The sequence below is a fragment of the Drosophila biarmipes genome, chromosome 2L (assembly GCF_025231255.1).
Source record: "Drosophila biarmipes strain raj3 chromosome 2L, RU_DBia_V1.1, whole genome shotgun sequence".
Taxonomy (NCBI): Eukaryota; Metazoa; Arthropoda; class Insecta; order Diptera; family Drosophilidae; genus Drosophila; species Drosophila biarmipes.
In genome coordinates this window covers 20,004,547-20,278,893 of record NC_066612.1, presented here as the reverse complement: position 1 = coordinate 20,278,893, position 274,347 = coordinate 20,004,547, and the positions used below count along the sequence as shown (strand labels likewise).

At 43.5% G+C, this 274,347-nt stretch overlaps 32 protein-coding genes and 2 long non-coding RNA genes across 67 annotated transcripts; 18 read left to right on the top strand and 16 right to left on the bottom strand.

The window, feature by feature from the left end:
• Positions 1-20,066: 20,066 nt before the first annotated feature.
• On the bottom strand, positions 20,067-21,089 carry LOC108033248 (Golgi-associated plant pathogenesis-related protein 1-like). Its single transcript, XM_050885221.1, has 5 exons — positions 21,013-21,089; positions 20,839-20,909; positions 20,655-20,762; positions 20,374-20,597; positions 20,067-20,308 (listed from the first exon to the last, which is right to left on the bottom strand). Exons 1-5 carry the CDS (start codon positions 21,020-21,022, stop codon positions 20,212-20,214), a joined length of 510 nt encoding a protein of 169 aa, XP_050741178.1. The 5' UTR covers positions 21,023-21,089; the 3' UTR covers positions 20,067-20,211.
• Positions 21,090-35,281: 14,192 nt separating this feature from the next.
• LOC127010710 (uncharacterized) lies at positions 35,282-35,868 on the top strand. The gene is made up of 2 exons (XR_007763484.1): positions 35,282-35,564; positions 35,641-35,868. It is a non-coding gene; the product is annotated as an uncharacterized LOC127010710 (long non-coding RNA).
• A 2,413-nt stretch (positions 35,869-38,281) lies between these two features.
• Positions 38,282-42,596, top strand: LOC108033604 (uncharacterized). Of its 2 annotated transcripts, XM_017107957.3 has the most exons (3): positions 38,282-38,949; positions 40,739-41,938; positions 42,229-42,596. In XM_017107957.3, exons 2-3 carry the CDS (start codon positions 41,217-41,219, stop codon positions 42,362-42,364), a joined length of 858 nt encoding a protein of 285 aa, XP_016963446.1. In that variant the 5' UTR covers positions 38,282-38,949; positions 40,739-41,216; the 3' UTR covers positions 42,365-42,596. The 2 variants fall into 2 exon arrangements, 1 of the variants encoding a protein (XP_016963446.1); XR_007763483.1 differs by lacking the exons at positions 40,739-41,938; positions 42,229-42,596 and adding an exon at positions 39,037-39,827.
• Positions 42,590-44,936, bottom strand: LOC108034300 (double-strand break repair protein MRE11). The gene is made up of 5 exons (XM_017109163.3): positions 44,620-44,936; positions 43,488-44,562; positions 43,181-43,338; positions 42,823-43,132; positions 42,590-42,755 (listed from the first exon to the last, which is right to left on the bottom strand). Exons 1-5 carry the CDS (start codon positions 44,844-44,846, stop codon positions 42,666-42,668), a joined length of 1,860 nt encoding a protein of 619 aa, XP_016964652.1. The 5' UTR covers positions 44,847-44,936; the 3' UTR covers positions 42,590-42,665.
• Positions 44,937-45,128: 192 nt separating this feature from the next.
• On the bottom strand, positions 45,129-47,174 carry LOC108033371 (lysosomal thioesterase PPT2 homolog). Its single transcript, XM_017107689.3, has 5 exons — positions 46,736-47,174; positions 46,485-46,626; positions 46,318-46,425; positions 45,676-45,949; positions 45,129-45,617 (listed from the first exon to the last, which is right to left on the bottom strand). The coding sequence occupies exons 1-5, from the start codon at positions 46,880-46,882 to the stop codon at positions 45,419-45,421; spliced, it is 870 nt and encodes a 289-aa protein (XP_016963178.1). The 5' UTR covers positions 46,883-47,174; the 3' UTR covers positions 45,129-45,418.
• A 65-nt stretch (positions 47,175-47,239) lies between these two features.
• LOC108034331 (uncharacterized) lies at positions 47,240-49,096 on the bottom strand. Of its 2 annotated transcripts, XM_017109208.3 has the most exons (4): positions 48,966-49,096; positions 48,607-48,698; positions 48,421-48,519; positions 47,240-48,339 (listed from the first exon to the last, which is right to left on the bottom strand). In XM_017109208.3, the coding sequence occupies exons 1-4, from the start codon at positions 48,981-48,983 to the stop codon at positions 47,631-47,633; spliced, it is 918 nt and encodes a 305-aa protein (XP_016964697.1). In that variant the 5' UTR covers positions 48,984-49,096; the 3' UTR covers positions 47,240-47,630. The 2 variants fall into 2 exon arrangements, with proteins under 2 accessions (XP_016964697.1, XP_016964698.1); XM_017109209.3 differs by lacking the exon at positions 48,421-48,519.
• Positions 49,097-49,316: 220 nt separating this feature from the next.
• LOC108033872 (uncharacterized) lies at positions 49,317-58,163 on the bottom strand. 3 transcript variants are annotated; one of them, XM_044094562.2, is made up of 11 exons: positions 57,888-58,160; positions 57,701-57,823; positions 57,296-57,642; positions 56,362-57,242; positions 51,259-54,934; positions 50,989-51,207; positions 50,775-50,924; positions 50,482-50,724; positions 50,154-50,429; positions 49,975-50,089; positions 49,317-49,916 (listed from the first exon to the last, which is right to left on the bottom strand). In XM_044094562.2, the coding sequence occupies exons 1-11, from the start codon at positions 58,024-58,026 to the stop codon at positions 49,849-49,851; spliced, it is 6,237 nt and encodes a 2,078-aa protein (XP_043950497.1). In that variant the 5' UTR covers positions 58,027-58,160; the 3' UTR covers positions 49,317-49,848. The 3 variants fall into 3 exon arrangements, with proteins under 3 accessions (XP_043950497.1, XP_016964003.1, XP_050741174.1); XM_017108514.3 differs by lacking the exon at positions 50,989-51,207 and having other exon boundaries at positions 57,888-58,153; XM_050885217.1 differs by lacking the exons at positions 49,317-49,916; positions 49,975-50,089; positions 50,154-50,429; positions 50,482-50,724; positions 50,775-50,924 and having other exon boundaries at positions 50,940-51,183; positions 57,888-58,163.
• Positions 58,164-58,302: 139 nt separating this feature from the next.
• LOC108033420 (zinc finger protein 879) lies at positions 58,303-59,552 on the bottom strand. Its single transcript, XM_017107740.3, has 2 exons — positions 59,299-59,552; positions 58,303-59,244 (listed from the first exon to the last, which is right to left on the bottom strand). Exons 1-2 carry the CDS (start codon positions 59,304-59,306, stop codon positions 58,446-58,448), a joined length of 807 nt encoding a protein of 268 aa, XP_016963229.1. The 5' UTR covers positions 59,307-59,552; the 3' UTR covers positions 58,303-58,445.
• A 650-nt stretch (positions 59,553-60,202) lies between these two features.
• On the top strand, positions 60,203-68,674 carry LOC108034016 (uncharacterized). Of its 2 annotated transcripts, XM_017108750.3 has the most exons (13): positions 60,203-60,474; positions 60,534-60,656; positions 60,714-61,060; positions 61,115-62,028; positions 62,492-62,653; positions 63,058-66,343; positions 66,398-66,661; positions 66,716-67,000; positions 67,058-67,225; positions 67,289-67,555; positions 67,618-67,735; positions 67,796-68,304; positions 68,364-68,674. In XM_017108750.3, exons 1-13 carry the CDS (start codon positions 60,336-60,338, stop codon positions 68,499-68,501), a joined length of 6,720 nt encoding a protein of 2,239 aa, XP_016964239.1. In that variant the 5' UTR covers positions 60,203-60,335; the 3' UTR covers positions 68,502-68,674. The 2 variants fall into 2 exon arrangements, with proteins under 2 accessions (XP_016964239.1, XP_016964240.1); XM_017108751.3 differs by lacking the exon at positions 62,492-62,653.
• A 531-nt stretch (positions 68,675-69,205) lies between these two features.
• On the bottom strand, positions 69,206-116,844 carry LOC108033762 (protein abrupt). Of its 5 annotated transcripts, none has more exons than XM_017108339.2 (9): positions 116,806-116,844; positions 115,648-115,874; positions 104,359-104,626; positions 94,324-95,118; positions 93,539-94,154; positions 93,144-93,434; positions 92,799-92,997; positions 71,307-72,008; positions 69,206-71,241 (listed from the first exon to the last, which is right to left on the bottom strand). In XM_017108339.2, the coding sequence occupies exons 4-9, from the start codon at positions 94,797-94,799 to the stop codon at positions 70,808-70,810; spliced, it is 2,718 nt and encodes a 905-aa protein (XP_016963828.1). In that variant the 5' UTR covers positions 94,800-95,118; positions 104,359-104,626; positions 115,648-115,874; positions 116,806-116,844; the 3' UTR covers positions 69,206-70,807. The 5 variants fall into 5 exon arrangements, with proteins under 5 accessions (XP_016963828.1, XP_050741558.1, XP_016963829.1 ...); XM_050885601.1 differs by having other exon boundaries at positions 93,575-94,154; XM_017108340.2 differs by having other exon boundaries at positions 116,784-116,836.
• An 8,349-nt stretch (positions 116,845-125,193) lies between these two features.
• LOC127010769 (uncharacterized) lies at positions 125,194-159,050 on the top strand. Its single transcript, XR_007763555.1, has 4 exons — positions 125,194-125,399; positions 129,181-129,284; positions 156,004-156,151; positions 158,784-159,050. It is a non-coding gene; the product is annotated as an uncharacterized LOC127010769 (long non-coding RNA).
• Positions 150,920-151,978, bottom strand: LOC108033723 (uncharacterized). The gene has a single exon (XM_017108260.3). The coding sequence runs from the start codon at positions 151,820-151,822 to the stop codon at positions 151,055-151,057; it is 768 nt and encodes a 255-aa protein (XP_016963749.1). The 5' UTR covers positions 151,823-151,978; the 3' UTR covers positions 150,920-151,054.
• A 1,823-nt stretch (positions 159,051-160,873) lies between the features above and the next one.
• On the top strand, positions 160,874-161,320 carry LOC108033724 (vitelline membrane protein Vm32E). The gene has a single exon (XM_017108261.3). It carries the CDS (start codon positions 160,915-160,917, stop codon positions 161,242-161,244), a length of 330 nt encoding a protein of 109 aa, XP_016963750.1. The 5' UTR covers positions 160,874-160,914; the 3' UTR covers positions 161,245-161,320.
• Positions 161,321-161,642: 322 nt separating this feature from the next.
• On the top strand, positions 161,643-178,555 carry LOC108033722 (voltage-dependent L-type calcium channel subunit beta-2). Of its 17 annotated transcripts, none has more exons than XM_044093916.2 (10): positions 161,643-162,156; positions 167,474-167,590; positions 167,973-168,194; positions 168,280-168,373; positions 170,143-170,627; positions 170,698-170,865; positions 171,356-171,470; positions 171,939-172,220; positions 174,146-174,575; positions 174,747-178,555. In XM_044093916.2, exons 1-10 carry the CDS (start codon positions 162,085-162,087, stop codon positions 175,204-175,206), a joined length of 2,445 nt encoding a protein of 814 aa, XP_043949851.2. In that variant the 5' UTR covers positions 161,643-162,084; the 3' UTR covers positions 175,207-178,555. The 17 variants fall into 17 exon arrangements, 14 of the variants coding, with proteins under 14 accessions (XP_043949851.2, XP_043949853.2, XP_043949844.1 ...); XM_017108259.3 differs by lacking the exon at positions 161,643-162,156 and adding an exon at positions 165,257-166,677 and having other exon boundaries at positions 168,280-168,394; positions 170,131-170,627; XR_007763554.1 differs by lacking the exons at positions 171,939-172,220; positions 174,747-178,555 and adding an exon at positions 173,162-173,375 and having other exon boundaries at positions 174,146-174,226.
• Positions 178,556-178,996: 441 nt separating this feature from the next.
• LOC108034329 (D-3-phosphoglycerate dehydrogenase) lies at positions 178,997-183,294 on the top strand. Its single transcript, XM_017109206.2, has 6 exons — positions 178,997-179,206; positions 179,733-179,783; positions 181,034-181,188; positions 182,261-182,480; positions 182,542-182,674; positions 182,817-183,294. The coding sequence occupies exons 1-6, from the start codon at positions 179,123-179,125 to the stop codon at positions 183,170-183,172; spliced, it is 999 nt and encodes a 332-aa protein (XP_016964695.1). The 5' UTR covers positions 178,997-179,122; the 3' UTR covers positions 183,173-183,294.
• A 3,365-nt stretch (positions 183,295-186,659) lies between these two features.
• LOC108033304 (guanylate cyclase 32E) lies at positions 186,660-198,296 on the top strand. The gene is made up of 23 exons (XM_050885204.1): positions 186,660-186,818; positions 192,104-192,237; positions 192,337-192,448; positions 192,998-193,072; positions 193,124-193,231; positions 193,283-193,406; positions 193,680-193,829; positions 193,894-194,002; position 194,131; positions 194,539-194,691; positions 194,818-194,970; positions 195,036-195,217; positions 195,271-195,379; positions 195,440-195,506; positions 195,562-195,659; positions 195,716-196,026; positions 196,230-196,399; positions 196,458-196,647; positions 196,739-196,879; positions 196,938-197,130; positions 197,180-197,386; positions 197,465-197,623; positions 197,678-198,296. The coding sequence occupies exons 1-23, from the start codon at positions 186,660-186,662 to the stop codon at positions 198,053-198,055; spliced, it is 3,483 nt and encodes a 1,160-aa protein (XP_050741161.1). The 3' UTR covers positions 198,056-198,296.
• Positions 190,964-191,905, top strand: LOC108033305 (uncharacterized). The gene has a single exon (XM_017107578.3). It carries the CDS (start codon positions 191,091-191,093, stop codon positions 191,715-191,717), a length of 627 nt encoding a protein of 208 aa, XP_016963067.1. The 5' UTR covers positions 190,964-191,090; the 3' UTR covers positions 191,718-191,905.
• On the bottom strand, positions 198,206-200,732 carry LOC108033249 (homogentisate 1,2-dioxygenase). 2 transcript variants are annotated; one of them, XM_044094371.2, is made up of 9 exons: positions 200,649-200,732; positions 199,834-200,103; positions 199,584-199,770; positions 199,408-199,528; positions 199,220-199,350; positions 198,875-199,156; positions 198,636-198,817; positions 198,432-198,577; positions 198,206-198,377 (listed from the first exon to the last, which is right to left on the bottom strand). In XM_044094371.2, the coding sequence occupies exons 1-8, from the start codon at positions 200,661-200,663 to the stop codon at positions 198,446-198,448; spliced, it is 1,320 nt and encodes a 439-aa protein (XP_043950306.1). In that variant the 5' UTR covers positions 200,664-200,732; the 3' UTR covers positions 198,206-198,377; positions 198,432-198,445. The 2 variants fall into 2 exon arrangements, with proteins under 2 accessions (XP_043950306.1, XP_016963004.1); XM_017107515.3 differs by having other exon boundaries at positions 198,438-198,577.
• Positions 200,733-201,123: 391 nt separating this feature from the next.
• On the bottom strand, positions 201,124-206,609 carry LOC108033976 (MPN domain-containing protein CG4751). The gene is made up of 6 exons (XM_017108694.3): positions 206,157-206,609; positions 205,739-206,096; positions 205,592-205,679; positions 205,173-205,342; positions 204,860-205,108; positions 201,124-204,739 (listed from the first exon to the last, which is right to left on the bottom strand). Exons 1-6 carry the CDS (start codon positions 206,472-206,474, stop codon positions 201,705-201,707), a joined length of 4,218 nt encoding a protein of 1,405 aa, XP_016964183.1. The 5' UTR covers positions 206,475-206,609; the 3' UTR covers positions 201,124-201,704.
• A 1,815-nt stretch (positions 206,610-208,424) lies between these two features.
• On the top strand, positions 208,425-209,773 carry LOC108033983 (replication factor C subunit 3). Its single transcript, XM_017108707.3, has 2 exons — positions 208,425-208,583; positions 208,683-209,773. The coding sequence occupies exons 1-2, from the start codon at positions 208,524-208,526 to the stop codon at positions 209,691-209,693; spliced, it is 1,071 nt and encodes a 356-aa protein (XP_016964196.1). The 5' UTR covers positions 208,425-208,523; the 3' UTR covers positions 209,694-209,773.
• LOC108033982 (nuclear pore complex protein Nup160 homolog) lies at positions 209,704-214,922 on the bottom strand. Its single transcript, XM_017108706.2, has 14 exons — positions 214,735-214,922; positions 214,569-214,671; positions 214,024-214,515; positions 213,783-213,967; positions 213,295-213,704; positions 212,563-213,229; positions 212,389-212,494; positions 212,156-212,317; positions 211,856-212,098; positions 211,678-211,796; positions 211,001-211,615; positions 210,419-210,940; positions 209,949-210,346; positions 209,704-209,888 (listed from the first exon to the last, which is right to left on the bottom strand). Exons 1-14 carry the CDS (start codon positions 214,829-214,831, stop codon positions 209,763-209,765), a joined length of 4,245 nt encoding a protein of 1,414 aa, XP_016964195.1. The 5' UTR covers positions 214,832-214,922; the 3' UTR covers positions 209,704-209,762.
• Positions 214,923-215,203: 281 nt separating this feature from the next.
• On the top strand, positions 215,204-215,990 carry LOC108033362 (exosome complex component CSL4). Its single transcript, XM_017107673.3, has 2 exons — positions 215,204-215,455; positions 215,510-215,990. Exons 1-2 carry the CDS (start codon positions 215,297-215,299, stop codon positions 215,963-215,965), a joined length of 615 nt encoding a protein of 204 aa, XP_016963162.1. The 5' UTR covers positions 215,204-215,296; the 3' UTR covers positions 215,966-215,990.
• Positions 215,991-217,139: 1,149 nt separating this feature from the next.
• On the top strand, positions 217,140-218,468 carry LOC108033483 (dynein axonemal assembly factor 4). The gene is made up of 2 exons (XM_017107822.3): positions 217,140-217,475; positions 217,809-218,468. Exons 1-2 carry the CDS (start codon positions 217,309-217,311, stop codon positions 218,362-218,364), a joined length of 723 nt encoding a protein of 240 aa, XP_016963311.1. The 5' UTR covers positions 217,140-217,308; the 3' UTR covers positions 218,365-218,468.
• Positions 218,469-218,944: 476 nt separating this feature from the next.
• LOC108033996 (endoplasmic reticulum transmembrane helix translocase) lies at positions 218,945-223,425 on the top strand. Its single transcript, XM_017108723.3, has 7 exons — positions 218,945-221,102; positions 221,162-222,077; positions 222,139-222,335; positions 222,400-222,542; positions 222,607-222,739; positions 222,791-222,934; positions 222,990-223,425. Exons 1-7 carry the CDS (start codon positions 219,072-219,074, stop codon positions 223,107-223,109), a joined length of 3,684 nt encoding a protein of 1,227 aa, XP_016964212.1. The 5' UTR covers positions 218,945-219,071; the 3' UTR covers positions 223,110-223,425.
• A 2,051-nt stretch (positions 223,426-225,476) lies between these two features.
• On the top strand, positions 225,477-228,229 carry LOC108033771 (alpha-L-iduronidase). The gene is made up of 4 exons (XM_017108369.3): positions 225,477-226,032; positions 226,090-226,510; positions 226,778-227,733; positions 227,864-228,229. The coding sequence occupies exons 1-4, from the start codon at positions 225,576-225,578 to the stop codon at positions 227,941-227,943; spliced, it is 1,914 nt and encodes a 637-aa protein (XP_016963858.1). The 5' UTR covers positions 225,477-225,575; the 3' UTR covers positions 227,944-228,229.
• LOC108033770 (coiled-coil and C2 domain-containing protein 1-like) lies at positions 228,216-231,989 on the bottom strand. Of its 2 annotated transcripts, none has more exons than XM_017108367.3 (6): positions 231,707-231,989; positions 230,021-231,619; positions 229,533-229,964; positions 229,324-229,475; positions 228,548-228,692; positions 228,216-228,484 (listed from the first exon to the last, which is right to left on the bottom strand). In XM_017108367.3, exons 1-6 carry the CDS (start codon positions 231,761-231,763, stop codon positions 228,365-228,367), a joined length of 2,505 nt encoding a protein of 834 aa, XP_016963856.1. In that variant the 5' UTR covers positions 231,764-231,989; the 3' UTR covers positions 228,216-228,364. The 2 variants fall into 2 exon arrangements, with proteins under 2 accessions (XP_016963856.1, XP_016963857.1); XM_017108368.3 differs by having other exon boundaries at positions 228,548-228,638; positions 231,707-231,984.
• Positions 231,990-232,127: 138 nt separating this feature from the next.
• On the top strand, positions 232,128-237,749 carry LOC108033769 (ralBP1-associated Eps domain-containing protein 1). Of its 2 annotated transcripts, XM_017108365.3 has the most exons (7): positions 232,128-232,698; positions 232,754-233,158; positions 233,240-233,559; positions 233,642-234,432; positions 234,497-234,936; positions 235,358-235,444; positions 235,594-237,749. In XM_017108365.3, the coding sequence occupies exons 1-7, from the start codon at positions 232,552-232,554 to the stop codon at positions 236,134-236,136; spliced, it is 2,733 nt and encodes a 910-aa protein (XP_016963854.1). In that variant the 5' UTR covers positions 232,128-232,551; the 3' UTR covers positions 236,137-237,749. The 2 variants fall into 2 exon arrangements, with proteins under 2 accessions (XP_016963854.1, XP_016963855.1); XM_017108366.3 differs by lacking the exon at positions 235,358-235,444.
• Positions 237,750-237,890: 141 nt separating this feature from the next.
• LOC108033814 (enhancer of mRNA-decapping protein 4 homolog) lies at positions 237,891-243,959 on the top strand. Its single transcript, XM_044094373.2, has 12 exons — positions 237,891-237,909; positions 237,976-238,056; positions 238,140-238,414; positions 238,483-238,691; positions 239,155-239,555; positions 239,616-239,869; positions 239,949-241,534; positions 241,636-241,873; positions 241,935-242,175; positions 242,240-242,405; positions 242,472-242,994; positions 243,114-243,959. Exons 3-12 carry the CDS (start codon positions 238,155-238,157, stop codon positions 243,301-243,303), a joined length of 4,068 nt encoding a protein of 1,355 aa, XP_043950308.1. The 5' UTR covers positions 237,891-237,909; positions 237,976-238,056; positions 238,140-238,154; the 3' UTR covers positions 243,304-243,959.
• Positions 243,960-244,024: 65 nt separating this feature from the next.
• On the bottom strand, positions 244,025-247,669 carry LOC108033815 (GATOR complex protein Wdr59). Its single transcript, XM_017108440.3, has 6 exons — positions 247,234-247,669; positions 246,966-247,176; positions 246,627-246,910; positions 246,381-246,554; positions 244,474-246,324; positions 244,025-244,264 (listed from the first exon to the last, which is right to left on the bottom strand). Exons 1-6 carry the CDS (start codon positions 247,543-247,545, stop codon positions 244,190-244,192), a joined length of 2,907 nt encoding a protein of 968 aa, XP_016963929.1. The 5' UTR covers positions 247,546-247,669; the 3' UTR covers positions 244,025-244,189.
• Positions 247,670-249,101: 1,432 nt separating this feature from the next.
• On the bottom strand, positions 249,102-253,420 carry LOC108034250 (uncharacterized). Its single transcript, XM_017109103.2, has 2 exons — positions 252,989-253,420; positions 249,102-251,419 (listed from the first exon to the last, which is right to left on the bottom strand). Exons 1-2 carry the CDS (start codon positions 253,042-253,044, stop codon positions 249,358-249,360), a joined length of 2,118 nt encoding a protein of 705 aa, XP_016964592.1. The 5' UTR covers positions 253,045-253,420; the 3' UTR covers positions 249,102-249,357.
• A 1,842-nt stretch (positions 253,421-255,262) lies between these two features.
• LOC108033250 (uncharacterized) lies at positions 255,263-257,264 on the top strand. 2 transcript variants are annotated; one of them, XM_017107516.3, is made up of 4 exons: positions 255,263-255,682; positions 256,448-256,628; positions 256,686-256,771; positions 256,867-257,264. In XM_017107516.3, exons 1-4 carry the CDS (start codon positions 255,299-255,301, stop codon positions 257,002-257,004), a joined length of 789 nt encoding a protein of 262 aa, XP_016963005.1. In that variant the 5' UTR covers positions 255,263-255,298; the 3' UTR covers positions 257,005-257,264. The 2 variants fall into 2 exon arrangements, with proteins under 2 accessions (XP_016963005.1, XP_050741039.1); XM_050885082.1 differs by having other exon boundaries at positions 256,846-257,264.
• Positions 257,265-259,712: 2,448 nt separating this feature from the next.
• Positions 259,713-265,146, top strand: LOC108033401 (uncharacterized). Of its 5 annotated transcripts, none has more exons than XM_017107721.3 (4): positions 259,713-259,931; positions 264,064-264,179; positions 264,238-264,377; positions 264,443-265,146. In XM_017107721.3, exons 2-4 carry the CDS (start codon positions 264,081-264,083, stop codon positions 264,561-264,563), a joined length of 360 nt encoding a protein of 119 aa, XP_016963210.1. In that variant the 5' UTR covers positions 259,713-259,931; positions 264,064-264,080; the 3' UTR covers positions 264,564-265,146. The 5 variants fall into 5 exon arrangements, with proteins under 5 accessions (XP_016963210.1, XP_016963209.1, XP_043950153.1 ...); XM_017107720.3 differs by having other exon boundaries at positions 264,437-265,146; XM_044094218.2 differs by having other exon boundaries at positions 264,434-265,146.
• A 2,135-nt stretch (positions 265,147-267,281) lies between these two features.
• Positions 267,282-267,820, bottom strand: LOC108033600 (uncharacterized). The gene has a single exon (XM_017107952.3). It carries the CDS (start codon positions 267,800-267,802, stop codon positions 267,608-267,610), a length of 195 nt encoding a protein of 64 aa, XP_016963441.1. The 5' UTR covers positions 267,803-267,820; the 3' UTR covers positions 267,282-267,607.
• A 4,393-nt stretch (positions 267,821-272,213) lies between these two features.
• On the bottom strand, positions 272,214-272,922 carry LOC108033568 (uncharacterized). Its single transcript, XM_017107913.3, has one exon. The coding sequence runs from the start codon at positions 272,900-272,902 to the stop codon at positions 272,540-272,542; it is 363 nt and encodes a 120-aa protein (XP_016963402.1). The 5' UTR covers positions 272,903-272,922; the 3' UTR covers positions 272,214-272,539.
• Between the last annotated feature and the right edge of the window lie 1,425 nt (positions 272,923-274,347).

Here is a 274,347-nt window from a genome sequence, read left to right as displayed (position 1 = left end):
CTTCGGCTGGGGCTCACGCTTAACGATATTCAAAATTCATTACAATTGATATTGTTTCGGATGCATAAATACAAACAAATGGGCATGCCAGTCGCAGTCGCATTCCCAGCTCCAGCTCCAGCTCCAGCCACATAGTCAGAGCGATCCTCCTCCATTCGGCTTTTTGTTTTATAAGGAGGAGCTCCGGCCATGGCTCCTCTCGTATCAGCGACGGAGCATCTGCGGACTGTACAAGAAATAACAATCTTACTAATTGGGCGATTTTAGCATAAACAAATGTATTTTGGCTCTAACTAAACCACAGAACCAGACACCACCAGAATCCGCCAGAATCGTTTTGTTCGCCTCTTGAGAGGAGCTTTGCATACGAGGCGAGGGCGATGATCGAGGGGATTCCGGCGAGCGGTGGCGAAGGGTTCCCGGCATGGAGGTTGTGTCCCATGCAGACAACGATTATGGCTGGAGGATGGTGGAGGGTTCGCAGCCAGGACGGCGAGACTCGTGGGATCGCATTAGAAGCGGGCCAAGACCAGGGGATTATGGTTAAAGCCTTCCAGATGACAATATACAACAGGCTAGGGGCCGAACTCATATTGCATACATTTGAATAAAACAAAAGGTTTGAGTCGAAGCTCTAAATACCTTTCCAGATCAAGCATTTTTCAATAAATTGAGTTACTCAAAGACGGTTTTTTGTAAGGATTTTAGATGCGGCTATTGGTACTTAAGTAAAGTGTTAAATATTTGTTTGGTAAATAATAAATGCCAAACTCAAAGAACACAACACTTAAAGACAATTAGTTGTGTGACGCGATTCATGAACTCAAAGCGCTGTAATTTCCTTTCGATTTCATATCTAAATCTTTACATAATACCGGCAAGAGACGCTTTCCATCCTTTTCCGACCGCCACAGACACATCTAGTTGGCTACGGGCAATGGGCAATGGCACCGCCAATTGAGCCGGAGCTAAAAAAGCGCATTGAAAGGCGCCGCCGATGGAGGCCATACTCGTAATCGGAATCGATTCGAGCTGAGTTGCGTTGCGCCGAGTCAAGGCTTAAATAAATTCGTCATTATAAATCATGAGTTGGAGCTGCGTTCGGTTTAATTAATCACCGCTGTGCCCCAGCGGTGCTCAAAAAGCTAAAACTGCCGCAGCCTGAGCCACCGAGCCACTGAAATTGCAACGGCCACTGCACCACCGAAGCGGCGACTGCAAGTGCTCAGCTGGAGATTTTTGAAAAGATGATATTTATGGCAACTTTGACAGAGCTCCCCGAACAGAGTCCGTCGATATACTCATTCGCAGAGCTTCTGGCCGAGATTGAGTGCCGCACGCGCAGTGACCACCACCGGAGAGCCACCACGGCCAGCCGACACTGGGGGAAAATTGATCCTAATTGGACATTACCATGGGAAAATATAATTCTTTATTTGCCTTGCGATATTCATTAAGAAGGCAAGAAGCTGGATTACAATTTGGAATGTTCTGAATTAGAGAATTTGACTATGCTCATATATATATCCTCTTGGTATCTTTTAAAACATTTAAATCTGAATACACAGAAGGGGCTAGAATTCCAGTAACTGTTTCGCAAAATCAAATAGACGAGTTCAATCCTTCCAGCCTGTAGACTTGAACGTTCCAAAAACTCATAGAGTCCAGAGGCAGAATGTATATTTTACTATTACAAAAAAAGGAATTAAATTATTGAATACATAAGAATTACAATTAAAAAATAAATAAAAAACATTTATTTTATATTAAGAATTTATTGCTTTTTTTTCTTATATTTCGAACTTACACCCTTAAGAAACTTTATCTTTTTGTGACTGCAGTCAGGATGACTTCTTGGCTCCGTTGAGGCATTCCGCATGTGGTCGGCGACGTCAGCGAAATGGACATCGACGAGGCGGGCGACAGTTTTTAATCGCGGCAATAATCATAACTGTGATTTGTATGACTCTGTTGGGGCAGCCACTGCGGCGACAGGCGCAATTCGCAACTTGCAACTGCCAACTGGCGACTGGCAACTCCTGACCATATTGGACGCTCCGAGGTGAATTATTAAAGCCGCCGGGCCAATTTATGCGACGCGTTCTCCTTTGAAGCGCTCCAGCCGTCATAATGCCGCCCCCGCACTCCCTTCGACTGGCCGATGTGCTTGCGGTGATTTGTGCCGCTCAGCGGTGCACCGATATATATAGGAATATATATACCCGGATCGGAGGTGGAGCGCCTAGTTGGTGGCTCACCAAATGAGGAGCTGCGTCGCTTTTTGTGGCAAGCGGAATACGTAATTCGCCGGCTGGCCCCACAAGTCGTTCGTCGCATTTACATTCCGTATAAATATTTATGAGAGAAAATAGGGAAGAGATCATTATGATTGAAGAACATTGGCAGATGGCCCTGACGGTGGTGACCATGGACCGAATGAAGAAGTCAGTTTGTGCAGAGATTGCTTATTCTATGTGAGATTTAAAATTAGGCACTTTTTGTTTTTATCTATCAGGTCTTCTAATAAATAGGGTGTTTTTTAGTGTATTTGATTTCTTATGAACAGTTTATCTTGGAAAGACAAATGATTTAGGAATGCATTGTCGTACTATTTATTTCTTTCTCTGTCCCAAGAGCCAACTAGATCCGTGACCTGGGTCTGCTTATGTGGGATTTTCGCTCAACGGCTGCCGGAACTAGCCAGTAAAGTCGCAACAGCACTAGAGAGTTATTAAGTGCCCGATGCGTAACTCCGTAACTCCGGGCCACACCGAGGGGTATCCGAGATCTGCGGGGCCCAGGAAGTCTGTCATATTGAGTGCGCACGAACAAAGAGCGCTGAACGAAAATTTGTTACCGCCTAAGCAACAAATTGCACTCCCCAAAACTCACACTGGCAACGGCCTAAACTTGAACTGGCATTTTACATAAGGCGGCATTATACATAGGTCCATTCGTCCATTCGTACATAGGTGCCAGCAAGGGGGAGTGCGGCTATCCAGGTAGGCAGAACCGCTGAGCAAGGCCCCGAAAAAAGAGTTAATTTGCATAATTACGCTGGAATGGGAAGACGGGTGGGGAGCAGGGGGCGGTGGTTGCCGTGGTGCATTTTCAGTAAGCCAATGCCGGCGAACTGACTGATGGCAGATACACCATGAAAAATGGTTTACTTTTTGTAACTCAGCACAAGGAAGTCGCTTACTTTGGTATAGAATATTTTGAGAAAATATATATGTTCCAACAAAACAGTATGGCAATATAATATATAATATAGCATTGCTAAAAACTGCTCAGTTAAACAGTTTGAAGCTTCTTGAATACTACGATACAAGCCATGTATCTAACAACTGATCAGTTAAGCAATTCAAAAATAGTCCACCCACAAGCTAGTTAAAACGGAAATAAATTTGCTGGAAAAATGAAAATTTACCTCGATTTCAAGAATAATTATTAAGTTTGAGAGTGTATTTTTCAAACTGTAGATTATGTGAGTGGGAGGCGCGGGAAAGGGGCTTGGAAAAGAGTGCACGAAAACGAAACGAGGCACGAACAACAACAGCAGCGGGAAAAAATGAAGTCGCTTTATCATTTTTAGCTGGCGGCGCTGTTTGGCCAAAGTGTGGAAAATAAATGTATGGAAATTTGCATACGAATTTCGAATTTCAAATGGCGCTGGCTCTTTCCACCTCCGTTGAATGGCTTTTGGGTTGAGCTTGGTGCCCGTTAGGCGACTCCCACACTCGTCCCGTCCCTTTCTGCCGCGGCTCCAGTTCCGCTTGGAGTGGATGGCCATGGCCACTTGGATCGGGCGGTTTGATAGGCAGGGTCTCGCCCACCCCACCAATGAAAGAACACACCTTTACACATCCGCACTCAATAAAAAATATCCTTATTATGTAATTAAATACAAAAATGAAAGCAAATTTAACAACTGTCTGATTTTATAATTTTACTTAATGCTAAATGGTGCAAAAAAACTAATGTCAGTAGATTTTAATGGAAAACATCATCTCAGACTGCCTCAACATAAAATTCAAATTTAGCCTCGTTTATATTTCAAAATAGATAATCGAAGTTCCACAATTATCGAACAAGTAAACCAAAGGCGCACATTTATATATATAGAAGGTATGGCCACATTTTGATGACTCGCGCTGTCAATGTGTAATATTATTTATTATCACTCATTGAGATGAATATTTGTTGGCACTGCTGGCGCTGCATTATTGCGGTCTTTGTTGATTTAATTAATTAAATCGCAGTTGTTTTTTTAATTGATTGACAGATTAAAAACAAAACCAATTAACAATTTTAATACAACGGCCGACCGCATAATATGCCATAATAAAGAGCCAGCTGCCAAAGGGAGGCGGTCCCTGAAGAAGCGAGCGGGGGGGCGAAACGCAAACAGATTGATACACCCACAAACACTCGATGCGATGTCATAATCCGTTGCTCGCATTAACAGCGCTTTTAATTAATGAAATCACTCAAGGGAAGCTGGCCAGAAACAGGAACCGCCCGCCATGGTGTTGGTCAAAACCGAACACTAATTAAAACAGTCCGGTCTGGGGAGTACGGATATTTGTTAAACCAATTGAGAAAACTATTTTATTTAAAAAAGCAGAGGTTACGCTTTATGGCTGAATTGGCATTGGACGAAATCTTTAAGGTCTTTATAATTTATTGGTAGTCAAAAATAAAAACGGAAAATCCTAAGAAAAAAATGAAAAATTTCGTTCCCAAATCAAGTATTTTAGTATGAAAACTTCGTAAGGCATGAAAAATAGCAACCTCGAAAACAAAGTACAACTTTCAAGAAAGCATTTTGAACTCAGAAAATATTGTCGAATACCGGCGATCTAACATTGTCAATTTTTTGGACAATAAGCTACAGCAGGCTTAATGAAATGTGTTACATAATAATACATTGAGAACTATTCAAAATAGTCTACGCTTTTTATACCCTTGCAGAGGGTATAATAATTTTAGTCAGAAGTTTGCAACGCAGTGAAGGAGAGGTTTTCTGAATTTCGAATTAAATTTTATCAAAAACGGACGACTATATCATATAGCTCCCATAGGAACAATCGAAAAATTATAGGTAAAATAATATTGAAAAATTATATCTTCGGTGTTTTTAACATATAACCTCCTACGCTTGGAAATAACATTTTTTTTGGGTTTTGAATTTCGAATAAAATTTTATCAAAATCGGACTATATAGTTGCGATGGGAAAATTAGTCGGAAAACATGAAAATTATATCTTTTGTGTTTTTCAACATATACCTTTATTAGCTTAAAAATAACATTTTATAATTAGTTCTGAATTTCAAATTAAATTTTATTAAAATCGGACGACTATATCATATAGCTGTCATAGGAACGATCGGATAATTGATGGGAAATAACATGAAACAAATTATAGCTTTGGGGCTTTTTAACATATAATTTATAATATTGGGAATATAAATTTTTATATTTTTAAGAATTTTTGATTATTTTTTACAACTGCAAGGGTATATAAACTTCGGCTTACCGAAGTTAACTTCCTTTCTTGTTTAAAGCTAAATTAAGCAATCAATATAAAGAAAATAGACACAAATAATATTGAATATTGATAATATTAAAAATATCCGAATCAACAAAGTAACAAGTTTAATAAGAAATTTTACGGACTTTAATTTCCTGGTCAGTTTGTTATCAGACAAAAATAGATTCGCTGCCCCAAGAGTGAGATAAATCTGGCAGCTCAATGAACCATCAAATCAGCAGGCAACAGCAAATTGGCGACAAATTCGCATGGAAATTGCAAATCCGAAACTCCCATAAACATATCCCCCGAATGGCTTTTGTCTAATTGAAAGCGATAAATTTGGCTAACATGACGTGGGAATCATGAGTGCTGAGATGGCAAAAACTTAAAATTCATATATTGATTTTAGCATACAAATAACTACATTTAATTAATAATGGCGGGGAGAAACAAAAGCGAGACGACCGCCGGCAAAAGAGTTATGCATAGCGAAGTTTGCGGCTTGATTTGAATAAACGGCTTCCCACGACGAAATCTTGGGGTACGAAAGTATCTGGTATCTGGCGAATTCGCACGCAATAATTTGAAATCACCGCCCGTTCTCATTGGCCATTCATAATTTCTAGTTCGACCGCGTTTCGGTGATTACAATGTGATTTAGAAATCGAAAATCAAGTGGATGGATGGGATCCCAGGTGAGTCAGATGAGTCAGGAACTGGTTCGAGCCTCGAGCGGAGGCAAATGTCAGCGAATCGGTAGCGAGCGTGACGATAATTCAGATCGGCTCTATATTTATGGGTACGTATGGGAAATCTGCAACTGTCCCCGTCCGTCTTGGCATTTCATATGCAAAGCAGTGGAAAAGAGCCAACGAAGATGTCAATAAATCTGCCGCTTTGGCCTTGTTTTGCATTTCCGCTAACAGAGACAAAAACGCAGTCATCCTCTCGGCTTCCCGGTCTTCGGCCCCTTACTCCAATCCCAATACCAAATCCCATCCCAGCACACACGCAAGCCAGAAGAACAGGTAAACAGGTCGGGAACGAGACTGAGTGCCGCAGATCCAGATACAGTAGCCCCACGTCAAAACGAGGTGATTTAGAATTGTCGAATTTTATTTAAATTGGATGCAAACATGCGAAATTTATTGTAGAAAATCAATAAATAAGAAAATCACAAGCCCAAGCGAAACTTGATCTGGAACAGAACGACCAGGAATCGAGAAGATCAGCTCGGGATCAGACAAGAAACTTGGGAGAGAGCAGGGAGTTAGGGTTCCTGCCCAAGCACGAACTCTGTTTTGATAATTTCTTCTGGAGATCAGACTCCTGCCCTGAAGTCATTACTTTATTCGTGCCTTTAACTTTTTATTTTATATCGATTTTATTTGCGGTTCATTAAAATTTCGTTTTCGGCTAATAAATATTGAGATCGGTTTCGAGTTTTAAATACCCTTTACAGACCCCACTCTAACTTATACGATCGACTAAATAAATACACTTTATACATTTTTAAGTTCTTCATAGCGTGCCGAATGTAAGGAACGTAGAAAGTGTATGTATTTATTAGATTATACGATCGTCACTACGTGGACTGCAGTCCACAGTGATTCTGTACTATGAAAGGGCATTCTTATTTCATCGTCGGCTCAAAGCATTAACCTTAATTCGCTGCGTTTTTATTTTAAAAGAGATGAGGAGGCAGAAAAGGACACTCGACATACTCAAAATCGATGGCTGCGATACGAGGAACCAGTCCGAAGTTTCTCCTTGGACATTTCCAGCTCCGTTCCATTCGTGCCTTGTATCTGATTGTCGTCGAGTTTTTCGGGGTCTGTGTTTAATTAACTCGAATTAGAATTTCAGAATGTCCCTCGGAGTATTAAAGCAGAAAATGTAAATTAGCATGCATCACTGTATGTGCCAACAGTTATGTTTTTAATGAGCTAACAATGCTAATTACGCAAATTGTTCAATAAATATTGACAAAGAGGGCTGTAAAATAATATTTTTTTTGCTAAGAAAGTTAGTGCCGGCCAAAGGTATTTTGAGAATCTTTAATTTCCCAGACTCACTGAAACCCAACTGCAAATTATCTGCAATGCATCCAGCGAATATTTCTCATTTGAATGTGGCGCCCTAATCGGTGATTGACTGCGGAATTTCTCCAAGGCAGCGATACGGCCAACACCACACACTCCGGCTCCACTTCGGCTGATACGTAGATATTTGCGGGAATAACTCATGCAGATTGCCGCCGGCCCATGAAAGGCGGGCAAATTAAGTGGGGAAAATATAATTGATAAACACGGGCGAGTTCTAATTCTGGCGCTCCTTATCGGCCCCCATTAATTAGGCACTTGATTTATGAATGCACAGATGGCGATAGTATTCGCTAGGACTTGGCTAGCGAGCCTCTTAAATATGAGCAGCATTTTATAGCCACGAAGGAGGTGTATACACTGAGGTAACCGCGGGTAAGACTTCGGACAAACAATAAAATTTTTCCCCAAATATTAGCTAAAGTAATATTTTATTTAAAAGCAAACTAAGAGAGAGATGATTTGGTTTTTATAACAAGCGCATGTTTTCAGCATTACCTAGGTTTCTTCCAGCAAAACTAGAATGTCTTTCTGGCTGTGAAGGAATTTTCTTCAATGTAGTTGGCGTGGGCTGCGTTTCTGCCGAAGATGTGGGCTTGAAATAGCACCTGCTTGGCTCGGTTGATTCAACTTTGGCACTCTGCGGACTGCGGACATTAATCAGCTGTTGCTAAACGGCTTAAACGCCGGTAGCCATGTATGGCCCCATCCACACCAACATCTTCACCCTCAGTGGCCACATACGAATTGAGAACAAGCGCGAGAACGACCAAAAAGCCAAATGCTCGGATCGATAAGGATCGCGCCTGCAGCTTCTAAGCTGGCGAGCGGAAATTGCAACCAGGAACAGGACAAGGCATCATCGCAGGACATGCCGAGAAGTGGTTGCGCTGCAGGCTCAAATTAATGAAGCCCATGTTTGCGCATTTCTCGTCGGTTGCCGCGTTATCCTTCGGAATTAATTGGCGAGGAGGGTCCTGGTTCAGGACAATGACAACTCGATAAGCCCACATCAACGCACATTGCGCAGCCGCTGTGTACACCGAGGTATCCTGGGATCCCGAGATCCTGCGATCCGCCGGTATCAAGCACCTGTTCCGCATTGCTCGTGGGTGAGATCGAAGTTGTAAGCATATCGGCGACCCCTTCCAAGGGTCGTATTTCATGCGTCATATCCCGGGGGTTGAGCTGCGCATTTGTGTCATTCGTTTTTTCCTGGATCGCACGGCCTGCTGTTGCTGCTTCGGCATACTTTATGTAAAAACGCGGCTATCAGAGTTTTATGGTTTGTTTGTCATTTTAACACCTTTTAAGGTGCGCACATTAATTAGAAGCGCAACGAACCTGCGCGACATTTTCGAGGAGCACGACATGGATCCCTGGCCCTCCTGCTGTTTCGGGAGTTTAGAAGGAGAATGGAAACGGAAAATGTTGCACATGCCCCAAGAAGAATGCTAAGCCTAATGTCATTATACATAACCATTGTGCTCTATTTTCTGGAAAGGTGTTTTCTCAAAAGGGGTTGCCTGCGGAGGCGGGAACTAATTGCTTTCTTTTGCCTTGTTTTTACTGCATTAATGCACAATGTTATGTTTGTTATTAGGCGGTCCAAAAGAAAGACGGATTTGAAAAAGACACAAAACAGTAGGTAGAGTGTATTTTGTAATCAAACAACAACTTAAAACCCGATCAATAGATTTAAGTAATTAAAAAACTTTTGTCCTTATTAAAAAGTTGTTTTTTCAATTGATAACGAACTTTTCTTAGTTAATAATAGTTCAATAATAAGCCAATTAGCCACAACGAGATTAATGTTTTAAGCGGATTAGTGATTCTTAGCTTTCAAAAGGCAGCAGTTAGATTCGAAGGAAAGGTATATGCCTCTTATAAGCCTCAGCTAAGCCTAAAAAATATGTATATATATTAAATATTTTTAGTCTAATTTATATAAAATATTTATTCTAATATTTTTGTAAGATCATAAGTCAAAGAACGAACTTATAGCCCTTTCCGGAACAATTTCCTTTCCGCTGGACGAAAAAGATTAAGTTCTATTCAAAGATTATGGAGTGGAATAAGTGGCATCAATCGTCCCAAGATATTCAATTCATACCAGCCCGTCGCATTGGTAACTGAACCAAAAATGAAATCAGATCGACGTATCCAAGCTCTATGCCAAACCGAAAGAGCCGATTAACGTGCAAGACGCGATCCGGCAAAGGCGTTGCCATAATTTGTCAACACCCCAATATTTAACGAGCACTCATTGCGATATAATTGGGCCTCAAGTGGCGTATGAGCGGGCTTTTTGCTTCGCCCTGTTTTGTGTTATTTTTGCGATTCGAGTTATTGCGCATCATAATGGCCGCCTTATGTCGTCTGGTTGCGATTTACGGCCCCAGTCCGCACTTAACACCCCTGACTATCCCTCGCCCCCAGTCCACCCACGTATCCGCTTATGTTTTATGTATCAGAGCGACCAACTGAGTTATGTGCCGGTATACATAGTGTGGAGGGTACCTGCGCGGCTCCGGCGTGCGATATAGTGTAACAGACCATTGTGTCAAATATAAATCAGATCATTTTTTCCGCCTTCGGAGCAGTGAGCAAAAGGGGAACGGGAAAAACAAGGCAAGGTATTTTGTTTTTACGGCCCAGAGACGGAGACAGAAATTGGCATAAATTTTGAGAGGCAGGCAGGGTCGGCTTTTTAAAATTTTGACAAACTTTTGGTGCCTCGTAATCGTATATCTAGATCGTGTTGGCTTCGTCTGCTTTTGAAAGTGTTTTGATTTTGGGAATTAAAATTCAATGCACATTAAAATGACAAAAACGAATCGAAACGAATCTGCGCGGCCCGAATCGGAGTGGAGTACATTAAAAAGTCATGCCGTATCTGACAAAATGGTCAGCGATGAAATCAAATCGGCCATACAAAAACTGGCGACAGCCATCAAAATGTAGATCGTTCGTCATTGAGGGTACAAAACCCCATAATTTCGATGGCAATAAATAAATTTAACACGCCCCAGCCACTGTATGCATAATGTCACACGAAACTGAAGCGGACTCCTTCAGTCCGGATCCGAGTTTGGATCAAAGATATTGTGTGCATATTTGCTGATGGTTAGATTGCGGAAGTCAGTACTCATGTTAATAGCCATGCATGATCATGGAAACCGTGTTGGCATCTGAAGGGAATAAAATACATTAATTTTTAATTGTATATGGAGTTTACTTTAAAAATTAAAGATTTTTAGCGCTGGGAAAATATTAATTCCCAAGAACAGTTTTAAGCCCTTTATTATTAAGAATACTTCTTCCAAGTATCTACAATAGTGAATGAATTACATAATGAAAGTACCCTCAATCATATTTCTTCAACAAGGTGTACTGCTTTAATTTGACCGAACGACCGGAAAAAGCAACGAAAGCCAAGCTGAGCTCTTGGATTCATCGCAGCGTCCAAATTGATTTGCCTTTAATTTCTCGCACGTTGTTGATTAATTTCCCAGGAAAGGCAATGAAAAAGTGTGCGAAAGCGAGTCCTTTGTCCCACAAAGGGCATTCAGAATACGGAGAGCCTTTGCAGTGTCCGTCAATTTTTGGGGTCGTGGGAGGGGCGAGTGGCTGGCGGGTCCTTTGAGCCACTGGGCGAGAAGGGACGGCTTGGGGTTCCCCTTTCATTGCGCAGGAGCAGAATCAATGCTTTGGGCCCGTGGGACATGTAATCCGGATTGCGCCATTCAGAAAGTGTAAATGAAAAATCTGTTTTTGGAAGCATTTCGGCGTGAAAATGCAATATTGAATTCATTTTCATTTAAATTCACCAACGCAAAAAGCAATTACACGACGCTCCCGGCTCCCGGCTCCCGGGTCCACAGCTCTCCATGCTGCCCGGCTCCAATCAGATTTCGTCCAGGGCCATGAAATAAAAAGTGAAACAATTTTTTATGTAAAACAGGATTATTCCGCCGGGTTGGGGCTCAAAGGGGCATAAATAATAAACTGAAATTAAATGTAAATATGGCCAGGAAATCTCGGCAGCGTCGGCGAAACAATAACAAGGACAGCGACATTCCGGCTGACAACAACTCATAAATTTTGCCCGCAAATCGCGCGGCGAGCGCACAAAATCTGTCACCTATCAAAAATGCCCTAAAAGGGCATAAGTCTCCCCCTCCCAATCGCATCCCCTCCAGAATCGAGTCCGGTCGGGGCGAATGCGCGTGCGCAGCGTTCGGCTGACAATCGATGACAATCAATGTTTGCATTGCATTATTATTATTGGAATAAATGAATAAAGTATCGTGGATCCGCGGCATGCAGTGACAATGGCTCGACACATTCTGATGCTGCCTCCGATCCGACGCTGCCCATTCGGGGGATTTATGTATGCCCAAGCACATGGCCGAGTCCCATTCTCGTTCCCATCCCCATCGGTTCGGGCGAATTGTCAGCGCTTCGCGACCAGTCAAAATCGCCATCAAAATCGAAATCGGTAACAAGATCAGCGGAGGCACAAGCCCCAAAGACACACCAGAAAAAAACAATAATACTTTCATATTTATAAATCCATAGAAATTGTTGACCTAAAAGTTTCACCGGAGCAGTTTGTTTTATAGAAGCTTTATATCACTTTTAGTCATCCAGGTATAAATTTTAATTTAAAATTACTTTTTGAATAAATACTTATAACGTATAAGTATAAAATCTACTTTTAGAATGTTTTTTTTTAGTATAAACTAAATTTTTTTCACTGCACAAAAAGTTGGATCCGTGTTGACATTCCTTGTTGCTTGTATAGCTGCCGTCCGCCACATGGTAACCGGAGTTTAAATTTTGTTCGTCCATGCCAAGCAGTAATCATATTTCGCAGGCCGCTCGACTAGATCGACGATGCGCGTGAGGCACTCAGAAAATCACAGTGGATCAAAGCTTATAAGTTAGTATAAATATGATTACGATTATTATATGATTAAAAATGATTATTCCAAAAAATCAATGTCTTTAAAAACGTATATTTTAAAATCGTTGAAGTGTTAGAAAACACAACGTTGAGCCTAAAACAATTTAAAATTGGGGAGCATTAAAAAATTGAAGTGCAATTTTGGAAATCTAACTAAAGATAGTCTTTTAAATTTTGTAAAATATAATTTAAAGTTGCTGTCCACCAATATAAATCTATGGAAGGTGAGTAAATATAAAAAGTTAAAAAAAATTAAAAACCCTATATGGGTGAAACTGGCCAAACAGCATTCACATATTCAAGAATCTTTAGCATTTCTTAACAAAAATAAATTTTGTAAATTTGATGTGGAGCAATCAGCTCCTTCAATAAAACTTAACCAAAGGCGTCATTCAGCATTTAGCTATATGAAAAAAATTTGGTGATAATCAAACAAAAACGTTCCAGTGTCGTGAAGATTGTGTGAATGTGTGGATAAACAGTCGATGAACAAGAAGTGCATATGATTTTGAATCCCTTCGCGTTGAATGCCAACAAGCAGTCGGACCAGCTTCCTCAGATTTCTATCATATTTTGCATAGAATGCTGAGGTGCAGACCTCAGATCTTAGTGGACTTCGGTTTCTGGTGGAGATCCTGGAGACGATACCATCTCCCCGATGCCTGATCGTTGAATGAACTATTTTAATATTTCCCCAGCTGTTCACGGAAAGTGCTAAAATTCAAATCGTCGCCGCTGCCTTAACAAACACCTCAGCTAATAATGGCAAGGAAGACAATGCGACGCAGCTCCCCAGTGACGGGCGGCTTTTTTCTGGGCCCCGACTTGGTTGCAGAATGGACTGGGACTGCGAATGGGTCTTGGGACTGCCTCGAGCCAGTCGGCATTGCCAGACAGCGTGTCTCTGGCTGCCTCATTTATGCAGCAGATCGGCAGCAGAAGTCTCCTCTCCTTAGCTGTCCGACATTGACTGGGAGTTTGACTCTGAACCTGGCTGCGGCTTGGTTGTCGAACAATTTCTTCAACACCTTTTTTGCCGCCGGCGGACCTCTGGCGATTTTGCAATGGGGATCTGCATCGGCATCTGCATCTGTGTGAAAAATGGAAAGCCCTTTCTGGCGGAACCTGACGAAGATGTCTCCACATCATCGTACAGGGAAACCTTTACCACTGAGACCGTAGCTTCTTTTTATATTTCATCAAACTACAGCTGAGAAGTGAAATGTAGTTTCATCAAAAGATACGAGCAAATGGGGATCTGAATACAAGCCCATGGATTCCCAATTTCTTGACATTAAGAACGCGTAGAGTTCAAAATGAGTAGTCCAAAGACCATGCGCAGAATAACGTAGGCTTCAACGTATAATCTTAATTAGATTTGTAAACAACTTTTTAATTTCCAACCAAAATAGTTTAATGCTGACGAGGCACCCCTGAAGCTCAAGATAAAATATATAAGCAAGTAAACACTGCGATCTCACGATTTTCCGCTAAGCGCAGCATGAAGTGCAACTGCAAGCTTCCAAAGTCAAGCTTAAGGAAGCTGCACAAGATTAGTTTTAAAGAGTTCCAGCTACTTGAAAAATACGATCTTAAACTTTCGGCAGCCTAAGAAGTAATGTTCATGAAAGAACATCAGGATCGTGCATACACCATGCCCTCCCACCTTTTGAAATGAAGTTTTACCTAAAAGAATCTTGCGTAGGGAAGCTTCACTGTACTGTCACTTACACATAAAAGTTTTGTGGGCTGCCAGGGGACATCAAAACGGAATAATATTTATGATCATTGCGATATTTTTGTGTTTCTCCGTGCCTGTTTTTGCTTTGTTTTCCTTCTTGTCCATCTGTCAGTACCGGACCGAGAGTGCTCTGGGTTTGAGGATGGGTCTGCGCCCTGGTCGAACTTTTGCTTTATGTGCCTCGGAATGCGGTGCACCGCCCCCGCCCCCGCCTCCACCGCCCCCCTGCGTGCCCTGTGGCACTGATTTACCGATATGTCATTGAGCGATTCAATGCGATTCACACGCATTCTCCAGCGCGGACGCGAACTCGAACGGGTTCAATCCGCCGCCGAGAATTGTCACCCCGGACCGGATTTGAATGATTCGCGGCGCGGGCACAAAGGCCTCGGAAGATGATGCATAAATCTGCATGCCTAACTGGCCTTCTCGGAATTTTAGGAGTTTTTGATAGACACAGAAGGGTTGGGTTATGAGGGAATGGAAATTCACATCAAATTCACCTTGCCCAAGGACTCAAAGAAATCACACATTGCACATTTTACATGCATACATATTTAGTCAGTAAGAAAGTCCTCTGAATGTCCTTAATAAAAATCAAACAAAACACCTCGTAACAAGGTACGCACCATCAACGTACAAAAGTTCTGATATCGACTTTCTTGACGAATAGTGCTCGTAAATTCGATTAAATAAATCATCACGCCCGAACCACATATTTCCGGTTTTCAACTATAAGCATTTTAAATCTGGCTTTCTCTTATTTTCCGCCAAACTAGCGGGTTTTTCCAAAAGTCGTAGAACAAAAGTTTTCTATCTCGATTTTGCTTTTAACTCCTTAAAAAGCGTTTCCCGGAGTGGCCCCTTGAGATGCTAATTTTTTAAACTTAAAATTTTCCAACACCGAACCAATATTAGCCTTGTATGTTGAACTGTGAAAAATGGAAACCCCAAAATTACATGATTTGCCTTTTGAGGTTCTTGATTTGATATTTAAGAGTATGAGTGATTTTGACAAATGGCAGCTGGCGAAAGTTAATGACAATTTGGGGAGAGCTTTTGCTTACCATATCCGAGATAAATATGAACACATTTCAATCCACAACTGTCCATCTTGGTTTTTAGAAGCTGTACTGCCTTATGCGGATCAACTGTTCGTCACATTAATGCTAAAGAGAGCTTTAATTCATATCACTCACTAGCCCTAGCCTATCTTATAGAGAACAATTTCGAGAATTTGCAATCGTTAACCATATATATTGATTCTAAAAAAATATACTATATCAATAGTTTCCTAAGCGGTGGAGTAAAATTGCAAACAGTCGACATTCATCTTCGTATTAATTATAAAGACTTCCCAAGAACGATTGGCACATTAATCGGACATCCCCGCTTTAAAGGCTTAGACCTATATAACATTTCAAAGGGACTGGGTAAGTTAGTCCGTCTAATATAATTATCATCTTTTAAATTACAATTTCGTTTTCTAGGTCGACTTCTCCAACCATTCATTAATTTGGAAGTTTTAAAACTTGAGTTCGCGCCCATTCAAGAAAGGATTAATATTTTTGAAGTTTGCGTCCCACTTATCAGACTTCAACATTTCAAAATTTCTTCTTCGGAAATACATTCTATAACTGGAAACCAAGAATTTGAGGCCTTGGAAAAGATCGAAATTAAGACATGCATAATTTCTGTACAAACTTTGCCGTTCTTCAAGAGTCTCAAAACGATTTGCTTCGAAGGAAATTTTACACATGGGGAAATGGCTGTTGCATGGATACTAAAACACTCGAATACCTTAGAGAGTCTTACAACTGACAATCAAGAGATTCAAACCGACAATTTCTTTAAACTTATTAAAAGCTGCCGGAAACTTCGCTACTTCTACCTTAAAGTGGACATCGATAAACTTGTATCGAAAGGATTTATTAAAATGGAATCGACTCAAAAAAACCTTTTGCATTTGTTACAAAAAAGAAAACCTTCGGCGCGATGAAAGCATTTGTGAGTTGTCCAAGCTCCATTTTTTAATTGACGATAAATAATATGGTTTTGAATTTCATATGCCAAACTCTCCGAGCGCGAAATTACTGGATATCTATACCTACGAGTATTAGGCGATAATATCGAAGGAAGACAATTGGTCAATTGGTTGATTTACGAGTAACAACATTGAAAGCGGATGCGTGACAGCTCTGAAAAATTTAATCATTCTGTTCAAACTTATCATTTAAAACATTTGCATGTGAATTAAGATCACCATTACTTTTAAATTTAAGAATGATTGGTTATTAAACACCATTGAAATTAACATCTCAATGAAACATTTTTTTTATGCCACGAAGAGAGCAAAAAGTTATTTAATCTGTACTACTTGACTTCTGATAAACCTATAAACACTCAACAAACATTAATTGAAATTAATAAATGTAATTTGTCAAAATCAAGGGAATATACAATTTAGCAGTTTCTCTACATATCAGATTTTAAATTATATATATTTTATGAGTTTTATACATATATATTTTATTCTTTAAGGATAACGACCGAATCCTCGTTACATCTGTCCTCAGTGGCTTGATTCACTCACTTGGATGAAACTGTCACTGACATGACGGAACTCCTTCGCCCGGAGCCAGCACTCCCATCCCATACATGGCGGAAGAACACCCCAGGGCGTTCCATTATGCAATAATGTGTGAAATTGCATAAGTAAATGGGCAGGACGATAGAGAAGCGCCCTCCTTTTTTCAAATGTCAAAAACAATCGTCGTAGTGCGGGCCAAGTGGCACACATTTTTATTGGAAATTTATAATTGAATGGCGCAGCTCACCTGAGGTTTCGCCACGCCCCTCCACTCCTACTCCCACCACGCCCGGCATCTAATTCCCCGCGGAGTTGGCTTTTGTAATTGAATTTGACGTTCGGCTGTCGCGTGTTCCGTTTGTGGGTGTCTCCTGTTGACTTGCTGTCATGTGGAGCCGCACTGGGCGGCGGGGCGTGGCGCTCTTAGAAACATATATAACATATTTATACTCCCTGGGACGTCCAAGATTTGGCGCAAACTTCTAATTGACAAATACCCAAAGAGGATGACAAAAGACAGAGCAACAAAATTAACAAAACAACACTACACCGGGAACAACTAGATGTCCTTAAATAAAAATATCAACTAACTTGAACACTTGTAAAAGTTTAAGTGATCTAAAAGTTAATTGACCAACGAAGAAAATACCCAAAAATTACTTATAATAATTTTGTTCCCCTACTTTTTAAATTAGTTTTATTGTGTGCATTTTTTCCCATGTCTTCTTTCTGATTTTGGGCGGCGTTTTGTTGGTCATAGGGTGGCAGTGAAGCTGGCTGGCAATAAGTAACAAAATAATTGAACAATTATGTCCAAATGTCTGCCTGCCACTCATTATGATAGACAAAACAGGGCGTCCGACTGACGGGACCTGATCCGCTGTCCATCCCCGCCTTCGTCCTCGCCTCCAGCCCCCTCTCTTTCCACCCGCTATCTGCGTCCTTGTCTCTGGCCTAAGCCGAGCGTGGAATGACATTTATAATTACCTCGGGGTATTTGGGGAATAATTTGCCCGTCCATCGCATCCCAGCCCGGCTGGCTAATGGCCGAAAAAGAAGGGCAGGAAAAAGTCGGCCCAAGTGTCCGGATTTCCCACCCACCTCCACCGCAGGGCCAACACCCGCGATGACCACCGCCCAGGGCTTAATGAGCCGGATTTCGGGCCGAGGAGCAGACCAACCAAAAGAAGCCATCATCAGCAGCTTTTGTTCATCTTTTTTCCCATCAGCCGTCCTGCTCTTCTGCTTTGTCCGCGTTTTCCTGTCCTGCCAACTGAAAAATGTTATTGGCCGCAATTTATATGAAAACTGTGCTCACGTACCACATTAACCCCCTCGGACGCCGAGCACTGGATGCTGGATGCCGGGTCGAGATCCCGGGCAGCAACAATAACTCGCCCCCTCGAACAGTGAAAATGAGCAAATTTTCTAAATGAATAAACTTTGCCAGCAGAGCAGTCCCAAAGAGAAGACAGAGAGAAAAAATTAAGAAAATGGGAATCTGGCTCTTGCGACCAAAATATACCCGTTTAGTTTGCGATAAATAAGTACATTTTTTAACAAGTTGAGCAGATATGTTGGTTTATCATAGACTGCTGCTCAAAAACTATAATAATTAATAGGCCCACAGATTGATTATCTTACCAACTAAAATTACACTCACAAGCTGTTTCAATTGCCTTACGATTTTTGAAGTGCTTTGCAAGAATATACCCCGAGGCCTCGGAATAGGGGGTGTTAAGACAAAGGCCACAGCTCAGCACCGTCTCCACTGGATAGATAGAGAAATATTACCGCCCTTCGCCAGGGGTTGGACCAGAGTCCAGCGACATCTTGGTTGCTACGTGGCCAAGTGGCAACGTGGCTAATTCTCCCATGAGCTCGCAAAAATTAAGAAATTAAAAAATTGCCCTGCCTGCCTGCTGACGGTGCGGAAAATTCGTTTGGCTGTTTTTGGCATTTTCCAGAATTGGCTGGCAGCACTTGAATAATTGCATTCCTTCGATGATATTAGTCACCGGGCGGATGCAGACAAAGAAACAAACAGCGCCAGATACTCATTTATATAATTGTTTATGTGGAAGAAGTACATCTTCTAGATTAGGGGAAAAAGCTACTGCTCTTTACCTAGCAAAATGAAGGAATAAGCTCAAGTAGGCGCTGCACGGCTTTTAATTTGTTTCAGCAATCAATTAATCTAAACATCGCACATACAAAATTCAAATTCGATATAAATATAAAGTTGTGCATGCAAATATATTTAAATTTAATCTCAAATTCAAATGTTTAAACGGTATCATATTTAATTTTAATTATTTCTATTTATTTATGTTTAATAATTTATTTGAGAAATGCATTATTAATAATATCTTTCGAATTCGCGGAAAACCACCATCTTGCCATTGGAGACCCGTTTTCGAAGGCATCTGAGTATCATGTTTTTTATCCAAATCTCCTCAATTCGCATTGGATCGCAGATACGGAACACGCTTTGGTAAGCCAACTGGCAAGGTAAATCTTTTGCATTTGAGCAGTGGCAACCAGAAAGTGGGTGAACTAATACCAGAGCCACTTCGACCCCTAGAAGCACTGACAGCTCACGTTCAAAGGCAACTGAATGAAAGTGTGTATATCGTGTGACGTATAATTAGGCGAGGAGGCCGACTATGAACCAGCGCTCGAGACCCAGACCTTTGTTTATTGGGACAATCTGACCGGGTTCATCATTAAATAATAATCACTGGGGCAGGGGGCGGTTGCAGTTTAATGGTAATTTGTTACGCCTAAACGTGAGCACGCGCTGTGCGACCACCTCACCACGTCCCTAATCTGCGCCCACCACCGCACCTCACCTGGCCAATAAGCGGGCTCAAAAGCTCTACACTGAAACAAAAATTTCCGCGCAGAATAATTTATTGAATGCTTTGCTTGGTTCTTACATTAATATAAAGATGTATATTTTCTGAATACGTATATGCATTATTTATTGAATCTACCTGGAAGACTCACGACAAGTAGATTCATTTTATGGAATACCTTTTAAAAACTAAAAGTCTTCTATTATATAGCATTAAATGTTGTATTTTAGCTATAATGTGGATAATACAAAATGTTAGGACAGGAGAATACATGAACTATAAATGGTTTTGATATCGCTAAGAAAAATGGGATACTGTGACTGTTTGATTATGTTGGCGTTCGTCGCTGGAGTGGTAATCTTATAAAAGCATATTTGTAATATTTGGTATTCCACTATTTCCCTTAAAGAAATGTTAGCGATAATAAGTTGGGTGAGCTACGTTCTTCCCGAATTCGTTCTTGTGGTTTCCAGGGGGATTATAGTTGCACACAACAAAGATGGCATTGCCACTAAAAAATATTTTTTTAAAAATTCTTCATATTCTACATTTTTTTCCCAAATGGCAAGAACTTACCTTTTGGCAAAACCAACACCCAACTCAGTGGAACCCTTCCAAACCACCTGAGTAAAGTGCCCAGTCTGCGTGCTAAACGAAGGATGGTTCCAGTTGTAAAGGGAAATCTCTTCGTACCAAGCCCTGACGGCATCCTTGCCGTCCTGGTTTGTCATGTAGGCCCAGTAGATATTTTCTCCATATCCGTTCTGACTGTGCTCCCTGCGATTTTTAGCCACCAATGTCTAAAAAAAAAAAGAATGTCCTATAACTCAATTTGGAAAGTTTTAAGGTGATCTTACATGAGCCCAGTTGGTCGCCAATTGACTTAGCATGGGGTTCAAAGATAAAGCAGGAGCATTATGCATGGCCCGATAATAGTTGTGAGCGTTAAGAACTTCTTGCTCAAACTGGAATAATAATTATGTTTTGTTCATTGAGAGTATATAATTTGAAATGAAATCTCAAATCTTATAATATCATTACCGGAAGTTTACATAATTTCGACTGGAATGACACCTGTAGTACAACTGATAATACGATTAGACAAAGGAATCCTGAAAAATGTTTTTTAAAATATCACACATTTTAGTAAGTTTGTTTTTGTTTATTTTAATAATTCAAATATTACACATAGGGGTCACAATAATTATTATTCACCTTTAGCCATTTTGCTCTTTTGTGTTTAATAATTTAAAAAATGTTATATTTGCGGTTATTTAAATGTAAATATGAGTGCACTGGTACTTCTCGGTGGAAACTGAACACTTCTCTACTCGGTAACCGCTTTTATGTGAGTTGGGTGACAAAGAATGACATATCTCTGCAGATGACGTACCGGAAACAAATTGAAGTGGTGCAAAAAATTGTAAAAACCAAGAAATGTTGCTGCAACGATAGCTTATCAATAAGCTTTCACGTTTAGAATAAAAATGCAGGCAAATGATGTCATAGTGACTTATAAATTTTATTAACATAAATGACCAACTTTAAATTCTAGGAAAATTGAAATGACATTGAATTACTAATTTGTTTAATTTGTAGATATAGTTTTTTAGAGTGTACCAGTCTGTTCCTTTTAGAGCACAATGTAAAACTAACCGCAAGGCACACGCAAGGGGACGAGGGAGGATGGAAGGACTGGGTCCGGGACCCATCCCGCGTTCCAGGATCGCCGCTAAAGTTTTAGGCATTTCGTGACTTTATGGCTTTCGTGACGCGGCAGTCGAGCCTGTCAGCTCCTGCTCCTTGATTGACTAGGCCAGCGATCCGGAGAAGGGTGGAACTCGGTGGACTCGGGGGTGGAGCCACCCTTGTTTGCATATTACTTAATGGCATTTGCACTTCAAGTGTGCCAGAAATTACCTGTCCGCTGGCAATTAACTTTTTAACTCATTTCTGAAACTGTTTGCTCGCAATGCGGTACACCGAACTATTTTCCCCAACCCCCTCTAAATGATGGTACACTGGGGAAAAATTCGGTTTCTTAAAGGGGTGCTTTTATAAATGTATTCTTTAGACTTTGTTTTACCAAACAACCTTAAACTGCACTCTGTTTCCTGACAGATACTTTATTTATTTTGTACTTTATTCCCATTATTTATTTTATGTTGTTATGTAAAATTTAAGTTTTCACCAAGGTAAATCTGTGATGTTTCCAATGTTTCCATCTCCCCACCAATGATTGTACAGTGTTTATTTCAGCCTTATCTGCGCGAGTCTAAAAGTTTTGGCTCATAAACACGAATGGCTGTAGGAACGCTTATGGCGAAAGTTTTCCTGGGGAGTGCTCATCCAAGGACCCAGAGCCATGGCGATCAATCAACCCCACAGGCATTCAACACTTTCGAAGGTCCCCGATTAGGCCCCCTCCCCCCACTGGCCACTTTAACCCTCCGCCCCCGGGAGGCCAATCTGTGCATATGTTAATTCAAGTGGAATTAATTGTTTCCGGTGTTTAAGTTTTTCCGCAAAAGCAAATTCTCATTCATTGCCGGCGTCTTGGTGCCTCGACTGCGGTTAGCCCCCGTCCTAGGGATCTACCACCCCGGGAAACATTTGCATGCAGGTCCTGGCCACGTTCCCTCAACGCCCTCGTTTCGGCTTCGATGGATTTTTGACTTTTATATTTGATTTGAAATGTTGTGGTCGACTTTTGTTTTGTTGCCACTTAATGAGGGCAGCCGAGTGGAAGCAATTTCTCCTCGGCTCTGCACGGATTCACTGACATAAGAACTACAGAGGTCCTGCTCTACCCGAGTGCCATTTTTAGAGGAGTAAAAGTCTAAAAGTATTGAGGCACATTCATCTGAGAAGTAATTTTTCTGGCCACTTGTATTCAGTCACTTCATTTTATCAAGCTTTAACAGTGTCTTTCTAGAGCTTTCTTTAGCGCAGTACTACTTACTATTATTGCTAATGTAAGAAGGAACCTCAAAAAAATGAAATAAAAACTATTTACCTTGGGTCACAATATTATAATAATTTTTTAATTATCTTTATTTTTTAACATGTACAAGACAACATGCAAAACATATTTACAGCGGAACTGTCCCAATGCATCGGTGGAATTTTTAATTAGTCAGCATTTATTATGGATACAATCGCGTCGAAGCCTTTGGGGGTCACCTCCTGCACAGTTCCCTTTGGCCAGTGCAGAATTCCTTTGATTCCGTTTTATCCTTGTGCATTTTTCACATTTTGCCAATTTTTCAGCAGGACCCTCGACGGCGATTGGTAATTGTGATTGATTCCTGTGAGTCTGCAGCTTGATGTGCTTTTAATTAAACCTTGCAGATATGCATAAATACTTGGCACAATGTGGAGTTGGTTGGAATTGAAGGCAGATTGGGTAGCAAAAGCGATGAAAATCGTTTTGAAGCCCGTCTGCGCTTATCGAGTTTAAATTTTAGTTTTGTGCCAAATTAAAAGTAATCAACATATTCATTAATCACGGATCGCCGGTCACCATCGACAGGGTGGATCCGCGATCCTGGCGAGGACACCCCTTTCGAGGACAATCTGCAACCCTGTCAACTGTTCTCTGGTCTTGTTTGCACACATGTCATTCGAGGCATTTTTGTGACAAATCGCTAACAGAGTGTTAATAACTGCTGCAACCAGCCCAGCAAAGCCACCCCAGCGGAATGCAAAAAAGTTGAATAGATCTGGCACCCGTAATACATTTGCAGTTTCCCTTCTCCGATACTCTAATCGAGGGCGCACGGTGACATCCCAATAGATCACTGCAGATGCGCCCCTCCAGATTGGACAATGCATATTAAAGCAACCCGAAGAACATTGCGCGCAATTAACTGGTGCGATCTGCCAACCAGATAAAATAACATATGGCAATGGACATCGGATGGTATGTTCACTTACCATTGTATATGGATGGATTTTGAACAAAAAGCGAGATTTTTACATGAAATACCTATTTTGATGGAGAGATATCACATGTATTTAAAACATGTTAGCTGTTATTGTTTATCCCTCCTTTTTGATTTCATCAAGAAGGCATTCAATTCCTAAGCAAGTAATTGGACGATGTCATCATCAAAAGTAATGCTTTAAAATACTTTCTGGCAATTTCTATGAGTACATTTCAAATCAAGCGCCTCATATGATTCTCCTTATGACGAATTAAATGTTGGATATCATTTTCGCTTCAAGCTTAAAAGTTTGCTATGAAAAATGTTGCCCATCAATCGAAATAGATTAAAAGGCGCTTTCATTTGCTCTTGTTTCTGCGATTCCTCTAACAGGCCATTCACGGCCTAGTTTAATTTAATCCGAACGAAACAAATAACTCGCTGGGATAACTAACTGATGGGCATTTATTTTAATATTCTCCAGCCCGCCGATCCAAGGGGAGGGTCAAAGGTGAAACAATCTGGACGATGGACCCCGATTTTTCCTGCGGCGATTGATGAGCGGATGTGGACGTTTGGCAGTTGGCAATTTCGCAATTGAAATGCAACGTTGATTTTGATTTGAGCTGCAGAGTTATTGGGGCGCAGTCCGCCAGAGAAAGGGGCCGATGGGGCGGAAAGAGACTGCTGTTGATGTTGCAGTCCGATTTTTATTGCAGTTATTGACACGTAACAATTGCCGTGAGCCCCCGCAATCCGTACTCCACCAGAACCCTGCCCCGCCGAATGTCACACTGACATCCGCTTTTTTCAGCATTTTTCTGGCAGTTGCTGCTGTCGATTTTTGGCGTTTCCGTTTCCGCTGATATTCAATTTTGTTTGATGGCTGTCGTTTTTAGTTGAACGATTTGTCCACTTATCGGGCGATGTTTACATTGAAAGGCCCAACAAGAGGCCATATTTCACCCAAGCCCACCTCTTCTGACAGATTTCACTGCTCCTGGCCTGGGAATAATTGTCGGTCCCGGAAAGCCTTCCGAACCTGAGGTCCTTGCACATATTAGCAGAAATTATGAACGCTAAGCGGATTACATTTAACACGATTCGCCGGAGTCGCAGGTCGGGTGTCCGAAAAGAAATGGAGTCGCGTGGCGTAATCCGAGTAGCCCAGGAACGTGTCGGGGCTCAGCTCTAATTATGAAATTAAATACAAATTAAAATTCCCAGTCAAAATATGCTGTAATACAAACGCCTGGCGGCATTGCATTCAAGTGCCAGCCGGCAGAGTTTCAAATGGCATAGCTTCCCATCCTGTTCCATTTACCCTGTCCTCGTTGCCATGCTTCCCTACCATATATCGTTTATCTCCACTTTTGGAGTTTGAGCTGATTTGTTTACCCAATAAGCCGAAAGCGTTTCGTCATTGTCGTCATCGTCATCTAAATGCTGATCGATTCAGCACACTCTTTAACAGTGGTTCCCTTATATACAAATCGTAGTAGCCAAACATATTTGGAAATTATCAAAACTATTTTTATTCTAACTTTTGTAAGCCGGAGTGGAGTTAGATCTCTACCCTTCAGGTAAATTTTTTAAAGAATTTTCCGCTATTTCCTAAAGTGATTTGACTTCTGGCGGCACTGTGCAGAGACGTCAAGATTTCGCCCATCATTCGCCCCATCATTATGCCAAGTTTTTGGAAGCCAAAACGAGCCAAGGCAAAATGGGGCGAGGCCGAGGGCAGGCTGCTTTCGAAGGAAAGAAAAACATATTATTCAATATTTAAAAGTTCGCCTTCCTTCCGGCGGAACTGTCTTCCGCTCGAGTTGATCGATGACGCTGCTTCAGCCGGTTGATGGTGCCTTGGCCTCGGTGGGGTGTTCAACCCCTGACAGCCCGTCATAGCTACAGTTCTCCTGGTGTTGGCCTCACCTTACATCACACCCCACCGCGCAAGCCACCACTTGGCATGATAAATTTAATTCCGCTTCTATTTTGATGGCACTTGTCAATTCAAATACTTTTGTCAGTAGCTCTCTACGATTTTTTGTTCCGTTGTGGAGTTTTTCCTTTTGTTTTTGTTTTCACAGGAAAGCTAAGGGCCCTTCAGCAGCAGCCACGCCCCTTGCCCACCGCATTGTTCGCAAAAGCTGCGAAAAGTTGAAGGATTTTGACGCATTAGAGTGCTCCCCCAGGGGCAGAGGTTTTGAAAGGGGGTGGGCGGGGGACTTAGACACCTGCAAGCAAATGAGTGCACTTGTAGCAGCACATCTTAATGGATGACAAGGTGTCAGGCGCTGACAGATGGCTTCAAATACCTGCCTTATATAAAATATTCAGAACAATCTATATTTATCCAATTTCTAGCCTTTTATATTGAAGAATATACTTAATCAACCGCGACTATAACATTTTTTTTTAATTCAAAGGAATTTCAGAGCACCTATAGGCACTAATAAGTAATGGAAAACGTTTCCACCGCGTCAACATAAGAAAAACGAAAACATATCTATAATTTAATAGTTGTAACATACTTTTAGGTATAACTACTTTATCTATTATTTAATGTTTATTAGGCCGAATCATACATGTTTGTTTCTTTTAATCTTCTTTTAATACTTACCTTTCCAACTAAAAATGTCCAACATCTTGCCCATTGCGTTTGACATTAACCACTAATGAAACGTGGACAAGAAAGTGATCCCTGGACTAGGGCTACCCTCCATTTCGATTCAAAGCACTTAACTTTTCTTGTAATCAGACAGTGCGGACACAAGATCCATCCACCATTATTGTCCCAGCTTCAATTTTAAGTTATTTCCCCCAACGAGCCGGACTTTTCCCAAGGGAGCTGCTGCGCTGGGACCGAAAATGATGACTTAATACACGGAAATCACGAAATCTGATGGATTCCTCTGGGGTGTTTTTTACTTGGAACGACCGCTGTGCTGTCCTTGTTTGCGTCCCCATCCTGCCGCCCTCCAGACCCTTGGCCCTTGGCTCTTGCGACAATTTCACGCTCTTCGGACGCCGCTGACAAGCTGACAGCTGCCACTTGAGCGATGGCGTTTATTAGTTATTAAACGGTGTGATTTATGCCCGCGGCCCAGGGCACGCCCCCTCTCCGCCCCTTGCAGTTGGCCTGCACTTTGGCGCCTTAATGAGACCGCCTGCCGACGCGATGGAAAATCGCTGGAACCGGACATCTGCGGTTCTGTTCGGTCCACCCGGACAAACTCCCCAGCTCGGAACACTTTATTTCAAGGCCCATTATTGGCGAAAACGTCGCGACACGTACACTGCCACACTACAGATTGTTATGTAAACAATTCAAAATATTCGGAAGCGGTTAAAAAAAGGTGATACTTCTAAAGTTTTAGAAATTAATGTACAGAAATGAACCAACTACCTTTTGACTTAAAGTTGACCTGTGAGGTTTAAAAACTCATTGAAATGTTCAATTTATATTTATTTTTTTAAATATTTCCGATATAATTGAACTTACTTTGCTGACAGTTTCGATAGCTTGTGATATTCCTTAAATTTCCCAAATAACACCTCCTTTCAGAAAAGGTAGGACCCACCTGGAAATTGTGTTGATACGCATCTAAAACTGATTGATAACAGTTTGCTGTTTGCCCAAGGCCTTGCACATTGATGTAAACCTTTCGGGACTATAAGTGCCAAAATGTAGACTCGAACCACCCCGGCAAAAAACCGAACCCTTGTCGCCCAGTCCATTGACTTTGTTCAAATTGAGCTGCCTACTGTGCGCTTCTATTTGTTTATACTTATTTCGTTTTCACACCCCGTGCGGGTCTTCCTATTCTTTACCAGATCCACCCCGCCATTCGCAGTCTCATCATCATCATCATTCGTTTGAACTTGGAATCGGTCTCAGGTTACTTTGTTTTCCTTGGCCTCCGTTGTTTGTTTTTGTTTCCGTTTCACTTTTCGCTGGGTTTGTTTGTCATTTTAAAAATGCGTTTTGCAGTTTTTCAAAAATTCAATTGTGGACGGCCGCAGTGCTTTGTAAAAATCAAACCACCCCTCTAGGGTATCAGCCTTTTCTCGACCTTATCTCCATCCTCACTCCACTTCAACTCCCCCTGCGGCTAATAACGTCCTCGTCAGTTCCGGCAGCTCAGTCCTGACACCCCACCCATAGAAACACGGAGTCTTCCTTGTGCTTTTCGGCGTCACCAAATTATGGTTGAAATTTTAACACAAATTTGTTTGCCAGCGTTTTGTCACCGCGGGATGTCCCCCAGCTAAGACTTGTGCTTTCTGGAATTTGCTTTCTTTTTTTTTACAAATTTACCTTCAAGTCACCTTCAATAACATAATTGTTATATATCTTGCAAAATATATGCATTTTTGTAAGATTTATTAGGTTCTACCTCAAAAAACGTGTCAAACGATAAATTTTAAATATGCAGAAGTTTTTTCGTGGTCACAAAATCATTTATTTTCTCATTATTTTCAAGAAGTATAATAAAAATCCGTGGCTTAAACCGCAAATGATTTAACACTACAGCAATGGTATAATTATTTTTACAAAACAATATGTGTATTGCTGCGGCTACGGCCTTAGTTACTGGGTATCACAGGTTGATTCCTGTACTTGTTATAACCTACATTCCTTCTGAACTCGTTTTCCATGTTACCAGGAGGGTTATATTTGCACACAGCATAGATGACGTTTCCCCTACAAAAAAAAGTAATGGCAAATGCAATTTCCTATGTCCCGATCTATAGAGATCTTACCTCTGGGCAACACCGACTCCCAACTCAGTGGTTTTCTTCCACACCAACTGAGTGAAGTGACGCGTCTGCAAGCTAAACGAGGGATAATTCCAATTGTATCGGGAAATCTCATTGTACCAAGCCCCAACTAAATAAGCGGGTCCTGGTTTTGTCAGGTAGGCCCAGTAGATATTTTCTCCAAATCCATTGTTGCTATGCTCTATGATGTTTTTGGCCATCAATGTCTGATTAATTTCGTTAAGTTTGTGGATGATCTTACATGAGCCCAGTTAGGCTGCTTTACTCAGCTTGCGGTTGAGAGCTAAAGGTGGAGCGTTATGAATGGTCGGTATAAAATGTGGGCTATAGCACTTTTTGACTAAACTGAAATTTTAAATAACTATTATTACAAAAAAGTATTTAATTGTTTTTGTGCACATTGAAATAGTGTTTAAATTGTCGGTACTAAATAATAAAATTACATTACCGAAAGTGCAAAAAACTTCTCTTGGATAGAGTTGTGTAACACCACTGATAATAAGCACAAATAAAAGATTCCTGACAAATGTATTATGATACTTTTATTTTATTAGTTAAACAAATTGTACATTTTATTTATCATAGTCACAAGACCACATTACCTTTAACTTCCATTATACAGTATTAATTCTCAATAAAACTTGATCTTAATATAGTTGTGACCCTTAAAAGCTACTTTTCGAGGGAAAGTGAACTCGAATGAAAGCGGACAGGGCTTTTTATGTGAGTTTGGTGATAAATACTGATACATTTTTAGACATGACGTGTATTTCATATATTTCAAACTTAATAATTGTTAAAAAAAAATGCCTCATGTTTCAAATTAACTTTTTGAATAATATACGTAATATTTTGAAGGTAGTCGAGATCCTTTACCATCTGGTACCCCTAATAACGCCAGCTCCATTTATATTGGGGCGGACAACACTTATGACGCCATCGTCAGCTGCCTCCACTAACAGATTTATGTTAATTCATTCAACTAACTATTGACATTAATTTTTAAGTAGTTTCTTAAATACTTTTCTGATTTTAAATACGTTGGGCATTTTTATAGCTATTGGTTTTAAAGAAGTATATATTTCCGATTTGGCGCCTTTGTGTAAACTTTAAAGAAGGTCAAGTCTTAAGATCGTTAACCGATTTGCCGCTGAATCTGATCTGTGCAGATTCAATTATGATAGTTATCTTTCCATTCCCAGCGACGCTAAATCAGTCAGACCCTGAATTAAGCCCCGAGGTGAGAACATTGGAGTTCGTGTTGTCTCTAATCCTTTGACACGTAATCCCTCACGCGTCCCGGGATCTTTCCATACCTACCCCCTTCTGTTTACTCCGGGAAGGTGGACACTTGCGCTCCATTTGTCATTTTCATAATGGGCGCAGAGTGAGGCGATGGGAGCGTGTCGCCGAGGCCATATCTCGCGGATTACAAAATGAGACGGAGGCGCGACTTCGGTGGCACGTGACTGACTGAAGGAGGAGAGCCAGACTGAGATCACTATCGGACGGAACACGGATATTTATGTTTGCCTAAGACGGGGCATTAGCCAACGGCCTTCCTTCCCAAGTCAAATGATTCGTAAACCAAGTCGTTTAAGGTCGCCCTGGCTCCGGATGTATTTTTGGGAAAGTGACACTGCGCCACAAAGTTCAGCCTCAGGATTAACTTTGTCATTTTTCGAATCCTGCTGCTAATTTATATACGTTTTAACAAAGTAAAATAGAGGTTATAGAAAATATAAGAAGAACCGTCTTTCACAGTTTAGTTATTAAAATATATTCATTGCGGTTGTTAATGCTTAGAAAATTATTCAAATATTTTGTTGAGAGCCCAATTGACAATTTTATCTCCAAGACAGGTAATCAAATAAAGCTCAAGTTAAAATCTTGTCAAGTGTAATTTATGCAAATGGCCCACATGTAACCAATAAGAACTGGACTTAAGCTCAGTTCAAAAGTGGGGATGACTTGGCGACTGTCGCTCCTCATTAGGAGTCAGCCGAGCCGAATTGATTGATTTATTTTGGCAATTATGTGCATTCGATTAAAAGCTGAACTCGCAGTCACGCGGCGCTCGCTAATAATATGCAAGATCCCACGCAGCATACCACTCCTCGTCTAGCAAAGAAAAAACAACATAAATCCCCAGAAATATCCCATGGAGCTGGGGGATTACATGGCCCTGAATTGAAAACCAATTGCGCCTGGGATGAAAAATCGCGCCAACAAACCCAGCAGGCGATAAGGGGAGATTGGGATGGAACCGTGGCCAGGACCTGCGGGATGAGGAGGAGGAGGTGGCCGTGGGATGTGGCCTGTTTACAATGTCGCTTACTTGGACAAGGGGATTTCTTTGTTTTGGTTTGGTTTTAATTTTGAGCAACGAATAAATTAAATCAACCGACAGTCGAAATAATTGCCGGAAATTGGTGACGTTGTTGAAATTTCTTCCCCAATTTCCAATTGAGACGGGAGCGGAGTTGTAGTCCGGTGCTTAATGAGATTAAGCGTGACCCGGCGAGCACGGCTTCCATTAACGAGGACCTTCGCCAGTCCACAAATTCGAGGCTTAAATCAAACGTATGGCAGACAAGTTGAGCTTGCGTTCAGATGAAGAAGATTTTCAGCATTCTATACTAATATACCATTATGATCCATACAAAATAATGGTATTCCTTGTGTTTAAATGCGAATTAGCAATGGTAAATTCATTTTAAATATTATGAACTTTATACTCGTACACCCAGTGCGATTGTATATGCGAAGAATTAAGAATTAAGAAATCTTAAGTAATAACTGACTACTACTACTCAACTGCCCTGGAAAGAAAATTTATATTAGACTCCATTTAGGGGTATTAGCTCTTGATTTTACAGACTTCTTATTTTTTCCTAATATATGTTCGCAGAAATAAGGATTCCTTACTGCTTTACAAATACTTTAAAAAAATACGTAAATGTTAAAATTCTAGTCCAGGTGATACGAAACATAATTAATGCAAGTTAATAGAAGACAGTAAATATACGCCAGTTGTTGCTCCCTTCTTCCTGCTAGCAATTAGTAATAAATCAGTTCTGTACGGCAAAGCTATAGACAATTTCGGAAATTTATTGGCAAAGTTCCCGGCATTCGTCTTGAGAATCCATCCTGTCCCGGATAAATCAAAACTTTGTTTGCCATAAATAAAAGAATGGCTAATAATTACACAGCGTCCGGTGGCTCAGCCAGAGTCCTGAACAGCCGCGCTTCGTCCTGCGATGCCGCCCACTCCTTACCCACAGGAAGCAATGTAAATGAGTCTCTGGCGACTAATAAATTCCCAATTACACATGGAGTTTCTCCGGCCAGGGACGACTCCTGATGACCAGCGCACGGGGTCCACTCATAAAACTATGCCGGCACACCCTCCACCACCTCGGATCAGCAAATAAACTAAAAAGCATAAATTTCTGAAAACGACAAATTCATGCACTTGGGCGAATTCTGGCAGAGGGGAAAACGGAGAAAAAACGGAAAATCAAATGGAAAACACGGAAAATCACAATTACGTGAGCACATACGCAGAGGTGAGGGGTGAACTCAGGAGGAGGGACAGAGCACTTGAACCGCTGCCGATGTCCAATTACGGGTGACGACGATGACGCCGGCAAATGCCAACATCTGTGACCCCGTGAAAGATGGAGATGCGTGAAAGCGAATGCCCTGCGGCAGTCGCATTTGTTCCGATTGCCTCGTCTAATGCAGAAGATTGATATCCCTCGATATCAGGCGGTCCTGGAGTGGGCGCTGTTGATGTCATTACGTAAATATGATGAATTCAAAAGGTCCTGATAAGCTCCGAATCGGTAGTGATCTCCCTGCAAAACGCACGACAAAATGTCGTAAAAGTGATTTTTTATCCGTAAAATGTTTAACAAAATTGATCAAAGGAATTATTAAATAAAACGAGGCTCAAAAACGTATTTTATACAATAATTTTTGTATATCCTAACAACAATTTTATTAAATCTGTGGTGTAATAATGGTAAATATATAGAGACATTAATCAGATATATTTTCCCCATGCTTCGGTTGCCGACCTCGTTAAAATTCTTGCGGAATCAGTGCGAAATAAAACTGGGGAAAGAAAAATAAAAGAAACGAATTCCGAAATATTTCGTATCCTTACTTATGTTTTACGATTTTCGTGAATGTGCTTGTTTGTACGATTGTTTTTCTGTGTGGATTTTCCCCACAGCTCATTTCCCGGGAAGCCCCTTCCCCATCTTACCACTCGTTTTTATGCCTTTTTGCATACTTTATATATTTGTGCAAAATTTATGTGCGCTATTGTTTTTATGGCATGCACCCATTTCGCCCCATGTGCCATATACCCCTCGTCCTGGAAGAAAGCGAAAACGTTATCCTTGTTCGAAAGGCATTTTAATGCCAGCCTGGGTGGGGTGGAAATGGCAATGGGAATGGGATCGGAATTGGATTGGAGCCGTGTGGTTGGGTGGCTGTCCTGGCACTTTTCTGCAAATTATGGCACATGCGGCGACGTCGGCATTATGCCTGATCCTTTTGCCTTTGATATGGCGTACAAAGTATGTACAAGCTCGCACACACTAGTATGCTTTTATGTAAATCCGTATATGCCTGGAGCCCTATCTATCCCCCTCTGCTGCCACTTAAGCTGCTTATGTGGCAAATACATAAAATAAAAATAAAATGGAAAAGAAAGCAGGAGGAGTCGGGAGCGAGAAGAAAATCCTCGCATAACGAGCATTTCCCTCTGCCATATTTGTGTTATTTTATTATCATTTTTCTTCGACGTTCTTGTCGTTTGGAAGATTTTCTCACAAAATGGCGGGCTTTCTGTTAATGACTCTCCCTTTTCTTTTTTCTATACTTATAAAAATATAAATAAATATTTAGATGTTTTTAGAATGAAATCTTAACATCAATATTGTAAAAATGTTGACCGTTTTGTATACAAATGTAGAACTTGGTAAGTTTGAAAAAACTGTCAGCACTTAAAAGCAAATTCTGAAACATAGTTTACAGCTTAACGAAAAGATTATTTGACAGCTGCTTAAATATTTCCAAAATAAATTATAATTTACAATTCTATAAATGACACTTGACGGTAAGATGACAGATATTTTAGAAGCGTGTAGCCACGAGTACGACCATTAAAATAATAACTTTCTTTTGCCGAGTCATTTCTTTCCGTGTCTCTATTTTCCCTGCCAACTGCTGCTTCTCGCCAGTGGGGTGTTCACTTTTATATCTGCCAGATATGAGTTGCCATAAACTGTACGTGGGGCGTGGGCTTATGTGTATCTGAATAAATGTGGATGTGTGCCACTGATACGAATCCAATTTCTCAGAGGCAACAATAAAACTCGGCTCAGTCTTTTGGGGCGGGGCTGTGGCTGCGGCAGTGGCTGGGGCTGCGTTCTGTAACCGAATCTGAATCTGAATCCGAGACTCGGAAGATCCTTCCATTGGGCCGGAGATGACGATAAGCGAAAATGGCGAACCGCCTTATGACGCGACTTAACGGGATTCCATGCGCCCTGATTATGGGCATAAATACGAGCCACAGTCACAGCCACCCACCCCAAACCCACCATGCATGCGAGGAAAATTTAAATAAACTGATAAACGAATCCGCTCTAAGCCGCAGCCAACGTTGATGACTGTTTCGGCTGTTGTTCGCCCCCCTACCACCATCCGAAAGATACAAACACAACATCTTCCAGAATATACAAAACTGAAGACGGGGCAACTGCTTTAATTAAAGCCAAAAGGAAGCGCAGCCAGCGGAGCAATGGTGGCCTGGAGCGAAGCAGACCAGATCTGCAGACCACGGGTCGCGGGTCCGCTTGTTTATGACCCGCAACGGTCGCAGCGATCAGATACAGTATCTTCACCTGACACTGCGACTGGGACTGCGACTGGGACTGGGCATGGGTATGGGTCTGGCAGCGGTGACAATTTATGACGTACAACCTGGCCGCCGAACAGGAACCACTTCCCCAGCCAGCTCCCCGCTCCTTCGGCTCCTGGTAGTCCTCCTGCCGAGCAATGGATGCTGCAGTAGCTGCGGCCACTGACCAATGGCCGGCGAGCTTATGAAAATCATAAACACTGAACGGCCGCCGACGGTGACATCCGAGCAACGAATATGCATTTTAATAAAATATCCTAAAAGCCACATAAATCACATCGGGGCAGCGCATCGCGTGCCTTAAGAGGAGTTTATCGGTCGGCTGCCGCTTAATGGGTCTACCAACTTCGCCTTGACCCCCGCCTTGGAGAGGATCCCTGCTCTACATCGCCATCTCGCGATAAGTTTCGGTACCTCGTTTTAGTGTCCTAATCTTGAGATGCACAGTGGTTGCGCGAAAATAATAAAACTTTTTAAAAGGTTTTTATGTGAGCAAACACACAAACTAATATCATAGGAAATATTCCTTCTTTTTCTCATAAGGTTCAGGTACAAATAAATCATTTTTTCGGACCACTAAAAAAATGTGTATCTTCACAAATTTAAAAATTTTAATTTGTTTTTTCATCTAAAAATATGCTTATTTTGTTATTAACAAGAAATAATTGAAATATTTAAAGTAGACTTTACATATGTATCATCATATTTTTTTTACTACTGCTGTTAAAGATTAAAATTCACACTGTTATTCCTTAATCGCATGGCATCAAAAGGCTGTTGAATTATAAAAGCGTAATCTGGAGTTCGTGTTGCCCTTGAGCTGGTCAAATTTATTTAATCTATGTCAAATTGGACCCATCAAGTGCCAACTGTCAAAATATTCAAAAACCGACACTTTTCGTCTAGACTTGGGCAGCCGCAGGCCCAGTTGGTCATACTTCTGGGCCAATTATCAATATCTGAGCAGGAACTGGAGCAGGTTCCAGCCAGGACCCCGAACTGGAGCAGCTATAATTATGACATATGATGGCACCGATGCAGGGACCGACCCATGTCAAAAAGTCCGTACATACAGGCATAATTTGGACTGGATCTCTGGACGTGGACGAGGGTCTTAGGTTCGTGGAATAATGATGCTGGGCTCTTGACACATTTGAGTGCTAATTTAAAAGTCTCGCACATGACCATGGCCAGGGATGCATCGATTATGGAAAGCATGGGAGAGGTGTCATGATTCTTCCTTTCCCCTCGAAGGATCATTAACTGTGCACAAAAGGAAGGAAAAATAATTCAACAACTTATACGGAGTCATATTTTAGGATTAAGGCAGTTAACTTTTAGAACTGTTATTCATGACGTTGTACTTCATATACTCTTAAGATCAGGGTTTTTGGATGTGATTAAATTATCTATAATTCTGACAATGACGGGCTTTTGTTCATCTAGACTACCTATTGAAAACATTATTATAGCTTAATGTTTATATATTTGGGAAATAAAGTATGCAGTCTTGCTTAAAGTCGTAATGCTGCTTGCATATGTTCATATCCCTAGCACTCCCCTTAATTAACTATAAAAATGAATTTTAAGAATGTTCTCCAATTCTAATTCGAACTCTTCCAATACTGTTGACCATTTTTGCATGTTTTTACATTTGGGAGTAAGCGGCGATAATTGAAATATATCGTGTCTGTAAAATCATTCGTCTGCCATGTACAACTCATTAAAAATCGTGAAAACTGGAAATGGAGAATGGGGGTTGGCCCTGAAAAAGAAAGGCACTTTTTCTCGAAGTGTGATTTCATTCCAATGAAAAGTAAATACCAAAAATGAGACCATAATCAACGTGGCACATTGTATACATTGTGGGTCTGCCGGCTACCCCTAACAGCCCCTTTCTATCACGCAGACAGACATTTAACGATAACACCCAAAGATATCAAAATCGAAATATCGTGAGACGGTCCCGCGCAAAATGCTTGACAAGCATAACAAACACAGGGTACACGTTCCCTGGTCCTGGTCCTGGGCCCCGAGTCCTGAGTTCTGGGTCTCAGCCAAGGCTTTTATGATGGTGACGACCTCTCCCGGCACCACCCACAGGACCTCCCGAAACACCCCACCCACCGCCCACCGCCCACTAGGACGCATTCAACATGGCGTCGGTGGCTGTTTCGCTTTCTGTTTCGCTTTCCCTTCGCTGGGCGGGGGATTCCCCCGGTTCGGTTTGTGTGCGATATAAACGAAGTTTACCAAATAAATAAAAGCCCTCCACCGCTTCTCGTCTAGCGATTGGGTTGCAATATATCGCGTACGTGCTGGCATGCCATAAATATGTGGCCCATGTAGATGCGAGGCAACAAAATTATATTTCTGTTTGTGTTTGCAACAATTTATTTTTCTCCCCGTCCGCCCCTATCCGCCCCTTATTGCCACGCCCACCGTGGCGATAAAGCGAAAACATTTTTCCAGCTCAACTCGCTGCGCAATCGATAACGTCGGGGAGACAAAGGAACCATCGACGCCGAGGAGAGCAAGGAGGGACTTCCCCAGCTTATTAGATGTAGTGTACCGAGTACCCCGGAGGTAAGCTGCCAAATATGTAGTGCAAGCAAATTTGGCCAGAGACCGCAGCTTGTGGCGAAGTCCGAAAAGGAGCCAGCCCATATCCTTGCATATTTGTGTTGCGTCCTGGGCAAGGCTTTTGTGTATTCATGTGGGCACAGAATTAAAGATTTCCACAAAAATCTGTCTCTTTACGCAAATATGAACTGAAGAATGTGCAGGATTTTATCAAATATACGAAGCTGTGCTCCTTGGAGGTCAGCCTGTAGGCGTTGGGCACAACAAAGCCCAACCAATCAGTGCGGTAAAAGCTCACCAACTGGATATCTTTGGGAACCATGCAATACTATTTTTAAAAGCAGAATTTTAAAAAAATGTTTAAAATATTACAGAAATTATAAAGGGCTACTGCACACTGCACTGCACGCTACACCATTATATTTTAATTTTAAAAACTTGTCAATGGAAGATTAAATTACTGTAGAAATATTTTTTAAGAACCCCCACATCTTACTTCCACTTTTAAATTGCGTCCTGCACTCAAGAAAACCTGCAGGAAGAAAAACAAAGAAACTTCGCTGGCAAAGGAAAATGGCAGCAGAAAAATCGGAGCACAAGCAACAAGCCAACAAATTTAAAATGTGAAAACTTTGCAAGTAGTTGAAAGTTGGCAGCAGGCGAACGAACCGCAGTCGCCGGGGAAAAGCGACGGGGAGTTGGGAATGGAGGGAAATTCTTTGTCTGCAAAGGGTGCTGGGGGTGCCGAGGGGTGCAGGTGCAAACAGGGCTGAGATACGGGCACACGACTACGGATACGAACTCGAATACGGATCCGGGACTCGATGATTTGATGTAGTTGAAAATTTGCCGCTGAGATTTTCTTTGTGGTTTCGACTTCTTTTGATATGAGAGCATTTTCCAACGTGGTGCACACTCAAGAGGAGTTTCCCCGATTCCGGCGCCTGTCATTTGCCAATTCAACTAAAACTTCAAAGAACCGGCAGTGCATCCTTCTGCCCGGAAGAATAATCCCCAAGGTCCGTCGCCATTTTGGACTGGGTCGCTGTCGCTACTCACGCCCACAAAGGAGTCGCAACCACAAAAACAGCACATTCAGGCAGTGGGTGTTATGAAATATGACGAGATATGAACTCATATTCCACCCTTGGCGAGCTCTCCTGATTTTGCGCAGTCGCGTAGTGGGAAAAGGAAAAAATTATCATCGGAAATGGTCAACCATTGGCCACGAAAAAATGGCTCCGATATTACTATCAAATTCAGAACATGTATTCCGTTAATGCTTCCACTTGTAATACATAAAAAAGACTACATTTTTTGATATTAACATAAATTAGGGAGTTGCTAGCTCCTCAGCAGCCACAAGGCCCTTGGTCAAAATGCCAATCAAAGTGGCGCTGATCAAATATTATCACAGCAAGGCCGCAAAACAATGTGGAGGCCATCAATCAAAGGGCACTCGGCAGCCAAACCGGTCATCCATTCATCCATCCACCCAGATCCTGGCCGTCCAATCTGCAATCACCCAATCGCTCAGGCGTATCGCAAGAACAACAACAATTTTCCAATTAAGCGACCAAAAATTTGAGCATATGATGATTATTGACGATAAGAGCAGGACACGGAGCTCCCACCGCCCAAGGAATCCCAAATGGTCTGCCGAAATGTGCAAATAAATCGCACAATTGTCCGACCGTCCGCTCGTCCTCTTCGGCAGGATTCCCTGCTATCTGCGAGCATCGAAACTAAAAGTTAGCTGCGGCCACGCCAAACCAAAACAAAGAAACTTTCGTTTCCAATTTTCTTGATGTATTAAATTATTTACGCCCTCTTGAGCAGAGGATTCGTGTGCGTGGCACTCATATAAGACTGCCCAGCGTCTCTATAGAGATGCATATATATATGGACTGGTGCTCATATGTAAGTATATAGTCTCTGGATAACTTACTTAATAGCAATTGTCTTCTTTTTTATGTTTTGCTGCGGATTAAATATTTAATGGGATAGGATTATGCTTTCGAAATAATTTGTCTTACTATGTAAATTAATAGTTTCTGAACTAAAAATTTTAAGTATACATGGTACATAGATACGTACAAAGTTATCTATAAAATCACACAAAATTGTGTCATCACCGATTTATCAATTTAATGGAGTGTCAGAGGTATAGATTACTGTATTCCATACAAGTACTACCTTCCGCAGTTACAAATTGCTTTTTGATTATAAATAATTGATAAATAATTTAATCTTTGATTCGTTGTACCAAGAAACAACGCACTGATTTTCTAACCTTAAAGCTAAGCCTGCTTGCTTCATCCAAATGTATTCGTCCATCTTCTTGCGTGCAAACTTACGGCGCCATACATCCTAATGAGAGAAATTGGCGTTATCTGGAAGGAAAAGATAAGCAGGTGAGAGTGTCGCAGTCACTTTTACACGACTTAACTGTCACCAGCTGGACCGATCCGCTCCGATCTTCAAAGGCGAATCACCAGGGTGGCAGGTACCTACTGGGGAATGGGAGCTGTTGATTTTCACAGTTTGTGCGCAGAAAAGAAAACTTCCTAACTGCAGCCAACTCAATTTCACCCAGTGGGCCACTGAGCCAAATGTGCAGCGATCAGCTCACGGCATCGACGGGGAATCCCCTGCTCCGTCCAGAAGCAGTGGCAATTTATGATAACCAATTTGCAGGCTACATCCATTCCCACACGAGCGGTTTGTTTTGCCAGCACCGCTTCGAACCGAGATCCCAGCGCGCGTCCAAGCCAAAGTCGAAATCAAAGGGGCAGTAGCCGAGGTGGGCTTAATCACTGCGCTACACGCATCGTTAAATGTTATTAGTTATTACCAAGATGTGGCGAGCGGGTCGGTTGTTGGCTCCGGGGAGCAGCTGGAGTAAAAGCTCCCGCCCGCTGATATTTGCGTTTTTTTGGATCTTAAAACCATATTTATTCTTGTAGTTTCTACTCTCTTTTCCTAGAACTGATTTATTGGTATTTTATTCAGTGCATATGGGCAGTTCCGCTGTCCTAGTGCTTCAGAGCCCGCTGTTTAGAAGAGAACATACGGTAGTTATTAGATCTACTCTACAAAATAAAAAGCAAATTGCCTTTAGATTAATAGCATAATATATTTTCAATAAACGTAATAATCCCTAAATGAAATTGGTTTCTGTATCGCACAATTTCTTTAAATATTTTACCTGCATATCATATGATAACAATATTTGTGATTTAAATATTATGAGGTCTTAAATGTTTAAAACTATTTATGCGTTACCAATCCAAAATATACTTTACACATATCTTGATATACATTTAAAGTTGATTAAAGTAGATGGAAGCGTTTCCGACCCTATAAACTTTATATATGTATATTCGTCTGTCCGTCCGTATGAACGCTGAGATTTTGGACACCAAAAGAGCTAGAACTACCTATCTTCTTGTTAAAAATTGTTAAAATCGGACCATCTATTAACAATTTATAATCTTAACAAAAAATCGAAACTAGGTGGCGCTGCATATCTCTATCGCACTCTTAGCTGATTAATGGGCATTTGATAGTCGGTGGCATCGACTATTGCGTTCTCTCTTGCTTAACTTTTTGTCTTTAAACAAAACGTATATAATCCAAAATAGGTATTTTAAAATATATATGTAAAGTAATAACTAAAAAGTAGTCATCCTTGTCATTACTTCTTCAGAAGAGGTTAAGGGTAATCCTTGAATGCTGAGTGATGGATGCTCATTTGCACACAAGTATATGTACATAGAAATCGAAAAGTGCAACTTTCTTGCTGGTGTCGCGTTGATCGCGAGACCTGAGCATCATGGATAGGCAGCCAACCGTGGGTGGGTAACGAAAACATGTCAGCGAGCCGGCGAAGGCAAGAGGAGTCGGTCGAACGCATACCGAAATATGGCCGGTGCTAATTGCCCTCCAAGTAGCTACTGCTGCATCCCCAAAGTCCAAGATCCGTCTGCATCCCATCGAGCACGCCAGTTCTTTCCGTCTGAGTGCGTCGCAATCTCGGATCGCAATTAATAAAAGCTCTGCCCGCCCAGCGGTTTCGCTGCAGTAGCATCTCCAGATTGCCCGCGAGTGGACGTGAATATTAGCTATCAAAGACCCTCTTAAGATTAGCACCCTGGATAGCCGCATCCATCACTAAGGACTTCACCATGAAGCGTCTCGAGTGGCTACTGCTCCTGGCGTTCGTAGCCTCCGTGTCAACGGCAGTGGCTCCAAGGAGGAGACGCCACAGTATGGTGGAATCGCCCTCCTCAAGCCTCGGCGATTGGGGATCGGCCTGGGGTCTAGGTCCAGAGATGGCACTGGTCAGGAGGGTGTACGATGACTGCCAGGACAAGAACGACTTCATCGGCTGTCTCAAGCAGAAAGCACTCCATGCCCTCAGTCGAGCTCTGGACCAAGACTCCATCAAGATCGTGGATGGTCTGGTGCTGGAGAAGCAGAACCAGAGCGAAACGGAGAGTATCTTGGGATCCCTGACGGATGCCCGCCAATTCGGCAACCTGGCGCCCATCGATCGAGCCCTTCTCTCCAAGGCGGACAAGCTCATGCGGACGCACACGGTCAAGATCGACATAGGCGGTGGCGGGGACGGCGGAGAGGACAGTGTGGGCCGCGGCCACGAGCATGGGCACAAGAAAAAGAAGCACAAGGAGGGGGGCCACATCAAGTACGTAGTGGCCGCCCTCCTTACCGCCATGGGAATCGCGGGACCTTTGGGTCTAAAGGCTCTGGCCGCGATCGCCGGCAAGGCCCTCGTCATCAGCAAGGTGGCCCTGACAATTGCCGGGATCATTGCGCTGAAGAAGCTGTTCTCGCACGACCACAGCGAGGAGACCAGTTTCCAGGTGCACGCCGGCGAACACAACAGGTGAGTCTTCAGTCTGACTAAGTGATAAAAAAACCTTAATACATCAAATAAATATATATAAAATAAGAAATACGATCGGACTGTGAATTTTATAATACTCTAAAAAAAATAAGTTATACTACTACAGAGCAATGCTCAAAAATTTGATTTATGATATATATGTATATTAAACAATGTGTTCCAATTTTAACTTAACAAACTACCTAAAGCACTCTTAATTATTTATAAGAACTTTAATATGTAGTCATCCGCTGAATCATATTTACTTATTTTACGACTTCAACTTGCAGGCGCAACACATACGTGATTCGGCCAGTGTCAAAGACGAGCGGTGGGGCAGCAGCCGGTGGGGTGGGCGTGACTGCCGCCGGTGGCAGCTCTTCGGTGGACCCGTATCGCTACTACTACGAGTACCACCAGCAGTAACGCGTAACGAAGTGTCGAGTTGGTGTCTGGAGAAATCTTCGCCGTTATCCGGCGGAGTCCTGAAGCAGCTAGACTACCAAAGAACCGATCCACATCCAGTCGGGCCAAGTGGAGCCCGGCAGCAGCCGTTCACCTTATTGTAGCTCCTAAGTTGTAGGCTAATATATTATGCAGTTGCCTGAGCCCAGAGAATAAACCCCGAATAATAAACGAAATACAATGTACTCTAGGAGGTAATATGAAAGAAGTTCCCTGTTTATTCGTCATCGAGGTAAACAATATCGGGGCTTCGGAATGTGATTTAGTCAGAGTCATCCGATATAACATAGCTGGCAGTATTACGAACGCCTCTAACACTACTTAGGAGCGTTTGCTGTCGACCCGAAGCACGCTGTTAAAGATTTGAGAAGATTTCGGAATGAAGTAATGAAAATGAGTTCTATTGTGGTAATACACACCGTATTGTTCACAGTCACTTCCAGTTGGGCCTTTCCACGTGGGGCAGCTGGACAAGCGGTTCGACCTCGAGCTGTTCCACGTCCCCGGCCTCGTCCACGCCCCGTCGCAGGGGCTGTGGAGGTGTTTGGTTCGCTACCCAGGACTGTTGTGGACTTATCTTCGCGCTTTATCTTCAGGCCCTGAGTATCGAGCATTTTCAGCAGAGCTTCGTGATTGTGGCGCGCCCTAAAACTCGCCAGCTCTTCGTCGACGTTCTCATCGTTGGGCATGGACTCCATTAGATGATCCACTGCTTTTTCCTTGTAGAATCTGCAAAAAATTGGTTTAGAAAATACAATTTTTTCAATGGCCACTCACTTGACAATATTTTCAGCAGCATCAGCATCCCTTCGCTCCACCAATCGAAAAGTCATCTCTGCTAGTGCCTTGGAGTGGAATAACCTCAGTGGTTTGTTGGACTTGGCCTCTTCGAAGTAACGATCCACCAGCTCCTCCACGCGAGTGGCATCCGCCTCCTACAATGTAGGTTGTAATAAGAATAAAAGTAAACATAACTTCTATAGTGTGTCAAGGCATAATATATCAATGTAAAATCTAAATGAAAGTTGTGATGTATGAACAAAACTCTCAAGTTTTTAAAAAAGTTCACAACAACCCTCCTTACCAGTGCCCGACGCAAGGCCTCCTTGTCCAGATTGACGGTCTCCGCTTTGGTACGCTTGATCAGCTTGCTGAATTGCACCACGTCCTGAACATTGGCCACCCGCGTGCTGAACATCTGGCCAAACCGAATAGCGTTGAACATGCATGACTCGTCGGTGTAGAGAAGCCGCAGCCGGATGAGCGGGAGCGTGGGCTGCCTGGGATGACCGGTGTGCTGCGTCGCCGCCTTCTCAAGCATGGCCTCAACTCGGTCCCTCGCGAATTTGAATACTTTGTTGGAGGCATCGCCCTCGTTCAGTCCCAATTCCTCGGCGAGGTCTGGCAGTACGACGGATTCATAGACGAAGGGGCGCACGGTCTGCAAGGGAAGCGCCTTAAGCTTGAATTTCCCCTTGTAGATCTCCAGCAGGCCGACGTGCTTCTTCTTCGCCTCGCCCTCGGACAAGGAAGTGGGCACCGAGGAGCCCGGCTGGGACACATAGAAACGCTTTTTGGCATTCTCCTCCGGCTCGATGCGGCAGTCGTGTTCGTGGCCCCAGATCACCAGATGCAGGAACGACGGCAGCAGGTCTTCAGGCAGGTAGTTCTTCGGGCCGCGTTCGGCTCGGTTCTGATGCACCACCAACAAATGGAACCAGTCCTCGTCCTCCTTTGACTCATTCTCCGCTTCGCCTTCCGCAACCGTTTCGGGGCAGTTGAACTTAACCTTGAAATCCTTGATAAGTCTGGCCAGCCGCCCATCATGGATGTGGCTAAGTCCGTACAGAGCCAACTGGCTCTCGCCCTTGCGCATAAGGACGGGGCTGATCTCCACCTGGCTGAGGTCCGTCCAGCGGCCGAAGTAGTTGACCAGACCCGAGGTGCTCAGCAGATCCAGGGAGCTCAGGCGACCGAAGCCACTGGGATCGTCGTGATTGCCGTGAATGGAGAACACCGGTATGGCGATGTTCAGGTTGGGGTCCTCGTAGTTGACCGACTGGTTGACGGCATTGTGAAAGCACTGCGCCTGGTCGCTGAGGATCTCCAGGGAAACTGGACGATCGCCAAAGGTGTAGCGCCGCAGGAGCTCGATGCATCTGGCGAAGATTAAGTATTAAATAGATGAGACGAATTAAAGCACGCTCCCAGCTCACTTATGCATGGAGTTCTGGCTGGGCACCGCGTCGTGAAAGAGGTCGCCACCTAGCAGAATCATGTCCACATCCTCGGACACCGCCAGTTCCAGGATCTCCTCAAAGGCCGTGAAACTGTCCTCGCCCCGGACTGCGTCCTTCTCACCATAGCCTAGATGGTTGTCGGTGGCCACCAAGATGCGAATCACGTTGTCCGTATCCTGCTCTGCTCCCGTGGTGTCCGCCATGGCTAGTTAGATTCCTTGAAATCCGAAAAACAATGATTTTTGCGCACAAATTTATTTCGTCAGGAGTTATAGTGTTACCAGAGCAGACTCCGTATTAGATGTTTGGTATTTTATAATGCGCGGGACTGATAAAATGTATTTATTATTCAAAATACGCTAAAAAGTCTCCAAACAGTTTTTAACAAGCTGGTTTTCCTATAAAAATGCCACTTTAGAATACTTAAGATAGTCGTGGAAATGTGTATTGTTTAGTTTAAAATGTGCTGTTTCGTTAAGAAAATCTATTGTCTTAATAAACCAACTTTTATTATATGAGCGTTTTTATAAAATTATATATATTTGCCTGTGCACCTATGTGTATGTATTTTATAACTTTGTATAAATTTCTCCTGCGATCTACAGGTCATTGTAAACAGTCTTAAGCTAAATTACAGATAAAAGATCATTGTGTAGCCTGTCAGCCAGGTAGCAACTTCACATTAATGCTTATAGATGAGAGCGAGCTTTTATCCGCCTTTTCGATCACAGCTCTTTGATCGCTTCAGTACAATTTGGTTGTTTTTGCTTTTTGTTCAGTCTAGATATGGCATTATCACTTCGTGGATGACGTCCGTCCGCGTGTGCCAGGCAAGATGATGGACGTTGGGCTTGACCACGATGATCAGTTTGCCAGCCTCCTGAAGAGTTTTGATGCCGATGGAGTCGGTAGTGAAGATCTTCCGCTTGTTAAATGGAATCACATCCATGTTCTCGTCGTAGTAACTAAAGTGACTGGAAGGGATGCAAATGCGTTATTGTGTTTCCCAATATAAGATAGCTTAACGATTACCTCGACTGCCAGGGAGTGATCACATCGTCGTTCGGCCCGCCGATCATCACCAATCTGTTGAGCCGCACCATTCCCATCTTGAAGGATGTGGAGTTGGAGCTACGCTTTTCGTTGTTGATCAGCGGCAGGAACTCACTGTACTTCATATAGAGTTCCTGTCTCTGCGGATCGTTCCAGTACCCACCCACCGAGGTGTGCTGTCCCACTCGCGAGTAGAACAACTCGAAGGCCGTCTTGGCTGCCAGATCCGGGAAAATCAGATGCAGGAAGCTGGCTGAAAGTAAAATCAAATTCATTATCAAGGTTTTCATAACAAACCGACTTATATTTTGTACATAAAACATTAAAAATATACAACATTTTATTGCTATGTTCTAGAAGGGCAAAGTCAAATGTTTTACATATGTTCCAGATTACAAAAAACTAACCCCACTTTGCCGTTTTCGAAATAAATTATATAATTAATTGGTTTGGGTATTTGTTTCTAAAATATTAATGTTTTTTTCGCGTGACAAGGGCAAAATGAAAAACCTTTGTATCTTGGGTTATTATCGCGCTTCCACTAATACTCTATATTTATACAGATTACTTAGTAAATACTAAAGGCATTGGTATAAAAGGGGATTTCTGGGTTAAACTTACTTCCATATTGGCCCGCCTGTGGAGAAGATAGGGATATAAAGGTCTTCACATTGTGGTCGGGCAGACTTTGGATGGCAGCCCGGGCCAAGAGACCTCCCTGGGAGTATCCTGGAAAAAGTACAATACTAAGAATTACAAATAAACCACATGATGAAGGCTTCGCATACCCAGGACGATAATGCCCTCTGGATGAAGTTTGCCCACTTCGTTGAGGTAATCCCTAACTTGATCCACCTGCCGCCAGGCGTTCTCCAGACTATACCATCCGCTGAACTTGTCGCAGTTGTAAACAATGGTGCCAGGATGAAACTACAAGCGGGAGACAGAGGTTTGTAATCTTACTGCGTTGTTTGCGTCGAAATTGACCTTGCGACTATTGCTTCTGGTAAACAATAACAAGGGGAATCCAACAACAAACCTCTTCGATTTCCCGGACCAAAGATGACATCGACTCGGCGCCGGAGAGTATTCCGTGGAGGATGACCACCGGCTTGTAGGCCAGAGAGCCGGGAAGCGGTGAGCAGGACGCGAAGAACGCCAGCAGGACTTGCCAATGAAGCCTCATTTTGCTGAACAATGAAATTGGTTTGCAGCTGTTGTTGTTGAAGTATCCGTATCTTTATTAGCTGCTCTTCTTCTTGCTCCTGGCTTTGGAAATTCAGAGTGTGCGGGTTTTTACGTTGACACGCGAATGGCAACCTTTTTCGACGCAATTATGAGCAGAGCGGTGTTTGAAAGGCAGTTTAAAGTTAAATATATTATTTTTTTAGGGGTAACCCCAATAGTTTTTACGAATCTATCTCGAATTAATATCTTTTTCTATGAATTCATTCTAAACAAATTAACTAAAATACATTAAAAAAATCACACTTCTGAATGATTCTATCTTAACTAAGTTAAATCCAATCAAATCCCCGAGATCTTTAGACCTTAAAATAATGCTCGTTTATTCACTCTCAACTTACACGATCGTCGTTATGTACTTTGCACTATTGTGTCTTGCGTAAATTAAAGTCTAGGCGCAGCATACGCGCTCCGCAATTAATATCTACGCTCTGTGGCTGGCGATTCACAGACTCCTCCTCCACTTCGCACAATCCATTTGTCTTTCGAGGCCGGGAACAAGGTGATTTCAATGTATATCAAATATGACAACACTTAACATTTTAGGCTTAGGGCTAGGGCGGCATCTCAACCGTTTTGTTTAAGAGTTCTCGATCTAGATTTGTAGCGGTTCTGTTCCAAGTTACGTGATTCGTTATGTGGCTGGAGATCTAGTAGAAGAAATCCAGCCCGTTCCGAGGGCTCCTACCTCACCCGGCCACCTCTTCGCTGACAAAGTCCAGCTTGACCACCTCGGCGGGCAGGCACTCCTCCACGTCCACCTCGTTCTCCTGCACGTTGATGCGGTTGAGGGTCATGGACACATCAGGTCCACATTTCAGGCCCGCTGGCGCCCCTGCTGGAGAGCCCACTGCCGACGCCGTCGTCGCTGGAGGATTAGAGGTGCTCACCACGTCTTCGGCAATTACCACTGTCGGCGAGAGTACCGTTGACACTGTGGACACCGCCGGCACAACTGGCACTACGATCTGCGGCGACGAACAGGTGGACACCACGTGAGGCTGCTGCACCACAGTCGCCGAGGTGGACGTGGGCTGCTGGATGATGATGTTCTCCGTAATGGTGGGCGTGTTGTTTGCCGCCGAAGCAGCAGCCTGGGCTGCCGCTAGCGCCGCCGCCTTCTGCATCTGCTGGTACTGCTTCACCGTCACTGTCGTTCCCGTCGTGGTGGTGGTCTGAGGATGCAGGATGATCTGCTTGGGCTGCGCCACCAGCTGTACGTGCTGAACAATGGGCTGCGATTTGAATACTTGAGGAGGTGTCTGCTGAAGGGTCTGCTGCGGCTGCTGGGGCGGCAGAGTCTGGAGCACGTGTTGCACCTGCTGGACGGGCACTTGCTTGGCGGGGATGCCGGCGTCCTCGAAGGCCTTCTTTTTCAGTGCCTGGCGAATCTGTGAGCTGCAATGGGCAAAAGTAACTGGGATTAGCTCGGGCACACTGGGCAACATGTTCCCTCGCCAGGACCGGAGGATCACTTACACGGTGCGGTTCTTGATGCTGAGACTGATCTTGGTCAGGTCGTCGGAGAAGCGCATGATGGACGAGTGCAGCATGTCGATCTCCTCGTCCGTCCACTTCCTGCAGCCGTGGCGAGGGAACAAGGGGCACAGAAACACTCCGATTAGTGCCCACCAAATCTCGGAACTCTGGACGGGACTAACTTACCCGGATGGCGACTCCGCGTTGGGATGCAGCTGCATGGTCAGGTCGCCCAGTCTGCTAAACGCCTGTCCGGCGGCCGTAAAGATCTCCCCCACCTGCAAGTGCATCCGACCCGGATTTGCATCCGGAGCCAGTTTGTTGTTACCGCGTGCAAATTCAAAACAAACGCACCGACCCCCGCCCACCGACCGCTCCCCCAGAGAAGGTGGAACAACAAATTTCCCACTCGCAGGAGTGAGACAAACGAACGACTCTCGACTCTCTCCCGCGCCGCCTTTTTTTTGTTATGACGCGCGGGGGCGCTGGAGGCGGGATTTCGGGGGCGTGGTCGCCGGCGGACGTGACGGAGCACCTGCACCTACCTTGGTTGCCGAGTTCATGGCCTTTTTTTCGGGGGGCGCTGCTTTTTGTCGTAATTTTCTGTTTTGCAAATTGTAAGCGTCCGCAACCCTTCCCAACACTCAAGCGACCCCTCGATAGGCTTCGAGCGCTGTTCAACACTGGGTAAATCAATTGTGCACACCGACTTATCGATAGGCAGTTTCAATTCAAACGAAAACCGTTAAGCGCTAAATAGCAAAATCAAATAAAAGGGTTCTATGAACCGAAACGACATTCAATAAACAAAAAATAAAATGTAAAATATGTGTTACTTGATTTTATTTTTTTTAATGGGCCTATTTATCGTAAAGCTAATACTTAAAGACAAAGAATAAAAAATAAACAGAAAATGAAGGTTTATTTAATAAACAAAATAAATAATTAAACGTATTGCTTAGAATACCTTATTTATCGAAGACCACATTTTGGTCTTCAAAATAATACTCTTTTCCAAATTTTAATAATAATCTCGAGCAAAAATTATTTCAAAAACCTAAGCTTGTATAATTTGAAATTTTAAGATCACTTCTGTTTTCAAAACTCTGGTAAACCGACAACTAAACTGATACGGAGACGGCCAACTCTGAATATGCATTAAACTTTGCCTGTGCAAAATAACACTTAACAAAATAACTTAATACTTGAATAACATCTATCATGACTTATTTGGCCTCCAAGAGGCCATCAATTTCGGCACCATCCATTATGTGTTCTCCTATTCTGCTCGCAGAGTGGCTTTATTCGCATTGTGTGGAAAAATAAAGCGGTGCCCGCAATTATTAAAGTTTAACAAAAAAAAAAGAAATCAATGGTTTCCTCAGAAAACTTATTTTCGCTATCTCCATCAACTCTGTTGTATCCAACCTACGTTGGTTTACATCCCGGATTCAGTCCTTGGCTTAGGCTCTGCTCGGAACAATGGCAATTACCATCTACGATGGAAAAAAGGATATGAGTTCGTAGTTCCCACAAGAAACATTCTGCACTTACCAACAGAGTCCGTCATAGTTTCGCATTCCCGAAAGTCATTCCAGCAAGACTGCTTCCGGTGCTCATCGTAAGCCGTCATCCGTCGATTCTTCCTAACCTCAAAGCTGATCGATTTCTGCGGCGTAAAAAGTAATTTTAAGAAAAGATACTTGGAATTTGTCACGTATGGCATATAGTACCCTTGCCACACTAGCTACACCAACGCGGTCCACGGTTTTCATTGCAGAAGAGGCCGATGCAGAGGAAGGCGACCCATTGGAGGAACTCGATTCGAGAGACACGTTGCCTCCGTTCACTTTAGACGCTTGGTAGGCCGACAGTTCAAGCTCAAGCTTAGTCATAATCTCGGTGACCGTGCACAATTTTTCCTCCAGGTTTCGCTTGTCTTTCATTAATATGGAAATGGTACCGTCCATGCACTCCTTTTCGGTTCGGAAAGTGGCTTCCCTGGATTTCTAAAAAGAAAATACTAAGAATCTGCTAACTACCAGAGTTACTTTATAATACCACAGTTGCACGTAATGTCTCGCACTCCTTTGTGAGTCTTTCAACCTTTTCGAGGCTTTCTCTATTAGACGCTTCGGCGACTAATACATGCTTTATTGAGTCTTCTTGCAGAGATGCAAAAGCTTCCTCTTTGGACGCCAACTGGTCTATAAGTCGAGCATTGTCATTATCCTTCTCCTTAAGGATAGACAGCTTTTCGGCCAGTTCTTCTTTGTTCTTTAGCATTTCGGATTCCTTAGATTTCTAAATAAAAACGTTTAATGAATTAAGCTAGCTGAATTCCTCGAACGTACCAGAGTTGATCGTAGCCTTTCGCACTCCTTTGTGAGTTCCTCATTGAGCATGCAAAACTTTTCCTCCACGTTGCGCTTGTCTCTCATTAAATTGGCAATGGTGCCATCCAACAGTTCCTTTTCCATCCAAAAAGCGTTATCTTTGGATTGCTTGACGTAAAGAAATATATAATTAATCAATTTTTTTAAATAAAAAAGTTTTCTTAAATATTACTAGACCGGCTCGTAACTTCTCGAACTCCCTTGTGAGTTCAAGAACCTCAAGCCCCAGTTGACGTTTGACAATTGAGGTTTCTTGAAGAGATGCAAATGTCGTCTCGTTCTCTCTATAAACGGAAAGCTTTTCTTTCAGCTGATGATTATCCTTTTGCAAATCGGATATTATCAAGTCTAAGCTCTTATTTTCATTCTGGAAATTATTAGTTTTGGTTTCCTAAAAAACGTTTCCTTAGAACTAAAAAGGCGATATGGAAATAAAACCTACCAGATCGGAGCGAAGGTTCTCGCACTCCTTGGATAGTTCTTCTACTTTGCGGTGAGCCAACTCCACCTCCTGTTTCAGGTCCTTGGTAGTCTGATCGACTTCTGCTTCCTTGGCTCGTATCTGCTCTGCGAGACCAGTTTTGGCTACATCCAGTTTTGCGAAATCTTCTTTTAGGGAAGCACAAAACTTCTGCTCCTTTTCCAGCATGCTCTGCAGATTATCTGCGTTTTTCAACTTAGCTTTAAGCTCCTCATTTCCAGCCTCTAGTTTATTTTTTATATCTTGTAGGGATGTGAGCTTTAGCTTCAGCTCCATCATCGAACCTTTGAGATCTTCCACTTCGCGTTTAAAGTCGCCTTCCTGGATTGACAATTTTTCCTCGACTGCCTTGAGCTGCAAGCCCAGTCCTACTCGCTCCATGCTAGCAGTTGTCTTTGCCTCCATGGCGTCAAGTAGGTCAGAGCGAAGCTGTTTAATTTCTGCATCTCGACTGGATATATCTTCCTGCGAGTTAAGCAGATCCGAGTGCAGGCGCTCCACCTTTTTTCGCAGAGTGTTGGATAAATCATTTGCCTCGGAAAGACAGATTGTCAACCGTTCGTGCTGGGAGACTAGATCCTCGTGGGTAACGACCTTGAGCTTAGCGCAGTGCAGTGCTTCCTCGAGATCGGTTATTTTGGCCGTGAATGTTTCGATTTTGTTCTCTAAATCAGACTTCTCCAACTCTTTCTGTTTGCTCAGCACACTCATTTCCGCTTCGAGTTCCTGAAGTTTTTGCAAGGTGCTCGAGTGCTGCGCATTGGCATCCTGGATCTCAGATTGCAGAGTCAACTTCTCCTGCCTTAGCTTATCCAAGTCCAAAATCTGCTGCCCACACTTCTCCTGAAGCTCTTTGATCTTTTCGTCGCATTGTGCTCCCAAGCCGTTTTGGTCCTTAGTGCATAATTGCATTTTCAGCTGCTCTTGATCGTAGAGCTCCTCTAGTTGACGCTTTTCTATTATGACTTCTTTCAATGCCAAATCCTGATCAGACTTCCTTTTTTCCAGCTCAGCAATGGTATTTATCATTGCGCTATTATGAGCTTCCAACTCCTCCAGACATTTTTTCATCTCCTCAAGCCTCGTGGTTGCTTTCTCCCGCTCCTCCTCAGCTTGGCAAAGTTGCTCCTTTAAAGTGGCCTTTACGTCGCTTATTTCCGCCTTGTAAGCCTCTTGGATCTTGGCCTGCTTCTCTTCGGCGCCAGCCAACGTCTCCTTTAGAATTTCTCGGATATTTTCTAACTCTGCCTGGTGTTCGGCATTCAATTTCTTCCTTTCCTCCTCGGTCTGACTAATCTTGTCCTGAAGGGTACATTTAATCCCTTTCAACTCCGCCTGAAACCGAGCTGTAACACTGGATAGCTCTTCCCCGGCCTGCATTAGTTGTTCTTTTAATGAGGCTTGTTGTTGTTCTATCTCCAGGCTATACGAACGGAATTTGGCACGATTCTCAATCTCGCTCGACTCAATCTTTGTCATGTATTCCAGCTTAAGGTCGTTGATCTCATTCGTCTTTTCCTTCTCCAGGATACACAGCTCTTCTTGAGCTCTCTTTAATGATTCCTCGAGTTCCTCGACTTGATTTTTGTAATCGCAGGAAACCTTAGTCTGCTCATGCTTTGCCTTCTCCAGTTGTTGGCCTTCGAGTTTCGCATTCTTTTCTTGAAGCTGATCTATAATGCATGCATCATCGGACAGCTTCTGCTCTTGGCGGTCCAGAAGCTCTTGCTTTTGCTGGGAAGCCTCCTCCAACTCTGTTAACCTCCGTCCCATTGATAAACAGCGTTCGCCCATTTCCTCCACATGCGACTGCAGTTTTGCAATGTCCTTGTCCTTTAGCTGCATCTGCTTTAACTGACTTTCCAGTTCGGCCTGCAGATCGCATACCTTGTTTTTCAACTCTGCAATAACTGCCTTTAAGGAGGCTACTTTCTCCCATTCCTGATCTTCCCCACCAGAAGGTGCTTTGCATTTTGGTATGGTATCCTCATCAGCAGAAACTCCAAGAAGACTCTGGTTCATCGGGCTACTTTTGGTAACCTCATCTTGCAACTGCTTGTACGAAATTCTCATTTCCGCATTTTGTTTTTGCAAGACTTCTATCTGTCGCTGATAATCCTCAACCTTGTCCAATAAGACGTTTTTCTCAAGAAGTTCAGACTTTAGGGTGGTCACCTTCTCGCGCATTTCGTGAATAATTTCCTCTTCTTCCTTAATTAACGCCTTTTGTTCTTCGACTTCGTGCTCCAATTGGAAAATTATATGCCGAAGTCGGTCCTCCTCTCGAAGACAGGCCTCCTCTTGACTCATTTTCACAATCCTAAATCTTTGACGCTTTAGGAAACCTTTAAGGCAAACAGAAGCGGAAGTATCCTGCTGACTAGTATCACCTTCTAAGTATTCTGCAGAATCGAGGCAAAGCTTAAAACGTGGATCACTCTCGTCCTGTTTCAGTCTGTTGGCCGTAAAGAGGCAGGTGAAGCCGGAATGATGCTGGAGTTCTATCTGCTGAATGGACTCTGACAGCTTGACGAACTGCTCCGTGAGATCACTTTCTATGTCGGGATTGTTGTCCGGCTCGCTGCACTCCGTGCCCATGCCGGAACTCTTCATAGACTCCAAGTCAAAGCTAGATTGGCGCTGTTTGAGCTCCTCCCTCAGAGCCTCGCTCTCAATGACACTTTCTATCAGTTCCGTGGAAAGGCAGTCGTATTCCTGCTGAACGCCGTTAAATTTGGACTGCAACTCTGAGAGTTGCGCCTTGAGCTCCTGATTTTGAGCCTTGAACTCTAGTGCCAGAGACTCGAGGTTCGGAACTTCCAAAAGCCTGCGCTGGGCTTCCTCCACTCGAACCTTGAGAGTTCCAATCTCTGCCTGCAGTTTCGTATTTTCAGCCTGCAGCTGCTGGCACTGTTCGTCAGATCTCTTTCCCAGATTTTCGTACTCTTTCTGCAGCTCTTGGTACTTTTGCTGGATGGCATTGTAATCAGCCTGCATTGTCTCGATGGCCAATTGTTGACCTAGCCACTTCTCCTCCAGGGTGGTGTACTTCACCTGCAGCTGTCCAAAGTCATCCTGGGCCGTGGAAATCTGTCTAGAGAGGCGCTCGCAGTCAGTGGTCTTTTGGGACACCTCGCAGCTTGCCTGGCTAAAGGCTGACTGAACGCTCTCCAACTTGATTCGTGTGGCAGCAATCTCGGAGCGCAGCTGATCACATTGGCAGGCGACTGTTTCAAGTCCATTGACGTCCGCAATGGGCAGAAGGCGCTCCAACTCGTGGCACTTATTGCAAATTCTCTCACAGCTGGACTCAAGGTCGGGGCACATGGAACGCATGTGGTCCTCCTTGCTATTGCGCAGCACATCTCGGGAAAGTTCTTTGAGGGACTGCTGGAGGCCCTCGATGGTCGAATCCTTTTCCGTTAGCGCTGCGAGCAGTTCGGACTCCATCTGCTTGGACTTGGTCTTGTGGGACTCAAAGCGCAGCCCGAGATTCACTGCCTCGCGATTCTCCAGCTCCAGTCGCTCGATAGTCTTCTTCAGCGACTTTACCTGCTCCTCGTACTTCTCTATCGTCTCCTTCGCTACCTGGTTGGATGCAGTAAGAGCAGAGACCGCGGCCTGCAGGGCATGGCAGCTGAAAAAGTTAAAAGAGGAAAGTCAAGTTATAACTAAGGAATCCATTTCTTTTTAGTCTAATATTTTCCTATTTATTCTTCCAGTACAAACTGTTTACTCTGCCTTACTAAATAGGAGCTGTCCGAGTAAACCGGGCATTTATAAAACACCACTAAAAATAGAAGCAGCTGGCGGCATTCAAGTTGAAGTTGCACCAGGCGAGGTGTGTGGGATACACAGCGATGTGCATAGAAACAGTGGCGGACAAGGAAATAGCTCAACCGAGAGTGTTTAAATTTTTTTTATTAATAAGCTATTTAAATGTATATTGCTTCGAATTTGATATAACTTTTTTAAATATAAACTTCATCATATTAAAACCCGCATTTTAAACAGTAAAGTGTAAGTTATCTCATAGGTTAGCCTCATAAAAAAGTCCTATAAATAAAATTAGCCAAATACCCAATCGATGGGTGAGCACAAAGGTAATCATTTTACCCATTCCTCTGGCATGTTTATTGCGAACGGAAATAAATAATAAAGCGCAGTGCTATGACTCCGAACGCAGCCGTCTCTGTAGGTTGGTAGATGCAGATCTTTCAGTCACTCACTCACTCTCTGGGTTTCAGTTAGCCAATCTATAGGCGTTACATCACAGTCTAAAACGTCGGTGGATCGCCAGTTGGGTCGACGTCATCGATCACCCAAGTGGACCGGGAAGAGGGTGGGAACGGTGGGAGGAGAAAAAGCGTGCTGGTGCTGACTGTTGGACAGCGGCAAATACAATGCGCATTTCGGAATTCCAGCGGTCAGATTATCAAGTTGGCCAGTTAACTCGCTTGTCGATCGGCGTACTGCCTTATCGCGGGGCCAGAGCCACAAAGCGGTCGGAGCAGGGGCGTCATCGCAACCAACCGAGTCTGTTCGCGCAACTGGCTCACATCAGCGGCCTCTTTCCGCTCCCGGATTCTCCCCAGAAACGTTTCTTCTCGGCGGCTTTTGCGTTGGCGTTTGTTTTGTTTTCGATTTCTTCGCGACCGCACTCCGAGTGGAGCTTGCTTGCCCTCTTCGGATCGACTGCGCCGAGAAAGTGAGGAGAACGAGCGAAGATCGCGCGAGTAGAAGAGTTTGAGTCTCCACCACATATTCAACTCAGGTGCCAGGTGAGTGGGCGCCTGAGGTGAGTTCCCATATTTGAACTATAGTGTAGTCTACAGTCTAGTGCAGACTCTTTCCTCATTCTATACCCTAAACACGTTGTAGCGTTATGAGTGCTCTAGAATCTTGATGTCTAATACCCCATTATAAATATGTGTGTACAAATTTTTAGAGTCGGAAGCGCTTTATTCTACTTGTTCAATACTTTCCAACGTACCCTGTTAAGGACAGGATCCACTAAATATTAAAATGTCAATTTGTTTTGTTATATTTAAATGTTCGACTCACTTTGGAATGGACTCCTGATCTTCTGATCTGTTGGGAATCTGATTAATTTCAGAAGGATCAATCTTCGCCGCCCCTGTCTCCAAAAGTTTGGGCTTTCCTATTTTATTCTGCACGCTATCACCTGAAACGAATTCCTTCTTTAGAGGTTGATTGACGCCAATGGTATTGTGAACCATCTCCCGTCGATTAGAAAGGCCACTGTTCGGGAAAAACATGGGTTTCGGTAAGCTGGACATCTTCGATGGTCGGGGCAGGCGCGATTCCTCTGGTAAAACAGGCAACGAAGTTACAGCAGTCTCGCTCTCGGAACCCGAGTTGGAGAAAGCCCTGTTACGGCGCCGCTTCTGGAGACGTTGATCGCTCAGCGAGGTGCTCGAAATTATCTTCAGCATGTCGCGCTTGATGCGGCGCTCCAGATCCTGCATCATGAGCTGGCTCTCCTTCTTGCGCTCCTCCTCGGCAAGCTTACATTTCAGGCTCTTAATCCCGTAGTCTACACGTTTCAACATAGTTGTGTCGGGGTCCACCTCGTTGACCTGAGGCTTGATGCGGATCTTTCTGGCACGTGCCGCGAAGTCAAGGGTGTGTTGCGACTCCTCCACGACCAAGGGGTTGATCGTACATATGATGGAGGTCAAAGCATTGCCGCAAAGCGACTCTTGCAAGACGCGAGTAAGTTTGGAATCGCGAAAGCTAATAAACTTGTTGTCCACATGCTCGGAGAGGCTCTTAATAACTTTGCTGAGGATAATGTTGCTGTTTATATGGTCTTGGGGACCAGAGTTGTCCACATGCTCCGATCCAGCCAGATCCACAAGGTTCAGCACGCTCTGGATTACGGCGTCATCGTCGCTGCTGTCCGACTTCCGGGACTCAATGATCTGCACGAAACAAATTAACAAGGATGCGGACAACCACTATAAAACATACTAACTATACGGAAAATCGCGTGCGAGCGACTGGAGCGCAGGTTCACTTTGGTCTCGCCCACGGTTCGTCCTTGATTGCCCACGCTTAGGAGGCGCAGAAGGTCGTCCTCGCTGGTTATGATGCACTCCTCGCAGTTCACTTTCACGATCCCATTGCCAGCCTCGTGGATCTTCAGGTCTTGGTTCTTCTTGTTCAGCAGGTCGTAGATCTTCTCGTTGTAGATCTCTATGTAGCCCACGCGCAGCAAGAATTCTCGTTTCGTCTCACTGAAGATGTGATGGAAGATCTCCTTGGCGGCCAGCACCATGACGCCCGGGTTTTGGCCGTCGCCCATCATCGTGTAGGTCTTCCCTGCGGGACATGAACGACATTAGCTCCACCGTGGTGTATATATAGCACAGATACCCACCCGACGACGTCTGGCCGTAGGCGAAAATAGTTCCGTTGAAGCCCTGCATACAGGCGTGCACGATGTGCTTGGCCATCCGGTCGAACACCTCCTGGTTGCTGGTGCCCTCGTCGAAGACGTGGTCTGCAAGTGGGCATGGAACGGATCTCTCGGGAATAAGAATACATATTCATGCATGAGCACTCACCAAAGACGTAGGGCTCGGCTTGGCTACCCGCCAGGTGGATGGAGCGGCCGTCATTTACCTGCCAGAGGGAGGTGCGGTCAGGATCGCAAGGACGCACCTTGATGCACACTTGAAGAGAACTAGGTATCTTGGCAGACATATTTTTGGCTTGCTATCAACACTTCACGACAAACACAGCAGACGACATAGACAGACTTCTAATGTTTCAGGAAAGCTAAAGTCATCGACATCTTTGTTTCTCCCAACAAATTCGAACAAATACCGCTTCGCAAGGGAGCTAGATCCACACGCGGAACCAAACCGATTCATTAAAAAAAAAGCTGCTGCTATCGATTTCTTATCTGGGTATTCCGCAATTCAAGAGTTTAGGGAATGCCCTGTATGTGTACTTCCAAATCCTCTTAACACTCTATCAAGTTGGCTAAAGATATGCATTAATTTTTGCTAATTTTTCTGTGTGTATTTGGAAGTGTGTCTCAATTCAATTTGAATACTATTGAACACTGGGGTCACTAGAATCGTCGCTGTGTAATAACAAATGTTGCTCAGCCATGGCACTTAATAGAAGGCCTTTAGGCGATAGCAACTGCTCCTTGAGGCTGGAGTGGGTTGCAAGGTTCTTTGGGCACTGGTAACATGCGAGCGGTCGCGTTCGCAAGTGTTTTTCCACAGCTCTGCGAGTAGGGTTGAGGATTGTCGAAAGGCCGTTGGGCAGTGGGGACAACTGAGGGGTCTTTCTTTCGTGTGCGTCCGCAGGTGACCGTGAAGGGCTCCAAGCGTTTTGAAAGCGTTGGTGCATTGGGAGCACTTGAAGGGCCGTTCTCCAGTGTGCACTCGCAAATGTTGTTTGTAGTGAGTCCTTCCTTTAAAAATCTTAGAACAATAAGGACAATTGTAGGGTTCAATCGCTCGTAGTCTTTTGGGAATATCTTCGATGGTTTCGGTTTCGGGTTTGTAATCACATTCCTCATTTTTATCAGTTTCCAGGAGATCACCTTTGGATTGAGCTGACTCGCAGTTTGTTTCCTTACTTCCCTCTATGCTTAGGTAGTCCTCGTCCTCTCCATCGTGGCTCAAGTTCAATAGGGCATTCGATTTCTGCAGGAATTCCCTACTTTGTTGGCAGTACACCCTTTTGCTCTTCTCGGACACTTGTCTGATCTCGAGGGCACTCATTGCATCCTGCAGACATGGTGGGCAAATGGTTTCGGGAAAGGTGTCGCCCTGGCAAACCTCGAATCCTGTGGGCAGGGAAAGGATTTTCTTAATCGAATGCCCGGATTCTGATGTGCATTCAAAAATAGTGGGGCCGTCTTCGGAAGGCACTAGGCACACTCGGCATATTCTCGGCATTTCCCTATAAGAAAACATAAAACATATGTAAACTGTTGTGATGAAGCACTTCTCTTACGATTGCATATTGGTGTCCAAGGATTTGCCTGCAGATTTAGTGGCAGGTATAAGAGTGTGCAAAATGGCAGCCTAACACATTCTGTATAGGTATTCGGAAGAGGATTTGGGCGGCCAATCTATTGAACTGCTGAGTTGTACGGAGCTCAACAGATAATTTCACAACTGAGTTAACGGCTGCAAGAAACCAAATAATTTTGTAAAAATGGTTTTTGTATAAGGCGGCAGATGAACAGCTGATCGAAGGTAAAGGAATACCTTAAATGTTATTGCTAAAGCCTGGACAAAAGCTGGTTGCTGTGAAGGCGCATATAATAAAATATTGCTTATTGTCGGAATAATAATGTCTGGCTTCCACTGTTAAGTCTGCTAATCTGATCAAATAACAGGTTCACTAGCTTCAGCACAAAAGTTATCAGCTTACTATGGTTGTGCATAGTAAATTCTTTCATTTTCAGATCAAAAATGTAGTTAATATAGTCCCACAAAACAATTGGGTGTGCGAAACATGATTAGTGTTATATAGTTTTGATAAGATGGGCTAAAAATGCATTATATTAAGAGATATTTTTTCTGGCCCGTAACAATCGGATCAAGGCCAAAAGGTGTTCCTTTGTATACATAAAACTATCCTCTATCGACCTGTAATCAAATTATTCATTATGTGGATTCGTTAAAACTTCACGGCTTTGCACAAGAGATCTTATGTTGTAAAAGGCGTATCATCGAACGCGTTAGCTTAACAGGGGTGTTACAGATGGCGCTCTAGTACATGCTGACAAAAGGGCTCTGCTGTCGGTCGGGTATCTCTGCTGGCTAACATTTATTTGCAGCGTGACCGTTTGCAATAACTTCCTTTAGCCGGACGGTATTATTGATCGATAACAGTTCGGTCGCACTAATCGAAGCGGCATTTTTTTCGAATTCAACAGAAACAAAGATGTCGATCACTTTGTGTTCCCTGTGAAACGTTGGAATCTGTTTGCTTTGAAACTGTGATGTGTTTATCTAAAGCGTGAATATCTAGAAGCTGCAAATATGTCTGCCAAGAACCCGAGTTCCATCCAGGTGTGCATCAAGGTGCGTCCTTGCGAGCCCGAGCTCACCTCCCTCTGGCAGGTCAATGATGGCCGCTCCATCCACCTGGCGGACAGCCATGCGGAGCCCTATGTCTTTGGTAAGTGCTAGACCAGTGTCAGGAATAAGCGTCCTAATCCGTTCCCCGCCCACTTGCAGACTACGTTTTCGACGAGGGCACCAGCAACCAGGAGGTGTTCGACCGGATGGCCAAGCACATCGTGCACGCCTGTATGCAGGGCTTCAACGGAACTATTTTCGCCTACGGCCAGACGTCGTCGGGTGGGTATCTGTGCTATATATACACCACGGTGGAGCTAATGCGTTCATGTCCCGCAGGGAAGACCTACACGATGATGGGCGACGGCAAAAACCCAGGCGTCATGGTGCTGGCCGCCAAGGAGATCTTCCAGCAGATCTCCAGTCAGACGGAGCGTGACTTCTTGCTGCGCGTGGGCTACATAGAGATCTACAACGAGAAGATCTACGACCTGTTGAACAAGAAGAACCAAGACCTAAAAATCCACGAGGCCGGCAATGGGATCGTGAACGTGAACTGCGAGGAGTGCATCATAACCAGCGAAGACGACCTCCTGCGCCTTCTCTGTATGGGCAACAAGGAAAGAACCGTGGGCGAGACCAACATGAACGAGCGGTCCAGTCGATCCCACGCCATTTTCCGCATAGTAAGGCACTAAATGTAGTGGTTATGTATAACTTTGTTAATCGGTTTCCCGCAGATCATTGAGTCCCGCAAATCTGACCGCAGCGACGACGACGCCGTAATCCAGAGCGTGCTGAACCTGGTGGATCTGGCAGGATCGGAGCGGGCGGACCAGACAGGTGCCCGAGGGGCTCGCCTCAAGGAGGGTGGCCATATAAACAAGAGCCTGCTTTTCCTCAGCAATGTGATCAAGAGCCTGTCCGAGAACATGGACAACAAGTTCATAAGCTTCCGCGATTCCAAACTTACACGCATTCTGCAGGGATCGCTTTGTGGCAATGCTCTGACCTCCATCATATGTACGATCAAGCCCTCGATCATGGAGGAGTCGCAATCCACCCTTAGCTTTGCAACACGTGCAAAAAAAGTCCGCATTAAGCCGCAGGTCAACGAGATGGTGTCTGACGCCACGATGATGAAGCGGCTGGGGCGCGAAATCCAGGTTCTAAAGGACAAACTGGCCGAGGCGGAGCGCAAAAACGAGAGTCAGTTAAAGGTGCAGGATCTGGAGCAACGCATCCAGCGCGACATGCATAAGATTATCTCCAGCACATCACTGAGTGACAAGTGTCAGCAAAAGCGACGCCGCACGTGGTGTCCTGCTCCTTCGGGTCCGGCGCATGACTCGGCCGGGATTGCCATTACTGAGGACCGACTTCTACAATTTTCAAAGGTCTCCCATCTACCAAAACCCGTATTTTTTTCCAATTCAAATGTAGCAAAACGATTAAACAACATTCCCAAGACCATAAACATTCTCGGAAGTCTGGATATCGGCACTGATGGTGCCTCAATTAATGAGGAATTCTTTCCGGCAGAGTGCATTGACTTTGGCTCTCCTCGCCCAGGCTTCGACAAAGACATGCTTACTAACCTGAAGCTGCCAGACCTGACCTTGACGCCATTGACGAGGCACGTGGGCCCTTTGACGTAAGTACACTTTTACATTAATTTGGTTTTAGAATGGGTTGATTTAAATGGTTGCAAAAAGTGATGATGATTGGGGAAAATAATCTTGAAAATGATGTAGTTAATACTGCCGAAATCGTTTTCTCGGAAAAAGCATTTTTAAACGAATACTACTTGTTTTGTAAGAGAAAAATCACAGTATCCATAAATTTATCATATTTTTCAAGCACTAAAATAAATTTTTCATTATAATAATAAAACATATATTTTAATGATGATTGTGAAACTAAAAATTGTAAAAGGTCAAAAGTGATTTTAGGCACAGCTCTTTTGGCCACATATCTTAAATATTTCATCGATTTTTCCCCCTTACATTTATTGGCCCCCAAATCAACCCAATATTATCTTCAAAATACTCATCACCTTACATACGCATTCATCCACGCACCTTTACTTCAATCACTGCACTCATCTGCTTGCTCAGCTCGGAAAAGATCAAGGAGATCCAGGACCTGCAAATGTTCACCAGCTTAGAGAAACACTGCGAAGTGGAGAGTAAGGAGGTGCAGGTTTTAAAAGAAAAGCTGGTCGGGGTTACAGCTCAACGGGATAAGTTAGAGCAAGATTGTTTAACCGAGAAGGAGCGGTGAGTTCAAGGGGTGATAAGTAACCGATAATCATATTCCGAGAAATAAGAAAGCTAGCTTCAGCAAGCCGAATTTTATTTGGTTTGGCTATAAGGCAGCTAGCATCCAGTAGTCCGATTTTTAATCAAATTTATAAAGCAACTATAAAAACGTGAAAATCATCGTCCCCAGTTTTATTTATGCTCGCGTCATCGTTTTCATCTATTATCTTTCTGCATGTCGGCTACTTAAAGCTGGTACTTTCTGAGACGCTAATTTGCTATTCTATGTAAACATGGTAAAATAAAAGTAGGCTTTAACATATTAAATAAATTTGTTAGGCTATCTTAGAAAGCATTATTTCGCATTAAGCAGTTTTATTTGTTATAAAATAACAAAGTGTTTCTTATTTGTCATATTATAGTTATGAAGCTCTGCAGGAAGAAGTCGCCACCTTAACAGCAGCTAATGAGGCAGCGAATGCGAAGATCGGCGGTTTGGAAGAGCAACTAAGTTCTCTGAAAGAGACTATGACCAGAATGGAAGTAGAAAACCGTGAGGCAGTGAGCCTAGAGTTCGAGTTCGAGGCCCACAAGAAAACGTCGAAACTGCGCGTAAACGACTTGCTATCAGCGCTTTCCGAAAAGGAGTTGACCATAGAGAGTCTGCAAAAGTCCCTCGACAATTTATCTCGGAGTACCAATTCGCAAGCTGAGACTAAAACTCGCAATGAGCGAGAGGAAGAGGGGGTGCAGAGCACGCTTAAGGAAGCTCAAAATTCTGAAGCTATTTCAGAAAAGTTTATGGCTCAAAATCAAGAGTTAAAAGCAAAACTCTCTCAGTTGCAGTCGGACTATGAGGAGATTCAGCGGGAATACGACTGCCTTTCCAACCAACTAATGGAAAGTGTCCAAGAGAACGACGCCCTGCGAGAGGAGCTCAAGCAGCGACAAGCTAGCTTTGACTTGGAGTCCATGAAGAGTTCCGGTGTGGGCACTGAGTGCAGCGAACTGGAAAATAACCCCTGCCCAGAAAGTGACCTCTTGGAGCAGTTTGTCAAGCTGTCAGAGTCCATCCAACAGATTGAACTCCAGCATCATTCTGGCCTCAGTCGCCTCTTCAGTGCTATAAAACTGGAACAGGATGAGAAAGTGCCGGGCTTGAAGCTTTGTCTCGAGTCGGCTGAGTACATAGAAGGTGACTCTCAACATCAGAATACATCCGATTCCGTTTGTCTTAAGGGTTTTCTAAGGCGCCACAGGTTCCACATCTTGCAACTGAGTCAGGAACAAGTGCACGTAGGAGAGGAAAAGCGACTTCTTGAAATCATTTCGCAATTGGAGCAGGAAGTTGAAGAAAAAAATATCCTTATGGAAGCCACTGAGGCAACCATCAACGAGATGCGCGAGCAGATGACGAACCTAGAGTCTGCCCTCCTGGAAAAGAGTGTTATAGTGAACAAAGTTGAGGATTACCAGCGCCAAATCGAATCCCTGGAGAAACAAAATGCGGAGATGACTATGGTGTATGAAGAGCTGCAGGATAGGGTAACCAGGGAGAATTCGATGAGCGAGAGTCTTCTCAGAATTCAACCTGACGAGGATACCCTTTCAGGCCCCTCTACATCCTGGAGGAAGGATCAGGAGTCCCAGGAGGTGGTCGCTCTCAAGGCATCTCTTACGGAGCTGAGGGCGAAGGTGTGTGATATGCAGGCCGAGATGGAAACCCAGCTGACTCAGATGCAACTGAAAGACTGTGACATCGCCAAGCTTCAAAAGGAATTCGACGAAATGAGCGAGCGGTGTTTAACGATGGAGGTGAGGCTGGCAGAGTTGGAGGTGGATTCTCAGGAAAAGCAGGATCACCTAGATCGCCAAGCCCAGAAATTGTCCGATAATCTACTCTTGATCGACCAGCTTCAACAGAGAAACGCTCAGCTCGCTGAGCAAAGTATTAAAAAGGAAGGATCTCTCAATCTGGCGGAGGAAATGCAAGAAAAAATGATTGTTTCGCCCATATATGACAATCAAATCGAGGAACTTAGAGAGTCGCTAAAAGCAGCTAGAGAAGAACTTAGTGATTTGCAGAGGGTAAAAGCGGAAGAAATCAATGCCCTACGGTTAGAATTCTTGCTTAAAATTGAGACCATCGAGAATGAGAGCAGAGACAAACTAAATAAGCAGAGCCTGGTAATAGAGGAGAACAAGGATCGCTATGAAAGCAGTGTGGTCGCTTTGAAGGAGCAGCTATTGCAGGCTGAGGAGGAGCTCTCCTGTGCTACTACTCGCTACCAAGCGGAGTTGGAAGTCATCAATCGCACTCTCCAAGAAAACATAACTCGGGCGGAGGAAGAAAGAAGCGTTTTAATTGACCAGCACCAGGAAGAGTTGGAAAAAATAGGAGAAACCTTGAAAGAAAAATTGGCTAAGGCAGAAGCACAACAATCCAATATTGAAGATGCTTACAAGGCAGAAATTAGCGACATAACCGCTAAGCTAAAGGAACAAGTGAATCAAGTAGAGGAGGAGCGGGATAGGGCGTCTTTTAAACTTGAGGAGGTGCGAAATACTCTGGAGGAAATGATAAGTCAAAATAGCGCTGTTCAAGTTAGAATTGCTGAGCTGGAGAAAACGAAAGCTGAGCAGGACTTAGCACTGGATAAGTTAAGAATGGAAAAAATTGAACTAGAGGCGCTTTACGAAAAGAAGCAGGACCAGCTGCAAACACAGCCCTCTACTCTAGATCAGAATAGTTTAGACGCACAGGCTCATAGTGCCCGGCTTGATTCACTGCAGGCCTCTTTGAACCAGCAAATAAATGAGCTACAGGAAAAGTGTGAGATGTACGTTCTGGACTTGGATAAGCTGAGGCAGGAGAAGACCACCTTACAGTTGGAGATTCGGGATGCCAATACACAGCACTCGAACACGCTGGAAAAACTCCAGGAACTTGAAACTGAAATGGCTGCCTTGGACAAGCAGAAGGAGTTGGAGAAACGCGACTTAGAGGAAAAGCTTGAGACTTTCACTGCCAAGATAAGTGCCCTCCAGGAAACACTCCAAGAAGCTCAACTGAAAGTCCTTGGTCATGAAGACCTTGTTTCGCAGCACGAAAGTTTGAAAACCTGTCTATCTGAGACAAACGAACTGTCGACCAATTTGCAGGAGGAGGTAGAGCGTCTGAATGCGAAACTATCCGATTTCAAGGAAGGCATCTCTAGTCGAGATGTAGAAATTGAACAGCTTCGCTCAGAACTGAAGAAGACCATGGATGCAAAGGTAACTGCGAATTCGGAACAATTATGTCTGGTAACGCAGCTCAAAGAAGTCGAGGAGAAGATGTCCGTTCAGGCTGGCCAATTCCAACGCGAAGTGGATGATCTCAAGGGTTCTATGGTCGAGCTGCAACTAAAGCTTAATTCTCTGCAAGAAAAAAAAGATAACCTCGAGACTGGAAATGAGGACCTTAGGGTAAAGTTGAAAAACGCCCAGAATTTGCAGAACATGTTGGAAGAGCAGCAAAAGCTCTGTGTCACCCTGAAAGAAAAGATTGCCTACCTGGAGCAATCAGAAGCGAACCTCAAACGGCAGTTGCAAGACAGGGAAGCAGAAATCAATCAAAAATGTTCTGAGCTCAGCCAGGAAAATGAGAAAGGCCGCAACCGAATCGAAAAACTGACCAACGAATACGAAAATCTGCGATTGGAACTGGTAAGATTAATTTAGAAAGCGTTTATTTTATAACTATATTGAAACGATTATTAGGAAGTCAAAACTGACTATTTTCATAAGGAAAAGAAGAGCTTGGAATTGATTGTATCCGATCTGCAGAACACTGTGGAAGAGAAACAAAAGCAGTGTGCCTCCTTCAAAGAAAAGCTTGAGCAATCAGAAACAAGCCTGGAGCAGAACATTCATGCTAGGGAAGAATTCAATCAAAGATCTACAGAGCTAAGTCGTGAAGTGGAGCTGGGTCGCAAAAAAATCATTGAACTTACCAACGAGTGCGAACAACTTCGATTGGATCTGGTAAGCTTAATATCGATAACCGTTCACTTGATAAATTAACACATTACTTTCTAGGAATCAACAACTGATAACTCCCTGAAGGAAAATAAGAGATTAGAACTGATTGTATCGGATCTGCAAAAGAATAAACAGCAGTTGGAGGAAAATATGAACATTCTCAACGAGAAGTATGCAGACAGCGCTCGGGTAAAGGATCAGTTGGCTTCCACTGAAGCAGCTCTGCAGCAAGCGTTAAATAAGTACCAATTAGCCATAGAGGCAGGCAACAATAGAAGCGACGAATTGGAACAGAAGGTACATGAATTAACAACAGAATGCGAAAAGCTGCGGTCCGATTTGGTAATAGTTAGAAAGTCTATTAATTGAAAACATGAATAAGTTTAACTTTGATTTTAGCAATCCAAAGAGGTTGGTTTCGGTAGGGAGAAGGAGGTATTAAACGGCACCATTTCCATTCTATTGGAGGAAAAGGTACGCCTAGAGGAAAAGCTGACTAAGCTTAGTGGCAGCGTTAGTAAGCTTGAGGAACTTACAGCGGAATGCGAGCAACTAAGGTCAACTGTGGTAAGAAAATGTCGCATGCTGGTAATGTGTCGATTTTTCTATTAAAACCTTTTTTTTTTTTAGAAATCTAAGGAATCCAGTTTCCACACTGAGGAGGAACGCATGAATAAAACCATATCTAGTCTGTTAGAAGACAAGCGCTACCTTGAGGAAAAATTATGCACGGTCAACGACATTATGTCTAAGCTAGAGTCAGAACTGGCTGCTTTGCAAGCGCTTAAAGTGAACGGAAGCAACGCGTCCTTCGAGTCACACACTTCCAATGGGTCCCCAGTTGCTCCAGCAGGGAGAAAGAGTCTCGATCGGAATCCTGGTGCATGTGGGTCAAGGGTAAATTGGTTGCCTAATCGAACTGAAACATAAGTCTCTAAAGTGTGATCTTTTCTCCGTAGAAATCCATTAATTCTGAAACTGAAGTGCGGAAGAATCGTCGAATCAGCGTTCACGATGAACGGCGGCAATCTTACTGGAACGACTCTAGGGATTATGGCACCATGACAGATCCCGTAGGTAAGACTAGTTGTCGATGCGCGGATTACAAAATCTTAAAATTAATGTTTTGAATTTCAGACAATAAATGTAATTGCGCCGATCTGAGCAGCAAGCTTCAGGATTGCCAGCGCGATCTCTTTATTCGCGAGAGTCAAGTGACTGCGTTGACCATGGAGCTAAAGCATCATCCACTGAAGGACGAGAATGCGCAACTGAAGAAGAGAGTTCAGGAGGAGCAGGAGAAAGCACGATTTGAGCAAAAACGTCTTAAGATGAAGCTCCAGGATCTCAACGCCAGAGTCAATGATCTCACTCATGCTGCTGAGTCATCGGTCAAATCGGTTGCCGACCAAGGAGAACAGGTTAGGACAAATCTGAAGCCACCTATGGTATCGGCAGAAACTCAGACAGAATCTGAGCTGGAGGCAGTCCTTGAGAAAACAAACATGAAATACCAGGATGCTTGTCGCTTGTTGCGCTCCCGCTATAATCTCATCAAGGAGCTGGAAGAGAAGCTTAAGCAAAACGAAAACAGCGACACCTCGAATACCTGCTCACTCACAGCTGGTCAAACCAGTGCACTAAAGGTTGTTATTTGCCTGATTACTTAACAACTTTTTTAAACAACCAATACCTTTGCTTACAGGCACAATGTGAGTCCCAAAAGAGAGAACTGGCTGTTATTAAAAATAAATACGAGTCCGCTAAACGGGTGTTAATGATGCGAAAGGATGAGCTGGAGGCATTGCGCGAAAAACTCGCTAAATATGAACAAGCTAAATAAGTCACTAGATTGTTATGTCGTAGCGTCCATTTTAAGTGTACAAATGTTTATGGGTTTGGTTTTAAGTTATCTTTTTATGTCATAAATATGCCTTTTTAAAAAACTTTAGTCATAGGTTAAAAGGTACATATATATGCATTAGTAGCAATATACAAATTAAAAACAAAATATTGTTTCGCATACTTTTTTTTATAAATATGTATATATAAAATAGCATATTGTATTCGAAGAAAAGTATGCAAAAAGTTAAAGAAAGCGTCTCCCCCATAAAGCATATATCAGCATTACTTGCCGAGTAAGATTATGATCGACGGGAAAATATAAAAGCTCGAGTGTTGAGGTTTCAGATTTAGATTTCCTGCGCAGCGCAAATTTGTCACGCGCACAAACGTCCTCAACGCTTAATTCTTCATATCCCTTTTGGTCGCCTTAGCTGAGTAACGGGTATCTAATAGTCCATTCACTGGGCGGTGCGTTCTTCTTGGTTTTTGGTTTATTTTCAACCAATTTTATTTTGCGGGTTAAACTATCGCCTGATTTGCATGAAAGGATCCATGCCACTCTGTATAACCGGATAGCTTGTTGTTTGTTATTGCCGATAATGGCATTTGTTTTTTGTAACTTTAATAGGAGCTGCAAAAGTTGACAAGCTCCCATTTAAATTCCTTTGAATTTTTTAAAAACATTTATTGAGAAAAACACAGTTTGTCTTCATAACGCGGCTTTATTGTAATGTCAATAAATATTTATATAACTTTCTAAGCACATGGATGTCTACTTATATTGCTTATGTAACGACTAATATATTTTAAACTAACGACTTATCCGAATTGCATAAGCCACAAATGCATTTCAAGCCTAGGAAAATGCAATCTATTGCACTCCCCCTGCGCCAAAATCTGGGCGAGAGTGAGAGGAAAAGTTTCTAAAACCAAAGATACAAACTAAGCCGGGTAAATAAAAACTAAAGATACTCGCATGTACTTAGATATTTTTATTCACATCCTGTGTGTCATCCAATCTCTTGTTAAGCTAAGTTAGGCTGACTGGTGAGTAATGAAAGTGAATCCCATATTAAAGGTAGTTAAAACACTCGAATCAAGTTGCAAGTGGGAGAGTGCCTTCAAGAACTTACAAATAAGTATCCAAGTAAATTACATTTAAATTAAGTGAGGTAGAAAATTACTAAATTAACACATATGTTGGTCATAAGGCAAGTTGTAGCGACTCTTGTAGAGTCTGTGCTCATCTCCGATTGAAGCTAACCATAAACCTAGGATAACTGAGGCATATTCGAACTAAATACATACAGGAAACGCGTAGTTACATCTATCTATGTCTTGCGTGCAGTGCTGCCACATAAACTAACTAACCTAACTTCTTTATAACTATATGATTCGCACTGGATATCATAAGGGTCCACCTTCGAGTGTAACGACCGAATGCTTAGTATGCTGAGGTATTCATTTCTCTGACAAATAAGTACAGGCATTCATATGCAATGTATGTAAATACGTATACTGAGTGCGCACTGTATACCGTATGTAAGTGTATAAATATTCAATTTCATGTTTTCTGATCCCCTTAGGATTCTAAATCTTCGAGCAGATATGCGCTCTTGAAAGTTGGCAAGATTCCTGGAGATGGAGTTCAGGCCAGACTCAACTCGTGGAAGTGTGAGGTTCGTTTCGGGGGTTCAACTCTTTCGCTGGCTGAGGTAGTTCGGTTGAGTTGTTCGGATTCGTCCGCGAGCGTTCCTGAGATATGGTAAGCACTGTGAACTGGACTGGCTAGACTTGGAACTGGAAGGCTGTGGCATGCATGGCACATCTGAATCATCTGCTGGCGTCTGGTACAATACTAACATACGTAAGTGTTAAATGCGACGGATCGTTTGGGGGCTGTTGCTGGTCTAATACGAATAGGTTATGTATTTACAGGCTTCTCTTTCAATGTGAAATCTAACTTACGACACTAGACTACCTTTTCTTTTTGTTTCTCATGCGGGATCGGTCCGGTTATCGACTTGCATACACAGCAGGTACTTGTGTATAAATATATATGTGTTTAGGGATTTATGTATAGTAGGTAGTTTAAAAGCACAACATAGAATTCTACTAGGCCAGCTCTGGCAGCGGCACAAATATGATTTAGTCCTAGGTTTCACTATCGTATTGTATCGTATCGTACACATAAACTGGTATACATGAGGATAAGGCTACTCGTTACATATGTTCCATGGGTAATCGGTATACAACTGTTCATGTTCATATTGGTGGGTCCCTCGCTGGAATCCCTTGCTCCTCCTATGTGTTGTGCACCCCCTCGTCCTCCGAGTAGTTCTCCTCGGCATCGGAGTTGGCCACCTCATGGTTACTGCCCGATTGGTTAACGTCCAGGCCGAGATCCATGGGTTCCGACCCGTCCCGCCTCATGTCGCCTTCGTGGTCCGCCATTTCGTCGTGACCCATCATCCGACCGCCCGAGTTGAGGGCCAGTGGTCGGTGGGCGTTAGGCGAGAGGCTTCCGGCAGCCTGGTCGTGCCGCATGATCGGCTCAATGGTCAGACCGGGTCCGCTCTGTCCGAAGGCTGGATTTCCGGCAGCCAGTTTGCTAAGGTCGAACTGCCCGGGGAGCAAGCCCGGCGGTAGGTTGTCCAGACTGTGCCCCATCGCGTTCAGCTGAGCCATCTTGGCGCGAAGCGCTGCGGCAGCTGCCTGCTCCTGGGACATCCCCATGCCTGAAATCATTACAGAGATCACAAATTAATTACGGAGCCTCCGATTAGAAAACTAAGACACTCACCAAAGGTGTTCTCCGTGATGAACTGCAGATAGGTGTCCAGCAAGGACTGACCCGCCGCACCGCTGTTTGGCATCTGGACGCCCAGGTCCTTGGGTTGACCCAGAGCAGCGGCAGTGGCCGCCGCAGCAGCCGCCTCATTCCGCATCCTGGCGTGTCCAAAGTTGCTCAGCAGGCTCTCGTGGTAGCGGCTCAGATCGCTGCTGCTTCCGCCCATTCCGTAGAGGCCATTGCCGGTGGTCAGATCCTCGGGATCCTCGTCGGAGTCTTCGGCGTCGTCCAACGGTCCCCCGCTGGCGTTGCTCAGATCCAACTTGGCCTGGCCGCTGCCGCCACCTCCACCTCCGCCGCTGCTGCCACTGCCGCCGGTGGGCGAGGCCCGGGCCCTCAGCTCCGCAGGAGAGATCTTAACGCCCGCCTTGGCCAGCAGGCGGGAGGCCAGGTCGGGATCGAAGGCGCTGGGCATCGGCAGGACGGGCAGGTCCTTGGTGGAGATGCCACGGTGCTGGCGCGACATGTGCGAGTGCAAGGAGTTGCGGGACTTGGCCACCGTGCCACAGAGGACACATCGATAGCCTGGACAGACGGTGTGCTTGTCCTCCAGATGGGTGCGCAGAGTGTGGGCGGAGCGGTAGATCTTTCCGCATTTGGGGCACGGACGGGGATCTGTGGCTCGGACCCGCATTTCCAAGGAGCGTCGGGAAACTGCAAGATAGATTAAACATTCATTAGATTGGGGCTCGCACATTTTCCGCGTAGAGAGACCAATGAAAAGGCAGCTCGTCTTCGTTTGCTCTTTATTGTTCACCAAAATAGATTTGCCGCCTCCAAACATTCCTCCAGGCAAGGCCGATACAAGATACTCGTACTAGATACATTTGTTTTTGCCCTCAGACAATTTTGCAAACTAAAATGGCATACAAACTGTTGTACAATCGCTGTACTTACGGCTGCTTGTTTTTCTTCAGGCTTTATAAACTACAATTGTAAAATTGCCCGCTTCGAAATAGAATTTATATTTACTCAATATCGAAGCAATCTCGACAGACCTCTTTCAGCCAGGTTTACTGGCGCTTCGGTATAGTTTTAGTGTTTTTGATTAACATTATAGGAACCTTTTACGTATGTCTGCTCTTGGAGTGTTATGCCGCCAATTGATTCGAATTACAGTTCACTCAACCTAAGGTAATCAACAAAAAATATCTCCTTGAATTTTGAACTTTCTCTAATACAAATCGATTTCAGATTTTGGTATTTCGTTTTCCTTCTCTCTAATGCTCAACTTTAGTTTACTTGTGTTTCAGTTTTTCGTTTAATTTCCTTTTGTTTTTGTTTTGGCTAAAAATATATTACGCAGGCACATTCTATTTTGTTTCAGTATCAATATTCATAATAACTACATTATATCTTCTATATATCATGTTTCTTTGTTTGCTGGTTGTTAGCTCTTTATCTACATAGTTGTCTCACCCTCTATGGCTTAATCATACGTATTTTGCTTATGTAACTCTATGAATTAATGTTATTATTCATCTTTTGTGTAGTTCTTCGGTTTCGTTAGCTTTTCACTTTAATACTGCACACGCTTTACTGGAGCGTTACTGGAGTCGAGTCCTACACACTTTCCGTATCGCTCAGCTAATTAAAGGAATTCAAAGTTTGAGATTTGCTTTTGCCTTACGTAAACATATCAGAGCTGTAGGTGTCTGCTTTTGTAGTATTCTTTATCGCATATAGGAACGTAATAATTGTTGTAAGTATCCTCTAACCCAAAGCGTTCATCCACCGCCGCCAGCTGCGTAGTTTCTCTCGAATCTCTCCACAGTTTATTTTGAATAAACCTTTTTGGAGTCCCATTGCCTTCTCTTTATTTTTATCAGAAATTTAATTAATATTTTGCACAGAAAAATGAATTCCCTAAATCTAAAGTCCCAAATGAATACATATAAAGGAACATCCCAATTGGAAACATTAACTTTCTGAATGAACCCCTTTAAATGAAACCAGCTCTTGACAAAATTGAATACTTCTAAACACGTAATGAACATAGAAATAATTCGAAATTAAATGAATTCGTTTCATGGAAAAATGAATTCCCCAAAATGAATGTCCGAAATGAACACATTGGACTGTTTACCCCAATTCAACAAATTTTGAGTTCACTCGAAATTAACCTTTATGAATCGCGCTGACTGAAACCTGTTTCTGGCGAAAACTAATACTTTTAGGTAAGGAATGCTCTTGGGAAGGCTTCGAGGGCTGACTGGCGGGCAGATAACGTTGCAAGGATCTCTCGTGCGCTTACAGTTAGTGTTAATTATACTCGTAGTGGACTCCGACGGGGACTTGGACTACTTTTGGCTATCTACGATAGATTGCGAGTGTCTCGAGACTGGGTTAATTCTCTTGGATTGCGAGTTAGATTCGATTTATTGTCGCCATTGACTAACTGAGAAGCAGCAACCTAGAAAGCTTTTAGCGTGACTACGCGGAGTACCATTAGGCCACGGCCTCGCAGTTTCATTTGAAGTCGGGACCGCCGGCGAAGGGGCCGCCCGAGGATCGCATGGCCTTCATCTTGGCCCACTGCAGGGTGTGCTTGATCCGCATGTGGTTCCGCACGGAGTTGGGATGCGCGAAGCGGCGGCCACACTCGATCACCGGACAGACGGGGCTGTCGCGCGGATAGTGGCGGTCCAGGTGCTGCCGGAAAACGCGCTGCTCCAGCGGCGTTTCGCACAGCGGACAGGGCAGCATGTAGTTGCTGCTCCCGGCTCCGGTTGCCGCTCCACTTCCGCTTCCCACAGCCACTGGGGCCGCACTTCCCGGCAAGGGTCCTGGTCCAGGGCCTGGTCCTGCCACCTTCACCGCTCCGCTGCCATTGTTCCCAGGGCTGGACGATGCAGCGGTCGCATTCGCCGCCGCCGCGGCAATCGTATTTTGAAAGAGCTCCGGAAAATCCCGGGACCTGCTCAGAGCTATTGTCCTGGCCATGAACAGATTGGCCGTCAGCTGTTGCTGGTGAGACTGCTGCAACTCGTCCAGATATTGCTGCTGCTGCTGGTGTTGCTGCTGCTGCTGGTGCTGATGCTGCTGCTGGTGTTGATCCTGCTTCATGAGCAGCGTTTGGTAGAGCGTGGACTCGCTATCCTGGCGCGTTCGCTTCACGGTCAGGGAGATGGCCGAGGAGGCCGACGAGGAGCGATCGTCCTCGTCCTCGTTGCTATTGTGCTGCTGCTGCGCCTGTTGCTGCTGGTTGTGGTTGCCGCTGCTGCAGTCCATGTCCTGATCCTCCTCGCTGTCGTTCCAGGAGCGGGCCGAGGGCGTGGGCGAGGAGTTGGCCGAGCGGTTCTTCTTCGTGTTGTTGTTGTTATTAATTCGATGGTGGTTGTGGTGGTGGTGGCGCTGGTGAGGCTGGTGATGGTGGTGCGGCTGGTGGTGGCTGCGCCGCTGGTCGAACAGCTGGCGCTGTTGCTGCTGCTGCATCAGCTTGGCCAGCTTGCTGGCCGCAGGACGACGGTCGGCAGCATGGGCCTCGTGCGGCTGCTGCTGCACTACATCCTCTTCCGTTTCCGGCTCCATCACCTCCTGCTTGATGCCGCTCTTGGCATTCAGAAAATTGCCTGCGATCCAAACATTCCGAGTGGCGATTGGGAAGAGGAGGAAGTCAATGTGAAATCGAAAATCAGATGCTAAATAAAGGTTGCTATTGGTTTCATTCGACAGCTTCAATTTTGATGTTCAAGTGTGGAACGTGTGTGTGCTTTGGTAAATTTTGAGTTCCATCATAAGCAGCAGCAACAACAACAACAGCAGAACTGAATAAACCGCTAGTGATTTCCATTTTTTATTTTTTTTATAATTTTCAGGTATGCCAATTACATTTAAAGCCAATTTCTGGATTTCATTTCGTTTTTGTTTTGGGAACACATTCAGTTCTAGAGGTTAGGGATATTGCACCTACTGCTCCATCAATCGGAAGTACACACACACGGTTTGAGCCAATATTTTGGAGCACATTTCATTTTGGTTCAGCCAATTACATCGGTAAAGTTTTTCGATTGATTATAAGAGAGTATACATATATATGATACTACATTTAAATATTTGGGTTTTGGCAGGCAGGCAGGCAAATGATTATTTAAATTAAATTACAAGAAGTGCAAACAATCTAAGAAACTAAAAATTAATACAAATTATTTACACAACATTACTCTGGTTGCAGTGAAACTCACAAAACAAGTGCATCCCCAAGTAAGGATTATGATTCTAATCAGTTCTGGATAAATATTTTATTGCGATTTAACTGATGGATTAGGTTTCCGCTATAAGAATGCAAAACGCACGGATACAACCCATGGGAAAAGGGGTGGATAAAGGTGTGGGAAGGCGTATCGCGTGTCATGGAACCATTGCCGGATTGGACGGGCGTACAACTCTATATGCGAACTGCGATTGTGCATATACATATGGCCCGTATCCGAGTGGCGTGCAGAGGAGTACACCTGGCCCGTCCTTTGCATTCGCCCGATTCCATCTGCAGCGCCATTTCCATTTCCAGCTCGGTTTCGTTTCAATATTCGATAATAATAAATATTGAAAAATAAAACGCAATTTAATGTCTACAAAATTGCCAAGGCCCATGCCAGGGGGCTATCGAAATCGGAATATTGAGTCATTTTTGGGATGGCCAGGGATTCCCAGGGATGGGATGGCACGGTATGCCATGGCTGGGCATGGGATGGGCGAGGGATTGGGTGCAGGGGTTATGAGACAAGGCGACCCCAAAAAGGCTGAAATCAAATTAAACAATTTAGTTCTGCCTTTGTGCGTGACAACTCAAGGGAGAAGGCAAACAATTCGGCTGCATAAATATATCAAGTGAAAAATACAATAAAATGCAATCGAATAAAATGGAAAATGCAATATGCAAGGCTTCCGATCCCCCTTCCCGGAATATTTTGTACGTATAGCTGGCCCTGTCTGGCGAACGAGCTGGCATATGCTTAGATGCACATGAAACATGCATGGCAGCATCACAGTTTTCTTCGGCGAGCATCCAGAGGTCCTCGTCGATTGGCCGGCGCTCAAGTGCAGCCAGGACATCGGGGCATCCCATCCGAGCAGGACAGGATGGGAGCGATCTCCTTTGACCAGCCAAGCACATTTCGAATTTGTCACATTTGAGGAAACCGAAAGGATGTCAGCCGGCCGGAGTCTGTCTGCCTGTGAGTCTGTGAGGGCAGCTCCTGTCGCAAGTGACTGCCACAAGAACAAGTCCTGAAAGAGGGCATTGAAGGACATTGTGTGGCCCGGGTCAAATCAGGCGTGAGAGTCCCCCCCTGTGGCAGGTGCACTTTTTGTGAAAGATGCGTTTGGACACCCGGTCACAGGTGTGTAAGAATGAGCTGCCCGGGTGCAGTGGAATGTTTGCAGGAGAAGCCCTTTGAGCCTCCTCTCGAAAACCCGGAACCGTGTGCGTTGGTCTGTGCGTAATTTTACAGCCACTAGGTGCGGACTCCTTCTCTCACTTTCGGCCACCTCTGTGGCTGTGCATAATTAATGAAATATAAAAAGCAAAACCCAATTTTTCCTAATAATTATGCATCATAAATGTCTATTTTTGTAAGCACAAAGGATGCAAGGACTGTTGTCTACGGAAAAGGCATCAGATGAGTAAACTTGTGTCACTCTGTAGAGAAAGATAAATTCATATACTACATTAGGCAATAATTTCGGTTTCCAAACGACTATACCACTTAGGCTCACTTCATCCCCCTCCAAAAGATGATCATACAATCGAGCTTCTTTAACCCGAGCGACCATTTGCCAAGCATTCTCCTCAAGAAAATGGTCACTTCTGCTAGCCATTTTTAAGGTCCCACGGATTAGAAAAATCTGACTCGGGTTAGTAATTGTTAATTTCCGCTCACAAAGAGACCACTGCGATCAAAGATAGTCTAGGGCGTGTACATCCATTCGAAGTATTGGGCTTGGTGAGCCACTGTCAGTGGCCCATCAATTATGGCCGCATGCGAGCGCGTTTTCTGTGCCAATCCAGTTAGGGCAGCCCATTGGGTTATGCAAGACATCGGACTTCGGACCTCCGCACCCACATCAATTACCAGCGGAGCATTCAATCGCAGCGCGACGGCAATCAGTCGGAGAAGGAGTCCGGGTCCGAGTTCGGGTTCGATTCCTCCTCCTGGCTCCCTGAGATTCCAATCCCTGTGCGAGGACTCGCATGTCGCGGTCCTGTTAGCGGCAATAGAAATTAGCTTTATTAAAGATAAAGCGCCGACGCGACTCGGGTAACATTTCCTTTCGCGCCAAGGGGCCATTATAACGAGGACCCCTCCCTTTCCCCTTTCCGGTTCTGGTCTCGTTTTGCATTTCGAAAATGGACTGCATGGAGCGCCGGAGGGAGGACGGAAAGGTGCCGGCAAATAATGAATTTTTCCATATAAATCACTCGCGTCAATGGGCCAGGCCCATTGATATTATGGCTCCCATTCCGCGGCCAATGTGTAAACATTTCCGAGCGGCGCTTTGTCTCTGTCCAGGGGTCAGGGGTCTGGGGTTAGGGGTCAAAAGGGTTGCAAAGGGCGCGTCGTAGGTGTGTTTAACGGCCATTTCTCGATGTCTTGCGATCGTTATCACCTCGCTTATTATTATTATTAGTATTGCTGCTATGCATATTTTGCCCTCGAAGCCTCTTGTAATTTTGACCAGCCTTTTGTTCTTATTGGAATTTATTACTTAATAAGTTTTGAGGGGAAAATGGTTTTCCGGCCTCTGGGCTATCCTCTTTTTTGAGGTCCGGTCAGTCGGACCCGCCCACTCGGATTTTTACGAGCGCTCGCTCAGCAATATTTCCATTGCTTTTGAATTTTCGAAAGTGACCAGAGTCGTCGAGCAATCCCGGCCAATTCGAAATCTTGCTAGATAATAAAACTATAAAACTGCGGGTCGGCACTGGATTTTTATTAATTTTTATGGTCCGTTTTATTTGCGAATTTTTGCCATAAAACGGGTGAATATCTGCGCCTCAAGTATCTGGCAAATACAAATTGGCGACGCCCTGCAGTTTTACGATCTCGACCCCCGAAAATAGTTGTGATTGAATTATGGATAAAGTGGATTACTTGGCCGGCAATTTCATATGCGACCAAGTGTCGTAAAATCGCTGACCGAATTCATTAGATACGCACTTTGCTCCGTCCGCAGTTAATTAGCTTTCAGGGTTATCTTTCTGAGGGGAGCGGGAAACTGGCCAGGATCCATCTTAGGAAAACCCACTTTAGATTGCCAATGCTGCCCAGATGCCGGACGACACATGCCGGGACAATCCATCTCTGCATTTGTTTATCTTATAAATAAAACGCAGCCACAAAAGAAAAACAGGGAAAATAAAAAAATGGCAAAGTTTTGTCCGCTGGGGAGGGCAAGGGGGCGGTCCATTGGCACGTACGGCCAGCCAAAAGCCAAACGAAATGTTGTTTAAACTTTGCAAACAAGTTTGCTTGTTCGCTGTGCTTTCTTTCACTTTTCTTTATAGATACTCTTTCGAGGGCTGACTAAGTTGGGTTGTATAGTTTGTTAGAAAGCCTACATTGATTTTGAAACACCACCTCGAAGTTTAAAAATTATAGAATATACATTTTTACCTAGATGGTTTTTTCTGTACCTATATTGTTAGATCAAAAAACATTCATCCTTTTGAATATAGAGAGAATACTGTTTTCTGGCCTCTCCAATTTTCCTTTTGTAGCCCCAATAAATTTGCTTCATGCTACACTACAAATCTCATCTGATAGTTGGCAAAATAACCATGGGTTGTTAGGGTATTTTGGGTATTCGCTACCCTTTTCCGCTACCTTTTTTATCTTTGTTGTCCCTGCACATACATGTGACTGTAGTGTGGGCGGCGGCTTCGCTTCGCATTCCCTCATAGATAGCATTTGAAATTGAAAGCGAAATTGCCGTTGAGCATGTGTGACGACAGTGGAGTTCCGGAGGGATGGGGGACAACACCGAGTGATATATGAACTGGCAGGCAGGCCACCTCCTCCCACACCACTCCTCACACCCAATTTTCCCGAATGTCCCGAGCACCGACATCAGCATTGACATTCGCCATCGACATCGCAGTTTTCGGGAGCAAGGAGGAAACGGGAAAAAATGGTAAGTGACGCCTCGAATGCATATTCAAGGCGGACACATGCCAAGATCAAGTCGAGAAGTTTTGTGTACACACACTGGGCATGGGGATACAAGGACTCTCGAGGACCCGAGGACTCGAGCATTCCAGGACAGCTGCTCCTTGGCCTGTGACGAATGTTGATGGCCCCGGCCGATAATACCGTTTGTTTGTCAGCCTTTTTTTTAACTTTTGAAATGAGAAAAGTTTAGTGGGCCAACGTGTTTTTAATATGATTTGGTGGGGAGTGTAGCTCGGGCGCTTTTGCGAACTACCCATGGCAATCCGAAGCAGAAAGTGTTGCCTACTTAGGCGGGCCGGAGTCGAAATTAGCCGAGCTTAAGCGGCGGAGCCAAGCTGGTGGTGGCCATAAATTAGTCACTCGGCTGAGATGTGGGTGGTCCAGTTGGGACACACACACATGTGGAAGCCCCCTCCCCGCGCCACCCACACACACCCGTACCCACACAGAGATAAAGCGAACAGGCAAGTTAAAAAGGATAAATCGCTTGTGTTCATCGCTCTTCGCACATAATAAATGTATCTTTTACTTGCGCCGCATGAGGAGCGTAAGTAACTCCCCGTGAACCACCAAGAAACGCCACTGCCCAGCCACCCGGCCACCCCCTCACCCACTTACCCACACACACAAGCAGCAGGAGCGCACAGCACTCATGTATGAGTTGTATATAAAGTTAACAGCATTTGGCTATCTTTTTGCAATTGATGTATTACACATAAAAGTTTTCAGCTCGACCCGCACACACACACAATAAGCGCTCAAGCATCCATGTACTATATATTATCTATGCCCCCACCCACACGTCTCCCCTTTCCTGTGCGAGTGTGTGTACGAGGTCCAAGACATCCACGAGACCACGTCCGCAAACAAAACGCACGCATACCATTACAAAACTGTTACACGTACGTGTGTCCCTTCCGCCAGTGTGTCCGTGTGAGTGGGTCGAACGGTCGAGCTTAGGGGAAGGGGCGACTGAGGCGGAGGGGGAGTGGGAGGGTGGTTCGGTAAGACAGCAAAGGAATATTGTTAACCGACTACAAAATAAATACGAAAACTTTTAATGCCCCCGGCTGCCGAGGCAAACGTTGAAAAATGCTTTGCCTTCACACACAGACAGACCGACAGCCACTCACACTGGCACACATGCCTGCCACACACCCACACAGACAGGCGCTCACCAACACACACACCGACAGCCAAAGGACAGCTGGGACGGACACGAACGTCTTCGGACTCATTGCCACTTGCAAAACCCAACTACACACACAGACAGACGCATTCAACTACAAGCGCGTTTCGGGGGTTCGTGGGGAGTGAGGGTAGCGGGAGGGGGAGGGGGAAAGACCTTTATCTTACTCTCTCTTTGCCTTTCTCCGGCTGTTGGTGTGCGTGTAAGGACATATGCATGCGAACCCTTCGTCCCCACACCGACCCCATAACTCATCTATCAATTTTCACGTACTTGGACCGCAGTTGCCGCTTCTCCGCACCTCACCCGCCCCTGTCCCTCCCCTGCCACGCCCTCGCCGAAACGCCCCTTCGGCGATTGTGATTGTGTGGTGTTGTGCGCCTGGACCAAAGAAGGCGTCTTATTGCCAAAATGTTGCCCTTTGCCATCTTTCCCGTGGGCAAAAACTCGAGCACAGTGGTGAGACATTGGAAGAGATCTTATGGGGTCGCTGAAGGCTCATATAAAAATAGTAGTTACAATTGAAAACAATAGTTTTGGGAAAGTAGGGAACTCCTGAAAGTATACTAGGCATTTTTATCCATTTGCTTACGCTATTTTGGACGTCAATAGGTAATGGTATAAAATATGCTAACTTTGCGTTACATTTTTAAAACTTGAATTACTGTATTGTATTTAAAAAGGAAAACAGCCAAATACATTTATGAAAAGTTGTACAAAATTTCTTTAATCTTAAGGATCGAACACATTTTGGCCAAGTTCTGCTGACATCTGAGTAGTTCCTAAACCTCAATATTGAGACAGTGATAGAACACCATAATTATGTGTTTAAAATACTTAATAGATCCGAATTGGAACTACTGACTAAGTAATTCGATAGCACGCAAGCAAAAGCATCTTATAAATCCTCGACCACGACCCACTGTTCTTTTGGCTGGTTTAAAACCGAACCCGACTCCTTGGGTCCTGTGTACTTAAAGTTTTCTTCTCGACATCCGCACACTCACTTACCCGCACAACTACACACACACATGGGGAGGCACAACACGAGAACGGACCCAACAATGAGAGCTGACAGCCCCAAATGTCATTCTATCTTGGCGGTCATTAGAACGGAGTTCGGAAGGTGAAGGGGTGGCCTGGGTGGCTGGGGCGGATGGGGCTCGGAAGGGGTGGTGAGCGATGTTGGTTCTTGGCAAGCAATGCTCTCCTCACCTCGTCTCTGGCCAAGATTATCTCCTTTACTTTTGGTGGCAAGAACTTTTTGCCCCCTCCCCCTGGCCCCCCCCCCCCCCCCCTCCGCTACTCCTGCCCATTTCCCGGCTTCTTCGTCTGCTGCTTCGTCGTCTGCTCTATTCGATTCGGTTTTTTGGCTCGGTTCTGCATGAAGTATTTTACTCTTTTTCCATACACTCTCCGTCTCACACTCGCACACACACTCGTATTAACTTGGCCCATTGTTTTTCGTTGTCCTTATTGCCTCATGCAACTAAACACACACACACACACACTCACACAGACATAAGGGTTGTCTCTGTGTGCGAGTGTGCTATTGATGCGGCTAGTTTGATGTATTACCCCAAAAAACGAAATGTCTGTATCGCTTATGCGGGGCTCAGAGCCATGGAATGGAATAGAAATGGGCATTTTGGCATTTCGATTTAGTGGCCCACACACACACACGTATTTGCGGAGAGACAAACGATGATTACGCCATCGCTCGCTCTCACTCTGGCGCGCTCCCTGCCGCTCTCTCTGTCCCTTTCCGGCGCACTCCGTCTCTCTCATGCGGGCCTTTTTATGGGCATTTTGTATAATACATCATCGACAAACATGTTTGCAAAGTGTGTACGAATATTATATGGGAATCTAACTTGTTGTTGCTTTTTGCGCACGCTTTCGCTCTCGTGTTTTCCTTCTTTCTGTGTGTGTGTGTGTTTGGGGGGAGGGGGGGGGGGGGGTGAAGGTGGGTGGTCCTGGGAGGACTCGGAACAATTGCAAGGACATGTGCGATGGATGCTGACGTTGACGCCAATGGTGTCGGTAATGGAATGGCAATGGGCAATGGACGATGGGCGATGGGCGAAATGCTTAGGCCTCTCAGGGTGGCGAAGGGGGTTCTGGGCTTTCCACAGGGGGCGGGCACGGGGGCGGTGGACTCCGGCCAGCTGCTGATGGGGTTGGAGCGAAGATGGATGTTCGGATGGGTGGTTGAGGGTCCGAAATGTATTCGCTTTGAATTATTCCAAAATATACAGCAGCGGAGGCAGCGACGCCAGCCGAGGCAGCAAAAAAGTTTGCCCAAAGTTTGTCCCACTGTGAGTGTGTGAGTGTGTGTGTGTGCGTGTGTGAAAATCCTCATGGACATGCACATGTGGGTGTGTGGGAGCTCGTCTCGGTTAGTTTGGCGTACAGTTTTGTGAATTTGAATTAAATGTACATAGTTTTAGATTGCGTAATTCATTAGTACAGGCTGCAGCCTGATGCCCAGCCACCCCATCTCCGTCCACCACCCACTGTTCCACCCCACCCCGAAAAGGCGTCAGCACGCACGGCCAAATGATGAACGATGCGGTCGTATGTGGTTAACGTTGCCGGGGATTAGGCGATCGGGTATGGGTTACTTTTTCGATGTCTCCGGGGCGGAAGGTGGGGGCGTCGGGGATTTACCATGCTAGGTGTGTGTGGGCGAGGGTGGCGATTCAGGCGCTGCCAGCATTCACTGAATAGCTTAAATAGCTCAAGGAGTTCCAGCCGTTCCCCGGGATAAGTTCGGGGATGATGATCCTAGCGAATTTATAGTTCATATATAGAAAATTTCCTAGAGCAAGCTCATTTTTAATTGACAAAGGTTATTATTTGTGTTTAATCAAGTTATTATAGGCAGGCTGGTCTTTAAGTATTACAATAGGTATCTTGCACACCAGCTTAAACCCTCGCAGGGCTTTCCAGAAAGGGGATCTAAAATCAGTCCGTAGCCCACACTTATGTTTTAAGGGCACAATGCTAATCTTTCTTCTGCCGGCGGAGCCTTTGCGGCTGCGAGCAGCTGTTGAAAGGACCTCTTCGAATGGGGGAAGAGTCGAGTCAAAGATGAATAGCTTCAGTCAGTGGTCGAACGTTCCCACATGCCCCCACCCCGCGAAGCCCCTTTCATGCTTTTCAACCCATTTCCTCGCCCCTCCTTGCTTGCTGTACATCCATCTATCCAACCTCCCATCTATCCATCCATCCGTCCATCCATCCGTCCCTCCATCGAACACTTGCGCCGCACTATTTACGGTACAATTTATTACTTTATGAGCAGCGAACTACTCGCCCACCGCCCCCTGCAGAAAGGCCCCTGCCCACGCCTCTGTTACGGACCAGCGATTGTATTTAACTTCGTTCGGTGGCGGGGCGGGGGACTGGTTTGGATGGGTGGTTGGATGGTTGGGTGTGAATGAAATGCGATGGTAATGAATGTATGAATTTAGAACGCAACTGAAAACTGGCGAGACAGTCGGTCGAGATAGTTTTTGCGCCCAGCTCTGGCCCCTGCCCACCGCCGCCCATGGCCCCCGCCCCCGTAGGATTCCCTTCTATTCATCATCAGCAGGCGATGCGGTTGGGAGCAGGACAGGAAATGAGTAGAGGAAGTTTTAGTTTCATATTCGCACACGGCTGAGGGTCCGGGGCGCAGTGGGTGGAGGGTCGCTAGGTGGGTGGTCGAAAGGGGTTTTGGGTGGTGCTTGGCGCTGGCGATGTTGGCGCTGCGGTTCGGGGGGGTTAGGGAGAGGGGGTAAATAGGACCCTTCCCCGGCGGATGGTGGCATGCTGTAGCTCTGTCTCTCTCCCTCCCGCTCGCTTTGCTATGCGTGGCTGCCTCTGTGTGTGGCTGTTGGCCTATCTATGTGTGTGTGTTAGAAAGTTTGAATTGTATTGAAATTGTATTTTGTTAAAATTCATGTTTGTTATTGCTGTTTTAGTTGTTGTTTGGTTGTCGTTGGCCAACCATTTTGTCGGCCTGTCTAGCGCTCTCTTTCTCTCGCACTCGAATGGCGTGTGTGTGTGAGTGTGTTTGATTGCGGCACACTGGGCGTATGAGTAATTTCATTTGACTGCCTCTCCCGGCTTTCCGGTTTTTGCGTGTAATTCTCTGACAGAAACCGAGGAACTCTTTTTGTGTTAGATTTTAGTTGGCAAAATAAGTAAATAGTGCAAAATAATGCAGAGTAGGGGGGCTCGGCTGGCTGAATCAATAAAAACACTGCTCGAAAAGGACATTCTATTCAGATTTGTATCGGTTTGATGTCCAGTTAGCTCGAAGTTCTTTTTTTGGTGGGGGTGCTCAGACCGTTTTTCTCCCTTTTTGTTTGGGTCAAATGCTGGACAGTGAAATACATCATCGACACGTTCGCCGGGCGGCATAACGAACCACCACCCACGTCCGAATCCCCTCCCCTAACCCGAGCCACCAACCCGCGCCCACTTAGGCGCAGGATTCGATCGCACAAATTGCTCATTGCTGAGGAAATATTTGCAATAAATTTAGTTTATGGCGTCGGCTGTTGGCGCTCGAATGCCCGCCAGACTGACACCCCGCGGCCCCCTTAGAGCCCTCATCAGCCCACTTTCGGCCCCCTTCCTTCCGCCCCTTTCTCGCCCGCACACGCACATTTAACCTCGTTGTAGGTGGTAGGTGGCCCCGCCTGTCAAAGCCTAAATTATACGCCACCGTGTGAGTGTGTGATATTTGGAAATATTAAAATGCAGACCTCACCCACCCATACGAGAGTGTGTACGTGGTGGTTTATTGATGTAATATCCTTCAATTATTATGGATATTTGGCGCATTCCCGCGCAGCTAAATTCTTGTGTATCAAAGAGGGTACGGAACGGAAAATGGAGCGGGGCTACCTTACCGCAAAAGAGTTATTTCTGTTCTATGTCCGCCCTTAATTAACTGACCTCCACAGCGTGGCCTGTCAACTAACCCCCTGATTCCCTGCCACCCCACCACAAACAGCCAAATCCCGGCCATCGGGATGTGAAAGGCACTCACACAGAGAGAGATCTGAAGGAAATGAAATGCAAACAAATGCTCCGTCTTGTGCGAGTGTCTGTGTGAAAAGGATATGTAAGTGGAAACCCTGCTTTTCAAGGGGGTGAAGTCCTGGGCAGCAACTACTTTCGCATGTGCGGCAATAATTCATCCATTAAAAGGGATATCAATGCGTCAGAGGTGGAGGATGAGGGGCTCGGTTCGGCAGCAGCAAGCTGAGACCCATCCACAAGGGGCAAGATAAAGATGGGCGGACGCGAAGGAGGTGCGGTGGCAAGGGGGTCAAATGGGAAAAGGCCGAGCCGAAGCAAGTTTTCCGTCTTCCGTTTGAAACCGCACGCACACATGGAAAACCCTCCTATCTGCTCCTAAACCTTTCTTAATACACTTGGGAAAGCAATTATTAAATGCCGAATTCGATACCAAATTTATGTTCTTAGGCTCGAGAAATAAAACCTTGCTTTATAATAGAAACATTTTGTCAGTTACGGTCTTATTACATTAGTTAAGCTGTTATACATTATAAGAAATAGTAATCAAAAGAAAACAACAATAATTTAAGTAAACAATTCTTAGAGCAAGAAAACTTTAATTTAAAATGATTCCTCTATTTGACGACATTAACCAAGCATCATTAATGGTTTAAGTGTAGCTATCAATAGAGGCTGCAAACGGCATCCGAAGCCCCGAGTGATAGGCGAAAAATGCCGACAGATTGCAGGCGCCGAACGAAGCGGAGCCGAAGGACCAAGGAAGGACAAAGGACTTCAAATGGACTCGGCCGTGGGACTCGACTCGAGACTCGCACACATCCATATGGATTTATGTAAATTCCATGCCCAAAAATGACCTTTTTGCCAAGGTGGTTTTCGGGTGCGGGGCAAAGAGCTCTGTCTTTGACTTTTGTAATATTTTCGTTGGAAATAAATTCGCATTTGAAACGGACTCGAACTCGCACTCGGATTTGGTTTCGGATTCGGATTCGGATTCTGTAAACGAAATCCTTAAGCATACAGAAACGGACGGGGTGTGGGCAGATGGATGCTTTGTTGCTACACACGACCACTTGAATTTAAAATACAACGTGGCAAAAGGGCCGCTCTCAACCCTTGGATCCCTGGACTGGGAACCCGAAATTCAACCCTGCCCGAAAACGAAATAGTTTTGAGCAAAACTTTTGCATTTGGCCGTACTTGTGTCTGTGTGCGTTAAGCTCAAGTAGAAGCAGAGGGAATTTTGTTTAAATTTAATGTATTTCCTTTGGCAAACACTTGTCCACTCCCACCCACCGCTTTTGCAGCCCCAGAGCGGGATGGATGGAGCTATTCCTATTCCTACATACATAATAATAATGGTTTTTCATTTCCATTTTTCGCATCTATTTCCAAACTGTTTGTGTGCGTGAGTGTAAGTGTGCGTGCAAAACAATTTCATTTGAAGTTTAAGCAGAAAATTAGAATTTTCAAGTGTTGCAATGGGTTTTCCAGCACCGGGAGGACCACCCCATACATAGTATATGTGGAAACCTGTCCGCTGTCCGTTGCTGGGTTGCTGGGTTCTGGCTTTGGTTCTTCCTTCGAGAGGCAGCGTGAGGGTGTGCGTGTGTGGAGCGCACAATGACATAATCCCTCATCTACATAAACATTAGAGCGGGAATTTAACTCAAAAGTTTTTAGTTTCGGTTTCGTTTTCGGTCCATCCCCCAATTCTTCGGGCCTGTCCTGCCGGACGGACCGTGTGTGGGCCCAAAGTGTCTCCGGTCCTGCCACTTTTGCCACTTTCCTGCCCAGCTTTCGACCCGCTCCTGTCGTCGTACGTATATCTGGTCGAATAGGCCAGGAGGTATCCAACTTATGTACTCAGACGCACACCCGTCCATTCGCCAACACTCACTTGAGTGTGACGTGCAGCAGATGGAGTTTTTGAAATTAATTTGATAACATTTTTGTTTTGCTTAGTTTTCGAAGCCGGGCGTGGCATTGGGCTAAAAATATGTATAAAGCCATCGGTGCATATATGTTCGAGAATTATCTGCCACAGTTTTGGACGACCAGCGAGTAGAGTAAAGCTGCTAAAAAGTGAATTCTTTTAAGGGAGGAATTTGAGCTTAAAATGCTAGAAACTTTAAGTATTTTAACGATATTAAGCAATTAAATTGGTATTTTGAGAGTTTAGGCAACTGAAAAATTAAAAAGGTAGAAACTAATACAGAGTGCTGTTATAAATATATGAGTCTCATTTCATTTATCAGTAATTTTCTAAGAAAAAAGTATAGATCAGTTTTAATAAAAATTGCATTATGTCTTATCTTTATCAACAGTATTTAACTATTAACCGTTTTAATTGCGGAGCATATTGGTCTGGAAAATCTCCAACAAAATGTTCTTCCATCAAACAATTAAATGAAATGGATTTCCTTCCCTAAGTACCATTTCATGAGCGGGGATCGTCAACCTTTGGCCACATCTCCCGGCGACCAACTTTGGCATGACATAACAATGTCTCGGACAAGGATACATTGAACGATTGAAGCTGGGCCAGGACACAAAGATACGGATACATGCGACAGACGCACGCACTGCAAATGTATTTCCAATCATTTTACTCATTATCCGGCAAAAGTTTTGCGGCCCCCATGTGTATGTGTGGGCATGTTGTTCTACTTGAGCGTTTTCATGTCCTTGCCTCATTTGCAGCAGCTGGAGGGGGAGGTGTTGGAGCAGTGGGTGCTGGGGCGGTGGGGGGGTGCCTCGTAAGCAAAGCTGGCCACACTAGGCGCGGTGAGTTACAGAACAGGACCCCGCAGATACTGAGCTAAAGTATGTACGAAAGTGTGCGGCGTGTTGGCGTTAATGGTTCTTGATGAAATGAAATAATGGGTGCGTTTATTCACGTAATGTATTTGTATTTGTTACAGCTACAACTTCTGTGGCACCACACATATTTACAATAATAACACAGCTCGTAAACTGAATAACTGAATGGAATGATTGAATGCCGGATGGAATGAACGCGGCGCCCAGGCGACGCCGACAAAGGGCAGCGGTGGCTAACAAAACGCTTTTCGTTAGTTTTCATTATTTTCCGCATTTAAGCGTATTTATTCCGTTGTTAATCGAATTTATTAAATGCAAACACGCCAACAAACGCTAGCCAGGACTTGTATACACAGCAGAGTACGGCGGGGAGTAGGGGACTCGAACACGCACCTTTCGAACAGACCACATCCCCACGTCCCGGCCAAACTGGGTGCGTTTTGTTTGGTCTGAGAAATAATGTTTCTCGCATGCTTATTGCCTTTGCTGCCGGCTGCTAATTTTACGCATTTCACGCAGTTCTTCAGGGGAGAAGGGAAAGGGGGTAGTCGAGACCCGGGGAGCGTACGTCATTAAATGTCTCTATCGCAGGGTCTTACACCCAAAGCCAGCACAGACACACACCCACGCAAATTATCCTTGGCGCAGATTCTAATCCCTCGCCTGGCGTACATTTTGAGTCAGCAGATTCGCCACTGAAATGTAATTACGGCAAGCGATGCACTCGGCAGCAGAGATCACACCGATCTTTTCGACTTTAGCACCTGTAATTGCCTTTAGTACAAAAGTCTAAAAGCTTCTAAAGGGAGCTCGTAAAATTTCAATGTAATTTACACATCTTAGAGTCATCCCAAGAAGATATATACCCCGAAAACCAACAAACCGAGTCCCTACAAAGAAAAGGTATATCCTTGGTAATCAAAGCAACTGTGACACATGCAGACGGGCGATTTAATCATCAAGACCGTGGTAAATGTATTCCAAACTGTGCAATTTTTTCCCAATCTTGGCGCTGCAGCCCAAGGAAGTGGCATAAGATGGCGGGGCAGAGAAGTGCATTTGAGCAGCTGGCAAATAGAGCCCAGCCGAAGCAAATCGAAAGAAACTTTGCGCATTAGCTTCCAAATGGCAAATGCCCAGCGACGGACAGACAGCGCCAGTTGGTCCGGCCAAGTTGGCTGCTCCGCCCTCGCCACGCCCCGGGCCGCCCCCCGACTTCCGGAAACTTTTGCATTCGGTCTGGCCAAGAAATGAGCAACTGGCCTCATATGTCAATGATTTCTTTCCATTTCGCTTTGGTTGCTTGCCTTTCCTCGCCCACGCCGTCGGCGCCAAATGCAGTATTCGCACCTTCTGCCAGGAAGCCTTTTTCTCAGCGAGTCCACCCCTTTTCTAGATTTAGCTGATTTGAAGCAAGCCATCGCAGCCTCCCTTTGTCCTGTCACACACACACCACCTCCCCTTTGCTGTTATTATTTTGGCTGCCATTTATTTGCTGTCAATGTTTGGGCCATCTCCGAGCCACCGCCAACCACCCAACCACCAAACCCCCCACTGAACCACCACCCACCGCCCACCTGACGAGGCCGCAGCCGCCGGCCTGGCTGTCCGCTTTCTTTTTTGTCTCCCCGATATCATTTTCATTTTAAAATGTCCTCGGCAACGACAGCGAAGACGCCTCCTAGCAAGAGTCCAGCTTTTCTATGTCCTGCTTTTTCTTCTACAGTTCTTTTGGATACACGGAGAAAAACAAAGAAGACCATGACCCCTTTAAGCTTTAAATATTTTAGATCGTATCACAATTTATTCAAATATATATTGCGCATTTTGTATTTGACTACTTTTCAACCAGAGTTTGCAAATTTTTATCTTGTATTTAAAAAATTTTTTCGAGTGCATGTTTCCCCTGTTATTCTAGTCCTTTTTGTGCCTGCTCCTCGAAGACAATTTCGGGCTAGCTCTTGCTTTTGGCCCGGCCGGGGCCACTTTATAAATGTTTCTGCAATGGATTTTTGCAAAGTAAACTTTTTCCTCCTTTTCTCGTTCGTCTTTTGTAGTTTTTGGGCCCGCATCTGATTGCGAGTGTGTGACATTTGTGGGGGCGGAGTGGGGCTGAGGGGTCCAAGTAAATATATTAAAATGCAAACCCAACTCATATTACTGGGGCAGGATCGGGATAGGGGACAGGACTTAGCTCTCAAGTCCTTGCGCACACATGTGCGCAATTTCCAAGTCCGTTTTCGGCCATTGCCGATGCCCACCAAATAAATCGAATGCACAAAAATGCAATAAAACGAAATAAAATCTAAATATGTATGGTCTCGAGTGTCGCCCTTTTTTGGTCTGCAAATGCTGGGCGGGGCGGGGAAACGAAGGGGAAAATGTGGGCGGACATGGGACGAAAAACAGAAGGCAGGAAAAAACTTATCATTTTTATCATTGCGCAAAAGTTTATCCTTTTTGCTCGGGCCGTTAATATTTTCGATTCGGATTTCCAAATGGCCAAAAGTCCCGGGACCGCCCCTGCGCCGTTGTGACTGCTCGGAATTTCAAATGACTTTGGCTCGTTCCGAAGCTTATTGAATGTTTATGCTTTATTAAATTTGATTTCTCTTCTCTGCGCAGCCATCCTCTTCAGCCTTTCGGTCCGGTGTCTCACTAAACTGACCAAGTGCCGGCCAGCATTTGTTGCAATGATCTATGTGCCCTGAATATTAAACGGCGCCCGGGGCTTACAGTCGGTCCCCGAACCGGTCGAAGGATGGAATCGGTCCGGGTCTCAAGGCGGGGCTATTATCATTTTAATGCGCGTTAAATGCGACATTTGCGACATCGGACAAAGTGCGTGTCATGTGCTTAAGAACACAAACAACCCGGAGGAGGCAGGAATAAGGATCTGGTCGAATCATATTTGTAAAGCTTTTATCTGCACTGGGAAAAAATGGATAAGACTGGGGGTTCCTGAGTAAATATATCCTCTCGAAGGAGAAACAATTCTTTAAGCCAAAGAATTCTAAAATTGAGTTTCTAAAGGAAGCAAACGTGGTTGGTGGGTTTCTGAGTACATAGTCTCAAGACCGCCTTTCGTCCAGTGCACCCTATCTCCACATCCTTCCGCTTCACCATCGAATGGTAATCATAATCACAATAACCGTAACAGCAATAGCCGTAGTTATGTCGATAGCAATAGTGTTTGGTAATGGCAATAATCATTTTTTGTCGTCCGTTCGTAGAACATTTGCACATACGTGAATGGCCGGACATTACGTACCCCAAACCGAATGTGTTTATAATCACACGCCGAATGTTCCGGCCAACAGTTACACATCCAGGGCCTAATGCGACACGTGCTTCGCGCATATTTCTTGGCCCTCTGGACGGGATTGGGAACGGGATTCGAGTAGGATCTGGTAGAGGTTCTTGTTTTGGACCAGCGACCGTTGGTTATGGGCCTAATGATTGCCACCCATATGGGCTGGTCAGCTCGTTAAGATCGAACATTGGGAAAATTAAGCTTGTTTATTATTGGAATAAGATATGGGGTTATAGAAATGGTTCTTTTGTGAGTTTCACTGCTTAAATGCTAGGCTAATGCTACTTAAGATGATTTTTATAGTAGTTTTACACATGAATAGTATGCAATAGGTCTACAATAAGCCGATAAGTACTCGAGAGGAATTTTTTTCATAGGTGGCCAATTATTTTATACATTTGTGATGCTCGTTATCGGCTTATCCTTTGAGAGTTAGTTACATCCTAGTATGTTTTGAAAACTATGCAAATCATATACAAAACATCGGCTTTCTTTCTGTTTTTCACAAATAATACAAAACAGGCAAGTATTCGATTAATCGATAACGTCTCTTAAAATTTGTTTTCAAATCGTTTTTGTTTCTTATTTATAACCTCTTTTATCGGTCTTAAAAGTCTAAAACATCTGATATTTATTTTATGCCAATTAGTTGCTGTTCTGAATACGTGTCCTGCCAAATTGTTTATCGATAAATCGACAGTTAGTTACTTTGTATGGTATGCAAATCAGGTCTGGCAAAATGCAAATCATATGAGTAAATTGTTCTTTTTCAACCACTCTTGTTCCAATCGATTTGTAAATCATACACAAGAGGCAAATATTCTATTTGGTTTCGTATAATAAAGTGTAAACGAAGGGCAAGCTCGTTATCGATATATAATGGGGTATATTGATGTGGATGCTCGACTTACCGAAGTCACTGTTGAGGCCGGAGGGTCCTGGCAGAAGCCCGGGAATGCCCTGGAGTCCGAGGAATGCATTGGGGAACGAGTGCGAGCGCTGATTGTCGATGCCGTCGAGGGTTCCGTCGTGCTGTCCATCGCCCCGATCCGAGGGCTCCGTGTCACTGCTGTTCGAATCCTCTCCTGCGCTTTGGCCCAGGTCGTGTTTCTGTGGATAGACATTTTCAAAGTTTTAGACAATCCAAAATAGGGCAAATATCAAGATTTAAAAATGTTTTAAAATCCATAAAGAAATTCCCGATATTACGCAAATTTAAAAAGTATAAAACATTTATATTAAAACGTAAGGCTCACCTGATTGGCCTGCTGTCCGTTGCTGTTTTCCAGAGCCTGTCCCAGAAGCGATTCCCTCAACTCCAAGTTGCGCTCCCGATCCTTGGATGTGTCCCGACCACTCCTGTTCCGGGTGAGGGGGTGCTGTCCGGCTACGGGGAACTCGCGGTCGAGCAGTAATCGCTCCGGACTGATGCCATGCTGGGCTCGGAACAAATCGGCGCTCTTGATGCGCTTCTGAGGGGGCGGCGTCAGGTGGCTCTTCCGACTGCCCTCCATCTCGCCCATGTCCCAGTGGTTGCTGCTGCTGGCCTACAGAGTTGGCAAACAAGGAAATATATATACCTAAGGTTAGTAAAAGTCTGGATGGGGCAACCAAGTCGAGTGCTAGCATTTCTTGGAACTGCACACTTTACTTTGCTGGGATTGGGATTCGGGTTCGGGTTTCTTACGGGCGACGCTGCGGACGATGCCTTCAGCTCCTGGATGGCGGGCGTTCCACTCGCACCGCCACTCTGTCCGCTGGCGCTGCTGCTGCTGGCCGTTGCTGCCGCTGCTGCTGCAACTGCGGCGGTGAGCGAGGCGGCCGCTGCTGCTGCTGCCGCTGCACTCGAGGCGGTAACCGATGGCGGTACCTGCGGCGCACTGAAGGGGGAGTTCAGGCTGCTGTTCTGGGACCCGCTGATGTTGTTGCTGCTGCTGTTGTTGCTGCTGTGGTTGTTGCTGCTGCTGCTGTTGCCATTGTTGTTGCTCGCGGCACTCGCTTGAGTGGGTGGCAAGTAACTGCTAATCTTGTTGTGGTTACTGCTCTCGGCTATATTGTTATTGTTGTTGTTGGTCAGGCTGTTGCTGCTGTTGTTGTTGTTATTATTGCTGCCGCTGTTGTTCTGACTCAAGGCGGCGGACAAGGCCTTCGAGTAGGGATAACCACCATTGACATCCGCCAAGCCACGAATCTGCAGCAGGTGTGCGGTCTTCAGGAAGTCGGGCAACTGTTCGTGGCTCACATTCACCTCACCATTGTACATAAAGCTAAGAAGGATTACAAATAATAATACAATAAATTAAAGTTGAATTTCTGCTTTAAGTGCTAACATTTATAAAGTCGACTAATTTTTATATTCTAGAGCACACTGATAGAGAAGGTTACCACGAAGGCAACTTTTTTTGGAAGCCGTATGTGATTTGTTGGCAAACTCACCTTAGCAAATTCTCCACATCGTCGCAACGCACGTCGCGCAGGATAACGATCGGGTGCTCGCAGGGATTGGCCTTGAGCAGGCGGCGGAAGTAGGGACTGCAGGCGCTCAGGACGACCTTGTGGGCTGTGAAAGAGCGCTCGTCGCAGGCCAGCGTCACGTCCACGAAGTCCTCCTCGTCCCGCAGGTGCCGGAAGGAGCTGAGGATCGAGCTCTGGAAGTCGTTCCACTTGAGGGCGTAGTGCTGCTGGTGCTGCGAGTGCTGCTGCTGGTGCGAGAGGTTCAGGGAGGGCGGGGGCGTGGCCGGCGAAAGGGCGGATCCGGTGGCGGCCATCGAGAGCGAGGAGAGGGAGGAGAGGGCGTGGGCGGCTGCGGCGGCGGACACGGAAACGGAGGAGGTCGCCGGCGGCGGGGGCTCCATTTTGACCACGCCCGCGTTGTTGTTCTCCGCCGTCTGCAGCTGTGTGGATTCGGTCATTTAAGTGGACCTTGTCTGGCCGGGATGGGATCTGACGGGTGGTTGGATGATTGGTAGCTTGGCTGTCTTAATGGACCCGGTTGCTCCTTCTTTTGTGGCTAATTCCCTTGCTATTGTCGCAAAAAGCTTCCCTTTTTGGTGGGCGCCTTTGTTGAGTGTGTTCTCCTCTTTTTATTTGTGGGAGCCTGGCAAATATTTGCACTGCCCGTCCGTGTGTGGATTTTCCGGCTTCTCTGCTAATTCGGCGGCAGCCTCGCGCGGCTTTTGTCCATTTTCACCGGACTGTGCTTGCCGCGGCGCCCATGGACGGAGCTGTTCGCTGGAAGGAAAAGAAAAACAGAAATTAGGTTCAGACATCGAACGGCTCAAATCCAAATACAATTGCTCGGGCAGGTGGCCCAATCATTAAATATTATTACCAATTATTCATACATAAGCAGCGGGACCGGGACGTGGACTGCCGCTGGATCCGCGGTTGGTCTAATGAAACCATTAATTACCCGAGCGGACCCGCCGAACCTCCGCCGGACCACCGAGCCATCGAGAGCGGGCCACTTGTCGGGGGCATTAGACGCAAATCAATTTAATTTAACCGTTTACAAGCCACAAAACAATGGAGCTGAAGTTGCCTGCCACTCCACAGATCTTTGACTTACACTTGGGGAAAATATTCACTACCATTTTAACAATTGACTAAATTTAAGCTGCTTTGGGATAGCAAAGAAGATTTCCTGTAATGTTTACTTAAATTTAGGAACAGCTAATGCTTTTATTGAAATAATTTCTGCTGATATAATTGTTTAACACAGGGGTCGAAATAAATAAATTCAGAGCATTTTAATTTAAACTATCTAACCTTTTTGTGTTGCCAGAACATTACAGTAATTCTTCAAGTGCACAATCCAAATAGAGTACAAGATCATTAGAGGAGTTAACCACCAACAATCCATCCATCTTCAGTGCGCTGCTGCTTTCCCCCGCTATGAGGCAGAAAACCAACCTGATCGATGTACCGCCATCAAAATATTTATAAACGCATTCATCTCGAGGTTTCGAGGGTTCAGCCTGTCGCTGGTCTTGGATTACGATCGCTGTGAAGACTCGGATTTCATCTCTGCGATCGAATATTACGGGAGGCGGAACTTCCCAATCCCCATACCCTCCACCTTTGGGTTTTACAAATTCTTCGCCTGCAATTGGCGCCTGCAGTGGCAGGCTGGTAATTCTTCACGGTACATGTGGAATTCCGCTTGAAGATCATGTTCACAATTTCGATGGGTACTCATTCACTTACTCACTCTTTGCCGCACTGACTCACGTCGTCGGTTGATTAATGATGGGGCCTTTTAAACTCGATTATGGCCATCACTTTTGGCCGTGACTAAGACAATCGAAGGAGTCTGGCCAGCAATGCAGCAAATTCGTTTGAAGCTAGTGAGCCACTTGGCAAGGGTTAATTGTGCAGTGAGTGAACGGTGGGTTGCATAATTAAAGAAGCTGGGCAGTACTCTACAGAGCCTTAATTCTTACTAGTTATTTATTATACTAATTGCAATAAATGCACTGAATATTTTATTAGTTCCACGGAAGTAAGCCCGTTTCGTGAAAGCCTCAGACAGTTAGAGCCCGAACCAATACCATAATATTATAGATATTATAGGTCGTCGGCAGACACTCCCGAAACCAAAACCCTCTGCCTTCGCTGAGCTGCGTGCATTCGTTTGCGCTAATTTATGAAGTAACCCAAAACAATTTCATCATAACACATTTGCTGACAATTATTTCGTTTATTGAACAAACATTCTCTGCGCCTCGCACATCGCATAAATTCGGGGCTTCGGCGGGGGCAACTGCCATACTATACAATAACTAACCCGGCCAAGACACAACAAAATAAAACAACAGATAGTTTCCGGCTTGGTAACCGAAAAATATGTAAATGTCGGGCGGTAGGGGAAAAAAGGCAGCAACAAATGCGCTTTTCACATGTAATCAGCGGGCCGTATGTGTGTGCGCAGGACGCAACTGCATTCAGCATGCATGCCACACTTCAAATGCCCAACTTTCAAATGGCAGAGTGCAGTGGCAACTGCCTAAAACAAAACATTTCAGAATTTTGCGTTAACAAAACACAGCACGCTTTGGCAGCCAAAAAAGGCCAAAAGCCATTCGTATCTGTGTGTGTAATTGAAAGGAATATTCGCAGGGGTGAGGAAAGGACCTCGGCTTGTCCTGGGGCTGGAGTTGAGCGTAACATAATAACAAATAAATGTAAATGATAATGGTAAATAAAAAACGAATTACTAAACAACACACAATCATCTGCAAATACACAGATATCTAGGCGTGTGTATGTGTCACACCCGTCAGGATATATATAATGATCCATCCTATATGTGTACGTATATGGCTGTGCAAACACGCGTATGAAAAAGGGTTGGGGTCGTATCTAGAACTGCGGAAATGCCAGCAACAACTGCTTTTGGCCATGGGCACAATCAAATTTGTACTAACTATTTGAACACCCCGAAAACTTTGCGCCGGAGGGTATATCGAATTGGGAGAATCTTTTGCAAGGAGCTCAGTAAAGTAAAATAACTATTTTTGAATAGTTATTCGATGTGTGCTTGATTTTAAACTGAAGCCTATCAAAAATCAATCGCTTGTGACTCGGAAAGTGTAAAATAAGAATATACAGTGTGCAAAACCTTCCAAAAATCACTGGGTATATTAGCTTCTAATAACTTTTTTCACTTCTCGTCGCTTCTTATTTTTGGTAAATTGATACTATGCCCTGGCAAGTGAACTAAGTTCCTTGGTAAATAATTTGGCCCCTCCGTGACGCGTCTTCAACCCCCGTTCCTCATGCCATGAACACTCCTTCCACCCCTCTGACTACGATTCAAGGGAGGCGCGTTATGATGATGATTGTTATTTTTACGATTTGCATTTGAGCTGTCAGTGGGAGAATCATTGAATGTACACAAAGTCCGAGGTACAAGTAGCTGCTTTGTGTGTGTGGCTTTTTGTTGATTCCCTCATTATTTTTACAGTTATGTTTATATCGTTTATGACTTCATATTGCAGGGCGTTCGTCCTTGGGGAACGTGAAGGGGAAGCCATAAACAAAATTCACGCATGAATATAAAATCAGGAAATTGTCTCAAATTGGTTTGGGATGGGTCCATTTTGTCAAGTTATGTAGCTCGTAAAATTGGGATAGAAATAAGTTGTACAATCTGAATGGGTTTTTTTATTTTAGAATTCTCTTAGGACCATGCTTGTGATAAGGTTGATTACGTTTTGGAGCAAAATGTCAAATCGAATTATATACGGTGTCAACAATGCAATTTCGGTAACGCCTCTCCAACTCCGCCGCATTATTCCGGGGGGCGCAAGGATCGAACCTCACTCAGTGCAAGCAAATTAGTTAAAAACCAATTAAAATCGCTCATCCGCCACGTTGACCGAGCCGACGCCACACGATGATTGCGGGGGTGGATGGTGGGCATACACATGTACAATCTGTACATAGGGTAAGTCTATGTACTGGCTGTGTGAGTAGTCTACACACGATTCGGGTCGAAATATTCTAAAAATCCAAATTAGAATGTCAATAAAATGCCATTTTTAATGAAATAATTAATTAGATTTCGCACATCAACAATCTAACACGCATTTGCGGACCAAACACCCAAATGCATGCATATATATTCATCTGTGTATCTATGTTTTCTATGCGAGACAAAACCATTTTTAGAGTTGGCCCGTGAATTCGTGTGAAATTCACATGGGGCACTATAAAGAATGGTGCGAAAAGAGCTAACCTTTTTTAAATAGACAGATTATCTGAGACAGACGGGCATGAAACCAAATCTCTTTGGCCTTCAATTACCAAACTAATTACAAAATAGATTTTCACAAATAATTTCAAATATAACACTCTTGAAAAATAATATGGTTTGAAAATAGTACAATTTCCTGCTTTATACCCATATTTTTAATTTTAACTTTGATTTATTTGCTTGTATTTTTCTGCAGATTTTTAACGAAAAATTCTCTCACGCTCACGTATCAAAAACAGATGTATAAATTAGCATACACGCCAACACAAACGTTATAGTTGAATTTAGTTGTTGGACACCATTTTGTTTGGAATTTAGAATTCGCCTCACCTCCCACAGTGGCTTTTCCCAATTTGCATGCGTTTCTATCTCCATTTTCCCTATTATTCATCACGCCATCCCATTCTGTTGTGTTTTTCTGCTGGCAGCAGCGCGATTTGTTCGATTTTCAATTATTTAAATGGTTTTATTTTCGTTCGCCTCACATACACTCATTTGCATTTCTGGATCCCCAATGCCCGGCCCCACCGCCCCCACAATATCATCGCCCCCGAGTTGGACACGCATCAAAGTGGCACTCAATGGCAGGAAAAAACTAAAACGATAAGAGGACTGAGATGGAACTCGCAGCGACTTTTCCTAATTGCCCCGGAGACTTTAAATTGAGACATGAAATTGAATAATTCAAAATAATTAGCAGGCCAGAAGACAGCCCTCAGTCGCAGTCTCATTCCCATTCCCATTCTCAGTCGCAGTCTGGTCGCGTAATTGCATTAATGATTTTGACAAATAACCGTCGCCAAAGTCGCCTTTGACTTTGACGGTGACTTGATGCAGATGAGAGGCCGAACTATATCAGGGAAAGGACTGGGTGACGAGCTGACTTCATTACATTAAACGCAAAAATCAATCCAGGTGAGAGCGGAAGATTTAAGACTCACTGTCCTACACTTTTGTTAAAAACATGGTATAAGTTCTGAGCCTACAATATTGTTCTTTACTTTTTGATTAAAACTTGATCTCAAGAAAATCTTCAAAATACATTCCTAAAAACTGGTTCTAACTGGCTTTTATTTCTCAGTGCACGGCTTAGACAAATCTGCGATCCATTTCATGGATAGACATTGAGGGGCAGTCGAAGCCAGCTGCTAATTAAACTAATTGAGTAATTTCAGAAATTCAGAAATTAAATGAGCAAATAAAGGTTCCCAAACACAGAGACATAAAAAGCAAAGCCAAATTTTGAAGCGCAATAATCGCGAGCGCAATCGAAACTTAAACCTGAAATGGCCTCCAAAATGGGTTAGTGAGGGGCGAGATCTCGCATCCATCCGTCAGGTGCGTGAGACCATTACTCACGGATCGCTCTTGGGAGATATGGGAGCGGACTGCAGTGCGTTTTTATTGGCACCCACTACTCCACTATCCCCCCTTACCCACAACGTTGACTGAGAGCAACCTGTCCTAATTAATTTCCAACTTTACCGAAATGGCCATCTTAATGGGGCGAGTCCACTAGCCGATAGCCATCTCAATGGGCCGCAATTAGCCCGGGGCTGTTATTGTTGCTGCTAGTTACTATTTGCTATTTGGTAGTTTCGCATGGCCGAGAAATGTGTGGCTAAAATTTATGCAAATGCCGATTCGAAGATGCCGTCACTCCAGCGGGTTTTCAACTTTCTTTTGAGCAACAGAAAATACACATAAAGATAGTCGAATGGATACATGGCTAGATATCAGGCTCGTATATACACAAATGTCAATGAACTGTCGTCTACAATAAAAATGGTTAATATTAAAAAAGAACTTAAAAACCGAAGCGTAAAAGAAGAAATTGAAGATGCGGAGACAGAAATTGATCTGTTCGGCCAATGATAGGAAGAAAGAGTGAAGACACAAACTAAATGTGGTATTTGAAATTTACATAAACTGGCCATAAATTAAATTAGCCGGAGCCAAAGCCAAAGCTGGGGCCAAAGTATGTGCCAGATACGAGATGCAGGCCAACAAGCGACCCAGCATCATCATTATTCGAATACAATTAACACAAAGAGAAAGCAACTACGACAGCAGCAGCAACAATGGCCCTAAGAATGAATACGTATCGCTCAGATATACACCACATACTGGCATTAATTTTCCCTCTGGTATGCCCGCCGCCGACTTTCGGACATTCGGATTGAAAAGCCATAAAAAGCCGAAAAACAAGTTGAATCCACCGTAGAAGAAGTAGGAGAGATCACAGCCAGATCGCACGTCTCCAGATACAGATACAAATGTATCTCGGCCTGTGAGTGTGCGTCGTATCAACATCTTATAACATTTAATTCATTGTTCACTATTTGGGTTTATCTGTATTATGTATTATGTATTCCATTTTGTAGTTTTCGTTTTCTGACGTTGTTTTCTGTTTGTTTGTTTATTCGCTCTTGGCCGATTCGATCTCGCGTTGTAAAGTGCTTCGGCTGCCTGGCCACAATGGAAAACGCGTATTGGCCAAGTTGTGCGTGGCGCGTTTGTTGTCATTAAATTTGCGTTTATTTCATTGGTTAACTTGTCTCCCTTCCTCTCCTCCGTTTTCTATTTTTCTAGCTGCCTCTCTCTCTGCCTACCTCTTCTGCATCAGTTTTTTCCTCTGTGTGCGCGTTTTATTGTTTCGTTTCTTGTTCGGTTTCAATGCTTTATTTAATGATCGTGTTTACATACTTAGCCCATCTCCCTCGCCCACGGTGTTCCGACCAAATTGTTTTTAGAGCCGATTCAGATACAGGCCCAGATATGTGGGCAATTCAATCATAGCCCCTGGGCGTTATCAAATTATTACGGAACTAGTTAATTTATTAAAAAAAAATGTACAAATAATCTGTTATTCTTAAATATTGGGTTATAAAAACACGACAAGCGACACATCGAAAAGGCATATACTTGTCCAAAAACGCTTTGGAAAAAAGCAAAAGGTTTCACTTATCGGAAAGGAATCTATTATCGTTTCCTCCCCGAAGTGCCAATCCGATTTCCAGGTCCAGCCGGGATTATCAGGCCAAGCGGCTTTGATTGGATTCGGGGGTCAACTGATGGATCGATATGTGACCGGCGCTGACAACGGTGGTCAGGTTAATTATAACATTAGCCAACTGACAACTGGTCAGCGGTCCTGAGCTCGGGGTATGGAAGTAATCCAAGCCCGCAGTCGAGCACACACAGCTGATTTGTGAAGCGGAAGGTGTTTGCCATCGACATCGGCTTGGCATCGGCATCGGCATCCAAATATACTTTTCCCACACTGCCGAGGTGTTCACACCGTCCGGGTCCCCTCGATGAGTCTCGCCCCCCCGCCCGGGTTTTCGGATCGGGTTGGGTACTCGTAAATTTCCATATGACATTATTAGGTGGTTCGCTGGTTCATCGGTGCCTGGGTGCCTGGGTGCTCTGGTGCCTTCTGCCTCGGGGCTATTATGTCATAATTTTAGGAAAAAGTGAAGCGCTCAACCAAAATAAATTAAAAATTGCTTTCATGCTTGAATCGTTCGGGGGCGGGAGACTGAGTGAGTACTCGGCTGCCTGCGAATCCGGCGAACTTCATTACCGCCCGATTCATATCCAAATATAAAGCACGTTGTGACATTGCCACGGATCGATCCCCGGTCCGGTACACCTCTGCCACACACTCGCTTCCAAGTGTTTATGGTCGATTGGAAGTTTATAATGGATAATACGCTGTGCTGCTGCCCTCCTTCTTCTGGATTCAAATTTAGAACGCCGGGTGAATGAAGTGCGCAATATTCAATTAAAGTCATTATTATTAGTAATTTCCCTTCGGCAGCAATTGCCATTGATTGTTCGTTAGATGGGCCTGGGTATCGAGCGATCCATCGATCGAATGATCGGTAATCCCACCCCCACCCGCACTAATTGATATTCGAGTGCGATAGACTCTCGGCCCAAGGGGCCAGCTGCATTTTGTTTGAGAACCGAGGACGGACACCAACCGGAAAAATTCATCAATTTCCAATTTGTATGTATTAAGGCGAGCGGCCCCAGCCACCGCACCACCACCCACTCCCCCTTTTTCTGGGCTAAGCATAATGAGGCATTATGCAAAAATGGACGAGTATATTTTTTCGCTAATGAAGAGCTGTATTTTTCAGTTCGCTTGCCTACATACGGACGTCTTTATTAAAAGTAATTAAGTCGTTGTAATTGTCGTTTGACGAAATGTCTATTAAGTGGAGAAGGTGGTGGGTGGGTGGGTTGATAAATGGGATTGTTTTGACGTCTGCCAGAAAGCTGCTTAAATTTAATTCAAGAACTGAGAAGGGTTTAAATGTGCCTCACACATTCGAGGAACTCAACTACAGTTAAGCAACTGTTCTCTACGTTCATACTAGAATAAATCAAGTAAAAATATATTTCACTGATATGGGCCACACATTTAAAAAATGAAACTGCAATTTTAAAATCTTAACATCGGTTTAAATGGAGTATTACGACTTCGGAACTTGGAGTTGAACTACCCCATGGGGTGAATTTCCCCCTCGAAACACGAATCCCTCCACAGTCCTCCGTTTTTGCCCCACTCCACTGCTGGCGTCATTGAAGTAAGTAATAATTGTGTCTAAATTTGTACGCAGACCATTTGAATCTCAATAAAATTTATAGTTATGACGAAAATATCTGCCCCAGCCCCTCGGCGAGTCGATCCCGCTCTGCAGGCAAGCTTTAAAAGCATTTCGGGTTTTGGGTAGCCAACGCGACCGTACAGAAATTGAACTCAAGTGCAGACAATTGAAGCTCCTCAGAGAAATTTTTGGACTGCGGGCTTTTGCTTTGAAATTGTGGGATGGGTAGGTGGAGAGGACTGGGGAACGGCACCCCTTTAGATGCCGAGTGTGCATGTGTGCGAGCTCAGATACATCTTTGATTTTGATTTCAATTCTCTATTTGTCCGACCGTCGTTGTTTTTTGCAAGCGGTTATTAACCAATGCGAAAGTCAGCCGACGGTCGAGTACTCGCGCCATTTGGTTAATTGATTCCATCGTTTGCCATTCCCCAACCACCACCCACACCCCCTGGGCACCCAACCCTCAAAAGTCTTTCCTATGTGATTCTTTTTTGGCGTTTGCTTTGACCAATTCAAATTTGTATTTTTATTGTTGCCATAGAGCGACGAGCACAAGTAAATCTGTATCGCAAACTGTACAACCGAAGGGGTGCACAAAGAATAGTCCTCTCATGGTCAAATGTATTTCAATTTTTCAAGTTAGGTATTTTGATCTATGAGTTTTGGATGAAAAAGCGTAGCTAAGGAAGGATTTTATGAAAATAATTTAGAATTCTTAATATAAAATCTTTTTTAAATCCAGTGCCTATTCCAAGTAGAAAACAATACAATTTCTTCCGGTGCACCGTCAGGGGGAGGTGAGTCAGTTTATGGGAACTAGAGGTACCTCGGGGTGAGGACTTGGAGCTTAGAGGAGACTGAGACCGCCACAATTACGCCAAATTAAAAGTAATATTGCGTCGCTCTTTGATTCTATTAAGACTGTTAACCGGGGGTTCGACAGAAGGGCGCGGAGATGGGGCATAGAGGGCCGCATCGAGGGATGCCAACTCGTTCACATTTAACAACATTAAGAAGCTTTTCAATTGCGCGGCATTCAATTAGCGAATTGATTTGGCCAGTCCACTTAATGGAAATTTGAGTGGTACTCACATGTTGCTGCTGGTTAATGCCGCCGTTGCTGTTGCAGTGGCAATAGCTCTGGAGGCTGTCGCTGCTTCAGAAGACTCCGGTGATGGGGCTCAGCTTTTGATTACAGATGTTGCTGCTGGGTCAATGGGTAAAGTTGCAGCTTGACCGGTTGTGGCTGCTGAAGATCCGTGTATTGTTGCTGCAGTTTGTATTATTTTCGAATTTATGCGACTGCTGCAGTTGCTTCTTCTCCCTCCAGCTGCACAACCTTGACTCTGCAGGCCAGTGTCTGCAACAAAGAAAAAACAGTTGACCATTAGAAGATATTTTGGATTCACCCTCGATTCGTTGGGACTGCGATAAAAGTGTCAATTGCAATCAGAATTTATTGCCACCTTTCGATGCGTGGCTCAATTCGTTGCATTGGGATCAAAGCCGAAGCAGAGATCGACCGACCCCGAAGTCGAATGACCGACGGACCCAAGACTAAACCCGACTTGGTTACCTGTTTACCTGTTCGTCCAGCGGTCTAATTGCACCCACTTAGCACTCACACACACTCTCGAGCGGGGCAACAATTGCTGTTGATTTTGGCCCTTTTGATCCCACATCTATGGAATGTATAAATTTCCAGCTTGACACGGCGGTCTGCCCTTTGTCCCTGTACCATAATCAGAATAGTTCTCGGTCCGAGAAGATCCTTTCTGGGGCGAATTTCAAGGCCCGCAAGGTGGCCGAAAAATCTTCAGATTAAGGGATAGTACCAAGCATTTCCCCATTTCTGACCCAGAAAAGCCTCCAAAAAAGAATAACAATAAGCAAACTAATTACTGATACGCGTGGAAATTTTCGGCAATAACAACGTCCAGAAAAAAGGGTTCGGTGGTGGAAAATTATGCGCTGCAATTTTTATTGCCTCATTGTTCGTAACATGTTTCTGCCGCTGATGTTGCTTTGGGTGCTTTGCATTGTTCCGGCTTTGTTTCTTGGACATTTTTGGGTTAATGTTAATTACCCGAACTGCTTTCGCACAGAGGAACCCAAAGCAATTAAAATTTTTATGACGCACTGAGTTATTACTTCAAATCCACAAACTTGAGTAATGGCCACGCCCCCGCACGCTGACCTCACCAGCCTCCCCGGCAAAGGACGTGAGAAACTCTTCCAGAAAAACGCCAAAGAAAAGGAAAACGAACGCCCCCGAAACGGAGAACAACGAGAAAAATACGGAGAGGCAAAAGAGGCCCAAGAACAAGGAGAGATATTAAAAAGATTTATTGTTTTATGATTTCCAGAGGGGTCACGACCAGCGGCGGAAAAAGTGCAACTGTTTCGGTCAAGATTTTCTACCTGGGCGGCGGGAGGTCAAAGGTTAATCGCGCTGATGAGCAGGCTCTTTGTGATCGGTAGCACCCAAAACCGATACCACTTGCACTTTCACTGCCTCAAAACAGCAAAGTGAAATGCTGTAATTAAACTCTAACTATCAAAATGCAATAAATTATACAAAAACCTCCCACTTCTCGTTCCTCATGGCATCCCAACTCATCTCCGACTTATAGCTCTCGACATTTCCATCGTTGATAATTTACATAAAACGATTTTCGGTTAAATTTCAAACCATTCAAGCGGCTGCAAGTGAAAAGATTTCCGAAATCAGATATGTGAAAGTTTATTAATTAGCCAGCAAATGCCAGATCTGTGAGAGACCGAAACGGCGACGCAGTTTCGAGCTGACTTCGAGTTAGAAACTAAAACCTGGTTTTAAATAATAGTTAAGGTTATAGAGAAGCTGATGTAGAAGCTGCGAAAGATGTACATATTTTTTTAATTAATAAAATCTTAGTTTAAATGCGTGCAGAGCTCTGGATCTGTTTGTAAAACAATCTAAGATTACCAAAAGATGAATTTAATTTAGGTTCATCGCTTGCCGATAATTACAGATATGATTCACCGCGTAGTTATGCAAATTTGCCATGTGATTCCAGCTTTTCCTGATCATTAATTGAGGGCTGACGTCACCCAGCCGCAATGCTTGTAATTACTTCTTCCACTACAACTAACAAGCCACAAGTCGAAGTTGTTTTCCCTACGAGTGGGCGGAAATATCGGAGGGTGGTGGGGGGTAACAAAGGATTGCATGATTAGGACGCATATCAATTACTGGCTACAAGACTTCGCTCTCTCCCACACTCCCTATCCGAGTTACAAGCCAAATGCGATTAACATAAAAGGTCAGCAAAAGCTACGGGAGAACCCGAAGGCCCAAACACCGAAACCCCAGAGCACAAAAACAATGGAAAGTGGTTAAAAAAGTAGTAATAGGCGTAGTAAGAATAATTGGTGATAGGGGGCCTAGAGGATGGAGGACGACCTGGTGCGTGTTTTGGGGTTAGTCCAGTAGTTGGCGTTGTTGTTGAAACGCGTTGACTTGTGACCATTTCATAAATACCGTTATAAACAAATTACGACAATAATAACACAGCAACATCACCGACGGCGAAGGAGCAGGACAACGTAGCTGGAAATACGAAATTTATTTTTTATTGCCCGCATTTACACATGTCGAAGCAACGCCCTCGAAAGAGTTCCCTTCGACTGTCACCCACATTCAAGACCCAAAACAAAAAAATATGAATTTCTAATGAAATTAACCTCCTGCTATGCTTCCTTTTTGGTTGCGGGGTAAGAGTGTTTATTTGCTGACGGGCCCACAACTATCCAACCATCCCAAAACAGCCTGACCAAAGGACAGCTGGAAACCGGCGATCCTCGGGACCCAAAAAATGCACAAGTTATATTATCCATGTATCTATGAATTCCCATAACTATTTTTAAATATATCCCCGTAAATAAATATCCTAGATCAGACAAAATGATTTAAAAGGTTACTTATCTTTATAAGTATGAAGTTTAAGAACAAATGAAAGATTCGTTTCCTGGGCCTGTTAAAGTGAATGTAATAAATATTTTTAAAAATTTGGATTCAGTTTTTTCAAGTATTTTTCTAAGTGTCTTTCCTCACTGTTACTGCCATTGACCCCTTCCCAGCAAGCCGTCTTTCTTTCCGTTCGCACATTGTAATTTTCGGTAATAAAAACATTTTTTACTTCATAATTTTTTCGAGAACGCGACTGTATTATGGACGGGATATTAACCTACCTAGGATAATTGCAGGACCCCGAGAATTACTAAACAAAAAAGGTGGCAAGAGGCTAAGGGAAAGAGAGTGTGTCAGACCAAAATTAAATTGGCTTAAAATATCGGAATACTTGGAACGTTTATTTATGCGCATTGTGAATCACCTTCGAGAGGCAAAGAATCGACAGCTGGCCAAAAAGTGAAGAAGAATCTCCGCCAGAAAAGAAGTCGGAGCCAGCGACTGTCCAGTTAAGCTTAAGTGGGTATTAATTTCTCCCCAATGACGGGTCGTCCTTGCCCCGCACCACGTCCCCATCTGCCTTACTACCAAAACAAGCGATTGCATTACCACAAAACTTTGAGGCGTGAAGGGAAGGAGGCGGTTGGGGAGTGCGGTGGGGCAGGGAGGTAAGCAGTTAGTCACAAATACAATCGCGTAATTAATTAAGCGCGTCAGCTGGACAGTGACCGCTGTTAGGGGTGGGGCGGAAGGGGATATTGAAAGGATAAATACAGTGGAACCCATGAAATATTATGGAGACATTAAATTAGCTTGATGAATTTTATTTCTTTTGATGGTATTTTCCAGCTTAAAATGTTAACTAAATACCAACTTTATACCAATTTTGATGAGTTGCAATATTATTGCAACTATATTAAAATTAAATTTTTAATATATTGTCAGAGATACAATTATATATAATTATATACAATTGAACAACAATCTTGGTATTCCAAGTACTGTGGCTTAATGTAATGCCCGATATATAGATAGATTTGTGTGGGAAGAGGATTTGGGAATTGATGAGGCCCACTGTTCGGAGTTGGGAACCCATGCTGGGCAGCGGTGCTTAACCCGAGACACACGCATTGTTGACCGGATGGATTGGATATGGAATCGCAGTGGGTCGGTCGCGGTCGGCGGAAGGTGGTCGGCAAACACACCTCAAATCGCGTTTTGTCCTTTATCAGGTAATTCACTTTTTAACTTGCTCTTCGCCTTTTATTCTGTAATTCCACTCGAGGCCTCATTCCCTTTCCCCGACTCATTCTTTTTCGCTTTTTGTAATTGTTTGCCATTAATTACAGCAACAACAACAACGACACCAAGAACGGCAACAAGGAGGAGCTCAGTCGCAAATATTTCCGCTTAACCTCTTCCCTCACCACGGATCGCTTGGCTGGTTGTTAATTTTATTTATAAGTCCGCATGACACACCTTCCTTTCAATTCGATTTACGATCCGTGCATTAACGGTTAATGGCAGGGTCTGGCTCTGGCCACTGTCCCTCCCACCTCGGACACCGTCCCGTTCGCAGGCTTAAAACAATTGACATTCTGCCATTTAATTGCAACCGTCGATGGCATTAGAACTTGCCCAAATATGATTTCCGTTTCCGGCTACGGCCGCCGCCCCCGCACCCCCACCACATCATAGAAGGCATCGAGCAGGTTCGATGCAACACGAAGTGATTCGGCTCCAACTCGAACCGGGGTGCCCGAGCGCCCAGAGAGCGAGATGGCGCGCGAGGAGGGAGACAGCACGCACTCATATTCATATTCATTCATTCGGTTCGCCAGCCGGCAAAACGGCAAGAAAAACAATAACAAACCCCAGCTGAGAAAATGGGGGGTTTGGTTTCGTCTCCGAAAAACCTAAGAGAAGCCCGAAAGAGACGGAGCCGCCAAGAGCGCACTTCCCAGACTGCAGTCTCGAGTTGCACACCAACGCCACGGACAGAGCCGAGACCAAGGAGTACCCATGGAAGGCCAGTCCGAGTGGCGACTTCTTCTGTGGAAGGGCCCAAGGGGCTGGGCGCCTTTATTTATTGCAGCTTCGATTCTGCCACCGAGATTCCGGGTGCGGGGGTGCAGTGGTTATGCCATCATCTTGTGCGACTTTCTGCAGGATGGTGTGGGCAATCTTGGCGGTACAGGGGCCACTAGTAAAGGAAGACCAATGGGGTGCAAAATTGCATTATTTCTTACAGAGCCCTATACCACATGTGAAGAACTTCTCCTTGGATAAAATTTAAGACGCATGTTCTTTAGCCATGAATTTTATTAAAATTAAGTACTATTTTAGTGGACTTCCTTTAAAATTGATGGATCAATTTAAATGCATAATGAATAATTGGATATTTCTAAGAAAATATAGAAAATTATCGTAAGATTCTGGCTGCCTAGTCCCATTTCCGAGCGCCCCTGTCTCTTTGGGTGTGTGCAGTCTTAAGCAGTATTTTCGTTGTTTGCTTTTAACCAACTCGGCGCTTGGCTCGCGGCCAAATCGAGAAATCAAATCAATAATTTGGCTGTGGCATGAACGGCGGAGAATCGGGCAAACGGCTCTGCCAGAGAACTGCATTCGCCGCACGTTGCACAGGGCTACCGCCCCCGCCGCCACCCCCGTTGGCAGTTGTGCCACCAAAAACAGACGACATCGTCATCATCCCGTCATCGTCATCATCGCCATGGGGTTTCCCCGATTTGTCCTGTCTACGAAAACGCTTTCACACAAGAACAACAATCGCGAACGGCGAAATCAAAAGAAAATCCGCAAGCATAAAAATCAAATAGCGCTGGGGGCCAAAGCGACCATGAAAAGGGAAAAGTGGATGTGGATGTGGCGCTGGGAAAAATGGAGAAAATTGCGCTCGGGAAACGGGCGGGGAGGCGGCGGGAAACGCACACGCTGAAATGGGCGAGTCAGCGATGACACGTGCTTTTTTGCAGCTGTTTTTCGTGGAAAACTCGCAACTGTGCGAAAAAAAGGACAAAAACAAAAATCGCAAAACCAACGCACACACACAGTTCGAAAAAGGCAAAGGATGAGCAGGGGGCAACTGAATCGCGAATTTTTGCAGCCGACGACAGCCGAAGGCGATTCGAGGCCTTCAACTGCAGCAGCGGTAAAGGATTAGGGGGTCAGCGGTCAGGGGGCAGCACAAGTGAGCAGTGCAAAATGGGAGCAAAGAGAACGGCGAAGAGTGCCAAATATCAAACGGCAGGAGTCGCATCCTTCCGAAGTATTTGTTTGCCGCAAATGTGTGAGTGCAAGGGGCAAGCAGCCTGCAGGTGGCCACCGATTTGTTGTCTTTGTAGCCACAGTGGACACTCGGACAACGCGAATTCTTAGTCGAATTGCCAAAATATATGTTTATGTGTATTTATATGCTTCATCTATAATATTGGTTTGCTTGAGTTACTTTCTTCGTATTTGATTTTCAAATTACTTTTTTTGTAAGATTTATTTTTAAAAGATTTTTTTCGTAAGATTATTAAAGATTCTAAACTCGACTGGAACACTAATGAACATTTGGAAAAACTACTGTTTCAGTAAGAAGCGTTTTTTGGTGAACTTAAAAAATGTGAGTGGTGTACCCATTTGGAAGTATTCTATTTTGCAAGATGGAAAACTAATTTTGCTTATTTCCAAACCGTTTTTGCTAAAGATTCGGCGGATGTAAGTTCGACGTAGGGGAAGCCAAGAGATGGGAAAATATTTTTGAATTCGAATTGCAAAAATACCAAAATACTAAACCGTGCAAGCTAAGCAACCTACTCCAGCTTGCCAGTGACCACCGTAGCTTGTATCCTATGGTATCTGTGCCCAGGAGGGTTTCGTGTGTTTGTGTGTGCGAGGGAGAAGGGAGCCGGGGGGAGTGAGACGGGCAAACAGACATCCACAGGCCAGACAACGACGACAGAAACAACAACAAAGACAGGTCGCAGTCTTTTTGGCGCGTGACGTCGAATTTTCGAATCGGACGGAACGTCGTGGCATGGCAGATGGCAAATTGCATTATTATGCGAGTGTCTGCAATCTGCACAACCAGAACGACAACAGACACACGGAGGAGGAAGCCAAAAACAAAGTGCAACAAAACGGGGGAAAACAACAAACAGTTTTGGACGCTGGCAGCATCGGAATCGGAAAGTTTCGGTTGCCATCGGTCGGTCGATGGGCGATTAGAAAAGTGGGAGTGGCAGGGCGATGGGTCATTCGCAGGGATTACATTCCGTTTTGTTCAAAAATTAATAGAATTTCATAAGCTTTTTCGGCTGCGTCGCCCGTCTCTTTCTCGCCCTCTGCCTCCGTCTCGCTCGCTCTCTCCCCCTGTGCGTCGCCCCGTCTCTTTCGCCCGTTGCAGCTCTCTCTCTATCGCTGTCCCTCACTCGCTCTGACTGCCGACTCGCTCTTTCAAATGTTAATTTGAATTTTTATTAGGTTTTAGGCGTGCATTGTTGTTGCTGCCGCCTTTCCACTGCTGTTGTCATGCATTTTATTTTCACTTAAAACTGCAATTGTTGGGGGCCTTTGTTGCTGCTTTTGGGGGCCGCCGTCGCAGCCGCAGTCGCAGCCGCAGTCGCTGCCGCTGCCGCTGCCGACGTCGCTGCTGTCATCGTTGAAAGTGCGACTGCGTTAGAAAATTGCATTTGATAATACTAAACACACGGACAGCACACAGCCGCAGTCGCCAACATATAGAAATCGTTTTTTAGGTCGTGGGCTGGGCAGAAGCAAGGGGCAAAGCACAGCCCAAACTGCAGTTGTCCTTTTGCTAAGGGTGCCCTGGCATAGGAAATCAAGGAACGCCTATAAGTATTGTAGAATAACAGGGTGTAATCCTTAGACTCTGATTTTTCCAAGTATGTCAGGAGGGCCACGCAATCTTACGAGCCTTGTCGTCGGTTTCTCTAAGTTTAGAGAGGTTACTGATTGCTTTAGAAAAAATTAATATACTGCACAGGATTCTAAAAACTAACTACAGATCTAATGGGGTATATGCTCGAGGCTCAAAGTAAGAAACTCCGAAATGTTTTAGGGTTTTAGGTAATGGTTATTTTATCTTCTCAAAATGGAAATAAAAAGACAAGAAAGAAAGTTAGCTTTAGCACTCCGAAGTTTGTATACCCTTGAAGTTATAAGAAATAATCAACGTGTTACATTTTCAGGGATTGCTGCTAGCTACAGTTAAGAATTATTATGGAAAGCTTTATGCTTTGATTTTGATTAAATTTAGTTCGAAATTCTAAAAAATATATTCCTATGACAGCTTTATGATATAGTCGTACGATCTAAGAACTAATTAAAAAATGTTATTTCCAAACGTATGAGGTTATAAGTTAAAAAACAAAGATTCGTTTTTACAAATGCTAAAAATATCTTTAAATAATAAAATACCCTTCCCGGAACACTTTTATATTTTCTGGGCTTGCGTTTTGAAAGTGACCACTGTACTCCACCTTCTAAAGGCAAATGTTTACGTTGGCTTACGTTGCGTATCGGTGCCGTTATGAGGTCCCGAAGAAAAACTGCAAATATTATGATGAGAATATTTTCTCGAATCGGCGCAGCCATATTCCGCTTAAGCCCTTTGCTCCTGCAATAATATTTTCGAAGGATTTTTTGTTTGATGATTTACATGGCAGGTAGCAATGAAAAAGTGCCACATCATTTTCATTTTCGCTGCATTTTTCGTGCACTTTGTGAGCGATTTACTGATTTTGTGAGTTTGTGATTTTGTGCCAACTCATGTGGCAATCGCGACTTTGGGCCAAGGCGCCGTCGGCGAGTGAGAAAGGCAACAATTGAATCGAATGGCCACGTCCTCAAAGTCCTTTCTCCCATTGCCTTTCTTCTGTGCTCCCTCTTGGCCCGGCCTTTACTTTCGAGCGGAACTTCAATTACACATTTGCTCACATGCGAAAAAGTGAAAAGTCACTGGCCTGTCATGGGCCAGAAATCCAAATCTCATCTACCGACGGCATTTCTCCGTTTCGGGCCCTCTCACCCCCTTTCTCCGCCCATCAGTGCATATCTGGCCAAAAGGCCACTTTGAAGCCTCCTTTTCACTCTCGCTCCTTCACATTTGATTGGAATGGTTGTCGTCCCGTTTGCGGGTCCTTGGCTAATGGCGACGGGGCATTTTATACCCTTTTTCGCAGGCAATAAAAACATTTTCTTTTTTGGCCACAAAATAATGAATAATATGAAGAAAAATACTTGCTCGCTGTCGCTTTTTTGCTTTTTCGGCCCTGCCCTGTTGTGGAAAACAGAAAACGCATTAAGTGCGCGGTTTCCATTGTTTATAACATTTTTGCCACCCCAGAGAACCGGGCAAAGGGATAATTAAGAATGCTTATTTATCTAGAACGCAGTCACGGCGCCGATTGTCCAGCTCCCTTCCAATTTTTTGACCGCAGGGGGGCAGAAACCCCATGAAAAGGTTCGTAAAAAGCCAAAAAACTTTTATTTTTTATGATAAATTATAAGGAGTGTGGGGCACGGAATGAAAGGATGCGGAGAAGACGGCGCCAGCCAAAGGTCATTCGGAAGCTAAGTAGAGGAAAAGAGAACGGGGCTGGGGAAATTATTTGAGACATAATGAAATGAAACAGAATTTTTGAGAGAAGATGACTCCAAATTTACTTTTCTTTCACACTTCTACTCACCATTTAAGGTGGAGTAGAAGGAAATCCCTGGGTGGAAATTGAATTAGAATGGCTTTAAAGGTGAGGAGAATACAGTACTTCTTAAAAACTAAGTTAACCATATACATACATAAGTTATGGACCATAGGTATTCTCATATATTTTGATTAAAGTTAAAACATTTATTTTTTATATTTATAAACATTATAGTTGTAGTAAGATTGAAACTTATAAATACAAAAGTGCTATTTTCTGTTTGGCTGAAGTACAACATTGCCGATACGAAAACCAATTATGTTTTAGGGCCTTAAACTTCGGTCAAAGGTCACCTGTTCTTGGACACATTACCACTTCTGGCGACTCACAAGAGCTACAAATGGGCACTCGGCTTCTGCCAAAGATTTTCTCCGCTAATTAGCCGGGCCGAAAGTTGGCGAGTTGAAAATTACCCAAAAAAATCTTAGAAACGTTGAGCTGGAATCGATGCCGGTGGGCAGCAGCAGCAGCAGCGCACACGCAAATCACTTGTTTTTATGTAATTAACTGCTCGGCCCCACCAACCCGCTCCGAAGTGTGTTCCCCGGAGGTTAACGGAGATTTGGCCTGGGCCTTAGTTCGGGTAATTAACCAAAAACCGATCGCTTCTTGCCGCGGCAAATCCGAGTTTTGGCATAATTTCCAAGCCTGGCGTTTTGCGTTTTTGGCTTGTAAGTCTTTCTGGTCTTGGTTTCTCGGCCGTTCAATGACCGATAAAATTGCCTCAACCAACGCGACCAACTCGACCGACTCCGGCGATGCCTTTTAGCGGGCTATTGATTATTAATATTTTGTATCTTTCCCTCTCGCCGTACCTTCTCGTGTCTTTTTCTGGTTAGTTGTTCCCAAACATTTTTTTACCATTTGCTGTAATTACAGCGACGCGTTAATTGTTCGCCTCCTCTGCACTGGGCTGCCCCTTTTGTTTCCCAGCATCCCGGGTTTCCACATCTATTTGTGTTTGTTTTCAACGCCGGTAAAAAAAAACATTTAAAAACAACACTTGCCGAAGCGAGGAATCTACACTTACGCGCTGGTCTTTGGCATCTGGGACCCCCGACTCCGAACACAAATCCAAAAATCCAGCCGAGAGCCCCGCTTCATTAGCTGCTATTACCATTATTGGCCATGCCATACCGCTGTCACTGCCTCAAATAAGTTGGCAATTACTGCACGGAGTTCCCCCGAAAATATTTTCCAAAAATCCAAAGATTCATTTATCAACTCGGAAGAGGACACACCGTTCGGGGCTGTCTTCAAGGGCCACAGACCAATCATGAAAGCGTTTAAAGAAAAATTATCCACACTCGTTTGGCAAGTTTAAAGATATTTCCATGATACCCAAACGCGAACGCTTTGTAAGTCAGTTTTTGTAAGCCATTACAAATAAAAACATATTTTCCTTTAAAAATCGAAGAGTTCGAAATTATAATAAATTGAGCTTAGCAATAAAAATCATTGAGAATATTTTTAGTGGGAAAAACTAAATTTAGACTAAAATTCTATAATGAGGACTTTACAATTCTCAGAACTAAAATTATGCATTTCAAAAGATATGATATTGGGTTTTAAAAGATCGATTTTTGCACAGTAAAATTCCATTTTCAGTAAAGTATTTGTAACCCGTTAAAATATACATGTCTCTAGTAACCAGTTCGTTAAAAAAAAACTTTTTTTTTAGACTGTCCTAAGACTTACCGTTTGCACTGTTTTTCTCCAATTTTTCCTGGAAACGACGGTGATGCAGAAAGGCAGTCGCTGATTTTGGTGATGCGGTGCCACAATTGTATAATTTGAACACTTTTGAAACACTGAGGGTTGCTATCGAGGGATTGCCCTTTTTGAATTTGTTTGTTTATTGATACGACTTTTAGCACTTTTTTGAGCCGATTTGGAATTTAGTTTGGTTTTTCAACACTGCACAACTGCAATAACAATAAGAGTAAATGGGTGATATTGGGAGGCAAAACAGAGGCGATTTCCAGGGTTTTCCGAGAAGCGGAAAACAAGCGAAACAAAATAGAAGGAAAACGCCACAAGAAGAAGCCGTCGCGCTGCACTGGCGATTTCTGTTTTTGTTTGTGTCTTTGCTCTTTCTCGCAGCGAGTTTCGTGTTCTGTTTTTTCTGATTCTGATTGCGAATCTGGTTCTGTGCGAATTTCGTTTTATTAATAAAATGCACAACTTCCGTTATTAATTCTGCAACGACAACAATTGCTGCATGTGTGTGTGCCTGCCGTTCTGCTCGCTGGTGTGCTTGTGACAGCCGCTGACAGGCGAAAGCAAAAGCAACAAAGTGACAAGCGTGAGCGTGTGTCGCCTAGGAAAAGCGGAAAAGACAACAACAACAGCAGCAGAAGTGGGCGGTGGGCGGCAATCGACGGGACAACCTGTCCGCTTTTTCGGGGCGCCCCTTTCCTCTGCAGTTTCGCTCCTGTGCACGCGACTCGCTCCGTCTCGCTCTTTGGTTGCGGTTTTTTCGCTGTAGCTGCATTCATTCATAAAAATCAGGTTGCAAAAAAAGAGCAGCGGCAGAAAACGACAGTGATTTTATTTATTTATGCCAATTTGCCGACGCGTTGCCGCTGCAGTTTGTTTTTATAGTTTTGCACTAGAAACTAGAATCTCGTGGATTTCTCTTTAGAACAGTCAAAAACACCGAGTTTATTTGTTCTTATTCGGTTTCTAATTTATAGTTGTTCTTGTTTTATTTGTTCGTATTTTATTGTTCTGGTTGCCTATTTTTATTTTATAAATCTTGTTATTTCAAAGTCTTTTGAAATCTGGTATTTTCAGTTTTGATAGTTTACTAAGCCAACAAAAGAGAAAATCACAAATAAGCCAAATTAGCCGCACTTGAACCACGACACTTGCTGCCCGACTGATTTCTGAAATTGTACTGCGCGTAATAAGAATTCCTGTTTTCGTAAACGTATCCGTCAGATACTTCGGCTTGTCGGACGCGTCGAACGTCGGGGCTTGATGCTCGACAGCGAACATGTTGCACGCAACGCTTTTCGGTTTTTCGGCCTTTTCTATCCCCTTCCCAATCTGGCCAGCAGGCACCCACACACTTACAAGCTCTTGGGCTATTATCTAAGCCGTACAATCGGATTGTGTTTACTTTTCCAACCAGGCGAAGTGGCAAGGTTGAAGACTGAGACTGCAGAGAGTCTGGGAAGAAAGACAGCCGACCAATTAAATTGCAGAATTGCCCGCTTTCTTGGCCACAAGTTTTGGGAAGAAGAGAGCACCCCGAGTTTGTGATTCACGGGGTGCTAAGTGCGATAAAATGTGCACCCTCTGCTAAGTTATATTAACCATAAATAAACTCAGATTTAATAAATGTTACTTATTTTAAGCTCGACCTTGTTTTTTTTATGTATTAAGATAAAAACAATAAAGGTATGGAATTTTATACGGTAAAATTAAAAGGTGTTGGTTATTTTTTACTTTAACTTATCTTCTTAACAATTCTTAATGCAATTCCATAGATCGTTCAAGACAGGAAATTTTCCAAGTATCAGGGTTACTTTTGAAATTAAAGAAATTTTATTTTAGACATTGGAATGTGCAGTAGTTGACACACGGACTTAAATAAATCATTCGGCCTCATTTGAAATTGTAATTGAAGTGACGCAGGCAAGAAAAACGTTCATTTGTTGCTTACCATTCCTAGAAGCGACATTGAGTCTGTAACATTTTATAAATTTAAAAATTTTTTTCAACTAGAAATGCTCAAAACGAAATGCATTTGTACAATGATAAAACAAAAACGTATCTTAACGCACAAGAGTTCCTATATCAAGCTTTCATTTTTTAAATTCTTTTATAAAATCCACTAAATAATTTTTTTTTTAATTTTTTTCCCATTCCGTACCCGGATTTTTATAAAAAATATTTAACCAATCGACTTATGAAAAGTCTTCGTAGAAGAAGTCTTAGTAAAAGAAAGTTGAAGAAATTTATAATACCTATTGATCGGTGTATGACTTGATTCGCACTAGTAGTAGTATAGTAGTATATTTTAAATTCTGCGGATATAAATAATGGCCTGCTCGATCACTCTCCCGGTGCGATTCCTGACTCTTGGACTAAATTCGTAGAAGGATATTTAACACGTAGAATGAAGCGTTTCCACTCTGTAATGTATAATACATACCATTCATATAAAGTTATAAGCAAAAAAGCGCTGAAATCACGCTGTCACTTATATTTTATATCTCCATCTCCCTCACAGTTCCCCTGGCTGGGAAACGGATATTTGATAGATAATGGTATCGATAATAGCGTTCTCTCTTGTTACTTCAGTAAAACGCTTTCTGAAACCGTATTCCAGCTGGACGCTTCCCAGTTCTTAGTTGTATCGTACTGAAATAATATATATATGTAATACCATACAAAAAGATATAGCAGCACTACCGCACCATAATCTTTCCCTTCCTCCGAGATCTCCCAGTAGCCTCCCCTGCAGGAAGTCATTAAGCTGCCCGAATCTGGAATAAATAAAGTTTTCCCTCCCACTTGGGCAGACGCTAAAGCTATAAGGTGGCACCCCGCGGCAGATGCAACTTTATTACAGTAGACAAAAACAAAATAAATTTACGTGTAAAAACACTCCAAGCGCGAGAACATCGAAATTGTCGCAGCGGCCCAACGATCCATAGATGCAGCAATCTGTAGATGCAACGATCTGTAGATGCAGCTAGAGATCCGAAAAGGGAGCGCAGGCTGCGGCATGCAGTAGCTAATGTATCTAATAGATACACGACAGCATGTCAAACGCTTGCACTGGAGCGAGGTATGAAATTGGAAGGGAGGATGGGAGCACTGAGTTCCAGGCCGATATGGGTCCAATGAGAATGTGATATTGCACTCAAAGAAACCTCAAATAGTCAGTTGTTTAAGGAAGAATATAAGATAAAGTAATAACTGAATGATATAAGAAATATAAGTAGGGGACAATAAATGCAAACTTTTCTATAAAAAAAACTTGGAAATGTTATATACCACAAGGGTTAGGTTCATAAGGTTTTTTTTGGAAAATTGTTTATAAAATTGTGGTAGTCCATACTCTCTTCTTTCGCAGTGTACAAGGGAGGTGCTCTCATTCTTCGCTACACTTCTCTCCACCTTAGCTTTGTCTTTAGCTCCACCTCCACCGCATTGTCTTCGTTCCTCGTGCTTCTCTAATTAACATTGGGATTGTAGTACGCTTTTAATTTATATCTTATTGATGCCGGAGACATTTGTATTTATTTTTACCACCGGGCCCCCCACACCCCCTTCCGCAACTTATCAGCCACTTTCCGAGGGGGAGGCTGGGAGGTGGTGTGTAGGTACTGTCCAAACTCACTTCCCAAATCTATTTCTCCGCTCCTCACCCCCTCAACTTGTATGTGTACGTGTGGAATGTTATTTTTATCGTGAGTGAACGAAAAAATTGTGGAAAGCTAAAATTTATATGGAATAGGTGCCGCGTCTTGATATTTTGGGTATAATTATTGTTAATATTTGTTGCTGCCTCCGCCCTTCTCGTCCCTCTCGTCCCATGTTCGCTTCTGGTTTTTCTCATTTGTTGAATTTTTCCTTTGTTGTTGTTATTTTTTATATATACTCTAATTAAAATATTCGGTTGTTTTGCGCTCGATGTATCTATGTTTATATGTACGCATTTATGTACATATTTTTTAATGCCACGATCTGTCTAAATGATTTTTGTACGCATTTCAATGAACCAAAGAAATTGCTATGAAACTAAAAGGAACAACAACAATTGAATTCGTGGGTGGTTCAAGTTTATTTTTAATAAAAAGAATCAGTATTTTCAGGTTGCTTTTAATGGGTTTTGCTTATGACATTTGTGAGATTTTGATATTATTTCAGGGGGCCTTGGAATTAAAGCATACTAACCCATTCTTTCAGAAAACACAAAAATAATTTTGTACAAAGATTTATCCTGGTACATTTAATGTCGATCTCAATAAGTTACGCTGATCAATAGCAAATTGGACTCATAAGTGAAGCCTATCTCTTCGCCGATATTCTAGTTTTACCATTTTTCAGAGTATTTCTCTGTTTCCCATTTGATGGAGTCGTCTAAGTTTGGTACTCGAATGCCTAATAGGGGGATATATCAGCCATGGGATAAAGACACCGATCTGTTAAGCCCCGCGCTGCACACGAGGCAAATGACAATTCATTTATCTTGCAGCTCGTGCAACAATGCGAAGCGGGTTTTCCTCTAGTTGTTCCTAACGGATGGGGTCAGGTGAGGGGGACGAGCAGTTGCGTTGGCGACCAGCATTCGATGTCAGCGATGAGTTATTGACACTCGCATAGGGCCATGTACACACATATGAAACCCCATCCTATAAAGCTCTCAGTTCCGGTGATCTCTGGGTGAGTTATCAATGTGAAAAATAGAAACATGATTATGAAATTATCAAAAGAAATGCGTGTACGTGGAACATCGGTGGGGAGATACTTTGAGCAAAGAATGAGTGCGAGTGAGAGGGAGACCGTAAGATATCTTTGGATGGGTGGCGCTTTCGTTTTGCTTGAGATTACCCCACGGCATTAGATTGGATGGAATTCGTAGAGCCAGCGGCAGCATAATTAAATTCAACAACTAAAACTGGGAAGGTGGCGTGATAACGACTTATCAAGCACTCTTTATAGAGATATTGAGTGTAATGTTCAGATTTTATTGTTGTTGAAAAAGTTTTTTTTTTAGTGAACAAATTTTCCTCACATTTCTGGTCGATTCAACAGATAAAAGCCAAATCGAAAAAGGCGTTAATGGGTATACCAGAGAGGGACTATTTGGCATAAGTGTAGTTTATCGGGAGGGGATTGCCTAGATGGGGAAGAAATTTATCTAGAAAAATAAATAGAGCTTCTTCATTTAACAAACAAATGTATCTTGCCCTTTGCCCACAGTAGTACCAACATTTTTAGGTGATCATAACATGTAAAGTTTAAAAAATAAAATCCGTTCCTGACTTATAGTAGTTTAATTTAAGCTAAATCCTAATGTGCAATCACAGTAAAACGCTTTCCTTATGATCAATATATACATTTTACATTTTTAAACTGTTGTATGATATTAAATATACCCACTGAGTATTACCGTCCGTAGTTCAGATGACCCCTTCCTTCCAGTCTTTCGCTGCCTTCACACACGCTACATTCTATCTCTCTCTTTGCCCTGTTGCTCTCCTTATCTATCGAACGTGTGTAGACAATAGAAATGATCGAGGTAAATATGACTGTACATATGTGCGCTTATTGGTACCGCTCGACTCACCTTGCGGCGCACGAATTAAATGCCGAAAGAGAGGGAGAAAGACCAAGAGAGTGTTTCTTCGGTTTGCTTTTTGAAGATGATACACGAACCATGAATTTAATTATGAAAAAAAAAAACAATTTTATAGCCAACAAAAGCACGCAAATAAAGGGTTATAGGAGTATTAGTACTGACCAGTGTGGTGGTATGTACCCAGCTTTATGTGGTCGTATTCGTGGGGGTACTGCCTATGTTATTATGTAAAATAAGCTGGAAAGCGTCTGGACAAGTAGGTACTTCACTGGGTATGAGTGAATTTTTGAAGGTGTGTGCCACATGCATGGAATGTAAGTTTGTCGGCCATCGTAGTCTACGAATTGAGCGCCGTTGGCTCAAAAATGGCGTCGATCACATTGCACAAGGTACAGTTGCCTCCGAGCTTAGGGGCATAACTCATAAATCCGACTTGAATACGTATTGCCCATCTCTGAAGACTCGGTATTTGAAATTTCATATTACCGCTGCGAATGTAAATTTGTTTTTTGTAAATGGTGGATGGGTTTGTCTAATCTTTGCAAACGATGAGATATCAAACTGATGTTCCTATAGAGCTGTACAGGATCATCAAAAAAATCTGTGTCAGGAAGACAGTTCTTTTAATTTGTAACCGTTTAGGTTACTTTCTTTTTTATTAGACCCACTGCATAACTAGTCAAATATTTATAAAGTGTGGAAATAAATTATTACCATGGCAATTCTGCAATCGAAAGCGTTATTTACTTTAAAATCAATTTATATTTTAGTTCTTCTTACCACCTTACTATTAATATAAAATTTAAATCTTGGGGTCAAGATTTTGTTTAAAGAAAAATACAAAGTTAATGTGCAGCAGTCGAACAAAGAAAGAAGTCACGACGCGAGATGCGAAGTGAAAATTGGCTTGGGCTAATGCTGAGCTACCGTAACACATTAAAATTATCTGGTAATTCCTCCTCGGCTTCAATTAGTGGCCTGGCCAGGCAGTCGGGTCCAACGGTTGTACTTCACCCATCAGCGCCAGAGTTGAATGAACCAGGCCAGCAGCAACACCAATACCTAATCGGAGTTGGTCAGGTCTGTTAATTAGCCAGAAGCGCAGGCAAAACGGAGACCCGAACCCAAAAATGCTAATAATAATGATGCTGAGAGTCAATCAATCATTTTGCATTTGCCGAAAACAGTTTCACAGTGCAAAAAACACTTACACACATCTATCCATCCATATCCATCCACTTGGACCCCTGCGACAGGCGATGGCATGTTGTGCGATGGACTTATTTTACAGAAATTTCCATAGCGATTGCGCCGCCCATTGCTGACGTTGCAGCCACCAGATTCAGATAGCAATACGTTTCCAAATATTTCAGAAACAGAGAGAAAAATTGTATCTTCGCTTTTGATAGTGGTAAAAAAAAGTAGTAAAAGGAGAGCTAATATCAATATTAGAATGGCAGAGTACTAATCAGGAATAAAACAGTCAAAGACTATGTTTGTAAAGAAATTATTAATTTTGTTCAGTGTGAAGCAGCACCATGAGAACAATAACTTGGTGCCGCATTAAAATATCTGCAATCATTAAAATTGCGCACGCTGACATTGTTTTGGAAATTGGTCGGCATTGTTTAGAAGCTTACTCCCCGGGCCAAAATCCGGTCGCTTGGAAAGCTGTGCTGCATTTTCGCCGATGACATCGCTTTTCTTTTGTGATGATCCGACGGATCCAACAAATTATGCCCGATGAGGACGGGTCTCGAGAGCCGGCCTGAGACATAGGCATCGAATTTGGAACAATAAGCTCGAAACGTTTTGCACACAAAATGCGTCAAGTCTTGGTACTGCATCGCCTCCTCCCTTCCAGATGACAAGCCATTCATTTGATGATTCACAGCCGCACAATAAATAAGTCAACAGAAGCTCTACGGCACACATATTAGCTGGAAATCCGTGCACCTATTTTAGATGGATTTCGGTCATCTGAAAAGATTTATGCTTTCACTGTACTGATATGTTCAGAAACATATCGTTTAAACACAACTATTCATTAAAAAATGTAACGATAATTGTATATTATTAATTCATTGGCAAATATATTTATTAATATTAAATTCATTTCTTAAATGTTCACTTCAATCTGTGCATACTCATGTTATATTAATAAATTTTATAAATATGCGCAGTCTGAGAAATTGAGATATTTGGCAGTGCCTTAGTGCACTTAACCTTTCTAACTTTTTGATGCCTTGGCTAATTTAATTACAACGTTTTACAAGCCTACCTGCACTTTATTCTGACCTTTGTCGTGCGGCAGGCACAAACTAAATTTGGACAAGTGAATTAAGTAATTAGGCATAGTAAAAGGGAAAATCAGCTGGCTTATCTCGACCATCGCTCCGCTGTGACATCCCACAAGTGTCAGCTGCAGTTGGCCAGTGAGCATGGATTGCAGGGTGGGGATTTGTGAGTGCGATGTCCGATGACCGAGCTCCTTTGAGCTGCTGACTGCATCCAATCGATGGGTGTGTGTTCGTGTGGGCTGAAGGCTGACGCTGACCTAAAAACCCAATTGGAAGGCTAAAGTCAATAAAGAAGGCTTCGGCGAAGGGCCGACGGCGGCTGGAGTTGGAGATACTCGTGCTCGGCCCCCAGGCCCCCAGGCCACCAGCTCCATCTCCAGCTGCGTCCATTTTGGGCCAAGCCCGAGTGCATTCGACCGCAGCACATAGCCACCTTCTCCTCGCAGAGGCCCTTTGACCCGCCTGCGTGCGCCATCAATGGTCAGAAGTCAACCCGCAGCTCGGCTCTGATTTGAATGGCAACTGGGATGGAGGGGCGCCAAAGGGATGGTGTGCATTGGGCAGGGTCAGGGGGCGTGGTGGGTTCGCCAACCAACAGCTGGACTGCGTCGTGGCACGTGCTGGCGCCAACCTCGCGCAGGCCCAACATTGCGCACTGGAAGGAGCCGCGTGTGGATGCCATCCGAGCCAAAAGCTTTGGGATAGGTCGCGCTCAAAGCTTGCGACCTCTCTGAACAGCATTTTACACTCCAAAAATAAGTCCGTCATTGCTGTGAAAAGAACCCTTTTGAAAAAAGAAAAGGAATATCTATCTGTTCGTCCATTACAGAAACCGACTCCAACCGTAAATTTACAAAGTAGTTGTCAAACATTTTTTTAGACATTTTTTAAAAACCTTTGCAAAGCTCTTCGCAAGTCTCTTTGTTAGGCTTTTTGCCATGCTCTTTGCTATCGAGATCCTCGACTTTTTGATTTTGACTTCCTACTTTGCTTAATGCTAGGCTGTTTGCCAGACATTGTGGCTGGACTATTTAGTAGGGTTCTTGTTTCAGTGTGTTTCTGCTGGGCTAGTTGTTTGGCTTATTTATAGGCTTTTTGTCGAACTTATTTTTGAGGTAGCTAGACGCTTTGCTAGTTGTTATGATTTTTGATGGATTCTTGCTGGGCTTGCTGTTCAAGGCAACTTGATTTGCTTGGATTTTTAACTGACATTTTCCTTCAGAATGGGAAAAGAGGTCTGCAGTCTTTTCTTTGATTTGTTTGGATTTTAGTTTAGTTTATCGTTTAGTTTACTGTGTACTTAAATTAACTTTGGCCAATAAAACAACTATTCTATATAGTTTTTTAAATAAACGATTAATTGAAATGAGCAAAATATTTCTGAAAACACTAATTGTTTCTAACACTTTACTAATAATAATCTAAATGATTTTTCCGAGTGCCAGTAGGAAGCCGCCCTTGGGGCCCCGAGCTTTCAGCGGTTGGTTGCGAACTCGACTTTGGCTGGAACTGGAACACATCCGTCCGTGGACACCATCCGACACGGACACCTCGGTGCAGCAGCACCAACGACCCGACGCGACCACCAGGCAGTCACCCAAATTAGTTGCCAGCGATTCGCCTTTGCGAGTGAGTCCCCTCTGCGATTGCCGTGTGTGTCTGCGCCAGTGTCTGTGCCAGTGCCAAGAGCCAGTGTCTGTGTGTTTGTGTTTGTGAAAGCCAGGATTGCACTGCTCCAGCTCCCCAGGAGCCACAGTCCGGAGCCAGGGCAAAGTGAAAGGCCGCAGCGGGTGACCCTGCGATTCCGCGATCTGCTCAGTGAGCTGGAAGTGAGTGTGCCTAGGGAAGAGCTCGATATCGAGATACCCCGTTATCCCGATGTCCTGACAACCTGACGTCCTGACGTGGTGATAAGTGGAAGGCGGAACAAAGCTCGGGGGAAATCATGGTCGAGTGGCTCGCATCCTCCGTGTCCTTGTGCTGGGTCTGGGTCCAAGCAAATGGGCTCGGTGCCCCCTTAAAGCTGTTTTCCCCGCAGGTTTAAAGCCCAGTCAACGCGTGCCGCCGTTTAATTATGTAAAAGGACTCGTACAGGCACACTTACACACTCGAACCGAGTCGGGGCACATAAAACACACAGGCATATGCATAAGTATACACTACATAGGGCCAGTACATACATAACTTGCTGGATTTTATTTGTACCCCGATTCGTGGTCAAATAAAGGCGAACGCAAATCGAAATTTCATTCTTAATACAAATTGATTTTTTCCCATTTGCTCTTGCTGGCGCTCCGCCTTGTCCCCATTTTGGCTTTGTTTTTGTTTTGGGCATCCGGCGGCGCACAGTGCGTATGATCGATTTTGAGTGGCTTTCTGGGGGGAAGAGGTCGGCACTCTGAAAAGTGCGGCAATTAAAATTAAATTGTTGTCCCCTCGTTACGAGGGGTTATGGCAGCCGGTTTAGTTAACCCACATCCCACATCCCACATCCCTCTGCCCTCAGCCATCATTTTCCTTTTGACTGTGAGGCACGCGAGACAAGTGCACACGCACACACACACTCTCTCTCTGCTCAAAAAAGGAGGAAAAACCAGGAGGAAAAACAGCAGCGTGTGTGCCACACAGAGTTGGTAACTGTGCCACCACAGCAGCTGGCAGGAATCGCTCCAAAGACAGGCGAGCTTTGTATATGCTGTGTGTTTGGGTGTACTCCGTACATATGTATGGCATATCCTTTGCATGCACGTGCTTCTCCAGCCAAAGTAACCTGGCCTAAACGGCGAAACAGGGCTGGAAAAACAACAGCCAAAGCCAGAGTAGAAAACAAAATTGAAGAAACCAAAAGCATAACAAACGGTAGAAAAGATACACAGAGAGGCAGCGCAAATATTGGGCCAAAGGGAAGGAAAAGAAAAGACCAGTCCGGAGAAGAAAAATCAATGATGCTGCCAAGTGGCTTTGGAATTCGCAATAATGCAAAAACCCGTTAACTGCCTGTGTTCCTCCCCTGTTTTTTGCACAGTGTATGGCTGTGTGTGTGCCTGCACTGCAATTAAAGTTGAAATGAATAAGCGTTGATTACGCAGCCCTAACAACAGCGCGGCGCATTTAAATGCCACTAGTTTTCGAGCCAATGTTGATTTTATATGGGTTGTCTGATAAGTTGTCTAATTGGGTTGCTTTAAACTTGTTTAATTGTCAAACAATATAAAAACACCATCAAAAGTGAGTTTCGGTAGAGGTAGCTACCTAATTAATATTAAATTTAAATTTGGCTCAATACAATCAGAATTAAACTACCCAGAAATGTCACAACCCAAAAAATTTACTTTCTCTTTAAAAAGAAAAGATCGTAACATATGATTTCAAAATACATTGTTCATCGAAGGGAAGTATAGAACTATGATAACCATAAAAATAATACAATTATTAATTTTTAATGTGTTAAGCAAGTTATGGAATAATTTTATATTATATCATGGGCCATGCCATATTTTAACAAGTAGTGAGAAACAGCTTTACAAAAATTTGCAGTTATTCTAATTCTTAATCTTTTAATTCAAATCCTTACTTAACAACTAAATGTAGTGTGTATCGCTGGCAGCTCCTGAATGCTTTTTAATTGCGAAAAGTGCTATTGTACTATCCATTATCTTTTTAAAACTTTCAATGAAAGGATGAGTTACGCAACAGTCAGTCTCATAACAACCATAACCGCAATCCCATGCCAAATGGGTCAAGTTTCTGGGATCTAGATAGCCTTGACTCCCCAACTGCTTACGCAGCTTCAGTGCCAAATAATGGGAGGATAAGGATATGGATTTGATTTCGAAATGAAAAGTTTTGGTCAGGAATGGGCCCGGCGCCAAGGACTACCAGTACACACGCATAAGTAAGACCCAGCAGAAGCAGAGAGAAATCAGGCCAGAGTAGGCGGCAGGAAAAGAAGGTGAGAGGCAGCGACACCTCCAGAGGCTCCATCTCACCTGCGAACTGCTCCACCTGCAGGGCAGTGCTCTGAGCAGGCACTCGACTGGGTGCACCGCCCGGACCCGAGACCACGGGTCCCCATATACGGCTCCTCAACTGCGACCACGGGACTCTGTTTACCACACAAATTGCATGCAAGCTGCAGATGCGGCTCCTGCGGTGACTGCCCCTACACTGAAAAAAGCTAGATGAGATTTTACCATTCAAGGAGTAATACTAGTTTACCTCTATTCGTTCATTCGTGTGATATATGTACATAGATTTATCCTACACATTACAATTTTATAAAATATGATGATATAATTAAAAACGCATTGGGTAAAATTAAAAAAGAAAGGAAAATTAAAAAAGCTAGTTTAGAAAGCATACATAAGTTATAATTTAACGCTGAAATTTACGGGGAAAATTAAATAGAGCTGCCAGTTCGTAAGGTTTTTCAACAAAGAATTCTAGGTGACGGATTGAATTTTTGAGTGCTGACTCCGACCTGTTCAGACTACGCCATGCGCAACTTTATTAACCCCATTTTGAAGAGGTGGCAAAGCCATGCATTTATGCCCATTGTTTCGACCGAGCTGCTCCTCAGCCGCAGCTCCCGTTGCCACGCCCGCTGCTGCCCCCATTTCTGCCGCAACTTTCCCGCCCAGGAGGCCAAGTGCTTTTTCCCGTATCTACAAAATTCTGGCTGCCATCTCCCGTCGTCGTTGTCGTGACCGCGCGCTGATGTTTGCCCTGCCAGCCTCGAGAGGTTGCCCAAACCGCCCCCCAAACCACCCCTAAGCCACCCCCTGAACCACCGCCGCCTCCTTGATGTTAGGAGCTAGTGCAAGCAATTACCACGCCCCCATGCCCGGTGTGTGTTTGTTTTCTTGCTCGCGAGACGGCGACGTCATCGGCTTGGCTGGTGAAAAGTTTATAATTTTATTAGGCCCTACAGAAATTGGGTTAGTGTCGCTTTTAGTTGCATTTCCCAACGACGAGTGACAACTTGGCAGCGGCGCTCGGATAGTTTCCAGGCAGCTTTGTAGTGTTTACACCACCACCGCCCTGCCCCGCCCCTTCTCATTTTCCATTTTCCCGCCCAAGTCTTAAGAGGCTGTTGCCCGTCATCTTAGCGGTGGATACGCGGCATTATGCTAAAGGCAATGTCGTCGCGCTCTTTTGGCGGCTGCCCCTTGAGTTCTTAGAGCCGCGTTTGGACATTTGAAAATTCTTGATCAGGTGGTTTTTTGTCATAATATTCTGGTTTACCTTAATTTATTCCTACCTTCCCTACTAACCACTTTAAAAAAAGACACTAAATAGTCAGATACAAGTTTTCATAGAAAAAGACCCTTAAAAAGCTTAGATATATATTTAAAGTTGACTTTTAATAAAAACATCCATTTTTCGAAAATAATTAAATTTATTCATATTTCAAATAACAGCATTTTAATAAGGTTAATTGCAAGACGTTCTTATGGTATTTGAATAATATAATAATAAATGCCACATTACAAACCCATTTGCTTGGACTCTTCCCAAAATGTTCGCCCTTCCACCACAGAAAGTGTTCAAGTGAATATCTTTTAATTAAATACAAATTTGTGTATTATTCGCTGACGTCTTGTGTGAAAGTTTCTCGTTGGACCCGATTTCGTAGGGAGAATTGCGTCAGTCCGCCGAAGAGATGAGAATCTTCTAAGCAGGTTACAATCGCGCCACTATTCAGCGACCATCAGGTAAGCAGACCTCCACTCTGATTAGTCCATTCAATACGCATTTTATTTATATTTTTTTTTCGAAAAAGATTTCTATGTAAATAAGAAGCCGTTTGTATTGTCTAGTAGTTGCTTTTCGGCTCTATCGGGGTTTCAGCAATAAATATCATGAAAGTACGAATTTTAAACAGAAACTTGCCTATAAATTCGTACACATATTTGAACATATAATTAAGAACAGTTCGTTGCGAAACTATAGAACCGAATATTTTTGTGTTAAGCCAAAAATGAAAAAAAAAAACAGAAAATTCATTTTAGTTTCTGTGAACTTTTGAACATATGGACCCCAGTGGAACTTTCAAATAACGTGTAAAACTTGATCGCAATGAACCGCACTGTACCCACATTGAGTCCAATACCTATCTCGGCAGCTGCCAACGAAATTTATGCATACGGAATCGTATTTTTGCCTCGATTGGCTCGGTGTGGCTTTGTGGCTCTGGCTTAATGAAGATGGGACAATAATAATTTTTAATAGGTTTTACTATTTTGGCTTAGATCAGCTTACGCGCACCGAGGATGGCCAAGAGCAGGGAGGAGGGGAGAGCTCGTGCGAGCGAGAGCTCAAGGCGGATGGGCTGGCAATATTCAAATTGAATCGTTTTCATCTGTGTTTTGTCACTAAATACTAAATTGGCAACTGAAGTCGAACACTAACCCGAAGTCCGAACTGAAGCTACTTGCGGACCACAAGTTCGGCTGTAGATTTGGCATTGGAATGGGCACTGGCTATGCGCAAGTAAAGGCCAATGAGATCATGATCCATATATAGTTAGAGCCCGGAGCTGAACGCAAATTAAGGCAGCTTGTCTCATGGGACGATTTGATTAGCATTTATCTCCCGTACTGTAATTGCTATTAAGTTCTTAGACTGGCTACGATTGGTTTTTGGAATTCTAAACGATTGTTCAATTACTTATCTTTACAAACCTACATATTGAAAAAATGATGTACTACTTTACAATTCATTGAAGTTATACGTTTTTGGGAAGTGCAATATTCTATAAAGATTACTACTTCTTGGTGACTGACAACTTCCTTGTCCTTTTCGATTGCGGAAACCTCTTTAAAGTATTATCTCGGCATTATATACGGACAATCGTCCGACCTTGAATATGAAATATGGAAAACGGATTTCATAAATAAAACAATAAAGGACGCTATAGTCAAGCCACGTACCCGATTTTGCAAAATTTGGCCATTTATTTTGTTTAGGTCAATCGATAGGTATTGATAGGCTAGTACATTTCAGTTAAAAGTCAGTTCAGACCCCCACAGTTTTGTGCGCTTTGTGGGCGTTAAAGTGGGTGTGGCAAAAAGTTCGTTTCAACAAAAGGTAACGATGAGACCAATACACTTCAGTTAAGCTCTTTATCTAACATAACAGCTGCAGGCGATACCGTTTCCCTCGAATTGTGGGCGCGTTCATACATACAGACGGACGGACGGACAAACGGACGGTCAGATAGACGGACATAGTTAGATCGACTCCATTAGTGATCAAAAATATATACTTTATCGGGTCCGGAACGCTTTCTTTCGCCGTTTGCGTGAAGCAATCCGTCTAAAGCGACCCGAATTTAAGGCGAACATTCTTGGTTTTTACATCACAATAATGAACCGTGCACTCGTTCTTTGTAACCATTTGGCTGAAGTTCGACGCACTTTGGCCAGCAACCAACGAATTTTCCTGACTTGGTCCGAAAATGGACTATTTGGCATGTTTCTGGGATTGGAAAAACCTTGGCACAAGTGTATTTTATGAGAAGGAAATTATTAAAGTTGGCGTGGCAAGGTTTTATTAAGACAATCGCTAGGTATTACTAAGGCTAATAAATTTCAGGTCGAATTCTCCTAGCACAAGTGGGCGTGGACCCTGCTGAAACAAACTTGCGCTGCGCAGAAAGCCCTGGAATATGCTTGCCCAGTTCCACTTTTCTACCTTTTATAGTTTCGGAGATCTCAGCGTTCATATGGACGATCGACTCGACTGGTGAACGCTGTCAAGAATATATATACTTTATGAGGTTGGAAACGCTCCCTTCTGCCTGTTACATACTCTCCGACGAACCTACAATACCCTTTTAATCTATGAGTAACACGTATGAAATAAAAACTAGACAATTAAAATACATATGGGGCAAAATATACGAATAATATTAATTAGTTGCAATATGCGAAAAGATTGTTGATTTTAAAGACTATTGGATTGTATTTCTACTGATCCTATTTGGAAAATTAAATTGCAGGCGACAGAGTGACTCGGTACTCTCCAATTCGTATAGCCTCTAGGCCTCTATGTTTAAAGAACATTGTTCATACAGACAGACAGACACGGTTCTAGTTTACTTCGCCTAGTGATCCCTGTCAAAAAAGTGTGTAACTTTTTAAAACTATTATTTATCGAAAGTTATTAAGGTAGCATCGGCAAAATTCAAAATGTTGGTAAAGGTCTAATTTTACTGCGATTACTTAACATAACAAATTTGTTAATTTTAAAATCTTTTTGATTTATATAAAAAAAATATGTAACATAAATTGTTGGTTGAAATACCGTTTATTTTCGTATCGAAGTTGTCGCCATTTTAGAAAGTGTCTGGAAAGTAAGTGGTGTACATGAATCTCCCCACTGTGGGCCAGCGAAACAAAAGCCTCGACTGGCTAATGACGTTGACGAGGTGACGATGGCTAAGTGGTCAAGAGGCAAGATTCGAGATTCACGAGCTGAGAGCCGAGCGCCGAGAGCCGAGAACTGGTTCCGTCCGAATGACCGATCGGCAATTGGCTTGGGGCGGGGCCAGGTGGGCCACAGTCACGGGCTGAAACACTTCCGTAAATACGCAAAAACCAGTACACGGACGGAACTGAACAATCATCGGGGCATTACCTAATCGTGCTCGAGGTGCGAGCGTCTTCGACGAAACCAGTTTGTGACCCAAATGCCATCGACGAAGTTATCAACAATAAATTTAAGGTTGACTAAATTCTGTTCAATTAGATTGGATCATGCCAGGGAATGTGGAACGAGCCAGAGAGCATATGAAATTCCCATAAATCATGTCAGGGACCGCAGTTCAAGGAACGATCGAACCTGCAGCACCGAAAGAGCTGATTCTATGCACGATAGGAGAAATAGAAATTTAATACAGCCACAAAGGGAGACCAATCCCGAACCCCTATGTCGCTGCCAATTAAAGTAGAGCCACGAAGAAGCAATGTCACATGGCCTCAGGTACAGGTGTCTACCGCATAGATACACGCATTTGTTTGACCACTCAGGGAACCTTCGTATCTGTATCTATGTATCTACAAGCAGCCTTGGGCTGTGGGCAAGATGACGTTGAGCAATCAACTTAATAATAGCCCAAGAAATTACATTTCAACTTATGCTTGAATAAATTATCAATTATATTTTTGGTGAACTTGATGTGGGGTTTCCTATTGTGATGTTTCATAGAGCTGACTTCATTCATCGCTTTCCAAGAAAGCCAAAGTGCAATACCTACCTGGCTAATAGTTTCTGTTGAAACAAAAATAAATAGTCATTTATTGCACATTGAATACTCTAATAGTTAATTTAAATAAATATGTATCAAAGTAAGGAACATAAAAATAGATGCACGTTAAAGTTTCTTTGTGTAGTGCAAAGCTTCTTCAAAATTAATTTAAATGATTAACAGTGAAGAGTAGCTCCAAGTTTTGACGCAGACTCCGCAGACTACCCAAAAGGGTATGCAAACCGTAATACAAATTAAAAAAATTCGGTGAACTGACTTTTGCCTTCACCGCTTCCGTCAGAATCAGTGGCTCAAAATAATGAAAACTGCACATGAGATTTGGGCGACCATGGAATGGAAATAAATAACTATTCAGATAGAGTTCGCTTTGTTCGCGACCTGGCTGCACTAAAATGTTGGCAATTGAGTGGATCCGTTAATTATATAGCGCGATCAATTATTCATTTGCCGGATTACCTGAGAAGAGCTCGACGAAAAATGAACTTCATTTAAAATGATTCTGCGAAATTCGTTTTTACTTCGCCGCCGCCGCAGCTCTCAGTGGATGTCTGGATCCGAACCCCCGGCTGTCCCTGGCTCATTTCAATATTTTTATTGTCTGATTGAAGTGTGACGTTTCGCTGGGCAGCTGTGCTTGCCTTCAAGCCCAGCTTCGGGTCAATCTCGGTCGGCTTTTGGCAAAGAGATTAATTGAGGTTGGCCCGAAGCCGGAGATTTGGCGATCTGGTCGAAAACGGGAATTGCAAGCGCACCAATTTCGCAGCTTAATTGTTTGGTTGCATGGCAAATTGCTCCCAGATATATGTACATACGTTATATATGTATACCTAAATATTGTAGTGCCCACATGAATTTCTTGTGAATTGCTGGCTACTAAAGGATCATCAATCTTGCCAGGCGCCTCTCAACATTTCCAAGGCATATCGACTGGTTACCCAACTTGAAGGACTTCCGCTGGCGGGCAATACTCCGTACACCCTCATACAACGTATCTCTGTCCTTATTCATAACGCCCCTGGAAATCAGAAAGGAAATCGCGTTGTCGGATTATTGGTTTAGAACCAAGTAAATATTCACGGAAATAAATATTGTACAGGAAAAGCATAAGTAGCAGCCAAACCGAAAGTTTCTTTTGAAATGCACAATTATTTTATTTAAATTAAATTAAGACAAATTATAGAGATTGGTGGAATTTCAACCGAATTTCACGATTTGTATTTGTATATATTATTCACTGGCTCATATTAAATAATAACTGCCAATCTAGCACAGATAGTGAAAAGTGGCATAAAGTTGAAAATATATTTTTTTTAAAGAATACAAACATTTAAAAATGTGTGAAGCATAATCATTGCGTTTATCAAATAACAAGCTTAGTTCCAACTATTCCAACATACCTTTTTAAAATAAATGCCTTAATATTCGGATTTTACCACGGCTTGCTGCAATTTTCGGGTGGGTTCCCGTTCAAAACTCCTCCCGCCTTCTTATTAACACTTTCGAGAGGGTGGGAGAAGGAAAATTAATTGGCCAGAAATGCCAGAGGACAAGATGCGAGTGCAGGCTAATTGGGCTGCCGGGCTAAATGGCCTCAAATTGGACGCTTCGCTGGCCGTTGGTGCCATCGAATGGAATTAGAGCCGACGATAGACGGAACATTGGCCAAGGAGTCGCCCCAGGAGTCGGTGACGCTTTCCACCTGTCCGGACGACTTTGCGGTGAAGACGTTGACGTTGACCACCAGCGCAGGTGGAAAATGTCCTCATCCCCGACTCCCAATTCGATTTTCACCGGGTGCGTGTGAATGGGACAGTTGTGTGTCGACGCTGGCTTTTCCTCTTCGTGCTCGTTTTGTTGTCGGTAAATAGTTTTTGTTGAAATTTCAATATGGGGACAGGACCACAGGTAGAAAGACCGCAAATGAAATCATCGAGCGAGTCACCGACCGTGGTCACGGTCGAGGGATATTCCGTGTCATAGTTTTGCTTTCAATCGATTTGCGTGGCGACGATGGGCGATGGACAGGGGAAAGGTCAGTCTGTGGAGACTGAGGTGGTCTGCAGTGCCTTGCTAACCGCAGAAATTCGATATCGGAGGCAGGATCCGAAACTGGAAACTAGAAACTAGGAGACCAAAGCAAATATTTCGCCTCCGGCAAGGACGCGCGAGGACCCCATCCAAGGCTCAGGCAGACAGCCGGCGGGCATCATCATCATCTACATCTACATCCACGGAGGCCGGTCACCGAGGCAAACACTTGCAGCAGATGCAAGGATGCAAGATGCAAATGTGGTGGTGGCCACTGCCTGCAGGGAAAATGAGTGGGCGGAGAGTGGGCGGTGCTGCGTGTGGGAATTGTAATTAGTGGCACTTTCCCAGTTTGCTTTGTTTGCACACACTCGAGTGTGCGGCGCTGCGCAAAAGAGGTCCTGTCGCATCCTCCTGTCCCAGCTCATCTCCTGACCCGGAAACACACATGTCCCCGTCAAATATGCACTGCAAATATGCCGAGTGAAACATTATATTTCACTGGCACAGCCGGGGGCTTTGGGATGCCGAGGAGTCAGGAAATCAGTTTCTGATGCCAAGGAATGCTCCCAAGTAAACAATATGATGCAATGAGTACGACAAGCAAATATTCAAGGATTTCCATCCTAAAACTGCCTTGAGGAATGCACAATTACACCTTATGAAAGACGATATTTAGAACCAAAAAGTTTATAAATGTTATATGATTTAACTAGAGACACGCTACTTCATGGAGATAAATGAATCTAAGAACCTAACATTTCATTCGTAACGATATTTTGTTTAATTCAATTTTTGTTATACTTAAAAATAAGTTATATACTTATGGTAAAACTAACGCTTGTCATAAAAGGGACAAAATAACCATGGGCAAAGAAAAGTGGTGTTTAGAACTTATTCGACTAAGATAAGCTTCAACGACCAACAAGTCTCGCTTCATATTCAATTTATTGTAAAGTTCCCACCGTTTTTTCTTTTACCTGTCCTTTTAAAGATCAGAGCTTAACAATTATGTTTAGCCTGGGAAAATTAGTCTGCGTAAAATAGATTTGCAAGACAACAAAAATATGTTTTCACACTGGTTTAATATAGCAACGCCTCCCTACCGAACTACCTAATTTCGTTTTGTATATTTATTATTGTTGATACTTTCGAAAATTTCGGCCCAGTTAATCAAAATGATTTCAAAATTATGCAAATCGTTTACCTGGCAGCTAGACTTAAAACTGGAACGCACTTTCCCAAAAAATAAATATAAAAGAAAAACTCGCGCCTCAATTGGCCCTAAATCATCTTACTACCATTGGCCACCGTTCGCTGGTCGCTCTCTATGTCTTTTGGTCCCAAAAAGTGGCTCACCGGATGGGGCAAACGGAGTTACGCATCTTGGAAAATTATTTGCCATTGTTTGTTCGGCCGGCGAGCAGGGTGCAATTGTTGTTGGGTCGGGGTTTCCACCATAATTCTTCTAATTATATGATCTATTACACTAGATCTAAGCATATGCAGACGGGCATATTTCCCGCACACTTGTAACACATTTTAGCATATTTTATTAATTTAAATATTTCACTTGGGTCACTCCGACTGATGTTAGAGCAGCGATAACCGACAAGGGATGACTTGAAGAGGTGTGTGGGGGAGTTTCTCAACGATCAGTAACGAAATGCCGGGAAACAGCTTTCGTCCACTGCTAAAAATATATAAAATACACTTTAATTGCTCTCCGAAATCTCTGAATGAAAATGGAATTTATCATAAATTCAAACTTATACAGAATTGGACGTAGGTAGAGTATTTTTTATTTTTTAAACTGTTTTTTTTCAGTGTACCTTGCATGAAGAAAAGGGAAACATGAAGTTGAAGAAAACCCAGCGAACCGTCCAAGCGACCGCATCCACCTCCGTTAATTTGTCGAGGCCGCTAATTAAATTCAGTGGAAAACTGCTGCATTTACAGCCCGGAGTCCACCAAAAAACTACATTTTAAGTGAATTATTTTACATTCAGTAATTCGTTTATTATTTAACCTGCCCCAGGGCCGCCTTCGCATCTGCCCAAGTTCGGTTCGGCTCATTTTTTTCTGGGTCTGCTGATGGATTTGTCGACGCTCTGTCCACGACGGGACTTGAGTAATGGGTGTATAAGAGACGTCTACGCCCAACGACATTCAAACGCCGGGGAGAACGCCGAAGAAGAATATCAATTTGCTGACCAAAAGGGAAGTGAGCTGGCCAACTACGGCTGATGTTGATTAATGAGATCTGCAATTAATAGGATCATATCAGAAAGATCTTCTGTTGGATTATCCCAGGCATGAATTGAATTTACCATACGGTAAAGAATTCTTATTTATAATTAAAACTTTATACATGAGAAATGTTTAAGTTTAAGTTTTAAGATATTTTCTAGCCTAGATGGTGCATTACCGTAAATATCTCGAAAAAGACGTGTTGAAGACGTACTATTTTTAAGAATTAATAAGAAAAATGTGATTTTTATAGATCGCATTTTTTGGTTACTACATATTAAACAAAAACACCTCTTAACGAGGTAAAAATATAGGGACGATCGCACCTTCAACAATGAAAAGTTCTGATTTCAACTTTTGTGACGAAAATGTAATATACGATCTACTTCAATAAAATCCAACAACTAAGTCAGACCCCAACATTTTCACCTTTACAATTTTAGCGATCTTTCTCCCATGCCAATTCATTTTCTCATTTCCTCGTGTGTATATAGTAGTCGCCTTGGCACACCCTCCTGGTGTGCTTCGTCACTACGTGGACCACCGTCAACAGTGATACATTTAAGATAGGGTTAAACATTTTCCTGCAGTTTATTTAAGTAGATCTTTTGAAATCCACATTTTTCAACCATGTCTGTCAGGGGATATTGCCGGGGATAAAGTGTCCCTTTGTTTGCACCATTATTCCCCTATAAAGAAGGTAAAAAGTGCACACATTGCACCTGAAACCCTCGGGACATTTGGGTGCGGCAGAAGTGTGGGTGCCAAAAGTCAACAGCAGCCATAATACCCATCGTAACCTTTAGCGCCCACTGTTTGCCGCCACACAAAGTCCCAAAGCGGACCCAACCAAAAGATCAATCTGGCCCAGAGGCCGGCTCGTCATTAGCGCTTATTAAATGCAGCTAATCCTTTGGCGCCGTTGCAGCGGGTCGTGCGAGTCAAGTGCCTGAGATTGAGCCCGGGAGATGGATCGGCATTTGAATAATGAGTCGGAAACCCAAAACCGAAACAATGCCCTACAACAAGTGGCTCTGGGATCCTCACGCGTCATCCGTCACCTGACAGTCTGCCCATCAGCGGTTGATGTTTTGACATCACAACATAATTATCTACTCGTCTAACTCGACGGCAAGCCCGTGCCCCCTTAAGGTCGACCCCTCGAAGTCTCGCTGACGTATGTGCCTCATCATCTTCTTCGTCATCGGCGAGGTCGTGAAAAACCTCTAGGAAAACAATTTCTTTGCCACCGATCCCTGTGTGATCCTACAAGGTTCACATAATGGATCGAGGGTATAGTGTTCTCAAATAATTTTAAAAAGTTCTGAGTGAAAATATTGCGAATCCAATCTCGATCTGATTTGTATGGCAGTTCCTGTGAATAAATTGTAGAAAACTATTCATTTACTTTATAATATTAATTTAAATGGAAAAAATCATATACTGGGATCAGATCAACATACTTATAATACATAATACTTAATGCTTAAGAGGGCGTAATATTAGCATGAGTATCAATCAGTTGAAACACTTTCAATACGTACTCTTGTTCTATTTTTGGAGCCTAACAAGGTGCCCGTCTCAACCCGTCATAGTTATGTACTTGCTTGCCAGTTTGTTTTTCATTTGCCTTCGAAGACACTGAATTGGCCCAATTAGGCTGCCACAATGGGCAATGCTCCCTTCGGAGTGGCGTGGAGAAGACTGGAGACTGGGAAGTAAAACCAATTAGATGTCACTGCCGGCCGGGGCAGTAAAGATTTAATCACTGCTCATCTACACCCATGGAGACGGAGCGAGAACCATAAAGCAGAGGAGCACTTCATAGTCATCGCCACTCGATACATCGTGTTTTACAGCCAAAAAGAAAGTGTGAATCAATTAGCCTCGACCCGGGCTCAATCTCAATTGTTTGCTTTGGCGAAAAAACAATTAGAGAATTTTATTGCTTTCGATTTAACTACGGCCCGGCCGGGCACAATTGTCTCGAGCGGTTGTCTCTTGTTTGCCCACTTGTTTGTTGCCGTTGTCAGTGTCGTAAAAGTGTTTGCAGCTCATTCAGGGCCCGTCACTCGGTCGCCGGGTGAAAGGCCACACGGCGATAAAACCCTAAGTGCAGAAACTCCATTCGGATACGTTGCCGAACTATGTGTGTACGATGACCAATGCGATAAAGCCGTCGAGGCTCGTGCCTTATAACTCCCAGTGGAGGAGAAAACCACAGGCTTTCAAAGCGTTGGATGATGAAGCCGCACTAGGCCACCTTTTAATCAAATATATGTCAACTCATAGAAAAATGTGCTAGACATTTATTATTTCTCAATTATTTATCTTTTATTTCTTCTTACTTATCACATGTTTGTGCACATAGTTGTTATTCGTAAACTAATTCATCAAACCAACCAAATAATGCATTACGCAACTCTTCGAAAATTCTAGATGCAATCTTCTTTACTATGAAATTAATAAGCGATTTACCCATATTTTTCTTGAGTTCAGGTGAGTTATGAGAACCGATAGACCTGTCCATTTTGTCCTTTTCGTCGGCCGACAAGCGGGGAGGAATACTGTTGTATACATCAATCAGTTCCACAAGGTGTTTAACTCCTGTAATTTTGTACGATCCATTGCAAAAGGTACTTAATGTCTGCATATCGTCTTCCAACTTTTTGTCTGTATACCCCATGCATAAAGGGCTTGTCAGTAGTACCAATAAACAACTGTTTAAAAGTAAAAATATTGGATACGTATTCAAATATATCCTAATTAATTCCCACTTTACTTTAATGGTACTTACGTAGCCGAAATTGTATATCCCATGTTGCTTTCAATCGTTGGCCTGTAGAAACCACACTAAGTAATCGTAGCGTCAACGACCTGGTTAAATACTACAGACTAGCAGCACAGACACATTCACACTAAGGTTGATTACCGATCTTGGTAATCGTCTGCTAACACCCAGTGGGGGACCATTTACAGCCTATTTTGTGTAAATAAAAAGGGGGCACAAAGGTACCATATAAACTAGACCAGTAGATCATATATCATATTCCTTACTCCACTACTTTACTATTTGTAAAATAGTTTCATAGATCGGAAAGTACTCGAATTTAATAGTAAATAGTGAAATATATTTTTATATACATTAAGAAATGACTTTGTAATTGGAAAAGCTAAAGGTATCTCCACTCCGTTAAACAATTAGACAAGAATTATGCCCCGTGAGACAATGTCTTACTATATAGAAATGGTGGAGTCCCAAGTCAGCGGATCTGTCTTCAAATGCCCAGTCATCGGCATCTCCATCGTCAGCGAGCCGTCATCGTCGTCATGGCTAGTTCTATGATTTAAGGGGTCTTCGGGGGAGGAGCGGACGTTTGGCACGCGTTCTCTCGCCGATCTGCCGCTCGAATGAAAATGATTAGTTTGTGTTGTCCATTTTGACAACCGTTGTCATTTAGCCTGTCCAAACATTTTCGCTTGAGAAATTGAAAATTTGACAAATCCTCAAAATTTGTTTGATGATGTTCAATTTGTTTTAAATAAATTAGATTTAGTTTCGATTATACTGCATGCAGATACAGGCAGGCATTCGCTGCTGGACTGTATGACTTTATTCTATTAATCTACAGATGAGCTTTGATTGATTGCAGTAAAACCCAAAGCTAGAAATGTCAAGAATAATCAAAACCTTAAACAAGAAGTATGCCATCGAGAAACTAGATCTCCGCCCTGAGCAATTATGTCTCAGAGATTTTCGAACTTTGATTTGTACATAGACACGCCATCAATAACTGAACTTTAATCATAACCGAACCATAATTATGGGCCGAACCCAATTTAGGGCCTAGACTTAGGGAACACTTAATGTGCAGCCGCAGTAAAAATGCTTTATACGACGTGTATGTATTTTTCCCATAGCTCTGGTCCCCGATCGCACGGAACGAATCTTTATTTATGGCATAATGATCGCCGACGTCCAGTGGGTCTAATACGGAGTAAGAAGGAAAACCGTATTTTTGGGTTCCCAATACCCGTCTCATCGCTTTACGATCAATGTTCGATTTTGTGTGAGTCGGGACTCCTCTGCAGCTCCAAGCCGGCTCTGGCTCTCGATAATTCTTTATTATTTCCCTAAAACTTCACCTTTAATTAAACACGAAACGAAATTATAAAATTGTACCTGCTTTAGCAGCCGCCGATGCTGTCCAGCTCAAAGTAAAAGAGTCGAGGTCGCATCGGTGGTTTGATAGTACCTTGTACTTTATAAGTCAGGGGTATATCATGCCTTAATAGCTAACTAAAAAGTACATTTAATAAATAAAATGTGTGAGGTTGCACAGAATCGATTTATAAGATAAAATGTTCTGATACAGACGGGAAAATGATTGATTTATTGTTTATTACTTTGATCTCCATAAGTAATGGCTAAACGTTCATCTATGTACTTAAGACATAAAGATTTTTATATTATATTACATAACATCACATATCTAGTAAAAAGTAGTTGAAATGGGTATCCAAATGTCCTAACCCCCTCGCACCAATCTTACTTGTTTTTATTTAGTTCCCTTCAACTGAGGGAGTTTCTACCTGGCCAGTACACAGTGCGTCTCTTTCTGTAGCTCTCGCTCTTACCAATCAACCTCCCTCTTTCTTCTGGAGTTGCTCATCTGCTCGGCCGTTTTCTTTCTTGTGTGTGTCCCCAAATTCGATCAATTTAGATACAAACACCCATTTACGCACCAGTACCTTTTATTAAACTACTCTCTCTATGTATCCGTATCTGTATCTGTTTCTCGGTGAGTGTGTGGGTTGGCGGCAATACGTGCTGCCTTAATAAGCCCGTTAATGGAATATTAGGCAAAGAGTTTTATTTTTGGGGCAGGGGGCATACGCACATGGCGACACACTGAGGGACAAACACTCCGATTGAGTGGGACAAAAAGAAAAAACCGAGAAAAGGAGGGGACACCAAAGTCAAGCTGAAACTGTCGGAGGCTGCTTGCTTCTTCTGCCTCTTTGCACACTTCCCAGCGAGGTGGGCATCTCACGGACACAGATACTTTATAAACACACAGACGCACTCACGATCGAACGATTTTAGTGCTGGAATGCAATAAAATTTTATTTTTGTTTTGTCCGATTTGATTCAAGTTTTATAGTTTGTCTGCTTATTGTGTGTAGGAGACCAGCACTCACACAGGTCCAGAACATGATACAAAAACACACACATACTCTCTTTGGTACAATGACAAAGATTCCTAAACTGGTACAGGTATCATGGCTGAAATCGATTTACAAAATTTCGGGCACTTCACGGGGAGACTCACCAAATTATGTCCACTGGAAGCGATTGGAATATTTGTGGATACCGATCTAAACTAGTTTCACTAATACGGATCTTAGGTTTCATTAAAATGATCATGCTTGGAATAAATTATTAAAAGATCTGCAAAGATCCAGAGCGTTTGGCACGTGGGAAAACACAGTTTAGGATTTTTTTATTTGTGTTTTATTTGAATTACATATAAAAGAAGCTCTATAAATTATATCGCTTTTAGCTCTCTTAAGCTTCGTATAATATTTAAATTTTATTTTATATTTTAGCAATTTTAATAACGTATAAAAAAATAAACGTGTAACACAGGAAACTGAAATGGGAGCCCTAAGGTGCTTTCCTATCCCCCAATCCCATGAATTTGTCATCCCTGGTGTCACAGATGTAAAAGCTAACTATCTCAGGTACGAATGTGTGCAGCCGAAGGAAAGATTCTGTTGGAATGGGGACTGTTTCTGTGCCTGACATAAAGCAACTAAAAATAATACAAATACAGAGCGATAAATCTTGTAGGTGAAAGAAAGTGGAAGGCAGAACGAGGGGAACTAAGAGACGTGGCCACGAAGAAAAGCAAGAGCTCCGGCTAGATGATGCTGCTCGGGATAGAAATAGGGATAGGGGTCTCTGCCGGCGGCTCTCCAAAGTACTTTCCTCTAATGGCAGTCACACGTATTAGAATTACCTTTCGGATTGGCTGCCCGGGTATCCACTCCAAAGGGCCTGTGCATAAGTATCAAACTGTTTCAAATTAACGAAGAAAGGGGAGAGACGGAGGCATCGCGACGTTTTTCGAATCGCTTTTGAATAAATTTAGTCACAGATCTTTGGGGTCGGTCGTTGTCTTCGTTTTTGGTAATAACATTTGTCTAGTCCCTCTCTTTCTTGCCCCATCCGCCTTGGAGTCTTGGTATATAATTCCGAGATCCTCCTGCCAGATAAATGGAGAGATGGAAAGAAAGCATCTTGTTCATTATTTTGTGGCCAGATGGGTGACGGGGGAAAATCTTTCGGGACGGTATCGTTTTCCCCGTAATAATTTTCCAGTCTCCAACCAGCGGAGAGGGCCATAAAAATGCATCTCCATTGCTGGTACCGCTCGATCAAATTATGTTAATTTTGGGTTAAATGCTAGTATTGAAATAAACCAACCAACTACAAAGACAACGCGCCCAGACAAAGAAATCAAGAAACTCCGGAAAGAGTCTCTATATGGTAATGGCTAATGAGATAAAGCATTTGTTACTATTAGTAGAAAAACAAAACATAAATTCAATGTTAATTGTTTGATACATTTTAGAGTGAACCTTATAAAAAGTTTTGATGGGAAAACAATGCCACGTTGTGAACATGACATATTTAAAAATTCGATAGTTGTTATATTACCTTTTGAAATATTTGTTTGTTCCCATTGAGGAAGTCTGCATTAAAGGTTTCGACTCTTTTATAAGAACATTGCCATGATACACAGATTACCAAACATTTTATAATATTTAAGTCCAAAAGTAAAGGTCATTAAACCTCGTGCGGAGGTGGCGGATGGTCTTTAAAAGTAACTTTTTAGGTTTGGTCAACCAATTTCAGTTTCAGTCCAGCAAACAACTTGTACTCAAGTCCATAACTAGTCCAAATTCCATTTGTGGCATATTCTTTTAGTCTTTCGGCTTGCCACGTACAGCAGAGAAATGTATAAATAATGTCTTGTCGCTAATTTCATAGGAGTTATTAATTAATGTATCGGGCCTAGTGTTTCTCTGGTTTGTCTTAGAGTTCGTGGCCGGCTAGTTCTACCATCTGCGGTCATTCCCATCCTCATTTGTATTCCAATTCCAAATCCGACTCCAGTTGATGTTATGCTAATCGGAGGAGGGGAGGTTCGAGGGGCTCTACGATATGCGGCGGAGACATGTTCTCTGTATAAAATTAAATATCTTTTGATTGCTTCGTGTGTGCGGAGGGATCGCAAAGCATTTTTCTATCTTATTTCCAGTTTTCTTATTTCGCTTATTATTATTGTTCCCTTTCGGAGCCAATAAATGCCCACTAACCAAATTTGAATATGAGTTGAAATTTCTTCTCAGTTTGGAAAGTTCATTGCACTGATCTAAGATGTGAAATGAACGTGATTTGTATACCGAATTCGGTTACAATACTGAGAGGAATTCTCTGAACTAGAAAGGATTTTACACAACAGATCTGAATTCTCCTGATCGTGAATCTAATCAGCAGGTGTCGTTCAGTCCAATTATGGCCAAACAAACTGGAGTTCCCAAATCGCATTTGGTCGAACGTGATTTCGCACTCAAGATAGTTGCATCCAGGACTCAGTTCCCGCTCTCTTGTTCCTTGCTTCTGGGAACTGCAAGTGAAATGCATTCGTTCGGTGTCCTTTGTTCGCCACGTATCCATGAACGTGCGTCCTGACACATTCTCGAACGGTTTCTAGAGTACCAAATTGTTCCACATATGAGAAACTATCTAATTGTCTGTCTTTTAAAATTCAATGTAATTTTTGTAATTTATAAAAGATAAGAAGAGAAATTCAGTCAGCTCAATGGTAACTGCTAAAGAATTTGAATGCAATAAAGGCAATTGTTTAAAAGCGTACATAAAAAGTAAGATTGGGTTCCGATTTTTGGGAAACTAAAAATTTCGCGCCCTGGCTTGGAATTGAATTGAATTTGGTTCGATTGTGCATTTGATGTAAGAAACCGAAAATCTATCAGGTTCCCACTAAGTTTAAGTTGCAACAGGTTTCTTTTTTACTCCTTGTAAATATCTTACCTATTATTTTTAATGGTCTTCAAGTCAAATTCAAACAAAAAAGTCGTACCATTCAAAGACAACTTAAATTGCTCTATGAACCCCTTCTTTAACATTTGATTCCGACGACGAGGAAATACCTTACCAGAGTGATTGTCTTGCCACAAAACTCTGCGGCACTTACATTTCTTATTGATTCACATTTTTACCATCAATTTCCCAGCTCGTGGTTGAAATTACTCACAAAGTTTTCCAAGAAAATGCATGAGTAATGTCGAAAGAAGTTGGATAAGTTCGCGGTGCAATCACAATTATTTTGGTTCCAGCTACCAAATAATGGAGGCGAACCCTTGGCCTTCTTGCGATTGCCACTGAATGGGATGAATGGGGTGGGGACTGGAGCTGACAATGGTAAGACCGGAATGTTCCGGGCATTCAGAGCTGGTGAGTCAGCCGGGGCATCGCATCGGTAAACAGGAAACGGGCAACATGATGACGGCGAGCAAGGAGGAGTATCCGAGTGCCTGCAGCGCGAAATGTTGCACCATGCAGGCATCGCACACACTCACATCCACATGACTCTGATTTCGTATATCTCCGGGCTTTCGGGCTGAATAATAAAAAAGATTCTTTATTTCAGTAGGAGTAAATGTCTGAACAAATTTGAGCTGCAATGAGCACAGCCATAAAAAGACCTACTGAGATTACTTGGCAAGAGATTGCAATATCGGGCCGGGCTCGTTAGACCACATGAGATATAGATATACATGTGTCCCGCACCGCAAAGGCGAAATTCTGCAGAAGAGACCAGTGCGAGATACAGATACATGTGCAGGGCAGGCAGATCGACCTTGAAAATGCAAACTATGCCGGCTGAGGAGGGCGCTACGAAAGTGGAGGAGCTTTCGGCGGGATGAGATGGGCGGGGGCCTGGGAGTACCAGATCCTATCATGCCATGCCCATGGACCCAGATCTCAAAACGAGTTTCGTTGCCTCTGTGTGTGCAGAGCGTTTCTAACAGATACATCCGTATCTGTATCTGCACAGACACTCGGCTTGGGATACATGGGAAAAGTCAGAGCGAAGAACCGCAAAGCAAAACTCGGTCTTTGTGCCAATAGAACTTAGAATGCGGTAGGACGAAGAGAACGATGGGGAGTGGGAAAAGCGAAAACGATGCTGACAGCCCCTGCAAGTTGTTATTATTCTCAGTGGAAAGAGCCTTTGCTGACTTTGTCGACTTCGTTTTGGGGCACTGCAGGAAGCGATCCCCAGCTTAAATACACTCTTAACAATGGGATTAAACTTAGTTTACTTAGATTTCATCCACTTGTTTAGTTCTTCTCCATTTAAAACAGATTAATATCCTACGAATATTTTCTTTTAAATGGCAAAAAGTCTAGAATAATAATAAGTCCAGAATAAAATATGTTTATCCCAAATCTAAGTTACTAGATAATCATATATCAAAGAAACAAATGTACTTTAATTTATTTTATCCTCAATATCTAATAAATTTTTAAATAAATTAAACTTAAGAAATACTTTTCCCAGTGCATCTTTGACTTCGTCGCAAACAACAATTGGGCAATTGTGGGAAATGGAAGCGAGTTATGCTTCTAAACTCGTTCACATGTGTTCCTTTTTTTGAATTCAGTTATGGGACTTGTTTGGATGAGAAGTCAAATCTGTGTGGGGGCGGCGATGTGCAAGATTTGATTTTGACTCCACATGCACAATAGTCGTTTGGCGCCCAAGCGAAATTTAATTAACTTAATTTATTTGCTCGCAAATTTGACACATTTCAAAATTGAAATCGAGAAACGTTCGACATTGTCCTTTAAGCAACACAAAGTTGAAGTTTTCGTAAGTAACAATTTGCAAGGATGGCAGTAAAGATTCAAATGAGATATTAGAACGTATTTCGGACCTTTTAAAATGCAAAATTCTTTTTAAGTAAGTGTAAGGAAAACCAGATTTTTAAAATCAATACGCACAAAAACGGTGGTCCTTTTACGACAAAGATTTAAATTTCAAGTTCCGTTGAAAACAAAAAACTTTTTTTTACAACTCTATAGATATTAAAATACAAACAAATATTCTTTTTAAAAAAAGAAGAAAAAATCTCAAATTGGTATAATAAGGTTCTGGTTTAAATGTAAGTACTTATTTTATTTAACCCGTGTTATTTGGGCAATAAACTAGTTCAAACGAGTGCGGAGCTGTATTAAAGGAGCTTCGAAGCCGAATCCGCGAAGGTAGAGCAATCAGCTACTTATCTGTAAATCTGAATTCCGTGAAACCGATGAAACTCCAACTATGCATTATTGCCACCGGCAAATCAGGCCATTACATCCCGACCAGGGATGCTTGGCATGAGATCCGAGTAGTCGGAGTGGGAATGACAATATAGGGCTCCATAAAGATGAGCGTTTTATGCATCCTTAACTTACACTCTATTTTAATTGCCGCCCGATCCTCAGAGGCTCTTTCTCCGTCTCTCCACTCCAGTCCCAAGTTTAAGTAAAGGGTTAAGCCCAAGTTCCCAGTTCCAGTCCCGCAGATCTCATGTGCAATTAAACAATCCGGGGGCAGGAGCGTTGGGGGAAGCGAGTTGGAGGGGCAAAAGCAAATTTACGTCCGCTGTCAAGAGGCACCGACGTAGCGTATTTAATATTTTTCAGCGTGCTTTACCTTTTCATGTTGTGTCATCATCAGCATCAGCATTCGGCCACTGAGCGAGCGTCACTGCAAAAGATACAGATACTCACAGGCGATCCCGATCCCAATCCCGATCCCGATCCTGTTCCCCCACAAATTTGTACGCTCAACTACAAACTAAAAAGTCTTAAAGTCTTAAAAGCATTTGCGGCCAAAAGGCAGCGGCGAAGGCAAAAAGTAAACACAATAAAGGCATAAAAATTGCGAGTGAGCAAAACAAATAAAAATCGAGCTGAGCGAAAAAGACGCGAAACAAAATGCTGACCACTGTGTCCATGGGCGGCGAGGGGTAGTCGATCTCCTTCGTTGGTTGGAAGGAGTCAAGGGGAAGCACGTTCTTGTTTTGTATCTGTGCTGCTCATTTGCACTTGGAATACAAAAGATACATTTTCGTAAGACCATTTTGACATGACAAGATAACGACAAGCAATCCGACCGAGCGACTCACCAGCCGGAGCCTCCGGAGGGGGATCCTCAGACAGAGGACACCCTGTACCGCTCATTGGCTCCTGGCTCTCCCGACCAACCCAACCGCACCAACCCGAACTTTGGCTGAGTGTTTCGTATTTTAATTTTCATTACGGCCACCTCGGCTTACTATCCCAGCACTCAAAAAAAAATTAGGAAATTTAACTTTGTAAAGGGCTCAAAACCAAGTCCTATTACACAAGCTTAAGTTCAAAGAATTGTAACGTTACCACTTTAAGATTGAAAATGAACTGGATTCAGCTCATAAATAAAAGCCAGAAAATAATTTTAATTTGATCTCAAGTTTGCTCTTTATGCTCCAGTAAACTAATACCTTTACTTGGTTAAATGTACCCTTAAACTAACTATTATAATGGTTTAACTATACAATAACACCTGAATGTGTATCTATTTTTCTCAGTGCCCTTTGCACTGTTCGCCGCCACCTTTTATCCACTAAAGGTTCTTGAGAAGCTGCGCCAGCGACGACAGCAGAGAAGTTCGCGCAGGCAGCGCAAAAGTAAGTTTCCAAGAAATTGCAAATTATTTTTGAGCCGAGCGCCTGCGCCTGCTCCTCGTCTCCCTCTGGTCCCGACCCCGGCTCCTGGAGCTGGAGCCTGAGGCTCCAGTCGAGGTCCCGTCTCAGTTCCTCCGCAGAAGCCGCCGCCAAAATGAGTTAGCATCCCAAAAACCCGGCCGGCTGGCTTTCGTGTCTGTGGAGCACTCTTTACCCCGCGAAACACCAGGTACTTCTGCCCATTGACACTCTCGGCCCGCTATCCCCTGGTCCAAAGTCCTCGGCTGACTTTCTGTCCAGCCATCTCGGCCATCAAGTGCCCCAACTCCATGCCCGATCCCCTGACCGCCGCCAACTCCTTTTCGCTCCCTCCATAAAGTCGTGTTTATGCCTTCTCATAAACATTTTTATTTTAATGATTTTTATTATTGCGCACATTCGTTACTTTTTATACAACCCCGGCGAGGATCACTTCTGGGGCCTCGCTGGCGTATCGAATTTGATTCGGCCGTCCTGTCCCCACAATTGAGTCCTGATCTTCGCCGGCTAAGTAGTTGCGCCTGTACCTGCTGGCCACCTATACAAACACACATAAATTTATATGTTTACTTATCCCTGAAAAAATTATTGTGATCCAGTCGGTGGTCACTAACTCAGCGATTTTGTTTTTTCCTTTGTATTTTTGTAAATATCTGTTTTAAAAACTCTTATTATTGCACGCTATCATTTGTAAAGATGGTTTTCGTATTTTGTATCGTAGGCAGTTAAATAGTATTCTCCAAAATCAATCTTATTTAACAACTTTGGCAATGTATGCAGCAGAAAACCAGGCATTTTATGAGCTAAATGGTTTTGAGAATTACATTACGCAGTTTTGATTTTAAACTAAATTAAATCTCGAAATTGATTTCAAGAGTTTGTTCGATGGACCCATTTTAGTTGCTTATGTGGATCCCCACCCATTGACGGACATCCATTGGGACACCTCTCATGTGGCAGGGATTGGGATAAGTTGATGGCTGGGCAGCGACGGTTCTCCGCATTTGCCACCAATAAAAGTTAATTTACGTTCGATTGCAAGGTTTTCGCGCTCGGATCGAGAGCGCCGCAGCCGCCGCCTCCGTGATGACACATAAAATGCCACATTTACGGCCCCTTAAGACTCGACCCGGTCTCTTCACTTTTTGCCAGCATAAAAATGTTAACTTCGAAAAATGGCGAACTTTAGGGGTAGGGTAAGCGCAAGACCATTGAGCGACTTAAAGGTTGCGATGGTTTCACTACTTGCCTTAAACCCTAAGACTAAAACCGAGCGTAACCGCCATTGCAGAATTGGCCCGGGCGCAGTTGGCCATTTGTATTTTATGCCCCCTGTGTTGCCCCCTTTTGATAGCTCGCGGATCGTGAAGCCTTTCCAGGAATCGGAAAATGAGTTCGACCGCACACCGCCTGACTGCTGCTGATATCTTTCCTCTGGACAGGTCCGCAGCTCGGCACTTCCTCCTTGAACCTCAGTGCTTTGATGTTTGGTCTGTTTGCCTGCCAGAAATTAATACCCCTTTCGTTACTGATATGATTTTGCCATACGACGAGGGTTGCTTTATATTGCCAAAGCTAATTAATATCGACTGCATTCTTCAAATAAATTATCCTATTTAGTAATTTTCTAGGAGTAGATACTATTCAACTTCATTCAATACTACCATTCAAAAGCACTGAAATTTCTTAGGCTTAAATACTGAATAGCTCCTTAACAAATTCTTATTCTAATACATTAATTGCTTTCTTTCTATGAAAAAGTGACAGCATACTCATTTTCTCTCTGTACATCCTTTACTTTTCACAGAAAGTATAATAATATAAAAAAACAATTGGATGCTTAAAGTTGAAGTACACACATATGTAAAACATATTTCATTTAATTACTTGTTTGTTTGCAAACCTAAACTACTATTGTTTAAATATTTTTTCGTTCATTAACACATAATGCCGTTTGCGAGATATATTATTTATTTGAATTAACAATGTCTCAGAAACTTACAATATAATATCTAGGGCGCTAAAATTTTTGTCTTAAGCGTATTTGGTTGAACTTAGGTATCTTTCCGGAAAAGGGAAGATTGTCAACTAGCGGCGACTCTCCTCCAACCGGGCCACTGTGCGTCGCAGCTCGATAAGCTCCGCCTGAAGGCGATCCACGGAGTCGACTGGTAATGCAGCTGATGGAGCGATCGAAGAAGCTGGAGCGGATGTGTTTGTCAAGGAGGCTGGAGCTGCACGGGTAAATGGAACTGCTCCCTCCACGCTGGCAATGGAGAAGTCTGGATGAATCTGGGGAGTGGTAACATGGCCACTGGCTACAGAACTGCCCCCAGGAGTTGAGACCGAGGGCACAGTACGAACTGGCGCTGGCGAGGAATGAGTGGCGGGGGACGAGGGTTGGGTGCCCCGGTGATTGGCAATGAGCTTTTGCAGCTTGGTAACAGCACTGTCGCGCTGCGATTCCAACAGCAGCCGCATCGCCTCCTGGTCCCCGGACCTAGCCTTCTCCAGCGAGTCGGATCCTTCGTCAATGAGCACGTAATTAATGACATGAGCATGGGTTCCCGGCTTTATCCGATAAATTGGCTGACCACCATCGCCTCCACTGATATTGGAAAGAGCTGGAATGTCCCCCATTTTGGCCATCTCGCCGCCCACTTGAAAAACTGATGTGTGTCCGTTGACGACCAGTGGCTTGGGCATTATGTAAGGCGCTGAGACGAACTGGGAACACTTCCGCTTGGTCTTGTCCACAACGGTGGCCACTTTGCAGCCGGCTGTGCTACAGGCACGCAGTGGGAGCAATGCATCCCCGCCAGGAGCCGCATTTGTCGCCTGTACGGATTGCTGCATTTTGTGGGAGTTTACTCGTTTGAAAGTCACCGTGCCTTTGCCGCTCACGCTCTAACTATCTAATCAAACTTTTTGCTTAAATGTATGGTTAATTTTAATGTTTTTCTATGTTTAATTGCCGAAATCGGCGTCGTCTTCCCTTTAGTGTGAACGTGTGTGCAAGCGTTAGTACACTCGCAGCGTTTTTTGGATTGCATACAAAAATACCGAAAAATACCATCGTACGTTAAGGCGCATGTCGATAGACCGATAAAAGTAGGGCGGGAGTTTAAAATTTTAGAGAGCGAAGGAAAACAAATACTTAATTAGTTGTTTAGAAATAGTTAAGATCTGTACTCCATGTTTCGAATTTCTATATCTTTTAAATTTAAAAATAATAAAATATAATTAATTTAAAAGAAACATAGATTCGATCATATACAATAATATTTAATAGATTAGTCTGCCCAAAATGACCTAAAGTGAATTCAGTACAGCGATTTAAGATTCTATATATCGTGGAAAGGGATAATGATCAATTTGCATGCAATATCGGGGTGAGAGCATTCAGGGGTCTGGGAAGTCATGCGTGGGTGCAATGACCACAGCGCTGACCTCGAAACGGGGCGAATGGAGCTGGACGGCGGGTCGGATGATGGGTGGAGTGGAGTGGCGGAGTTGCACCCGCTTCATTTACATTCCAAGTACTTTAAAAGCGGACGCGTTCGAAGCTCGCGGGTCGTTAAAAGATGCTGCTCGGATCGGATCGGACATCGGCCAGCGGGTTTTAGTACTGGAACTGCGAGCGGACAGTTCCAGCCGCCAGCTTCTTTAATTTCCACTCGTCAATCATCCATCTCGACGAACTTGGCCGGCACTCAGAGTTGCAGCCTCATTGTTGGCTCAAATGAAATAATTACTTTAGCACACAGCGACTGGCTGACTCCGTCTGAATATGGCCTGAAATGGCCTGGCCGGCCAGGCTTGGGCTCTTCGTGCATCTGCATCCTTACTCATGGCCAATATATCGACTCGCATTAACCACGACCAGCGAACAACTGCACTCGGCGAGGGCAGTGCAATAAAATCCTCCAACACGTTTCGTCCCGAGTCCGGGAATAATAAGAAATGAAATGCCATTTATTAAGCATTAATAAGTGCAAGCGTTCACGTCCATCCATCCTCCGTCCTCCATGTCCGTCTCCAGCTCCAGCTCCTCCAAGTGCTCGAGGAGCACTCCCCTCTGACTCAGCATGCGATGGCCGAAGCGATGCCTGTGGGCATCCCAGCCCTCATCTCCTGCCCCTCTCCCACCCCACTTGGTTAGTGCTGTGCTAACATGCGCCTCCATTTTGGCCATAAAGTCGCGACAAGAAGCGCAGGGAGATGGACTCCTAGGGTGGCAGGATCAAGTTTTCTCTCAATCAACCAATTCTGTGATGTCTAACAAATCTTGATAAATGTAGGTCATCCTTCAGAACGCTTTTCTGCTTTTCCTTTTAAAGGTTTGTTGATCTATATTCAAAAGAGCTAGTTAGTTATTTAGCTTTCATCCTTTATTCGTACTTCTTTGAGCTTACACTGGATCATATAGGAGAATATAGGGACTCAAAGTACAAGCTGCCAACAACTTTTTCTCCAGTTTCAATAATACTTTATTAAAGTGAATTGAATCGAGGAAAACTTTTGCTCTGCATATATTATTGTTCCCCTAAAATTACCTCTAACTTTAGAAATTTATATTATACGCTTTTCAGTTCCAACACTTTGAGAAAGTTACGTGCAACTATTAAATCACATTTCGGAATTAACTTTCAAATCTTTTCTCAAAATGTTTTTTATTGAACGCTGTGCAGCTTTGAACAATGCATAATGTGTGTGTACGTCCAAAAAGCCTTTATACCCTTTGATGGCCGTGACTAATCAGAATTCAAGCCGAGTACCTGGGGCCCTCGAAATAAAAACACAGCAAGACGGCGAACTGCACACAAAGGACCGTCGGCACCTGCAGGGTTAACTTAATTAAATTCCATTGCGTTTTGGCTCAGAAATGTGAGCAACATGATGCAATTATGAATTATAAAATTAATATAAAGCGCACTTAACATGCAGGACCGTCGACGGCAGCGGAAATATTTCGCCGAATCCAGCCCACAGACCCAAAAGCCAAAGGCCCAACCGCAGAATTCCCCCAATGGCCAGCGAATGAGGGAGCCTCCTTCTCCTCAGTTCTGCTTTTCAGAGCCTGTTGGGTGTGGATCCTAAAATCTTAATTGCAGGGAACGCATAAAGTGCAGGAAGTGGGGAGATGCAAGTGCGGATCCCAGGGCAGGGTCTTTGAAGGGTGGCACGTTTGCTCCTATTGTATTTTTTAAATATACGCTAAGGCTGTTGCTAGAGTGTACTCGTCTGGGGTTTAAACTGGGTTAGGATTAATTGCTTTGAGATTTATAATTAATTTGCAACGAAAGTTTTGAAAAATTGTTTTAATTCTAAAATAGTTATACCTCAAATACAATTTTACTTTCCACCAATAGAGTTAAAATTTCTCTGTTTATCAGCGATTTCAAATGGTTAGAAATTCAGTTCTCCAAAGTATGGCTAAGTAAAAGGCAATATTTAAGGAACAATTTCTGGACCCGGAATTCCTTCACTGCCCAACACCACCCGTGCACTTGGACCCTCATCAATGCTGATCGATCCGGACAGTGCGCATTGGAAGAAGACTTTGAGGTTTTCACCGAGTCATGCCACTTTACACGGAATTTGGCGTAATGAGAAAGCATTAGTGCTCGTGTGGGTGGGGTTGTGGGGTGTGGCGGGTCAGTGAACCCTGCTGCCATTACGTGCACTCTCCATGGCAGATGACAACCCTGAGCAATTGCCAAAATCCATGAGATACCGAAAAATGCGCACCAGCATCTAATGGAACATGGGAAGATGTCTGGGACTTGTCTGCCACGCAAACAAGTTGCACCCCTTCCTTTTTCTGCCTTATCTTGCCTCACTTTATTGCCAGTTTTTTTTCGGAGAGCTGTTTAAAAAATGGAATTCCACGACTGCGCCGGCCAACACATGACATTTCGACAGCAACTGTAGCAACAGCAATAAGAATTTTGGCAACAAGAACCAGCACGAGAAGTTTGAAAAGCCTGTATGACACTTCTTTTACTCTTAAAAAACGCAATATCTTATAACTCATTAGTAATAAAATTAGCTATACGGAAAAAATTGACCGCCCGAACATCCCTGCACATAAAATCAGAAACCAATAGTTATAATAGTTATTAATGTTTCGTAAATTTATTGTCTTTGCACAGAGGGACTTCTTATGTTATTATCTGAGTTTAATGCTCTTAAAAATATAACCTAATTTTCTGTGTTCTCAATGACCTTAATCTGCTTACTCTTGCAAACAATATTTGAATGTTTAAATAAGACCCTAAACATCAAACATTTTCCTTAGTTATTTTGTGTAGTTTAAATAAACCCTGAGTTTAATTAAAATAAATGGAATATCATTGTTATAATATGCTGGGTTTATTCAAGTTGTCTGCTAAATACCTAACAAAAAATCTGATAAAAAGACTTATGAAACATGTATAGAGCCCAGTCCAGTGTGCTATGGGCACAGTACCGAAAATTCCCGGGGCAGCTCTGTACTTGAGCCCGATCAAGTGAACAGCAAGCTGCGACGAAGAGTCAGGACGTTCTCCTGTTGTTGTTCTTGTTGCTTTCGGCTGTCTGCCAGACTGGAATCAGACACAGCAACAACCACATGCGGCGGGACAACCGACAAGGGACAACAGGCAACGGACAACACTTCCAACAGTGCAAACTCGAACTGCGCAGTGCGCATGCGCAGCGTCTGTAGCTGTTAGACCCACACACAGATGTACGACACTCACACTTGCACTTGCATTTCGCGGGCAGTGGAAAACAACGAAAAAGAAAGAAGGCGATCGCGAAAAGAAGACAAACCAGAGGAACGAAACGGGCCAATGTTTCTGCTAACCTTGACTTTGAAATTCTCATTGCAAAAGCCGAAGAATGTACGCAAACATAGCCACATAAATATTTATATGTAGAATGTAGTATACTTGTACGCCCGTGTGATCGCTCTCTTCGTACTTTTATTTTCGATTTCCCGTTCAGCCTTCCGTTTGGTTGCTTAATGACTGTCCCTACTCTTACCATTCCAGATGAAACTAAGCCACTCGTCTTCAAACTGACCCCAGTAGCTAAAAGATCGCCACCAAAGAAAAGGAAAAAATCGCGGTACATAGCTCAGCTCCACTTAGGAGCCAACTGCAGCACCTCTGTACGCCGTGAGAATTGCGGAACCAACAGGTACGAACGATGTTCAGATAAATTTAATTTGTATGTCCAATTCCTAAAAATGTATATGTACATAAGTTATAAGTGCATTATGTTGCAACACGATTTAACATTGATTTATTAGGCATTGCACACTCGTAGTCACATTTAAGCTTCATTCGAGCAAGGATTCTTAGCAAAGTGTTTACAAAGAATCTGTATTTTTTATTATTTGAAGGCCATGTGTTATGTAAGTTATGTAAGGAACGTTCTTATGTGTGACTTCCAGAAACGTTTCTTATTTAATGTATCTTAAAAACTAGTCAGTATAGTTACATTAGGTTAAACAAGACATTTGATTTAATATATTACTGCAAGAAGAGCAATAACAAAATCCGGAAAAGAGCTCTATAAATTCTTTTGAGGCCCTGGGCATTTTCAAAACTTACTGAAACCCTTGCCTAACTTATGTACTATGGGTTATTCGTTCACCAACTGTTCTTATAAGGAACCTATTGTGCATGCCCTCATTTCGATGGTCTAAAATGCATTTTCTGCCAATAAAGAAAGTTTTATTATATAAATGGTCTCGAATTGTATCTCTGACCCACCAGCGCCCAGCCGAACATCCTTGTGCTGAGCATCCGGGCACTGTGCACCCGCCAACTAGTTGGCCCCATTAATCGTGTTCAATACGACTATATCCTAGGAGTACACTTCCCTTCCTCTTCCTTTCCGCCATAGAAATCCGCGCTGAATGGAATTTGAAAATCGATAAATGGCAATGGCGACGGAAATTGCTGTTGCATGGCGGTTGACACCGTGTTAATGGGCCACTTATAACGGCATTGTTAGCGCTGGTTGCACACGGATCTTGTCCTCATCGCCATCCCTTGCCTCTTTATATGCAGCCCCATCCCTCTCTTTTGGCCTGGTTGGGCCCGTGCTGGAGCCTTTGCAGCTGCTTCTGTTTTTGGCCAAAACAGACACGTGCCCTGTTCCGAAGGCATGAATTATAAAGACACTGCCTGCTCGTGAGGAGCACCTGGAAGGTGTTCGTTCGCCTGAGCTGCTGCTAATTAAATTTAATTTAAAACAAAGCTCGGCATTTCGTCAACGCTCGCGATTGGAGGATCCCTCTGGCCAACTCCGTCTCGTAATTGACGACTGCTGTTGGTGGTGGCGGGGAAACAGAGTCTTAAATTACCAGAAGGAAAGTGTGGCAACACACTCGCTTCTTTTTTGGCCGGCCAACTTAGATGCCGCAAAAAGTGTTAGGCTGCAGCGTAGCTCCTTCTTGAAGCACTGCCAAAAAAGGTATACCTTATTCAAGTTAAAATTGCTGGTCTAGAGAAGAAAATAATTAGTGCGACTTAGCTATTGTAAAACTCATAAAGAAATAATTCAGCTTCAGTAGAAATGCGTTTTAACAAATATTTTATTACAATCAATAAAATCATTATCATCTATACTTGAACACAATGTTAAAACACAATTTAGCTTGATAAAATAAACTTATTATTTTGTGTAATAATTAATTTCTCCTGAAAGCAAGATAAGATAGTTGAACACATAGCTGGTGATAGGGCTCTCCATTGAAGCATAAATGTGCCTGTTATTGAACGTAACATTTTCTCAGTGCAAGGATACATCGCCCGTGGGCGAAGGATCATGGAGGATCCGGCGCCGGACCTTCCGCTAAGTACCGAGACATGTTATTGGCTTGTCTGCTTTTTGCCCGTGGTGTTTGTTTCCATGTGTGCCCTGTGTTTTCTGGGTCCTCCTCCTCTGCCGCAGGACCAAGTCAGTGAGTAAAAGCTGGAGCAGCTGGGTCAGCATTAGTCGCCGTCTAAGCGAAGGCAGGTGGCTCGAGCCAATGCCGATTAGGGCCACCGATCCCTTGCCATTGTCTAAAAAAGTTATAAGAACACAAGGGAGCAGCGGACAATAAAATATCGTAGAGGGAGGGCGTAGTAAAGCAAAGTCTCAGCCTTGGCTTTAATATTCATTGATCATCAACCGAAACCAACCAACCAAACCAACCAATTAAAACTCTGCCCAAGATGTATCCCAAGGCCACTGAACAAACCTTGCCCCTTCGAGTGCACGCTCACCTTCAATTGGGGTTCCAGTTAAGATGCATATCTTGGGGCCATGTCTGTATCGGATCGCTCTCGCAAGCAGACCAGGTATTTGTTTACCGTTAGAGGGGGCAATCAAAACGGCTCTCCCCCTTCTCGGGGGATCCCGTCCAGAAACGAAGGTGCCCCACTTCGAAGGCCTGCGGCAGGCGATCGGCACACAGCCTATGATTAAAATTTAGGTCTGATACAGGCTGATCTCATTCGTATGTGTAGTATGTGGTGCATGTGCGTAATTGCCTGTCCCAATCCAGCGGTCGCGATCCTTCTCAAATTAAAGTAACCCCTCCTTCGATCGGGGGAAAGTTACCTGCACCGAAGTTAGATCCAAAACAAGATCAGAGGGCGATTCGGCATGAGAAACGGTTTATTTCGATCGACATGCGCTAACCACTGAATTACAAAACCAGTCAAAGCTTGGAAATTAAATAATTTAGAAATAAGAAGAGTGACTTAAATACACTTTCTAGTTTCCTCTTGTCTGAGGCAATTTTTGAAAATAATAATTTTTGATATTCTTCCAGGAAATTGAATTTTTCATTTGCATGGGATACAATTTAGGATCGAACTTCAAATTTATGCACTATAAACTGAAATTTACGATGGATTCTTTCAAGTCAATTAGGATTTCCATAATAACTGGACGCAGGTCAAATACGAGTTATGACGAAGAGATGACATAAAATGACCATCTACATTTCCATTTGTGACTCAATTACGACGAAGGGGCCTACACAGACAACAAAAACGTGCTTTTTTGCAATATTATAATACAAGTTTATCCACGGTTTTTCAATATTTTCATGCCTTTAGTTAAAATAAAACTGTAAATGTATAGCCCTACATTTTAGAAACACTTTTGCGTGGTAAAATTAAACGATATTCGGAGCTAATTCTAAAATATGCTGGAGACTACCAAAAAGTCTCCAAGGCCGTAACTTGGGCGCTGGTTCCTGTATTCGCTATCTTATTTTTTCTGTGGGCCACCGTTAGATGGTGCTTTAGTCAACTCAAACAAAATAGTCTTACTTAAAAGTCTCCAAGTCCAAATTTCATGTATTGGTTCTTGTATTGGCTAAAAGATCTGTTATGTGGGACACCGATAGATGGTGCTTTAGTGAACTGAACAATTTACACTTACTAAAAAGTCTCCAAATCGAAATCTCATGTACTGGTTTCTGTATTCGCTAACTGATCGTTCCTGTGGAACACCGCCAGATGGTGCTTTGTTTAACACATCAATAACGCAACAAAAAGACTCCAACGCAACATTTTATGAATGGTTCCTGTATAAACTACCTGAAATTTTCAGGTTAACACAGACAGATGATGCTTTATTCAACCCATACACTATACCCAGTGTTCAAATCCTTTAAATTACTAAAATGTTGCATTCATATGGCCGCCAAAAACCATGAGAATAAAATTGTGGCCGTCAAAAATTAACGATTTCGAGGCGAATAACTGGGCGTGGGTCGTTTTTAAACATCGTTTATTGACAAAATTGGTTTTTCTAAAAGTGTGTTGGCAGAAGTGTGTTGGTAGCGTACCAAGAGTGTGAAGGCGGCTACTAGGAACGCCACGAAGGAACGAAAATACTGTGATCGTCCGATTGTTACGAGTGACATATCAATCGAAAGGTGTCGCAAAAACTAAAACGGTATATCAAGACTTAAAAAAAATCAATCGCCTTGGAGAAAAGGCGGTAAATGTGTAAAAGTTCAAATTGTTAGATTTGTTGTTTTATATGGTCTTCAACTTTATGGCTGGTAAAGAACACTGAAAAAATAAAAATTAAATAATACTTAATTTTACTTTTTAGAGAAATCGTCGCAAAAGTTGATATCAACACTTTATTTTGTTGAAGGTGCGATCACTAATTTTTACCTCGTTAGGACGTTTTTTGTTTGATATATAAAATCACATCATATATTAATCGAGAGCCTCAAAATAAATAATATATTTGCACTTCGAACATAGTTACTTGACTATTTTTATACCTGTTAGATTCGTTAGAAAGTATGTAACAGATAGAAGGAAGCATTTCCGACTTGGCATACAGATTCCTGGGCTTCCTAAGCAGCGCAAGTTTGTTCAGCGGGGTGCCACGCCCACTCTAACGCCCACAATCTGTATCGCGTGCAGTTTTTATGATAGGAACAAAATTTTAATTGAAATGTATTTGTCTCATCAATACCTATCGACTCACAAAAAAAAAGGTGCCACACCCACTCTAACGCCCACAAATGGCCAAAACTGTTAGATCTGTCTGCCGCCCACATAACATCTACTGAAAAAGCCGGTAGGTGGCGCCCTAAAACATAGCTTTTCTGCTTACATATCTTCATTATCCTTTTGCTCCCTTAAGCTGAATAACGGGTATCTGATAGTCGAGGCACTCGATCGTTCTTCCTTGTTCTGTTAATAATCTCCATTGCATGGAGACGGTTTTGCCCTATTTTTTGCTAAATGTAATGTAGAGACCCGACCCAATCAGCTGTAATTTTCACCCAGTTTAAATTGCTTGCCATGTGTTGGCACTGCAGTTTTTGAGCGTACACAAAAAACGCGGAGTTTTAATTTAGTAAACGCATGGCCCTATAAGAGTGCACCTTCGAGGTTGCAGAGTGACAGTTGTAAAACATCGAATTTAATATGAAGACCGTCGCTTTGATCATCGCTGCCTTTGTAGCCCTTGCCGGTGCTTCTTGCCCGAGTGCTGGGTACTCGGCTCCTGGCTATCCGGCTCCCGCCTGCCCCACCAATTACCTGTTCAGCTGCCAGCCCAACCTCGCGCCCGTTCCATGTGCCCAGGAGGCCCCTGCCCCTGCCTACGGATCCGCAGGCGCCTACACGGAGCAGATTCCCTTCTACGTGGGAAAGCCCAACCAGGAGCAGCTGCAGCGCTTCCACCAGAGGATAGGAATGGCGGCGCTCATGGAGGAGCTGCGCAGCTTGGGCCAAGGCCAGGGTCAGCTGTACTAGAGGCGGGATATTCTAAGGATTACGGCTTTGAAAAAACGTATTAATAAAACGGATTTAAAAAACCAACAACATTTTGCTCTTCTCATTCTTATAAAGAATGTACTTTATAAAAAACAGACCTTTTTGATACTTGTCTGGAAGGGATTGTGTGCCATTTAAGAATATAACTATTCGAAGGGTCAAACATTTACCTGAAGAAGCCCGTGTTCGGCTGTCACCACGTCGGCTGAATTTATATTACTGCCTCCGCCACGAAATAGGTTATTGAAACCCATTTCCAGAGCATTTCACCTCTTGAATTTCCCATTACTAAATACTCTCTGGGATCTTCGAGGGATTCTCTCTCGGGCATTTTTGTCAATGGACGCGGCGCGGGTGCCAAAAATATTGTCAGTCGAAATTGCTGGCTAGTGCGGTCGGTCGTCTTTCGTCTTCGCCGCGAATCGCTGTGATCTGCTCCACATTGCCCGGCCAGAGCAGTCGCAAGTGGATCGACCACATAGCCCCGACACTAGTGCATATTTATCCAGAAGTGCTGCCATCGCAGGATGGCGTTGCCCGAATCTGTGTCCCAGTCGGCGCCATGTGTCGGGCTCTAATTCTCGAGATCGGCCCCATTGTGACCCCATTCGACGAGCAAGCGTGTGTGTGCCTCTTGGCCATTTAACGACTAGTGGCCATAACGCCTGAGTGTTTGTTTATTTTGCCGTGCGACCGCAGAAACGATTCCAAAAATGATTGCATAACCGACTTCGGGCGACAATTCGCGCGCAACGCACACCACAATCCGATTTTGATTCCAATTCCGCTTGAGACACCCTTCCGAGCCAGGTCTCCGCCATGAAGAAGCTGCACCTGGGGGCCAAGCACAAGGGCAAGTCCTACAAGCCCTTCAGGAACAAGAACCGTCGGGTGAGTCGCAGCAGGGGATCAGCTCCGATCCAAGCACGATCGGCCCGCGATCTCCCCCCACAATTTTGGTGTCGCGGCCCTGCCCCCGGCCCGGGCGGAATCCGTATATTTTTATCCACTCGATCGCTCGCAGCTCGTCAGGCTCGCCCAGCTTGTCAGGCTGTTCGCGACCATTTAAATACACACACGGAGTGCCTACAGTGCGTACCAGAACATGGCGGCAACTGGGCGGATGGGCGACTATCACGGCCATCGGATGGGGAGTGCTCATACGACTAGTTTACCGCTGGGAGCTAAAGTGGATACACACGAACAAACTAACTAAAAGTATACGATTAGCATCTTCGCAACAGAATATTAAAGTCCGCTTAGGTACAATTGACGATTATTCTTCATTTTAAAACCAAACCCAATATTATTTCTTCAAATACTTATACGTTTTGAAAGGGTATACATGCAAAAAGATTCTTAAAAAATATACATCATCTTACAGTATATCCTTTTTTTATTCTGAGTGATAACACATAAATAGGTTCATTAAAATATATAGTTTCAATACTCACTGTAGCCGTGCGACTTTTTGGTGTGCTTTCTTACTTCTCTCAGTTTTCTCACAGACAATTTGGGGGCCAAAGAGGCTATCACACCTCTTACTCATCTTTTAATTCTGAACGGCACGCCCGCAAGCCAGTCAATGTTGACACTTTCGCGGTACTCGTAAACCACTTTTCTCTTCCTCGGATTCCCCTTGCTTTGGCTAATGGGTTGTCTAAAAATTCTGAAAAGTGCATATGCAATTAAATAGTTCAAAATTATATTACCACGCTTTATAAATAATGGGGATAAATTTCCCTTTTTTAAATGGAACGAAAAAGTTTTTATGTTCTAAAAATTTAAAAGAATACACACACTCACGCAACAAGTTACTACTAAGCAAGGAAGCAGTTCATCATCTGCAGTTCGAACTGTAAATATTGGTTAAAGTAATCTATCCCCATCGACCTCCTTTATGAATTTTTGTATGCTACGCATTCTATGAAGTGAAGGACTTTATTAAGTTCTGTTAGTAAACGCAGAATATTAATCAAAATACAACTACTAAAGAATACGTATCTATGAAAAAAAAGTTAATATTCGAATTATGCTGCACGTATAGAATATTATAATATATGTTGTTTGGCTCGATCTTTAGACATCCACAAAAGCATAGCAATTAAGGGAATCACATCACCAACACAACACCCATACCATCGTGCAAAAAGTTAATTTGGAAAGAAATCTAATAGATTCGCAATATATACATAGGTGAAGTGATTTTTGGCCATGTGAATCTGCTAATACTAACGGCCACATAATCTACAAGGTGTATTTTTGTTTTTGACATATATTTTAAGGTTTATTACGAGCTTAAGAATACTAGGGTGGGATTTAGAATCCCTGCCCAAGAGTAATAGTTTACGTGCTACCTCAATACATAGGGGGAAACCCAATTATTTACTTTTTGCAACCGCCACCGCTCGTAAGCCATCTGTAATCGCGGACCGCAGTGCCAAGCGGAGGTGAGGAATAATTTGCTGACGCGCGGTCATCGCAGTGCCAGAAAAGTGGGAAACAATAGGGCTGACCATGAAAATATTTGTCAAGGGGCTGGGAGGGAAAATGCACTGGAATCCGGAGCGTTGACCCACCCGCAGAGAAAAGTAGCAATGGCTACCAAAGTTCATTACTAGTTGTTGGGCACTTTGCCCGGTGCAAAGTTCTATGGGGCCTTTGTGCAATCGTCGAAAGGTAAACAAAGAATCGACCCAAGGGGGATCCCCTTTGTTTTTTGAATAGCCTTTGGAAATGTGTAATCGCAAATTGGGACCATCGCCCGCGACCTTCGCCGTTAACGGTTAAATGGGAGAGTCGGAGAAAGCGCAAGAGTGGAAAGCAGTAAAAGTCGACGCCTGCGCAGTGCGAGTGTGGAGAATTGGCTCCTGCGCATGCTCCTTCGCTCTTTCGCTCTGCTACCCCCGCCCTCTCGCTAAAGTAATCGGTTGCTCTCTCCTTCTCTCTCGCCTCCTGTCAGTTTGAGTGGGAAAATTGAAAACTGAATGTTTACGTTATGGGCACAGTGGGATAAGGAAATATATTCAAATGAAGCGAAAATAATAGATGAAAATCTACTTAACATTGTATATTTTCTACAGATCGTTTTAAATGTGCTTAGCTAACTATTAAATCATTTATCATTTTGCCGAGATCAACTCATATTTTTTACGAAAACTGAGTCAGCAAAGTATCCAGACTTGTTAATTAAAATGTGATTAACCTTACTTGGTTAGCAGTGCAATTTTATCACTATACTCCCACAATAAAATCATACGCATCAATTTAGCTGCTTTATGGAGGTGAAAAATGTCCGAATTTATATATTTTATAGGTTCATTTAAAACTGCTAACTTAACTATGGAAAATTCGGCTTAAAGTTAAGAAAACACACTTTTGTGTGTCGACTTTACAAGGACTAAATTCTCAATGGCATTCGTTGATAAGCATAGGGGTGTAACAGTAGAGACATAACAAAAATAAGATATAGAAGATACTTTGTAATAACCAGAAATGTAAGTTTAGGTAATGTTGGAAAAGGTTGTGCTACTTACATATACATACATCTCATTTCGGTTGAATGCGCATAAATATTTATGCATGAGTGGGCTGCGACCAACAGCTGTAACCCTTTGGGGAGTGCTTGGCGCTCGCTGCCGATTGTCGGGGTTGCCAACAGGTGGACGCACCGCCGCCACCCCTTTTCCACCCCCTCCGCCCTCGGAAATGTGCGGGAGCTATCGATTTTCCAGGCAGACCGCTGACCAGCGATGACAACGCGCTCACTTCGATGGAGATTTTATCTTCGAAGGGGTTTGAGGGGTGCGAAGGCGGCCTTTCATTTAGCACAAACAACTCCAGTCGCACAGTGGGACGCGACCGACGTATTTGCACTTGAAAGCCTAATTTGTTTACATTCATTCGGCCACTTGTGGTGGTGTGTGTGCGCGGGAATGTTCACGTACACAAGAACTCATGTGTGTATGTTCCTCGAAACGATTGGAGCATTTACGCACTGGAAGCGGACGAGAAAACTCTACACGATTTCCAGAGCGGAGCGGAATTTTCGCCTTCCACATACAGAAACGATTCAGTTTGCGTGCGGAGTAGAACCGTTTGAAAGTCGGAAAAGCGAGGGTCCCAATCGAATCGAAATCGAAGGATGTGAATCCAGTGAAATCCTGAAAAAGACACTGCGAATCGGTACAGGATTTACTCAGTGAAGGGATTCAAAAACGTTGGGACTCGGTTGGATTTCGGCAGCACAGAAGAAAGCCCCGCCACGCTCAACGGAAATCAGTTTTCGCGACCTATTCGCCTGTGCCACCCCCTCTCTCCGCCCGTGTTTTCCAGTACATTTTGTGTGCATATACTAGAAAAAAGTGATGTGAGCAGAGAACCGCGACACGACGCCACTGACATAAATTCCTATTTTTAACTTTCCTGGGGCCAATTCCCCGTCGATGCGGAATCAATTCCGAATCGCCAGCCGTATGCAAATTGTGCTGAAATTAAGGCGAGAAAGGGCTGCGGAAACGGAAATCCCTTCCAGTTGGCAATTTAAAGTTATTTCGCCTGTGGCTTCCAAACCGTTTGACAATCGTCTTTCTCTCTCTCGGCCTGTGGCTCCCTCTCGCTCTCTCTCCACCGGAGTGTCTCTCTCGCACACTGGATATCGGTGTTTTTGTGTCAGTGTCAAAATCGAATACCGCCTAACCCGATGATTGCAATCGCTAGCCGTAGAATATTGCCAATGTCAATGCTAATCATACGCAAAAGTGCTGTAATTAGGTTCTTGTGTCCTGCCAAAAAACCACTTGATAGTGGAGTATGCTAAGCAAATCTCGTACAACCTGAGCATCCATTTAGAGTGCTTTTATAGTCTTTTTACAACACACAAGTACCAACTAAGGGTGATTGCAAACTCACCAGCTAACCAGCTAACTAGCTCACCAGCTCGCATTGGTTTCACAAAGAGCTACGAGTGCAGAAACGCAGAAATTCCTTCGAAAAAGTCCAGAAATTCGCCGAACACACTCGTCTTGCCAAGTCTGCGCTCACCGAAAGCGGATAGTAACCACAATTGTCTTGGAGCAAGCATACGTAACCATTGCCAGCTCAACGTCTTGACAGCCACCACCAGCAGCATCATCACCACCTTCCCCGCCACCGCCACCGCCATCATCATCGCCATCAGCTCCGCACTCGCACCATCTGGTGGTGCTGGTGTTGCTGTTGTCCTCGCACCGGGTCGTCGGAAACATCGGCAAGATATCTTCGTTCGAAGAAGACTACCGGGCTGACAGGCCCATGGTGCAGCGCGCCTCATCCTCGGATGCACCCTCCGTTCAGGGTGGCCAACATCGAGAGTCTCGATTTGGCCTTGGATACCCCTCCTACCAGAGTGGATACAACAAACTGTTCACACAGGTGCTAAAACTTCCAATCATTCTAAGTAGCTCCTCGTTCTTCTCTAAGCAGAGGCGGAACCTGTATAAATATTTTGATAGTTTAATTTTGAACACGTATTTTAGCTAGCATTAGTTAATATTTAAAAGTACATTGATAGGTCTCTATACACGTTTTGAAAACTTGTTTAACTGAAGATTACTTCCTCCAGTTCAGGGAGAATCTATCTCTATCTTTATTGGATATTTTTATTCCAAGATTGACCTTGAAATGGCTATAAAAATCAGAGTGTATAAACAAAGTGTACAACTAATGAAAGCATTTGTTGCTAAAACGTTTAAATAAATGGGTTAATAAATAAATGTCTCTACTTGGTAGGTATAAGAAAAGACTTGAATTCCTTCTCTTTTTAAGAGCGACCAAAAAATATTATGAACTTTTCCTGGTCAAAATGCTTTTAAATAATGGATTGGAAATTATTCACCAATATTTTATGACTATGGGAATAGCATAAAATTTCCAAGAGCACAGTTTAATACATTGCATTATAAAAGCTCATGACTCAAGCCAAATTATTCATCCTCCTCCACTGCCAATACGCTGCCCGTGTACTTGCCACCAACTGTTGCTTCGGGTGAGGCAACAAGAAATAACCAAAAGCACACACTGTGGGCTGCATTGTTGGCCCACATGGGATGGGCTGGGCTTTGGCAGCAGGCCAATTTAATTTGTTTTCATTTTCAGAGGGCCGGGCCAATGACTTATCTTAAATGTAGGCCTATTTCAGTCAAAGTAACCGCTTGCGTTGCCTTTTCAGGGTTCTGCCGACTCGAACTACTCACAACCGTCATCCGATCTGTCGCTAGACGAGGAAAAGGAATCGCTTCGGCGAGAAAAGGAACGTCAGGCCTTAAGCCAGTTGGATAAAGCGAGGGTAAGTAGTTCCTTTAATCTCGGTTTGACATCGCCACAAAGTAAAGATCAAGTCCACAAATAACTGAACAAATATTAAAAATTAAAAATATTAGTACTTTAATGTAGAGTACACCGTGCTATGAAAGTTCCTGAAGGAAAGTGTAATTTAAGAAAATAAACAGTTCTTTGCATAGAAATCCATAATTTCAAATAATTGCCCAACAGTTCTATAAAAAATTGGATTGTCTGGCCTTCTTCTTGGCTTGTATAGACCACAGGACCAACACCGATTAGCTATAATAAACATTCAAAATGTCATATTAAAAGGCACCATCTTACGATTTTGTGGCGATTCCCCAAGGACAAAAGCACAATTTCTGATAAAATCCTTTCTACACCAGAGCAAACCAGTGGCGTTCGCTGTGCGAACCAACGTAGCATACGATGGCGCCATCGACGACGATTCGCCGGTGCAGGGCGGCGCAGTTTCGTTCGAGATCCGGGAGTTCCTGCACATCAAAGAGAAGTACGACAATAACTGGTGGATCGGCCGGCTGGTCAAGGAGGGCTGTGATGTGGGCTTCATACCCAGCCCCGCTAAGCTAGACAACATTCGCATGCAGGTTGGTCACGCGGCACAGTTCTTGGCCCCAGGAACCATCGCCCCCAGATCGATTACCCAGTTCGCTAATCCGAAAACCCTTTCAGAACCAAACCAGACCCTCAAGACTGTATGGCACAAAGGGCTCGTCGAGCGGGAATCTTGGTGCGGGCGGACAAGCAGGTGCGGAGCCATCTCGAGGTAGCACACCCCCCACACCTGGTATGACACACATTTCATTCTCCTGATTTCTTTTGGGCGAGGTTTTATTTCGTATCCGTTCTATTCTGTGAATCGAATTAATTTCAATCTATATATATTTTTCGCCGTCTTCTATGTAACGTGTTTACTTTTGTAACTCCCCACCGAGGGGCCTCCTTTCGCGAGGCCCCAGTGTGTTTTGTGAGCATCCCTAGGTCCGACAGACGGATGTCGAGCCGAACTCGAGCTCTCGATGTTGATTGTAATTGGAGGCGTGTTTTATGATTTTCATTTGAAGCGAACCAAATCAGAACCGAAAAGTGGGCTAGCTAAATTCCAGTAATTTCGTACTTTTGTGTTTGATCTGATTATATCATGCGACATCCATAAAACGAGTGCAAGTTTATGCTTAATTATGTACCCAGTTCACCTGGCCACTCGCCGCAATTCCGACCCTAGTTATGCAAACGGTCTATAATCGGCCCGAGCTAGCCCTAGAACCCCGCATGAGAAGCCGAGTCCTCCAGGAGACCGGCCTAGACTGCTGACCCCGTTTCCCCGACTCACCACTGTAAACACACAAAAGTACACACCTACTTGCCCAGCTTCAATAGCCACAATTTTCTCCGTCCTAGTTTGTCTAAGTCAAAGCTCCTCGTTCACGGTCTGCTTGTAAATTAACCCAGCCAATGTGAACACTATTAAATGCACTCAAACTCTCTTTTATCTAACACTCACGGTTGACAACACTAACAAATGAACAACCACAACGCGACCCAAGATCCCTACAGTACAACACCGCGCAAGAAAAAAACAGGTTTGTCCACGTCTCTCATCAGATCCTCAGAAATCCATTTCCATCGCAAGAACTACCGCTAGCTTTTTCGAGAGTTTATTTTATTAAAGATCTGAAAATCGAAATGGAAAACAAAATTTACAAAGAAGGATGGGCAGCTTCGTCAGTGAGTTTGGTTTATACCTATGGTGTATTCAAAATTATTTATTTTGAGAATAAGAAGCTAATCAGCTGTAGTTGGCAAAGCATTTTCCATTCTGTAGCTACCAAATCTAAGCCATGAGAAGCCGAATTTAACAATTTTATCGCAGAAGAATAACTAATCGGTTGTTGTATTTCACTCTCTCAACCAATTCTATTAAATTTCCGTAAGTAACTCATTCAATGATTTCAAGTACCAGAGACGCTCATTCGAAAATACTGATCATCTGTCTGTAGGCCCCAACACGCTGTTTCCGTCGTATATAATCGCTGAATGTATTTTGTCTAACGGTGCTAAAAATCCCACTAACTAGAACCCGTACCTAGCTAATGACTATCCATAGTGTTGCAGAACTGTGTAAAATCTAAGCAAATAGAACACCTCACATTCGAGTAGAAATAGGTTGAGTACTGTTAGGAAGAAACCTCACCCTCGAGTTGGCATTCTGAAAAGCATTAAATGGTGCGCAGACCGGCTACAAAAGAGATACAAATTCAAACCTGAAATTTCGAACCTGCCGTAGAGCGGCACGACACAATTTCCTGGCACAAAACAACAAAGTACAAAAAGAACACCTTAAAACACTGTATATACCTTACTAACCCACAAGTACGTATTACGTACGTCTTACGTATTTACGATAATATCTGAAATTGGCCTAGCAATTCGTACTGATCGATCGCACTGGCTCGTACCAATCATAAGCTCGCTCATCCGTTGCCATTATCTCGTCCTGTTTGCCATGATACTAACGCTCAGGTGACGAATCAGATTCCATGGGACCAGGACGACACGGCAAGACCCCGGTGGCGGCGGCCAACAAGGAGAAGCGCAAGCCGTTCTTCAAGAAGCAGGAGACGGCCAGTCCCTACGACGTGGTGCCCTCGATGCGGCCCGTAGTCCTGGTGGGGCCCAGTCTCAAGGGCTACGAGGTGACCGACATGATGCAGAAGGCCCTCTTCGACTTCCTCAAGCACCGCTTCGAGGGCCGCATCATCATCACGCGCGTGATGGCCGACATCTCGCTGGCCAAGCGCTCCATCATGAACAACCCCTCGAAGCGGGCCATCATGGAGCGATCCTCCAGCCGGAGCGACTGCCTCGGCAAGGTGCAGGAGGAGATCGAGCGCATCTTCGAGCTGGCCCGCTCGCTCCAGCTGGTCGTGCTCGATTGTGATACAATCAATCATCCGTCACAACTAGCGAAAACTTCATTAGCGCCAACAATAGTGTACTTAAAGATTAGTAGTAGTAAGGTGGGTACTTCGGTATAAGTAGGGCCCCTGCAACATGGACTTACTGGTTACTGCTTCGTATTTTCGGCAGGTTTTACAGCGTTTGATCAAATCACGTGGCAAGTCGCAGGCGAAAAACCTCTCCGTTCAAATGGTCGCCGCCGAGAAGCTAGCCCAATGTCCACCGGATATGTTCGATGTAATCCTAGACGAGAATCAGCTGGAAGACGCCTGCGAGCACATTGCGGAGTACTTGGAGGTGGGTTGAGACGCAGGACCATAAGCAATTGGTGTCTTGATCTTAGGGAGACTAAATATTTCATTGCATAAGCTTGTTTTGGGTACTTATCTTAATTATTATTAATTCTTTTTTTTGAGTGCTTATGAGTGCTCATAATGCTAAATTATCATTAATAGTTACTTTTTTTAAGCTAAAACAATACGTTTTAGGCTCAGAAGTACTCTGAGCTCAAGTTTTAAGATACCAAAAATTAGACATAAGACCTTAGTGATTTGATTGACATTTCTTAATAGATGTATTTGTATTGAGAACTTTCATATCAATTCTTCTAACTTCCATAACAGTTTTGCCCGGCTTAAATAAAGCTGGCATCCTTTCATAAAATGAAATGTTTAATGGAAAATAGCAAGCTCTATCATAATTTGCAATTATTTCGAGGCACCCTTCCTTTTGAAACTGAATAATAAGATGGAATAATGAACAAGTAACGAGTCTACATCCCTTGCAGACCTACTGGAAGGCCACCCACCCGGATATAAGAGCCGTGCCGCCCATCGCCCGCCCCCTGCCGCAGGAGGCCTCGCCCTCCGCCGATCCCGCACGTCTGGGTCCGACGCCTCCAGGTAAAGGAACACCTGCCCATCCAGTCGGGCTCATTTACGGTCGCATTGCCATTCTCATTCGCGCGAATCCACCAAGTCCCAGCCCATGCCCAAGAAGCTGTGAAATTTCAATCAAACCGAAACCAAAACCAAAATCGAAATCGAAATCGAAATCAGAGTCACCCATCCAGTCTCACACCAATCCAAGCGGAAGCGGTCCGACCCATTAAACACATATCAGTATCAGTATCCGCATCAGCACCCGGATATGTACATACATGCGACAGTATGTATGCACATGCCGGAACTCAGATATGCAGTAACAATTTTCATTTGCTTCTCAACATACTCAACACAATTATACAAATACAATTCTAAAATTTGTCTTTTTCAAATTCAAATTCCCATGACTGTACCGATAACCAATCGATTCTCCTTCTGGCTCTCTCTCCCCTCCTCCGCGTGGTGGGCACGGCGCGATGCGAGCAGTAGATGGCGAGGAGTTTGTCGATGAGCAGGATCAGGAGCCCAGGATGGGCCACTCCGGCGGAGAGCGCGAGGGCAGTCGGGAGCGCGATCGCGAGCGCGATAGCAGGGAAAGGGAGCGCGAGAGGGAGAGGGAGCGGGAGCGGGACTACTGGGATCGGGAGTTCAACAGAGATCGCAGCTCCAAGGACCGGGAGAGGGACCTCGAGTGGGAGCGGGAGAGGGCTCGCGAGTGGGAGAGAGAGCGGGAACGAGATTGGGATAGAGAGTTCGATTGGGACCAAGGTAAATCTCGTTAATACTGTTTCTTTTCGTTTCGTTTCCTTCTACCGATAATATATACGTAAACTCATTAAGTACCACCGCCCTTAGACTCGATTCTGTATTCGAGAGACATCGAACTGGGCCCTCGAACCCGTAACCGAAGGATCCATTCAAGTTAGCTAGAACTAGTAACCCTGTCCCACGACATAGGCCAGTTGAAGGCGTAGTCCACCGTATCTCTCATGCATTTTTGTACGTAGACTCAGGTCGAATGTAGCTCCGGCCTGATCCCTATCGACATACCGGCCCACATCTCCCCCATCGATTGTACGTAGCTACAGCTCATGGCATATCCACAACTCCCGCTTTCTAGACGCCTTTGTACATACAAGTCCATGCAGAAACTCCGGAATCCTCAACTTTTCGTTTATTTCTTTTGTTTCTATTCTGTGACCACACTTTACAGCATTCACAGCACGTGACATACCCGGTCCCTTTACAACAATGCTATAGATACCAAATCGAGCTCGAATCCAACCGCCAAGACCAACACAACTGCGACATCACCAGTACAAAGCACAAGCCAAAGACAATCGAATCCGAATCGAAATAGAAACAAAACCAAATCAAATGGAACAAGCTAAAGCACCCACCGACCGACATCTCCGACATCTCCGACATGTCCGACGATCTCCACAAGTACAACTCTTTGCCAAGTCGAACCCTCCAAGAGCTCCAGATGAGGTGTGCGCACACCCTCGAGTCAACCGACGCCTAGAACCCACATGTAGATGGCCCACTAACGATTGCTGACTAACCTTGCCTCTGCCGTTTGAGTTCTACTAACCGACTTATACCGATTTGCACGACCTGTAGATCCCCGGCGCGCTTCCTCAAGCATCTGACATCAATCGCCCAACCATTCGTGCGTTTTACCGACTGATCTCTGTACTTGTTTTTAGTTACGCCGGGCGTTGTGCGCCTTTAAACTGCCGCGATCTTCGCCAACCTCTACTCGATTTTCACATTCTTCCGGGTGTTTTCCTAGATCAGCCCAACTCAGCCCGAATCAGCTCAGTTATAATATATGTACATGTATTCCGTTGTTGTCGATCCCCATGTTTTCACCACTTCTAGTTGCAAAACCAAATCACGTAATCGTTTAGATCTGGTTTAGTGAGTACCGAACCCCCGTGATGTGTTTGCGTTACCCTAATTGTGCGATTTGACCCATTACACTTTGGTTGTCTGTATTTCTGCCCTCGAAATCACCCTTTTTCCCCAAACTTATACTGTACTCTGCCTAACTGACGCAAGGACTTGTTTGATTTTCTTGTTTGATATTTACCTTTTTCAGCCCTAAAATAAATAATTTTAGTTTTACTGTTTCTTAATACTTAACCAAACGTTTTTTTTAACATTCAATTTTTAGAGTTCAGAGTTCTTCAAATTATAGTATAGACAAAAATCAGTAAAGAAACCATTTTTAGTAGCATTCCATAGGTATTCGCCGAAGAAGCCATCTGCTTTGCCTCAACCGGTGTTATAGAACATAAAAAATATATTTTTACTCACAAACCATTCCTTTTGTTTTTGTTTTTAATGATCAAGATCGTATATTAAACTAAATCTAAATTATAGAACTGGATCAAGGTAGATCGGTGCCTAAATGTATGTAGTTAATAACAATCATTTGAAGCTTTGACGACGTCGTATGTTACGTTCGAATAAACTTAAATGTAAAATGACTCTGAGTATTGCCCCTTAGCTAGCGAACACAACCCCAAGTGACCAACCATGGTGACCTTTGTTACCTCCGCCCAACTATCGCCTTTTGCCCCTTTTTGAATGCTTTAGTTCTGGTTCTTTTTCCGTTTTTGTTACTCTTAAATGCATTATATAGAGTAAAACTTCACTAACAGAATGCCGTGTTGACCGTTTTGCAGGAGGAGCCTCTTACCAGCACAGTCGCCGACAACCGACCTCGGGTCGCCACCAGGAGCGCGGCGGCGGCGTTGGCGGTGGCTACGAGCGGGATCGCGAGCGGGAGCGGTACGAGCGGCGCGAACGGGACCTCATGCACTACGACCTCAACAGCGACGAGCTGCTGGACGAGCGCAACTTCGAGTACCCGGCGATGAGGAGCGGACCCAGCGGCGCCTCCCACCACGGCCACCTGTCCAGGGGCGGGCGCCTGCTGGACGACCCGGAGTTTGAGCGCGAGGAGGCCCAGATGAGGATGAGCAGCTCGCGCTACGGACCTTCGACCCGGATCGACGACCCCCGGGACCTGCCGCGGGGCGCCACCGTTGTCGATCGCGATGAATACAGTCCGCACAGAGGTGGTGGGAGTAGTAGGAGAATGCTTAATGCCATGTAGGAATCGTGGATATAGGGGTGGGATCAGATCGATGCGAGAGTGCCAGGTTTGATGGAAGCACGCGACAATAGTTTTGATCTTGACATGATACACCAGCCTCAGCCTCAGTCCCTGTCTCAGTCTCAGTCACATACTCAGTCCCAGTCACTATTGCAGTCCAGAGCGAGGTCGTCCAGACCGTTGGGCCTGCCCCGCCAATCTTCCCTGCCCAGCAATAGAGCACCCATGTCCTACCTGCCCCGCCAGTCGTCCCTGGGCACGCACTGGCTGTCCTCCTCCTCCCAGAGCACCCTCGATCCAGGAACCCAATCTCGCCGAGAGCTTTATCCACTGCTGCACCAGCCGCAGTCGTATCCCCAGAACCGATCCCAATACACCCACTCGTACACAGCCGCTCCCCAGCACACAAGTCAGTCGCGCTCACACTCGCAGTCGCAGTCGCACTCGCACTCCCAGTATCGCTACTCCGTGCAGGACACGTCCTTCGCCCACCCGCCAAGATCCCTGCGCGAGGAGTTCCTCAGTCCCACCATGAGCAAGGTCGAAGCTGTCACGCACGCCATCCGCAACAAGATCATCGTGGAGGAGGACGAGGAGGACATCCTGAGCACGGATCGGTTCTATTAAAGAGATTTCAGTCGCCACCCCGCGTCGATTAGGCTTGGGTTACTTTTTTGAGGGCCAGGAAGCTTCTTTGAGAAAGCAGCAGTGCCAAAACACACGACACATTTGTAAATGTTCCATTCGCAGATCAGATCAATTTGGTAGCAACTCACAACACAACACAACACAACACACGAACAGAAACAGAAACACACAAAGTAGCTGGTTAAATATAAAGTGGACGTTGAAGCGGCGGTTAGAGCGAACGTTAAAGCAAACCAAGGAAGCAGCCCAATGCCAAGTGGGGCCTTATGTGTCTTAAATGCTATAGCTATAGCTAAGTGTAATCAGATTTTATTTGAGTAATGTGAATTTAAATTAAATGGTCTAAGCCTAAGAGTTAAGCTAGTCGACAGTTGAAATTAAAAGTTGAAGGAGTCCGCAGCCACCCAACAACATTTGTTGGTCCCCCCACGGGTCTCGTATTTGTTATGCAATCGATTGACTAAGTACATAAATAAGTGTCAGCTTTAATAATTTAGTGAACGTGTCTTAATCTAAGTCGGGCCTCAGAAGCACACTCCCACACCCGCACACAACCCCACACACAACCCCACACACAACACACACTCAGTTGACTGTGAAACGATTGAAATCTCTTTAATCTAAAATCGATGCCCCATTCTCGCATCATCCCTCTTCTTCCTCTACTCATCTACTCATATCTTGACACTTCCTTCAGCCCATCCGGTAGGACTGCAGTGTGCTTTAAGCCAAATAAGTAGATTAAAGTCATTATTTTAAACTAAATTCACACACTATCTGTTCAAGATTCCTGGAGTTTCTGATTATGCTACTCTTAATGTACGTCACTTTGAAGCTACTTTTAGTGACTGATAAAAACTTGCATCTTCCCAATATTTTAGTTCATGCACCGGAATCTCTAGATAAATCCAAATAGTAAACACATCGATTTATTTTAATCACTTTTTCAATACTTTCGAATTGAGCTTAATTGAAACGCACTCTGTAGACCTCCTTCTTCCAACAGCAATACCTTCGACCTAGATACCTTGTCACACCATATCATGCCACACACCTGCCAAAAAGCGCACAGTTCGCGCTCGCAGCTCCAAGTTTAAGCTGGACTGCTCGCGAACAGGCCTCTAATCCGGGTCGGGATCGAGCATTGATCACAGCTATGACCCGGGCCTAGGTATAGCGTCTAACTACCAGTGCCTTATAACCATCAAATCGAGTTACACACAGCACCCCTCCACTCCAGATGTATTGCATTTCCCGGCCAAAAGGATCATCCTGCCCACAACTACCATCCGCTACAGTCGAATGCGTCAAAATTATTGTTCAAGTATTGTAAGTACCTACACGCAATGTCGAGACGAGAAACGTTGATCTGGCCCATTCCGAACGAGCACTCCTTTTACAATTCCAACCACCATGCTAAATTTGTCGATCATTAGTTGTCGAACTGAGCTAGCGCCCAACAATGATGAACCGCACTGCATTCAAATCGATCGCCACCTCGAGTAAGAGTTGAAGTATGGCTACTAGCTAGTTGATCTGTAGCACACCCACAGAGCCTCCTTCTGTCCATGGACTACAGCCGGAACCTCACGGGGACACGGTTTGTAGAACCGGGTAGCGGACAGGCCAGGCCGGAAGCCGGAAATTAAAGCGAAAATCTAGTACTTTTATATAAGAGATACAAGGTGATATAACTACATTTTGGAAAGCAAATTTGAACAGCGCACGACATATACAGATACCTAGATGAAATTGTTAGCGACATTCAGGAGGAATGAGATTAGAACCCAGGGGGCTGCAAAATAAAGGGATAACCTCTGAGAGAACACATTCAGGGGACATTTGCGATTTACTTTCAAAAAGGTTTTTGCTACGCCTTTCCCCTAAGTCTAATTGGATGGGTTGGCCAAGGCACTGGAGGCGCTTAACGAGGAACAAAACATTTAAATTTTACGGAAAGCAGCATAAAAAGTGGCAACCAAAAATGATCTATGTATTAGCTAAACCTAAATGAAATATTACTTTTTAATACTAGCATAAAGTTAAAAACAAAACTAGATACGATCCTTCGCAGCTAGGGAGGGGACAAACGGAATACTTAAGTTTAAAGATCAGCCGATGGGAATGTGTACGTCAGAACATTGCACATAACTCACAGAACTGGTAATTCAATATATGATAATGGTATATATTAAAAGGTACACACATTTATAAAGGTACATATACATTTATACATGAATATGTACGTTCTTACTATAATTAACAAAATTTAAACCAAAACAGATACATCAGCCGGCATTTTGTAAGCGTGAGAACCGAAATATGAAAAAGTAATATTCAATAAAATAATAGATTATCCCAGATATTGTTAGATACTTTCTGGAAACGGAAAGGCGTACTTTGCCATGGAAATTTCATCAGATCTGATAGGAACTATGTTGAAAATATTTTGTAAGATGCCTTAAATTTCTCAACTTAAATTCTTTGAAAGTTTCGGAAAACTAAACTTGATAAATTCATATATTCCATTACATAACCTTCTTGTAGGTGAACAAAGAGTCGCCAATCATTTTTGCAAAAAAACAGGTTTGCTTATATATATATAGCGATTTTTTGTAATAATCAAACCTTATTTCCGATTAACAAACAAACGAAAACCAAAACCAAGCAATTTAATTTTGTTGACACTCTAAAAAACTAAAAGAAACACACACAAGCAAACAAATTTTATAGCAAGAATACTGAAACTTTAAGAAGGATACGCCTATATATAACTAAATTTAGCGGTAACAACTTCTCTACTTTTCAAGCCACTTAAATAAAAAAGCAAACCTTATTTTTTTAGCCTAAACCCTCTTAAACTGAAAGAAAAGTGGAATGATTGTCAAGAGCACGCCTGAGAATTCCCTATTCAATATATTATGGTAAACCAAAAGACCCCCACACCGAACACCCAGAAAACTAAACACGAGTTAATTGTGGAAATATCAACCCCAATCCAAATTTATATAGAATATTTTATACATGCAAACATATACATATTGTAAAGAGAAAACAGTAACTAAACCCAATCAGCAATTTCCAAGAATTGTATGTAAATAGTTTATGATATTTAAATCTGTAAACAAATTATTTTGTTACGAACTTTGTACTATTCCTATAATTTAATGGCAAGGACGATCCTCTGCAATCTCCTCGGCCACGTTATGTTGTTTTGTTTTCTTTTTCGCATTCAAGTGTTGTTCACAATATGTTTTTGGAAAATACGTAGTTAAATGAAAGCTAAATTGCAATTAAAAGCAAATACAATAAAAATATTGAAAATAAACGGATTTCGTCTTTGTCTTCATAATGCTAATGGGCACAGGTGAAAAGTGGTAAGTAATTTCATTTATCTTCGTGACCTTCTACCATTGAAGATAGTTTTTTTTAAAAAGGTTACATTTTCAGCAAATCCCCTAAATGGGAAAGAACTGCAAAAACACCAAATTACTACTTTCTTTGTTTTTATTTAAATTCAGTATTTAAAGATTTATTTGCACGTTGGGTCGTTCACGGGTTAAGGTTGTTGTTTTGCCAGCCAAATCGATCTGGCGTTTCGAAAACAACTCACACGCACACCCGAAGAGAACGGGGCGAGGAGAAAGAGAGAACCGGCGTTCCAGTGGCGCTCTCCGATCTTTCCAGGCGTTATCAGCCGAAAACAACTCTCGCCCTGCACCGGGGAGAGCGGTCGAAGTCAGGTTCGATGGCCCGTCGTTGCCGCTCTGAAAGTCAGTTCAATTTGCTTGCTCAGAGGCGCAGATCGCGAGTGGCGCAATTAATTGGCAAAGTTAACACAGCCTACCGGTTGACCAGATTGCACAGCACAGACACATTGTTTACGAAGTCAAATATGCCCCTCAACATCAGGAAAGTGCTGGTCTGCGATGCAGTGGACAAATCCTGCGTGGAGCTGCTGGAGCAGCACGGGATTAATGTAAGTAAAGTCCCTGACGTGACCAGCGCTTATGTGCAAGCTGTGCAAAAGCTTACACCCATACAAGTGCCCGTGGTACAGTGCTCTCCCGTAAAAATGTTTTTGTTAACAATACTATTTGATTACATTCAATCTAGTGAAAACAGGAATAGTGAATTAACAAGTATTTAATTGACTGTTCATTGATTTTTGTACACATAACACTTACACTTGCCTAACCTAACAAACAAATATTTTAATTACAAATATTATCTTGCAATTATATCAAAGATTACAAATATTTTTAACCAACTTTTACTCAAAATGCATAAATAAATGCTTTACATTTTTGCAACTTTATTTTCAAAGCCCCCTTTTTTATCCCTAATCCCACTGCAAATGAATTTAAATGAATCCCTAATCCCACTGTAAATGAATTTGCAAGCATGTAAAGAGCGCTCAAGTGGGCAAACAGAAAATAGTTGCACCTAATTGATTGCACAATTTAATCAACGTTGCTGACCATTTGTTTTTGTTTTTCGACAAGGTTACCTACAAGCTGAAACTCCCCGTGGAGGAGCTGTGCCAGGAAGTTAAGGTAAGTGGCTTAGGGATTACAGCACAGGTGAATACACACATGTCAGAACATAGGTAAGAGATAAGTCGCTGTAATGGAAAGCTCTCTGAACGATTCAAGAGCGGTCTTAAAACACGTGCGCTGGGACAAAATTTGGCTGCATAGCCACACTTATGAAAGGTGGTGGGTGTGGGTATTATTTAATGGCAAGATACATTTCTCAATTAATTTGTAACTAAGCGCTTGAAGCTACAAATCCGCCCAGCAACTTGTAAATGAAAAGCCCAGACAAGTGAGTGCGAAAACATTAGCAGGCTTAAGGGTTATCGGCAGCAAGAATCACACCTGACCCGATTAAGAAGCGAGGCGACCTTTTATTCATGTATATAGTCGGTAATTTAAAATCCTTTAATCGAGCAATTCCAACAATGCCCACAAAGCCATTTAAGCTTACGTTTTAAGCCACTTGTGTGGATACACATTAGAATGAAATGCAATTATTCTCCTTACTTGTTTAGGAGTATTTCCAGTTTCAAGAATGCAGCCTTCAATTTGAACCAGAATGCTTTTTATTATTTAGGTCAATTTATGTCTGTATGGGCACGTACACACAGCGTACAAATGCGTACTCCGAATTTGCTTTGATTTGGGGAAATATGCTTTTAGTTGTTGATTTCCCAAACCAAAATCAAATTTAAGGGTCAGAAAGTGTTCTATGAAAAATTGTTTTCCTTGCGTAGACAGAAAAACAATTTAACGAGACCAACATGTTATTCATTTCGTGATGTGATACCCCTTATTTTTCAGAGTTTAGGGGTCTGCTGCCTAAAAAGAATCTAAGTGTTTTTTCTTAAATTAAGCGATTATCTTACTTTTATATATATGTTTTTGAAATCTATTGGCAATAACACACACGAGCACCACTTTAGGGTTGGCAGCGGTAGACATTGTTATCAGCCCAATCAAATAATTCTTATCAAATCAATTGCCGACCAGACGATGTAGCCGCAACATTAAATATATTGTTCCAAGTGAGCCCCAAAATTACTCGGAAAAGCAGACCGCTACATTGAAGCACAAACTTTATGGCGCCCAATACTTTTCTTCAAGTTAAATGCCTATTGTTCAACAGGTGTTGATGGGCATCTATTGCCCTTCTACTCGAAACCAGTTATTCGAGCACTTAAAATGGTCAGTGAAATGGTTTAGGGAATCGCAAGACAAATATTTATATTTACACAGATGCTAATTATCAAATTACCTCGTTCCAGAGCTTCGACGCTGCCATCGTTCGCTCGGATACGAAAATAACCGCGGAAGTCCTGGCCGCCGGATCCGGCAGCCTGAAGGTCGTTGGCCGCGCGGGGGCGGGCGTTGATAACATCGATGTCCCCGCAGCCACGGCGCATAATGTCGTTGTCCTGAAGTAAGTCCTTAAGCTCTTGGTGCATAGTACTCGGGAAAAAAGATTACTCCGAGCACTGTGCTCGGATTTTCTGTGCACAACATTTTTATTCAACTTTAGGACCAGCAAGCTCTCAAGTTCACTCAAATGCCCGACAGCTTCTTAGCTCAGGGTTTGGCCCTTTTATGAATTCTTTAAGTATTTGATGGAAAGGTATTTGCTTTTTGCTTTCATTTTATTTAATATTATTTTGTTTGTGGTGATTACTAAAACTACTCTGGGTTTTCGTAACTATGACTTTCGATTTCAGTTCTTAAACCTGGAAAATAGTTTTTTTGGGCTTATGATCTGTTGTGATCTGGTTTCAGGCACATACTCGCTTGATTTCTCTTAAAGACTTGTATTTTACGTCTGGTTTATTTACGTCATGTCATCACTTCATCATCATTTTCTTTAAGGTGTTGTTAAAAGCATTTGTTCTAAATTTAGCCACGACCCACAGCTCAATTAGGCAAACATGTAAGACTTCTAATTAAATGAAAATCGTAGGTATATTACGAATAGAGAGAAGAAGGGACACATTTAGTACCAAATCAAAATCATTTGTTTGGTGACAAAAGGTTTTCAAAACATGTGCTCATTAATAGAGTGTTGCATAGTATAAGCATCGATGGCGCAGCCCCAAGTAATTATGCGCATTCTGAATCGCGGGATTGGCGGTCTGTATCGCATCGCAGCACAGAAAAGAGCCATAGTCATGACTTGGGTCAATTGTCGCCCTTTGACACGCATAATTAAGGGACGCCGAGTGTCAATAAAGGCGGTTGGGTGGAATGGGAATGGGAAGGGGACTCTGTTTTGTGGGTCTTGGGCTGAGGACTGTGGGTTGGTCGCGTCAATGTCAGATGGCCCACTGTATTGCCAGAGGTACGGAGCCGAGCGCGAAAATTGCCATATTTTGCTGCCATCTTTTTTTCGGCGGCATTTGCATATTGCTGTCTAGTCACAACAAACGCCACCATCGCCCGGGACCCACTACTCCTGTGTATCGAAGCATTTAGGGAATACTTAACCAAACTCTCGTCGCTTTCAGCACTCCGGGTGGCAATTCTATTTCGGCCTGCGAGCTGACGTGCATCCTAATTGGCTCCCTGGCCCGTCCCGTCGTCCCCGCCGGTCAGAGCATGAAGGAGGGTCGCTGGGACAGGAAGCTCTACGCCGGCACCGAGCTGTATGGAAAAACCCTGGCCGTCCTGGGACTGGGACGCATTGGTCGCGAGGTCGCCGTTCGCATGAAGACCTGGGGCATGCGGGTGGGTTGCATTGGGTATTTACTCAAGGGGAAATTTTAATCGCACCCCGAGTGTTTCACAGATTATTGGATACGATCCCATCACCACGGAGACGGAGGCCAAGGCGGCTGGCATCGAGAAGATGACGCTGGAGGAGATTTGGCCACTGGCGGATTACATAACCGTGCACACGCCGCTGATCCCAGCCACCAGAAGTAAGTTTTTAAGTCGGTATGATAACGTTAAGAATTGATTTAGCTTTGAAAAGCTTGTGGAAACTTGGAGATTACAACCTAGTATTAGTGTAACACGTGAACTGCATATTTATCCATTACTAATAATATCATATATTACTAGATCTCATATCGACGGAGACCCTGGCCAAGTGCAAGCAGGGTGTCAAGGTGGTAAATGTGGCCCGCGGCGGCATTGTCGATGAGCAGGCCGTGCTCGATGGCCTTGAGAGTGGAAAAGTGGCCGGCGCCGCCTTCGACGTTTATCCCGAGGAGCCGCCCAAGTCTGCGGTGACCAAGGCCCTCATCGCCCACCCCAAAGTGGTGGCCACGCCCCATCTGGGCGCCAGCACCTCGGAGGCGCAGGTTCGCGTTGCGGTGGAAGTTGCAGAGCAGTTCATCGCCCTCAACGGAACCTCTCCGAAGTACACCAGCTTCGCGGGCGTTATCAACAAAGATGCTCTTGCCCACTACCAGTGAAATCAATCGCATTTTCCAACCCTCAGCGCATTCTGCAGTCGACCTCTATGAGTAAATTTACAATAAATAATTTGTATAACAAATGAAAAATGAAATATATATTATAAAATTTTGAAAAGAAAGGAAGAAAAGTATATAACAGGTGAAAGGAAGTTCTTCCGACCCCATAAAGCATATAATTATATTCTTGAACAGGATTTTAACTGAAATGAATTAGTCTCGTAATACCTATCGATTGACCTAAAAAAAGTTTGCCACGCTCATTCTGGCGCTTTAGAATGGCGCTTTCCCTTTTGCTGATAAGTTGTATTCCCAGCAATATGATTGGTTATTTGTGTAAACAAATTTATTTTTGATGTCTTATATTCTATACCACATTTTATATAAAAAATTTTTTTTTACAAATTAGAAAGTTTGACCTAAAGATAAACCTGAAAAATCTTATTAAAATTTGTTTTTGGAAATTTAATAATTTAAAGTGCCGCAATTAAAAAAGAAACAGGATGGAAAATGGGGGAAATATACATACGTTCTTAACTTCCTAAATATAGAACTGGCCTTCGGTGCTTTGGTGGTAAATAAAAGCTTTTGCCTGGGAACAGGATGTATGATGCATGGAAAAGTACAACTTTTTTCTACATTTTTACCTCTCTTGTATGTTTAAGCCCTAAACAAACACGAATGTGAATCCCTGCAACTAAACCAGCATTGACGGGTTGCAGTTCATTCACTGGTGCAACTACATGCGAACTTTAATTGCCATGTTAATATACTAAAAGTGTTTAAGAGTCAGACGGAGAACACTAGGATATTATTTATTCTGTTTGGACTGCCGCACCCTAATGGAAAAGCAAGTGCCGTGTCGGCATTTATAATGGCTGCAATTGTCTATGGTTGTTACATATTCCTAGTTAAAGCAGTAGATTTATTAAACCGAACTTTGAATATGTTTACTTCTTGTTATTCATTCCTCGATTTCACAATCTGCTACAATTCATATTTTCTACATTAAGAACGACAATTGAAAATCATTTGGCCATTACCAATGGGCAGATAATAGACACAATTCACAATAAAAATAACTGCCGCATGGAAATGCTTGAATTGCGAAATCTGCAGATCCCCGAGAGAGCGGAAAAGTTATTGGCAAATGACAATAAAAGCAAATCGCATGTATGAATTGTTTACGATTTATAATACATACACCGGAAACTTATTCAAACGGAAAGTCGTGACATATGAATTCTTTTTGATTTTAAAGTTGACATCGCTTTCAAAATTAATTCCACTATTTAAGCGGTTTCAAATGTACGTGAGGTAAAATTATAATTTAACGTGGAAATTCAAGATCCTGGGAATTCTTCTGTCAATGAATTATTTACGGTAGAGGAAGTGCCAACTCGCTCGCAATTCTGTATTGTCGAATGCAAACGTACCGGCTCAAAGGGGGATATGAATGCGATTCGTCATGGTCCCATAATTGTCATTCTCCCTGGCTGGTACACAGTAGAGTAGCTGGCCGTTGACGACGAGGAACAGGATTCGCTCCGGCGAAAGTTAAAATTAAATTTTCATTTCAATCAGCTTAGGTCTTGGCTCAACTAGAATCAAATTATAAGCCGGTATTGAAATTGAACTTGGACCTTTACACACTCCAGAACAACGAAAAGAAAAGTACTCCATTAGAAAGTGGTTAGGTGAATGGGTACAGTGCGTTATAGCTCTTTAAAACAGTTTTACTTAGGTCCATTTTCTTGGTCAAAGGATAAATCTTTTAAGCTCCAAGTTTTCATCAGTTTATACCAGACTGTTACCTTCAAAAAACGTGATTAAATCTAAAAACAACATTTTTTGCTGTAACTCAACCAAAGTATGCCCCTTAAACTTAAAACACAGTGTCTCTATGAGAAGTTTAGACAACTAGCTAAATGTTTATTCCTATAAATAACTCCCGAAGAATTGAAGCCGATTAAACTCAAATGAGACAAACTATCAGTAATGGTAATTCTTAGACATATATTATGAATTCATTCTTCAAGAGTTTCGGTGCTGATACGGACTGTCGGGGCTATTGAGTCTATTCCGATATGTAATGGAATTCAGTTACTAATTACCTCTCGCATGGTAATTGAAAATAAAAACCCGAGACAGGTGCTAAGCAAGTGTGAATGTGATAGGCTTCAAGTTATGTGATGCCAATTTGTTAGGCCTAAGGTAATTAAATTAGAAATCGAAACCGAAGGAATGGAGATAATTACAACGCAATTAAGGTTCCAGAAAGTCTGAGTTTTTTGCTAAAACATTTTGGTTTGAATTCCCGTGTAAAAGACCCATAAGCCCCTTTGGGGAAACCCAAACGCGGATTAAGTTAAGGAGCTGTAAAATCGCTACCAAAAATCCCCACGCCCGCTGTCCTTGAACTTGAATTTACAACGCACCTCGATAAAGGGTGTCTATATCATGAAGGGAAACAAGGTACCTATAGAGTGTGTGCATATATGTATATATGATTACAAAAGTGTTATTAATTTTAATTTCTATTTTGAAACCCACGATCCAATATGTAAATTGGTTTCCGAATTAATATTTCATCGGAATTGGCTTCTTTTTAACAACGAGCAAGGATTGCCCCTTAGGAAACTAAAGCTCCTTGATCTATTACAATCCTCCCAGACCATTAGTCCTCGCAACCTTTAGCCTCCTACGCAATCTGACAGGTCAAAACAAGAGATTACACCCATAATTGACTGTCACTCTGAGTGCATGGGGAAGTATTATTGCAATCTTCGAAGGAAAATTGCCTTGATGGGTATCAGAAACAGGAAAATAATGTGCTCAACAGGAGAAAAGCTGACGCGACCCAAACAAGTAGTCCAATGCCCAGCCAAGTCCTCATTGGGGTCACTCCAAATTTAAAACGAATGATTTTTGGCTGCCAACAGGAACAAATAACAAGGTCGTCAGCATCCTGTCCAACTGACCAACAAGGGACAGCCGCCCACTTGTCCCGCTCTTGATCCCCAGGCTCTGCTGATTTTGTCATTCATAGACCACTTAATTTTGGCGCTTCCTCCTGGCCCCCCACTCGCACCCCACTGCTCCCCTTCGGATCCGGAACCGACACGAGTCGCGCCGGAGGACACGAAGCACGGAGTCTATAAAGGCAGGGCCATCGAAGGAACGAACGCAGTCTGCGATTGAACACGGGCGTGCTAAAGTGCCGGAACAGAGTTCGGAAAAGCGTAGCAACAAGTTGGGTTTCAGGCTGGGATTTACGCACACCTGTTGGGATTGCGCATACGGGATTTGCCTAAACAAATGACTGCCGTTGGTGCATCGGCTGCTCCCGCGACCATGCTTAAATCCACGGCCATCAAGTGCTCCACAGTCAGTGCTCCGTAGTCAGGTTGTCAAATTGTCAGTGGCGGTGACCGTGTCCGGTGTCAGTTTCAGATCCGTGAAAAATAAAACTTTATTGCCATCGAGGATGCCGGGCCTTTCTGCCACCACCGCTGCATTCTCTTGCATCTTCGTCCTTCTCGGCTGTCAGAGGAGCCTTCCTTTGGCTTCCGGAGCCACTGCCTCCACGCGGCGACTGTCGGACACGATAAATATTGGATTCCTAGCTGAATATTCCCAGATGCGGGTGAGAAACTGGAGAGGACCCAGCCCACGATGACAGTTTAAAGTCCCCAAAAATTATCGAAAATAATTGCAAATTACGCCCTTGGCTAATTGTGTATGTGCATGCATAATACATCAACTTGTCACATTTGCAATTCAAATGCCAATCTCATTTTGGCCACAAGTCAACACATCCGTCCCAAAAATATCATGATTTTATAGCTCAACGTTGAGATTGAGGGGCCGATTGAGCTGTCCCAATCAAACAAATCATGCGTCCCTTGAGGCATTTGACTAAAATACTCTAACTGGAAAGTCAAACGGATCTTTTGCTTTGGGCAATAATTTGTTTCTAGTGTTTTCAGATAAACTTAAAACAATTACTTATTCACACCGTAAAAATGAAAAAGGAAACACTAAATGTGGTACCCAAAACCATATACATTGTATTCATAAAATGTTTTAAGGATGTTTTCACTTCGAACTAGTTTCCAACTGTTTTGATTTTTTGATGTTTTTTAAAGGGGATTGACGACGGTCATCTGCCCGTGACGGAAAAAGAAGAATAATAGGAGAAGCGCATATCCTATTGATGGGCCAGAAATCCGTTCAAATCTATTTTCCTTTATTCCGCACTTAATTGGATCCCGGAAAAATCACAATACTTGGCATACAGTGTTGATGGCTCCCATTTATTTGATTGACTGCCTAACGAAATAGGAAGATTAAATGCAAATCCATCAAGGATGCTTCATAAACGGGACAAAGGGAAACGATTCATATTTTTCGCTTTTTTCGATTGTGCGGGATATACAAAAGCGCATGCGGTTAATACAAATATAACAATTTTTGTAAGACGATAAAGTTTCCGACCGTTTCGTGCATGTGTGCAGGAAGATAAATAAGTTATTGCTTTATATTAAAAATATATTTTGTTTATTCAGGACTACGGGCTCTTGGTAGATCAAATCACAACCATATATCGATGCGCCATTTTACCTGTATAAATCCGCATGTGGCAAAAAATTGATATTAATGCCACTGATATTTATTTGTCATTGCATGTTGGCAATAAGTCAACTTTTATCGTGAACATTTTGTATTTTTCCTTGTTTGCCTTCCTTGTAAGTTTTATTTTTCCCCATTGCGCCATCTCATGCTTGCTTAAATTGCCCTTCAGGGCATAAAAAGCGACAAACGGGTCCCATCACCGGAAAAACAAATATTAATCAGCCATAAAGTAAAGAAGTGAGCAGGTAATTTATTAATTGCGTTTCCAAAAAGAGCCCTCTGTTTTAAGGAATTAATAATTTGAAAACTGTCATAAGCAAAAACAAAATTAGTGAAAGCTGATATTTTGGTCCAAGAAAATAAATTTTATATTGCATTTGATTTAGAGTTAAAAGAATACATTTCGCCATTTTCTGAAACCATTTCCTTTAAATTCATTTCAATGCCTTTTTAATCAAATATTGGAATACCTATGTTGAGTTTTAAATAAAATTAATTTAATTTTAATTAAATATTTAATTTGCTTCTATTATAGATTTTACTTAAAAATACGTGCAATTTAAATAAGTATAAGTTTTGTCCAATAAAAGCCTCTTATTATTTCCAGTTTAGAATAACTTTTTACTAAAATTGTCAAGGAAATTCGCTACATTAGCTACAGTTTCAAAGCCCTGGAACTATAGCGACAAATACTGTTCCGTTTTTGAGAGGGCTTTGGCTTTTAAATACCTTGATTTTTTTTAAATCAGCGTCCAGTTACAAACAACATATTGCTGTACTACACATAAACACAAAGGATGCTGGCACTCAAAGACGGCTTAACGCTTACATGTCTACTTTAATTGCAAACCCTCCAAAAGCTTAAACCTCATCTCAGCCAGCAACCGTTTCCTGTTACTATGGAACCTTTATCGTGAACTCATACTTCAAATGAGCTTGCTTTCCCTTGCTCCTTAAATGAAAAATAGGGCAAGTAAACCATTGAATTTGAAAACTTTTTATATGCCCTTTAAGACAAAAATTTTCATAAGAAGCGGACTACAGTACATCCCATAATTGGTACATAATTATGACATGCTGATGAGCTGCATTTTCATTGAAGGCAATTAATAATGAGAATGAGCTGAAATAGCTTAATATTTCCGTTTTAATTAGCCGTTTTTTGCTTTACATTTTCATAGATTTTTTATGTCGGTCTCATCTGACTAGCAGAAAATTTGGCTAATAAGAAATCCCTTTAACCACGAGTATCTTAAACATTTATACAATACAATAAAATACACAATCCTGACTTTTTATGTTTGTATCACTGTGGTCGGCAGTCCACGTAGTGCCGAAGCGCACCAGGAGGGTGTGCGAAGTCGACTACAATATACACGAAGAAATGAAAACCTACAGTAATCGCCCGATTGTTTGATTTGATACATCAATAAAAAGGCATTGCACAAACTAAAAGAATTGCATACCAATCACCATTGGTTTCGAAGAAAAAGTGGTGAAAGTGTAAAAACTTTGAAAATTTGATCTGTTGGGTGAACCTAGTTGTATTCTCACCTAAAATACGCCTTAACTGTCATCGGATAATCCGTTTAAAAGTAAATGAAAAATAAATAAGAAACATTAGTTATACCACTTTTGGAAAAACTTGGCGAAAAATAGTTAAATTGTGTATACCCATAACTTATGAATTACTGAAAATACAGGGTTGTATAGCCTATGAGATTCCTCAACTTTTGGAATACGACACATTCTTGTACCCGTGTCAAAGTTATTAATAAACAATTATGGCCACATTAGCAGTTCAAAGCATCTTACACTGCCTGAGCATTAACCTTTATTTGTGCGTATTTGAAGGTTCTAAAAATTAAAAATGATGGTAAGCAGCCTAATAGAAGAAGCTTAAATTCTAGCATTTTTGGAAAAAGAAGGTCAATTTTGTACACCCCTAACTTGAGAACTACTAAAAAAAAAATCTTGTGACGATCAACTTGTCTTCGATTTTTGAGGTTCATTTGTATTTGACGTGCAAAACAATTTTAAAAATAAAGGGACCAGACAAGTTGTCATACTTTACAAATTGTGGTAAAAAACGCGACCAATATTTCACTATTTCGATACTTATTTTAGTCTATCCGGCGATCCATTTTAAAAAACATCAAAAGAATAATCATTTTAAAAGCTTTCGAAATTATTAGCATGGTTATTACAATTATTTCGGTCCGAAGGGTCTGTATCATTTCCTGCCCACGCAGAACTCGCAGGATGTATTTAAGGACGCAGCTTCAGTTGAACAAACACTCTGGGAATTTGTATTAAAAAGTTGGCTATAAATCATGCTTATTTAAATTGCCAAAATATTTCCAGCCAGCCGTTTAAAATCAGGCATGCCTTGGAGTTTGAACATTTTAAATAACTAAACCCCTTACTCGTCGAGTAAAAACGTGTATTGATTCGTCGGAAAGTATGTAACGTACAAATAAAATTTGGTTTTTTCGGCGGAAATTTGGATTGTTTACATTTTTCAATACGTACGTATGTATAAGCTGAAAACCGTGCAGCCAGACAAAGCCAGTCAATAGAAGGTCAAGTTGCACTTAAAGAAATTTTGTAGATAGCATTATTGAATTAAGTGCTTTATCCACCCAAAGCGGGAAGGAGCGAAAATTGTTACTTATAATAAAATGTTTCTAGTTTTTGACCGCTAGTTGCATTTTTTGTTCTTTAGGAAGCCAACTTATTTTGTATGCTTATCGCTTAACCAAATCCCACCAAGCACCTCTTTTTATGCATTTATCCACCCTAAAATAGAGCCAAAGTTTTTAAGCTTCAAACCGTGGATAGAGCCATATGCGTAATGTCTGCAGGTGCAAGAGTTTAATTAAGCTTCTGATTATGAATGGGTATGCTTATTATGCATTGAAATGAAGTAATTAGACATATCCAATGGAAACCGAAAAGGTTTCCTCAACTGGCGTAAGCCTGTAAGGCTTATGACTTTAGATTCGTATTCGATTATGGCCTGAAAGCAGTAAAAGTATACGATTATGCTCATGATTATCAAGTGATTTGTTAAATTGACCAACGTAGATTTAAATAGGCCTAACTGATTGAATGTCAATTTGACCAAAGGAACAGTAACACTCACAACAAAAAAATTGTATTTCGAACATACTATTTCAAAAGTAGTATTATTTTTTACATTTGTAAACCTATCAGTATTTCCTACGAGTACAGGAACAGTTTCGGGAACTGTCTTCCTTAATTTGAACAATTCCAAATCAAAATGCGTGATTATATTCGAAACTGTATTCGTTCGCACCGCTGCCTCAGTGTTTTCACGGTGCTCCAACTGACGTTGATGCTATCGATATTGGAGGTACGGTTCCAGTTCCACCAGTCGCCGCAGACTCAGCGTCCCATGACCCACGTTTACGTGGTCGGCCAGCTAAGTGAGCTAGCCCGCAGTCTTTTGTTTTCCGGCTTCGCAATGGGTGCCATGTTCTACGGCTACGGTCTGATACACCTGCCCATCAAGGGAGCCCTGGGGGGAGTCTTCTCTAGACTCCGGATAACAGGGCTGGCCGTGTGGCAGCGTTGCAGTCCCCTGATGCTCCTGCCCTGGAGCATGAAGGTGGTCCAGGGACTCAGCCGTTTTCCCTTCCACATGTGGGAGTGCCTGGCCAAGGAGCCCTGCCTCGCGGCCGACAACTTCCTGTGGTTCCTCGTCCTGACTGCATTGCTCTGGATCCACCTGGTGATCCTGGCCATCGCTAGCTTCGTGGTCGCTGTGAGACTTAACCTTCGCATGCTGGGTGCTAGACACATTAGAAGCGGGAATCACGAACTGCGGGCCTACGCCCAGGAAATCAACGAGCTACTCGGCTTCGAAATGATCGTTATGACCGGATAATTTTCTAAATTATAGTATCTTTATGTAGAACATTTTTACTTAAATTACATTTTACACCTAAAGAAATCCTAAATGCCTAACATCAAGGAAATAGTAAGGCCAATCTTTTCGGCTTGGGTCTCAAAATAGTATTTTGTAACCATTTTTATTGCTGTTAATTAAAGCATTCCTTTGTAAATGAGAAATGACCTTATGAGAAATTCTTAAACTAACCACCCCCGCAGGGTGAAACCCAGTGCAAATATCAGTTGTTTTGCATTGCTTTATCATGTTTTGCTTTGGCCCTTTACCACTGGCACAACATGAATAAATTAAGTGCATCCTCAGCGGGGCGTGCAATTAGCCACTACTCATCTCGGACTTTAAATTGTCTTTGCTTGCGTTAGGTGACCCTGGGCGGACTGCCACTCGCCATCGAAGATGTGAACAAGAACCCAAACCTGTTGCCTGGAAAAAAGTTGGACTTTAAGCCCGTTGACATTGGCCACAAAATGAGCGCCTATCGCGTGAAGCCTTTGAGGTAAATCTTTCAATTACTCCTTCATTAAATTGCTCCTACTGCTTCATTCACCTTTTGAAATTGTCCCTTTCCGGTTTCCGTTTCTGTTTCCGTTTCCAGGGCGATGACACATATGCGGGAAATGGGCGTGACCGCGTTCATCGGTCCGGACGAGAGTTGCACCACGGAGGCTCTGCTGGCATCGGCCTGGAACACTCCGATGCTTTCCTTCGTGAGTGGTCCTATTACTCAAATCTGGGTCACCAGTGCTCGATTCAAAAGTCGAATACCTTTCCTTTCACATGTGACCACCGACGCCGTAACAAAATATTTTCTTAGGGACCAGGCAATTTTCTTGGGGGGCAAAGTGGCAATATTGTCTCCTATCGATGTTTCTGGGGGGCAGCTGCTTCTGAAGGAGATGGGTATTTTATTGGTATTTTACCCACTTCCTATTTTTATCTTATTTGGCTCTCGAGGTCAGGCCTCTGTTCCGGTATCACTGCTTGTGACTGGTCATTTCGACACAAGTTACGGTTATTAAAACAGGTCCACAATTTATTTTAGCATCCCCATAAAAGTATCCATCAGGCTGGAAACCTTGAATATCGACCAAATAAGAGATTCGTTTTCTTATTCGTTTTTAAGAAACTTTAGAACTTAATTGCTGTTTTTTTTTATTGTTATAGTTTGACCATACTCTTATAAAATATATCGTGAATTCCCAACTATAATTTATATTTTACTGGATCCCTTCAATGTATTATTCCTTTCGCTGCAGAAATGTTCCGATTCAATTGTCTCGAACAAAAGTACATTTCATACCTTTGCACGAACGTTAGCTCCGGCCTCCAAGGTAAAATCTATCAGGAATAGATACAATAAGATACAATAACATGTTTTAAAGGTGTCCAAGAGTGTAATCAGTCTACTGAACGCCTTTCATTGGAACAAATTCTCAATAGTTGTCAGCTCGAAGCCCATCTGGGGCTCGGATGTGGCTCGGGCCATTCAGGTAAATCTGATTACCATTTTACTTCAAATGATTTCATATCTTTCGTAACAGGAATTGGCGGAGGCAAGAAACTTTACCATCAGCCACTTCAAACATATTTCCGACTATATACCAACCACAAAAACCCTTTCGCAGATCGATAAAATAATCGAAGAAACCTATTCGACCACTCGCAGTAAGACTTGATTTTGAGACATATGCGTAAACAGTGCGTTTTATAACTAACAATATATGTTGATAGGGGCAATATGAATAAAAAATCGTGTTTATTGAATAGTTTGAAGAACATTTATTAATTAAATGCTATTATAATTTGAAGATATAGTACCGCAGCCAATTGAGTGGAAGCACTTACTAAGATTAAATAAGCTCATATTATACATGTTGGGTTGTAAAGCGCACTGTACAATTTTGAAACATCCGAATATCACAAAACATCCGGAAACAGTCTATGTGTTCATTGGGGAGCACATTGCCATGGTGGACTTTGTGCGGGGACTCCAAAACAGAAGGCTTCTCGAGAGCGGGAACTACATAGTGATTTCCGTGGACGACGAGATCTACGACTCCAATCGGAGGGTTAACATTATGGAACGTAGTAAGTGCATTGTGCGGATCGGAGGTCCGAGCTAGAGTTCTAATGCATGCACCATCTATTCCAGATTATTTAGATCCTTATATTAGAAAAGAAAAGAGCAAATCACTGGACAAAATCTCATTTCGTTCAGTTATAAAAATAAGCATGACATATCCACAAAACCCCCATATTCGGTAATTTATCTGACTCTTAGTTATCTAACTGTTCGTATTTTCGTTGCGTCTTTCTAACAGTTGTTTTTCGATCTTTGAGCTGGTGATTTTCCAACATCACTGAGGTTGTTTTATTTTGGTAAAAGTAGAGTCTATGTTTAAGCATGTTTTTTGAGTATTATTATTTTTAGAGGAGAAAGATACATTTCTGATTTCATAGGAATTTATAATCAATTTTAATACAAAATTAAAAAGTATTCAGGACTTAAAAAAAAACAATTTAGCGATTTCTTTTGTGCTGACTTCCCCTCAGAATTATGAAAATAATGTGCATGACAAGTAAATATATGTATATTTGCATATTTTAAAGCAGTTTATCTCTCTGTACCTATACGTTTATGTTTGCAGCGACATTTGTTCCAAAATAAAAGACTATGCGCGAAAAGCTCCGTTTCTGGTGCCATATCATCAACGCGTCTTTGACAACATATCGGTAGGAAACTTGAATTTTCGTTGAGCATTCTTTTTTCTAATTATTCTGTATTTCAATTGTTAAGGTTCCCATATATGGCCTACATCTTTATGACAGTGTAATGATCTATGTTCGAGCTATTACAGAAGTTTTAAAGCTGGGCGGTGATATTTACGACGGGAATTTGGTAATGGGTCACATTTTTAATAGGTCCTATCACTCGATACAGGGATTTGATGTGAGTAAAGTACTTAAACTGTAAAACCTTCCACCAGAATTTAGCCTATTTTGAAGTCAAAGATATGTTTAACACGATTAGGGTTTATGCTTTTGAAAAATTAATGTATGTTCTTACTGGCAAAAGGTCTACATAGATTCTAATGGAGATGCTGAGGGGAATTACACAGTCATAACCCTGCAAAACGATGTGGGCAGTGGAACTTCTATGGGATCACTAGCAAAAATGTCCATGCAGCCAGTGGGGTTTTTTGCCTACGACAAGAACTCTTTAATACCGGTGGGCTTAATGAAAACATCTTAAATTATTATCCCCAAGGCCACTTATTTTAAATAAAACCGTAGGAGTTTCGCTACATAAAGAATGATAGACCTATCCAATGGCTGAATGGTCGCCCTCCGCTTGCAGAACCCCTTTGTGGTTTTCATGGCGAACTGTGTCCTCGAAAGAAACTGGACTGGCGATATCTGGTAACAGGCCCATTGTGTGCCCTCGTAGTTGTGGTGGCCATTGCCCTGTTGATCAAGTAAGATGGATTTTTGACTGTGCCCAACTCTTTTTAAAAATATATTTTTTAAGACATTACCGGTACGAGCAGACTCTGGCAGGGCTTTTGTGGAAGGTGGACATGAAGGATGTAACCGTCATTAATCTCGGCGAATACAACAACCCCACTAACAAGAATATTGTACGTGTTTCGAAATAACAACCAATCGCCCTTAAAAGCTAAAAGATCAACCAATTTCAGTTTCAAATCTGCCGCCAGAGCATTTTAGTGGTTGGGGAGCCCAACAAGCGGTCCTTTACAAATATAGGTATATAAAAATGATTTATCAAAATATTTCTTTAATTATATTCTCCATTGGGTAGCCCTCTTCCGTGGAAGTATTGTAGCCATGAAAAAGGTTCATAAGAAAAGCGTGGATGTTACACGCTCCATACGAAAGGAACTGAAACTAATGCGAGAGGTAAAGCAGAAAACTCAAAAGTAATATATATAAAAAATAATCAATTAAAAAACTAGGTACGGCATGAGAACATTATCAACTTCATTGGAGCTTCCACCGATCACGGGGCCGTGATTATCTTCACCACGTATTGTGCTCGGGGCAGTCTAGAGGACGTTTTGGCCAACGAAGACTTGCATTTGGACCACATGTTCGTCTCTTCACTCGTCTCCGACATCCTGAAGGGCATGATCTTCCTGCACGACTCGGAGATAATATCCCATGGCAACCTACGATCCAGCAACTGCCTCATCGACTCGCGCTGGGTCTGCCAGATATCTGACTTTGGACTGCACGAACTAAAAGCGGGGCAGGAAGAGCCAAACAAGTAATATAACATTTGGAATAGTTCAAATTATCTCTCTTACTATTCTTATTAAATGTGTTGGTATATTCTTTTAAATTCCAAAGTACTATACAACTGCCGTATCACCAATCTATGTTATAAAATCATTTCACAAAACGCAAACACAAGACATTGAACTTTTTGCGATAATAAAAACAAAAACTCTGTTTTTGTGACGTTTGCAGGAGTGAATTGGAACTGAAACGTGCCCTCTGCATGGCGCCTGAGCTTTTGAGGGATGCCTACCGACCTGCTCGCGGTTCTCAAAAAGGGGATGTCTACTCCTTTGGGATTCTCCTCTACGAGATGATTGGCCGCAAAGGTCCTTGGGGGGATACCGCCTACTCGAAAGAGGGTGAGTATTGGTAGTTGGGCAGCAAACAGATTTTTCTTAATTTTCTTTTGTTTTGCAGAAATAATTCAGTTTGTCAAGTGTCCGGAACTGCTGCAGCACGGAGTATTTCGCCCAGCCTTGACGCACACCCATTTGGATATACCGGACTACATTCGCAAATGCCTGTGCCAATGCTGGGACGAAGATCCGGAGGTCAGGCCCGACATCAGACTGGTTCGCATGCATCTAAAGGAGCTTCAGGCTGGCTTGTACGTATCAGTTGTATTCCATCCTAAGCATTATAAGAATGGGATAGAATATGGATTGGAATTTTATTTGAACACTCTTCCCTTCGTCCAGAAAACCGAATATATTTGACAATATGCTATCGATAATGGAAAAATATGCCTATAATCTGGAGGGTCTGGTTCAGGAACGTACTAATTTACTATACGAAGAGAAAAAGAAAACCGACATGCTCCTTTACCAGATGCTGCCAAGGTAAAAGGTTGAAGCTCCGTTGATCAATATAGTTTCATTTGTATTTCTTCTCATAAAGACCCGTAGCGGAACTCCTAAAGCGCGGGGATCCTGTAGAGGCGGAGTGCTTTGACTGCGTTACTATACTGTTCAGCGATATTGTGGGATTCACCGAACTCTGCACCACGAGCACTCCCTTTGAGGTCGTAGAAATGCTAAACGACTGGTACACCTGCTGCGATTCGATTATTTCCAACTACGATGTCTATAAGGTCGGTTACTCTATTGAAATCAGAACATATTTCAAAAACATGGCTTCAGGTTGAGACAATTGGAGACGCTTATATGGTTGTATCCGGGTTGCCCCTTCAAAATGGAAGTCGTCATGCGGGAGAGATAGCCTCGTTGGCTCTTCACCTCTTGGAGACGGTGGGAAATCTCAAGATCCGACATAAGCCCACCGAGACTGTTAAGCTCCGTATTGGAATTCACTCGGGACCTTGTGCAGCAGGCGTTGTAGGACAAAAGGTACAGAAAAACGTTTTATTTAATTATGGATTAAACACATTTAGTTGTAAATTGTGTCCATACCTTGCACTTAACCAGATGCCCAGATATTGCCTATTCGGCGACACGGTGAACACAGCATCTCGGATGGAGAGCACTGGTGATTCCATGAAGATCCACATTTCCGAGGCAACCTACCAGCTACTGCAATTAATTGGCAACTACTCCTGCATAGAAAGGGGTCTGACGAGCATAAAGGTATACTTTACTAAATGTTTAACAAAAATGCTGACCAAATTACTCTTCAATAAGGGCAAGGGCGACATGCGAACTTATTGGCTGACCAACCGCCAGCAATCCGAGCTTACGCCGGACCTTATAAGCACCGTGGATACTTTGGATTCCTACTGCTCCATGGGAAGAGAAACTATGGACAAAACTGTGCACCAATATTGCAGTTCAGCGTCCAATAACTACAGATTGGGGTCCTGCAACTGCGACACGAAGTGTTTGTATAGCCGTCGATCAGACGACAATGTGACTAATTCTCACGGCATCTCCGAATTTCCGAAGACCAGTGAGCCGACGCAGGTTAACTGCAATCAATTATGTGTTTGTCGGTTGAACAGCAGCCAAGTGTTCAGTAATCGAAGTCCTCGATCTGCCCCTAGCATCACATTTAGACTATAAGAATTCAATTACATTATCTTTAAGATATTCGATCAATTCTATTTGAAGTGTAGTGTATACGGTATCTGGCTAGATTTACATACTGGCGTCCATTAATGTTTACGTATTGCAGATTGCGCAACACTCCTTGAGTTCTAAAGCCGGACTGAGTTTCATTTGTTGATACATATGTTTATTGACATTTAAGATCAGATAAAAGTATACATTTTATTTGCACATTACATACTTTTGTAGTCAAACGTAGCTTCTTGATCATTTCCTTTTATTTAAGCAAACCCAGTTCGTTGATGGAACTTTAAGTATGTGTTGCACGTAATTAATCCTTTAAATAAAATATGTATTAACGAGATATTTTAATATTGTTACTTTTTCTTACACAGACTTTAATTTTTAGAAACTTTGTTTGTTGAAATTGTTTTTCAAAGCCTGCCAGCATTCATAATAGGATGCATCCAGTTTTTGACAGGTTTCCTCGCCCCATTTGGTTACAGCCAAGCTCAAGGACGATTCGAACATGAAGGCCTTTGGAAAAAAGAAAATTTTGTAAAATATATTTAAGATGTTCTCCTCTGCATCCAACCTGAGTTCCCTCAGCCACTCGTTCTGGCACCAACTTTGCCTGCGAGGCGCCATCGAAGCACTTGACATCCGGACCATGTGGGGTCATAATCGAATGGAGAGTCGCCCCTCCAGCAGCGAAACCGTCTTCCTTGGCCTCGTACTTTCCTAGGATTAGGCCCATGAACTCGCTCATGCAGTTTCCTAACAAAAAAAAACAATTAACTCAAAAGGAAACAACTGTATTGAAACGCAACCTACTGTGGTAATAGGGAGGCCGGAAGGTGTGCTCCTGTACTGACCAGCGGGGAGGGAAGATCACGAAGTCGGCTATAGCTGTTCCAGCTCGCAAGCTCGGGCAGGTGAGCACAGTAAAAATGCTGGGATCACAGTGATCGAAGCTGACCGAGTTGATCACCATAAACTTGGACAGATCGTACTTAAAGGGTACATAGTTACCATGCCAGGCCACCACGTCGAAGACGCTGTGATCTTGCTTGGCCACAAAAAGACTGCCCTGGAATTTCGATATAACCTGAAAGTCTATTTATTTTGTAAGCTTAGCATTAGTAATTTGTTCGTGACATAATGCGTCTTTAAATATACCTTTTACGTCCTGATCATCGAACCAGGCGACTGGTGTTTCAAAATCCCTAGGGTTTGCCAGACCATTGGCTCCGATGGGACCAAGATCTGGCAACACAAAGTGACCATCATAGACTTCCAAGATATAACCTCTAAAACGTTTATATGTAATATTTCGCCTCTTTAGCTCTTTGAAATGTGTTCCTTACCTCGAAGGAGAATCCACGTTAACAGCAAATCGTATGCCTTGTGGTATGACGCAGATCTCGTTGGGAGCCACCTTCATCCTCCCGAACTCAGTTTTAATATCCAAAACTCCTTGCTGGGGAACTTAATGAAAATGTTGAGACGCCATTGTTATTACATCAATGATCGCATCTCTTACCAATCAAGAAATCCCCATCACTGTTGTAGAATGCCGAGTTACCCATGGATATATTACACGAGTATATGTGCACTGCAAGACCATGACGGGATCTAGGATCGCCAGCACCACACACCGTATGCAAACCTTCCACAAAGTCAACTGATTTTCCACCTTCTGGTGGCAGATCAAAGGGTTTCCAGCGAAGCTAAGCCAAAGGTTATTTGTACAGTTACCGTAACATTGTGATAGTCAGAGATTTGAAACAAACCTGGTTTGGATTTGGGGGCTGCTCATCCCAGTTCTGCCTAAAATACGTGGCTCCCTTGAAGGGCTGGAATGGAAGGTGCACAGCTGAAGGCAATTTTCTGTAGAGCCAGGTGCGCACGTTCTCTTTTCTTGGGGCCGTAAAGGCACTTCCCGAGAGCTGCTCCGCGTAGAGCTTGTAGGGGCACACTTGAGGTGAGTTCTGACCAACTGGCAATGAGTTCGGATACCGCTCGTCCTCGGAGGAAAAGTGAGAGCCGAATCCCGACAGGTACTACAATTTTTAAATTTTTACAATTAAAACACTTAAGAAACATAAGCCGGCAAATACATTTAACTTATGCAATAATCAAAAAATTAAAAACTTTATCTAACTTTCAAAATTTGGAGACTGATAAGTCTTATTTAGGCAAACAGAGTGAAAGAGAAAAATCTAAACGTGTTATACCTAGAAAGCAGATAACAGCTTTGGAAGAAACAAATCTAAACAGAGATTGTATTCATTTATCTGAATAACAACAAATTGTGAACTCAATGAGCCGGCATTAGATTATCAAATATTCACTTTCTTAACTTGTTTTTTATGTAATGCGCGAAGTCAAACGGATAAACCTGAACCGGAAAAATAGTCGTATGCATATTTGCCACGCAGTGTTTTAGAAATTGAGTTATATCCGTTATACATTTTTGCACACAATTTATTTCAAACTTATACACACAATTATTTCAAATCGCTATAAAACTTATTTTCCAATAGTTTTCAGTTTTTTCATCGCTTAGGTTCACTGCACTTTAGACACGATTTTTATAAACGAATACCTTATATTGTGACATGTCTAATCCTCCGACGGTTTAAAGTATCACTAACGCCAGCCGACATGGGCACCCCCATTTATATATGCTCGATCCAGTCAGTCCACTTGTTCTCCAGCGAATAGATAAGTGTTTTGAATACTGGCCGGAGAAACTAGTCCCTGAAATGTGCCGAATGAATGCTACGAGAAATAAACACCTGCCCCCAGTTGTTTATGCGTGCGGATTGTTTTGATTTTGTTACTAACCAAATCGCTTCACCGAACCGCTGGAAAAGCAACCGTGGTTTGCTTAGCATAGCAAACTGACAGGTTTAAATGAGGGGTAAACCTATTTAAAAATAGTCAAACACCCACCTATATCTGACTTGTTAAAAATTAAAATATTGTTTATACCTTTGATAAGTAAATCACCCATTTTACAGCTTAATAATACTCAAGAACAACTATGCTTTCCTAGCTCACCAAAGAATTGAAAAACGTTTTGTAAACTAAGTAACTAGTCGTTTAATTTATTGCGGCAAAGATTCAAAGTTACAGTTAATACGGTAGGCAATACAATACAGTTGGTGTGTGCGCTGTCTGTATATTAAAATACTTAAAGTACTTTTATACGGTAATTAAACCTAAATTAGTACGACGAGTACATTAAATTAAACGTTTAAGGACATACAGCGCTCGTGAGGTGAGTAAAAGCGGAGATTCACTCGTAGGACTGACGTAATCTTTACGGATCATAAAGAGTACTTTAATTGAGATATGCACGGCATATCTGGTTGTAGAACATAATCCAAGCTATTTGTGAAAAATAAATGTTTGTAAATTGCTGGCAATCAGAGTTACAATTCTGATTTATGAACTTTACACTTAACAAAAAGAAAACTTAAATAAGAAGTATGGAAAAATAAAGTAAAATATTTGCTCCGAAAGATACTGAGTGGGCGATTAAAATGACGGACACTGGTCTGCTATGGATGCTAGGCGACATTACGTATGGGAATATATACTGTTGGAAAAATACTGCGACTGCAATTGCGCTGGCAAGGATTCCATTTCAGCTGTCCTAGTCGTGCGAAAGGTTCAGGATATCATCACCCATGCTGTTTTTGGGCATCTTGGCCGGTGGCGGAGCAGCCAAATCCGCTACCGAGGCGAACTCCATGCGTTTTTTGGGCACTCCACCACTGCCGAGGAGTGCTCCGGGGGGTGCCAGCTCTCCGTAGAGGCGGCTTATGTCCGGCGACGGCCGTCGATGCGAAGAACTACTGCTTCCATCTGAGGGTGCCGGCGATGGTGTGTTCGAGGGCACACTTGAGATGGCCAGGTCCACTGCACTGAAGTTGTACTTGCCGCCAGAGTTTGAGTTGTTGCCTCCGCCTCCGCTTCCTCCACTGTTAGCCGACTTGGTGGGCGTCAATCGCTCTAAAGCTGGAGAGGCCGATGATTCCCGTGTACGTGCCGAAGAAGGCGTCGTGGATTTGGGTGGCTTCATCATCATGGCTGACAGAGATTCCTGCTGAATCTTGAACAAAGCCGATGGAGTCATGAACATGTTATTAGCCGCCAGTGTGGTTTTAGACAGTGGATCGGGTATGCCGTATTTGCCATGCTGCTGCTGGAAAAAGGCCGCATAATCCTGCATTTTTTCCTGCGCCAAGGCATTATAGTAAGCAGCTTGGTTGGATAGGGAAGAGGGAGATGAAATACCGGACACCCCAGCGTTGCCTGACGAGCTTCCAGACTTCATGGCATTCGCCGACGACCCGGCTCCCACAACAGCTCCAGAGGGCGTGGCAAAAAGGGCATCTAAATCGGCGGCAGCTTTATTTTGCCGATACAGCAAAGCCTTGATCTCCGAGTCCTGCTTCTCCAGTTGCAACAGCTGGTTTAGCATATCGCTTTGTATATCCTTCTGCTTATTCTTTGATCCACCTCCGCCTGCACCCCCTGACACACCCACTCCCGATGACAGAAGGGCGGAGAGCTCATTGTGGGCTCCTGCCATGTGCTTGTTAGACGTCATCGCCGCAGCAAATTGGTTGTTGGGATCAAACAATTTAGTGTAGGTCTGCAACAATGCCGTGTAGTCAGCCTGTGCAGCTGCCTGCTGTTGTTGTTGCTGCTGCTGTTGCTGATGGTGCTGCTGCAACTGTTGCTGTTGTTGCTTCTTGGATGAACTGCTGCTGGAATTGCCACTTGAGGGGGTGGGGGGTGGAATCGAGGCGGCGGCCACCGCTGCCATTTGTTGCTGCAGGAACGCGTTGAGGTCGTTGCTTTGCTTGCTCTGCTGCATGTAAGAGTCGTAACCCAGCAGCTTAGATGCCTGGATTAAGTTATTATAGTCGGCACTGAGTGCTGCCGCCGCAGCTGCCGCTGGAGAAGACTTCGATGACTTCCCAGAAGAAGAATTGGAGGGTTGACTACCGGTCAGAGCATTAGCAGCCGGTACTCCCAATCCCGCACCTGTTAGATAGCTGTAGTCTGATCCAAAGCCCAGGGTGCCCAGAGTGGTGGCTCCCAGAGCTTCTGCTTGCTGGAGAAGCAGTGCTGCATATTCTGGCGAACGGATGAGCTCGCTCATCTTAAGTGGATCGTTTTTTAATTCGTCTAGCTCCTTCATTAATTTTGTTTTATACGAATTTGAGGTCGAGCTGGAGTTCGATGACGAGGAAGAGGAGGAGGACTTCGATGATCGTTCCGATTTAGACTTGCTGCTGCTGTGGGCATTGCTATTTCCTCCTCCGCCAATTCCTACTCCAGTGGGCAGCGGCATATTGAAACTATTTGAGTAGGCAGCCACAGCAGCTGCAACATTGGGATCATTCAGACCGGAGGAAGCATTGGCATTGCTTTGTTTGGAGCCACCAACCTTGGCTGCTGCCGCCGCCAGCTGATTAAGAGATGAACTGCCGTAGTCCTTGCGTTGTTGCTGGAAGAGAGCTGCCAAATCGCCTTGAAGGAAGTTCGGAGGGAGCTGCCCTGCCAGCTGAGCCAAACTGGCAGCCATTAGATCGTTGGCCGTGGGCAGGCAAGCTGCCGCTGGAGGAACCAGAGCAGCTGCGGCTGCCTCGTACTTATTGGGCGTAATGCTGGGACTATTCCGGGCAATATCGCTTACACTGAACTTTCCCGGACTGGGCGCTGGAGAATTACGGGTGCGGGATGTGGAGGCATGGGACGAGGCGTCCGATTTCGCTGGCGATGGTGACGCCCTCACAGGAACCTCAAACTTGGCGGGACTGGCGGAGTTCGATTGAATTGTGATGGGACTGTCCCTTGGCGAGGCACTCAAAGCGGAGGTCAGAGCAGAAGTCGATACAACTGGTGGGATGGCTGGTGGTACGTTAGTCGCGGGCATCTGTGGTGGAAGCAGCTGACTTGTGGCTGCTGGCAAAGTTGGAGCCACCAAATTGGGCAGCACTGACGGATGACTTGTGGGATTGGGGGTGGCCAGAGGAGAAAGCATTCGGACCGGGTTCATATTCAGTCCGGACGGCATACATAGCTGCTCCTGTAGTGACATCACCTTCAGCTCACTTGCTTTCTGCTCCGCCTGGGTGTTGGATTCCTCCTCTGTCTTTCTTGCACTGTCCTCCAACGGGCTGATTGTCTCACTGAATATTTCCTCTTTAGGTGGATTTAGCTTCACATCACTGCTAAGATCCATAAGGACAACAGGTTTGTCTTCCTCCTTTACTTCCAGCTCGTCATTATCGATGATCTTTATGGTTTTGGGTGGAATGAAGTCGTCTTCCTGCTCACAATCCAATACCGCGCAGATCCAATTCCACAAGGCTTTGTCGCTCTGTTTGGAGGGAAATTTCGGGTAGAGCGTATTTTTAAGCTTCTCGTTGTAGGTCACGTCGTTGTTATAGATGTTCCGGAACTTGACCACTTCGCTTCGGTACTGCGAATAGTAGTCCACACAAAGCTGGATTTCGGAGCGGACCTCCTCGGGAATCTCCTTGTCGGGCAACACTGAATACTGCATCAGCATAGGTCGGCCATACTCCTGTGCTTGCCTGTTCTCGTTGGGCGGAACGATCCAAATGCACTTCACTACCGACTCCAGCGTAGGATTTTCATCGTAGTAAGGTGCTGCAAAGAAAATGTTTCAAAAATGTTAGGAGCAGCAAATAAAGATTAAGGTTACATTATACTATAAACCTCTAATATTAAATAGTCAGAAAATATTTTAAGTCACTCGAATAAACTTACAGATAATTAGGGAGACACAGGGCGTGTAGGTGAGATCGCTGGCCCCGCGCATTCGAATCTGATAATCCAACTGAGAGTCGCAATCGCGGAGCGTGGGCTCTGCTTGGAACTTCGGATGGGAATGATACCAACCAACCAACAGCAGCTGATCCTGAATCATCATCTTCTGTATGTCACGCTCCACTTCGCCGGCTCGCTGTCGATCGAAGCGTGTGCTGCGACAAGGATATGTCTTGGTGATGGATAGAGCTGAAATGAGCAAACATGTAGGCAATGCATATGCATGGAATATCGCAAACCGAGCCGGACTCACTGTGTGTATTCATGTCCCAGGTTCCCCCCAGATACCCGCACACCTCGCGTACCGTCAAATGGCAGTGGAAGTCTGCCAGCAAAAGGGCAGAAGAGTTGACTGTGATGAGAAAAGGCTGCAGTTTGCCCACCGAAGTAAACGGCACGGATTCAATTAGCATGTTGGCGTCGCTGTGGGTGAAGAGGAATGGGTTCGGATACCAACCATATTAATTACAGAACACAGAATAACTATATATAAATTTTTAAAAATAAGGCTCTTGCCTAGTTAGGCATAAATAGGCAACTCAAACATGAAATGAAAAATACATTTGTTTTGCGATAAAATATTTTGACAATAGCGGGTATTTTTCTATTTCCTCTATTTATATTTCTGCGAAACCACCCCCTTTATATTCAGGTTGCAATTGGTTTACTTACTGAACTACATTTCGATTCGATACGGTATTATGTGCGAAAACTGTTCGCTTGACGACAATCTCCGGGGAGTCCGACTTTCGGTCGGCATCTGTGAATTCAATGGCATTAGCACGGATTATAAGGAAATAGCAGGTGCTCCTTGCATACCCAGGTCACAATCGTCGAGCGGCGTCTCCTTTTGCAGGGCGCACTTGCGCAGATAGGTGTTCTTGTAGGCGTCCAGCTTCTTGCCCTTGTACTTGACCGAGGCCCAACCGCAGCCGCTCTTCTTTTCCGGATTGATAATCCGCTTGCAGTGCATTGCCCAAGCACTAGGCGTAAGAAATATGGTCTCAGTCTCATGGGATTTTATCTTGCCGTCGGCCAGCAGATCTCCGACAAATTTCTGGCCCAGATATTCGATTGTCATCAGTCCGACGCCGGGCTGCAGCACATTGGCGGCCATCAGCGTTTGCAGGGTGACGGTGCGTCCGGTGCCATTGAACCCCTCGTAGTTCTCCTTGGTCTGGTAGGGATTTACGGGGAATCTTGACTATTCGAATTGTACATAAGGTATTTCACTTACCTCATCGTCGTTGTCCTCGTCGCCAGCATCGCTGTCCACATCCTTGTCGCACAGGTTTTCATCCAGCGTGGCCCCAGGTGCTGTTCCGTCCAGGGGCGGTGGTCCTGAGTCCGGAGTGGCGTCTCTGGCCTCCGTCGCCTCTAGTGCTCGCTCCCCCTCCTCCGCCGGCAGCCCCACACAATCGTTTGTTATTTGCGGCAGCTGCAGCACCTCCCCCTCCACTTCACCATCGCCATCGCAGTCGCCTTCGCCGTCGGAGCTGCTCACCATCTGGTTTTCGCCGGCCTCGTCAACACCGTGTTCCACTCCGTTCTCCATGCTTACTCGTGGCGAGTTTTGTGGAGTGCAATTTAGCGAATTTCTAACTTTTAATATACTTAAGTTTTGCGACTAAAAAAAACTATAGATGTAGTAAGGTCGTCGCTTTTTCTACGCAGAATACCGAATCTCACGGCAAAGGTACACGACTGGTCACACTTCGGCTTGGACCAGTTTCATTTAGATTTTCCCAGTGATGGCAAAAAATATTCATTAATCGATTATCTAATAAAATTAATGGAAACCGCGCGATTATTAATTGCAATTAATCGAAGAAAAATGAAAATAACCAATTAATCAAATGATTATTTCATATGCTCCAAGCTGCAATTTTTAAATGTGAATGTAATGCAACTGTAACAATAATAAACAAGTAAATAATATGTTTTTAATTTACTCAATAATGAATTAAGGAACAGTATTTTAGACATACGTAATGTCGCCAATCCGTTTCTTTTCGCGGTAGCCAGTGCACACGCCCTAAAAAAAACGCTCTGACAGTATTTAAGTGCCAATGAGCAAGCAATACTGGCAAGCTATAACATAAAGCTTAGTATATATATGATGACAACGTTGCGTTTTAGCTCCAATACAGAAGAATTTAAAAAATTGCTTAGCTCGTCTTGAATTTGCCCCTAGGTCAAATTCTGCTTCGCCAGTAGATGACCGGTCACTAACACTTCCAAGGCTTTCATATATTTGTGAAAATGCTGTCAATTCTTTTCTTACATTTTTTATAATGGAAGCTAAGGCCGAAGCATTTTGAAAGTGTATTTTTTTGAAGCGCGGGTCCAGCAAAGTTAATGCAGCTCGATTGTTCCAAATTGCCGATCGAACTCCTCCAATATTGTCGTCTTCAGCTTACTGCCGGTGGGTGACGTGCAAAATACCCAGATTATTTGCTCGCGCCCACAATGTGTAATTAGTATCACTTGGCTTAAAGTAGCTAAATCTGAGGGGTCATGGCTTCCAATGGTTTAAGCAACGCAATAATTTTAATTATTTCATCCTTGTCTTTCGTGGAAATCATTTGCGGGGCATCAGAAAAATGTAATACCACTTGCCCGATGTACGAAATTAATTTTATTAGGCGCGCCAGCATATAAAATGTTGAATTCCATCTGGTTTTTACATGTAAGAGCACCTTCAAAGCATTTTCCTCTGGGATGCCAGCGAAAAGCTGCAGCTGGTGCAAATTTTCTTTAGCTTTTCCGCTGTGCTTTAACTAAAGTGCAGCACTTTGCGATAAACATCCTAAATTTAAAGTGTGCGCGAAACATGGGATATGGTGGGCTTTTTCAAAACTGTTGTATATGGCTTTAACCATATTTGCGCCATTGTCCGTCACCACTGCCATAACCTGATCCTTACCAATACAAATTTTTTCTAACCTGATCCTTACCAATAGAATTTTTTTTTAACGAAGTCACTAGCAATGTCGAGGAAGCGGCAACCGTCGGACAAAACATGTACATCTGTTTTAATTTTATGCATAAATATGTTTCAGGAGCAGTTATTTTTTCTCGCGGGCTGTTACCAGTAATAAATCACGATTAGTAAAGTAACAGTGATTTTTTGAAAAATTATGTAAAACAAACATAATTCACAAATAATTTTTTCATGTTGGGCAGAGGGGTCAAAAATCGTCAGTACAGACTACGAATATATGGACACCCCAAAGTGCTTATTGAATGTTCAAATAATTATATTTTAGGGCCCACATTACACTGAACGCTTTAACAGTATCATTTGTTATATATATATATATTTTTTTTTTTTGTATTATTTTATTTTTTAGAGATAGTACTTTTTTAAGATTACTTACTATCTTCCTTCTTCTGTCGCAGCTACTTCTAATGAGAGACAAAATTGCTGTTATAGAACTTGCGCTGTTGCACAAGCGCCAGTCTGAACAGGTTATAATTTAAATCATCGATCTATCGATTTGGAATCGATTTCGTTTTTATCTGGCAGCATTTGTGCAAAAAGGCGCGCGTTGCATTAAATTGTTTTGTTTAGTTTAGCAATACTCTTGCATGCAGAGGCATAATGGCACTTTGGGTGGATAAATACCGTCCCCGGGAACTGTCCAAGTTGGATTTCCACAAAGTAAGTAGCAAGGAACAGTCGAATCGATTTGCTGATAAGACTGGGTAGCTTGTATTGACCTGCGTTTCAATAAATTATTTTTTGCGTTTCCCCAAACAGGAACAGGCTGAGAACCTGCGCAACTTGTGCAAGCAGAGCGACTTTCCGCATCTCATGTTCTACGGACCTTCTGGTGCCGGGAAGAAGACCCGCATCATGTGCCTGCTGAGGGAGATGTACGGATCCGGCGTGGAACGCCTAAGGAGCGAGACCATGACGTTCACCACACCCTCCAACCGCAAGGTCGAGGTGATGACGGTCAGCAGCAACTACCACCTGGAGGTCAACCCCTCCGACGCCGGGATGTACGACCGAACGGTGGTGATCGATCTAATTAAGCAAGTCGCCCAGACACACCAGATAGAAATTAGCGGCCAGCGGGAATTCAAGGTGATCGTCATCTCCGAGGGCGACGAGCTTACGAAAGATGCCCAGCACGCCTTGCGCCGCACCATGGAGAAGTACGTTGCCACGTGCCGAATCATTATTTCGGTAAACTCCACATCCCGCATCATTCCCGCCATTCGGTCGCGATGCCTGGGCATCCGGGTGGCCGCACCCAACGAAACGGAGATCGTTTCCATCTTGCAGAACACCTGCAAGCGGGAAGGCCTCGCACTGCCCATGGAACTGGCCAAGCGAGTGGTGGAAAAGTCTGAGCGTAATCTCAGACGCGCTCTACTGATGCTGGAGGCCGCGAAGGTTGCCAAAGCGCCGTTCACCGCCAACCAGGAGATTCCTGACCTAGATTGGCAGGTCTTTCTACGAGAGACAGCCGCCCAGATAATCAGCGAGCAAACGCCTGCAAAGTTGGAAAAGATCCGCGAACGCCTTTACGAACTGCTTATCCAGGGCGTTCCACCCAATCTTATATTCCGCGGCCTGGTCGAGCAGCTGGTGAACAACTGTGATATGTCCATTAAAGCGAAGACGCTGGAGTTTGCCACCGAGTATGAGCACCGGATGCAGGCAGGTGCCAAACACATTTTTCATCTTGAGGCGTTTGTAGCTCAGTTTATGAACATCTATAAAAAGTTCCTGTCTGAGCTGGTCATGACGGACGATTTTTAACGAGTTCATATTCACAAAAATGTTAGGATTTAATTCCAAAAACTTATCAAATAAATTGAATAAAACAATCTAATGAAGTAGTTGCTGCTGTCGTTCCTCTCGATTTTGCAGAATGGCCAAACTTATCTTGTCCTCGGTGGTACGCTTCACGGTATCGACATACCTGTGGACCTCTTCCTCCAGTTTGACATACGCCTAAAACGGCAATAATTTAATATTTTATATAACGGCTTAACCAACTTTAAAAGTCATTACCATTTCATATTCAATGTCCTCCTTGCCATTAATCTTAAGTGCGTGGAGCAGCAGATCGATCGTGTTGATGGGGAAGGAGAGTTGGGGGTTTGTTACGTTAACCGAATGCTTAAAGTCGAAGTATTCGCTGCCGGCTCCCAGCATGCCGGCGATCATTTCACAGCCCAGATCGGCGGCTTCCAGCAGGCGGTTATGCTTAACAAACAGTTGGAGTAGCTCCCGGGAATGGGATAACTTGTAGGAATCTATCAGCCATTGCGGCACAAATGCATTCAGGACGAGGAGCCTTTGAACCACGCTCTTCCTTATTGAAGTTGAGTCCTTTGCCTCATTATCCACAACCAGTTTCTGAAGCAAAGTCCAGGCCATATCGGCAGCATTACTTCGATGAGGAAGATCTGGGATAACAAAGAAGATGATTAGGAACATTTGGATTGTATGTGAGAATTAAGTCTTAAAAGATTCCCCACCTGCCATATCGTTGTTTTGCAGCCAATTCCAGGCATCCACGCTCTTGTCCTCTGTGGCAGTGACACAAGCCACTGTTAGACTTTCGAATATCGGGAGCACAGAGAAGGAGTGGCCACGCGAAAGTTTCAGAGCGGCCGTGTACAACCCACAGCTGGCCAGCAGATAAGATAACTCCTCTGGCGAAGCTCGCTCATAGGCAGCGGCATCTTTGCGATAGTGTGAGAGCTCATGTAAGGCCTCCGCATGCACCAGTTCCCTTCGGATATCGCCTAGCTCTAGAACAACCACCTCCGGGCCATTTTTATCCTCATCCGCCTTTGGCTCACCATCGTCATTATCCTGATCTATGGCAGCCACCCTTTCGTCGCCAATAGTGGGCTTGGCAATCCACCTGTAGCGGATGTCTACCAAGTGCAAACAGTTCAGGCAAATCAAGAGCGAAGAGCACCGCTTTTCCAGCGCGTTTGGGGCATCACTGTCTACTTGAAAGCGCATCGCCTGCTCGTACATAACTGTAGCAGCTGTTTGGGGAGAACTATTACATTAGCTGAATAATAGAATACATTATTTTCTGTACAAACCTTTTCTCATATTTCCCTTGTTTGTATGGAATGCGTACAAAAAGTTATAGACGTCGTTCTGATCGATGCTCATTGACCGTGCGCGGGATTCTACAATGCTTTCGAATTCGTCCTGCAATCCACTATATGGAAACTGCATGAGCAGGGGCAGGCATTTGTTCTGGAACAACGTTATGACCAACTGACGAAGACAATCCTTTCGCCTTGAAGTGTCGGCATTGTAGACTAAGGCGTAATAGGCCTCCTCATAGTGCCCCAACTGAAGATGATTGTTGAACACGATCGATTGGAACATGGGCAACTGAGGATCATCACGCTGCAACACACTCATGGCCATATGGGCTAATTCAATGACGTAGTCCAGGGCGGAATGCTGCTCAAAGAGCTGAATAATCTTCAGATAGTAGTGAACAATTGCCACTTTTTTGTCCTCAGCGGAAATTTTGTCTCCTCGTGATACGCTCTCCTGTAGTTTGCTGTACAGCGGTGTGTTCTTCAATACGTGCTCAAAGAGGAAGTCATCCTCCACAACGCCCGGCGCTGTTTGTTGAAAAAGATGCACGGCCTTGTGGGCCTCACCGCAATCCAACAGCGAAACCGCTAGCATAAAGCGTCCTAGGAGAAGCAAATTTGAAATTAGACACATAGGAAACTTAAATTAGTAAAGAAATCCTTACTGGCATGGGCTTTTACAGAACACCAGCTGGACAAAATGCGCACATAGTCCTGCACAATGATATGGTGGCAGGTGCCAAACAGCCATTCCGGAAACACGTAAATAGGAGACTCAGGCCATCTTAAAAATTAAGGAAAGTCAAATCTTTGGTTCTGTGCACATCAAAATCTTATACACACAGCATCTTATTGATAAATCCCACAAGCTGGAGCAAAGTCTGGCGAAGGTTCAATTGCTCCGACTCCAGCTGCATACTATCAGTCTTCAGCAACATGGAAAGGGCGCTGAACAGACCCTTAGATTGGAGGAACAGCCTAAGCAAGGTGGTCTGGTCATTACCATGATTTCGCAAATGACTGGAATATGGACGTGTGTAGCCACTAAACAGTTGGGCTCGGCTCAATCGTTGAATGGAGGCCTCACTAAAAGAATTGTGGTAAATCTAAGAGAGCTCAATAAAAGTAATTTAGTTTTCTTACAATCCAGCTGGGGTATTTGATGAAATGGGCGTCTCGGCAATCCACACTAATGTGTAATATGAGTTCAGATAACTGATGTTCGTTAAAATGTTATCACTGTCCATTCCATCCTGGCCATATACCATGTACTGCAATACCAAAAGGTTTCGACACACCGAAAATCTAAATTTCAAACATAAAAAATTAATATAAATATAAACTTAATTATTAGGTTATTCTTATTCTAAACCAACCGAATCATTGCCATTTGTTTAACTGTTTCGGACAAAATGGAAAGCCCATACTCGCTGCCCAATAGAGCTCCTGATGGCTGCAAAAAGCGTGTGGAAAGGGAATAATCTGAAACAGAGAACATATATTTATATGTGAAATAGTACATTTAAACCTTAAATATTTCAGAATTTTACCATGCGGAGGTGCATCCGGATCAATCATACACAGCACATCGAGTAGCATTTCCAGAGCGGGTTTAAGGTTTGGTATATCCTGCAGCTTCTGGTGAATTTGCTTCACACAGTTCGATGGTAACATAGGGCCATTATCATCGCCCACAGTGATTCTAGCCACCAGCTTAGATATCACCTCGATGGGCGGGTCCCGCTGGTAGAGCTGTTTATCTAAATCGATTTTGATGTCTTCCGAGATCAGCTTGTCCAGCAGCGTCACCACATTCATGAGGTCAACAAAACCCTTTGCCATTTCGGGATCGTTGCGAAACAGTGGGGCTACGTAGGTGGCGACTTCCTCATTGTGCTCCCCAATGAGCAATAGGTGCTCGAGCACTTCGCAGGGGCGCAGAAGTGCAAAGGATTGCCTCCTAACCAAACAGACTGCATCCATGCCACCGAGGACCGCGAGTCCTGTGGGCTCGGAGAACTTAATGTGATACTGTTCGCAGCACGAGTAAAAGCGATCCCACAGACGCGTGGATATTTCCAAGTACTCCTCGTCGGTGACCACAAAGTCTTTCAGTTCGTTCTGGATTTCATCCTCGACGGCCTGACACACCTGCTCTTTAAGCACTGACATGGAAAGCTGCTTTACATCGAATTGCATGTTAACCCGCCTGAACATCTGTAAACGGAAATCAAAGCATATAATAAAAGCATTATGAAACGTTACATTAGGTTTATACTCACATAAAGTGCCTTTGCAATCACATTTCGGTCAAACCGACCTGGGTGAAAAATGTATGAGCAGTAAGTCTCGCGGGGATCGACTCCCTGCTCCATGCTGAGACAATAGCGATCTGGTGGGGGTTCTAGAGCAGCGGACACCCATTTGATTGCGTTATTTGATCCTAAGTAAATTGCAGAGACATGGAAATCTCCTTCGGCGTTGCTCCAGAGGGCCCAGATGTGCGACGATGTTGCATCAAAGTCGACAAGATCCATTTGGGGCGCCGCCACCGAGTTCTGCACCAAATTGATACCGCTGGCTTCGTTGGCATCGGCCACGATGCTCACGCAAATAAACTCCGATTGAGCACCATGGGACAGGAAAAGACAGAAGTTTTCTTCGCTTATCTTGCGTAGCTGGTTGTTTTGGGCTGCAAGAGGAAAAGTATATAAAAAAATATTTTAAAAATATTATATACGATTTAATTCGATTCTATACTTATACTCACGGCCCTGAGCTCCTACGCCTCCAGGCCCCGATCCGGTGGAGCAATTTATGCTGGCTAGTGTCTGCAGGCCATCCACCGACCACAAACGCAGTTCATTATTACGGTACAGGACCAAAATATAAACATCTTCTTCAATTTCGCTGAATGCCATTGATGTAGCTGCCTCCAGCGTTTCCGATCGGCCACTAAATGATTAAAAATACGTAATGGATATGCTATTCAGCTAAATTAGTCAACTCACGTAAGGGCCCCCTTGAGATTCGATAGGAAACGAGGCATCAGATGTGGCTCCTTGACTTCGTGGGTAACCGTGTTACCGGTGACGCAGTTCATGATGTGAAGCAGCAGTTTGTTTTGGTAGGCCACCGCAAAGTAGGCCGCCTGTGCATTTTGTGAGAGATACGAAACCGCCACATTGGGCATCGTTCCAAAGCCATCCGTCACATAGAAAGTGCCCGGCCCATTAATCTTCTCATTCACGTCGTAGAAAATAGATTGGGACAACAGATCCTCGGGAGAACTGTTGGTCACATCCTGACCAGCGATCTTCAGGGGGAAAACAAAACGATGCACACTGCTGACCGTGACCACGAGCAGGGTAATGGACTTGGTCTGCTCCGTGAGGGAAACATTCAGTACGGCGGAGTCGGTGAATCGCAGGCGCAGGTGATTTCTTTGCAGCGAGATGTCCAAGCTGACCTCCGATAGTTCCAGCACATCCTGGTTGGCGCGCCTAAAACGAAGTATCCAGGTGAAACCGAATTTAGGAGTTCCACTGTAACTTACCAATATATAAAGCGGTTCCTGGTCTGAACGTTCTTTCTGCTTTTGTAGCAGTATCCGCCGGATGTTTCGGAGGTCTTCAGATCCTGCAGAGTGCTCTGGTTTCCTATTTCGCGTGCGAAATGAGGGGTCAGACGGAGATTCACTGCCGATCTAGCAAACAACTCACCCGTGTTTATCTTCACTTCGATCCACTCCGGCGGACTGAGGTTCTTTGGGATGACCTCCCGGTAGCTCATGTTGGCATGCAGTTTCGAAGTGGGCATCTTGCAGATCTTATTAAATTACACAAAAGTTTAAGGAAAACAGATAACTATTGGCGGCACCGGCATAAACACGCTCACTTGCAGTGTTGAAAAAGGCCAAAACCCTTGGGGTTCACCACACAAAAGTGTCAGTTAATTATGTGTCACCCTCCACAAAATAGAGTAAGAGATGTTTAATCTTGTTTTTAAATAGTTAGAAAAAACAAAAGATTTCATTGAATTTTCCTAATTCATTTCAAGAAAATCATCAAGCTTTTGAAAACCATTTAAATTATTAGGTTTTAGTATTGTAGAAATAAGTTAATAGCTGGTTGCATTAACAGTACCTGGTCACACTATTATAGTGATGTCGAATCAATTTTCATCGAAAATATTGCCATCTCTAATTGCACATGTGTTGTTTGTTGTTGATACGGCTTTGTTATTTTGCTATTTTATAAATTAAAAGCTGTTTCGGGCTTAGAAATGAGTAGCCAGGAGGAAGAGACTATAGTCTGTTTGCCTGGAGAGCGTCTCTGCAGGACCGAGGACAACATAGTCTTGGGCATAGGCACCTACGAGCAGAATGGCTACATCTACGCCTCGAAGTCGGGAATTGTGAACATCGAAGAGTCCGGGGAAAACGTAAGTTGGCTGTGTAAACAATGTACCAAATTAATCAGTACTTCTCCATCGCAGTGCCAGGTGGTCAGTGTGCATAAACCAGGCTTCCACCTAACAATTCCGGCCACCGGCGATGTGGTCACAGCCAGAGTTCTTGTCACAACGCCCAAATTCGTAAAGTGCGCTATTTTCTGTGTGCGGAATGTACTGCTCGAGAGCAGCTACCGAGGACTCCTGCGCAAGGAAGATGTGCGGGAGACTGAGAAAGATCGCGTGGACATCTACAAGTCCTTCAAGCCGGGCGATGTCATTCTGGCTAGAGTCATTAACCAACTGGACCAGTCCTTCCTCCTGAGCACCGCTGAAAATGAACTCGGCGTGGTAATCGCCTATGCCAGCGATTCCCGGAGGACCCGGGTGCCCATGGTTCCGGTCGGTTGGAGCGAAATGCAGTGCCCCCAGACCACGATTAAGGAGCCACGCAAAGTGGCGAAGGTCTTGCCAGAGAGTTCAATAAACGCTGTGAAATAGGGCCAATAGAATGCAAATCAAAACATTTATAGCTTGTACTCAATTGGGGAAATGGTAATTAGATTTATTTCCGTAATTCTTATTAATTCCATAACTGAACGTGCAGAGCTCATAAACATCAAATTATCTTGTAGTTTTTTGTTTTTTTGTCTCCATAGTAACCTGTTGCACATACATACATAATCTTAATTTTCAAAAACTGACGTAAAATAATGGTTCACTTTTATTTGAATTGATTCCTAAACTAAACGTAAAGTTATAAGTCACAAGTAAACATTTTTAAATCTATGTAAATATTAGTTTTAACAAGGTCACAAATGCTGATCGCTGGTTTCCATAGCTATGCGTTCTATGTTTAAAAACAATCTTCGATTTGTTTTCATGTTCCGCTTGTTATAATGATTCAACAAGAGATAGGAATTTAATATTCGATCGTCATGCAATTGATGACAATAAAGATACCTGAACTGAAATAATTCTAAACTATAAGTCCCTAATAATAATAGTTAGAAGGCCATTTTGTTAGGGAAGGGACTGGAGACAACGTTTTTTTTAAAATATTTGGATTGACATAAAAAGTTCTAACATGTTTTAATTATAAAAAAGCATTGGGAGATTAAAAATCAATATGCGGGCTCATGCACCTGTCGAGCGTCAAACAAAAATTTAGAGGAGGTACTTACTTCGAACAAACCGAATTACAAAAACATGCCATTGCACGTGTTCCCAAAAAAAGAGTTAAATAAGGCAAATAAAAGGTTGTGTGACTACAGGCGTCAGAGGCGTAAAAAACCCGTAAGTCGTTGCCAATCAATGTCGCTGAGAGCTGTTGTTCATGGATGACTATTCCTATGCAAATAGGAGTTCGTTTCGCGTGCAGGAGTTGCGACTAATTCAATCAGAGGAGCGGGAGCTAGGAGCCGGGAGTACGGAGCTGCTCCTGGACTAGGCCACCGTGTCTTGTCTTGCCGAAAAATGCAAATGCATTGGAAATGTTACAGGTGTGCCTGTGGGTAGGGAGTTGAGCGAGTCCTGGTTCCCGGACCGGGGGACCCAAACAACCAATCGTTGTTTGGTCGATGGGAAACGCAGCCGGCTCGTTTTGGTGGTTCGAAGTTCGAACCCCGGTTAATATTCAAATTAAATCGAGGGGGAATACTGCCAACATGCGGTGCAAGTGAACAGTCGGGCGGGTAGTTGGCCCTGTCGTAGTTGTCGTCGTAAAGTCCCCAGTTCCGGCCAATCCCAAAACATAAGTTCCAGCCTACTGTCAGTCGAGGACCAGCAGCAGAAGAGCCACGGCAACAGCAGCGGAAACGGACAGGAACCCGAAGCAACCCATCATGGTGCAGATTTCGCAGACAGAGGAGGACATCAAGATCTCCATCGAGCTCAATCGACTGGTGACCCGCAAACCTGACGTTGTACTCCTGCCGCAATATTTGAAATTCAACAATCCACCTATTTTCTTTGAGCGTCATTTGGCCCATGAGATTGACGAAATGGCCAGGTGAGATGATGCTTAAAACTGATCAGTTAAAAGGGCAATAAAGAAATGATAAGGAACTATTATAAAAAGTATGTTTTCACTGAAAAAGTGAGAGATAAAGTGAAACTTTAAATGTTTTTTTTCTTTTATAAAACAAGTATATTAATAAAACTTAACCTATGGCTTCGTTTTCCTAAATATTAACCAATTTTAAGTCTTCTTTGTACTTTATCGTTTCATATCGTTTGGCTTTCCAAAATAAGAAACAAATCTATATATATATGCTTAAAATCAACGATATCTTCAAACTGTATATTAAAAACCTTTTCGTAACGAACTGTCGATTATTTGCAGCTTCTGCCGCATCTTTAAGAACGAAGCCCGTATTGTTCTGGTAAAGAAGGAAAAGGGCTTCTGGCCTGAGATGTTTCAGAAGCTGGACAAGGAGGCGCTTCTGCAGAAACGGCTTGAGATCGCTGATTTGATCGTGGAGCGGAACAAAAAGAGGGATGAGAAGGCCCTGGAGCGGTATGAGAACAAACGGCGAGCTGAGATCGAGAAGGAGATCAAACGGGAGACTGCCATGCGCGATCGGGTCAAGCAGTTCCAGGAGAACTCTGTGCGCGAAGCCCTGGTGGTTGATGTCCGCAAGGAGGCCAATGCTACACCCAAGCCCGATCCGTTGCAGTATCCGCCGTCGTCGGTGGCGGCCAGTCGCCTGGCCACTCCCCTTTTGCGACCGCCCATGTGCTCGGTTCGGGGCAGCGGAAAAATCACCGTGAGCTTCACCACCCAACACAAGCGGACCACGCCGAAGCGGGAGTCGCAGGCCACCATGGAAAAGGCATACGCCGCCGCAGGGGGCCCCAATGCAAATGTCCAGTCTCCAATGGAGAGCCTGGACGAATAGGGTGGAGTGCGTTTACATCGTTTCGTGTGTGAGACTGTGCTGTGTTTCCTATTTTATTATTCCTTTAAATAAATCAAAAGGTGTTTGCTTTCATTGAATCAGAACCAGAAGTGGGTTTATTAAACGGGATGAAAAGTGGCGTAAGATATTAATAAAATAAAGATATTCCTTTTCTTTTTTAAGTTTAGAAAATTGTAATCCTCTTAACTTCACAAATTTATTTTCGTTTATTTATGAGCTGATTGTTTTTAACCAGTTTATTTTTTTAAAGTTAAAGCTAAAATTTCATAAAACTAGCAAGATAATTATAATATTAAAAAATAAATACGTTAGAGTGTTTTAAAACATTCTAAAAATAAACTAGAAGGAACATGATTCCTCCAGAATTATTTATGTAAATTATGCTTTATAATATGTCTTTTTTTTAAATACTCATTAGTGGTATTTACGAATATGATTTTACCTTTAGGTACGTAGACCACAATATGAATTTAAAATTTGAATTTTCTTTTAAAATCCGATAAACCAGTTTCTCATCACTCAGTCGTGCCTATCGATAGCATAGCAGAGAAACAGCTGACGTCGACGTTGCTTCTTCACACTTTTTTTTTGCCGCTATGACATTACAACTATAAAAAGTTCTTTAAATTTTTTCAAAGCAACACACACAGGCAACGCGAAGCAGCAGGAGCAACCATTAGAGACCGATGACCGAGGCAGCAGCAGCAGCCATCCCGAGAGGCGCCGCCGGAGACACGGACACGCACGGCGAGGAAATGCGTCCGTTGGCCGGGGGAGCAAAGGAGCCGTCCAAGCTGGACGACCTGGTACAGTATGTGAGCCTCCATGTGCGCATCCCCACACCGTTGACCGGAGTGGTGCTGCCCTTTGTGCCGCTCTACCTATCCGCGTTCTACCTGTGGATCCACGTGATTGGCGGCGAGGAAACTGGCACCCCCGAAGTCGAACTTGCATCTGCCGAGAACCAGACAACCACGGACAATTCCACAACTTGGAATGACGTGGGCTTTATCGCTGTGCTGGCCATTGCCTTTCTGCACATACTCACGCTGCTCTTTTGTTACTGGAGCGTTCATGTACTGGCCTTCCTCACCTGCCGCCGGGTGAAGCTGCCTGGCGCCAAGGTGCTGGCCAAAGTGGTGCCGACTGCGAACAACGGAAACTCCAAGATCGTGCCCGTACGCGCCTCCCAGCTGGAGGACGGCTCCACGCAGTATTTCCTGGTTTTTCAAAAGACCAAGTACGTTTGGAATGAGGATCGGAAGACGTTCCGCGCCGTCGAATTCCCGGTAAATGGACTGCTGAGCAGCTACTCCTCATCCAGAGGGTTGGAAACGGAGGAGGCTATTAAGCGGGCCACACTGACCTACGGCAACAACGAAATGGAAATGGTGGTTCCCGAATTTCACGAACTTTTCGTAGAACGCGCCACGGCGCCGTTCTTCGTATTCCAGGTGTTCTCAGTGGGACTGTGGTGCATGGACGACTACTGGTACTACTCCCTATTTACCCTTTTCATGCTGGTAGCCTTCGAGTGCACCATTGTCAAGCAACAGCTGAGGAATATGTCCGAAATCCGGAAGATGGGCAATAAGCCGTACCTGATATACGCCTTCCGGCAGAACAAGTGGCGTCACATCGGTTCCGATGAGCTGCTACCTGGTGATTTGGTGTCGGTAACGCGCTCCCAGAATGACAACATAGTGCCGTGTGATCTGGTCATCCTTCGAGGTTCCTGCATCGTGGACGAATCCATGCTTACTGGCGAATCGGTTCCACTGATGAAGGAGTCATTGGAATCGCTTGACAATCTGGACGTTGAAATGGACGCTGAGGGAGATGGCAAGCTCTTTGTTTTGTTTGGTGGCACTAAAGTAGTCCAGCACACTGCACCCACAAAAGAATCGCTTCGTGCTCCTGATGGCGGCTGCATTGGATATGTAATTCGCACAGGTTTTAACACCTCGCAAGGCAAGCTGCTGCGAACGATCTTGTTTGGCGCAAATCGAGCTACAGAGAACAACGTCGAGACCTTTGCTTTTATCGCCTTTCTGATGGTCTTTGCCGTGGCCGCTGCGTCTTATGTGTGGGTAAAGGGCAGCGAGGATCCGGAGCGCAATCGCTATAAGCTTTTCCTGGAATGTACACTGATCCTGACGTCCATCATACCGCCGGACCTACCGATCGAGTTAACTTTGGCCGTAAACACTTCTCTGATCCAGCTAACCAAGTTGTTTGTGTTCTGCACAGAACCATTCAGGATTCCCTTCGCCGGAAAAGTACAAATTTGCTGCTTCGATAAAACGGGAACTCTGACTACTGACAATCTCATGGTGGAAGGTATAGCTGGATTAGCTCCCAATGGAGCTTGTGTCCCCATCGAAGAGGCGGAAGGAAACACGGTTCAGGTGCTCGCCTGTTGTCACTCACTGGCCCTGCTGGATGATGGATTAGTAGGAGATCCACTGGAGAAAGCAACTCTATCGGCAGTGGATTGGACGCTAACCAAGATGGACAGCGTCATTCCGAAGCGTCCGCAGTTCAAGCCGCTAAAAATCATCCAACGCTATCACTTTTCATCGGCGCTTAAGCGTATGTCTGTGCTCGCTGGTTACCTTATGCCCTACTCCAATGAGGTACAGCACATAGGAGCTGTAAAGGGAGCTCCTGAGGTTATTCAAAAGATGCTGAGCAAGGTGCCTTCGGACTATGAGAAGGTATTTATCATAAATTTGTACTTTAAAAGGTTAATACTACCCAATTATTGTCCACCCAGGTTTATTTGGAGTACGCTCGCCGCGGAGCCCGCGTCCTGGCTCTGGGCATAAAGGAGTTCGGCTCATTGGGATCTCAAAAAATTCGGGAAATTAAACGCGAGGAAGTCGAGTGTGACCTAACCTTTGCTGGATTCGTGATTATTTCCTGTCCGATGAAGCCCGATTCAAAGTCAGTGATCAAGGAGCTTATTCAATCCTCCCACAAGGTAGTGATGATCACGGGGGATAGCCCGCTTACCGCCTGCCATGTGGCCCGAGAACTCCGCTTCACCCGAAAGAAGCTGCTCATCCTGACCCCACCTGACCAGGAAAATAGAGACATCTATAGGTGGGCATCCATTGACGGGGATAAAACATACGAGCTGGATATTAAGAGTGGTAGCAAGGGCATCTCCCTTTTACTGGGCTCGCACGACCTCTGTATCACCGGTGAGGGTCTGCGGCATCTGCAGCAGAATCACCAGCAATACATGCGCCATCTGTTGCCACAGATAACAGTTTGCGCCCGCTTTGCACCCAAGCAGAAGGAGTTCGTTATCACACAGTTGAAGCAGCTGGGCTACTGCACTTTAATGTGTGGTGATGGCACGAACGATGTGGGAGCTCTGAAGCATGCTAACGTGGGCGTGTCCTTGCTGACCAGTGCTCCAGTAAAGCGTAAGCGCACCGAGGAGGAGCAGCAGCAGGCGGCGGCGACGGCCAATGCGGCTGCAGCAGCAGCTCAGGCGGCAGCCAATGCCAATCAACAGTTGACGCCAAGGGAGCGGGCATTGCGTCGACGTCAGGAACATATCAACCAGACTCAAGCTCGCCTGCAGAATGCGCTGAGGGACATGGAGGAGCAAACTATGGTCAAGTTGGGTGACGCCTCCATTGCGGCGCCATTCACTAGCAAGTCCTCTTCGATTATGTGCGGTGCGTTTAATAGCTCACACTTTTAATGATATATATTGAATTATTTTTTTTTCTCTTTTAGTTAATCACATAATTAAGCAGGGTCGCTGCACGCTGGTAACCACACTCCAGATGTTTAAGATCCTTGCCCTCAACGCCCTTATCCAGGCATACTGCCAGTCCGTACTCTACATCGATGGCATCAAGTTTAGCGATACTCAGGCTACGATGCAGGGCATCTTTATTGCCGCCTGCTTTCTCTTCATAACAAGAGCTAAGGTTAAAAATACTGACCAAGTTACCTAACATTTACGTTAATCTATCCTTCTTAATTTTCATTTAGCCGCTGAAAACTCTGTCCAAGGTGGCTCCACTGCCAAACATCTTCAATTTCTACACGATTTCGACTATTCTCAGCCAGTTTGCTGTGCATTTTGGAACTCTCTACTACCTTACAAGCCAGGCAAATGTTTTGGCACCACCCAGGTATGTTAAGATTGAAGACTTTGTTGTTACTAAAATGTAACCAATATTCAAAAATATTTTTCAGAGTGGGCAAAGTAAAGTTGTACATTGACATGGACGCTGAGGAGAAGACTAAGTACGATCCGAACATTGTAAGCAGCACGGTATATATAATTTGCCTCTCGTTGCAAGTGGCCACCATTGCAGTCAATTATAAGGTGGGTCCAATATTAGATGGAAAACATTTTACTAAGCTCTATATTAAACAGGGTCATCCATTTATGGAGAGCTTACGATCCAATCGTATGCTGATGTACGCCATCGGAGCGTCAGCGACATTGGTGATTCTTCTGTCCACGGGCCTGGCGCCGGAACTGACGGAATTCTTCGAGATAATTAATTTCCCAACAGAGGTATGTATTCTTCAATTTATTGTTATAAGATATAATTAATTTGTAACTATTTTAGTTCCGCACAACGTTGCTCGGAGTCCTGGTCCTCGATATTGTAGGGGCCTTCCTTTTGGACCGCATTTGCTCATTCCTCTTCGGGGAAACGCGTCGCAAATCTAAAGTGCTGAACTGTTAGGACCATTTATTACTAAGTACTAGAAAAGGAGCCACTTAAAAACCCAACGTTCCAGAATTAGATAAACCTTTTCACTTCGTTTGTATCGCCCTAATGGTAAACTACTTAACGTATTTCATGGCGTCGGTTTCCTAAATGTTCAAATTCCGCAATAATGCATTTAGAATGTAATGCCGGGCAAATGTATTATCGGGCAGCATATATCATTTTAATTTGACAAAGCAAGAAATTTCGATATCTTCGACTCCCGTATATGCGAATAGTGAAATTGTCGTAATATTTGTAATTCTAATAAAAATAGAAAAGTTTGAAAAAACACAACTACACAGTTTGAAAAAAGATTCAAGTCTCTTCTGGTACAAGGATTTCCCCATTTGAGTATTGCGGTCTTGCCGAAGTTAGTTTTAGAAGGATTTTGCTAAAATATCTCATTATCTTTGGTGCTGTTCATTTATGATTTCATTGTCCGTCTCCCGGTAGGAGGGAAATAACATGATCAATGCCTAGCTCGAAGAAGATCTTTTTGGCACAATTTTTAATTATATTTCCTTTAAGTTAGCAAGTATCTGACAACATAAACCAAGTTCCTTCTTCCGAACGAATTGGGAATAGTTTTTTATATGTATGTGCTTTGACTCACTTCAGGTGGGCGGATGAAAATACATGTTGGCTATGATGATTGCTAAATTAAATTAAAATGAATAGAGAATTAAAAAAAAAATATATATATACTGGCCAACTCGCCCAACGGTTTGGTGTTACTTTTTTGCTATGCGCAAAAATCTTGAGCTTCTTGCCGAGACCCAAATTTCAAGTTTTTACAGTTTATGAGATTCCCTCGTGTATACGGACGGAAAGACGAACGTGGCTACCGATCCAGGTCAAGAATATATATACTTTATGAGGACGAAAACGCTTTCTTTTAACTGATACATACTTTCCGACGAATCCAGTAAACACTTTTATTTTAAAAGTAACGGGTATAGACTCATTCTATTGTCATGAGATGGTAAGATGTGTTCCTTGTTAATCCACGTAAAGAAAACAAAGGAAAATGTATTTGTACTAATTTGATAAGGTCCTACAATGTAGCGCATTCAGGCGACCAAACCCCACAACAATATTTAAGAATTAGTCGAACCAGAGAAGGGTGCAGGGGTCCTCAAATTCCTTTTTACCAATGCCGAGCCCCCTTTGATGTGATAATTTACAATTTCCATGATTAGAATTGAATTATAATATTTATAATAATTAATGAAATATTTATTTAGTAGGCTCAATAATAAAAATTAATTGGTCGAAAGGACTTATACTTTTCTCTTCTTTCTTAAAATTATTTCTTGAAGTTTTATGTATCTAGATTATCCCTAAAACCCCAACGATTTTATACAATTGCATCGAGCCATTGCTTTCAATATTAATCGGATGTTGTGTTTTTCTTTATATTTTCTCCGATCCCTGAGTAATCCCAGAAAAACAAATCCCATAATCCCATAACTATAAAAACGAATGGGGAACAATTTCATATGTAACAAAACCAGCGCAGGACCAGTTCACCCTCGGATGTGACATGAGCGCGTTATGGGCGTATTATCGCTGAGATGCGTGAAATATTATCTTTGTCACACCTTTTCCTCCCCCAAGGCACCCACACAAGGACAACATCCACTTCGAACCTATACTTCTGAGTATTTTTCCACCCCCAATGAAGGATTGCAGTTCAATGCGGTTCGGACTGTTGCTTTCTTTTTGTGTCATTCCCAGCTTTACTTTACCTTTCTGGGGGAGAGACTAATAGCGAGAGAGTGCTAAACGGGCACGCTGTTGCTTTCGGCACACGCCTTACTGTGGGTCAAATCCAAGAATTGACCTTTGGAAATTTAAAATAAAATCCACCACGAATACCTTAGTATATACTGTTTTAAATTGAAAGTATTTAAACCGGCTAAAATCGATCTAGACCTGTTCATATATTAATGATTCAAGCTTTAAAAACTTAAAAATAAATCTTCAGTTGGAAGGGCTTTTTATTCAAGGATTTTAATTATTTATTTAGACATTATTATTTTACCTTTAACTACCGTATCATCTATCTATCATCAATCTATACATATATTTTTTCAGATCTTATAAATACTTTTAACTTCCCTTATAAGCGCAACACTTAAGTTTGATCCCTAAGTTAGGGATGGTATTATTTTATTAAGCTTTAATTTTGCCAATTTTCTTAAAGCATAAGGTTAAGCCGTGGCTTTGTACTGCAGCGAACCCACTGTGTGCTACTGCCTGTGACGTCACGGCTTCAGCTTTTGGGTTAGCTCACCCCGACAGATACAGACACACCGAGAGATAGGAGGGAAGGTGAGAGAGCCACTCTTATCAGCAGCGGCATCGACAAATCGAAGACAAAACAAAAGCCGTCATTAATCCCGCAGAGAAAGTCGAGCGCATCGCTCATCGCTAGGAATGCTGCCGCTGCTCCTGGTTTTGGCGACACTCGCCAGGATCCACGCGCACTACACGAGCGGGGATGTAGTCTACCACTCGATGCCGCACTTTTGGACGGGCGTAGGTTTCTGTCCCGCCGGCCGGATCGATCACGAGGGAATTAGCACCGCCCTGGGTGATCCCGCCCTCCGTCTCAATCTCCGCCAGATTTCCGCAATGCCCGTGGGGGCGGTGACCCACATTCGCATCCACTGGCTGCTTGAGCTGGTTAAATTCTGGCAGTACGACCCTAGTGGAATTCCGATTTATGATTTTTCCAAGTTCGACGATTTCATTGATTTCCTGCACGAGGAACTGCGCCTGTCTCCGGTCATAGAGTGGATGGGCAATCTGGGCGGGGTCTTTTTGGAAAACCCTATGCACCAATCTTTCTACTGGGAGCACTTGGTTAAGACCACGCTTAACCATCAGTTGGGTAAGAACTGAAAAATTATCTTTTACAAATCAATATATTTTCTTTTTCATGGAACAGCCCGACATGGGTCCTCCAGACTAGCTAACTGGCGCTACGAAACCTGGAATGAACCCGACCTTCGTGGGTACAACAAACTGAATTTCACGGATCAATCCTACCTGGATTACGTCCAAGCCGTGCGCCGTGGTCTAAGTAAGGCTGGAAACTTGGACGCCCAAGATGGAAAGCTCCAGCTTCCCATGTATCGGTCTTTGCGAGGTCCGGCGGGTCTCTTTAGAAACCCCAACAATCATCCGCTCTGCTGGAAGCTGTTGGAGCTATGTAGCCAGAGAGTTGTATATTGTCCCATCGATGTTCTCACTTTTCATCGAAAGGGAATCGAAGGAACTGCAACGGAGATCGTTAATGGCTCGCTATCCTTGATGACAAAAATCTACGAGGAGTATCCCAATCTCAAGCAACTCCCGGTGGCCAATGAGTAAGCAATCTTATTGTTTCGGGTTTCGTTTTTTGTTGAAAATCTTTGGTACTGAATTTGTTTTATTATGAGTTTACTACTCTGCGTTTTCCACATTGGAAATATCATAAGATACATTTCAAAAACATCAAGACATTTTAAACAAAATGTTTCTAAAAACTTGAACCGTTTGAGAATTTAATTTATTTTGAACCTTATTTTTTTCGGGCTTTACAGCTTAAAAAGATTTATCATAAATTTATAGAATCGATTTTTTTTATATCTTAGTGAATCTGATCCTGTGGCTGGTTGGAGTACCCCACGTGAGTTTCAGGCGGATGTTCGCTATGCAGCAACCCTGATTTCCACCGTGATGCAGTTCTGGCATGCCAAGCTAGCCGCCGGTCCACTAAGCGGTTTGGAGTCGATCAGTCATGACAACGCATTCCTCAGCTACCATCCCCACGAGTTCACGCAACGCACACTGCTTGCCCATTTTAGAATGAACGAGACTATCCCGCCGCACTCGCAGTTCATCCAGAAACCAGTCTTCGCGGCTCTGGGAATGCTGGCCAAGTTAGGCAACAAAGCTGCGGATGTGGAACTGGTCAACATGGATACCAAGCACAGCGTAGAGGTCCTGCGTACAGTGTCCGGTGGAGTTGGCGGCCCTGGACAGTACATGGCCACCATATTCCTGAGTCCCGAGAAGGCGGGACCAAAGATGACGGCCTTCCATCATAGGTACACACTGAACATGTCGATAGCGAATGAGTCGGCCTTTATCACGGAGCTCCTGGTGCCACAGACCACAGATCCCTACTACTTGTGGCAGCAGGCGGGAAGTCCAGTGTATCCAAACGAAACGCTAAGGGAAGCTATGCGAAGGGCGCAGACTCCTAAGCTGTACAAGACGGGTCCCATCTGGCAGTACAATAGCGAGCTAGTTATCAACTCCGCCAGCATTCCTTTGCCCTGGGCGATGCTGCTCCGGGTTTGTTCCGCATCGTGGCCCAAGCTGCGCCGGCCGCAGCAACTCTCCATCGCGGAGGTAACCCATCGGGAGGTGTTCATCAGCTGGATGGAGTACCCCAAATCCACACAGTGCCTTCTTAGCTACGAGGTGTGGTTCAAGGAACGCGACACCCTGGGCCACTCAGCCGACTGGCTGCTCATCTCACGCGGCTGGCACCTGCCCTATCCCTCTTTTCATTTCGCGCCCGGAGACAATGGATCCGTCAATGGTGAGTAGTGAAATAAATGATTTAAAGTACCTCTGCTCAAAATTAAACTTTTTATTTTTTAATTTCAATTTATATTTAATTTGCGAAAAGTAACTTAAACACTTACCAATTTTACCTATTTTATCAACAGGTTTCTACAAAGTTCGTGGAGTGGATGTGTTTAATGAAACCAGTCCTTACTCACAAATAGTCGAATATCTGGAGTTGTAGTTCGACAAAAAGTTTGTGAATCAAAAGAACATATTTATGCAAAGTGAATGCAAACATAATCAGGTTTCGGCTTGGCGCTTGTGAACCCCTCCTACTCTCTATCTGTCTCTGTTGAAATGGACTGACTTCACCGGCACAATCTTCTGGACTTGCGCCTTCGCCTTTACGCCGGCAATACCATATATACATTATATATATAAATAGATATACATATATAGTACATTATCTGTGTTGTGTTCGTAATATATAAATGCCTTTATCCTGCGTAGGAATCGGCTAAAGCGTATATAGATATTTTTAATTCCCATTAGGGATATTTACAAAGAAATAACTTAGTGACTTAATCGGGAACAACCGCGGTGGGACTGTTCTAATAAGACAAATGATTATTTTGTTTGCTTTAAGCAAATAACTAATGAACCTAGGCGTCCAGGACCAGCCACTTTTCGTTGATGTGCTCCATTTGTTTGGTAAGAATGGGATTGCGAACGCGTACCTTGACCTCCAGTTTGCCTCCCACTTGCTTGCGGCCATCCATAAGCTGTTTTGGAAGTAAAAACATTTATTGTTCCTTTAATATCTGGTTATTTTTAACACTACTTACATCGTAGGTATCATGTATATCGCACTTGGTCTCCAGCGGCTGCAGCTTGACGTTTACTGTTCCAATCAACGTGTCCGATCGCAGGAATCCTCTGAAACAACACAGGGGCAGTTTACGACTTAGTCCACAACAATCTATACTGCAGCTATTTATATGCACGATGTAAGACGTGCGGCATTGGATGAGGTTTTGCGATTTGTCGGGAGTCGGGGCGTAAAGATTTTGAAAAATATTTTATTATAATGGTCCTCATGGAAAATAATGAAGTTCAATGACAATACATATACGATGAAATATATGTGTGCCGTAACCGTGGCTGTTACGATACTGTTTGCGGGACCAAAGGAACATGCTGACTACGGGAGAAAATTAAATGAACTGAACCAAATGTGGGAATGTGAACTTAATATGAGAGGCCAAACTAAATTTCAATCAAAAATGAATAAGTGCGCTCTGTAGTTAAATATTTTCTATAATTATTTCTTTCTATACTTTAATAATTTATTATTTATTTAATTTTAATACATTTTTTAATGCCAAATATTTTTTATAAAAACATTGACTTTTTAGAAGGATTCTATATTTAAAGATAGATAACTAAGTATTATCCCAATATACTCTAAACTTGGATAAAAGCTTGTAATCCTTAAGAAATTAATGCGCTCGATTAAAGTCATATACCACCTATGTTAGTCGAGATTAATATGCATGGAAAGCGAAATAGTACGTATTAAATAAGTGTGCTATCTAAGTTGTGTTAATAACAATTAGCTTACCCTCTGGAATAAATTTCAAACTTGACGCCGTGGCGCTTAAAGATTCTCTGGAACTGACGATTGGCTCGCTGAATTTCAACCTTAAAGCGTTCGTCGTAGTCTGGACTGCTGGTGTCTCTGATAACATTAGTTTTGGTCTTAAAAGTTTCATCCTAATGAAGAATGAAAAAAATGTCAGATCGAATGTTATACTAAAGCTACAAACATACGTTTAACAGGGGAAACTCTACGCGAACGTAGGTGTCTACATCCTTGGGATTGGACACATTATAGTTAATTCCCCGGACCACAACAATTTCCAGCTCACAGTCCGTAAGGTCTGTATTGCAATGAACAATGTTGAAGCTTCGCTTCTCATAATGAAACTTTGGCAGTGGCTCATTCTTTCTCTTGGAATATCGCACCAAATCCAAATCTTTCTGGACTGTCAGGGCCAAATTTTCGAAACGGTTCATGCCTGCTACATCCCCCATAGCCTTGTGATGATCACGTGTATTCTTGCACATCATCAGCTGCTTTGCCAGCTGTTCCTCCATGCGAACACCAATCTCGCAGATGTCATCGCTCGGATCGCATTCTTCGGCGGACACAATGGCGAAAGATGCTTCCAAATTGTCTCTTTGGGAGGGTGGTACAGGAAGCTAGAATCGAATAAATAACTTTGGTATGTCAAAAGGATACACAAGGCGAATCTTACTGTGCTTAGATCCACTGGCAGCCCACTGCTGGCTGCATTAAGAAGCGAATCGAATCCCTTGTATATCTTGAGGTACTCCTTCGCCTGGTCGATCTCTCCAGCTTTTTTGGCCTCTATTGCAGCAAGCTTAAACTCTTTTTGACGCTCTAGGAGAAGTTTCATTTGCTGCTCGGCGAGATTGTTTTTCTGCTGATTGCCTGAAGTGCGTGTGGTCAGTTCCTTGGCTTGAGGAGGGGAGGGGGCTTTTCGGGGAGCTGTTGGTGTAGTCGCACTGGAACTAGCGGGGGTTCCTCCGGCGGAAGTACTCGCCGTTGCAGGGGGCGATGTTGGTGATGTGGGAAGTGATGGTGCTGGCTCCGCCGGAGCAGTATTCCCCATGGGTAGGGGTCCAAAGCCAGGTGGCACAGGCAGTTCATCGTAAGGCACAGGTTTTCCCGCCTTGTACAGCTTGATGGCATCTTCATATTGCTTTACAATCCTTCCAAAGCGTCTTGCCTTTCCGGTATTGTTTTCAGCTTTGGCTGCCGCCTCCACTGATTGATATTTTTCCAAACGTTGCTGCAGGGCCTCCACCATGTTTGTGGCATCAGCTGGAGCAGGAGCAGGTGCAGCAGGCGCAGGAGTTGGCACTGAAGTGGGTTCAGCGACAACGTCTGGAGCAGCTCCCTCTTGCATTTTTTTGAGGAATTCCAAAAACTCAGCCGGCGGAGGCGGCATATCGCTTAGGTCAACTTCCTGGCCGTCCTCACACATCTTTACGACGACATCGAACTGTTTCACCACCTTAAGGAACTGAAGGGCAGTAGCTGTGTCACCGCTGCGCTTAGATTGCAGTGCAGCAGCCTTGTACTCGTTTTGGCGGCTGCGCATTTGTGCCACAAGGGGATTTGGAGGCGTGGTTGGAGCCACGGAGGTGGTGGCCGCCACTGGCGAGGCGGGAGTCGGTGGAGCGGGAGCTGCACGACTCGGTACGGGAGGAGGGAAAGCCGGAGTCGAAGGAGCTGGGGATTCCTCAGCAGTCACTGGAGTACCCTGTCCGCCAGCTGTCTTTACACTCACTTCCGGAGGAATATCATCCACGTTAATAGACTTCCCGGCCACTGCCTGCTTATTGAGGTCCTGCAGAGTCTTAAGACCCCTTCCAAAGCGCCTGGCCTTGCTCGCATCGCCTGCAGCTTTTGCATTTGCCTCGGCCAGCTTATACATTTCTAGGCGCTGCTTGATTATGCCCAACGTGTCTACAGTGGTAGTGGGCAGGAAGGTTTGGACGGGCTCCTCACTCGCAGCGGCTGGCTGGACTGCAACCTCCTCTTCTTCCGGCTCCTCTTCGCCACCAATTCCGCTCAGCTCGCCCAGCAGATCTGAGTCGTTTTCAAGATTCTCATCATCATCATCGTCGCTGACATCACGCAAGCTGTCGGCAATCATTTTGTCCAAGTCACTGGCGGGGAGCAACTTTGCCTTGGGCTTGGGTTTGGGCCTGGCTCCACCTCCGCCGGCTATGGCAGCCAGCTCCGCCTCCAGATCGCTGTCGTCACCATCGTCGTCGCCGTATCCAGCGCTGGGATCGAAGTCATCTGGGATTTCCGTAAGCCCAAACTGGCCGCACGAAACAAGAGTGAGAGTGCAGACGATGACTCATAATTAATAAATATATGGATTTAGCCTGTTTGTTTTTCCTCTTACCTGCGATAAATCGTGCTGCCTTCGCTTGGCTGGCTCCGGCTTCTTTTTGGAGAACATGCCAGACTATTGGGAGCTATAAAGATTCTAAAATAAGGCTCTAAAGGCCTCAAATCCTTTAATAAATTGCGTCGCAAGAGCTCAGACGCAGACAACAATAACAGAATGTTTGTGGGATCCCTGCGATGGAAGTTAAGGTGACGCAGGAAACGTCGGTGAATGTGTGACGTCACTGGTAGAGGGCTACTCGAAATTATTTCCTTAGTGTATTTATTTATAGCTATTTTTTGGAAGCGAGTTTGTGCAACTACCTATATTCCACAATTATTAAATATTTTTCACTTAAAATCTGAAATAAGCCACCTTCTAAAACCTAATACGCTAACAGGTACAGGGCTGCTCATCCAGCTGACTAATCGATATCGGCACTTATCGTTATCGAGAGCCAGCGCACACACAGTGCAAAAGAGTTCGCGAAAAAACCTGGACAAAAAGCCAAATTGAAGCAAGTCGAGCAGTTTGAGGAAGCAGGAGATCCCCGTTGACCAGTGCCGTGGAGTGCTCTAACCACCGTGGCCGTGGAGGCACCGAGAAGCCAACGAAACGCTCGCCAGTGGAGTTCTCCCATCTTCCACCTCCTCCAACTCCGTCTTGGGGGCCGAAGAAAATCAGCAGAGACTTCCAGACGAGCAGCGCGGGCAGCGGGGACTGGCACTGGCCTGCTGAGTTAAGCGAGGAAGTAAACAAAAGGATTGGATTCCGGGTCTGGGTTGGAAGAACGGGGCGTGGCTCGCTTACCAGGCGGGTTGGCAAACAGAACCGAAGGTGGCAACAAGTAGGCGGCAGGCATGGACGTGTCCCTCACCGAGCCCGAGACGCGCTTTTACAGTGAGTTGTTCCAATGCTGCGACGTGGAGAAGACGGGCAAGGTGCCCATGCTAAAGGCCACTGAGCTCTTCCGCTCGGCAGACATCGCCAATGAGACGGTGATTGAGGTAGGTCCAATTCATTTGATCGTGAGTGATTAATTATCCGGGTCTGGTCTTACAGATAACCGGTCTCGCGGGGATTCCTCCCACGGCACTGCACATCTCGCGGGCGCAGTTCTACTCATGCCTAAAGCTGATCGCCGCCCACCAAGCGGCCATGCCCCTGCGCCAGGAGCTGATTTTGGCAACATTTTCTCTACCACTGCCGCACTTTAGCTGGAAGGAGGCTGTCACAGCTCCGGTGGCGGTTGAAAATGGATTGGCGGCCTTGCCCCCGCCGCCACCCACGGATCGCAGGAATTCGCTGCGTCGTAACTCCCAACAGGAGCAGCTGCAGGACACCTCTGATGTGCCCAGCACCGACTCCGAAGTGGAGCAAAACGAATCCGTAGACGAGGCGGCGGGCCACGGACGCGGCACAGATGGTAGTGGGGTCGTCAGCAGCAGCAGTCGCGAGAATGTCGTGGTTCGTACCTCTATCTTATCTGTGACACATGCAAATAGGCTTATTAGTGACCGATCCGCGTCCATTTCTCATCTCTTTTAGCGACGCCGCGGGGGCGGTGCTGCTGGTGGATCTCCGGAAGCATGGAGCACTAATAGTGACAGCCCCACCCCCACCAATAGCGTAGCCGAGCGTCCCTGGGCGCAAGACACCCTCTGGCAGGGATTGTTGGGCGACGAGCACCGCCAGCTACTGGGCACGGAGGAGGAGTCCTCCGACCGCCACAGCAGCGACGACGAGGACAACGAGAGTGAACTGGTTACTATCTACCAGATAACCCCGGAGCAACGCGAATACTATAACAAGCAGTTCCGGGCGGTGCAAAGGGATCCGCATGGCCTGCTCTCAGGTCAGGCAGCTAGGTGAGTTTGAAGGACTCCTACAAGTTTCTGTTGAAAAAACCTTAATATTGATTTTTGTAATAACTTTATGGCAATTTTCTAGGAACTTTTTTGAAAAGAGCCGCATTCCTGTGGAGGAGTTGCGTCACATCTGGCAATTGTGCGACGTCACCCGTGATGGAGCGCTTAGCCTGTCTGAGTTTACGGCCGCCATGCATTTGGTAGTTCTGAGACGAAACAACATTCCGTTGCCTCAAAGTCTGCCCCACTGTCTGCACCCTAACGTGCTCCAAGCGGCTGCGGCTGCGGCTGGCAGTGGACAGAGAGTAACCTCCTCATCGTCAGCTGCGCTGCCTCAGGAGCCGCCTGAGGCTGATCTCCTGCACCTAAATGACGACGATGAAGACGACCACACGGACAATACGATCATAGCCGGAAATCTCAGCGGCGGCAGTTCCACCAGCAAGCCGCGTCCCAATGTGCCCAGCGATAAGAACATCATGAATCTGAGCAGCATTTCCACATCCTCTCAGGCTAGCAACAGTTCCAGGCGAGAGGCTACACCGCAAAATTCCCTATCTAAGAACCGCAGCATCTCAAACTCACCGAGTGCGGAAAAATCAGTGCCGGGAGCTGTTTCGTCTACGGCAAACGCTGTAGACTCGAGCAACGCTTCCAGCCAGTGGACAAAGTTCAGCGAATCTCCTACTACAAGTGCTGCACCGGTGCAGTCTACCACTGGGGCAGCACCAGTTGTAGCCACCGGAGCAGCCGCTCCTTCTGCCTCTAGTCCTGGGCTTAAGCCAGCCCTCTTTGACATGAAGCGCTCTGCTCAGGACGTGGTTTCTAATCCACAGATCCTGCACCCAGTGCCGCTAAGAGTGACGCCCATAGGTGAGTAGGCTATTTTTTTCTTTATTTCACTTAAACGCGCAATTAATTATAATTCTATATTCAGGGTCCGCCATTGCCTCCTCCGCCGAGTCATCTAACGACACCGAGAGCGTTGTGGTTCTGCGCGAGGATAGTCCGAAGGCCATCTCATCGACCACGCTCAATAATCAGTCATCCGGATCTGCTGTTTTAACCGGAGTATCGGCAGTCGCTGGCTCCCATCGTGATAGCAGTGATCTGCGTGCCATCCAACGGCCCCAGGCAAAAAAGCTGCCGGCCAAAAACAGTGCATTGCCACCGCCACCGCAACGAGAGCCCAGCATCGGATCTAGCGGTCCAAGTGAGCCGCAGGAGCCCCAGGCCACTTATATGGCGTCATTGGTGGCGTCCAAAAAGGACCCACCGCCCCTGCCACCACCAAGGCCACATCGCCATGCGCGAAGCAGCAGCTTGGACTTAAACAAGTTCAAAATGGGCGCAACGGGCGGTGCCCAGCAGGCGGAGGTTAGTTATATCCTATTTCCCACCAATTTACTTAACTTCTGTATTTTAATCTGTGTTGTGTAAATCGCCTTGGTCATTACAGCTTTGCAGGGGAGAATTTATTTTGGTTTTTATTTTACTATCCCCTGCAATCTTGGGTTAGGCCAAGGAAGAGTAAAGATTTCTGTCTGTTATATACCTTTCTATTTTTTTTAAATCTGTGATGTATCCTTGCAAATTATACATTATAGGATGTTTTAATAGAACTTAAACATTTTTGTAAGGAGCGGGAAACCAAGACATTATTGTAGATTAATCTTTGCAAGGATACTCGAAACATCGGACAGCCGAAGTTGCCTTTTTCATGAATTTCGTTTGCTGTTTTGCTTTTACCTTTAACGTGTGATATGTATATAAATATGCAACCCCACTCTTTGTTAAGATCACTGCGCAGGCCAGCTTCGATATGCAAACCTCAACGGGGTTTGCCGATTTCACGCACTTTGCCGACGAAGGCGCCGCGAACGTCGTAAGTCCAACCCTAAATGTATGCAACTCGTAAAGCATTCCACTTCAATTGGCCGTAACTCCACTAGTGTCATGTGTCCAAATTCAGTAGCTTAACTATAAAATGCTTATATGCGTTTTCAGTCTGAATAATTTGTGGTTAATTTATAGGTGGACGAGCAGCAGCTACACTCTTTGCCGCCGGCAGCTCCTCCTCCGCAAGCTGCAGTAGTGCCGCCCACGAGAATTACCCTTCAGCAAGCTCATCAGCGTGTTTCTGCCTTCGAGGTTTATCGGAAGCCACAGACGCCTCGCGGATCGCAGTCGCCACCCCAGCAGCCTCCACCGCCGGCCCCAGCTGTGGGACTGGCCACACAATCCGGTCAGCTTCCCAGTGCCGAGAGCTTTGAAAAGCGGGTGACTGCCATAAGCGACTCGCTACGCCACGTAACCTTCAAACAGGGTCAGACTAACACAACGGAGGTGTTGCAAAGACTGCGCGAGCAGAACAACTCACTGCTTCACCTCTGCAATGATTTAAGCGACGAACTGTTGAGCGTTCAGACGAGGAAAGAGGAGATGCGACTGAAATTGGAGGGACTTGGTGCCGGTGATAATACTGGTCGAACGAGCTCCTCGGTATCCGGTCCGGTGACAGCGAACGTAACCGGTGGATCCTCTGGTTCGGCAGGAGCTGCTTACACCAACGTTTAAGCAGCAAAAAAAAATGTTTACTAGGGTGAATCGATTTGTTTTTGGACAACTTGTGAGCTTCTTTTGCCTACGTACTCACATCTATAATTGCTATCCTTGAAGCTAACATTTAAAAATCCTTACAATTTGTTCCACTTTGTTTTTTAATTTGTTTCTCAATTGTCCTTTGAGCTAATTGGTTGGTAAATTTCATAAAAGCAATTTTGTTTTCTAAAAAATGAACTATATCCTTATCCAAAATGAAATATATCCTTGGTCGGAACAAGTTATATTCTAATTAAAATTTTTAAAATTTTTGTAGTGCAATTCTAAGCAAAAACCCGTTTTTTCCATTCAAACAAATCGGTCCACCCTTACTGTTTTTTACTTATTTTTTTGTCTGTATGTTGCAAGCACAATTTACTAATCAGGGTGTTTATACAGCGATAGGACTGGGCAAATGCTTGAGTAAGCACCAAAATTTCCGACAAATCGTTTCATATTTCGGAAAATGTTTACGCAGTTTGTGGGCAAACAAGATCTGCCAGCTTCAGCAATTCCAGTGTTCATATTGCTAACTCAAGGCTCGCTCAGTTCTCTCTGCTAGAAACACCAACGGTGGATCTGATCCAGCGTCCGTTTATGCATTGAAGTTGCTAATTTAATTTGTAGGCTAGTTAAATCTCAAGAACACAAACAAATCATGCGAGAACAACAACAATAATGCCGCCTCTATAGATATTTATGCAGATCGATTTATATATATATGTATATTAGAGATATATGTATATGCGCTTCTCCTAATTGTTACGAGTAAATGACAAACCGTTCTTTCGCTTGACAGCCACCCGTATCTCACCCTCACCCTAGTGATTAATGAAACTGCCACAAAGTGGTCCAATCCCAGCTGTAATATTTCCTGCTGCGAAGGCATTTTACTTTCCAATTTGCTATTGATTAATGTTTTGTGTATGCCTCGAAAATGTCCCCTTCTATTCATTCCGGCAATGAAAACTAACCAAGAAACAAAACAAAAGCACTAAAACGATCCTAAAAATTAAAAAGCCAGGCTTAATGTTTAAGTATTAAAAAGTCAAAGGTAAAAATTCGATAACAAAATCATTTCCTTGAAAGCTAAGCTTAGGTTTTTCAAAAAGTATATATGTATTAATATATTTTCTATCTGTATAGTGTACCCAAAACACGAACTACTTGATATTATGTACATTTACCAAAATTTTTTCTACGACTAACGGGAGAGGAATTAAGATCGAAACAGGAGACAAATTTAGTTTACCCGGACCACTGGATGTGTACGTATATGCTCACTTCGAATTTATGAGATAAACCGGCATATATCACTTCTTTTGCATACTTAAGCCACTAGATGTATGAGTTTGTATGCAACCTGTTAAACATTTTCAAAGATCTATAACACACAATCACACGAAAAACAAAACAAACAAAATGTAATGAAAAGAAAAGAAAAAAGTGATATTGAAACACTATGTAAACATATTATTACGTAGCAGCGTAATCAATGTGTATTGTTTTGATGGATATACATCTCTATGAATAAAGATAAATGTATTAAGTTGATGTTAAAATGCAATAAAAATGAAAGTGCATCGAAAGTTTTACTGATTTTGAAAATGCGTTACCATGATCGTCCATCCCTGGCCCGCCAGACACCGCGACGCCGATAGCAGACGCTGAACGTTATCGATTATCCTTGCACACGCCGCTACACATCTCTAGGGCTTTGCGGCATTGAGCAAAAATTTGCGAAAATTTGTGAGTTTACGGGGAACAGCTCCTTAAATGGTTTAGTTTCGCAGGGTAATTGAACGATTGCTGCAGGCCAGAGTTTCCGCGTACCGGCTGGGTGCTTTTAGCAGGAGTAAACGAGGCGATTCCAACTGCTGCATATTGATAGGGCAGGTTAGTGCGAGTCGCCGTTGTTGGGCATAAACTGGCGAAATTAATAATGTGTACCCCCATGCCATTCCGTCTCCCACCTGCAGTCAGCCGATGTGTCAATGTTAATCGCGCTCTTCGCGCTTGCACACTTGTCAATCTTTCGTAAGACGCCGCCCCCAGCCTCCTCCCCCCCGCCGCCGTTTGTCTCCCGGTCGCCTAGGTGTGGCAGAGCTAGATCCGCGTACCATCCATCGCCAGCAGACGCCCGCATCCGTGTTCCGGCCATCGACGCAGCACCCGGAATGAGCAACACCGCCGACCAGGACAAGCCCATCGCCGCCAACGGCAATGCGGTGGAGACACAAGATGTGGAAATCATGTACGTACCATCTGAAAACCATTTTATCATCCTCGCTCTTGACATCCGCGTTGTGTCCTCGCTTGCAGCAACTTCCAGCCGCAGGAGAAGCAGTGTTGCCGTGTCATCAAGACCAATAAGACCAAGGTCCTCACCTCCGGCGGCGTCCACACGCGCGGCTCCTCCAAAGTGAAGCTAAAGAACATCGTGGACTACAAGTGGGAGCGCAAGTACTACTATCCCGGTCACCTGGTGGCCGTCCACCGCGATGGCAAGCACTTGGCCTACGCTATTAATGGTGAGCTTTGATTATCCCACCTATAAAATTTAAATGGGTATAAAATATTAGGTTCTGTAATCACTTAGTATGTCTTGCTGTATTATTTCATCGTGTTGCAACATTACATTTATGCCGCAGGAGAATCTAACGATTATTAGTTGTCCTTCTCGTTTAAACTTTAATTTAAATGGCAAAAAATGTGTTTAGAAATTATTTCACTGATTTATTTGATATTTGCAAAATAGATTGTTTATAGCTTTTATTTGGTTTGATTGACTCAAAGGAAGTTAAAATTTCCGGCTGTAAGCAAACTTTTTACAATATATGGTTTCTATAAAAATAGTTAAGTAGATTCTTGCAACCATCGAGTTTGTCGGGAATTAAATGCTTCCCCTTAAATTGCCTATTCCTGTGCTGAAAAAGGTTTTACACACATAGCTTTATTAACACACAACTAACCAATTTTGCCTTGCCTTTCCAGTTAACAACAAAGCCACTGGCATGGAGGGCATGGTGCGAGTCTGCAACATCGCCAGCAGCATGCGCGCCCTGATCAAGGGGATGAGCGGCGAGGTCTTAGATTTGCAGTTCGCCCACACCGACCGTGAGCGCATTCTGGCTGTAATTGACGTCAGCTCGCTGTTTGTCTACAAAGTCGATCAGATTGAAGGCAATCTGCTGTGCAATCTTGTGCTAAAGGTGGAGGACCCGATTGCCAAGTATGTGCCGGAGTACGACATGGTCTCGTGGTGTCCATATGTCTGCAGCAGCAACTCCAATGTTCCGATCAACGAAGAGGACGATGAAAACCAACTGCTCATTTGGTCGCGAAGCTCACAGTTCCAGTGCTTCCAAGTCAAGATGATTGTCTCTGAGCATGGGGTTCGTTTGTGCAATCATTTTGTGCAATTAAAAATAGTCATAATTTTTATTTTCGTGCAGCGTGGCAAAATTCAACCAGCTGCCCTGGAAACTGGGTATCTGAAGATCGAGGAGGACTCGTTAATCACCTGCGCCGCTCTTTCGCCGGATGGCACAACTGTGGCCGCAGCCTGCGCCGATGGCTTGGTCCGATTTTACCAAATTTATTTGTTCGATGTGCGCAACCATCGTTGTCTGCATGAGTGGAAGCCACATGATGGCAAAAAGGTCTGCTCACTCTTTTTCCTGGACAATATCAACAAGCCTGTTGAAGAGTAAGTAATTTAATATCTTACCACTGTCGAATATAAACCGCTGCTTTCGACGTTTCGACTGACACAAATTTTGTTTTAGCTCCTACTGGCAGCACGTGATCACTACTAGCGATGCCAATACCGAAATCAAGTTGTGGAACTGCTCGCTGTGGGAATGCCTGCAGACTATCAACTTAGTGGCAAGCAGCCCGACATCAGGACAACCAGGAAACTTCATTGCGGGAATAGATCGGAGTGCTAACTATTTGGTGCTGTCCTGCTTAGATTCTCTAGCTGTCTATGTAATGCAAATTGGAAACATTGCGAACGAAGAGTCCAGAGATAAAGGCAGTGACAGCGAAGAAGACGGAAGCGACTCCTCCAAAAGGATTCAGAACGTTGCTGAGTTCAAGCTTAGCTCAGGCATTCTATCTTTCTCTATTGTAAACGCTTGCATGCGTCGAGTAAAAAGCTCCATCGAGAGCTACTATCCTATTGAGGAGCCCGATGACTTCGACGACGATAGCAATTCCACTAGTGCGCTTGTGCTGCACATGTTTGTGGTGCAAGCAAAGAGCCTCCAGGAATGTCAAATCATTTACCAGCCGTGCGTGGCTGAAAAACAGGAGCGCCGCAGCCTGAGCAGCAAGCGATCCGAAACCCCGGAGGACCATCTGCTAATCAAACAAGAGCCTGAGTCTCCAAACACCGGATCTGCCGGTACTGTTCAACTAGATGCCTTGTTTGCCAAGTCCGCAAAGAGATCTTCAACGGGCAGCTCATCGGCCATAGTGGCTGTGGCGGCTGCAGCAGCAGCTGCTCCTTCCGCCATCATGCAGGAAGCCACCAAGGAGGCCACCAAGTCCGAGTCCCCGCCGCTAAGCAACGCCTATCCGCAGCAGGTGAATCTCATGACCCCAGACGCCTTTAGTGCAAGCGGAACCTCTACAGCAACAGCTGTGGTTGTAGCCACTAGCACCACGACTTCCACAGGAACTGATAGCTCTGCAGCTGACGTCGGAAATGATAGAACCATTGATTCTGCCGTGCTGCAAACCCTGCGCATGCTGGCCACGGTTACATCTAAAACTACCGAAACCCCCAATGCAGATGTTCTTATCAATCTTATGAACAACACGCTTATCGAGGACCGGGAGCAGCAAAAACTCAAGGAAAAGCTCGATGCTCGTAAGAAGTTTATTGCTATTGATCGAAATCCGGAGCGTAATGTGGCGGAGAACTTGGCCAGCGGCGGTTCGAGTCCTAGTCGCGAGGTGCAGGAGATAATGGCCACTCAGGAAGATGCCGATGCCTATGAAGCGGAGCTAGATAATCTGGACGACGATGATGACGATGAGGAAGAAGAGCTGGCAAATTCATCGCCACTGTTGGAAGCCGTGGATGGAACCTGGCCAATCGTAAAGCTGCAATCCCTCACCAACTCGGCTGAGCTGCAGAATGCTGCCCAGATTATGTCCCAGGCGGTCCAGAACACCAACAATGGTAACGTGCCACCAACGCTTGGTGGCGGTAACAACAATAACACTAGTGTCGACAGCAACAGCAACAATAATACAGCCACAACGCTGAATACGAGCAATAGCAGCAGCAACGATAATGCGGGCGGAGCAGGCAATGGCTCGAGTGGAAATGGAGAGCTGAATGCCAAGATGGAACTTCTGCTTGGTAAGTTGTTGTGATAAAAAAGAAAATAAAAATATATGTAATACAAAATGTAAATAATATTTAGTATAAATAATAACACACTCCCATTGATTTATTTGCAGACTTGGTTAAAGCTCAATCTAAGCAATTGAATAAATTGGAGAATGAAGTCATCAAACTACAAAAACAACAAGAAGCGGTGGTGGCCCAGCACAGCAAACAAGATGCCTCCCTGGAGCCAAAGAATGTAAGTCAGCTGGCCTATAAGATCGAGATGCAGCTGTCCAAGCTAATGGAGCAGTACCTTAAGCGCTACGAAAACGAACATAAAAAGAAACTGACCGAATTCCTGGCGGCACGGTAAGTTTTTTAATAGCAAAGCGGCACAGGATAGGCAAATTCTAAAAAACATACATTTTAGTGAGAGTCAAAATCGCGAACTGCGCGACTCCGTACTGCAGGTACTGAACCAGTACGTCATGAACCACTTTACGGACATCATTGGTAACGTCCTCAACATGGAACTTCAGCGACAACTACTCCCGCGGGTGAATGCAAAGATGGATCAGCTCCAAGCCCAAATGCAAGTGGAGATCGTCCAGAAATTGGGCGTCTTTGACAAGGCGGTAAAAGAGAACATTGCCCAGGTGTGCAAGAGCAAGGTACGCACATCTGAGTAACCGTTTTAAGAAGTTCAAAATTATTTCATTACCTCTTATTTATTAGCAATTTCTGGACACTTTTGGCAAGTCCGTATTGGTTGGTGTCCAAGCCAGCCTTCAAACCGCATTTATTGAATCCATGAGCAGCACCTTGATTCCAGCTTATGAGAAGTCCTCGCAGAATATGTTTAAACAACTGCACGACGCCTTCAGTGTGGGCATAAAAGATTGTAAGAATATTAAAATGCACACCTTTTCTTATAATTTTTTAATACTTTAATGACTCTTCGTTTTAGTCATGGTCCAGTTCAATACCTACCTGCAGCACATGCCCCAGCCCCAAGCAGTGGGTGCGAACTCCGAGGAGCTGAACAACAAGCTTACCATGCTAAAGCAGCTGGTCGAGAGCAGCCTGCATAAGCACCGCACTGAGCTCACGGACGCCATGCTCGAGACGCAAAGAGAGGTGAAGAGCTTGGAGATTTTGCTGGCGCGTCAGGTCCAGGAAACAATCAGAGCAGAGCTGCGCAAGCACATGGAGTCCCAGAGCATGGCCATGCGTTCGCAGGCAGCTACCCCGGCACCACCATACGACCTCAGGGACAGCATCAAGCAACTTTTGCTCGCTGGACAAATCAACAAGGCCTTCCATCAGGCTCTGCTCGCCAACGACTTGAGCCTAGTGGAGTTTACACTCCGCCACACGGACAGCAATCAGGCATTCGCTCCAGAGGGATGCAGGCTGGAACAGAAAGTTCTGCTGTCGCTCATTCAGCAGATATCCGCTGACATGACCAATCACAATGAACTTAAGCAGAGGTGAGTTTAGAAAAAAAAATGAAATGAAATTTGTAAAATCATAGACTATGAATATGCTAAAAATTATTTATTCAGCTTTTCTTAGATTTCCAATAAAAATTTATTTTTGCTTTTTGCAGATACCTTAACGAGGCGCTGTTGGCCATCAACATGGCAGATCCCATTACCCGTGAGCACGCTCCCAAAGTGCTCTCGGAGCTGTATCGCAATTGCCAGCAGTTCATTAAGAACAGCCCTAAGAACTCGCAATTCAGCAACGTCCGCCTGCTGATGAAGGCAATCATAACGTACCGCGACCAGTTGAAATGATATCAAGAGAACTACAACCTGGCCAGCGGCTGGTACTAATTACCCAACCGACCCTGTCCCGGCACCGATCCCCATCCAAGATAGTTAATCTAGGACCACATACACATTAATACATAAACGCTTGTAGTTAAGTCCATGCAGTTCATCCCTGCTAAAAAAACTCAGCCAAGTTGATCCCTCAAAGAGTTGAAATTTAATCTATGCCTTTCATTTTATTGTTTATTTGTTTTGTGCGTGTTTGTTTTAAGTAAGGCTTTATATATAATGTTCTGTCGCTATCGAAATGTATTATCATAGAAAGATTCGCCTAAATTGCAATATTGTTTTTTTATAATTTAATTTGTACACTGACCTGCGAGCAGCTCCTCAGTGTTGCTTTTTAGTTTTGTTTCTTTAACCTTTCCTTTTATAATTATGACGCTTACTGAACAAAAGAAAACGAAAAACACTAGAAACGGAGGTGTAGAAACTAATTTAAAAAAGATTTTCAAAACAAATAACACTTTTGATTTTGACGAACAACACAAACACAAAAATATGATTGCAAACGCAAATACTACAAGTAAATCGTAGATATTAAGCTAAGAAATTAAAAAAAAAAAACGAAAGTTTATAATTTAAAAGAATAAATGTATGTACTTGAAAAAATCGAAAAACTGTTTTTTTTTATGCCAGCGATTAAATTACTTTGGTCATGTGCATAGTTTCATATAACTCTTACTTTTAGCTTAGCTAGTTAATGGTCATATATTTCTAAATGGTATGCAAATCGTACAAAAATTGTTTGCTTATTGACTAAAAACACCTTATTATTTTGATATCCAAAGCCAAAAAAAAGTCTAGCCAGTTTAAAGATGAAATGGAAATACATCTCTTTAGATCCCGATCAGCTCAAAAGGGACAGCAGTTCCGCAGTGCGCTCCAAGCACTTGCAGCCACATGTAGCACACACTTTGTGTTTCTGTAAGAAATAAAAAAAAAAACATGCAAACATTTCATTAAAACGTTAGCTGCAATAGAAATCTACCTTTCTTTTTAGGGGAATATGTTTTAAAATAATTTTGTACTTAATGTTTTAGTTTTATTTAAAACAAAAATAAATGTACACATAATTAAAAAAATGATTTATGAAAAGCGCAAAGGAATTACACGCTTAGGAAAGGTACTCACATCAAACCACTGCATCATGTGATCCATGTGACCGCCATGACCACAGGCCAAACACGCGTTGGCCGCTCCCTTTACAGGCAAACGGCAGAGCACACAGAAAAGCACGGGTCGTTTGCAGGGCTCGCACTTGGGCGTCCGCTTGGGCTTTGAACACGTCCCACACTCAGTAACAAACTCCACGCCTTGTATGGGAGGTGGCATATTCTGTGTGTGCTTGAGGATAAGTGCCCGCTTCGAGAGCAGCTGCCACCCGAATAGGATTTCGGCGTAGGCACGCTTGAACTGATCAAACAGTGGCACCTTGACGCGTCTAATCAAAGAGCAAGCATAAGCATCGGACTGGACTTGCTTCACTTCCAGATCCAAGGAGTCCGACCAAGAATTGCTGCGTAGCTGCTTTAGTTGCTGCCAAGTGTTGGATGACGAAGAAGACTTGACGTCAAGCGGGAGAACCGTGTGATAGGGCGAAATTTGAGAGTTCAGCTGCGGCGGAAGTCGGACCGCCATCTCCATGATAGCACCTCCACCCGATGGACACTTGTCAAACAAGCAAGCCAGCAGGACAGCTGTCTGTATGTCGCCCGATGTGGCATAATGCATAATTAGAGATTCCAGCAATGATTTTTTGAAGGGATCCTTGTAGAACAAAAGCTCGTTAAGCGATTCATTGGGGACTTGTGGTGTGGCTATCAGTTCCGCCAACAACCACACGGGGACCAGGTCCAATCGACCATGTTGGCGACAGAGCTCCCCATTCTTACGGCACGTCTCCGCAATGTTGAGTTTATCCAGAGAGAACTCGCGGGCCATGCTGCGACTTATGTGGAGCAGGCTACTTGTGTCGTAGATGTGAACAACCGGACTTCCGTTCATCTGCCGGATAGCTCGCTGTTTTCCAGGTTTCCCCGAAATCATTCTTTCCTGGAGATAAAATGAGGCATTTGCCTCCCGCTGGGCGGTGGCCATCACATTCCCTAACAGTCCGCTACCATTGATCGATGAGAAAGTTCTCGGAGTCAAAGCTGTTTGCTGACGTAGGGTCAGCCTTTTGTTGTTCACCGGCTGGGCAAATGTGCTGAGCATGCCAATGGCATTGAAGTGAACCCCCGATGTCCGTGGATATGGAATGCAGGCATCGTGCAGGGTGCTGGACAGGGCTCCTTCCAGTCGAGGCGATTGCAGATGCAACTGACTACGATCGGCGCCTCCTACGGCCGCCACCTTTTTCTTCATGGCTGCCACCAGCGCACGAAGGCATTGTTCCAGGCAGGTGCGCGACTTTTTAACCCGCTGCAAGGCATTGCAACGCAGTACTTTAAGCAGTACGCCACTCACCTCGCTGGATATTGTGGTGCCTTGGCAAAGTTGAAAGTCTGGTGGAGCATGCGGGCTAGGATACGAAGTGGCAAATGTCACTTGCAAGATTACCGTGTGTCCTCCGGCGCAAATCTTGAAGCAGGCGTACCGCTTTATGGCATCGAGGGTGTCCACCTCTACATGAGGCATGTTCGTATTGAGAAGCGAAAACTCGTGGTGTAGCGAACACGTGGGTTGGTCCGTCAGGGATCTGGCTATGTGGGGCTCCTCCCTGCGGTAGTAACCTCCAAAGCTGGGAGAGCGGGCCATGGGCAACGTGTTGCAAGCTCCGTCCCCCGTAGATATGGGCAACGAGGCGGCAACCAAAATCGAACGTGGATGCAACAACTCTGGAGGAGTAGGCACTCTCAACTCACTGAGATCGGGCTCAAATCGAGATTCTTCTTCCTCTGCAGATGGTTCGCAAAGCTTCAGCATATTATCATCGATCTTCCAAACCCTTAGGGTGCGATCCCTGGACCAGGTAACCAGTTCCTAAATATTTAGCAATGTATAGGTGGGTAAAAAATTTGTTTATCTCTAATACGCACTATTTCTGAGGAATTCTCGTGGTTCGGACGCCATGCGAAGTCAAGTATGACATCAGTGTGGCCCACAAAGGAACATATTGGATCGGTCTGCTTACTGTTGCTCCAAAGTAGCAAACTATTCTCACCGCGACCCAAGTGAGGCACCACAATGCTGACAAGGCCGTTGCCAATGGGCTGCGGTAAAGTATTTTATATTAAGGTGACTATCAATTACCTAGTATTAGGTTTATAGGTTTTATAAATTACCGTGTATCTGGCTCTCCACACGGGCGACATGGTGGTGATGATCTTCTCGGCCCTGCGAGGGTTGCACACATCGAAGTACTTCACCGTTCCATCCTGACTGGCTGTGGCCAAGCAGGTCTCTCTTTTGTGGCTCCAATTGATGCCGTGCACTCTATTTAAATGTGCCGTGATATAGTGTGTGGGGCAGCTTCCCTTGCGGATGTCCCAGATCCGTAGATCTCCATCGTGGGCGGCGGCCAAAAGGTTGCCCGAAACGCGGTTGAAGCCCACTTGGGTGGCACCAGCTGAAGAAGTACTAAATGCAGATGGAATCATATAAAAACAATTTGCGATACTTACACATGCAGACGGCATTCAGGGACAATGCCGGCTTTCTGGGTTCCCTCAAGTCCCAGATGTGCGAGAAGGTGTCTATGGAGCAGCTGACCAGCAGATTGGGATCCTTGCCGTGCCAGTCGATGTCGGTCACCGTGCGAGTGTGTCCGCGCAAGGACATTTCGTAGTGGGGCTCGGTAGTGCCCCAACGCACGATATCGATGTACTGACTGGTCTGGAATTCGAAAAATGGTTTAGCTCGGCACATTAAGAGGCATTCCTGACTACTCACCGCTATGGCGCAGTACTCTTTGCGACTCGGACATATGGCAAATTCCGCCACGGAGACCTCGTACTTGGACTGCCGTTCGTGCCGCCTCAGGGAACCGTCATCCTGCCCCAGTCGCTGCAGGGCCAGGTGACCGCGTCCCGCGAGGAGCACCCACTGCCCAGAGTAGTCCACCGACATGGCCGTGGCCTGGGAATCACGGTGCTCATAGTATTTGTTGCTCTGCCTGATGATGTACGTTTGTTCGGGACCGCCTGCCGCCGATCCTGCGGCTCCCCCGCGCTCCCCGAGACGCAGTGTCTCCGTGGGCGGCATCCTTATCTACTTCTATGAGTGCGAGAAAAACATAAAATCTACTAATTTAATCCATGTTTGCAGCGAACAAAAATAAAACGAAAACTGAACTGATAAGACAATAACTAGGGCTGGAACAAAGAACCGATGTTTATCCAACTATCGATTATTACAAACCGCAAGCCAATCGGTTTTGAAAAATAAGTATGCAGGGTATCCCCTACTGTTGAGTTGTGTAATTTTGTTCAACTGTTCCATACAAAGTCAGATTGCTGAGACCGAGAGTTGTTGCTGTTCTCGACTTAAAGTAGGAGGGAAATTCTAGTCACTTGTAAATAAAATCAAATTTTTTGATTTTTCGGTTGAGCGCAAACGTTCAATTGGACAACCAAAGCTTCGGCAATCTGTGTGGAAACGGTTTGGAAAGGGGTAAAGGAATGCTCAGAGATTGCCCTCTAAAAAATACATCTATGTAAATAATTTTATCTTGGGTACTTTGTATCTTTTATCTAATAGGATGCTGACTGTTCTGTTCTAATAGCTTAGTTTTATTTCCTTAATTTTAAACATAATCTTTGAAGCACACGTCCTGGCAATTTGACAATCTGACAAAAAGATAATAGAACAGCTGAAATCTTAAAATTCCGTCTGTCCGTATAAACGCTGAGATCTCGAAATGCAGATTCCTGGGCTTCCTGCAAGTTTGTTTCAGCGGGGTGCCACGCCCACTCTAACGGCGCTTTACAATATCGCTTTGCTGCCTATGTATATCTTCCCTTTTGCTCCCTTAAGCTGAGTAACGGGTATCTCATAGTCGAGGCTCTCGACTATAGCGTTTTTCCTTGTTCCGAAAAAAACTTTTGAAGTTTAATATGCATAAGTTATTATTATACATTAAAATGTAAAACGATAGGTGTTGAGGAGAACAATACATTAAGGCTGTAGGCGCTACAGACTTTCGGGAATTTAGAGTTGGCGTGGCAAGTTCCACCCCTCTAGTTCCACCCTCTCAGCGCTCACACGGACGACCGGTCACACGGGCATGGCTCGATCGACTCGGCTAGTGATCCTGATCAAGAATATATAAACTTTATGGGGTCGGAAACGTTTCCTCCTGTCTGTTGAATACTTTTCGGCCAATCTATAATACCATTTTTCTCTATGAATAACGGGTATTAAAATGCAACAAATTATAAAGACACCATTTTTTGACTTCTTTTATTATTTATTTTTAAATTGTCAATCACCAAAAAAATATATGTGCATCGTTTAAAAATGCAATTATCAAATTATAAAAATACTTGTTTCTAATAATAATTAAAGTTTACTGAACACTTTAAAATGGTTCACAGGCGATTTTTTTTACTAAAATTTTATGTAATATTCGAGACGCTTGTAATTGACCTATTTAAAAGAAATTTGTTAGGGTGGACACCGCATTACAACTTAAAATGGTGTTTTACTTTTACATACCACATATAACACATACGATTATTTGCTTATAAGTTCGCTATCCCTCTCGCTATCAGTAATCGTTTATCAATTTTTTTACATACACGTAAAGTATTCCGCGGGTATTACGAATATTAGTTTATTCAGTTTATTGTCCTCAAAGTAAATGGGAAGTAAACAAAAACCGCTACACTAACGAGACTATTTAGGTGCATAAGACTTGTAACTTCTTACGGCAAGGCTAAAATTGGATTAATATTTTTTACAAACTTCGGCTATTTCATAGAAATAAACTAGGTTTTATGGCTAAGGCTACGTTAATGGGTTTAAGTCTTTGACGTCAAACACCCCATAACGAAGGAGCCCATTTTCATGGTCGCCTTATCTGTGGCAATAGCAGAACATCTTCAGGGCCGGATCGTTGAGGCAGTAGCTCTGGCTTCCGTACAGATTCAGCCGGCTGATGGTGCCCGTGAGAACGGTCGTGTAGCCCGTCATCCGCACCGTGGACTCGAAGACGCCCAGTCCGGGCTTCGTCTGCAGTCGCAGGGTGATGTCCACCGCGTAGTCCGTGGATATGTTCTTCACGATCTTCGAGTGGGGCGCCGCAATAAGAGCCTGCAGTATGGAGTTCAGGTAGAGCGTCCTGCACTGCGAGCTGTCCTTCAGCCGGTTGTTGATCAGGCGCACCAAATAACGCGCAGCCCGCTGCACCCGGGGATCGTTCGTCTGCAGCTCCTGGCGCTGGTGACACGTGCACCAGTGGGCGGCAATGCCCGCCTGCTCGCAGGTCCTCGCCGCCGGGATGGGCAGGAACAAGCTGATGCCTCTGGGCAGCGTGCTGTCCGGCTCATCCAGCTCCGCTGATCTGCGCAGCAACTGATCCGCCTCCAGGTTCCCCAGCTTCAGTAGCTGCAGCATTGTCGCATGGACGTCAAAAGGGGTGGTCAGCCTGCGGGCATTTAGCCTAAGGTTGGCTATGGCCTCCGGATACCGCTCGTTCATCCAGGGTGGGTACAACACCATCATCAGGGGCTGGCGCTCCTCCATCATTCCCTGGTAGGTTCGACGAAAGGAGCCCCATCGCAGTCCATGATCGGACAACAGCATTACCACGGTCCGATTAAGCACTCCGGAATCTTGCAGCTGCGTCAGTTGGGTCAACATGGCCTGATCCAGAAGCGAGGGAAAGTTGAAGTAGTCGTGTGTTAGAGCCACCGTCCAGAAGAAGGAGAAGAAGAGATCCGTGCTCAACCGGGGCACCAGTTTCCTCATGTACTCCAGCAGCACATCCGCAGTCCTCCGGCTGCCCATGCACAAGTGCATGTTGAGGTCCTTCTTGAAGGCCAGCGTCTTCTCCATCTCCATGATCATGGGCCGCAGGTAGTAGTCCGTGGGCTGCTTCCTGAATCCGTTCTGGTTGTAATTGAAAGCCGAGAGCAGGGCCACATCCTCGGCGAAAATGGAGCGATAGCCTTGCTGCTGGTAGCGTTTCCAAATAAACGAGCATCTGTCGTAGGACCTTAGCGTTTTCGGAGTACAGGCCAAGTTCAGTTCCTGATCGTCCAATCCACTCAGCAATGGCACAAGGTTGGGAAAAGTGTTGTCGCCCACCTTGTTGTAGCCCCACAATTCCACGTGGGACAGATGCTTCCGGACATAGTTCGCTGTCTGGCGCATCTGCCGCAGGAAATTCAGGTGCGACAGGCTGTCCATGCCGAGAATCATCACGGAGAGACGTTCCTGCTCATCCTTGCTCTTGTTGAAGCTGACCCTATCGGATCCACTTTTAAGTGGCGGTCTTACCCGCGGCTTGTCCACCGCCAGAAAGTGGCAGTCCTTGTAGAAGAGTTTGTCCGAGAAATCATAGCACCACATGCAAATGAACTCCAGGCCGGGCGGAAGTTTCACAACCTTCTTGAGCTTGAAACCCACAGCCGGACTGTGGCTGTTGCTGGAATCGGTGTTCCGCTTCACCTCCGAGAAGGTGCAGTTAACGGAGGACAGGTCGCTGATGTTGTAGTAGGCGAGCAGCTCACTGGAGTCCAGGTTGAGGTGCAGCTCGCCGGGCACCGTGTCACTGGTCCGGACCAGAGGCCTGTTGCAGCTGTAGGGTCGTGGCTTGAACATGAACTGGGCAATGGTGTCGTCGGTGACCTCGAAGTGCGGCATCCGACAGCCAGGAGTGTCCACGAAGTAGGCCGTGGTCACATTTCCGCCATAGTGGTCCTCGATGCGCGCCATGAAATCGAAGCCATCGCGGAAACGGAGCAGCTTCGTCCTGAGGTTATAGTCCACGCACAGGTAGGAAAACACGCAGAGGCAGAAGATCACAATCACTATCTTCTTGAATTGGCCGCGATTCTTGTTCATGTTGTAGTAGCGGTAGTATTGCTGCAGATCCCTCTTCGTCATAAACTTCGGATCCAGCAGGTATTTGCTTCTGTGGGAAAACAACAAGACGTAGATTAACTTGATTTGTAGGTCTAGCAGGAAAAGCCAAGGGTAGGTGTTTGAGATGTGGTCGAGATATGTGATCGGTTTCGATTCTTATAAATAATGCTATCCCTTTTTAAAATATATCCCAAAATGTATACAATATTGATCAAAGAGTAATTGAAAATAAATCTATTAGTGAAAGCCACCAAAGTCAATGCTTGGTAATTGGCAATTCAAGGGAATGATAGCTTAATTTTTTTAAATAAATAAATCTACTAGTTTTATGCGAAGTAAATATTTTTATAACCTATGTAATAAAATATATATTATGGTTATTGAGAGGATCTGTATTAAGTCTTAATCTGTTATTGGTAAGTAATCGTTCTTTACTATATTAGAAATTAGATTTTAACAGGATATTGTAGAATTTTAGTAACACTGAGATGTGCACCATCGCCAACCACCATACCTTAATTTCGTTTAGTTCATTACCCTTGTAATTCACTCGAGCTCCCCGCATCACCCGTTGACCTTCCATGTTTGCCACAAACTTCTGGTGGGTTCATTGTATTCTCCACAGGGCGTAGTAGTTTTTTATGCTGACAGCCATTAATTAAGGCAACAAGCAATATAATGACTGCCCGAGACAAGAGAAGCGTTGCGAGTGGCCACTCAGCCGAAAGTCCTTAATCCGCTGCCCACCTAGACCATCCACAACCCACTTTCAGGTCCTTCGACCCTCATCCACACCCTCCAGAAGTTGGCTTCCTGAGTCGAGAATTGCAGGAGAACGTGATGCTGTCAATGTATTTCAATTTATGTCAGGGCTAGCTCATGAATATGCAGCCGAGGAATGCCCAATGAAGTAGGCAATTCAAAGTGAACATACCAAATTCTGTTACAGTGTAAGAATGGCATGAAACACCAAGAAGAATGTAGTGTGAGGGATAACTTTAATGACATTTTGTATTGCTGGCCTAGGAAAATTAGCTATCCTTAACAGGCTACTTCTGGGTTTAACTGTCGAGGATTTAACTTGATTTTGTTTTGAACAAATTAAATATTCGGTCGCTTTCGAGTTAGAGAATATTTTTCGAAAGGCGTGTAAGTAGAATGTAATGAAAGGATACCCCATAAAAAATTATAATGTTTTAAAGGTAAATATCAAACTCCAAAAATTCAATAAAAATATCAGAGACTATCAAAATGTTTATCCCATTTCTCGTTCTCTTTACCAAATTTTTTCTTCGGCCAGGTGAAAGCCATTCAAAGGAATTGCCTTTCCAATCCATCCGATTGTGGACAAAAACAACTTTTCAGTTGACACTAGGCATTGCATTTTTCTCGAGCAGGCCCGCGGAAAGAGAAGGAATCGAATGGATTGAGGAGCCGGGAGAAGCGGATGCGCGTTGAAATGGCATTCGGCTTGAAAGCTCGAAGCAAACAAGCGATGACACACAATGACCCACCTGTCCTCTGCCGCCCAACACCCAACCCTCAACTCCCCAAAAACCCACCTCCTCTTCAGAGTCCTTTGATGTTCAAAGGAGGGGTTGCCCATTTTGGTACTTACTCATAGCTCAAATCGCCGTATTTTCGCATGTCCTTCGCCGTGTAGTAGGTACGCATCTTGGCGACACTTGCGGATCCTGATGCGCCCTAAGTCCCGTTAGTCTCACCCTTCCTGGCACCCTTAGCCTGCGCCACCAAGCCCCTCCCCCGGCTCAAGTCCTTGACATCCTGTTTGCTTTCTAGTTAGCCCGACTTTTGTTTTGTTCTCCGTGCTCTGCTTATTCCGCTAATTGTTTGTGGGCCACATTTTATGCACTTTCGATACAACAATTTTCACACGACTGCACCCGCTCGGCTTCTTGCATCCGCATCTCCTCGCCCCCTTGCCCTTGCTGCAGTCCTTTTCGCCCAGTTAGCTATGTTGTTTTTGTTTGAGGCTCCGATTGCCACGCTTTCGCTGCGAATTACTGCAGATTCCGTTTCCGTTTCAGTTGGCTCCTCAGCGCACACTGGGTTTCCGCAGGACTCGGAGGCTGTGGGCTCCCAGGATTACTGGCTCTCCCGCGCTCTCCCAGTGTTTTGACAGTCCCGTTACTCGGGTGGGCGGTTCGGGCGCAGGCGCGTGTCCGCTTGCGTGACAGATGCTCCAGGGATGCTGTGCTTGGAAAATTACACTTGGAGAAAGGCAGACCTAAACTGCTTGTGCTCTCTGTTTTCTTTTTTCTATAAAACCTATATAGAATTTCATTTTAGTTAATTTTTTATTAAGCTTTTTAGCATTTCATTCAAAATTGCTATAACATCTTATCTTTACTAAAGCCTTCCTCAATAAATCACAAACTTTGAAAAGGACCAAATAGTAACATATGTTCAAATCGAAATCAAGTAAAATCCTCGAGAATAAATATCGGAATGCAGTCAAGAATTTAGTTTAATGATATTATTTATTTGTTATTGTAAATACAATACCATTTGAGAGAGATAAACATGATATATTGATATCGCAACAGCAATAATAATTCGGGAAAATTCACAAAAGTCTTTGATATTTAAATTAATGTTTCTCCAGGAATTCGTAATTTTTAAACCAATTTCTTATTTAATTTAATTAAGGTATCCTGATTCAATTTTGGCTTCCCCAAAACCCAATATTAGTTGTAACCCTTTCGTATTTAAGTCAAACTACATACATATTCAAGTATTTATCCCCAGCCAGAGTCACTTGAAAAAACAATGCTTACACAAAAATGTCTTTTGTCAGCTTGTTTTTCTTTAGTTTATGGCTTATTTGCGGATTTTATTGCGAATTGCCTATGGAAATGACCCACAGTGGGCAATTAAACGAGGTAATCATACCGCTTGGAAATGTTTAGTGGCCAATGAACTCCGATTCGTATACCCCCTGCTGTTTCTTGGGAGCACAACTTAAAGTTATGGTGGCAGAAATAATTTAATAAATTTTAGTTCAAGTTATATTTAATAACTAGGTATTATTTATGCTGGTTATAGCAGAATAGAATAATTTGAATCAGAAATTAAAATATAAGTAAGCACACTTCAGGGTTATATAAGATATTAAATTTAAACAGTACTTAAAAACTAAAATGTTTAGTGATCAGGGCATTATCATTGAATGCTGGAGTTTCCTATGTAGAGACCTTTTTTTGAAACGGAAAACAGTTACTTTTCATCTTAATGAGCTGTAATCCAAAATAATCTTCCGTTGAATATGGATGCACCACATTTTAAGGGATTTCAACATGCAAAATACTTAAGTCCCACTCAGGGACACAAATGGTGGACACCTGCAGCGAGGAGTCAACTGAGTTCGTGGTCAGCCCACCCCCTTTCAGGCCACCACATCCCTTGGCCTGCCTCTCATTTTTTGGCCTTAACGAGCAACAAGTGGAGGCAAACCGGCCAAAGGACACCCACATTCCGCTCATTACACCGAGCTACCGAAAAAGCGCAACAGGCTGCAGCCAACACACCCATCCTCCCACCCATTTGTGCTTGATGTGTGTGCGTTAATAACTTGGCTGCAGGCAGGACATGGATTTTGATGTTCGATAATTACAGCAACGGCCGAGGAGCAACAACAAGGACGCCGAGTGGGAGAAGCAATCGTAAATCAAAGCATGAGAAAAGCATTTCACTGTCGGACCAGCTCCATCCCGATTAACAAGCGTCTATAATGCTTCATTACTGTAAAAAATAAAGGGAGCAGAAAGGAAAAAACAGCGAAAAGCCAAGAAATTGGCAGCTATAAAAGCGTCGAACGCATAAAGCCAACGCTTCAGTTGATTTTTCAAAATTGTCGAACGCAGGACAGGCCTTGACATTAATTAGTTTCCCACCAGGAGCCACCAGAATGCATCACCCACCTGGGCAGAGCTCAGTGCATGCTGCCAGGCGCCACTCTGCCAGGAGGAGGAGTCCGAGGAGTCTCGCCAAGAGCAGGAACGAGGCCTTCCCCGCCAGCAGAACCTATCACCTGCCAGCCTTGTTGATTATCCTGCTCGTCCTCATCCAGAACTTCGAGCTGCACATGTGCCGGCAATTGATGAGGTACCCGGGCGACAAACGATCCCCGGACAAGCTGCGCTCCATCGGCGGCAGTGCAGCCGGGGAGGTGACATCGCCGGGGGCGATTCCAACGCCGGCGGATGGCAAGCGGGCGGACGGAAGGACGGCGCCCAGTCAGCCGGAGGAGATTTTTAGCGCCCCAGCCGACGAGGGCTACGACGAGTATCCGGTGAGCAAAATACCACAAAAATTATAAAAGACAAAGTGTCCGCGTGGGTCGTGTTGTTGGTCACTCTCCGTTTTGAATCCCTATCACCTTACACACAATTTGTAATTGTATATTTTTCATTTGATTGCTTTTCGGCTTTGACCCCAAGCTACGTTTCCGTCAGAAAGTTGAGCTGACGTCACATCACTTTGATTATGCCTGGTGCATACTACGGTGGGTCTAATGAGGGCTCCTTTTGACCGTGGGTTTACCAAAACACTTCCAGCCTTAAATTAAAAGTGCTGAGGGGTCAGGCTCAATGCGTGGGCAGAACGTTTCCGGTCCTAGGAATAACATTTAACTAATTGAAAATAAAGTTTCCGAATTCCCTTAGTATCTTGCGTGGTTATTGTGCTTTAGATGTACCTAAATTGATAAAATATAGGGGAACTTATGGGATGAATTAAAGTGATAACATATTTTCATTAAATTTTTGAGATACTAAAAAGTTTAAAAGGAGTTAAAGGTCTTATATATAGTGCTATTACCGGCTATAAAACATTATCAATTAAGTTTAAAGAAAATATTAGTAGGTTATTTGTATAAAAACAGTTTTTATTTCCCATGTTTGAATATATTGACCCATACAGCTTTTCATGGACACAAGATAGATATTTTAAAAAACCAACTGTTTCATATCCGTATATCTGCTTTTACATTTTTAAATGTGCATACTTCTTAATAACAATAATCTAACGTTACTCAAAATTTCTATCCACACATAAGATGGTGGTCCCGAAGCGAGCAGCTTTGCTCCTGGACCGACTAATGGTCGCTCTGCATCACGCCCTCGAGCAAGAGCGAGGCGAACAACGGATCGGCGAATTCTTCGGGGACAAGAACATTCTAAATGGTAAATTTGGCGAATATCACAACGGATTGGAGCCTCATCAGGTGAGGGAGGATGGTAAGTGTCGGTATGGCGCCTTGTTGGGGACCCAAACTAACGTATCGCGTAATTCAGGGATGTACAGCGACGATGATTCGGGAGCAATGATGGATTATGATTTCAAAGATTTGAACCAGATCAATCGCGCGACTGGCGAAACAGTAAGTTGGAACATAAAACCTAAATTGCAATATAAGACATAAAATTAGCAGCGCGATGTGTAAGAAAATTTCAGTTAATGCCAAAGAGCTTTCAGAGAAGAGCGGGCGCAGATCGATCTGGAACCTCCACCAATTCCGGTTCCCCAGCTGGTCCCCGGCGTATCCAACCATCCGGATCCGGCGGTGGCCGAGCGTACTGGCGGTGCTATTTCAATGCCGTCAGCTGTTTTTAGAAAACACCAATATACAATCCATCATAGTATCCGCCTCTGGAGTGGGCTAAATGTCGAACCAACGCCAAATCCCAGCTGATCTCCAGAAAGGTGTTTGAACAAAGCAGTTTTCAGTTTCTGTCCTTGCTGATGAGAGAGTTGTTCGCGCAATTAACTGAAATCCCCGAGTTCTGTAGTTATATCTAGTGGTATCTGTATCTAGTATCTGTATCTGTAACTGTGTCTGTGCAATTGTAACTCACTGTGAATCTGCGTTATAAATAAACCACCAACGATAAGTCCAACGGCATTCATGAATAAATTAATCCAATACTAGTAGGGAGTATAAATTCTGACTATTTGAGGCTAATTTCGGGTAGACAGGTAATCCTACCTATCCTGCCTAATGCTGACTGACATAGCCATAAATCGCAACTCTGAGCAAATCCATCGCACGCCCTTAGTTCGTGTTCCATTGCGATCTATTTCGGTGGCAGTTGTGGGCGTGCTCCGAGCAGAAGTAGTACCTTCATCAGATAATGTCTTTATCTATTCATTGGTGAGGTGTGTGCAAGGGGTTGCGGTTTCATGTTTTCATAGATTTGTCCAATTATCTGAGACTACTCATTACAGAATTCTATGCTTGAGGTACGTATACGTAATATTATATCTTACAAATTTGGGCTTTGCTTTCCCGTCTTCCAGTTAAGGTACACAAATCATTTTGGCTTTCAATACAAAATTGCAAGTTCTATGACATAAATTCGATTTCGTAAGACTCTGCTGACTAGTCTTCCAGCTAATAACAAGACTGGCTTACTATGGTTTTCAAATACTATATCCAAAAAAGCTTAGTATTAATGTAAAAAATGGGTTTTGCATTTGTGGTAAAACTTTCTTAAAATGGTACAAATTTATAATTTGATTGCTTCAAAATATTCTCACAAGAGAACATAAATTGTATGAATTTTACATAATTCCTTTAAAATTATTACTTTTTTAAACACTACGCAGTTTATTTAAGGCTCCTTGTGCACATTCCTTAGTTTGATTTCCCAACACCCAGGTGAGATTTCCCACTTTCTATCTTTCTCTCCTTTCTATGCAAATCAACCTCCTGAACTTCTGGCCAACTATGCGCTGTTGATTGCCAACTCAAAGTCAATGCATAATATTATCTGTGGGTCAAGTGCCTTCCCATAATGAACTGTTAAACTAAACTGGCGATCAGTTTGAGTGTGCAACGCACGTTTATTGCCAGACCACCTTGGCTGCAAAGGCGAATGGCAAAGTTTTATTGGCCAATAGCGGCCATTAATGAGTTTGTTGGAGCACACATTAATAGACTTTTATGTACATCTAATTGCCCCCGTCAATTGATGGTCCGGCAGCGCTGGCTGGAGCAGAAGTCGCTTAACTATTTTTCGACCATTAGATACCCGACAACCGAGAATGATTACTCAACTTTAAGACACTGCAAGCCAAAATAAAGAAACTAAAAATATTCCAACCGTTGGGGGTTTTTGTGCTCTGTTAATACAAATACTACATATATAAATGCCTTAGTTTAATGATCATTATACCTACTGCAATCAGCGGAGACAGTGCTTAACAAATATAAACTCTCTCTGTAATAAATATTATTTTCTGCATTCAGGGGCGGAAATGCTTTATTTTCCCCGATTGCAATACCACATTATATTATTCGATTACCGGGTATAAACATACACCATTGTGTGCGCTTCTACCATAATCTCACTTTTGCACATGGCGCGAATTTCTTATCGAGTGGCCATAAATCAATGGCGAGGGTAAAGCCGCTCGCTAAGCCTACTGTCCGGTGCATCGCGACCTTTTTATGTAATCTCTACGTCATAGATAGGTGCTGCTAAGTATGCAACAGGTTTCGTACGAGTTGGGTTAATCAGCAACAGGTGCCGTCGCTCGCTGCTACTCACCACGCCGACCGGGGGCGGGGGTCCTTGTGGGTGGTCCACGTACTCGCCTCGCAGTGTCCCATGTCCGTGTGGTGAATTAATAATTGGACATTGTTCATACGCCCCATTGTACGGGCAAAAAGCACTTGGATGTTGACATTTCCGACGAGTATGCGACCGCGGAATGCTCTAGGTGATGGAGAGGAAAGCTATTTTTAATTATTAAGTGTAATATAATCAACTGAAATAAAACTATATTCATTCCAAATTTGTATGTTTTACAATTTAAATGATTTTTTTAATTTAAGATACTTTTACTATTATTTACTATTATCATAACGGCTTAAAGATATTGCTAATCATATCAACGTAAATTGAACTGAAATGTTGAGAGTTATACTTGAAATTCATATATTTAAAGCCCTTAAAAGTAGGCTTTGATTCGCCCTAAATGACAAAATGCATGAACGAAAGAGGTATCATTTTGGGCACCTCATTTACCTCATGTACCCTCGCAGCATGCCAGGTACCTACCATAAACAAGTGTAAGTCCTGCTGGCTGCAGTGCCGGCTTGACATGAGGCATAAAGCCTTGCCTAAGCAGACGCCCCCTAACGAATAAGCCCCACCCACCGCCTCCTCCTCCTGTTTTCCCGGCAGCTCGTGCTTCCTGCTGCTGCTGTTGATTCTGCTGCCGTTGCTGCCGCTGCCGACGTCGCTGCCTTGGGTGCTGTTTGCTATTTTGTATATAAAGGCCGGCAGCAGGCATCGCCAACATCGAGTTACCAATTTCCCTTCTTGGCGTTCACATCGACAGCGAAGCAGCCACAAGTAAGCCCAGCCACAGGATCAGATCAGAGGCTCCGCCGCTAAGCTCACAGTATTTTGCAAGGACAGACGCAAATAGCTCGCGAAATCATCAGATCGTGAAAGTTCTGGCGCCGGAATATTCCAATTTACCGACGCCAACTGAATTACCAATTCCCAATCTCACCCAGTCTCCAAGTATCGGTGAGTATCGCAGGTCAGGCCAATTGTGTGTTTACCTTAGCCAATTGGGTTTTTGGCGACTAATTGAAATGAGCAGTTGTGTGTCTCCCAGAATTAATTTGTGGGCGCGGAAATTGTGCCAGAGGTGAATAATTGCAGGCAAAGGAATTATTGCCGGTGATATCATATCATGTTTGTTCTTCTCGTAACATTAAATCGAAAGGGTTTTATCAAGCAGCAACAAGTTTTAAAAACAATATATTTCAAAAAGATTTCTTTGACTTTTAAATATTTAAAATAATGATAAGCAGGTTTTATTATTAATATAAATAAATAAATATTTCACCAGAAGTTTAATATACAGGACCAGATAAACATTAAATGTATGTCATTTATAAACAAAAATATCATTTTAATGAATAATTGAGGCCAATTTGTATGTGTTCCGTGCAAATTGACTCAAAGCTGTTTCCCTAAAATGAGTTCATAAAAGTTCTGCAAATTGATGGGCCTTTAACAACGTTGAAGGTGAAGAAAGGTTCGTTTTGCCCTCCCACAAGTTGACGAATACATGCAGTTCATAGGCCATATATTACCACCCCATTTCTGGGCTCCATCTTTTGTAATGTTTTTTGTTTTGCGTATGCCAGTACATCCATTTCCCTGGGGACTTTCGCAGAGCCACCTAATGACAGTCCAAAACGGGAGCAACTGCTTCCTCTGCTCATTGAAAATTAGGTGAATTATTTATGAAGCGTAGCAAATCAGGCCCACGCACAAAACATTCACTTCATTTGATTTGGACTTCAATCTCGAATCGAGTTGCTGATAATAAATAACTTCACTTGACTTGGCTCGTCTCGCTTTGGCTTGGTTGGTCGATTCCCGCCGAAACCGCCATCAAATTGCATTTAATATTTATTAGAATACGCCTACAGTTTTCATGGCGGCTTTCCTGCGGCTTGTTGGCATCAATGAGGCAGATAATTTTCCGCAGAAATTTGTGGGGCGAAGTCTAGTGGACCAGTTTCTTGTTTGTTTAGAAATATTCGCGTACTGTGATTATTATAATTAGGTTAAACACACAAAAAATACCTCATTTAAATAATTGATAAGCTTAGGCAAATAGGGGAAAATTGATCACAAACCGCAAAACATACATTATTAAACATTATTTTTGTCATCTTTCTGCCCACGTTTTCCCAAAAATTGTAATCTAATTGGGTGAATAACTCCTTCACTTTGAGCCGCATTTTTCGCAAATCAGAGCGTAACCACAAAAACAAAACGGATTCCGAGGAAACTCGATACAACTTCAAGTGCTCCACTCTCCCGCGCCAAATGGGAAACTCGAAAAACATTTTGATACGCATTTGAAGAGGTCTGAAGTTTCCAGTTTTCGGTAGCTGACTGACTGACGTAATTTTAATTTGCTCCCTCGAAAATATCATATGACCAGATAAATCACACGGCCAAGGACACGGCCATTGTCCTGCCGGCTCCTGTCAGGCACACATTAATGAAGCCCACGCCAGGTCCTTCGGGCAAATATTTGCCCAGCGACATTTGTCCTTAGCTAATTTTAAAGTTCCGTTCGCCGCAGGCGAAATTCTGACGAAAAAATGAACGGAACTCAAAGTGAAACCGGAATAAAGCCGCCGGATTAGGCGGGATTCGGGGGAGGGTCTAGATTGCCACGTGAAAATTGCATTTTCATTTTCTGCGATTCTTCCCACCGCCTCCGCCTTTACTCCCAGCACTTGCAACTCTTTCGCTGCGACGGCGAGATTAAATTTCCAATTAACATTCGAGCATTATTTATCGGTGGCAATAAATGTGTCCTGATTATGTTTGGCTCTGGGTTTGGCTTTAGGGTCTGCCGGCGGGACCTGCCTGCTTTTGGCCTTTTATTATTCCATTTGAACCAGCTCGCTGGAGGGTGGGCGGAAGTAAGCCTCCCAGTCATTAGTTTTTATTTATCACCCACTAGCTGCTTAATCTAACAAATATTTTATGAGCTCAAAGTTGAACAGACCGCGCTGTGGGCATTACAATTATCTCCTTCTGTCTGTGCGCACTTGTAAAGTGTTTTAAGAGTTTCGCATGCACTCCGGCCACCCAAAACACGGAAATGCGTCCATATGCCACGCATTGCTGTGCCCTTGCTGAGATAACAAAATAGTGATAACGAAAAAGATATTTTTTACCACTTTATAAGAGTTGCCAATTTTTGTAAATTGTAAGTATTGCTGAAAAGAATATTAAAATAAGAAAAAGAAGTAATAAGCGTAGATACATCAAATTTTATAGCTAAGTAACAAGAATGAATTTTAGATTTTGATTTAAGCAGAAGGTTACCATATAATTTTTGCTTTCCAATATCTCTTATGTTCCAACTATTCTCAGTTACAGTACATGTTCAATTTAAGTTCCCTGAAATTTCATACAAACAAGAAGCTAATTTGCAATTCAGATTTTTGCGACCTAACAACCTTCATCTTTCGATGCATTCACATTAGCAGCTGCTTGAAACTTAAGGAGGAGACGCTCCTTTTACAGGACGAACACCTAGGAGCAGCAGCGCTTTATGGGCTGCAGCTAGCAAATGAGACAAGTCATTAACGTTTACGGCCACATCGTTGAGGTCCTCGATAGGCCACGTCTATGGGTCTAGTCCATGGCTTTTACGCCCGCCCCGCCGGTTCTGTCGCTCGTTTACCTGTTGCATGCTGATGATGATACTGAGAGCCACTTGATGACCTCATTTCCCCGACCAAACGAACGTATCCCGGGGATTTATGTTCCCATTGCTTCCTTCAAGCTGCGACTGTTTGTTTATTCATGTCCTGCGGGAGCGCTCTCTTTTGATTTCACACCCACTTCAATTACCAATGAGGGCATAATTTATGTAATTTATGAAATTAGTTGCTGATTGTAATTGTCTTAGTTATTTTCGGGAAACTGATATCATCTTTATTGCGTTTGTGCTTACCTTTGAAGTTGCTCCGATTCCTTTAAATATTTAAGTTATTAGGCAAGGAGGTAGTAACTATAATGTATGCACATTAAAGGCTCAGATTCCAAGAGTTGAATCGTATAAATATAATAATTTTTGGCTTCCTGATTTAATACGATAGATATATTTATCATTAAAAAATTGTATACTCACTATAAAAAATTAGGAATAGGTAATTTTAATAATATGACTTAATTCAAAATAGAGTTTCGAAACTAGTAACCCTATTTTGTATGTCACCTTCCAAATATATATATTAATTTATGAACTCACAAACTTTTGAGGAGTTGATTTGATGACCTTTAGTCAGCTAGCCGTTACACAAGTGGCCGTGGAAGTTACTCAATAAGTGAAACATACAAAGGGAGCCCATATCACGTTTTATGTCGGCTTCTGATAAATCAATTAAAGTTTGTCCAGCAAGGCCATGTCCAGGCCGTTGTGTGGCTGCCACACGTTGCACCATCGACATTGTATTACGGATGCGGTGTGTGCGGCTGTTGCAACGCTTGAGTTGCAGTTCCATATCCGTTTTTAATTGCGGAAATGCACTTAAGCCGGCCTAAGGTGAAAAACCGGAGTCTGAGGCGGACTTCACCCCCACTCTCAGAAATATGTTCGTCACGTTTGTGGCAACAAGTGTTCTGACTCACTCCATCCTGCTTTGTTACGAGTCCTTCTGGGCCGTGATGACGCAAAAGTGTAATAAAATCATAAATATGAGTATAAAAACAATCCCACTGAAATCTGACCTTTAATTAAAAATGTGGCTAGTGGAACTCTGTCCCATTTTTTTGCATTGCCCCTTCACAACACTTTGAGCTTCGGGATTAGCCGGCGACAAAGTCGTGAGTTTTTCCTTTGAAGTTGTGCAAACATTTGCATTAATTGGTATACCGCAAAAGTGCGTATACTGTCAGTGAATAATTTGGCTTAATTGGTTTAGTGCTTTGAAAAGGAGTAGTGATTTAGATATCTTAGTATGCAGAAATACAAAAACGTGTACTAATAGGAAAATGTGTGAACAAATTTAAACTTTAAAATATATCTTCCAAGTTAATTGAGTGCTTAGATTATATCTTTAGAAATCTACAAGTTTTGCATAATTTTGTATTTGTTTTTTAATTTTACTTTCAGACCAGAAGCGCTTAAAAATGATGAAGTTCGTGCAGATATTATTGTGCTACGGCCTGCTCCTGACCCTGCTCTTCGCCCTCAGCGAGGCTCGCCCCTCGGCAGGGGAAACAGGACCGGTGAGTAAACCAGGCTGAAATGAATGAAAAACAAAGCTTAATGGCTAATCCGTTTAAGGACACGGATGGACTTGATGGTCAGGAGGCCGATGACGTGCGGGGCGCCTACGGAGGAGGCTACGAGATGCCAGCCCAGGCCATCTATCCCAACATTCCAATGGACCGGCTGCAGATGCTCTTTGCGCAGTACAGACCCACGTAAGAGACAGCATCAATTCACCATTTTAAATAGCTCAGATTTTTGGTTAATCTAGCAGTTACAGCGCCTATTTGAGGAGTCCCACCTATGGCAATGTGAATGAACTTTATCGGCTGCCGGAGAGCAAACGTCAAGTTAGGTACCGGCAGTGCTACTTCAATCCCATCTCCTGCTTTAGGAAGTAAGTTTCAGCGGAGACGACGATCTACCCACAACCCACATTTCTTGGATAAATTAACAATTCAAGCATTTCAACAAACCAAAAATAAGCCAAAAAGAACGTTTAGTATAATGGACTACCAACAATTTAACGCAAATATTTAGTGCAATTAAACTAAAGCTAAGACTCAAACATATATGCATATATACACAGAAATATATCTATTTAAATGTCTAAAAGTAAATGAAAAAATGTTCCATTGTAGTTACCAAAAAAAGAAATGGTGCACCTATTAATTTGAATATTAGCACAAAAGTTACAAATTATGATTCGTTTCTTGATTTACGCTTTGCATATGGTGTGGTAAAATAAAATACAATGCTTCCTAAAGCTATTCGTCTATTGAGTACACATTCGAAATAAATATGTGCTTTTGTAAATTTAAGCGTCCCAGCTCTTGTATAATAAAAAGATCAAATGACAAACTGAAGAATGTGAACTTGGAGTCATTTAATACCTACACAGAATTATAAATGTAAAGTAAATCCCTAAAACAAAGATATAAATATATATGTATGAAATAAATGCGCCCAAATGTTTAATCATAATATGGTTTCTTTTTCGGTTATTAAGGGGTAATAAAAGGGCATTGCTAAGGATCGCAAAGTTAGTTAAAGTCGCTAGTTTAGCGGGAAAAAATAAAGCCAGATTTGAAAGGCTTATAGTTCCTAAAAAACTAATGCTACAGAGACGAGCTATATGTCTCTGAAAAGAAAGCGTATAATGAAAACAGTTCTTTGATGAAACGACTTTTTGACAAATTACGGTTTGGAATATAGAAAGCTATTTTTTTCAGTATGAAAAGCATTTCATTGCCTACTTCAATGCCCAAAACTGTGCAACAGTAATTTGATAAGAACAAATTCTTGTTAGATATTTTCTAATTAATATAAGTTTTTATCGACTAAAATTTGTTAAACATAAATGAGTTTGAAAACGTCTTCTTCACTGCAATGCAAATTTCTGAATGATGTTATTATATGCAGTGGTATAACAAAAACTTCTGGTATCAAACAAAGACAACTCCTAACTAGGTAAGGGGTCGTGGCGATCGCGCACCTTCAACGTAAAAAAGTATTGATATCGACTTATGTGACGAATAATGCTTGTTAATTCGATTAAATACATTTTCCCATTCGACACGCTTCAATAAATATTTCTTTTATGCGAGAACCTGAAAGAAAGAAAGTGTATTTATTAAGTCAAATTAACAAGGATTATTCGTCAAAAAAGTGGATATCAGAACTTTTCAATGTTGCTGGTGCGTGATCGCCACGACACCTTACCGCATTAAGAGGTGTTTTTGTTTGATAAGGTTCTACGCTAATTCTTTATTTTATTTAATAATACAAATCAAATGAAACTTGGTTTTGTTACTACAATTTTATTAATTAGCATATGATACATTATTTAATAATCAGTTTAGTAGTTAATTAAAAATTAGTTCTAAATTCTGAATTTAATTTTATCAAAATCGGATCTATGATCTAGCTGTCATAGGAAGGAACCGAAAATGGCTGGGAAAATAATATGAAACAAATCCAAGCTTCGGTTTTTTTTGCCAGATTCTATAATATTGGGAATATAATTCTTTATATTTTTAAGAATTTCGAATTAAAATTAATAAAACTCGGACGAATCTAACATATAACTGTCAAAGAAACGGTCAGGGAAATAATGAAAATTTTTTTTTAATATCACTGAAGCCAGCAACAATCCTTAAAAATTTAACATTGTGTTACTAACGTTGATTATTTCTTATAACTGCAAGGGTATACAAACTTCGGCTTGCCGTAGTTAACTTTCTCCTTTTTATACCCTTGCAGAGGGTATAATGATTTCAGTCAGAAGTTTGCAACGCAGTGAGGGAGACCGACCCCATAAAGTATATATTTTCTTGATCAGCGTCACAAGACGAGTTGATCTAGCCATGTCCGTCTGTCCGTCCGTCTGTCCGTCCGTTTCTACGCAAACTAGTCTTTCAGTTTTAAAGCTATCTGGCTGAAACTTTCTTTCTATTGCCGGTAGTATATATGTCGGAACCAGCCGGATCGGACAACTATATCTTATAGCTCCCATAGGAACTATCGGGGAAAAAACTAAAAAAATAATTATATCTTTCGTGTTTTTTAACATACACCTTTGTAAACTTGGATATATCATTTTTAAATTACTTCTGAATTTCGAATTTAATTTTATCAAAACGGGACGACTATATCATATAGCTGTCATAGGAACGATCGGATAATTGGTGCGAAATAATGTGAAACAAATTATAGCTTTGGGGCTTTTTGACATATTATCTTATAATATTGGGAATATCAATTTTTATATTTTATATCATCATATATCATATCATATTTATATCATATAGCTCCCATAGGAACAATCGGAAAATTAGTGGTAAAATAATATTGAAAAATTATATCTTCTGTGTTTTTTTTTTTTTAGTATTGGGAATATCAATTTTTATCTTTTTAAGAATTTCGAATTCAATTTAATAAAAGTATTGATTATTTTTTATAACTGCAAGGTTATACAAACTTCGGCTTGCCGAAGTAAACTTCCTTTCTTGTTTTACTATAATATAATTTTTTGTTTGTTTATTTTATTTAATATGCTGAAGAGAAAATTACCCTTTTGCCTTTAACATATGAAATGAAACTTGGTTTTGTTGCTACAATTTTATTTAATAATTTATGATACATATTTAACTAATATATATTTCCGCCGACTTTTATTTTTAAAAGTGATATATATTTTTTAAAATTCTTTGTAAATTTTTGCTTAGCAGGTAAAGTGAAATGACAAGCGAATCTCGGTTAACTCTAATCACATTTATAATATTTAAAACAATTCTGATTTTTAATTTGGGTTAAGCTTAAAGTTCAATGTTGCCTCTGAGGCAGTATCCTTTCTTTTTCCATCGAGCTGACTCGGAATAGAATTTGACATTCTTGATCACTGATTTTCGAAACTAGGGTCCCGAAAGTATTCCATTTCTGCAGTTTAGATTTGTAATCGCCTCTTCTCAAGGTTTTTGGACTGGCACTTCACACCACGCCGTTCCATTTTGATGACCAACCGATCCGGGGTGGATATCTTGTAGCCATTGCACCGCCGGTAGCGCTCCTCGATCTTCAGCGATGTGGCCACCATGAAAATGGAGAAGACCAAGGCGATTAGATAGCGAACAATTAGCATATTGTGACAAATGCTGGAAGCAATCGAGACTGTTTGGGTGACGGGCTGCTGTGCGTCTTTTTATAGCTCGAGGTGCCCGAGGTACCAAGGTATCGGTTACCTGTCTTTCGAGACCTTCCTTCGAGAGGATTCTAGGGTGGGCTGATGGATTAGGACGCAGTTTTATGGCCGCGACTCGCCAATAAACCATTCCGCGCTAATCCACTCGTTCATTTCCACTTCCTCTGCTCGGAATCCTCGATTCTACGCGAAGTTGAACTGCGCCCGATACATAAAGGGAAAACTAATTGCCCTGCCTGATGAGTGGAAGTTCCAAGAAGGAGTCACAATGTCGACCTACCTGATGGGACAGCGCCTTTATGATCCCAGTCTCTCGGTCTCTATCGCGCCTCACTCTTTTTCTGCCATTAGACGTTTTAATTGTTAATTTTTGCAAAACGAAGTTGGGTGGGGGAAAATTTAAATAATGGCCAAGCTGCAGGCATCGGGCAGCAGCAGCGAGAATCCAGGAATCCAATGGCTACCTGCATTTATTATCTGCCCGGCTCCACCCCGCCCGTTGATCTACTCGGCCCGAGTGCCATCAACGTGAAAACAAGTGGCAACAATTTTCTATAAATTGCATTTGTGCAAAATTAAGTTCAATCTTGGCCGAGTCGCGAACCAGTAGCTGTATCTCTTCAGCCAGCATCCGCTCCAGTCGCCCAAGTGCCCCGCTACCGATCCCGGGTCCGAGTACCCTGCTCCCCTCCGCCTGATCTTTCACTGCTGGAGTAGCCAAACTCCATTAACTTTGAATTGGCCACCATAACTCGTCCGTCGGTCGCCCGCCTTCCTTTTGCCCGTCGCCGTCACCTTGCCGCCCATTTGGCCGCCACATCCACATCCACTTGCACCCATACCTCGCCGCTGCCTCCCCATCCATCCACATCCCACAGAGCGGCGAGCGAGGTCCATTCCATTCCAGTCCAGTCCCGGCCCCATCGCTTGTTAGTTTTTGCGCCAGATCGTTTATAATAATTCGTATGCGAGTCATGTCATGCCCCTAAAGTGTATCTGCAACCGCGCAGTCGCAGCAGCATCAGCAGCGCAGCAGTCCAGTTGCCGCCGGCTGCGCCTGCGCAGAAGTCGCGGTCGCCGCGCATATCTGTATCTAGTTGGTGGCTCCAAATGGAGATGAGGCCGTGACACGAATTGATTGACGGGGTGCAAAAATTAATTTTTGCTAATTTTGCTAGACCCTTAAAGGGATATTAAAGGGAAATTTCCGTCTTTTATTAATATCATTTTATTTGGTTACATTTATTTGTAAAACTCTTGAATTCTAATTTTTTAATCTAAAAATGTAACGAATCTATTTGGGTGCAACTGCAGTTTAGTGACTTGACATTTAAAATATTATTCCCCTAAGTGAAAAACAGTTTTTTTCTTTTTCATCAAACGGATTAGAGTTATTGCCTTTTTGTGCATGCTAAACGTTTTCCGATATAATCTAAAATTATATTATAATCGTAACATTTTTGGAACGTTCTATCGCATGCAAAAAAAATCCTTAAAAATCGCAGATAAAAAGGCCTGCAGACAGAGCTTTGCTAGAAAGCCAAGCTCTGGTGTGGAAAGCGATTGAAAATTAATATAAAACTTGAGACGTGTTAATAGATCATAATTCATTTCCTAAATCAGCTTGTTTACATATTAATTACAATTTTTCACGCTTACAATTTTTTATGAATTTCCGATATATTCAATTTCTTTCCTAATCCCTGTCAATAATCAGCTCAGTCACGAGCCGCGCTCACCTCTGGCCAGTGGAGTGGCAAGCCTTGGATCGCCAGCTCTCGCTTGTCCCGATCTGGTCAACTATGCAACCGGTGACTCGAACTTGACTTCACCTGGCTTGATCTCGCGCCCGTTTCTTTCTCGCATAGCTTTGGGTCGCCACCGGTTGGCTCTTTCTCCATCTCCCGATCTCCAGCCCCGCCGCGATCCCTCCTGCCCGCTGTCATGCCACTTTATCCGCGGCGCTTTGAGTTGCTTTTGTTCTATTGGTAAAAGGAAGTTAGAAAAATGCTCTGGATTCACGGGGCCTCTGGAAGATGGCAGCTGAGGCAGTGGCCTTAAGTGAATTGTGGTGGATGGCAGCTGAACCTGGTTGGGACCTCAGGAAGGTAATCTAAAGACGGACTTTCCCTAGCACAATGTCACGGAACTCATACTGATTTAAGTTGGCGACAGTGAAAGTTCGAGAATGAGGTAAGTTAATTACACCAGTCATCAATGAATCCATCAATGCATAAAAGTCCATTATACTTTCCCACAAATCTTAATCCAATATTGAACGCCAATCAAATACGTTGGGCCATCATAAAACACTTTTGACACTGATTTAATTTTTGGTTATGAGAGGATTAGATCCCCAAAGAAGTAGATCCCCTTAGTAACTTCAGTGTCCCTGGCATGGGATGCCTCAAAAGGGCAAAACAACAAAAGCAAAAGATGAAAAACGAAATTGCCAACAACTTGGGACAATAACTGCACTGCAAATAGTTATGTTTACATTTAAAGAAAAATTATAAAATAAACATGTTTAACTATGGGTTTATAAACAATTTGCCACTTGTAATTATAGGAAATTAAAATTTATGTAAAGCAAAACTAAAGCCGGCAATTCGATATAATTGTCATAAATCCGGCTTCACAACTATAGTCTTTTAGTTTCTTAGCAAATTGAGAAAAGCCAATTAACGTAAAATACTACTTTTTCAACGTGTGATCCAATTGGCTTTCGAACTCCCAGTCGGTGGCAACCGGTAGTCCGTGTCGTGGCTCTTGGCCATACCGCGCCAAAGCCATGGCCACGTCCACTTGGCCATCGCCAGCATCGTCGTCACCATGTCGTCTTGGACCATGTTGCTATGTTGCTCTTATTTCAGAACATGACCAGCGTCCAATGGGAGGCCACGGAGGAATGCCTTAATTCAGGAATTTAATGAAAAATGCTCTATGAAGCGGTGCAGCAAATTAAAAACAGAAAAAAGAGCAGCAGCCGGGAGAAGCTGTGCGCACAGAAGCCATCGAGGTGGAGTGGCGAGAACGAGAACAAAAAGGTTAAAATTAAAATCTCCGCTCACTTGTTCTTAGTTAAGCACTTCTTCAGCGTACCCTGCTTCAGTAGATTACCGGGGTGATCTGGTGGGAATAGGATTAAAAAGGGTTTCAAAGATACATAGTCTAATCTAATGAAATAATTTAAAATGGGACCCGAGTAACCCAGAGGCCTGAGTAAGTATCTATGTTTTTGTGCAGCTTTTGTCTACAAATGAACACTGAATTTGTTGATATTAACCACGCTTTTGGAAGGGTGACCCCTGATGTGGTGATCCCTCAGTTTCTGTGGAACCAGCTGCCACAGGGTAGCTCCTGACTCGATCACACTGTCCCGCCGCTGTTTCCTTTTTTTAACGCTTGGATTTCAGTCCGAGCGCGATTCACCGGCGAATCGGTGGCTGCGGGGCGGTGTGAGATCGGTGGCAGGTGATGCCGATGCCGTTCAACTTTGAGGTTGAGTGGCTCTTGATGCGACCGAGACCGACCGAAGTTGACCAGTCCCCGGGCGAATATAGCGCATATAACGTCGGGTGTGTGTGTGCGAGCGGAGTGGTCGCTGCTCCGCGCTGAGCGTTGTAAATTACATTTTCCAAATGCTTTTGCCATGTCGAACCAAAAAGCCATGTACATATGCGGCACAAAGGAGCGGCCTGGCCTGGCTGTGCTTCCGTTTTGATTTGGAACACTTGTTGCCTCCGAAGCTGCGTTCACCCGACTCGGACCGCTCTCCGCCTCTGGCCTTATAGATTTGTCCTCCGGCCAGAACGACAACCAGAAACATTCGTTCCTTGGGGATATGGCCATTGGCCATGGGCCACTCACAGATACACACGCCAACCCGATGTTGCTACATGAATTCCTACATGGCATTTGGGATGCCCGGTGCTCGATGCTCCTTCTCGACTCTTTTTTTAGTTTTTTCGCCCTCCCTCCCCGGATGCGTACTTAAGCGTTTTGTTGTTGCCCTCGGATTGGGAGGCTGCCGTTGATTATGTTGTTGTAGTTTGTTCAGATTGTTGTTGATTTGAGTGTTGATTGTTGTTAGCGGAGTGGGCTCGTCCCTCGGAGCCGTTGGCTTCGATTAGCTGAATGGCAGATCCTCTGGGGACTGGTGGGAAAGGTGCAGCAAGTAGTGGAATAAAAGTCGATTTTTTTAATGTCTCTAGTCTCAATAATAGTTTCTTTAAAGTATTACATTGATTGCAAGTACTAATTACGGAACAGTGTCTTACAAATACCATACAAGCAATTTTGCCAGTTTTTATTTCGAAAAATGTTAGTTTTAGGAATGAAACAATATGAGTTGCATTTTCGTTTTATTTATTTTTTGTGTTTCCAAAAAATGTATTTTGATACAAAACATTTTTCACGTGTCATTAAGCATTTTGGTTCCCACTTTTTCGTTTGTTATATAATTTAAATAAGCTTATCTTTATTTTTTATTAAGCTTAATTAGTATTATTATTTTTATTAATTTTATATTTTTCATACATTTTAAATATATTTTTTTCTTTTCAAGAAAGAAATGTCAGTATTAAAATTAAATGTACTTTAATTTATGTAAAAGAAAGTGATTTTACTTTATCAAACTGAGTTTAGGAAAAAGTATCTCTGATCTTTGATCTATTCCTAAAACAATGACTCTGGTTCTAGGATCTCGAATGTGGACAGCGGCAGGACGTCATTGGCAAAGTAGTTCGATCCTCCTGGAGCCATCTCGGGTGCTGGCTCATTGTAGAAACGCTCGAGGAAGGGGCTCCGGGACATCATCATCTTTGGGCTGTCGAAGGTGCGCCTCTTGATGAAGTATTCCCTCTTGTGTGGCCTCCTCATGGGCGAAATTTGATCCATGATTTCGTTGCTGATCCTCCTCTCCGCCGGCAAGGAATTGACCTCATTGTACATTGAAGACCTCGACCTAGGTCGTGCCCAAGCGATGAGGACCAAGCAGGCAATGACCAGGATAAGAAGGGCAAGTTTAGAGCTCGACATCTTGACTGCTTGGCAGTTGGATTGTGAGTGTGCTGAGGGTGTTGCGGAATAGAGGAATTTATAGCCGGGAGAATACCGCTCAGGTAGTCAATATGGTGGATCCTCTAAGTACTTTATACCGATGCCATGTGTTTGGTTTTACCTACCTTTTATGGCCCACAAATGTCTGCCAATCTGTTGAAAATGGGACTCGGGGATTTGGAATCCTTACAATTTAGTTATATTAGTTTTCAAATACCTAAACAATGAATTTTCATCCTAATACATCACTTTGTGTGTTTCATTTGTTTTAGTGTAAGATCACGCAATGGACCTTGCGGGCTATTTAGATAAAGAGCAGGTCCTTTGAAATCCATCAAAACCTACAATTTCCCTGGTCATTCCACTTGGGCCATCACTTAACCCATCCACCTCATCAATCTCGGACATTTGGCTAACTATCCGCCAGGCGATCCTTCTGGGGACGGAGTCACTTAGAGTCGGCGACTCCACTCCACTCTAGGCATCAAGATCAACTGGAATTGGATGCGATGCCATTTCATGTTAATCAAACAACGAAATCCATCAACAGGTGACACACACCGCCAAGTGGGCGGCTGGAGGTGGGCAGAGGCGGGCGAAAAGGGGGTGGCGGGCAGCCGCGACATCCACCAGACATGTCAGTGCGATAATGGTGCTGGTGCTACTTCTCCTCCGGCGAGTAGACTCGAGTGAGTATCTAAAACAACTTCATTCACAAAAATCGGACCAACAAAAAAGAGCAGAAGCAAAGTAGCAGAGCATCTGCAAAAAGGAAGCTGGGCCATTAAAAATATCTTGTGGATGCCACGGCAAGGCAGATAGCAGCCGCCAGAGGAGAAGATGCATCCGCAAGGGCAGGGGTAGCACTTGGTAGCATCATCATCATCATCGGTTTTAGCCGCGGCTTTAGCTCCGGGAGCTGCTGCCACGAAAGCCCCGTCTGCGGGGGCGGTGACGCGGCGGAAGGGGCGGGACAGGTCGCTGGACGGTTGCCCGGTTGGTCGTTCGGTGGGCATCGACAGCCAGGGGCAGCAGCAGCCGAGGAATAGCCAAGAAACATACGCCTAATGCCACAGTCATCGACATCCGCCATTTAGCTAATTAACCCAATGCAGCTCAGGGGGTCTGGTTCATGTTAATGGCCTTTGTTAAAAATAAATAAAAATTCGTTTCCTAAGTGTAAACTTAAAATAACCAGAACTGCATATTTAAAGAAAATCTAAATACATAGCTTTATTCATTTGTAATAACAAGTACATAGATAATTACAATTATTGCAGACATAATTTTGCTTAATGTTTAGTTTTTGCATTATAGCAATGACATTTAAGATATTAAATTTAAATACGTTGTTATTTTTGGCGTTTAATAGATATTTTAAAAAATATGAAGAAGTAATCTTTTAAGTCAAAAGACTCCGGCAC

What these genes read in the sequence shown, in the direction of transcription:
- LOC108033604 (XM_017107957.3), top strand. Translation starts at nt 41,217, where the DNA reads ATGAAGCGTCTCGAGTGGCTACTGCTCCTGGCGTTCGTAGCCTCCGTG. An exon ending in CACGCCGGCGAACACAACAG is followed by an intron (nt 41,939 to 42,228) that starts GTGAGTCTTCAG and finishes TTCAACTTGCAG; the next exon opens with GCGCAACACATACGTGATTC.
- LOC108033724 (XM_017108261.3), top strand. Translation starts at nt 160,915, where the DNA reads ATGAAGACCGTCGCTTTGATCATCGCTGCCTTTGTAGCCCTTGCCGGT.
- LOC108033976 (XM_017108694.3), bottom strand. Translation starts at nt 206,474, where the DNA reads ATGGAGAACGGAGTGGAACACGGTGTTGACGAGGCCGGCGAAAACCAG. An exon ending in GCTCGACGATTGTGACCTGG is followed by an intron (nt 205,680 to 205,738) that starts GTATGCAAGGAG and finishes TTGAATTCACAG; the next exon opens with ATGCCGACCGAAAGTCGGAC. An exon ending in TCGAATCGAAATGTAGTTCA is followed by an intron (nt 205,343 to 205,591) that starts GTAAGTAAACCA and finishes CTTCACCCACAG; the next exon opens with CGACGCCAACATGCTAATTG.
- LOC108033305 (XM_017107578.3), top strand. Translation starts at nt 191,091, where the DNA reads ATGCGTGATTATATTCGAAACTGTATTCGTTCGCACCGCTGCCTCAGT.
- LOC108034300 (XM_017109163.3), bottom strand. Translation starts at nt 44,846, where the DNA reads ATGGCGGACACCACGGGAGCAGAGCAGGATACGGACAACGTGATTCGC. An exon ending in GCTGCTGAAAATATTGTCAA is followed by an intron (nt 43,133 to 43,180) that starts GTGAGTGGCCAT and finishes AATTTTTTGCAG; the next exon opens with ATTCTACAAGGAAAAAGCAG. An exon ending in AAGTGACTGTGAACAATACG is followed by an intron (nt 42,756 to 42,822) that starts GTGTGTATTACC and finishes AATCTTTAACAG; the next exon opens with CGTGCTTCGGGTCGACAGCA.
- LOC108033872 (XM_044094562.2), bottom strand. Translation starts at nt 58,026, where the DNA reads ATGTCTGCCAAGATACCTAGTTCTCTTCAAGTGTGCATCAAGGTGCGT. An exon ending in AGAAGTTACGAGCCGGTCTA is followed by an intron (nt 50,925 to 50,988) that starts GTAATATTTAAG and finishes CTTTACGTCAAG; the next exon opens with CAATCCAAAGATAACGCTTT. An exon ending in AAAGGCTACGATCAACTCTG is followed by an intron (nt 50,725 to 50,774) that starts GTACGTTCGAGG and finishes GTTTTTATTTAG; the next exon opens with AAATCTAAGGAATCCGAAAT.
- LOC108033371 (XM_017107689.3), bottom strand. Translation starts at nt 46,882, where the DNA reads ATGAGGCTTCATTGGCAAGTCCTGCTGGCGTTCTTCGCGTCCTGCTCA. An exon ending in TGGTCCGGGAAATCGAAGAG is followed by an intron (nt 46,627 to 46,735) that starts GTTTGTTGTTGG and finishes TCCCGCTTGTAG; the next exon opens with TTTCATCCTGGCACCATTGT. An exon ending in AGAGGGCATTATCGTCCTGG is followed by an intron (nt 46,426 to 46,484) that starts GTATGCGAAGCC and finishes TACTTTTTCCAG; the next exon opens with GATACTCCCAGGGAGGTCTC.
- LOC108033983 (XM_017108707.3), top strand. Translation starts at nt 208,524, where the DNA reads ATGGCACTTTGGGTGGATAAATACCGTCCCCGGGAACTGTCCAAGTTG. An exon ending in CCAAGTTGGATTTCCACAAA is followed by an intron (nt 208,584 to 208,682) that starts GTAAGTAGCAAG and finishes TTCCCCAAACAG; the next exon opens with GAACAGGCTGAGAACCTGCG.
- LOC108034329 (XM_017109206.2), top strand. Translation starts at nt 179,123, where the DNA reads ATGCCCCTCAACATCAGGAAAGTGCTGGTCTGCGATGCAGTGGACAAA. An exon ending in TGGAGCAGCACGGGATTAAT is followed by an intron (nt 179,207 to 179,732) that starts GTAAGTAAAGTC and finishes TTTTTCGACAAG; the next exon opens with GTTACCTACAAGCTGAAACT. An exon ending in AGCTGTGCCAGGAAGTTAAG is followed by an intron (nt 179,784 to 181,033) that starts GTAAGTGGCTTA and finishes ACCTCGTTCCAG; the next exon opens with AGCTTCGACGCTGCCATCGT.
- LOC108033770 (XM_017108367.3), bottom strand. Translation starts at nt 231,763, where the DNA reads ATGTTCTCCAAAAAGAAGCCGGAGCCAGCCAAGCGAAGGCAGCACGAT. An exon ending in TGCCAGTGGATCTAAGCACA is followed by an intron (nt 229,965 to 230,020) that starts GTAAGATTCGCC and finishes ATTCGATTCTAG; the next exon opens with CTTCCTGTACCACCCTCCCA. An exon ending in TTTGAAATTTATTCCAGAGG is followed by an intron (nt 228,693 to 229,323) that starts GTAAGCTAATTG and finishes GCATATAAATAG; the next exon opens with CTGCAGTATAGATTGTTGTG.
- LOC108033401 (XM_044094218.2), top strand. Translation starts at nt 264,081, where the DNA reads ATGATGAAGTTCGTGCAGATATTATTGTGCTACGGCCTGCTCCTGACC. An exon ending in CGGCAGGGGAAACAGGACCG is followed by an intron (nt 264,180 to 264,237) that starts GTGAGTAAACCA and finishes AATCCGTTTAAG; the next exon opens with GACACGGATGGACTTGATGG. An exon ending in TTTGCGCAGTACAGACCCAC is followed by an intron (nt 264,378 to 264,433) that starts GTAAGAGACAGC and finishes TGGTTAATCTAG; the next exon opens with CAGTTACAGCGCCTATTTGA.
- LOC108033996 (XM_017108723.3), top strand. Translation starts at nt 219,072, where the DNA reads ATGACCGAGGCAGCAGCAGCAGCCATCCCGAGAGGCGCCGCCGGAGAC. An exon ending in TCTTCATAACAAGAGCTAAG is followed by an intron (nt 222,336 to 222,399) that starts GTTAAAAATACT and finishes ATTTTCATTTAG; the next exon opens with CCGCTGAAAACTCTGTCCAA. An exon ending in AATGTTTTGGCACCACCCAG is followed by an intron (nt 222,543 to 222,606) that starts GTATGTTAAGAT and finishes AATATTTTTCAG; the next exon opens with AGTGGGCAAAGTAAAGTTGT.
- LOC108033249 (XM_044094371.2), bottom strand. An exon ending in TGATGGGGATTTCTTGATTG is followed by an intron (nt 199,529 to 199,583) that starts GTAAGAGATGCG and finishes ATTTTCATTAAG; the next exon opens with TTCCCCAGCAAGGAGTTTTG. An exon ending in CGATGATCAGGACGTAAAAG is followed by an intron (nt 199,157 to 199,219) that starts GTATATTTAAAG and finishes CAAAATAAATAG; the next exon opens with ACTTTCAGGTTATATCGAAA.
- LOC108034016 (XM_017108750.3), top strand. Translation starts at nt 60,336, where the DNA reads ATGTCTGCCAAGAACCCGAGTTCCATCCAGGTGTGCATCAAGGTGCGT. An exon ending in CCCACGCCATTTTCCGCATA is followed by an intron (nt 61,061 to 61,114) that starts GTAAGGCACTAA and finishes GGTTTCCCGCAG; the next exon opens with ATCATTGAGTCCCGCAAATC. An exon ending in AAAAGCTGCGGTCCGATTTG is followed by an intron (nt 67,001 to 67,057) that starts GTAATAGTTAGA and finishes CTTTGATTTTAG; the next exon opens with CAATCCAAAGAGGTTGGTTT.
- LOC108033982 (XM_017108706.2), bottom strand. Translation starts at nt 214,831, where the DNA reads ATGCCCACTTCGAAACTGCATGCCAACATGAGCTACCGGGAGGTCATC. An exon ending in GGATTTATCAATAAGATGCT is followed by an intron (nt 211,797 to 211,855) that starts GTGTGTATAAGA and finishes TTAATTTTTAAG; the next exon opens with ATGGCCTGAGTCTCCTATTT. An exon ending in TTCTGTAAAAGCCCATGCCA is followed by an intron (nt 211,616 to 211,677) that starts GTAAGGATTTCT and finishes TGCTTCTCCTAG; the next exon opens with GACGCTTTATGCTAGCGGTT.
- LOC108033304 (XM_050885204.1), top strand. Translation starts at nt 186,660, where the DNA reads ATGCCGGGCCTTTCTGCCACCACCGCTGCATTCTCTTGCATCTTCGTC. An exon ending in CGTTAGCTCCGGCCTCCAAG is followed by an intron (nt 193,073 to 193,123) that starts GTAAAATCTATC and finishes CATGTTTTAAAG; the next exon opens with GTGTCCAAGAGTGTAATCAG. An exon ending in AACTGAAACTAATGCGAGAG is followed by an intron (nt 195,660 to 195,715) that starts GTAAAGCAGAAA and finishes TTAAAAAACTAG; the next exon opens with GTACGGCATGAGAACATTAT.
- LOC108033250 (XM_050885082.1), top strand. Translation starts at nt 255,299, where the DNA reads ATGCATCACCCACCTGGGCAGAGCTCAGTGCATGCTGCCAGGCGCCAC. An exon ending in TCATCAGGTGAGGGAGGATG is followed by an intron (nt 256,629 to 256,685) that starts GTAAGTGTCGGT and finishes CGCGTAATTCAG; the next exon opens with GGATGTACAGCGACGATGAT. An exon ending in ATCGCGCGACTGGCGAAACA is followed by an intron (nt 256,772 to 256,845) that starts GTAAGTTGGAAC and finishes AGAAAATTTCAG; the next exon opens with TTAATGCCAAAGAGCTTTCA.
- LOC108033771 (XM_017108369.3), top strand. Translation starts at nt 225,576, where the DNA reads ATGCTGCCGCTGCTCCTGGTTTTGGCGACACTCGCCAGGATCCACGCG. An exon ending in CACGCTTAACCATCAGTTGG is followed by an intron (nt 226,033 to 226,089) that starts GTAAGAACTGAA and finishes TTCATGGAACAG; the next exon opens with CCCGACATGGGTCCTCCAGA. An exon ending in AGACAATGGATCCGTCAATG is followed by an intron (nt 227,734 to 227,863) that starts GTGAGTAGTGAA and finishes TTTTATCAACAG; the next exon opens with GTTTCTACAAAGTTCGTGGA.
- LOC108033722 (XM_017108259.3), top strand. Translation starts at nt 166,558, where the DNA reads ATGGTGCAGCGCGCCTCATCCTCGGATGCACCCTCCGTTCAGGGTGGC. An exon ending in GCCAGTTGGATAAAGCGAGG is followed by an intron (nt 167,591 to 167,972) that starts GTAAGTAGTTCC and finishes TTTCTACACCAG; the next exon opens with AGCAAACCAGTGGCGTTCGC. An exon ending in TAAAGATTAGTAGTAGTAAG is followed by an intron (nt 170,628 to 170,697) that starts GTGGGTACTTCG and finishes TATTTTCGGCAG; the next exon opens with GTTTTACAGCGTTTGATCAA.
- LOC108033769 (XM_017108365.3), top strand. Translation starts at nt 232,552, where the DNA reads ATGGACGTGTCCCTCACCGAGCCCGAGACGCGCTTTTACAGTGAGTTG. An exon ending in GCTAAGAGTGACGCCCATAG is followed by an intron (nt 234,433 to 234,496) that starts GTGAGTAGGCTA and finishes TTCTATATTCAG; the next exon opens with GGTCCGCCATTGCCTCCTCC. An exon ending in ACGAAGGCGCCGCGAACGTC is followed by an intron (nt 235,445 to 235,593) that starts GTAAGTCCAACC and finishes GTTAATTTATAG; the next exon opens with GTGGACGAGCAGCAGCTACA.
- LOC108033762 (XM_017108339.2), bottom strand. Translation starts at nt 94,799, where the DNA reads ATGACCGAATCCACACAGCTGCAGACGGCGGAGAACAACAACGCGGGC. An exon ending in ACGGACAGCAGGCCAATCAG is followed by an intron (nt 92,998 to 93,143) that starts GTGAGCCTTACG and finishes GTCTATCCACAG; the next exon opens with AAACACGACCTGGGCCAAAG. An exon ending in CATCACGGAGAACACCTTTG is followed by an intron (nt 71,242 to 71,306) that starts GTGAGTGTCTTA and finishes TAATGATTTCAG; the next exon opens with GCATGGGGATGTCCCAGGAG.
- LOC108034250 (XM_017109103.2), bottom strand. Translation starts at nt 253,044, where the DNA reads ATGCGTACCTACTACACGGCGAAGGACATGCGAAAATACGGCGATTTG. An exon ending in TACGGCGATTTGAGCTATGA is followed by an intron (nt 251,420 to 252,988) that starts GTAAGTACCAAA and finishes GTTTTCCCACAG; the next exon opens with AAGCAAATACCTGCTGGATC.
- LOC108033568 (XM_017107913.3), bottom strand. Translation starts at nt 272,902, where the DNA reads ATGTCGAGCTCTAAACTTGCCCTTCTTATCCTGGTCATTGCCTGCTTG.
- LOC108033483 (XM_017107822.3), top strand. Translation starts at nt 217,309, where the DNA reads ATGGTGCAGATTTCGCAGACAGAGGAGGACATCAAGATCTCCATCGAG. An exon ending in GAGATTGACGAAATGGCCAG is followed by an intron (nt 217,476 to 217,808) that starts GTGAGATGATGC and finishes GATTATTTGCAG; the next exon opens with CTTCTGCCGCATCTTTAAGA.
- LOC108033815 (XM_017108440.3), bottom strand. Translation starts at nt 247,545, where the DNA reads ATGCCGCCCACGGAGACACTGCGTCTCGGGGAGCGCGGGGGAGCCGCA. An exon ending in CCTGAATGCCGTCTGCATGT is followed by an intron (nt 246,911 to 246,965) that starts GTAAGTATCGCA and finishes GTACTTCTTCAG; the next exon opens with CTGGTGCCACCCAAGTGGGC. An exon ending in ACATGATGCAGTGGTTTGAT is followed by an intron (nt 244,265 to 244,473) that starts GTGAGTACCTTT and finishes TATTTCTTACAG; the next exon opens with AAACACAAAGTGTGTGCTAC.
- LOC108033814 (XM_044094373.2), top strand. Translation starts at nt 238,155, where the DNA reads ATGTTAATCGCGCTCTTCGCGCTTGCACACTTGTCAATCTTTCGTAAG. An exon ending in ATCAACAAGCCTGTTGAAGA is followed by an intron (nt 239,870 to 239,948) that starts GTAAGTAATTTA and finishes ATTTTGTTTTAG; the next exon opens with CTCCTACTGGCAGCACGTGA. An exon ending in ACCGAATTCCTGGCGGCACG is followed by an intron (nt 241,874 to 241,934) that starts GTAAGTTTTTTA and finishes CATACATTTTAG; the next exon opens with TGAGAGTCAAAATCGCGAAC.
- LOC108033723 (XM_017108260.3), bottom strand. Translation starts at nt 151,822, where the DNA reads ATGCAGCAATCCGTACAGGCGACAAATGCGGCTCCTGGCGGGGATGCA.
- LOC108033600 (XM_017107952.3), bottom strand. Translation starts at nt 267,802, where the DNA reads ATGCTAATTGTTCGCTATCTAATCGCCTTGGTCTTCTCCATTTTCATG.
- LOC108034331 (XM_017109208.3), bottom strand. An exon ending in AACGCGGAGTCGCCATCCGG is followed by an intron (nt 48,520 to 48,606) that starts GTAAGTTAGTCC and finishes CCACGGCTGCAG; the next exon opens with GAAGTGGACGGACGAGGAGA. An exon ending in AGCATCAAGAACCGCACCGT is followed by an intron (nt 48,340 to 48,420) that starts GTAAGTGATCCT and finishes TGCCCATTGCAG; the next exon opens with CTCACAGATTCGCCAGGCAC.
- LOC108033248 (XM_050885221.1), bottom strand. An exon ending in TGGCGACCAACTGGGCTCAT is followed by an intron (nt 20,598 to 20,654) that starts GTAAGATCACCT and finishes TTTTTTTTTTAG; the next exon opens with ACATTGGTGGCTAAAAATCG. An exon ending in GGTGTTGGTTTTGCCAAAAG is followed by an intron (nt 20,309 to 20,373) that starts GTAAGTTCTTGC and finishes AATATTTTTTAG; the next exon opens with TGGCAATGCCATCTTTGTTG.
- LOC108033362 (XM_017107673.3), top strand. Translation starts at nt 215,297, where the DNA reads ATGAGTAGCCAGGAGGAAGAGACTATAGTCTGTTTGCCTGGAGAGCGT. An exon ending in TCGAAGAGTCCGGGGAAAAC is followed by an intron (nt 215,456 to 215,509) that starts GTAAGTTGGCTG and finishes TCTCCATCGCAG; the next exon opens with TGCCAGGTGGTCAGTGTGCA.